General features: G+C 43.8%; 2 protein-coding genes across 2 annotated transcripts in view; one reads left to right on the top strand and one right to left on the bottom strand.

Moving 5' to 3' along the window:
- Positions 1-21,408, bottom strand: part of Cdc16 (cell division cycle protein 16) — an 87,106-nt gene extending 65,698 nt beyond the window's left edge. The window contains exons 1-4 of the mRNA XM_045753020.2: positions 21,272-21,408; positions 18,332-18,484; positions 12,681-12,839; positions 4,410-4,569 (exon numbers count right to left, since the gene is read on the bottom strand). Of these exons, the coding sequence (XP_045608976.2) occupies positions 4,410-4,569; positions 12,681-12,839; positions 18,332-18,484; positions 21,272-21,370 (571 nt within the window). The 5' untranslated portion in view covers positions 21,371-21,408. The remainder of the gene's footprint in view (positions 1-4,409; positions 4,570-12,680; positions 12,840-18,331; positions 18,485-21,271) is intronic.
- Positions 21,409-74,145: 52,737 nt separating this feature from the next.
- On the top strand, positions 74,146-195,265 carry LOC123764827 (F-box only protein 25). The gene is made up of 7 exons (XM_045753019.2): positions 74,146-74,324; positions 104,198-104,327; positions 113,993-114,142; positions 128,592-128,801; positions 128,973-129,065; positions 175,669-175,838; positions 187,718-195,265. The coding sequence occupies exons 1-7, from the start codon at positions 74,209-74,211 to the stop codon at positions 187,920-187,922; spliced, it is 1,074 nt and encodes a 357-aa protein (XP_045608975.1). The 5' UTR covers positions 74,146-74,208; the 3' UTR covers positions 187,923-195,265.
- The last annotated feature ends 93,093 nt before the right edge of the window (positions 195,266-288,358 follow it).

Below are 288,358 nucleotides of genomic sequence, written 5' to 3'. Positions count from 1 at the left end.
AACAGCTAGCCTTACTACTAATTCACATGAGTTCTAATTCTAATTCACAATTGAAAATTATTTCTACTGTATATTTACACTGTACAGTATCTTTTTGTCAAGGCTTAAATAATCATTAACACTTACAATATTGTACTCTATCAACACGTTTTACACTAATTTATATGCCTTTCAATCATATTTTATATCGTTAGTGGAGGCTACACGACTTTTGATGGGAATTCAGCATCAGCGGGTGCAACATGGCTTGCAGAGCATTCGTTGCCGGCGGAGGCTGCACAACTTGTTGATGGGAATTCAATATCGGCAGGTGCAGCATAGCTTGCAGAGCATTCGTTGCCAGCGTAGGCTGCACAACTTGTCGATGGGAATTCAGCATTGGCGGGTGCAGCATAGCTTGCAGAGCATTCGTTGCCGGAGGAGGCTGCACGACTTGTTGATGGGAATTCAGCATCGGCGGGTGCAGCATGGCTTGTAGGGCACTCGTTGCCAGCGGATGCTGCATGACTTGTTGAATTCCCAGTGGATGCTTTCACAAACCATTGAAATCATGAATTTATTTATTTTTGTCTGAATCTGATTTTCTCTGGCTAATATTCTGAGACATTGCTCTTACCCGCACGAGTTCACAGTAAACAATGCAGTCACATGGCCAGGTGCCATTGTAGGTCCGTGGGGAAAAAATACCTATTGCCTATACTATAAAAGGTATTTAATAATAAAACAAAGGATTTTGCTTAACACTTTAAGCGGATCAGGACATAACCCAGAGTCCTGTTTGCCTAACCGCTTCTGCAATGTGGACATAAAATGATGTCCTCAAAAAAATATTTGTATAAAATTCAATTTTAATCCGATTTACTTTGGGTTTGTTTCAAACTGCGCGCCATGAGGCTCTCTTTCTCATTACCAGGAAAACTCACAAGTGGACCAAAAAGATAACGTTTATTTCCTGCAAATGGCATTGCATAATGCCTTTGTTTTGTACAAATACAACACAACTGATCAAAAAAAGCTAACATTGCTACAGTTCCACGAGGTGGCAATTTGGGCCCTATTGCACTGGGACCCGGAAGATTGGCCTCAAACAGCAACAGTATGTCAACACTTGCGGCACGCTCCAGACATAAATGATGACACAGGTCCTGCCTATGCTGACGCCATGCAAACTCCCGGACCACCTGGTGTGAGGCGGCCTTTGTTGACTTCAACACCTCAAGCTGAAGCAGTAACCGAATCAGAACCCGAGATGTCTGGCACACTGCCATTTGACAAGACGGTTTTGTCAGATGACTCTGACTCTGACTCAAATCTTGAACCTCCAGCGATTCAGTTGATTCTGAAAATCGCATGAACTACAAACTGAAACGAGTATTTTGATACCAGAATGAACACTGTATCACATAAACTGCCGTAAGTAGACTCGAACCTTCATAGATTTTTTTTTGAGTGTAGCATGTGTCTGCACGAGTGTCCCAAACGGGTTGCAGGTGGGTGACTTTAGCCGTTTATACTGGTAATGCTTCCCCCCATATCATGTATTATATGCATATGTCTGTTTAGGGGATTTTATTCCGATCAATGTACAACCAAAAATAACTGTGTGCAATAAGTATAAACTTGACAAACATAACAGCAGTAAAAACATTTCGTGTGTGTTTGACGCTCACTGATATGTTCCAGCGTTGTTTTATATTTGGCGCTATTCTATCTTACGCTTTATTGGTCTTTTTTACCTACGGGCTCATAGAACATTCTATTGCGAACACATTGGCACAAAAATGAATGACGTACATAGAATAATAATGTCAGGACAGTGAAATAAGTATAAACTTTCAAAGCGCCGTATCGCACATGTGTCGTCCCGTCACCGATACCGGGTAACAGTTCCGCCACTTCCCACACTCTTGCAGGTGGGACCATTATTCTACGTTTATATTCATATCACCGTGTTGGGAATTTCATTGCGAGTCCACTGATACCAAAATTAACGCTGTAGGACAAGTGTGGAGGTGATAACAATCCAAAGAGTAAAAACATTTTGTTGCTGTTGGGCGCTCACGGCGAGTCATCTATGTAGGTTTTTATTTGGTGCTGGTATTCCTATAATTTTCATGACCTTTTTTACTGATGTTCTTCTAGAGAATTTTATTGTGAGCACGTTGGTACCAAAATGAAATACGTAGCTCGAGAACTAAGGTCAGGAGAGTAAAAAGAGTATTCACATTTTTGTTTTGACACTTAAGCGACAAAAATGCCGCGCGCACATACCGCTTTTTTTTTTTAACCTTAGCCGGGCAGGCGAAAGTGTTAATACCAATTGTTTTAAAATATTTTATTAATAATAATTTAGAATTTTCTTCATAAAACTTAATCATTATAAAAGAAAGTTAAGATTTAATATACCACTCTGGATGATCGAGGTCGGTGGCCTGGTCGCCATGTGAGGGGCTGCAGATGCCAAAACAAACCCAATACCGACCGTCGGTAATATCAACCACCAGACCGGTATACGAGGCTCCAGATACCGATCTCCCAAACCAGTCGTTATTACCGGCAGATCGGTATAAAAGAGGCCGTTAAATTGAGTGGATACTGTAACCCCGCGATTATCCGGGATTCGAACATCCGAAAAACGCCCTTATACGGCCAAAATCGTGAACGGATAAAGTTATCACAATATCCGGCCAAAATAGCCACAGGGACCGGATTAAAGCAGGTTTTCTGCAGAAATTACACTATCCGGTCAGTCCCCCAGATAATCGTGCCTTTGTCCGTATATGAAAACATGAGGCAGGCCATACGGTATTAATCCCGTCTGCCCGAGACTCGAGGCGCATGGTGTAGGTGGGGGTGGGGTGGGTGGGTGGTGTTGGGAGGGTGGGAGGGGTGCGTCAGGAGGGACTACCTGGGTACAGGAATTACCATTAATTTTAGAACAATTAATCATAGCCAAAAACAAATAAAATAACTACTAGTAATTATGTAATAACAAATAAATAAGTTTCCTAAAAGCATTGTGCACAGGCTGAAGTTTCCTTAAAAAATATTGTGAATTTTTTTCCTCCTGGCGGCCTACATAACGCATTATGGCTGCCCCAAGTGGACCTGTCCAACACTGGTCAACCCATGTGCATCCGTCCCTCGTGTTATACACAGTGCTGCGCCATTAGTGAAATATTTTTTTAAATAACTTTTTTATTTTCATAGTAACTTTGAACATTTTTGGCCAAGACTATGTCTGGTAGCAGCATCAATCGTTCTGGAGGTGTTAAGAGGAAGAAAGTTGTCCTAACAATTAAAGACAAGTCACAGTTATACGCCTCAACCAGTGCGGCCTCACAGTGTTGCGCCATTAGTGAAATATTTTTTTAAATAACTTTCTTAATTTTCATAGTAATTTTGAACATTTTTGGCCAAGAACATGTCTGGTAGCAGCATCAATCGTTCTGGAAGTGTTAAGAGGAAGAAGATTGTCCTAGCAATTAAAGACAAGTTACGTGTTGTTCAAACAGTGAGGCGTCACAGGCAGCCAAGCGCCTTCAACAAGTGAGGCGCCACAGGCAAGCCAAGCTCCTTCAACAAGTGAGGCATTATAGGCAAGCCAAGCGCTTTCAACAAGTGAGGCGCCACAGGCAAGCCAAGCGCTTTCAACAAGTGAGGCGCAAGCAAGCGCCTTTAACAAGTGAGGCGTCACAGGCAAGCCAAGCGCCTTCAACAAGTGAGGGCATGCAAGCGCTTCAACAAGTGAGGTGCAAGCAAGCACCTTCAACAAGTGAGGCCTCACAGGCAACCCAAATGCCCTCAACCAGTGAGGCTTCAGCAGCTGGCAGTCAAAACTAACTTAGCTTAATGAACTGTACAGTAATTTTAAGTGTTAATTTTAGTGTTGTGTTAGTATAGGTCACGTAAATTGTTAAGAATTTTTAACTTCAAGATGTGTGGCATCAATCAAGAAGACGAACACCAACAAGGTAAGTTGAGGTTTCTAGTTGAATATTTAATAATTGTATGTGGCAAGGCAATTCAAATTATGTTGTTTGTAGTATAAAAATAGTTGAAAATGGTCACTTTTGGACTCGTAGGTGAAAAAGTACCATTATCCGAAAAATGTGATAATCCGGCTGGGGGTCCTTCCCATATAGTCCGGATGATCGAGTGGAGACAGTACTGTGCATCCGTATTAGCCGGATAGCCCTGGGGAGCCGAAGGGGCTCCCTCCAGAAAATTTGTAGTATTCAGTATAACAGAAACAAAAAAATTCAGAGATTTTACATCAGGAAACATACATGTAATTCAGAAAATAAAAGTTTCCAGAATTCATACACAGCATTTGTGAAAGTGCTTCTCTGGTACATAATGATGTTGACCTGGCTAAGTGGCTCTGCAAACTCTACACACATACCGACCTTCCTTCACTGTCAGCATATGGTGCTGGGTGAGAGCATGAATTGCTTCATAGCACAGAGGATCTGCTTGGATAGCAGCGCGGAAACTCTCGGCAGCCAATGCACGATTGTCGCTTGCCTCGTATATGTATCCTTTAAGCAAGTGTGTTGAGCAGTCAATCTGTGTCAAATACCAATAAAAAACGGTTTTAATGCCAAATAAATAATCTATTTAAAAAATATGAGAAAATATTTGCATTTATTTCTCTCCAAACAGAGCATCTGGCCTATCACACCTGAGAAGGGAAGTGTACTTACACAGAGAAAAAAAAAAAAAAAAAAAAAAACCAGCGTTGAATGTAATGAAACGCCATTTTCTGGGTGAGACCCGGAGGCTCCCCGGAGCTTTACCGGCTGATATGCTAATGTCAGACTTTGGCATCAGTCATGTGTATGGAGTTCTAGGGCCTACCGGGGACCACGAGCCAGAACCTGGCCCCCTCAGAGAGGCAAGGGGAGCAATGGCCTATAGAAACCCCCGTGTGGTTGGAAGCATTCTATGTCTGCCATCGACCGGGTCAAGCATCCAGAAAGGTAAGCATTCCAAAACAAACCCCTATTCTGGTGAAAATTGCTACCTAAGCCGAACTAGTGGATAGAACTCTTCAACAGAAAACAAGGAAACTAGTATGACGTCATACGTCACCGCGCCGCTGTCTGCGCAGCTCCCCCCTCCCCGGGAGGGGGAAGGGGGAGCCCCAGACCTCCCACACCGGCTATCCACCCATCAGTTCTGAGGCTGGATGTCAAAACACGCGAAAAACGCCGACCGGAGGGAGGGAGGGTTGCCGGGGAGCCTCCGGGTCTCACCCAGAAAATGGCGTTTCATTACATTCAACGCTGGTTTTCTGGGGGGAGCCCCGTCGGCTCCCCGGAGCTAACTACCCACAGAGGAAGGTCAAAGGGACAAAACCGGGAGGCGGACACCACGCACCCCCCAAGGAGGCGAGACAACCGGCAGCAAACGCCAACCCAAGGCGCCACAGCCCCGAAAATCCCGGGAACAACACGAGAACCACGAGCAGCAAGGCTCCTGCACGAACACCAAAAATCCAAGCCCGAAAGACTGCAAGGCCACGTCGCCCAGACGGCAGCGAGAGCAACGAAGCCACGAACGCCACAGGCATGAGGGAAGATCACAGGCAGCGTAGCCGCAAGAACACGGCTGACCACCTGGGACACCATCACCCGCGAACCGGGAAGAACAGAACCGGATCAACGCAAAACGCTCCGGACCCAAACGCTGTGGCACGCAAACAACAGCGGAGGGCCGCCACTGAACACAAAAACGACACACCCCCGGCCCGACCAACGAAGCACCAACAAACCCTGGACCCCTCCAGAATGCAGCAGCCCCACCCCGCGCCAGAAAAGATGGAGACTGCTGCCATCAAACAACCAAAACGCTAAAACCGAAGGAGCAAGAAAACTCAGCGAACCGACCCCCAGAGGCAAAGGCCTAAAGGAAAGAGCCGACGAAAAAACACACCGGAACCGAAGGGGCACTACCAACCAAGGAGAAGACAGCACGCTGACCAGAGACCAGGATGGTGCAAGCGGCGCATGAACAGGCCGGAGGTGAAACGACGCACAAGACAGCTGACTAACGGTGCAGAAGCAACACCAAGACCGAAAGCAAGCTGAAGCGGCTCCGCCTGCGCCGCACGAAAAGAGGCGACAGTATGTGGCAAGACGACGGCCCCCAACCCCCACTAGAAAACCAAGCCGAGAGTAAAGCAAGCCAACAAGAGTAACCACCTAAGAAGGGACAGGAAAAGGAAGGACCGCCAAAATACCCATACTGCCGCCAAGAGAAGCACGCAGGTGGGACACCTACCACGAAGCCACCCGACCACCAACCGGAGGCGAGACCACAAGGCAGAACATAAGCAGCCCCGACAAGGCCCCCCCGAGCCCAGGAAAAAGGCGGAGCCGCGAGAAGATCTCGGGCGCGACCACCGAAACCCAGGCGGCACAAGGAGATGGAACGTCTGCCGAACAGAAAAACTCCCCAAAGCATGCAAGCCCACCAGGAGTTCAGAAACGACGGGTCCGACGCGAGACATCGCAAGAACCCCCCCCCCCAAAAAAAAAAAAAAAAAAACCGGCAGGGCAAGCTAGGAAAACCAAAGAAGGCGGAAGGGTCGCCGCCAGAACAGGACCCGAACCAAGGGGCACGAACAACTGCAATAGACCGAGACAAAGAAGCACATCACAGGACACAGGCTGACCAACACCTAAGAACACACGCAGAACATCCCTGCTGCAGAGGAGGCAGGAAGAAAGAGCAGAAGCACAAAAAACCCCAGGAGAACAACCAGGGGTGGACAATCAGGCAGGGACAAAAACCGCACGCAATCCCCAGGCACAAAACGGCAGCAAAGTGCCACTCCACAACCGGACACAGGAACAAGGACACGCCATCGTGAAACACGGTACCAATGCACACGTGCAGCAGCAGCAACAGGCACCACTGCAACATGCAACATGTAAATAGCAACTCCCCTCTGCAAAGGCAGAGAACGGAGCAGGCAGACCCCAGACAGGGCCAACGGAGACAAAACAAAAACCTTGCAGGCCCAGAAACCTGCACCAGGCGACCGACGGCGGAGAAACCCCGCTCGATACCTGCTGGATGAGGTACTGGGAGCTCTTTTACACCTGAAGCCCGGCCCAAGGTCAGGCCAGACCGGCCAGAGGATGGCCCACCAGGCAGCTGCTAGGAGCAGTCCACCGGCCCACATACCCCCACAACCAGGACGGGCCGGAACTGCCATACGAAAACAGGCCAGTGCGCCCTGGAAGTCCACGGACGAACCAGCAAGAAGGCTTATGCTCGCAAGTAGGTCGTGTAACAAGCACAGACCACTGATGGTAATACAGTGTTCCCCAAAAGTGCCAATAGCACCACTGCACTCCACTGGTACTATCCCGCAAGTTCTACCAGATAGGCGGGACCCAAGAGCCAGAGCTCAAATCCTGCAAGCACAGCCAGGAGCCTCACCAGGTGAGTACAGAACCAACCCTACAACCCCCACACCTCACAACATTAAAAAGGAGGGTCCCCTGAATGACTCCAGCATGGGTTGGACATGCACATGAGGGGGACAGGAAGGGGTGATAAAGGGACAGTCACTGGTGTGCGAACGGTCTCAGTCGTACAAAATATACCTAAATAAAGACAGGTATATAAACACCGCCGCATCCAGCGCCCGGCCAAAAGACGCCAGACTGCAGAAACTCATTCAGACTGTATTGTTTTTACGCAAGCATTCTGTGCTTGAGAGCACTTATCCCCAAACCAGACCATGGAGAACCCAACCATCATCCTCAAGTACACAATCAACCCGTAGTAATTAACAGTAAAGAGACAATGAGCACAAATGTGGATGGCACAACAAAAGTTCAGAGGTGTCCAAAAAGAGGGTGTATAAGACGTAGTCACAAATCATTGCAATTACAGAAGTGACTCATACAAATTATAGGAAGTGCAGTCTTTCCAAATAAATTACAGATTTGAGGAAATACCTGCGGCAGAGGTGGCTAATCCACATGACTACATCATATGTAAGGAAACAGAGAACAAGAGAATAGAGGTACATACTGATCATATACACTCAACAAACTAACTGCAGGAGGCCCTTGGAGGAGAATGATGGGAGCTATGAAAATAATCTACAAGTCATAGAGAGCAGTAATGGTGGCAAGTAGATCCAGGACTCGGACATAGTTTTTTAATCACACTAACAGTGACTAAAAATAACAAGTGGAGCCCCATTGATAGGATGATATTCAAGGTAAAATTAGTACACACTGTGGACACCACAGGATCAGTGTGACGCAGATTATTTAAATTAATTGGTACTGCTGGGCATCAAATTTTATTAAACTCTTGACAAAGTAACGTAATTGAAAAATAAATATTGCAACATCATTTTTTTTAGCAGTGTCTTGTATTTTGGTACAGTATTAAATTGATTTTAATAAACGTGCTAAAACTCCAGTGTTGAACATAATGAAACGCCTCTCTCTCTGGATCAGCCCCGGTGGCTCCCTGAAGCTATCTCACTGAGAATGCTCCATGTAATGAGAATGCTCTCACTGAGAATGCTCCATGGGAGTACTGGAACACTTGATGATATATTGGACTTGTATCCAAGATTGACCATGTAATAGATCAATTATACAATGTATATATATGATGTAACTATATAACCTGAGCTTGTAAAAAGTACCTTCATCACCTTCAGTGATTAAGTGCTTAATTGCACACTAGTTTCTTTATCAGCTATCTCACCCTGTCAGAGTAAATGAGACAAATGTATGTGAATGCATGTGTGTATATATGTATGTATATGTGTGTGTGTATGTATATGTGTGTGTGTATGTATATGTATGGGTATAAAGTATATATGGAAGCTGATCAGAATTACATTTCACCTTTGTGAATGTACATTAATGACACTATGTAAAAGACACATCAAACACTGTATGTAGGGCATACGTAAATCTGTGTATCTATGTATTTACGTATGTAGGTTAGCTTAGCATTTTAAAAGCACCGAATCACCTTCTGTGGTTGAGTGTTCAATAAACCCTTGAACTATATGTTTAACACTTCTCTAACCCTGTCCATGGAGGACAGAAGAAAATGTATATATGCTGGTTAGCATTGTAAATGTGTGGCCACGTCTGTGGTAGAAAATAATAAAAAAAAAAAAATGCTCCATGTAAATGGATGACAACTGATGCAGGAGTGATGGTTGGCCAACCAGGAACCAGAGCTAAAACCTGGCCCCTAACAGAGGTGCAGAGAGTGAGTAACAGTTTGCCACCACACTGGGAAAGCACCTAGAAAGCCAGCAAGCTTTACAGACAACTGGAGAATTAAAGACTGAAGCCTCAAAACCACCAAACTCAGGAAACGATTCATACAGAATAAAAGAAATATTTAAAATTAGCATGAAAGTTGTAATACTAAATGCCACCACTGGGTGCCCCAGCTCTCGCATGCAGCCATCTTCCGTGATCAGTCCTGGAGCTGATAAACAGCCCAGCGATGAACTGGCTAACCAAGTAGGGAGGGAGAGTCAGGGAGCCACCACGGCTCATCAAGAGTGTTTCATTACATTCAAGCTTTGGGTTCTGGGAGAGCCCCCAGTGGCTCCCAGACACTAACTACATAATCAGAGAGGACAAAAACGAGACTTCTTGAGGTTATCTTGAACTTACAAGGAAGGAGAGGTGGCATGCACTAGGATGAAGAAGATAATCCAGGCTGGGAGACACAGCCAAAGGTAACACATGACCAACTGGGACCAGGAACATTAACCAAATACCAGGCTGCCAGAACCCTGTTAGACACCATACCCCCAAGCCAAGGCCATGCTGTAGAAGATTGTGGCCAAATGCAGCATATTTCCCAACATCATGGGCATAAGGGTAGACCGCTAGCTGGCTAGATTTAATAACACTGTACATGACCCGAGAAATGCAAGCCATGGAACAGGCAACCAAGGAGACAGCATCAACCCACAAACCATCCATAAAGGCAGAATTGGTAGAATGAAGGTAATGTACTTACTTGACAGTCTGATCACACACCGCAATCACACACTTGCTGTTCTTCGCTGTGTTGATGAATGAGACCCACTTCTAGATGAATTGTGTCTACTATCGCAGGAGTCAACCACAGGTGATTGCATTTCTACAGTTAGTAACTGTACCATGGATGGAGGGCATAATTCGGGGCTCATGGGGTCTATGTCATTACTGTTATTTATGTATCATTGCAAACCTACCACCAGGACCAAAAGAGCAAAAACCCCTGCGCCAGTGGAGAGCATGAAGCTTCCCCGGCCTGACCCCGAGGCCAATCAACAAGAAAAGAGCCTAGTCAAAACAATCCCAAACTGAAGGAACCACCACAAACCTAGGAGAAGAGAAAAAAAAGAGAGCACCTGGTCCAACGACCGGTCCAATGACTCGGGTGGCGAATGAGCAGGCCGGAAGTGAACAATGTATGAGATAGCTTGTGGAACAGAGCTAAGTGACATCAACAGTATGTCAAGCCAGCAAGCTTGACGGAGCCGCAAGCAGGAGCAGCGCCAGCCAGCGCCACACAATACTAGGCAACAGTTTTCGACATAAGATGACAGTCCTGAAACAACCAAGAGAGAAAGGACAAGACAACCTGATCCGAAACCGAAGACAATCTACGAAGAGACAAAAGTAACAAAAGAACCGCCAGGAGACTTCATACTGCCACTGAGACGAAACTCGCAGGTGGGACACTATCCAAGAAGAACCTGACCATCATACAAATGGTGATAATCCTGCATCAGAAAGACCAGATGTGAAGACCAGGAGGAGATCGAACTGGGCACATACTAGACTGGACCGATCTGCTGAAAGAGGTGGAGCCGCGGAAAAGTCCCCAAGTTTAGACACCGAGCAAGCAGCACCAGAAACCAAGGCTGGGCTAGCCAACAAGGAGCCAGCAGGCCTACTCTCCCTTGTTAAGTCTCCAAACAAGCCAGGACCCAAAGCAACAGTGGAACCAGCGGGAAGAGGTCTAGATAACCCCACTTCGACCAGTCCTGCCGAAAGGCATCGACCCCAACGGCCTCGCAGTAGGGGAAGGGTGCCACATATACAGTGAGACACCTCAACTATGCCGACACGAAGAGGTCCACCTCTTTAATCCGATGTGAAGAGGTCCACACAGCAACCTTCAATCTCGCACGAGGAAAGCTGGAACTCGGAAGACACATCAAGAGGTCCACCGAGCCCCGACAGGGTTTTCCAGGGCTTAGGCTGACTGCTACGGGAAGCCCGGGCAAAGTTTTGCTAACCAGTTACACCCAAAGCTAACAAGGGGAAGATCAAAACACTGAAACCCCTGCGATGTTTACAATCATAGAGGCCTAGCGGAGATATCTAAAGTATCTAAAATATAATTAGTGGCCCTATAACTGCACCAGGCAGACCCCCACCAGGCAAACAAAACAAAAAGTAAAAGAAAAACCCACAAAAGTACAACGTCCCCAGAGGAAACAGGAACCGGCCGCTGCATAGCTGCGCAACTGGCTGCACAACACCTTGATGCCCCAACCAGCAACAATACCACTCCCTACCTAAAGCCAAACAAGGGTCACGAAACCCCAGCTTGCCCCAAGGGCAGGGTAAATAACGAGCAGCAAAGACCTCTACGGAAATGGTGTCCCGAACGCACCAAGGAAGATAACCCTGACATGCAAGGGGTAGTACTCACAGGGCACCAAGGGAAGGCTGCCCAAAGCGCATGCAGCCGCAGAACACTTCAGGTACACCTAGCCACCACACCACGAACAGCCGAGGACACCACAAAGGTAAAACCGAAGACGAAGCCAGAGTTGACGGGAGGGGGGGGGACCTTCACGGATGAGCGGCATGGTGTGACGTTTGCTTGTTTCCTTGGCAATTCAGGGAGTTCTGCCTCTCTGTTTGGTTTTTGGTTGCAATTTTCTTCCTATGTCTGTTTTGTTAAGCCTATCTTTCTGGGTGCCTAACCCCGGTCGATGGCAGATAAGGAAAACCAGCAACCACAGGGGGGATGGGTTCAGGGCCATTGTTCCCTGTGCCTCTCTGAAGGGGCCAGGTTCTGGCTCGTGGTCTCCGGCAGGCTGAACTCCATAGACTAATGCCCTGGTCTAATGAATTGCATATTAGCATGATAGCTCCAGGGAGCCGAAGATGTTTCCCCATAGAAAAGGGGTATCAAAGTATTGGCTGAAATATGACCAATACAATACTGCAAAAACAGCTCAATACCACCAATACATTGTGTACCTCTAGTATACAATCCCATGCCAAGCAATTTCACCCTGGGGTCCGGATTAAGTAATAATCAGATAGTTTCAAAGTTGTTCGGTGATTTGGCAATTTCTTGACACCATTTCTTGACAATAGGTTTGAGTGTTCATTTTTTATCCCCACATGCTAGCTGCCATGTTGAGCAAGGAAGTCGGTCTTGAAAAGGTGTTATTAATAGGCAAAGATTATCACAGGAATCTAGCATATCTAATACATTTCTGTGACACAAGCTAAGGGAAGTAATCGAGGGTTTGCCCAGAAAATAACATAAGTATTAGACACAGCTCTCCATTGCTACAGAGTAACCACTCTAACAGCAAAACATTTTACTTATAGATATGGTGTCATCAATTTAAAACAGCATAACATTTTACTTACAGACATGGTGTCATCAATCTCAGGAACAGAAAAAGGCTCTCCTTCAGTCTTGATACGAGAAATGCTGTTATTATCGTTGTGCTCCAGTAAATCCAGAGCTAAATGGAATTCACCGACTTCATAGTGGCAGAGAGCCATGAGATATCGACACGTGGGATTCTGAAAGACAGGAGAATGTTTTTTGTCCCTTAAAAGTACCCACATTAGAAAACTCTGCATCTGCATAAAATTGTTTGACATCCATTTGCTGATAATGTATCTGCATGCAGCACCTACAAGTAAAACATCTCTAAATGTTTAATATCTTAAGCTTACAAAAATTTCTACCAATAAACAAACATTAATGTAGCATACAAAACACTACTTAGGAACTGACAGAGACTCATCAAGTGTTTTTACTTAGCGTTCCTCAAGGCTTCACATCTGTGCCAGATGTTCATGTTACACTGGTACGGTATTTTGAGTGTCTGGCTACATTAGGGTTGTCTTACTTGGCTACTGATTATTCACAGCCCATGGGAACCACAAGCCTAGGGCCAGGCTTGGCTTGTGAGAGCTTGGTCCAACAGGCTATTCCTTGGAGCGATCGGAAGGCCCCCATATCAACTACAGCTCGGTTGGTTTGGCACTTCTTGCAGAAAACTGTCCAGTGTTTTCTTGAAGATTTCCACTTTTGTTCCAGCAACATTTCTTATACTTGCTGGGAGTATGTTCAACAACCATGAACCTCTGATTTTTATACAGTGTTCTCTGATTGTGCCTATGGCACCTCTACTCTTCACTGGCTCTATTCTGCATTTCCTTCCATATATCTCACTCCAGTATATTATTTTATTGTGCAAATTTGGTACCTGGCCCTTTAGTATTTTCCATGTTTATATGATTTGGTACCTCTCTTATCTCCTTTCTAGAGAGTACATTTTGAGAGCTTTGAGACGATCCCAATAGTTTAAGTGCTTTATTGTGTCTATGCATGCCGTATATGTTCTCTGTACTCCCTGTTTCAGCAATCTCTCCAGCTCTGAAAAGGGAAGCAACTATGGAGCAGTACTCAAGACAGGACAACACAAGCAATTTGAACAATATGAGCATTGTGATGGGATCACTGGATTTGAAGGTTCTTACAATCCATACTATCATTTTTCTATCTGACACTATACTGTATTCGCTTGGTTATGCTCCCTACATGTTAGGTCGTCAGACATCATTATTCCCTGATCCTTTACATGTTGCTTTCCCACTGTGGGCAGATTTTATTGCGTTTTGTACCCTGTACTTTGTTTAATGTCTTCATTGTTACTATACCTAAGTAGACTAACTGGAACTTATCAATGTTAAACATGTTATTTTCTGCTACTTCGGTGATCTTAAGTAGATCACTGCCTCAGTAGTGCCTTTCTAACCTTGGTTTTGACTCTTGGCCTTGGAAAAGAGTCTTAATTATATGTATAGTACAGTACAGTACAGCACATATATACAGGAAACGTGTCATCTCCTCAGATGAAATTCATAATGGCCCTTTTATTCTCGGATGTTTCATGAGAGAGTGTTTTTCAACTGTGTCTTTGTTTTCATTTTGTTAAGGGTGGGGGCTATGCTTGCCTATTCCTGTCATGGTGTGCACGGGTTGAATTCGACGCATGCCAATTTCACTCTTCTTGCTCCTAGTTTAGGAGGTTCATTTTTTGTGGTTAGCAGGCATATTCTTGTGCCAATTTTCTACTGGGAAGGTCCTTATGGCATTCCCTGCTGGTGGTCCACCTGCCAGCACCTTCTCATTTAACTTGTTCCAAGCGTCTACCACTTTGTTTACAAAATAAAATTTCTAATATTTTTTCGTCACCTCTGTTTTCTTAGCTTGAATCTGTGTCCTCTTGTTCGTGAATTTGCTAGTTTCAGGAAGTCTTCTTTGTGAATTTGGTCTATTTGTTACGGACCCGAGTCCAGCGTCGTAGCACGGAGCAGTGACGACAACGCCATCTGTGAGTCCGCTCCCGAAACCCCCTCCAAATGGACGACGCCATCTAGTGAGGACGGGATATACCGGCCACAGGTGCTGATTCCCGTCTTGATCAGCTCATAACACAGCCGCTGCTGACCTCTGGTGAGGTGGCACTTAGACAGTGAACGCCATCTATGGAGTAAATAGGTGGACGTTTTTGTCTAAGCTTGTAAGTGATGTTTCTTAGGGACCCCATGTAGTGTCCCCAGCACTAATGACGTGTCTGATTACAGAGTCGACCTGGAACTGAACAATGGATCAGTCTACCCAAGGCAGCCAAGGTCTCTCCACGAGTTTGCTCTGAGGAAGCTGTGAGTCACCCCCGGACAAACACTGTTGAGAGTGTTAGCCTGCCTGTGGCGTGGCAGTACCAGGAATCGCCTTATCCGGGCTGGCTGGTGGAAGAGACTAGCCACTGTGGTACTGAGAGAGGAGAGTGATCAGCGGAATCACACGAGGCTCCTGCCTAGGGCTCGCAACCCTAGTATCGGTCGTGGAGTGGCCAACACAGCGGAGCTGATCAGAACCTGCCAGCTACAGGCTGGATTGTGGTTGAAGGCCTCCACGACGGAGCACCCAGTGGGACTGTGATTTGCCTGGCCTGTGGCCAGGGTAGATACGCCGAGAGAATCCAAGAGGATTCATCGTGGGCCGAAGAAGAGAACCAGGGCTACTCAAAGTGCGCACCGTGGAGCATCCTGTGTCTTCGGAGGAAGACAAGTCATTGTACATTTGTGTATTTATAAACCCCGTGTGACTGTTTATATATTTATTTATGGTGGTGGTGTAATAATATATATAAATCAGCACATTTGTATCCCTCCCCCTTTAAGTTAACTTGCGTTATGGAACTCATCCCTTGAAAGCCTCTACTGACTTGGGGCTGGATTCCCAAATTCTAATGACACCAGAAAAGAACCTGGTTACGCCCCAGTAGGGCCGTAACACTATTCCTGTTAGTATTTTGTAAGTGGTGATCATATCATCTCTCTTTATCTTTTAGTTTTGGCATGTTTAACGCCTCTAGTTTCTCCTTGTAATTCTTGTTTTTCAGTTCTGGAAGCCATTTTGAAGCATGCTGCTGCATGTTTTCCAGTTTATTTACGTGCTTCTTGAGAGTTGGGCACCATACAACTGCTGCATATTCCAACTTTGGTCTCACAAAAGTCATGAACAATTTCTTTAGTGTTTCACCAGCAATATACAGTAATTAAAAGCAAGTCTGAAGTTGAAAAGTGATGCATACGCTCCTCTCACAATGTTCTTTGTGTTCCTCTGGCGACAGCTCACTATCCAAAACCACCCCGGGAGCCGGTCGGCCGAGCGGACAGTACGCTGGACTTGTGGTCCTGGGTTCGATCCCAGGCGCCGGCGAGAAACAATGGGCAGAGTTTCTTTCACCCTATGCCCCTGTTACCTAGCAGTAAAATAGGTACCTGGGTGTTAGTCAGCTGTCACGGGCTGCTTCCTGGGGGTGGAGGCCTGGTCGAGGACCGGGCCGCGGGGACACTAAAGCCCCGAAATCATCTCAAGATAACCTCAAGGTCTCGTTCTTTATTAGTTCTGTAATTCCTTCCCACATAATTTGTAAGTTGTGTGTGTGGTCTATTTTCTCCTATTCCACATTCCATAACATGGCATTTATTCACGTTGAATACCATTTGCCACTTGACACTCCAAGCACTTATTTTATCTAGATCAATTTGAAGGGCATTATAATCGTCTGCATCTCCTATCTTCCCCAGTATCTTAGCATCATCCGCAAACATGTTCAGATAATTCTGTATTCCTTCTGGTAGATCGTTTATGTAGACAATGAACATTACTGGTGCAAGAACCTATGTGGTACTCTGCTAGTAACACTCCTCCAGTCAGATACATTGTCTCAGATTACTGCCCTCATCTTTCTGTCAGTTAGAAAATGTTTCTTCCAGGTCACAACTCTCCCTGTCACCCCTCCAGCATGTTCCAGTTTCCAAAACAGCCTCTTGTGTGGGACTTTATCAAAAGCCTTTTTTAGGTCCAGATCGATAGTCAACCCAACCACCTCTTTCCTGTTTGTATGACATGTCGGACGTGGCCGAAGTGTCCCACTTGAGTCACCTTCCCATTCGGCTATTTGGCTGCTCCCCTGGAAACACAAACCGAAACTGTCTCTATTTTCCGCTTGTTACAACTTGTAATTAAGTTGTTACATCTTGGCTTAACGTGTTTATGACGTATTAGAATGTTACAACTTGCTATATTGGTTGTTATAACTGGTTAGGTGTTAAAACTTGTTCGAACATTGTACCAACGTCCTAGTTTCAGTGTGTGTTTGGCGGGTCTAGTCTCGGCCTACTGTGGCCTACACCTGGTACACACACAACAGGTCCAGAACATGTCTACGTGTAATAGTCAGTGTCTACCATACACATACTTACAATAGATATGGTAATGAGGGGGTCTGACAGCTGACAGCGCTGCAGTTTCATAGGCCTGAGGTTTTGGGTTCAATCCCGGAACTAAATCGAGCCCGTCTCGTTCCGGAAGTCCCGGAGCACCAGCACCAGTCCAGCAACACACCCTAAAGTCCCGGAACAATCCCGGAACTAAATCGTGCCCGGTGGAGGCGGAAACAAAAATGGGCAGTTTCTTTCACCCTGATGTCCCTGTTACCTAGTAGTAAATAGGTACCTGGGAGTTAGACAGCTGCTATGGGCTGCTTCCTTGGGGTGTGTAACAAAAAGGAGGCCTGGTCGAGGACCGGGCCGCGGGGACGCTAAGCCCTGAAATCATCTCAAAATAACCTCAAGATAAGTAAACTGTTTTATTAAAACATTTATTAACAAGATTAATTACTCTCAAATGAGTAAGTGGAGACATACACAAATTAAAATGAAACATCAACTAATGAGGGGAGCCGGTCGGCCGAGCGGACAGCACACTGGACTTGTGATCCTGTGGTCCCGGGTTCGATCCCGGGCGCCAGCGAGAAACGATGGGCAGAGTTTCTTTCACCCTATGCCCCTGTTACCTAGCAGTAAATAGGTACCTGGGAGTTAGTCAGCTGTCACGGGCTGCTTCCTGGGGGTGGAGGCCTGGTCAAGGACCGGGCCGCGGGGACACTAAAAAAAAAAAGCCCTGAAATCAACTCAAGATAACTCAAGATAACTCAAGATAATGAGAGCTATCTTATGTTTACAAATCTTTATTTTGGAATGATAGTAAAAATATCAGCTCATCCTCCTATATAGGTAGTACAGTCCTTATAGCAGCGATGAAGACCATTGTACACATATTGACGTAAAAGGCAACTAGAAAGTAGAACTTGGTACAACTGAATTTGGACAAAGTGGAAAAGTTGCATTGATATTGCAAAAAAAAAAAAAATAACTTTCCTAGGCCAAATACACATTATCCGAGGCCTAATAAAGAACATATATGTGCTATACTAAGCCTAGAAATATTTAATTTTGGCTTTTAGCTTAATTTTTTTCAGACTCAAAGTCAATAGTATTACCAAATTCTAGTATCTAATTGTCCATTACATCTATGTACAATGGCTCCATAGTTACAAACAGTACGATCTAAACAGGAGGATGGGTTGAAGATATACAACAAAAATCTTGGGAGCAGGACTGATACTAATGCCAAATACAGTACTTACCTTGCTCAGTTTATGTCCATTTAAAAGAAGAATAGCGCGATGATACTGCTTTGTTAAGAAGTAGCTCTGAGCCAGCCAGTAGACATCAGCAGGAGACCCATTACTGAGGCTGACCACCTTGTCAGCCCAGAATATAGCAGCCTTGTAGTGGTGCTGCAATATGAAGCATGGGGTCAGGTGCCACACAGATACTCCTACACCTTCTCCACATTCTCCATTATTACTGCTACAGTATTATCAACCCCTGCAGGTTGACAACACACACACACACAACACTGCAGGTTGGCAACACACACACACACAACACTGCAGGTTGACAAGACACACACACACAACACTGCAGGTTGACAAGACACACACACACAACACTGCAGGTTGACAACACACACACAACACTGCAGGTTGGCAACACACACACACACACACACACTGCAGGTTGACAACACACACACACACACACACACACACAACACTGCAGGTTGACAACACACACACACAACACTGCAGGTTGACAAGACACACACACACAACACTGCAGGTTGACAAGACACACACACACAACACTGCAGGTTGACAACACACACACACAACACTGCAGGTTGACAACACACACACACAACACTGCAGGTTGACAAGACACACACACACAACACTGCAGGTTGACAAGACACACACACACAACACTGCAGGTTGACAAGACACACATACACAACACTGCAGGTTGACAAGACACACACACACAACACTGCAGGTTGACAAGACACACACACAACACTGCAGGTTGACAAGACACACACACACACACACAACACTGCAGGTTGACAAGACACACACACAACACTGCAGGTTGACAAGACACACACACACAACACTGCAGGTTGACAAGACACACACACACACAACACTGCAGGTTGACAAGACACACACACAACACTGCAGGTTGACAAGACACACACACACACACAACACTGCAGGTTGACAAGACACACACACACACACAACACTGCAGGTTGACAAGACACACACACACAACACTGCAGGTTGGCAACACACACACACAACACTGCAGGTTGACAAGACACACACACAACACTGCAGGTTGACAAGACACACACACACAACACTGCAGGTTGACAAGACACACACACACAACACTGCAGGTTGACAAGACACACACACACAACACTGCAGGTTGACAACACACACACACAACACTGCAGGTTGACAAGACACACACACAACACTGCAGGTTGACAAGACACACACACAACACTGCAGGTTGACAAGACACACACACACACAACACTACAGGTTGACAAGACACACACACACACAACACTGCAGGTTGACAAGACACACACACACAACACTGCAGGTTGACAACACACACACACAACACTGCAGGTTGACAAGACACACACACACAACACTGCAGGTTGACAAGACACACACACACAACACTGCAGGTTGACAAGACACACACACACAACACTGCAGGTTGACAAGACACACACACACACAACACTGCAGGTTGACAAGACACACACACACAACACTGCAGGTTGACAACACACACACAACACTGCAGGTTGACAACACACACACACACAACACTGCAGGTTGACAAGACACACACACACAACACTGCAGGTTGACAAGACACACACACACAACACTGCAGGTTGACAAGACACACACACACAACACTGCAGGTTGACAACACACACACAACACTGCAGGTTGACAAGACACACACACACAACACTGCAGGTTGACAAGACACACACACACAACACTGCAGGTTGACAACACACACACAACACTGCAGGTTGACAACACACACACACAACACTGCAGGTTGACAAGACACACACACAACACTGCAGGTTGACAAGACACACACACAACACTGCAGGTTGACAACACACACAACACTGCAGGTTGACAACACACACACACAACACTGCAGGTTGACAAGACACACACACACAACACTGCAGGTTGACAAGACACACACACAACACTGCAGGTTGACAACACACACACAACACTGCAGGTTGACAACACACACACAACACTGCAGGTTGACAAGACACACACACAACACTGCAGGTTGACAACACACACACAACACTGCAGGTTGACAACACACACACACAACACTGCAGGTTGACAACACACACACAACACTGCAGGTTGACAAGACACACACACACAACACTGCAGGTTGACAACACACACACAACACTGCAGGTTGACAACACACACACACAACACTGCAGGTTGACAAGACACACACACACAACACTGCAGGTTGACAAGACACACACAACACTGCAGGTTGACAAGACACACACACACAACACTGCAGGTTGACAACACACACACACAACACTGCAGGTTGACAACACACACACACAACACTGCAGGTTGACAAGACACACACACACAACACTGCAGGTTGACAAGACACACACACACAACACTGCAGGTTGACAAGACACACACACAACACTGCAGGTTGACAAGACACACACACACAACACTGCAGGTTGACAACACACACACACAACACTGCAGGTTGACAAGACACACACAACACTGCAGGTTGACAAGACACACACAACACTGCAGGTTGACAAGACACACACACAACACTGCAGGTTGACCCCCAGGCACTGCAGGTTGACAACACACACTGGTATACCCTTATTGCCTTACAGGTTGACCCTTAAACCCCTGCAGGTTGACCCCCAGGCACTGCAGGTTGACAACACACACTGGTATACCCTTATTGCCTTACAGGTTGACCCTTAAACCCCTGCAGGTTGACCCCCAGGCACTGCAGGTTGACAACACACACTGGTATACCCTTATTGCCTTACAGGTTGACCCTTAAACCCCTGCAGGTTGACCCCCAGGCACTGCAGGTTGACTGACCCTCTCTATGTAGCTGCGGACGACCTTCCTGAACCTGTGCAGGTCGAGAGCGTCGGGAGAGGCGGCCATCGACTCGAACTCCTCCGCCATCATCGCCATATTGTTTACGTCGCTTGGCTCAAATGTTTTCCTTGAACCTAAAATTTTGTAATGAATTTTAAAACTTCAGAATAATATTTTTTATTTTATTGAGTAAAGCTAATAAATTCTGACCAGAATTTTTAAAACTTTAATTTGTTGATTAGTATTTAGTTGTTTAAATATTTATTGTAATGTTAAACGTTGCACACTGTAACCCCTATATTTATTTATTTATTTATTTATTTATTTATTTACTTAAATATTTATTTAAATATTTATGTATTGATTTATATATTTATTTATTTATTTATACGCAAGAAGGTACTTTGGGGGTTAAGAGAGTACATTCAAAATTAAAAAAAAAAATAAAAATTCAAATGTTTATTCAGGTAAAATACATACATACAAGAGGTGATGCAAATATTGATGGCTTTATAGATAGAGCTAGTACATGGAATGCCTAAAGCCACTATTACGCAAAGCGTTTCGGGCAGGAAAAACACTAAAGACTAAAACTTAATACTAATTGAGATTAAAGTATAAAATGTGTTGAGAAAATAAAAAAAATAAAAAAAGGGGGGAACATGGCAGAAAAACAGCAAAAATACAATTTGGTCGACAAACAGCATTGTTTAAAAATAACAGACATGGGTTGACATTATAGGGGTACGGTAGGTTACAGGGAGTTAATTAGGTAGTGCTTAGTTTTTATCTTAAACTTTATCTTTATACACTAAATAATGTTGTTAATAATGAACTAAAAAAAAGTCCACTTATGGATGTCAACCAACAAACTAACACTTAACATAGAAAAGACCTACTACATCTTTGTAACCTTTCATCTACATCTACATCTCTGCAACCTTTGATCTTATTTGAAAGCAAATCTACAAATGCAATTCAGCTTCAGATAGACAATGTAAACATTAGCAATAAAAATGATGGAAAGTTTCTTGGCCTATTCCTAGACAAGAGCACCCACATACAACACATAACTAAGAAAGTCTCTAAAACAGTTGGGATACTCTCCAAAATCAGATATTATGTACCTAACTCTGCTCTCATCTCTCTATATTATGCACTAATATCTCTCCCTATCTTAATTACGGTATCTGTGCATGGGGTTCAACCACTGCAAACCACCTCAAGTTCATCATCACCCAGCAAAAATCTGCTATCAGAATAATAACAAATTCTGCTTTCAGACAACACTCAGCCGCCTTGTTCAACTCCCTAAACATGCTAAACATAATCTCACTCCACAAATTCTCTTGTGTCAACTACATTTACAAAACCCTGTTCTTAAATGCAAATCCTGCTCTGAAACTCTCCCTGGACAGATGTAATAGGTCCCATTATCACCACACCAGAAATAAATATATCTTTGATATCCCCAGAGTCAAACTTAATCTGTGTAAACACTCTATGCAAATAAAGGGACCCAGTCTATGGAACTCACTCCCTATTGAATTGAAAAGATGTCCAACTTTTGCGTCATTCAAAAACAATACTAAAAAGTACCTAATTTCATCTTCATAGTTTTTTACCTTTTGCTTTAAAATTGCACTGTATCTATTGCTACCCAATCTTTATGCACCCAATTCGAACATCTTTACCATTGTGATCATTGCATGCTGTCTTCTTATATGTGCTGTCAATCTGCTGTATGGTGTCTATTAATCTTGTTTAAATTACCAATCAAGTTGTCAATGTAATCAATCAGAGCTTTAATATACCAATGTGCTTTACTATACTTACTAATCTCTCTCATCTCATTTTTTCTTGCAATGTATTTGTTATCATTTTATTAATTCTGCTAGAATTTACCTACTTAAAATTATCAGTTAGATTAAGGACCTGCCCGAAACGCTGCGCGTACTAGTGGCTTTACAAGAGTGTAAATACTTTGCTATGTATTCTCACAAACCTAATGTACCTTCTTGTATATAAATAAATAAATAAATATATAAATTAATAAATAAATAAACTGGTTGGGAGAGGTATAGTCTTTAACATGATTGGGAAGGTCATTCCACATTCTGGGTCCCTTGATTTGTAGAGCATTTCTAGTTTGATTAAGTCGTACTCTTGGAATATAAAAAATGTATTTGTTTCTGGTGTGGTGCTCATGGGTTCTGTTACAACCTTCAATGAAGCTTTTGAGGTCAGGATTGGCATTACAGTTAAGCGTTTTATATATGTATAATACACATGAGAGGATGTGCAGTGACTTAATATCTAACATATTCAGAGATTTGAGTAGGGGTACCGAGTGATGTCTGGGGCTAGAGTTATATATTGTCCTAATAGCAGCTTTGTGTTGCGTAATTAGAGGACGTAAATGATTTGGGTAGTAGAGCCCCAAGCACAAATACCATAGTTGAGGTATGGATAGATGAGGGAGTAATAGAGAGTAACCAGGGCAGGGCGGGGTACATAATATCTGATCTTAGAAAGAATACCAACAGTTTTTGAAACTTTTTTTGATATATTTAGAAGGTATCCCTGGAAATTCAGCTTGTGGTCAACGAGAACGCCAAGGAATTTGCCATCTGTTTTGTTACAAATATGGGTATTGTTTATCATGAGATATAGTTGATTTGAGGATTTATTGCCAAACAAAATATAGAAAGTTTTGTCAATGTTGAGGGTGAGTTTGTTGTCAGTTAGCCAAAGATGGACTTTATTTAGCTCAGTATTCACTGTGACATTTAGAGCAAGGGGGTCAGGACTGGAGTAAATGAAGGTTGTGTCGTCAGCAAATAGTATTGGTTTGAGGTGTTGGGAGGCATTTGGAAGGTCATTAATGTAGATGAGAAAGAGGAGAGGGTCAAGTATGCTGCCCTGAGGAACACCAACGTTGATGGGTAGGGTGGGAGAAATTGAATTATTCACAGAAACATACTGGAGCCTGTCAGTAAGGTAAGATTTGAGGTATTGCAGGGAGTGACCTCTGACTCCATAAAGATGTAATTTAAGAAGAAGGTTTTGGTGGTTGACAGTGTCTACAGCCTTACGCAGGTCCACAAATAACCTAACAGGGAACTCATTTTTATCAAGAGCTGCATGAATCAAGTTAATCATACTAATAAGTGCATCGTTAGTGCTTTTTGGGGTCTGAAGCCATATTGACAAGAGCTAAGTATATTGTGTTTGGCTAGATAAGAGTAAAGCTGCTTGTAGATTAGTTTTCAAATATTTTTGACAAGTTAGGCAGGATTAATATAGGTCTGTAGTTGGTAACATCTGTGAGATCACCACATTTGTGGACAGGGGTTACTCTCGCTTTTTTTAGAATATCTGGAAAGGTTTGGAGTTCAAGTGATTTGTTGAAGAGCAATGCAATAGCAGGAGCTAAAGATCTGGAGGCTTTTTTGTAAATTAAAGTTGGTATCTCCTCAAGGGCACTAGACTTGGTTTTAAGGGAAAGGATTATGGCCTCTGATTTGAAATACAAACCGGAGATGTTTCTGAAGAGGGGGGACAAAGAAGCGCGGGAAGTCTGGGGCTATATAAATTCTGGGGCAGAGAGGGGCTCTCTCTCACTCCACCCGACCGTCGCAGCACTCGAAACTGCGCTGCGCCTCAACGATACGTGGACCAGTACTCAGTCCTGCATTCATCAGTCTGTCGATACGGCAGGGGCCCCCTGTCCTACTCATCCTACTCTAAGGTAATGTAAAAATTTTCTGTTAAAGTTTAGTCAGGACTGTCCAGTGTCTGGCGTGTGTTGGCGCCTTTCCCCCACGGTCCGTGTGGGCCGCCTTAGTTCCCTAGTGCCTTCTGCACGTTTGCTTGTCTTGAGGTATGCAGGCGCGCCTTTCAGCCTGTGCCAGGTGCTGCAGCGGCTGCTTTTTGCTGCTGCCGCAATGCCCCGGGTCGGCGTGTGTTTACGCCGTGTCCCGAGTGGACTGCCCTGGTAGTGTTATCTCCCAGGCATGCACTAAGGGCACTGGTCAGCTGTGTTCCCTAGGTGTGCGCCTAGGGGCCCCGGTTCGTGCCCCGCTCGGACGTGCGTGCCTGGCCGGGCCCCCTGCGAGCGGCCCGGTGTCGCCCTTGGAGGCGTCCCCACGTGGGCAGGTTGCTGTGGTCCTATGCCTGTCCTATGGCCCAAGGGCCATGGTTCATGCCGCGCCCGGACGTGCGTGCACGGCGGGCTCCCTGTAAGCGGCCTGGCGGCCTCCAAAGGATACGTGATCAACCAGGCTGTGACTCATACGTCAGGCTCCGAGCAGCCGCGTCCAACAGCCTGGTTGATCAGTCCGGCTACCAGGAGGCTTGGTCGACGACCGGGCCGCGGGGACGCTAAGCCCCGGAAGAACCTCAAGGTAGGCCCTTGGCGGGGGCGCCACGAGGCCAGGTTGCAGTGGTCCTATGCTCCTTGGGCCCGACCATTGGGGCCCATGCCCGGTCGGTGTCGCCCTCGTGGCATGGCGCTCAGAGGAGCGCTTGCCCTGGGTTGTCTCGCTTCCTTCCTGTTCCTCTTGGGTGCTAAGCTACGCGGATTAGCGGCGTGGCCTTTCCCGGGGCGGGGGTCTGTCTGCATTCATGTCGTACCCGGGCATGCCCACTTGTGGGGGGCCTGCCTCACGCCCACGGGCTGGAGACGCCCACGCTTGGTGGCGGTGTCCCGGTCGGCAGGCAATGAGGCTTCTTTGCCTAGGGGCTGCCTCGACGTCAGGTTGGGCTTAGCCGCATGCCTCCCCGTCCCCTGCTGTTTTGGCCCAGGCTGTCTACCGTTCTATGGTCCGTTCTGTTCTATGGTCCCCTGTTCTGTTTGGGGGTGTCTTGGTGAGCCAAGGCGCGCTCAGGCGTGTTTTGCGTTCATCAGGTATGTTTGTATGGTAGGTATGGTAACATACCTGCAGGTTTGTTGTCTCCAGACGTCTCGTCTGGCCGGTGTAGCCCGGCACGTTCGTACCCAGATGTTTTCGCCTGGCCGGTTTACCCGGCACGTTTGTACCCAGACGTTGTCGTCTGGCCGGTGTAGCCCGGTACATTTGTTCCCAGACATTTCGTCTGGTCGGTGTAGCCCGGCACGTTCGTACCCAGATGTTTCGTCCGGCTGGTATAGCCGGCACGTTCGTACCCAGACGTTTTCGTCTGGCCAGTGTAGCCCGGTACGTCAATTCCACCACGTTTCGTTCGAACGCTGTAGCACAGTACTCCCTTGGTTTTCCTCGGTTGCGTGTACCAGATGTTGGTCTGCCTGGAGTGCCTGGTTATGCGGCCCCTTCCCCATCACAAGTTTTCAGCGTCCAGCCCAACGCCTGGCCGTGCGGTCTGCCGCTTGAGCGACTTCAAATCAAATCAAATCAAATGTTTATTTAGGTAAGGTACATACATACAAGAGATTTTACAAAGAGTGATGGATTTAATTCTAATTATTGCGGTCATTTATTATTTAACTCTGTTCAATTTTAATACATTCCTTTATTTAGACTTTCAGCTTGATTAGTTTCATTACGCAGTAAATTTAGGAAATTTATAGCATTGCTTACACTTCTTGCCTTAAAAAATTCTATTTTCGTAAAAGAATTAGTATTTTCATGTCAATTTAGTGAACGGGAGCCCGCTCCAGTTTTGGTGATTTTCGTTCCTCCATCATTAACTAAACGCTTACTTAAATAACTGGTTATATCCTTAGTCTTTCAGTCATGACGCGTATTAAGACTAAAATTATTCCTCAATTTAGCATTGAGCAAGCCTCTGGCTTTAAGAACACTGTTTTTCCCAAAAACGGTGGGTTTTCTGAGGGAAGAGAAAACGTATGTCTGGAAGCTGACTTTAACCGCCCCAAGCTGCGCGCGCAACGAGCCGAGGTTATATAAACCCGGACGCAGACTGCGTGGCCCCTCTTCCCGACAAGCCAGCAGCTGCTCTCTTACAAAACGCACAGAAGTTTAGCCTGCTCAACTGTTCCCCCAGCATGGACCCTACACCAGTTCCTATCGACAACGACTCGGAGCGACCCGTCAGGGGCGTCCTGTCCTTCTCAACATTTAAGGTACAGTGTTTGTGTTGTTGGCGCGCCAGACCAGTGTTTGTGTTGTTGGCGCGCCGTACCAGTGTTTGTGTTGTTGGCGCGTCGTACCACTGTTTGTGTCTGTGTTGGCGCGCGCGCCCCTGAAGCACGCCTGTTGGTTCAGCCTTGGTGACCAAATGCAGGTGCAGCGGACCTAGAGGGGGTGGTGACCCTCGGTGTTATGGGGCACTGGTTTTCTCCAGTAGGTGGCTGTTATTTGAAGCACAATCGGGAGGAGGCCTGTCCACCACCCCACCTCCCCCAACTGCTCAGCCCTGTACCTTAAGCTCCCTCACCCAGTCGACGTGAGGTCTGCTGCTTGGGCGACTTCTGTTGTACCGTTAATTATTATTTATGTTCTTTATATAAGTGCTTCTTTACAGTCTGACTGTTAGTCATGGCGTGCTTCCTCACGCTACAATATTTACTGTAATTTTACCTTTGCTTTCGCCCCATGCCTATGTTTATATATTGGGTACTGCTGTTATTGTTGTTCCAGGACATTTAATGCTCAAGCCAGCTCCTATTTAGTGCTGTTGCTTTACCCTACTCTAAACGCTGGCTATATAAAATTTTATATTATTGTCTTCAGTTACAATGTGTTATGCCTCACAATTTATTTATCCACAATTTATTTATCTTGGACCCGTGATGCGGGTCCAAGCCTCTTGCTGTTACCTTCCTTGGGCTTGCAACTACGATTTGTTTCTCTCTGCAATTTATTATTACAAGTTATGCATTGCCCCCGTGCATGTTTTATTAACTTATTAAAACTCTGGCTTTTTGTATTGAGTTATTTATTAAGTAAAGTAACCTAGGTTGTGCTAGTTCCTGAGTTACAAGCCTCATGCCTTTGACTTTAAGATTATCTTGGTATTGCGTACCATTAATTTACCTCAATTTATTACTGCAATTTATGCGGGTCAAGCTGCACGTTATTTACTCTTACTGGTTTTGCAATTGTGATTGTTTAACTACTGTTTGCCATTAAGTTTGTAGCGAGTAGATTATCCCAATAAGATACTCGCTCCAAATATAGTGTTAATATTCCTGTCAACCTTTGGAGATGAATGAGGTGAGGCGTTGCCCGGGCAACACGGTGAGGTGTTGCCCGAGCAATATAAGCAGCAAGAATAGCAAACATTAACTAGTCTACTTTCAAGTGTGGTCTAGAGCAGACACTTGCGAGATACTGTACCAACGCTCAGTGCGCTCAACTCACACCAACGTATCACCTGTGTACTTCTGTATATTCGACCAAATATATATATAGTATCTTAGTGTCTGTGTTTATTTGTCACCATACTTTACGTAACAATAGAACCGTTACAAGTTATCAAGTAACTCAGCTAGGCTGTGATAGGCGCGGGGTGCGGCCCCCCCCCCCTTGCCTCTTGCTTTAAGATTACTGGCCCTGCATTTACGTTTAGTTACTTCAGCTAACTATTCCCGCAAATTATGCAGCGTCTCGCTTGTTACGGACCCGAATCCAGCGTCCGAGCACGGAGCAGTGACGACCGCGCCATCTGTGGGTCAGCTCCCGAAACCCCCTCCAAATGGACGACGACACCTGGTGAGGACGAGGTGTACTGGCCATGAGGGCCAGTTTCCAGTCCTGTTCAGCTCACAACACAGCCGCTGCTGACCTCTGGTGAGGTGGTGCTCAGACGACAACGCCATCTATGGAGTGGATAGGTGGGCGTTTGGGTCTGAGCCTGTAAGTGAGGTGCTTTTGTGTGTCCCTGTTATTGATGACGTGTCTGCTTACAGAGTCGACCTGGGACTGCTGTAAGGGAAGTTGAGTCAGTCTACCCAAGGCAGCCGTCTTGTCACCAAGTGTTTGCTGCAGCAGCTGTGAGTCGCCTCCCGGATGAACACTGTGGTGTTACCCTGCCTGTGAAGCGGCAGTTGAAGGATTGTCATACCCGGAACTGACTGGTGGAGACGCTTAACCACTGGGGTGTTGTGGAAAGGAGAGTGATCTGTGGTATCACACGAGGCTCCTGACTAGGGCGCGACCCTAGTATCGCTCGTGGAGTGGCCTAACCAGCGTGGCTGATTTGGAACCTGCCAGCTATCTGCTGGACTTGTGGTTGACGGCCTCCACGACGGTGCCCCCAGTGGAACTGTGTTTTGGCTGGCCTGTGGCCAGCGTAGACTCAAGATTCGCGAAGGATTCGTCGTGAGGCTACGAGAGCACAAAGAGCTTGGCACCAGGGTCTTCAGAGGAAGACTACATAGTGTTTATACCCCCCCCCCCCGTGTAACCTTATATATATTTATTGGTGATGGTAATAATTATAGTATTAAGTTCTTGACTTTATTTCCCTTCCCCTTTAAGTTACTTGCGTCACGGATCACATCCCTTGAAAGCCACTACTGGCTTGGGGCCGGATACCCTTCCTCTAACAACATCAGAGTAAGAACCCAGTTGCGACCCGAGAGGGCCGTAACATCGCTGCATGTGTATTTATTTATTATTGGTTTACAATTATGTTTGTTTATCATTTTGCTTATCACTTTTAAGTTATTAGGTAAAGTCAGCTAGGTTAGGCTAGCTGCTGTGTCACAGGCCTCCGGCCCCTAGCTTTAAGTTTTCATGGACTTGTATTTTCCATAAGTTTCCTTAATTTATTCTGAATTTTATGCAGTGTCAAGCTGCATGTTTCTTTGCTGGTTTTACATTTGTTTGTTTAACTTCTGCTTTGCCTTTAATTTATTATGTAAAGTCAGCTAGGATGTGATAGTTGCAGGAATCGGGCCCCTTGCCTCTTGCTTTAAGTTTATTCTGGCCCTGCATTTACGTTTAGTTTCCTCTGCAAATTTCCTGCATTTAACATAGCTCTTGCTGCATGTTTTTACTTTACTGGTTAACAAATTATGTTTGTTTAACTTATGCTTCACCTTTAAGTTAAGTCAGCTAGGATGTACTAGACGCTGTCTTCGGGCCTCGTGCCTCTCCCCTTAAGTTTATCTTGGACTCGTATTATGATTAGTTGCTTCAGCAATTTATTGCTAGTTATGCATTGCTTAAGTGCATGTCATTTTACTTACCGTTTTACCTTTATACTTGTTTTCTTGACTTTGTCATTAAGTTATTAAGTACTGACAGCTAGACAGTACCAGTTTCGTTTACCAGTACCAGTAAACGTTTCCAGTCGTTTTGTCTGCCCGGTGTAGCCCGAAAGAATCTGCAGCCTCCCGGCTGCTGGTTTATCCAGACATGTGTGGCCTCCCAGGCCGCTGGTTATCCGACGTGTTGTCTGCTCGGTGTAGCCCGGAAGATACTGCTGCTTCCCAGGCCGCTGGTTTATCCAGACGTTTTTGTCTGCCTAATGTAGCCAGGAAACTTAATGACAAAGTCAAGAAAACAAGTATAAAGGTAAAACGGTAAGTAAAATGACATGCACTTAAGCAATGCATAACTAGCAATAAATTTAATTTACAAAAAAGCCTCCAGATCTTTAGCTCCTGCTATTGCATTGCTCTTCAACAAGTCACTTGAACTCCAAACCTTTCCAGATATTCTAAAAAAAAAGCAAGAGTAACGCCTGTCCACAAATGTGGTGATCTCACAGATGTTAACAACTACAGACGTTAAAACGGTTGGAGGGGGCCCAACAGCAGGAATTAAAAGATTCCTTAATTAAACAATCCTGGATGAATAAGAGTTTTCCGAATAACTATACTGTAGCAATGAAGAGGGGTAACAATTCTAAGAATCTTCCAGCAAACGGAAGGGCGAAGTACCTTTGCTAGGAGCAAAGGTGGGAGAAATGAAACTGCTATAGGCAATTTTATAACTGCTACTGATAATGTCAACTGGGAGTCCGAGTTAGGTAACATAGTGGACATCAACCTAGCAGTTCAATCTTTTCTTCAAAAAACTCTTAGCCTTTATAATACCCACTGTCCTATGCTTACAAAACAAGTCACAACCAAAAGGCTTAACAATCCCTGGCTTACAAAGGGAATACTTAAATCTATTAATAAAAAACATGACCTTGAGAAGAAGTATAGGTTAGGAATTGTCTCCAAAGAATTCTCAAAGAATTACTCATTATTGCTATCTAAGATAATTAGACGAGCCAAAGCTAAATACTACGAAGATAAATTTACCCAAATAAAGAGCAACATTAAACAAACTTGGAGAACAATTTCACAAATATTGGGATCAAAGAAGTCTTTAAATAACAAACCAACTCTCCTGTCTAATAACGATGGTCAGCTTTCAGCCTCTGATTCTGCTATTGAGTTCAATAGGTTCTTCTCTTCCATATTGGTTCATCCCTTGCTAATGATATTCCATCTTCCAGTACTGACATTAAGGACTATCTTGCAGGTAACTATCCACAGTCTCTGTACCTAAAGCCTATTAATTCCACTGACGTCAATGAGATAATCCTTTCCCTTAAAACCAAGTCTGGTGCCCTTGAGGAGATACCAACTTTAATCTACAAAAAAGCCTCCAGACAATACAACCGTGTCTTCCTTCCCCTGATCAGAAACAGGCAAGACTTCTCCAGGGCGCTTAATTCGCGCCGCCCTCGCAGAGCTAGGCTCGCCTCCAGCCGACCACGCCCTCTTACATTTAGAATTGGCAGGGCCACTCAGCTCTCTTGACGGGCTCGCCAACGGAGAAAATGGCGGGTCTAGCAACCAGCTGGAACCCCCAGCTGACTACGTCCGGGACGTTGTTGCTCTGCCACTCTGAGGCTTCCTTGCGGCCAGCGGGCCTCGCCCTTCGGGGGGGGGGGGTCCGGCCAGCTGGCCTGCGGTGGGGGTGCAGCTCCGGTCCCCAAGTGTCCCGCTGTCCGCAGCTAATCCTTTGCCCAGTCTAGGTGCTAGTAAGAGTCAGGAAACCCTTCTCCTTATTCCTTGGCGGCCGGCCTCACGCCCTGGGAAAAACTTCTCCCATTTGTTATATCAGTTTTCCCCAGTCACTAGGTATTTTCTGCCCGCCTGTTAATTCTAGGATTTCCCATTATGTCTTGATCAGACTCCGTTAAGTGTTGTGTCTATACACTTTATTTCCCCTTTGTGTCCTGACTGTTATACCTAGTTATAATTATATTTCTTCTGCCATTAGGTTTCTGCAGAACGTGTTTGCCATGTCACTAGGCTATGCTTACTACTACGGGGGTACATTTTAAGTTAATTATTAGTCCTCACACATGGACATGTTACATTTGTTAATTCCTACTTATATTATTTACATGTTCTGCAGAATTTAATTTACTAATAAATTTAAGCCCCAAACGGCCTGTGTCTTTTTCCCCCTGGTCAGAAAATGGCCTCTGATTTGAAATACAAATCGGAGATATTTCTGAAGAGGGGGACAAAGAAACAGTTGCGCAGTGCGCCCCGCGCAGATGCGCGGGAAGTCTGGGGCTATATAAATTCTGGGGCAGAGAGGGGCTCTCTCGCACCTCCACAGATCTCCAGTATCATCTATTGATACTGGTAATGGCTCAAAAGGGCCATCACTTACGGGCTATTGATGCCTGTGCCACCTTTTGGGTGGCTTAATCTTAACATATTCACAAAGGAGACATCTCCCGTCACGTAAGGTGCAGTCGCACCTCCATAGATCTCCAGTATCATCTTTTGATACTGGTAATGGCTCAAAAGGGCCACCACTTACGGGCTATTCATGCCCGTGCCACCTTTTGGGTGGCTTAATCTTCATCAATAAGAACAAAGGCAACTGCAGAAGGCCTGTTGGCCCATACGAGGCAGCTCCTATTTATAACCACCCAATCCCACTCATATACATGTCCAACCCATGCTTGAAACAATCGAGGGACCCCACCTCCACAATGTTACGCGGCAATTGGTTCCACAAATCAACAACCCTGTTACTGAACCAGTATTTACCCAAGTCTTTCCTAAATCTAAACTTATCCAATTTATACCCATTGTTTCGTGTTCTGTCTTGTGTTGATACTTTTAATACCCTATTAATATCCCCTTTGTTATGTCCATTCACCCACTTGTAAACCTCTATCATGTCACCCCTAACTCCTCGCCTTTCCAGTGAATGCAACTTAAGCTTTGTTAATCTTTCTTCATATGAAAGATTTCTAATTTGGGGAATTAACTTAGTCATCCTACGCTGGACACGTTCAAGTGAATTTATATCCATTCTATAATATGGCGACCAAAATTGAACTGCATAATCTAAATGGGGCCTAACTAGAGCAAGATATAGCTTGAGAACCACACCAGGTGTCTTGTTACTAACGCTGCGATTAATAAATCTAAGTGTCCGATTTGCCTTATTACGAACATTTATGCATTGATCCTTTTGTTTTAAATTCTTTCTAATCATAACTCCCAGATCCCTTTCGCAATTCGACTTCGCAATCTCAACACCATCTAGCTCGTATCTTGTAACCCTATCATCATTACCTAACCTCAGAACTTTACATTTATCAGCATTAAACTGCATCTGCCAATCCTTCGACCATTTCAAAACCCTATCTAGATCAACTTGAAGTGATAGTGAGTCCTCCTCCGAAATAATTTCCCTACCGATTTTCGTATCATCGGCAAATTTGCAAATGTTGCTACTCAAACCTGAATCTAAATCATTTATATGTATTATAAACAACAGGGTCCCAGGACAGAGCCCTGAGGCACCCCACTTACAACATTTTCCCACTCTGACTTGACTCCATTTATACTAACTCTCTGTTTCCTTTGGTATAGCCATGCCCTAATCCAGCTTAATATAGCACCCCCAATACCATGAGACTCTAACTTTTTAATCAGTCTTTCATGTGGCACTGTATCAAAAGCTTTGCTAAAGTCAAGGTACACAACATCGCAATCCTTACCACTATCAACTGCCTCAACAATGCTAGAATAAAAAGATAACAAATTTGTTAAACATGAACGGCCATTTATAAAACCATGTTGCGACTCAATTATTAATTTATGTTTTTCAAGATGAAGACGAATTTTATTTGCTATTATAGATTCGAGTAACTTTCCCACAATAGACGTTAGGCTAATTGGTCGATAGTTAGACGCAAGTGATCTATCTCCTTTCTTAAAAACTGGTATCACATTAGCAACTTTCCAAAACTCTGGCACTCTGCCTGACTATATTGATTTATTAAATATGGTTGACAGTGGGTCACAAAGCTCCTCTTTGCATTCTTTAAGCACCCTGGCAAACACTTCATCCGGCCCTGGGGATTTGTTTGGTTTGAGTTTTACTATTTGTTTAAGAACATCCTCCCTGGTAACTGTTAAACTCGTCAACCTGTCCTCGTCCCCACCCACATAGACTTGTTCGGCTGAAGGCATATTGTTAAGTTCCTCTTTAGTAAATACAGATACAAAATATTTATTAAAAATACTACTCATCTCTTCATCACTATCTGTTATTTGACCTGTCTCAGTTTTTAATGGACCTATCCTTTCCCTAGTCTTAGTACGATATAACTGAAAAAACCCTTTAGGATTTGTCTTTGCTTGCCCTGCTATGCGAACTTCATAGTTTCTTTTTGCTTTCCTTATCTCTTTTTTAACATTTCTAACCAGTTGTACGAATTCCTGTTCTAAAGTGACCTCCCCATTTTTAATCCTTTTGTACCAAGCTCTCTTTTTACCTATAAGGTTCTTCAAATTCTTTGTTATCCACTTTGGGTCATTGGTATTCGATCTATTCAATTTGTATGGTATACTATGTTCCCGTGCTTTGTTTAGAATATTCCTAAACAAGTTATATATTGAATCCACATCGAAATCCCCATCCACGTCACCCATCGCCGGGCCCATGTCTCGCTCCAAGACCGGCCCCCACCCCAAACCCAAGACTTTCCAATCAATTTGACCCAAAAAATTTCTAAGGCTACCAAAATCAGCTTTTCGAAAATCTGGCACTTTAACAGAATTTTCTCCTACAGGTCTATTCCATTCTATGCTAAATCTGATTTCTTTGTGATCACTGTTCCCTAGCTCACTCCCTATTTCGATGTCATTAATTTGTGTTTCCCTGTTAGTTAACACTAAATCTAAAATATTATTTTCCCGTGTTGGTTCCTTAATGTGTTGCGTAAGAAAGTAATCGTCAATTAATTCTAGAAAATCTTCTGCTTCACTATTCCCTGTTTTGTTCAACCAGTTTATTCCACTAAAATTAAAGTCACCCATGACATAAATACTGTTAGATCTAGATGCCCTAGATATTTCATCCCATAGATGCTTTGCTTCCATTCTGTCTAAATTTGGTGGCCTATATATAACTCCTATTATAATATTTGCTTTTTCGTATAATTCTATCCAAATAGTTTCTGTGTGTGGCTCAGTTTTGATTCCCTCTTTGAGACTACATTTCAAATTGTCCCTAACATATACGGCTACTCCCCCTCCTCGTCTAATATATCTATCTGTGTGAAATAGTTTAAATCCATTTATTTGATATTCAGCTAATAGTTCTCTATTTTCTACAGTCATCCACGTTTCGGTAAGTGCAATAATATCTATTTTTTCTGTGCAGACAAGAGCATTTAATTCGTTAATTTTATTTCTTAGACTTCTACTGTTAGTGTAATATACCCTAAGTGAATTGTTATTTTGAGGCCCTTCTCTTTCCCTGATCATTTTGCCAATTCCTTTCTCCCACAAACACATACTTTTATTACCTCCTTCTTCTAAATCAATTCCCATACCTCTATCTACTAACAGTTTAAACCCAAACAAACACCTCTAACCACTTCTTCCAACGATTTCGCAACAGCAACAACCCCAGCTCTCGATAGATGCACCCCATCACGAGCATACATTTCATTTCTTCCATAGAAGTGTTCCCAGTTGTCTATGAAAGATATTGCATTTGATTTGCAATATCTTTCCAGCCGGCAATTGACACCAAGTGCCCTCGATATCCATTCATTTCCTACTCCCTTTCTTGGAAGAATGCCACATATGATCGGGATTCCTCCCTTGCTCCTAACTAATTCAATGGCTGTCCTGAATCTCTGTATTAGTTCCTCACTCCTAACTCGTCCAACATCATTACCCCCTGCACTAATACAAATAATGGGTTTGTTTCCATTTCCTGTCATAATATCATTCATGTTTCCAACAATATCACCAATTCCAGCTCCCGGATAGCAAACCCTTAATCTGTTCCCCCTATCTCTGGCACAAAACGTTCTGTCTGAATACCTCACCTGGGAATCTCCCACAACCAAAATTCGCTTCGATTCTACCTTTTCTTTTCGAGCAGTTTGAGGGACCTGCGCTTCAATGCTCCTCGTTACTTTGTCTTTGCCACCTCGTTGAACAACAGGTTCAACACAGCACTCGTCCTCCAATACGTCAAATGCGTTAAAAGTCCTTAGGTGTAGGCTATTAGTTGTCGGTTTAGCCAAGGTCTTCTTAAGACCCCTGTCTTTCACAACTTGCCAAGACGAGGTCTTCTTAATACTGGTCCCGTCAGTCCTCCTTAATGAGGTCCCGTCGATACTGGCCTCCTCCTTCGTTTCCTCCCGAAGTCGTAGCCGTCGTACCTCCTCCCGCAGGGAATCCATCTCTGCTCTCAGAGCTCCAACCAGACTCACCAAATCTTTTACTAATCCTTCCATTATTGCAATAATAATGTTATTAGAATCGGAGCTCCGGCTAACACAACCTCTCACTGTGACTGCACCTAACTAACTGATCAATCAATCAATCGAGGGGCTCTCTCTCACTCCACCCGACCGTCGCAGTACTCCAAACTCCCACCCGCCTCCCCTTCATGCAAGTGGCAGTTCCCAGTCATGCTTTGTGCCAGTGTCCCTCTGTCTTCCCCACCGCAAGTGGGGGAGTGGGGTGCAACGCCGGTCCCCAAGTGTCCCGCTGTCCGCAGCTTATCCTTTGCCCAGTCTAGGTGCTAGTAAGAGTCAGGAAACCCTTCTTCTTATTCGTTGGCGGCCGGCCTCACGCCCTGGGAAAAACTTCTCCCATTTGTTATATCAGTTTTCCCCAGTCACTAGGTATTTTCTGCCCGCCTGTTAATTCTAGGATTTCCCATTATGTCTTGGTCAGACTCCGTTAAGTGTTGTGTCTATACACTTTATTTCCCCTTTGTGTCCTGACTGTTATACCTAGTTATAATTATATTTCTTCTGCCATTAGGTTTCTGCAGAACGTGTTTGCCATGTCACTAGGCTATGCTTACTACTACGGGGGTACATTTTAAGTTAATTATTAGTCCTCAGACATGGACATGTTACATTTGTTAATTACTACTTATATTATTTACATGTTCTGCAGAATTTAATTTACTAATAAATTTAAGCACCAAACAGCCTGTGTCTTTTTCCCCCTGGTCAGAAAATGTCATTAAAATCAGTGGAACTAGTAGGCTTTAGGTACAGAGACTGTAGATAGTTACCTGTAAGATAGTCCTTAATGTCAGTACTGGAAGATGGAATGTCATTTGCAAGGGATGACCCAATAGAAGAGAAAAACCTATTGAACTCAATAGCAGTATCAGAGGCTGTAAGCTGACCATCGTTATTAGACAGAAGTATTGATTTGTTATTTAAAATCTTCTTTGATACCAATATTTGTGAAATTGTGCTCCATGTTTTCTTAATGTTGCCCTTTGTTTGGGTAAATTTATCTTCGTAGTATTTAGTTTTGGCTCTTCTAATTATTTTAGATAGCAATGACGAGTAATTCTTTGAAAATTCTTTGGAGACGATTCTTAAACTATACTTCTTCTCAAGGTCATGTTTTTTTATTAATGTATTTAAGTATTCCTTTTGTAAGCCAAGGATTGTTTAGCTTTTTAGTTGTGACTTATTTCGTTAGCATAGGACAGTGGATGTTATAAAGGCTGAGAGTTTTTTGAAGAAAAGATTGCACTGCTAGGTTGATGTCCCCTATGTTACCTAACTCGGACTCCCAGTTGACATTAGCAGCAGCAGTTATAAAGTTGCCTATGGCAGTTTCATTATGCAGCCTAAAGCTTAACTCCCTTGTCTCTAGAGGTAGTTTGCTAATGTTAGTTAAGAGAAATGTGGGGTAATGGTCTGTAGTGCTATCGGTGATTATACCTGAAGTAAGCGGAGAGGTTATGTTGGTCCAGATGTGATCTAGAGTCGTGGCAGAACTATCAGTGATTCTAGTAGGTCTAGTGATTAAGGGTATGAGGAAGCAGGAATTCATACAGTTGAGGAAGCTAACAGCAGTAGGGTGTTCAGGCTCGCAGAGGTCAATATTAAAGTCCCCTGCGATAATTAGATGGTTTTTGTTCAGTCTGTTATCTAGTATTAGATTTCTAAGGTTTGAGTTGAATTCGGACACATCAGTGTTAGGAATTCTATAGACTGCACCCACAGTCAGGATCATAGCAATAATGCTTTTACATTCCAGTAAAGCCACTAGCACCCATAGCGTTTCTGGCAAGTCTTTAATCTAACATAATTTTAAGTAGACAATTTCCAGTAAAATTGACATTGTAAGAAATTTTGACACAATAAACAAAGATTAGACTAATATACTATAATAACAATACACTATAATGACAGGGAAATTTTATTTCCTTGTCAAAATAAAATCTAGAGTTTAGATTTTAAAATTTAAATTCAAAATTTCAGGATTTTTTTTTTTTTTGGGGGGGGGGGAAACTTACTAAAAAAACTAAACTAAACTAAACTAAACTAAAACTTACAAAAAAAATGGAAAAAACTTCCATTTTTTTTTTCCAATAAAGAGGTAGACAAGACAGTCACATATATAAATACCTTGAAAAACGCAAAACCGGAACACATTTGCAAATTCTGCGCTAAAGGAATATGCAAATATGGAAAATTAGGAGCAAAATGCCATTTTCTGCATCCTCGAAAATGCAGGAACATGTTGGCGAGGGGTACATGCCGTTTTGGAACAGGGTGTAGATACTTCCACCCTAAATTATGTCAATTTTCAATTAGGGACAAAAAATGCTACAATCTTCAGTGTCCGGAATTCCATGTGAGAGGTACAGAGCGTTATAGACGGGAAGATCAATATGACACTACTGGAAATTTTTTAGAGGAAGGCAGAAACAGAGTAGTAAATATAAGAGAGAGGAACAGTCAGATGGAACCACTACAGGATTACAGAGGGGAACGGAGATACCCACAAGACTGGAATACAAATTATCAACAAGCAAACAGGTACTACACCACACAACACCCGTCCTACTACCAAAACTGGACGAATCACTTCCAAAACGACACACCCTGGACGCAAACACAGTGGCCTCCTTACCAGAGCCTCAGATATTAACACCAAGTAAGGCTTCCAGCACTTCCACTAACACGATAACATCATTTATATTTGCCAACATCCAGGGTATAAAAACACGCAAAACCAACAAAGTTCAATTTATAGATGGTCTCCTTCATGAGGCAAATGCAGTGTTTGCAGCCCTAACAGAAACCCACACAAAGGACTACCATAATGGTGAAATATGGATCTCAGAGTACAATCTTTTCAGATGTGATAGGAAACACCGGCTTCAGAGTGGGGTCAGCCTCTACATCAAAGACACACTCATCTGTACTGAGCTGCTAAACACCTCAAATGATATGGTGGAAGTGCTGATAATCAAAATAGAGATTCTAAATGTAGTTATTGTCCTTGTATATAAGTCACCGGAGGCAAACCCTCAGCAGTTTAAAGACCAACTAATGAAAATAGAGCACTGCTTGGAAAACCTCACAAATCCAGCTCCGAACATCATCCTGCTTGGGGACTTCAACCTACGGCACCTGAAATGGAAGCACCTGGCTAATACAGTAATATCAGAAAGAATACCAGGAAGTAGCCTAAATGAACAGGCACATGCAAATGACCTGCTACGGATGTGCGACAGGTTTGCCTTAAACCAGCAAATAGTAGAACCAACTAGGAAGGAGAACACGCTGGACCTCATTTTCACTAATAATCATGAATTGATCAGGAACATAATGATTACAAATACCTGTTACTCAGATCACAACTTAATTGAAGTTATGACAACCATGGGGAGTAGACCTTCAAAACCAGTCCAGATTCCCGGTGGAGGAGATTTCAGCAAATTCAACTTCAATAATAAACAGATAAACTGGGAGCGAATAAACCAGGACTTCACAGAAATAAACTGGGAAGAACAGCTAGGAAATGCAAACCTGAACCAGTGCCTGGAAAAAATAAGCTCAGTAGCACTAGAAATATGTTCAAACCGCATACCTCTAAGAAAAAAGAGGAAGAGATGCAGATTGGAACGGGAACGTCGTTCCCTATATAGGCGAAGAAAACGAATTGCGGAACAACTTGAGAGTCGCACCCTATCTCAAGAACGGCGAAGAAGGTTAGGTAGAGAAATAGAAACAATTGAACGGAAGCTACAAGAATCATACAGAACCCAGGAGAGGCAAAGAGAGCAAAAGGCCATCAGTGAAATAGAAAGAAATCCGAAATATTTTTTCTCCTATGCAAAATCAAGATCAAAAACCACATCTAGTATCGGGCCCCTGTGAAAGGGAGATGGAACTTTCACCGATGACAACAAAGAAATGAGCGAGCTACTGAGGACGAGTACGACTCTGTTTTCAGCGAGCCATTAAACACACTAAAGATTGATAACCCAAATGAATTTTTCATGAATACGATACCAACATCAAATCATATATCAGACGTCACCCTATCCCCACTGGATTTTGAAGAAGCCATAAACAGTATGCCTATGCACTCTGCACCAGGCCCGGATTCTTGGAACTCCATATTCATAAAGAACTGTAAAAAACCACTATCGCAGGCCCTCCACATTCTGTGGAGACAAAGCCTAGATACTGGCGTTATTCCTGATATACTAAAAACAGCAGAGATAGCACCACTTCATAAAGGAGGAAATAAGGCAGAGGCAAAAAATTACAGACCGATAGCGCTAACATCGCACATCTTAAACATTTTTGAGAGAGTGCTAAGAAGTAAAATCACAAAATACATGGAATCACAGCAACTCCATAACCCCGGACAACATGGTTTCAGAACAGGGCGCTCTTGCCTGTCGCAGTTGCTGGACCACTATGATATGGCATTAGATGCTATGGAAGACAAACATAACGCGGATGTAATTTACACAGATTTCGCAAAAGCTTTTGATAAATGTGACCATGGTGTTATTGCACATAAAATGCGTTCAAAAGGAATTACCGGAAAAATAGGCAGATGGATCTACAATTTCCTGACCAACAGAACCCAATGTGTAATAGTCAACAAAATAAAATCCAGCCCATCAACCGTGAAGAGCTCAGTCCCCCAGGGTACTGTGCTTGCTCCAGTACTTTTTCTCATCCTCATTTCGGACATAGACAAGAACACAACCTATAGCACTGTATCATCCTTTGCAGATGACACTAGGATCTTCATGAGAGTAGGCAACATAGAGGACACGGCGAACCTCCAGTCAGATGTAGATCAGGTCTTTCTATGGGCTACAGAAAATAATATGGTGTTTAACGAAGATAAGTTCCAGCTCATGCGCTATGGAAAAAATGAAAATATAAAAACGGAAACCACGTACAAAACTCAGGCAAATCATAACATAGAACGAAAAGGCAATGTAAAGGATCTGGGTGTACTCATGTCGGAAGACCTTACCTTTAAAGAACACAATAAAGTAGCCGTCACAACTGCAAGAAAAATGACAGGTTGGATAACAAGAACTTTTCACACTAGAGATGCTATACCGATAATGATACTTTTCAAAACGCTTGTGCTCTCTAGAGTGGAGTACTGCTGCACAATGACAGCACCTTTCAAAGCTGGAGAAATTACTGACCTGGAGAGCGTGCAGAGATCCTTTACTGCTAGAATCCACTCAGTAAAACATCTAAACTATTGGGACCGACTAAAGAGCCTAAAACTGTACTCCCTTGAGCGCAGGCGGGAGAGATACATAATAATTTACACGTGGAAAATATTAGAGGGGCTGGTCCCAAACCTGCACACACAAATAACATCACATGAGACCAGAAGACATGGCAGGATGTGCAGAATACCCCCGTTGAAAAACAGAGGTGCAACTGGTACTCTGAGAGAGAACTCTATCAACATCAGAGGTCCGAGACTGTTCAACACGCTTCCACTACACATAAGGGGCATAACTGGCCGACCCCTCACAGTGTTCAAGAGAGAACTGGATAAGCACCTCCAAAGGATACCTGATCAACCAGGCTGTGACTCGTACGTCAGGCTGCGAGCAGCCGCGTCCAACAGCCTGGTTGATCAGTCCGGCAACCAGGAGGCCTGGTCGACGACCGGGCCGCGGGGACGCTAAGCCCCGGAAGCACCTCAAGGTAACCTCAAGGTAAGGGGGGGGGGGCAGAATGAGTGGGTGGGGGCCAGGATGGGTGGAGGGGGGGGGGCAGGATGGGTGGGGGGCCAGGATGGGTAGGGGGCAGGATGGGTGGGTGGGGGCCAGGATAGGTAAGTGGGGGCCAGGATGGGTGGGGGGGAGCAGGATGGGTGGGGGGCAGGATGGGTGGGGGGGACCAGGATGGGTGGGGGGGGGGCAGGATGGGTGGGGGGGACCAGGATGGGTGGGGGGGCAGGATGGGTGGGGGGGCAGGATGGGTGGGAGGGGGGCCAGGATGGATGGGTGGGGGCCAGGATGGGTGGGTGAGGGCCAGGATGGGTGGGTGAGGGCCAGGATGGATGGGTGGGGGCCAGGATGGGTGGGTGGGGGCCAGGATGGATGGGTGGGGGCCAGGATGGGTGGGTGGGGGCCAGGATGGATGGGTGGGGGCCAGGATGGGTGGGTGGGGGCCAGGATGGATGGGTGGGGGCCAGGACGGGTGGGTGAGGGCCAAGATGGGTGGGTGGGGGCCAAGATGGATGGGGGGGGGGCAGGATGGGTGGGTGAGGGCCAGGATGGGTGTGTAATGATCTGGGGCTAAGATCATTAGTTCTCCCTTCTCCCCTCCTTCCATTCTCCTTCTCCCCTCCTTTCCTTCTCCCTCTCCCCTCCCCTTGGCCGCCATTCGTCTCCTCCTCTTTCCCCCCCCCCCCTGTCGCCCATTTGTCAGGGTCAAGAGGTTGACCTGAGGGTGGTCTTGGATACCTTTGGCTTCCCCCACTTAACTACCCCACTCAGATTTTCCCCTCTCCATCCCCCCTCTCATTCCCTCTCAGCAGCGGTCCCTTCCCCATACGAGGCAGTCAAATGTCCCTACTCTTTATCTTGCAGGAGACAGGCTTGAACATAATTTATCAGTTTTGTAAACATTGCTCGCAGGTGCACTGGGGCTCCATAGAGGCGCCTTGTCTCCCTTCTCATAGCTGGGGAGAGCTGACTCAATCTTCAGGAATTCATGTAGCTTTCCACGGCAGATCAGTGAAGGTGATTGGCCTGAGATAAGGGCTAAGTCCTTATTGGCCCTAGAGAGCCAGACCACAGGCCTAAGTGTTAAATGGTTGGCCATTGCCAAAATAATGGGTGGAGCCCTGGGGCTCCAGGGGAGATGGAGCCCCAGGGCTCCAGATGGTGGGAGGAGTAATCCTTCCCAGCAATAAGTTGGTAAAACAAAATTTGATCAGTGTGTCTTGGGAGTGTATTGGAAAAAGGGCAGCAAGCCCGTATCCTCGGGGCTGAGGACAGCCATCAACATCTTGGCCGTAGTGCGGGTATTTAAGGTATAGTGCACTTGTGTTCGTGTCCTCAGTAAATATCCATTGTGCCTCTAGGGGAATAGAATAGGGTATATGTTCAAATTGTCTTAATTTACATATTTCATAAAATAAATTGTATAACTTGTCCAGTGGTATTCACTTAACTCCCCTTTGACATATTTTGCTACTTGGTCATTTTTAGGTGTTGAATTGGAAACCCCCATGTTCTCCTACAGTTAATAGATACTAAAGTTGCCCTTGGATTCAAATAAGTAACGTAAATTAAACAAACTAATATTCCCAAAAATTTAATATTGAAATTCATACCACTCTGGGAGTCCCATGATTACTGATTCCTTGCCTTCCTGGGGGATCGGTGATAGACACATTCAGGTATGGTTGGTCGGGAAGGTGGTGGCAGTGTTTAATGAGTTTTGTTATTGTTTTTTTAACTAATAACCCTTGTCCTTGGTGTATCTTCCTCATTTAATATTCCTCTTATATACGGGGCAGTCCAGTGAGGGGTCATGCTGGACTGTAACAGTGTTGAGCTGGGGTATTGAGTGAAGAGAGAAAGAGATTTACAACACGGAGCGTGCAGAACGATTACGAGAGATCACAAGATAACAGGATTAATACTGGGGAACATTGGGTTATTACAATAGAGGCCGCGGTTATTACAACAGGGTAAAGCGGTTATTACAATGGTGGCAGCGGTGGGATGGGTTGGGGGGATAAGAGGGAGGGTGACGGCAGGCCGAGGGTGGGTTGTGGAGGGGGTTGTAAACAGGGGGTTATAAGGGTGGGAGTTGCGAGGGAAATGTAGTTTTCCACAATTCCAATAACGCGTCGACAAGGGGTTGGGTGGTATTTGGCTGGGGTGGGTATGGGACTGCCAGGGATTGGGGTGGACATGGGTTGGCCTGGAGGTAAGGTTGGGGATTGTAAGCAGGGAGGGGTGCGTGGGTAGGGAGGGGATGTTGTTGTGCGCCATATGTCCCTCCATGAAGGACAAACATTTCTACAACTTAACATCAGAACCCGTCGTCGGATCAGGGTAAAATTTTAACACACCATTTGGTTCCATAAATAACCTCTAGTGGAAACACAAAACGTTTCCTAACCTCAATCCCTGGAAAAATGTTCCGTGTGTCCAAACCGGAAGTACCATTTATCGCCACCCTTCCTAAACTATTTCTCGAGCCCCAGCGAGGACCATCGCCCGTTGACTAGGCGATGACAGATGACGGCGGCAGTCTCTCGCTGACAACGCTCCACCAATGAATGAATTTAAATAAAATAAATAAATAAATATGTTTATTCAGGTAAGGTACATACATACATACATACAAGTGATGTTACATTAATGGATTGATATATAGATAGAGCTAGTACATACAATGCCTAAAGCCACTATTACGCAATGCGTTTCGGGCAAGAAAACATTAATATCTAGAACTTAATACTAATTGAGCATAAAGAATAAAAAGTGTTGAGAACAAATACAAATAAAGATAAAAAAAAAGGGGGAACATGACTGAAAAAGCAGCACAAATACAATAGGTTGACAAACAGTGTTGATTAAACAAAAAAAATTACAGACATGGGTTGACAATAAAGGAGTGAGGTGGGTTACAGGGAATTTATTAGGTAGTGTTTAGTTTTTATCTTAAACTGGTTGAGAGAGGTACAGTCTTTAACATGGTTGGGAAGGTCATTCCACATTCTGGGTCCCTTGATTTGTAGAGCATTTCTAGTTTGATTAAGACGTACTCTAGGAATATCAAAACTGTATTTATTTCTGGTGTGGTGCTCATGGGTTCTGATACAACCTTCAATGAAGCTTTTGAGGTCAGGATTGGCATTACAGTTCAGCGTTTTATATATGTATAATACACATGAGAGAATGTGCAGTGACTTAATATCTAACATATTCAGAGATTTGAGTAAGGGTACCGAGTGATGTCTGGGGCCAGAGTTGGTTATTGTCCTAATAGCAGCTTTGTGTTGGGTAATAAGAGGACGTAAATGATTTTGGGTAGTAGAACCCCAAGCACAAATACCATAGTTGAGGTATGGATAGATGAGGGAGTAATAGAGAGTAACCAGGGCAGGGCGGGGTACATAATATCTGATCTTAGAAAGAATGCCAACAGTTTTTAAAACTTTTTTTGATAGATTTAGAATGTGACCCTGGAAATTCAGCTTGTGGTCGATGAGAACGCCAAGGAATTTAATTGCCATCTAATTTGTTACAAATTTGGGTATTGTTTATTTTGAGATTTATCTGATTAGAGGATTTATTGCCAAACAGAATATAGAAGGTTTTGTCAATGTTAAGGGTGAGTTTGTTGGCAGTTAGCCACAGATGGACTTTCTCTAGCTCAGTATTTACTGTGGCATTTAGAGCAAGGGAATCAGGACTGGAGTAAATGAAGGTTGTGTCGTCAGCAAATAGAATTGGTTTGAGGTGTTGGGAGGCATTTGGAAGGTCATTAATGCAGATGAGAAAGAGGAGAGGGCCAAGTATGCTGCCCTGAGGAATACCAATGTTGATGGGTAGGGTGGGAGAAATTGTATTATTCACAGAAACATACTGGAGCCTGTCAGTAAGATAAGATTTGAGGTATTGCAGGGAGTGTCCTCTGACTCCATAATGATGTAATTTAAGAAAAAGGTTTTGATGGTTGACAGTGTCAAAAGCCTTACGCAGGTCCACAAATAACCCAACAGGAAACTCCTTTTTATCAAGAGCTGCGTGAATTAAGTTAAGCATACTAATAAGTGCATCGTTAGTGCTTTTTTTGGGTCTGAAGCCATATTGGCAAGGGCTAAGTATATTGTGTTTGGCTAGAAAAGAGTAAAGCTGCTTGTAGATTAGTTTTTCGAATATTTTTGACAAGTTAGGAAGGATTGATATAGGTCTGTAGTTGTTAACATTTGTGAGATCACCACATTTGTGGACAGGGGTTACTCTTGCTTTTTTTTAGAATGTCAGGAAAGGTTTGGAGTTCAAGTGACTTGTTGAAGAGCAATGCAATAGCAGGGGCTAGAGATCTGGAGGCTTTTTTGTAAATTAAAGTTGGTATCTCCTCGAGGGCACTAGACTTGGTTTTAAGGGAAAGGATTATTTCATTGACATCAGTGGAACTAGTAGGCTTTAGGTACAGAGACTGTGGATAGTTACCTGTAAGATAGTCCTTAACATCAGTACAGGAAGATTGAATATCATTTGCAAGGGATGACCCAATGGAAGAGAAGAACCTATTGAACTCAATAGCAGAATCAGAGGCTGAAAGCTGACCAGCGTTATTGGAAAGGAGTGTTGGTTTGTTATTTAAAATCTTCTTTGATCCCAATATTTGTGAAATTGTGCTCCAAGTTTTTTTAATGTTGCTCTTTATTTGGGTAAATTTATCTTCATAGTATTTAGTTTTGGCTCGTCTAATTATTTTAGATAGCAATAACGAGTAATTCTTTGAGAATTCTTTGGAGACTGTTCCTAGCCTATACTTCTTCTCAAGGTCGTGTTTTTTGTTAATGGATTTAAGTATTCCCTTTGTAAGCCAAGGATTGTTAAGTCTTTTGCTTGTGACTTGTTTTGTAAGCATAGGACAGTGGGTGTTATAAAGGCTAAGAGTTGTTTGAAGAAAAGACTGCACTGCTAGGTTGATGTCCTCTATGTTACCTAACTCGGACTCCCAGTTGACATTATCAGCAGCAGTTATAAAATTGTTTATAGCAGTTTCATTGTGCAGCCTAAAGCTTAACTCCCTTGTATCTAGAGGTGGTTTGCTAATGTTAGTTAAGAGAAATGTGGGGTAATGGTCTATAGTGCTATCGGTGATTATACCTGAAGTAAGCGGAGAGGTTATGTTGGTCCAGATGTGATCTAGAGTCGTAGCAGTACTATCAGTGATTCTAGTTGGTCTAGTGATTAAGGGTATGAGGAAGCAGGAATTCATACAGTTGAGGAAGCTAACAGCAGTAGGGTGTTCAGGCTCGCAGAGGTCAATATTAAAGTCCCCTGCGATAATTAGATGGTTTTTGTTCAATCTGTTATCTAGTATTAGATTTCTAAGGTTTGAGTTGAATTCAGACACATCAGTGTTAGGAATTCTATAGACTGCTCCCAGACAGGACAGACTCGGCACCCTTGACTCTGAAACTGGCGAAGATATACTCCCCACAGCAGTCTCTAGTTCTAATTATTTTTAAGCATGTTAGTTCTTGGTGGTAGTAAAGAGCAGTACCACCACCTCTCTGAATTTGACGACAGTTGTGAATTGCTGAGTAGTTAGGCATGTTAAAGAGTTGAGTAGTATCCTCTTTCAACCACGTTTCAGTATGTATAATAAAAGAGAATTTGTTGCCAATAGTTTCAATCAAGGCACTAACATCATCGAAGTGTTTACCTAGGGATCTAACGTTCAAGTTAATTACAGATATATTGTGATTATCTGTTAATACATTGTTTGCATCATGTGCTGCAAAATATCTGCAATTTTGATCATTGAAGTGATGATTGTCATAGATATAGTGGATATATAAGAGGTTTATTTCTGGGTCTATACTTGTCTGCATAAGAAGGCTGTTTGCAGGAAAACAAGGCAAGAATGGCAAATTACAAAGTAGAAAACAAAGAAAAAAGTAGATTAAAAATTCTAAAGTAAAATAAAATTAAGTAAAAATAATAAATAAAATAATAAAATAAAAAAAATAAATAAAATAATAAAATACACCGTGTCCAACTACCCAAGTCGGCCTCCACGCTAAACTGCCTGCTTAGCGCATACACTGACATATATAATTAAACTAATGTAAAATAAAAAGTAATAATTTTTTTAGTAATATTATCCTCTCCTCTCATTCGTAAAATTTATATGCGGACAGATGGAAATACGCAACCGGCATCGACTACTAATCATCACTTGTGAAGCAAAACACTGTATATGATGTTGAATAAAAACACATACGCGATTATAATCTACATAAAAAGGTTACGTTAATTGTTAATTGATCGAACTACTAGAATAAACTTGAAAAAATGTAATTAATTTCCACTATATTTATTAGACACTCGAAGTGGACTGGTAACGCAAATATAAAAAGAATTATAGTACGACTTTCTTGTCTGTAAATGCAAATCCAATATAAATCTTAGAAAATTGATAATTACCGAATTCTTGAACCAAATATACTGAAATTATACAATCAATATTTACGTGAAAGGAATTACATTGAATTTACTGTAAATAATTTAGTTTCAACTCTGTTTTATTTATCGAAAATAATCAAAGTCTTGTTTACCAGCGCACAATAAATACAACACTTTACGTTAACTGAATTTCCTAAATTTTTCTTGAAAATCTTAGGCGCGCTAGGAATGAATGACGTTATCGTTAATTTAACACTGGCGCGATGTTTATATCTCCAACAATTATTTTTAATTCCGTAACGCCCGACGCTAACAACGGCGCTCGGATATAATTATAAGTATTGTTAGTTAAACCAAATTAATGTTAAATTAATTATTTACGTTACTGCATGAACTCGATGTTTACATAGCATACACTTGGTCACCGCCGGTCGCGTTGTAGAATACTGAGAAATATACACTGATAACTGCGACGCTCACGGCTACAGAGTCGCGCTGAACCTTAAGTAAAAATTAGTAATTAATTTCCCAAAATTATAATTTAAATACTGGCGCGTAGTTGACTTGTTACTTTAACGGAGTATAACACTCGCTAACCACTTGGACACGTTGGTAAGTATACAACAATTAAAAACGCGCTCACTGTCACGAAGCCTAATCCTCAGAAAGTAGTCTCCGCACTAATTCTTAATTAACCAAGTATTTCTTTTCTCAAAATTATAAATTAAATACCGACGTGTAGTTCGCTTATCACTTGAACTGAATATACTACTCGCGAGACACTTAGACACTTGGTTGAGCGCAAACAATTACTGAGCGCTGTCACGCTGGGCGCTGAGTAAAACCGCTAGAAAATTCAGTCCCAACGCTAATTCGCTTAAATGACCAAAATTCGACTTTTGGTCTCTCAAAGTTCTAACTCGGATCACTTTAATCGCACACTTAAATTAACCCTGACGACCCGATGATCGTATGGCCAGGCACAAAACTAGAATTTATTCCGAAATTGAGATTTTCCAAGCGACTTTGAAAAATGTCATCACAAAAATTTTCCACGATTTCACTGATTTCAATTCTTTCACTGACTTCACTTTATGCACCGCACTTCACTTGAAAACAGTAAACCACTCACCTTTTAGTAATTCTCTCAAAGAATTAATACTGCACAATACGAAAACAAAAATTCCCGACTTAAAACATGTAAAACAACTACTTAGAAAAAATAATAACACTTATATACGAGAATTATACAAACAAGGGGGAACACTTAACTACCGAAGGGATACTTAACCTGAAAGGGAACTAAATATACAGGGAACTTAATTTAGTACTTAAGGAAATATCGAATTAACCTATAACCGTCCCGTCCCGGCCCGCCCTGTCGCTTTTCCAAGCCTAGGTAACCACATCCACCCAGATCCAGACAGTACCAAATAATCCGTCCTTCGCGGTCAACGGTTAGACTAGATAGCGGAACAACCGACGGATCTAACTGTCCGACACCACCGTTATTCCGTTGCTAGAGAATCTACTAAGCCATCCCTCAGTGAACTCTTGGTACCTTCATGGCTGTACCGTAAAAATCTAGCGATTGGGTCGCCTAATACGCCCTCGGGGATAATAATTAGCGTCCTAATACTTCCCCGCCCCGACAATTCGAAACCTAGAATTGTTGCTGCGAAAACCACCACGCAGCACCCTTGTCCGTAGTTGCAGAGGGTCGAGTAAATAACACCCTTTCCAACTACCCAAGGCGGCCTCCACTCTAAACTGCCTGCTTAGCGCATACACTGACACAATAATACGCATACACGCATACGCATACACAATAATTAAACTTCCCAGCCCCTCACGACACTAGAATCGCCTACTCTATGCGAATCGCACCACATAGGATTACCGTCGAACCTCTAGAGCGTTGCACTAGGCTGATCTCACCACACAGCTTAACCGAACGGACAGACGCGTGAGGCTTCAATAATCGTCAAGAAATTATTGAAAACACCGCTGCTACCATTGTAGAAACCACTTCAGCATTCACGACGGCTTATCACCCTCAGGCTAACGGCATGACAGAACGGACGAACCGGTCAGTTAAAGATATGCTTGCAATTCTTGCAGAGCATGATGCGAACGCCTGGGACGAACAACTCCCCTATGTCCAGCTGGCTCTGAACACTGCCATCCATCAGTCCATTAACACCCAACCCCTTTTGCTGTTCACAGGTCATTCATGTAATTTCCCATCAGGTCTGCTTAACAGACATAATATTGTATATGGGGAAGATTACCCATCAGAAGTTTTAAATAAGATAAAAAATGCATGGAGAATTGCAGCTAGGGCTTCCAAAACAGCACGAGACTGCTATGCTCAGCATTATGACAAAAAGGTACGACCTCTTGAGTTGAAAGTCGGGAGTCTTGTGTTGAGAGTTAATGAGGCGGCTCCTGCCAATCAAAGTAGGAAACTTGCACCTAGATGGCGGGGCCCTTACCGAGTAATTGAAAGGAAAGGTCCGGTTAATTTTGTTAATAAAGGTATTTTTGAATACCAAGTTGAGAGAACGATTCACATTAATAAATTAAAACCTTATCACGCGAGGGAGGAACTAGAGCTGCCTTCAGCAAGTCTAATTCCTGACCTGTCTAATGATCCAAGTGCTGAGTCAGATGATGAGGATGACCTGTCAGACCTCATCAGTAGTCAAGTTCAAGCTTGTCACCCTATGGTAACAAGGTCGCGAGCTGTACAGTAAATTGTTAGTGAGCTCCCTTAGCCAGGTTTAGTAACAATCTTAGAATTATCCTGTAGAGGCAATGGTGTGTATTTGCTGATGTGCATGACTCAGGTAGCATACTTGCCTTGCTCTGGGGTTTCCAACTTCCTATACCTCAGAGTAATATCCATGTTTCCGCCATTTGTTGTTGACTGTCTTTCTCAGGTCTGATGGTACACCAGTTCCAGCCTCCCAGTCACACGTGAACCAAGGATCGAGATCAGCAGGTCTGGGGATGACCCACCTGGCTGATAAGATCGGAGTCTGAGGCACGTTACATCAAGTCCTCCCCCCTGTACCCGGTAACTCGTCAATTGGTTATCCGGAAGGGGTGACTGGCGTACAGTCACCCGGCCGACACCTCACGTCACTAATGAGGTTGTCCCAGTCCAGCCATGCTGTCTTCACGGAGCAGAGTCCAGTCACCATCTCAACCGTGGGCAAGCTGTCTCAAAGTCACCAACCAAGCCCACCAGCCGCGTAGTCAAGACTGCGGGAAAACCGGAAGTGGAAGACGAGTGGTCTACGAAGAAGAACGCTAATTGCAAGGACTTGTCAGCTCTCTCAAAACCTGCGGTTGCGTCGTCTGTGGAAACCAAGCAGCAACGCGGTGGTCTCAGGTACGAACAGCACTACCCCTACAGAGTGCTTGCGGAATCGCCAGATGAGGTACAATCCTGTACATGGGTTGGCCTGGAGGTAAGGTTGGGGATTGTAAGCAGGGAGGGGTGCTTGGGTAGGGAGGGGATGTTGTTGTGCGCCATATGTCCCTCCATGAAGGACAAACATTTCTACAACTTAACATCAGAACCCGTCGTCGGATCAGGGTAAAATTTTAACACACCATTTGGTTCCATAAATAACCTCTAGTGGAAACACAAAACGTTTCCTAACCTCAATCCCTGGAAAAATGTTCCGTGTGTCCAAACCGGAAGTACCATTTATCGCCACCCTTCCTAAACTATTTCTCGAGCCCCAGCGAGGACCATCGCCCGTTGACTAGGCGATGACAGATGACGGCGGCAGTCTCTCGCTGACAACGCTCCACCAATGAATGAATTTAAATAAAATAAATAAATAAATATGTTTATTCAGGTAAGGTACATACATACATACATACAAGTGATGTTACATTAATGGATTGATATATAGATAGAGCTAGTACATACAATGCCTAAAGCCACTATTACGCAATGCGTTTCGGGCAAGAAAACATTAATATCTAGAACTTAATACTAATTGAGCATAAAGAATAAAAAGTGTTGAGAACAAATACAAATAAAGATAAAAAAAAAGGGGGAACATGACTGAAAAAGCAGCACAAATACAATAGGTTGACAAACAGTGTTGATTAAACAAAAAAAAATTACAGACATGGGTTGACAATAAAGGAGTGAGGTGGGTTACAGGGAATTTATTAGGTAGTGTTCAGTTTTTAACTTAAACTGGTTGAGAGAGGTACAGTCTTTAACATGGTTGGGAAGGTCATTCCACATTCTGGGTCCCTTGATTTGTAGAGCATTTCTAGTTTGATTAAGTCGTACTCTAGGAATATCAAAACTGTATTTATTTCTGGTGTGGTGCTCATGGGTTCTGTTACAACCTTCAATGAAGCTTTTGAGGTCAGGATTGGCATTACAGTTCAGCGTTTTATATATGTATAATACACAAGAGAGAATGTGCAGTGACTTAATATCTAACATATTCAGAGATTTGAGTAAGGGTACCGAGTGATGTCTGGGGCCAGAGTTGGATATTGTCCTAATAGCAGCTTTGTGTTGGGTAATAAGAGGACGTAAATGATTTTGGGTAGTAGAACCCCAAGCACAAATACCATAGTTGAGGTATGGATAGATGAGGGAGTAATAGAGAGTAACCAGGGCAGGGCGGGGTACATAATATCTGATCTTAGAAAGAATGCCAACAGTTTTTAAAACTTTTTTTGATAGATTTAGAATGTGACCCTGGAAATTCAGCTTGTGGTCGATGAGAACGCCAAGGAATTTAATTGCCATCTAATTTGTTACAAATTTGGGTATTGTTTATTTTGAGATTTATCTGATTAGAGGATTTATTGCCAAACAGAATATAAAACGTTTTGTCAATGTTAAGGGTGAGTTTGTTGGCAGTTAGCCACAGATGGACTTTCTCTAGCTCAGTATTTACTGTGGCATTTAGAGCAAGGGGGTCAGGACTGGAGTAAATGAAGGTTGTGTCGTCAGCAAATAGAATTGGTTTGAGGTGTTGGGAGGCATTTGGAAGGTCATTAATGCAGATGAGAAAGAGGAGAGGGCCAAGTATGCTGCCCTGAGGAATACCAATGTTGATGGGTAGGGTGGGAGAAATTGTATTATTCACAGAAACATACTGGAGCCTGTCAGTAAGATAAGATTTGAGGTATTGCAGGGAGTGTCCTCTGACTCCATAATGATGTAATTTAAGAAAAAGGTTTTGATGGTTGACAGTGTCAAAAGCTTTACGCAGGTCCACAAATAACCCAACAGGAAACTCCTTTTTATCAAGAGCTGCGTGAATTAAGTTAAGCATACTAATAAGTGCATCGTTAGTGCTTTTTTTGGGTCTGAAGCCATATTGGCAAGGGCTAAGTATATTGTGTTTGGCTAGAAAAGAGTAAAGCTGCTTGTAGATTAGCTTTTCGAATATTTTTGACAAGTGTGGAAGGATTGATATAGGTCTGTAGTTGTTAACATTTGTGAGATCACCACATTTGTGGACAGGGGTTACTCTTGCTTTTTTTTAGAATGTCAGGAAAGGTTTGGAGTTCAAGTGACTTGTTGAAGAGCAATGCAATAGCAGGGGCTAGAGATCTGGAGGCTTTTTTGTAAATTAAAGTTGGTATCTCCTCGAGGGCACTAGACTTGGTTTTAAGGGAAAGGATTATTTCATTGACATCAGTGGAACTAGTAGGCTTTAGGTACAGAGACTGTGGATAGTTACCTGTAAGATAGTCCTTAACATCAGTACAGGAAGATTGAATATCATTTGCAAGGGATGACCCAATGGAAGAGAAGAACCTATTGAACTCAATAGCAGAATCAGAGGCTGAAAGCTGACCAGCGTTATTGGAAAGGAGTGTTGGTTTGTTATTTAAAATCTTCTTTGATCCCAATATTTGTGAAATTGTGCTCCAAGTTTTTTTAATGTTGCTCTTTATTTGGGTAAATTTATCTTCATAGTATTTAGTTTTGGCTCGTCTAATTATTTTAGATAGCAATAACGAGTAATTCTTTGAGAATTCTTTGGAGACTGTTCCTAGCCTATACTTCTTCTCAAGGTCGTGTTTTTTGTTAATGGATTTAAGTATTCCCTTTGTAAGCCAAGGATTGTTAAGTCTTTTGCTTGTGACTTGTTTTGTAAGCATAGGACAGTGGGTGTTATAAAGGCTAAGAGTTGTTTGAAGAAAAGATTGCACTGCTAGGTTGATGTCCCCTATGTTACCTAACTCGGACTCCCAGTTGACATTATCAGCAGCAGTTATAAAATTGTTTATAGCAGTTTCATTGTGCAGCCTAAAGCTTAACTCCCTTGTATCTAGAGGTGGTTTGCTAATGTTAGTTAAGAGAAATGTGGGGTAATGGTCTGTAGTGCTATCGGTGATTATACCTGAAGTAAGCGGAGAGGTTATGTTGGTCCAGATGTGATCTAGAGTCGTAGCAGTACTATCAGTGATTCTAGTTGGTCTAGTGATTAAGGGTATGAGGAAGCAGGAATTCATACAGTTGAGGAAGCTAACAGCAGTAGGGTGTTCAGGCTCGCAGAGGTCAATATTAAAGTCCCCTGCGATAATTAGATGGTTTTTGTTCAATCTATTATCTAGTATTAGATTTCTAAGGTTTGAGTTGAATTCAGACACATCAGTGTTAGGAATTCTATAGACTGCTCCCAGACAGGACAGACTCGGCACCCTTGACTCTGAAACTGGCGAAGATATACTCCCCACAGCAGTCTCTAGTTCTAATTATTTTTAAGCATGTTAGTTCTTGGTGGTAGTAAAGAGCAGTACCACCACCTCTCTGAATTTGACGACAGTTGTGAATTGCTGAGTAGTTAGGCATGTTAAAGAGTTGAGTAGTATCCTCTTTCAACCACGTTTCAGTAAGTATAATAAAAGAGAATTTGTTGTCAATAGTTTCAATCAAGGCACTAACATCATCGAAGTGTTTACCTAGGGATCTAACGTTCAAGTTGATTACAGATATATTGTGATTATCTGTTAATACATTGTTTGCATCATGTGCTGCAAAATATCTGCAATTTTGATCATTGAAGTGATGATTGTCATAGATATAGTGGATAAGAGGTTTATTTCTGGGTCTTTACTTGTCTGCATAAGAAGGCTGTTTGCAGGAAAACAAGGCAAGAATGGCAAATTACAAAGTAGAAAACAAAGAAAAAAGTAGATTAAAAATTCTAAAGTAAATTAAATTAAGTAAAAATAATAAATAAAATAATAAAATAAAAAAAAAATAAATAAAATAATAAAATACACCGTGTCCAACTACCCAAGTCGGCCTCCACGCTAAACTGCCTGCTTAGCGCATACACTGACATATATAATTAAACTAATGTAAAATAAAAAGTAATAATTTTTTTAGTAATATTATCCTCTTCTCTCATTCGTAAAATTTATATGCGGACAGATGGAAATACGCAACCGGCATCGACTACTAATCATCACTTGTGAAGCAAAACACTGTATATGATGTTGAATAAAAACACATACGCGATTATAATCTACATAAAAAGGTTACGTTAATTGTTAATTGATCGAACTACTAGAATAAACTTGAAAAAATGTAATTAATTTCCACTATATTTATTAGACACTCGAAGTGGACTGGTAACGCAAATATAAAAAGAATTATAGTACGACTTTCTTGTCTGTAAATGCAAATCCAATATAAATCTTAGAAAATTGATAATTACCGAATTCTTGAACCAAATATACTGAAATTATACAATCAATATTTACGTGAAAGGAATTACATTGAATTTACTGTAAATAATTTAGTTTCAACTCTGTTTTATTTATCGAAAATAATCAAAGTCTTGTTTACCAGCGCACAATAAATACAACACTTTACGTTAACTGAATTTCCTAAATTTTTCTTGAAAATCTTAGGCGCGCTAGGAATGAATGACGTTATCGTTAATTTAACACTGGCGCGATGTTTATATCTCCAACAATTATTTTTAATTCCGTAACGCCCGACGCTAACAACGGCGCTCGGATATAATTATAAGTATTGTTAGTTAAACCAAATTAATGTTAAATTAATTATTTACGTTACTGCATGAACTCGATGTTTACATAGCATACACTTGGTCACCGCCGGTCGCGTTGTAGAATACTGAGAAATATACACTGATAACTGCGACGCTCACGGCTACAGAGTCGCGCTGAACCTTAAGTAAAAATTAGTAATTAATTTCCCAAAATTATAATTTAAATACTGGCGCGTAGTTGACTTGTTACTTTAACGGAGTATAACACTCGCTAACCACTTGGACACGTTGGTAAGTATACAACAATTAAAAACGCGTGGGACTCGCCGCTCTGCTACCGGAGGGCGCTGACGTTCGGCCCGGGCTGTCAGTGTTGACCTGTACCTGCTGCGTGGTGGTCGTCTTGTTGACGGTGTGGTGCGGCCATTGGCCGGGGCCTGGCGGGTGTCATGGCGTCGACTAGTGGTGGCCGTGTTCGCCGGGTCGACACCGCCCGGCTTGATTTCTCGGCCCCCATTGACTGGCCCTTGGTGGAGGTTGCCCTTATGGACGTCATGCGTGTTGAGTACCAAGATCTCTACGGTGTTGAGAAACTTTCCCCTACCCGGGTGGCGGTGACATTCTCCTCGGCGCAGGTGTATCAGCTGTTTGTGCGTCGATGGGGTACACGGACGCATGTACTTCCAGGTTCTGCTGTGACGGTGGAGGTCTCCGATCCGTGGGGCCCCCTGACGTATGTGAGCGTTCATGGTGCGCCGGTGCAGTTTCCTGAGGAGGAGCTGTCCGCCGCGTTCCGTCGGTATGGTGAGGTGGTGGGGCAGCGTCATGCCTGTCTGCTTAGTGGGCGCCTGAAGGGGCTCCGTATGGGTGCCCGTACGTTGCGCATGCGGCTCTCTGGGGCTATTCCCTCTCGGGTGGCTGTGTGTGGGTTTTATGTGCGTGTGTTCTACCAGGGGCAGACTCGCTCCTGTTTCCGGTGTGGTGAGGTAGGCCATTTCGCTGCAGCTTGCCGTGCCCCTCGCCCGGAGGACCCATCGGTTTTCCATGCGGATGATTTTCCACTTCTGCCGGAGGCTGGGGCGCCCCCAGCGGGCCCGGGCTCTGTGGGTGTGCCTCTGGAGGCGTCGTCCCCAGCTGTCCCTACCTCTCCGTCTGCTGCTGGGTCCTCTGCTCTGTCTGTTGACTCTGATGCTCTCGCGGCTCCTGCTTCGGGTGCGCCTATGCTGGTGGCGGCGGAGGTACATCGCGACCCGAGTGTCTCCTTGAAATCCGACGTGTGTGGTGTAGTGCCGGAGGGCGACCCGTGTGCAGTGGCCAGTGTGCTTCCCGAGGCCAGGGGCGGTGTTGATACTGTGTCTCCTGACGGCCAGCCTAGCGGTGTTCCTGATGCTGGTGCCGTGGCGCAGCTGCCTGCTGTCGCTTGTGCTGTGCCTCCTGTGGTTGCATTGGGCTCTTCTGTTCCTCGACGAAAGCGCGCTCCGAGGGATCGGTCGCACAGCAGGGGCCCCCCTGGGAAGAGGATCGAGGCTTCGGGTGGTGTGCCTTTGGCTGGTGCTCCTCCCTCCGCTTCTCCAGTGGTTCCTCCTCCCCCTTCGGAAGCGGGATCTGGGGATGAGCGGGGCATTGAGCGTGGTGTCGGGCTCGGGGCAGCGGAGGAAGTGGAAAAACTGTGGATGGTGTCCTCGACGCCTGGGGCGCCCTCTTCGCATGGTGTATCTCCTGTGATTTTGAAGGCGGTTCCTGGCCGGTCGTCTTCCAGGGTGCGGCAGGGGGTTGAGCCTGGTGGTGTGGATGTGGCTCCCGCTGCGGGTGCGGTTGTGTCCCCTGGGGGACGCGTTGGGTTGGGGGTGTCCTGAGGTTCTCCCGATGGCGCCCTCTGTTGTCTGTGCGTCTTTGAATGTTCGTGGTTTGAATGATCTTGGGGTCCAGTTGGGCCTGTTGGATGTTCTGCAGGAGCAGCGTGTGGATGTGGCTCTGATCCAGGAGCATAATGTTCGTGAGGTGTCTGTGCTGCAGTGTTTAAGTGCGCATTTTCATGTTGTGCTCAACCCGCCGAGGACGTCCTTCGGGGGGACGCTTATGTTGTTTTCTAGGAGGGCTTCCTTCTCCGTGCTTCACACGGAGATGGATGAAGTTGGGCGGGTTTTGTTTGTGAGGGTTGAGTTTTTGGGGGTCGTTCTTCCGTTCCTGACGGTGTACGCCCCCTCGGGGGTGGCTCGCCGTCGGGAACGGGAGGAGTTTTTTCGGGTGGGGCTTCTCCCTTTCCTGCGTCATGATACGCGGAGTATGGTTTTTGGTGGTGATTTTAACTGTGTGACGAGTGCGCGGGACTGTAGTAGCGCGCGCCCGCAGAATGTCTCGGGTGCGCTGCTGGAGGTGGTGCGTTCTTGCGGTTTCAAGGATGCTGCTGTGCTCTATGGGGGCGAGTTGTCCTTTACTTTTGCTGCGCATGGGGCGCGTTCGCGGATTGATCGCGTGTATGTTACTGGCGGGGGGTGTTCTGTGTTTGCTTTCCACACTGTCCCGGTTGCTTTCTCGGACCATAGTCTCGTGGTGGTCCGGGTTGGTGTGCCCAGTCAGGTACGGGTCGGCGCGGGGTGGTGGAAGCTGAATTGTGGGTTGTTGCGTTCTCCGAGGGTTTGTGGGCAGTTTCGGGTTTGGTGGGTCGGGGTTCTCGCCCGGCGGTGTGATTTTCCTTCTGTTTTAGATTGGTGGGAGTGGTGTAAAGAGCAATGTCGGTTGTTTTTTCGGGTGGCTGCCAAACGTGAGGCTGCTGGAAGGTTTGGGTTGCTGCGGTTGTTCCAGGCGAGGCTTTCGCGGTTGTATGTGCGGTACAATGCTGGGATTGACTGTTTTGGGGAGATTGCGGAGTGTAAGGAGCGTATTTGTGGTTTGCGGAATGAGTGGGCCGAGGGTGTTCGTGTGCGTGCTCGTGTGAGTGAACGTGTTGACGGGGAACGGCTCTCTCCTTATCTTTTAGGGAAGGTGAAGGCTGCGCGGGACGGTGTTCTTTTTACGGCTCTGCAAAGGCCGGATGGGTCTGTTGTTTCGGACACCGGTGGTGTGTTGCATTATGTGCGGCAAGAGTTGGTTGCGCTCTATGGGGAGGTGGTAGGGGACGACGCGATTGCGGAAGGTTTTTTGGGTGGTTGTGCTCCGGGGTTGTCTGCTGCTGATTGTGTTGGTTTGGAGGAAGATGTTTCGTTGGGGGAGCTTTTCGGTGTGGTGAGGTCGTTTCGTTCCGGGAAGGTGCCGGGCTCGGATGGTCTTCCTGTCGAGTTTTATGTTGCCTTTTGGGATGTGTTGGGTGATGTTCTTTTGGAGGTGGTCCGGACTTGCCTCCGGGGGTGCGTTCTGCCTGTATCTCAGTGCGTTGGGATTGTGCGGCTGCTCCCGAAGCCGGGCGATTTGCGGTTCTTCTCGAACTGGAGACCCATTACTTTGTTGAATGTGGACTATAAGATCCTGTCCAAGATTTTAGCTGGTCGGTGTCGCCGTGTGGTTGCGTCTGTGGTTTCCGTGGAACAGTTTTGTGGTGTTCCAGGTCGCTCGTTACTGCAGTGCAATGCGTTATTTCGGGATGTGCTTCTGTACGTGTCGGGCTCTCGCTTGTCTGCAGCGATGCTTTGCCTGGATTGGTCTAAGGCTTTTGACCGTGTTTCGTTAGCTTTTGTTTTTCGTGTGTTAGAGAGGCTTGGTTTTCCGCCTTTGTTTGTTCGTTGGGTGCGTATGTTGTACGCTCAGTGTTGCAGTCGGGTTTGCATCAATGGGTTCTTGAGTGCTCCTTTCCCTGTCCGCCGTTCGGTGAGGCAGGGTTGTCCGCTTTCCATGCTCCTTTATGTGCTCTTTCAGGAGCCTTTTTTTCGGGCGGTCAAGGCTTGTGCGTTGATCCGTCCCCCCCGGCTGCCTTCTGATCTTCGGTTACCCATCTGCGGTTATGCGGATGATACCATCCTGTTCGTGGCCTCTGCTGGTTCTGTTCGGGCTGTCCAGGTCGTGGTTGAGGGGTTTGAGTTGGCCACTGGGGCCCAGGTCAATCGTGCCAAATCTGGTCTTATGGGTATCGGTGGGTGGTCCTCTCGCCTTGTGTGGGAGGGGTCTTGGTTTCCGGTGGTCTCCTCTCTGCGAGTTCTGGGGATCACCTGGTTCGCTTCTTACGAGAGATCTTTGGAATTTAATTGCGGTGCGGTTTCTCGTAGTGTTGGTGTTGCGGTTGGGTTGTTGGCTGCGCGCCCGTTAACAATTTATCAGCGGGCGTTGCTTGTTACTTGTAAAGTTCTGTCACGTGTCTGGTTCGTGGCTCGGTGTTTCCCCCTAGATCGCCGGCTGGCTCTGGGGTTGGAACGTCAGGTTTATAGGTACGTGTGGTGTGGTCGTTACCACCCGGTTCGTCGCTCGACGTTGGTGTTAGCGGTGCGGGAAGGTGGGGTTGGTATTCCTGATGTGTTTACCAGGGCTCGGGCGCTGTTCTGGGTCTCGTTGCGTCAGGGTTTAGCGTTGGGTGGGGGGCTCAATGCTTTGTGTGTTTTTTATTGTTCGGTCCGGTTTAGTTTTTTGGTGGATTGCGGTGTTTGTCGGGAGGTGGCCTTTTGTACCCCTCCTGTTTACTCCTGGGCGGTAGACATTCTTCGGGCTGTCTGTCGTTGTCCGGGTTATATGTCTCTCTCAGTGAAGGCGATTTATGGGGTTCTATTTTGTCGTGTTCAGCCGCGGGTGGAGTCTTTATTCCCGTGTTGGGATTGGGGGGAGGTGTGGGCGGCGTTAGGGGCGCGGTTTTTGGCGCCGCAGCAGCGGGAGTTGTTGTTTCGCATGTTGCATTTGTCGTTGGCGACAAATGACCGGTTGTGCATGCTGGGTTTGCGTGCCTCTGACGCATGTGTCCACTGTGGTTTGCCTGAAACTCAGTTACATGTTTTCTATTTTTGTGAGAGGCTGAGTGGTTTGCTTGCTTGGTTTCGTGCTGTGTTGGCCGTGGTTTGTGGGCCGGGATGTCGGGGTGGTTTTTTGCCGTTTTTGTTTTTGTCTTTTCCGCGGGGCTCTCGACGGGTGCGTAATACGCTCTGTCTTCTTGTCGCTGACTATGTGTATTGTGTGTGGGTTGGCCGGAGGGAGGGTTATGGGGTTGATAGGGTTTTGGGGTTTTTGAGAGGGCGCTTACGGTTCACCTGGTGGTGGCTGCAGCGTGCTTTTCCGGATGATTTTTGTGGTTGGTTTACTGGTGCGTATGTTCGTGGGGCTGCTTTTGAGTGATTGGTCGTGGGTTGGGCTCGTGGATGTTGGCTGTGGGTTGGTTGGGTGGGTCTTGTTCCGGTTTGTTTTCGGTCCCCGGTCCTCCGATGGGCCTCCTCGGCGGGGGTTGGGCGGGGTGTGTGTGTGTGTGTGTGGTTGTTTTGTTCTGTTGTGGTTGCTCCTGTGGGTGTGTGTTTCGTTTGGGTGTGCTTGTGTGTGGGTGTGGTTTTTATGTTTTCCCTGGCTCCTGCGTGGGCCTTTTTGTTTGCCTTGTATGGGTTTTATGTTTTGTGCATTTTTGTTCTTTATGGTATGTATGCTTATGTGCTCCTCTGTCTTTGGAGCGTGCCTCTTCTGTCTTTTGTGATTTTCTGTGTGGGGGGGTTGGGGTGCCCGGGTTATGTGTTGCCCTCCCCCCCCCCCTTTTCATGTACTACTGTTCCTGTGTTATGAGTTTTTTTGCCATTACTGATTGTTATTTCTCTTTTTATGTGCCATGTACTTTGCCTTGTGCTATTTATGTATTATTTATCTGTTCTTTCTTGATTTGTGTTTTGTGTTCTGCCTTTGTATTATGTCTTTTTAATTATGCTTGAGGAAACGGAGTAAGAAAAAAGAAATGTACTCAGTTATTTCTGTTTGACCTTCAATGTATGTATTTCCATGTTTTTTGTTTAATGTAGTTTTGTAATTTTGCCTCTTAGGGGTTTCGGAGGCCTGTTGTTCTATACTTTTATGCACCTGTGTTTGGGTTGTTGGGCTGGGCTTGTATGTGCGTTCTCCTTTTGTATTTCTGTACTTAAGGTTGTGTGGATGTGCCTATGTTTTATGTTATTTCTATTGTGTGCTATTACTGACATGTTCTGTTTTTTGTGGTACATACTGTCCCCGTTTCTGGGTTCTATTTTTTTTTTGTGTGCCTTGTGTCATGTGTTTTCTTTCTTGGTTTTTGTTGGGTATGTTTAGTGTATCCGTGGTTTACTTCCTTTGTTATATTGTCCTGTGTATGTTCATAACTTGTTTGTTCGGCGGGTGTCTGTTTTGTACATTGTGTATTCTTTTATAAAAATAAAAAAAAAAAAAAAAAAAAAATTAAAAACGCGCTCACTGTCACGAAGCCTAATCCTCAGAAAGTAGTCTCCGCACTAATTCTTAATTAACCAAGTATTTCTTTTCTCAAAATTATAAATTAAATACCGACGTGTAGTTCGCTTATCACTTGAACTGAATATACTACTCGCGAGACACTTAGACACTTGGTTGAGCGCAAACAATTACTGAGCGCTGTCACGCTGGGCGCTGAGTAAAACCGCTAGAAAATTCAGTCCCAACGCTAATTCGCTTAAATGACCAAAATTCGACTTTTGGTCTCTCAAAGTTCTAACTCGGATCACTTTAATCGCACACTTAAATTAACCCTGACGACCCGATGATCGTATGGCCAGGCACAAAACTAGAATTTATTCCGAAATTGAGATTTTCCAAGCGACTTTGAAAAATGTCATCACAAAAATTTTCCACGATTTCACTGATTTCAATTCTTTCACTGACTTCACTTTATGCACCGCACTTCACTTGAAAACAGTAAACCACTCACCTTTTAGTAATTCTCTCAAAGAATTAATACTGCACAATACGAAAACAAAAATTCCCGACTTAAAACATGTAAAACAACTACTTAGAAAAAATAATAACACTTATATACGAGAATTATACAAACAAGGGGGAACACTTAACTACCGAAGGGATACTTAACCTGAAAGGGAACTAAATATACAGGGAACTTAATTTAGTACTTAAGGAAATATCGAATTAACCTATAACCGTCCCGTCCCGGCCCGCCCTGTCGCTTTTCCAAGCCTAGGTAACCACATCCACCCAGATCCAGACAGTACCAAATAATCCGTCCTTCGCGGTCAACGGTTAGACTAGATAGCGGAACAACCGACGGATCTAACTGTCCGACACCACCGTTATTCCGTTGCTAGAGAATCTACTAAGCCATCCCTCAGTGAACTCTTGGTACCTTCATGGCTGTACCGTAAAAATCTAGCGATTGGGTCGCCTAATACGCCCTCGGGGATAATAATTAGCGTCCTAATACTTCCCCGCCCCGACAATTCGAAACCTAGAATTGTTGCTGCGAAAACCACCACGCAGCACCCTTGTCCGTAGTTGCAGAGGGTCGAGTAAATAACACCCTTTCCAACTACCCAAGGCGGCCTCCACTCTAAACTGCCTGCTTAGCGCATACACTGACACAATAATACGCATACACGCATACGCATACACAATAATTAAACTTCCCAGCCCCTCACGACACTAGAATCGCCTACTCTATGCGAATCGCACCACATAGGATTACCGTCGAACCTCTAGAGCGTTGCACTAGGCTGATCTCACCACACAGCTTAACCGAACGGACAGACGCGTGAGGCTTCAATAATCGTCAAGAAATTATTGAAAACACCGCTGCTACCATTGTAGAAACCACTTCAGCATTCACGACGGCTTATCACCCTCAGGCTAACGGCATGACAGAACGGACGAACCGGTCAGTTAAAGATATGCTTGCAATTCTTGCAGAGCATGATGCGAACGCCTGGGACGAACAACTCCCCTATGTCCAGCTGGCTCTGAACACTGCCATCCATCAGTCCATTAACACCCAACCCCTTTTGCTGTTCACAGGTCATTCATGTAATTTCCCATCAGGTCTGCTTAACAGACATAATATTGTATATGGGGAAGATTACCCATCAGAAGTTTTAAATAAGATAAAAAATGCATGGAGAATTGCAGCTAGGGCTTCCAAAACAGCACGAGACTGCTATGCTCAGCATTATGACAAAAAGGTACGACCTCTTGAGTTGAAAGTCGGGAGTCTTGTGTTGAGAGTTAATGAGGCGGCTCCTGCCAATCAAAGTAGGAAACTTGCACCTAGATGGCGGGGCCCTTACCGAGTAATTGAAAGGAAAGGTCCGGTTAATTTTGTTAATAAAGGTATTTTTGAATACCAAGTTGAGAGAACGATTCACATTAATAAATTAAAACCTTATCACGCGAGGGAGGAACTAGAGCTGCCTTCAGCAAGTCTAATTCCTGACCTGTCTAATGATCCAAGTGCTGAGTCAGATGATGAGGATGACCTGTCAGACCTCATCAGTAGTCAAGTTCAATCTTGTCACCCTATGGTAACAAGGTCGCGAGCTGTACAGTAAATTGTTAGTGAGCTCCCTTAGCCAGGTTTAGTAACAATCTTAGAATTATCCTGTAGAGGCAATGGTGTGTATTTGCTGATGTGCATGACTCAGGTAGCATACTTGCCTTGCTCTGGGGTTTCCAACTTCCTATACCTCAGAGTAATATCCATGTTTCCGCCATTTGTTGTTGTCTGTCTTTCTCAGGTCTGATGGTACACCAGTTCCAGCCTCCCAGTCACACGTGAACCAAGGATCGAGATCAGCAGGTCTGGGGATGACCCACCTGGCTGATAAGATCGGAGTCTGAGGCACGTTACATCAAGTCTTCCCCCTTGTACCCGGTAACTCGTCAATTGGTTATCCGGAAGGGGTGACTGGCGTACAGTCACCCGGCCGACACCTCACGTCACTAATGAGGTTGTCCCAGTCCAGCCATGCTGTCTTCACGGAGCAGAGTCCAGTCACCATCTCAACCGTGGGCAAGCTGTCTCAAGGTCACCAACCAAGCCCACCAGCCGCGTAGTCAAGACTGCGGGAAAACCGGAAGTGGAAGACGAGTGGTCTACGAAGAAGAACGCTAATTGCAACGACTTGTCAGCTCTCTCAAAACCTGCGGTTGCGTCGTCTGTGGAAACCAAGCAGCAACGCGGTGGTCCCGGGTACGAACAGCACTACCCCTACAGAGTGCTTGCGGAATCGCCAGATGAGGTACAATCCTGTACCTCGGCCCAAGTTCAGCTGCACGAGGGGTTGCACGGAAGGTGTACCGGCCCAGTAGTACCGGGATAACAAGTAAACGCCGGTAGATGACGTCGCCCAGGAGCTGAGGCAGGGCCCACCTGTCCTGTCACCACGCCATCCTCTTCAACGCCACTCGAACCTCACTACCAACGCGAGACATCGTGACACGTCGAAGGTGTGCTATACTGTGGCAGCCATGGTTAACAACAATCCATCAAGACTGTTTGGGGAGCGATAAGAAGAGATGAACCCGGGTTCCTGTTAGCGGGGTCCACCTGAGCTGACAGCCGCCAGGTGTCAGCTGTCACTCAAGTCAGGTGCGGGTAGTACGAGACCCCGCTGTACTGTCCGTAGTTGGCCGAGGCCGGGAATGGAACTTCCAGACGACCAGGATCTTCAAGCAACATGAGGTAGTCGCCGGAATCTACAGCAACGAAATGTCACCAGGAACGAACGAGAGAACTTCTTTATAGAAAAGTTTCATATAAACATAAATGCTATTAATATAGTAAACTGTGTTAACTCGGAACAGTTCAACTTTTAATTTTCCTTCTGATGGTAAACACTTGTACACCTTCGGAAAGTTCTCTGGAACAGTATTAAATGTTGAAAACTAGAACTAGTGAAATAGAGAAATAAATCTAGAAAGTGAACATCTAGAAAATGACCCTGTCTCTAGATAAGTTGTATGAGTGAACTGGTTTGAGAAGCATCTAGTAGGGTCTCTAGAAACGTTGATCAGTGGGGAACTTTATCTAGATTATTTAACCATCTATCTATTTAACCACCTAATTATCGCAGGGGACTTTAATATTGACCTCTGCGAGCCTGAACACCCTACTGCTGTTAGCTTCCTCAACTGTATGAATTCCTGCTTCCTCATACCCTTAATCACTAGACCTACTAGAATCACTGATAGCACTGCCACGACTCTAGATCACATCTGGACAAACATAACTTCAGCCTCTGATTCTGCTATTGAGTTCAATAGGTTCTTCTCTTCCATTGGTTCATCCCTTGCAAATGATATTCCATCTTCCAGTACTGACATTAAGGACTATCTTACAGGTAACTATCCACAGTCTCTGTACCTAAAGCCTATTAATTCCACTGACGTCAATGAGATAATCCTTTCCCTTAAAACCAAGTCTGGTGCCCTTGAGGAGATACCAACTTTAATTTACAAAAAAGCCTCCAGATCTTTAGCCCCTGCTATTGCTTTGCTCTTCAACAAGTCACTTGAACTCCAAACCTTCCCAGATATTCTAAAAAAAGCGAGAGTAACGCCTGTCCACAAATGTGGTGATCTCACAGATGTTAACAACTACAGACCTATATCTATCCTGCCAAACTTGTCAAAAATATTTGAAAAACTAATCTATAAGCAGCTTTACTCATATCTAGCCAAACTCAATATACTTAGCCCTTGCCAATATGGCTTCAGACCCAAAAAAAACACTAACGATGCACTTATTAGTATGCTTAACTTGATTCATACAGCTCTTGATAAAAATGAGTTCCCTGTTGGGTTGTTTGTGGACCTGCGTAAAGCTTTTGATACTGTCAACCACCAAAACCTTCTTCTTAAATTACATCATTATGGAGTCAGAGGACACTCCCCTACAATACCTCAAATCCTACCTTACTGACAGGCTCCAATATGTTTCTGTGAATAATACAATTTCTCCCACCCTACCCATCAACATTGGTGTTCCCCAGGGCAGCATACTTGGCCCTCTCCTCTTTCTCATCTACATTAATGACCTTCCAAATGCCTCCCAACACCTCAAACCAATTCTATTTGCTGACGACACAACCTTCATTTACTCCAGTCCTGATCCCCTTGCTCTAAATGCCACAGTAAATACTGAGCTAAATAAAGTCCATCTGTGGCTAACTGCCAACAAACTCACCCTTAACATTGACAAAACCTTCTATATTCTGTTTGGCAATAAATCCTCTAATCAAATAAATCTCAAAATAAACAATACCCAAATTTGTAACAAAGTAGATGGCAAATTCCTTGGCATTCTCATTGACCAGAAGCTGAATTTCCAGGGACACATTCTAAACATAACAAAAAAAGTTTCAAAAACTGTGGGCATTCTTTCTAAGATCAGATATTATGTACCACGCCCTGCCCTGGTGACTCTCTATTACTCCCTTATCTATCCATATCTCAACTATGGTATTTGTGCTTGGGGCTCTACTACCCAAAATCACTTACGTCCTCTAATTACTCAACACAAAGCTGCTATTAGGACAATATCCAATTCTGGCCCCAGACATCACTCGGTACCCCTACTCAAATCTCTGAATATGTTAGACATTAAGTCACTGCACATTCTCTCATGTGTATTATACATATATAAAACGCTAAACTATAATGCCAATCCTGATCTCAAAAGCTTCATAGAAGGTTGTATCAGAACCCATGAGCATCACACCAGAAATAAATACAGTTTTGATATTCCTAGAGTACGACTTAATCAAACTAGAAATGCTCTACAAATCAAGGGACCAAGAATGTGGAATGACCTTCCCAACCATGTTAAAGACTGTACCTCTCTCAACCAGTTTAAGTTAAAAGCGAAGCTATACCTAATAAATTCCCTGTAACCTACCTTACCCTTCTATTGTCAACCAATGTCTGTCTTTTCTTTAAAGAGCGCTGTTTGTCGACATAATTGTATTTGTGCTGCTTTTTCATCTATGTTTTCATTTCTTGTTTTCATTCTACTCATTATGCTCATTTAGTATTAAGCTTGTCATTTAAGTTTATCATGCCCGAAACGCTTTGCGTAATAGTGGCTTTAGGAATTGTATGTACTAGCTCTACCTATAAGTCAAACAATCCTTGTAAAAAAATTTTGTATGTATGTACCTTACCTAAATAAAATTGTATTGTATTGTATTGTATAGATTTTTCTAGATCCTAGATACTGATATTTATATATACATTTTTTTTTTGTGGTTTACTGAACAATAAGGGTGTGGTACACAGTCTGAAAAATGTGTTCACCCGCTGTTGTTGTGGACTTGAATATGAACTCTGGGATATTAGGAGTTGAGGAACTTATATCCAGAGTGTTGTTGTTGGTTGAGGGACATGTCTGTGGACATTGAATTTTTTTTTAATAATAAAAATATTTCTGTGTCTTTTCTTTAGATTTTAAGATTGGGAAGCGCTGTGGTGGACAGTTGCCACAGGTGTGGAGTGGAACACCAGGCCCCTGAGACGTAGTGTTCCTCTATTTTGATATAATTTTATAATTTTGTTAATTTTTTATGACATTAATTTTTTTTAATGTTTCTATGTGGTGTGCTGTGATGGGTTTGATCTTTATTCCAGGTGGAATACTGGGATAGCTGAAGGCTATCGGCTGATTTTAGCTAGTTAGTAATTGTTAGGTTGGGATTTCTTCAGTTTTGTTACTATATCAAGACAGGTATAGGATGTTTTGTCTTCCAGGTAGTTGGAAGGGTACGGGGCTGCACCCAAGTGGACAGTCAGGATTATAGGGACAGTCTCTGTCCTTATGTTTTATGTATTATTACTGTTGTGTTGATAGGTATAAATACATGCTGGGGCACACCTTTTGGGTGTGCCGTTATTGTTGTTGGAGTATTGTATGGAATTAGTTAGGATTAGATAATTTCTTTTGTTTTGAGGCATTGGGTTAATATAGTGTTGGGTTAAAAATGTTGTTTTTGGAGTTAATGGTTATGGTAGGGCAGGATTTCCGGATAAGAAAAGTGTGTGTAACTTGCTTTACACACAAATTTCTTAATTTCCGAGGAGGGGGAGTTGTAATGATCTGGGGCTAAGATCATTAGTTCTCCCTTCTCCCCTCCTTCCATTCTCCTTCTCCCCTCCTTTCCTTCTCCCTCTCCCCTCCCTTCCTTCTCCCTCTCCCCTCCCCTTGGCCGCCATTCGTCTCCTCCTCTCCCCCCCCCTGTCGCCCATTTGTCAGGGTCAAGAAGTTGACCTGAGGGTGGTCTTGGATACCTTTGGCTTCCCCCACTCAACTACCCCACTCAGATTTTTCCCTCTCCATCCCCCTCTCATTCCCTCTCATTCCCTCTCATTCCCTCTCAGCAGCGGTCCCTTCCCCATACGAGGCAGAGTCAAATGTCCCTACTCTTTATCTTGCAGGAGACAGGCTTGAACATAATTTATCAGTTTTGTAAACATTGCTCGCAGGTGCACTGGGGCTCCATAGAGGCGCCTTGTCTCCCTTCTCATAGCTGGGGAGAGCTGACTCAATCTTCAGGAATTCATGTAGCTTTTCACGGCAGATCAGTGAAGGTGATTGGCCTGAGATAAGGGCCAAGTCCTTATTGGCCCTAGAGAGCCAGACCTCAGGCCTAAGTGTTAAATGGTTGGCCATTGCCAAAATAATGGGTGGAGCCCTGGGGCCGTATTAAATGGTGGGAGGAGTAATCCTTCCCAGCAATAAGTTGGTAAAACAAAATTTGATCAGTGTGTCTTGGGAGTGTATTGGAAAAAGGGCAGCAAGCCCGTATCCTCGGGGCTGAGGGCAGCCATCAACATCTTGGCCTTAGTGCGGTTATTTAAGGTATAGTGCACTTGTGTTCGTGTCCTCAGTAAATATCCATTGTGCCTCTAGGGAAATAGAATAGGGTATATGTTCAAATTGTCTTAATTTACATATTTCATAAAATAAATTGTATAACTTGTCCAGTGGTATTCACTTAACTCCCCTTTGACATATTTTGCTACTTGGTCATTTTTAGGTGTTGAATTGGAAACCCCCATGTTCTCCTACAGTTAATAGATACTAAAGTTGCCCTTGGATTCAAATAAGTAACGTAAATTAAACAAACTAATATTCCCAAAAAATTAATATTGAAATTCATACTACCCTTGGAGTCCCATGATTACTGATTCCTTGCCTTCCTGGGGGATCGGTGATAGACACATTCAGGTATGGTTGGTCGGGAAGGTGGTGGCAGTGTTTAATGAGTTTTGTTATTGTTGACCACACCACACACTAGAAGTTGAATTCTCAATCGACTTGAAAATGGTCCAGGACGGACCGAAACGTCGTCGTCCCTTGAACTTCTAGTGTGTAGTCTGGTTAACATACTTCAGCCACGTTATTGTGACTCATCGCCTGCATATGAGTTTTGTTATTGTTTTTTTGTTAACTAATAACCCTTGTCCTTGCTGTATCTTCCTCATTTAATATTCCTCTTATATACGTGGCAGTCCAGTGAGGGGTCATGCTGGACTGTAACAGTGTTGAGCTGGGGTATTGAGTGAAGAGAGAAAGAGATTTACAACACGGAGCGTGCAGAACGATTACGTGAGATCACAAGATAACAGGATTAATACTGGGGAACATTGGGTTATTACAATAGAGGCCGCGGTTATTATAACAGGGTAAAGCGGTTATTACAGGTGGGTGAGGGCCAGGATGGATGGGTGGGGGTCAGAATGGGTGGGGGGGGGGCCAGGATGGATGGGTGGGGGTCAGGATGGGTGGGGGGGGCCAGGATGGGTGGGTGGGGGCCAGGATGGGTGGGTGGGGGCCAGGATGGATGGGTGGGGGTCAGGATGGGTGGGGGGGGGGGCCAGGATGGGTGGGTGGGGGCCAGGATGGGTGGGTGGGGGCCAGGATGGGTGGGTGGGGGGCAGGATGGGTGGGTGGGGGGCCAGGATGGGTGGGAGGGGGGCCAGGATGGGTGGGTGGGGGCCGGATGGGTGGGTGAGGGGCAGGATGGGTGGGTGAGGGGCAGGATGGGTGGGTGAAGGGCCAGGATGGGTGGGTGGGGGCCAGGATGGGAGGGTGGGTGGGGGGCCAGGATGGGTGGGTGGGGGCCCAGGATGGTTAGGTGGGGGCCAGGATGGGTGGGTGGAGGCCAGGATGGGTGGGTGGGGGGGCCAGGAAGGGTGGGTGAGGGGCAGGATGGGTGGGTTGGGGGCCAGGATGGGTGGGTGGGGGCCAGGATGGGTGGGTGAGGGCCAGGATGGGTGGGTGGGGGCCAGGATGGGTGGATTGAGGCCAGGATGGGTGGGTGGGGGCCAGGATGGGTGGATTGAGGCCAGGATGGGTAGGTGGGGGCCAGGATGGGTGGGTGAGGGCCAGGATGGGTGGATTGAGGCCAGGATGGGTAGGTGGGGGCCAGGATGGGTGGGTGAGGGCCAGGATGGGTGGGAGGGGCCAGGATGGGTGAGTGCGGGGCCAGAAAAGGTGGGTGGGGGGCCAGGATGGGTGGGTGGGGGCCAGGATGGGTGGGTGGGGGCCCAGGATGCGTGGGTGGGGGCCAGGATGGGTGGGTGGGGGCCGAGGATGGGTGGGTGGGGGGCCCAGAATGGGTGGGTGAGGGCCAGAATGGGTGGGGGGCTAGGATGGGTGGGTGGGGGCCCAGGATGGTTGGGTGGGGGCCAGGATGGGTGGGTGGGGGCCCAGGATGGGTAGGTGGGGGCCAGGATGGGTGGGTGGGGGCCCAGGATGGGTGGGTGGGGGCCAGGATGGGTGGGTGGGGAGCCAGGATGGGTGAGTGGGGAGCCAGGATGGGTGGGTGGGGGCCAGGATGGGTGGGTGGGGGCCAGGATGGGTGGGTGGGGGGCCAGAATAGGTGGGTGGGGGGGCCAGAATTGGTAGGTGGGGGGCCAGGATAGGTGGGTGGGGGCCAGGATGGGTGGGTGAGGGCCAGGATGGGTGGGAGGGGGGCTAGGATGGGTGGGTGAAGGGCAGAATGGGTGGGTGGGGGGCCAGAATGGGTGGGTGGGGGGCCAGAATGAGTGGGTGAGGGGCCAGGATGGGTGGGGGACCAGGATGGGTGGGTGGGGGCCAGGATCGGTGAGTGAGGGGGCCAGAATGGGTGGGTGAGGGCCAGAATGGGTGGGTGGGGGCCAGGATGGGTGGATGGGGGCCAGGATGGGTGGGTGAAGGGCCAGGATGGGTGGGTGGGGGCCAGGATGGGAGGGTGGGTGGGGGCCAAGATGGGTGGGTGGGGGCCCAGGATGGGTGGGTGGGGGCCGGATGGGTGGGTGAGGGGCAGGATGGGTGGGTGAAGGGCCAGGATGGGTGGGTGGGGGCCAGGATGGGAGGGTGGGTGGGGGGCCAGGATGGGTGGGTGGGGGCCCAGGATGGGTGGGTGGAGGCCAGGATGGGTGGGTGAGGGGCCAGGATGGGTGGGTGGGAGGCCAGGATGGGTGGGTGGGGGCCCAGGATGGGTGGGTGGGAGGCCAGGATGGGTGGGTGAGGGGCCAGGATGGGTGGGTGGGGGCCCAGGATGGGTGGGTGGCGGCCAGGGTGGGTGGGAGTCCAGGATGGGTGGGTGGGGGCCAGGATGGGTGGGTGGCAGGCCGGGGTGGCAAGCCGGGGTGGCCGGCCAGCCTGGGTGGCCGGCCAGCCTGGGTGGCAGGCCGGGGTGGCAGGTCTGGGTGGCAGGCCGGGGTGGCAGGTCTGGGTGGCAGGCTAGCCTGGGTGGCAGGCCAGCCGGGGTGGCAGGCCAGGGTGGGTGGCAGGCCTGGGTGGCAAGCCGGGGTGGCAGGTCTGGATGGCAGGCCGGGGTGGCAAGTCGGGGTGGCAGGCCAGCCTGGGTGGCAGGTCTAGGTGGCAGGCTGGGGTGGCAGGCCAACCTGGGTAGCAGGCCAGCCTGGGTGGCAGGCCTGGGTGGCAGGCCTGGGTGGCAGGCCAGCTGAGGTAAACACAACACAGCCACAACAACAACAACACCCCCCCCCCTACCAAGAGTCCCAGCTGACTGGGAGCCCGCAGGAGCCCGCCAGTGTGTCTGTGACCGTGGTGAAGAGAGGACGGCTGTTGCCGCGCTCGCTCAATTCCCGCGCCATAACAATGCCTGTGTTCTCTAAGGACTGGAGAGACCCGGGTGATAAGTGGGTGAAGACGGATGGCGGGTGGGAGAAGGAGAAGGTGGTGTGTTGCAACCCGCTGGCCCACATGGTGGTCAGGTGGGTGACCAGACACATGTAAACATCTTTGTTCCCTCCTGATCAGCTGATCAGCCCGCAGGAAACAGCTGACAATTACGCGGGAGCTGGTGGAGGTGTGGATGACAGCCGTGCTGGGGTGACGGGTGAGGTGCTGGGGTGTGTGAGGGTGTTGGTGATGGGTGACAGCCGTCACAAGCCGTCCTGGGGTGACGGGTGAGGGGCTGGAGTGTGTGAGGGTGTTGGTGATGGATGACAGCCGTCCTGGGGTGACGGGTGAGGGGCTGGTGTGTGTGAGGGTGTTGGTGATGGATGACAGCCGTCCTGGGGTGACGGGTGAGGGGCTGGGGTGTGTGAGGGTGTTGGTGATGGATGACAGCCGTCCTGGGGTGACGGGTGAGGGGCTGGGGTGTGTGAGGGTGTTGGTGATGGATGACAGCCGTCCTGGGGTGACGGGTGAGGGGCTGGTGTGTGTGAGGGTGTTGGTGATGGATGATAGCCGTCCTGGGGTGACGGGTGAGGGGCTGGTGTGTGTGAGGGTGTGGGGATGGATGATAGCCGTCCTGGGGTGACGGGTGAGGGGCTGGTGTGTGTGAGGGTGTGGGGATGGATGACAGCCGTCCTGTGGTGACGGGTGAGGGGCTGGGGTGTGTGAGGGTGTTGGAGATGGATGGCAGCCGTCCTGGGGTGACGAGTGAGGGGCTGGGGTGTGTGAGGGTGTGGGGATGGATGACAGCCGTCCTGGGGTGACGGGTGAGGGGCTGGGGTGTGTGAGGGTGGGTGTGGAGGGGGGGATGGATGACAGCCGTGCTGGGGTGACGGGTGAGGGGCTGGGGTGTGTGAGGGTGTGGGGATGGATGACAACCGTGCTGGGGTGACGGGTGAGGGGCTGGGGTGTGTGAGGGTGGGTGTGGAGGGGGGGATGGATGACAGCCGTGCTGGGGTGACGGGTGAGGGGCTGAGGTGTGGGAGGGTGGGTGTGGAGGGGGGGATGGATGACAGCCGTGCTGGGGTGACGGGTGAGGGGCTGGGGTGTGTGAGGGTGGGTGTGGAGGGGGTGATGGATGACAGCCGTCCTGGGGTGACGGGTGAGGGGCTGGGGTGTGTGAGGGGGGCCCCAAAGTGGACCCCTGTGGCACCCCACTTACCACATTTCTCCAAATCAGATTCATGCAGCTTCGCAGCGACGGTCTGGCGTCATGCAGGTCAGCGTTCAATCCCCGACCATCCAAGCGGTTGGGCACCATTCCTTCCCCCCGTCCCATCCACAAGTCCTTATCTTGACCCCTTCCAAGTGGTATATATATAGTCGTAATGGGTCGCCGCTTTACCCTGATAGTTCCATTCTTTTCCCATTTAGCAGGAAATCTTGTTTTCTTTGGTTTAATCATTGTTTGATCCATTATAGTATTTTCTCATATTTTCCACCTGCCTCTAATTTTCTTGTCAGTCTCTCATGTGATATCTTCTTCTTCTTGAGGTTCTCTTGAGATGGTTTCGGGGCTTAGCGTCCCCGCGGCCCGGTCCTCAATCAGGCCTCCTTTTTGTTACACACCCCAAGAGAGCAGCCCGTAGCAGCTGTCTAACTCCCAGGTACCTATTTACTGCTTGGTAGTATCTTACCTTGAGGTGAAGTTGAGGCGTTTTCGGGGCTTAGCGTCCCCGCGGCCCGGTCGTCGACCAGGCCTCCTCGTTGCTGGACTGGTCAACCAGGTTGTTGGACGCGGCTGCTAACTTACTTTGCTAAATGAATTGTGGGAGCTCAGTCCCTGAGGCCATTATGTGCATTACCCTTTCCATTACCGCTCACAGGATGGGTATGGGGTGCATAAAGCAACAGCCTGGTGGACCAAACTCTCACACGAGGCCAGGCTTGGGGAGTAGAAGAACTCCCAGAACCCCATCAAGCAGATATATATGTGGGCCTGCGGGCCGCTCCAAGCAACAGCCTGGTGGACCAAACCACATATACCTGCTTGATGGGGTTCTGGGAGTTCTTCTACTCCACAAGCCCGGCCCGAGGCCAGGCTTGACTTGTGAGAGTTTGGTCCACCAGGCTGTTGCTTGGAGCGGCCCGCAGACCCACCACAGCCCAGTTGGTCCTGCTTAGGATCCTCTCCATGAGCTACAGATGTGTGATGGCAAGTTGACTGGATGGTAGTTTTCTGCCTTGCTCGACAATGTGGATAATATTGGCATATCTCCAGTCTTGGGAACTATCCCTTGGTTCTGGGACTTTCAGAAAGGGAGTGTCAGTGGGATGCATAGTGCACTTGTCAGTTCCTCTACGAGTTTGGGTTGTAATCCATCCACACCTGAGTCTTTTGAGTCTTTGATTTTGTCAGTGTTCTTCCTGATTGTGTCGTCTGTTATGGGTATATTCCTTAGTTCATTCTCTTCACCTCCTTCCAACATTTGTGTGGGTGATGGGATGTCGTCCAATCTTTCTAGTGTCAACACTGATGTAAAGTAGTCATTCACAGTGTTTGCTGCCCCTACACAGTCCTTTGTTTGGGTCTTACTACGGATTTATGCATACAATGATTTTGGATAGTCCTTTATGGACTATCCAAAATCGGCCCTTGTGGATTTGTTCATTTGATGCATCACTCTATTGTGGTTTCTGTGTATAATGAAGTAAGGACGAAGAGGTAGAACGGCCTATTGACATAGCTCGAGTGCATGGGGGGCGTTGTGTAAAACCCTGGTTTGTGTCTCGGAGAGGTTATCTTGAGATGATTTCGGGGCTTTTTAGTGTCCCCGCGGCCCGGTCCTCGACCAGGCCTCCACCCCCAGGAAGCAGCCCGTGACAGCTGACTAACACCCAGGTACCTATTTTACTGCTAGGTAACAGGGACATAGGGTGAAAGAAACTCTGCCCATTGTTTCTCGCCGGCGCCTGGGATCGAACCCAGGACCACAAGTCCAGTGTGCTGTCCGCTCGGCCAACCGACTCCCAGGCTGCAGGATCCAAGTAACTTAGGTACAACTTCTGGTTTCAACTCTTTTTTTTTTTACCATGTCGTAGCTCAGTCGATTAAGGCAGCGTCTGGGATGCTCTCGGACGTAGGTTCGAATCCTCGTCACGGCTCTTGTGGATTTGTTCATTTGATACATCACACTATTGTGATTTCTATGTGTAATAGTCCTTTATGTTTTGGCCAAGTTTTCTTTCCTAGTTCCTTCTGGCTGATCTGATTTCCTGGGTGGCTGAATTGAATGACCTTTTATATAATTTCTGACAAACATAATCTAATATATTGATGGTCCAGGACGGACCGAAACGTCGTCGTCCCTTCACTTTCTAGTGTGTGGTCTGGTCAACATTCCTGTCACGTTATTGTGACTCCTCGTCTGCATCATCTAATATAATATTAGAAACATAATCTATTATGTTCATTTTGGATTTATACAGCCTCCAGAGGCTGGGTATAAATACCCTTATTAATACCTTGTTCTTACTACTTGTCATGCATCTAGGTTCCCTTTCTTCTCTTTCTCCTTTGAGGCAGATGTAGATGACTTATACGAGGGGATTTGAGCTGTAAAGCATCAGTGTACGCTCTCTGGGTTAGTACGTTCTCCAGCTCTGAGTGGGGCTGTTAGTGTGCAACAATAGTCCACCCTAGAGAGCACTAGTGTCTTTAAAAGTATCACTGGTATGGCGTCCCTTGTTTGGAAGGTCCTTGTTATCCAACCTGTCATTTGTTTTGCAGTTTGACAATTACTTTGTGTTCATTGAAGGTAAGGTCTTCCGACATGATTACTCCTAGATCCTTTACATTGCTCTTTCGCTCTATGGTGTGATTTGATTCAGTTTTATATATGGTTTCCGTTTTATATTTTCGTTTTTTTCCATAACACAGGAGCTGGAAACTTGTTTTCATTAAACATCATGTTATTATCTGGGACCAATTGAAAGACCCAATTTACATCAGATTGGAATGTTGACCAGACTTGAGAATGGTCCAGGACGGACCGAAACGTCGTTGTTCCTTCACCTTCTAGTGTGTGGTCTGGTCAACATTCTTCAGCCACGTTATTGTGACTCATCGCCTGCATCAGATTAGAAGTTTACTATATTGCCTGCTTGCATGAGAATGTTAGCGTCATCTGTAAATGATGGTACAGTACTGTAGTTTGTATCCTTGTCTATGTCAGATACCAGTTAGAATTGGTAGCTCTTTTTCAAAGACTTTTATGATGTGTGAAGTTAGAGCAATTGGTCCAAAATTGTTTGTATGTGCTTTACTGTCTCCTTCATGAAGGCACACGATCTCCGCTGTTTTAAATGTGTCGGGGATCTTATTCTTCTTGAGGTTATCTTGAGATGATTTCGGGGCTTAGCGTCCCCGCGGCCCGGTCCTCGACTAGGCCTCCTTTTTGTTACACATCCCCAGGAAGCAGTCCACGTACTACAAATACAAATAAACGCCAACAGAACCTAAACACCTAACCTAATCTATGCCTATATATGCACAATATGCTATTATAATATTCATATATATTTGAGAAAAATCCTGTTTTTGAATGAACAGCATGTTAAAATGTATGAATGCGTCTGTGGGGTCGACCGCTGGATGGAATGGACTCGAGTCGCGGACGGGTTAGAGTCGTGTGTAAACCGTTTTTCATTCATAAACAACTGGGGGTGGGGGTGGGGGGGTTGGCGGGTGCATGGAATGGACTTTGCCCTTTGTTTATGAGTACTGCCTGTCCCTTCCGCCTTACTCACGCTTCCTCATAGAACTTAGTGAGGATACAAAGCCAGTTTAGACCAGCGCCCGCCTGCATGAGCCACTACAGATCTGTTTTAACTGTGATGAGCTACTGATCTCAGTTTGTTTACATAGGCACATGCCTCATGGATATTTGTTTACAGATCTTCAATAAAGTGAATCAGCGATGGAGAACGATACCAAATTTGGTGTTTTGTTGTGTAGTAGCGTGGCGCGATTATTGATCTCTGGCGGCGGCGGGAGGTACTGTTCGTCTCCCAGGGCAACGGGGACGCTACTGGCCCGCCAGCTGTGTGTGACTGAGTCAGCTGTGTGTGTGACTGTGTGTGTGTGTGTGTGTGTGTGTGTGACTGTGTGTGTGTGTGTGTGACTGTGTGTGTGTGTGTGTGACTGTGTGTGTGTGTGTGTGTGTGTGTGTGTGTGTGTGTGTGTGTGTGTGTGTGTGTGTGTGTGTGTGTGTGTGTGTGTGTGTGTGTGTCACACAGCTGACTGAGTCAGCTGAGTGTGTGTCACACAGCTGACTGAGTCAGCTGTGTGTGTCAAACAGCTGACTCAGTCAGCTGTGTGTGTGTGTGTGACTGTGTGTGTGTGTGTGTGTGTGTGTGTGACTGTGTGTGTGTGTGACTGTGTGTGTGTGTGTGTGACTGTGTGTGTGTGTGTGTGTGTGTGTGTGTGTGTGTGTGTGTGTGTGTGTGTGTGTGTGTGTGTGACTGTGTGTGTGACTGTGTGTGTGTGTGTGACTGTGTGTGTGTGTGTGACTGTGTGTACTCACCTAGTTGTGAGTACACACAGTCACACACACACACACACAGTCAGACACACACACACAGTCACACACAGTCCTGGTTTCCCCCTCCCCACCTCACTCCTTACCTCCTCACTGCCCCTTCCTACGTTCCTACCTCCTCCACCTCCTGCCTCTTCACCCCTTCCTCCCTCGCCATGTGTATATATGGAGGTCAGGGTGTGGAATGTCTACTGATATACCAAGTCACACCCGCATGTAACCTAAAACCATGAAAAAATCTGCAATCATTTACAATTGCTTATTGTTAACAAGGTGTACAGATATCAATACTGTACTTCAATGTAGATGATGAGTCAATAGCGTGGCTGAAGATGAGCAAACCACACACCAGAAGCTGAAGAAAACGTCGTTTTGGTCCGTACTGGACCATTATCAAGTTTTCTGGACCATTATGTGTGTGTGTGTGTGTGTGTGTGTGTGTGTGTGTGTGTGTGTGTGTGTGTGTGTGTGTAATTACCTGTGTAGTTACAGGATGAGAGCTACGCTCGTGGTGTCCCGTCTTCCCAGCACTCTTTGTCATATAACGCTTTGAAACTACTGACGGTCTTGGCCTCCACCACCTTCTCACTTAACTTGTTCCAACCGTCTACACTCTGTTTGCGAAAGTGAATTTTCTTATATTTCTTCGGCATCTGTGTTTAGCTAGTTTAAATCTATGACCTTTTGTTCTTAAAGTTCCAGGTCTCAGGAAATCTTCCCTATCGATTTTATCAATTCCTGTTACTATTTTGTATGTAGTGATCATATCACCTCTTTTTCTTCTGTCTTCCAGTTTTGGCATATTTAATGCCTCTAACCTCTCCTCGTAGCTCTTGCCCTTCAGTTCTGGGAGCCACTTAGTAGCGTGTCTTTGCACCTTTTCCAGTTTGTTGATGGGCTTCTTAAGATATGGGCACCACACAACCGCTGCATATTCTAGCTTTGGCCTAACAAAAGTCGTGAACAATTTCTTTAGTATATCGCCATCCATGTATTTACAAGCAATTCTGAAGTTAGAAAGCGTGGCATAGGCTCCTCGCACAATATTCTTTATGTGGTCCTCAGGTGATAGTTTTCTATCTAGAACCACCCCTAGATCTCTTTCTTTATCAGAATTCTTTAAAGATTTCTCACATAATATATAGGTTGTGTGAGGTCTATGTTCTCCTATTCCACATTCCATAACATGGCATTTATTAACATTAAATTCCATTTGCAAAGTGGTGCTCCATATACTTATTTTGTCCAGGTCATCTTGAAGGGCATGACAATCATCTAAGTTTCTTATCCTTCCTATTATCTTAGCATCATCAGCAAACATGTTCATATAATTCTGTATACCAACTGGTAGATCATTTATGTAGATTGACAATAACCATCACTGGTGCAAGAACTGAACCCTGTGGTACTCCACTTGTGACATTTCTCCAGTCCGATACATTGCCTCTGATCACTGCCCTCATTTTTCTATCAGTCAGAAAATTTTTCATCCATATTAGAAGCTTACCTGTCACCCCTCCAATATTTTCCAGTTTCCAGAACAACCTCTTATGTGGTACTCTGTCGAAAGCCTTTTTTAGGTCCAGATAGATGCAGTCAACCCAACCATCTCTTTCCTGTAATATCTCTGTGGCTCGATCATAGAAACTGAGTAAATTCGATACACAGGATCTTCCAGATCGAAAACTATACTGTCTGTCTGATATTATATCATTTCTCTCCAGGTGTTCTACCCATTTAGTTTTAATTATTTTTTCCAATATTTTGACTATTACACTTGTCAATGATACCGGTCTATAATTAAGGGGGTTCCACTTTTGTAGATTGGAACTATGTTAGCCTTTTTCCACACATCAGCTACAACTCCTGTAAACAGGGATGCCTGAAAAATCAATTGAAGTTGAATGCTGAGCTCAGGTGCACATTCTCTCAGAACCCATGGTGAAACTCCATCTGGACCAACTGGTTTGTTCTTATTTAGCTCCTTGAGCATTTTTTCCACTTCGTCTCTAGACACCTCTATGTGCTCTATGTTGTTCTCTGGAATTTTTATTGTGTCTGGTTCCCTAAAGATTTCATTTTGTACAAACACACTTTGGAACTTTTCGTTTAATGTTTCACACATTTCCTTGTTATTTTCCGTGAATCTATTTCCCATTTTCAACCTCTGAATATTATCTTTACCTGCAATTTGTTATTTATGAATTTATAGAATAGACCTGGTTCTGTTTTACATTTGTCTGCAATCCCTTTTTCAAAATTTCTTTTTTGTCTCTCTCCTCACTGTAGTGTAGTTGTTTCTCGCATCTTTGTATCGCTGGTATGTTTGGGGGTTTGGCCTGTTCCTGTATTGGTTCCATTTTTGTGTCTTTTGGTCTCTGGTTCTCACATAATTTCTGTTGAACCAATCCTGTTTCCTAGTTCTGCATCTGTGTGTGTGTGTGTGTGTGTGTGTGTGTGTGTGTGTGTGTGTGTGTGTGTGTGTGTGTGTGTGTGTGTGTGTGTGTGTGTACTCACCTAATTGTACTCACCTAATTGTGCTTGCGGGGGTTGAGCTTTGGCTCTTTGGTCCCGCCTCTCAACTGTCAATCAACTGGTGTACAGATTCCTGAGCCTACTGGGCTCTATCATACCTACATTTGAAACTGTGTATGGAGTCAGCCTCCACCACATCACTTCCTAGTGCATTCCATTTATTAACTACTCTGACACGGAAAAAATTCTTTCTAACGTCTCTGTGGCTCATCTGGGTACTAAGTTTCCACCTGTGTCCCCTTGTTCGTGTCCCACCCGTGCTGTGTGTGTGTGTGTGTGTGTGTGTGTGTGTGTGTACTCACCTAGTTGTACTCACCTAGTTGTGTCTGCAGGATCGAGCATTGACTCTTGGATCCCACCTTTCGAGCACCGGTTGTTTACAGCAATGACTCCTGTCCTATTTCCCTATCATACCTGGTTTTAAAATTATGAATAGTATTTGCTTCCACAACCTGTTCCTGAAGTGCATTCCATTTCCCCACTACTCTCACGCTAAAAGAAAACTTCCTAACATCTCTGTGACTCATCTGAGTTTCAAGCTTCCATCCATGTCCTCTCGTTCTGTTACTATTCCGTGTGAACATTTCGTCTATGTCCACTCTGTCAATTCCTCTGAGTATCTTATACGTTCCTATCATGTCCCCCCTCTCCCTTCTTCTTTCTAGTGTCGTAAGGCACAGTTCCCTCAGGCGCTCTTCATACCCCATCCCTCGTAGCTCTGGGACGAGTCTCGTTGCAAACCTCTGAACCTTTTCCAGTTTCATTATATGCTTCTTCAGATGGGGACTCCATGATGAGGCGGCATACTCTAAGACTGGCCTTACGTAGGCAGTGTAAAGCGCCCTAAATGCCTCCTTACTTAGGTTTCTGAATGATGTTCTAACTTTTGCCAGTGTAGAGTACGCTGCTGTCGTTATCCTATTAATATGTGCCTCAGGAGATAGATTAGGTGTTACGTCCACCCCCAGGTCTCTTTCACGCGTCGTTACAGGTAGGCTGTTCCCCTTCATTGTGTACTGTCCCTTTGGTCTCCTATCTCCTAGTCCCATTTCCATAACTTTACATTTGCTCGTGTTGAATTCTAGTAGCCATTTCTCTGACCATCTCTGCAATCTGTTCAGGTCCTCTTGGAGGATCCTGCAATCCTCATCTGTCACAACTCTTCTCATCAACTTTGCATCATCCGCAAACATCGACATGTAGGACTCTACGCCTGTAAACATGTCGTTAACATATACAAGAAATAGAATTGGTCCTAGCACCGATCCTTGTGGTACTCCACTTGTTACTGTTCGCCAGTCCGACTTCTCGCCCCTTACCGTAACTCTTTGGCTCCTTCCTGTTAGGTAGTTCCTAATCCATTCTAGGACCTTTCCCCCCACCCCCGCCTGCCTCTCGAGCTTGAACAGCAGTCTCATGTGCGGTACTGTATCAAAGGCTTTTTGGCAGTCCAGAAATATGCAGTCTGCCCAACCATCTCTGTCCTGTCTTATCCTCGTTATTTTATCATAGAATTCCAGAAGGTTTGTTAGGCACGATTTCCCTGTCCAGAACCCATGTTGATGTTTGTTCACAAACCTAATGTTCTCCAGGTGTGCAACCAGTCGCAGCCTAATTATTCTTTCCAGTATTTTACAGGGGATGCTTGTCAGTGATACAGGTCTGTAGTTAAGTGCCTCCTCCCTATCTCCTTTCTTGAAGATCGGCACGACATTTGCCTTCTTCCAGCAACTGGGCAATTCTCCTGACATAGTGACTCATTAAAGATCATTGCCAGAGGCACGCTGAGGGCCTGTGCTGCTTCTTTTAGTATCCACGGTGATACTTTGTCTGGTCCAACTGCTTTAGTTGCATCTAGAGTTGTCAACTGTTTCATTACCTCCTCTGCTGTCACCTCTATATCTGATAGTCTTTCATCTAGGGTAACCCCTTCCAACAATGGGAGCTGCTCAGGCTCGGTAGTGAACACTCCATGGAAACTGGCATTCAGTGCCTCGCAGATTTCCTTGTCACTTTCAGTATATGCCCCCTCTGTCTTCCTTAGTCTTGTCACTTGGTCGTTCACCGACATTTTTCTTCTTATATGACTGTGTAGTAACTTAGGTTGTTTTTTCGCTTTGATTGCAATATCGTTCTCATAGTCCCTTTCCGATGTTCGTCTTATGTTAATGTAATCGTTCCTAGCTCTGTTGTATCTGCTTCTGTTGTCCTCTGTTCTTTGTCTTCTGTACTTCCTCCACTCCCGTCTGCTGGCCATTTTTGCTTCCTGACACTGTCTATTAAACCATGGGTTATTATATTCCTTCTTATTTTTTCCCTTTACCGTTGGTATAAATCTCTCTTCGGCCTCCTGGCATTTCTGTATGACTAGGTCCATCATATCTTGGACTGTTTTTCCTCTAATTTCTTCCTCCCACTGCACTTCACCCAGATAGTCCCTTATCCTCATATAGTCCCCTTTCCTGTAGTCAGCTCTCCTTTCCCAGATCTCTTGTCCCATGGTCATAAGTTTGAATTCCATGTGTGTGTGTGTGTGTGTGTGTGTGTGTGTGTGTGTGTGTGTGTGTGTGTGTGTGTGTGTGTGTGTGTGTGTGTGTGTGTGTGTGTGTGACTGAGTCAGGTGTGTGTGTGTGTGTGTGAGACTGAGTCAGCTGTGTACTCACCTAGTTGTACTCACCTAGTTGTGTTTGCAGGGGTTGAACTCTGGCTCTTTGGTCCCGCCTCTCAACCGTCAATCAACTGATGTACTGATTCCTGAGCCTACTGGGCTCTGTCATATCTACATTTGAAACTGTGTATGGAGTCAGCCTCCACCACATTACTTCCTAGTGCATTCCATTTACTAACTACTCTGACACTGAAAAAGTTCTTTCTAATGTCTCTGTGGCTCATTTGGGTGCTCAGCTTCCACCTGTGTACCATTGTTTGCGTCCCTCCAGTGTTGAATAGTTCACACTTGTTTACCCGGTCGATTCTCCTGAGGATTTTGTAGGTTGTGATCATGTCCCCCCTTACTCTTCTGTCTTCCAGTGTCGTAAGGTGCATTTCCCGCTGCCTTTACTCATAACTCATGCCTCTTAGTTCTGGGACAAGTCTAGTAGCATACCTTTGGACTTTTTCCAGCTTCGTCTTGTGCTTGACAAGGTACGGGCTCCATGCTGGGGCCGCATACTCCAGGCAACCCGTTCTCGCAAATTTAATAAGTCAATATTGACTTATTAAATATGTGTATAGGTGACATACTTAACATAATAGATACCCTTATAAAGATTCATAGAAAACACCGACCTTACCTAACCTTGTTAGTATCTTAAGATAAGCATCTTATTGCTTCGTAATTACAATTATTACCTAACCTATAATAGGTATAGGTTAAGTAATAATTGTAATTACGAAGCAATAAGATGCTTCTCTTAAGATACTAACAAGGTTAGGTAAGGTCGGTGTTTTCTATGAATCTTTTTAAGGGTATCTATTATGTTTAGTATATCACCTATGCACGTAGTTAATAAGTTTAATGACTTTACGAATTTGCGAGAACGGGTTGACTCCAGGATTGGTCTTACATATGTGGTGTACAAGATTCTGAATGATTCCTTACACAGGTTCCTGAACGCTGTTCTGATGTTAGCCAGCCTCGCATGTGCCGCAGACGTTATTCTTTTTATGTGGGCTTCAGGAGACAGGTTTGGTGTGATATCAACTCCTAGATCTTTCTCTCTGTCCGTTTCATTAAGTACTTCATCTCCTATTCTGTATCCTGTGTCTGGCCTCCTGTTTCCACTGCCTAGTTTCATTACTTTGCATTTACTCGGGTTGAACTTCAACAGCCATTTGTTGGACCATTCACTCAGTCTGTCTAGGTCATCTTGTAGCCTCCTACTGTCGTCCTCAGTTTCAATCCTCCTCATAATTTTTGCATCATCGGCAAACATTGTGAGAAACGATTCTATACCCGCTGGGAGATCATTTACATATATCAGAAACAGTATAGGTCCAAGGACTGACCCCTGCGGGAATCCACTCGTAACGTCTCGCCAATCTGAGGCCTCACCCCTCACACTGACTCGTTGTCTCCTGTTACTTAGGTACTCCTGTATCCAACGGAGTACCTTCCCTTTCACTCCAGCCTGCATCTCCATCTTTTTCACTAGCCTCTTGTGTGGCACTGTATCAAAGGCTTTCTGAAAATCCAAAAATATGCAGTCTGCCCACCCTTCTCTTTCTTGCCTTATTTTTGTTGTCTGGTCGTAGAATTCAAGTAACCCTGTGAGGCAGGACCTGCCATCCCTGAACCCATGTTGATGCTGTGTTACAAAGTTCTTTCGCTCCAGATGTTCCACTAGCTTTCTTCGCACAATCTTCTCCATCAGCTTGCATGGTATGCAGGTTAGGGACACTGGCCTGTAATTCAGTGCCTCCTGTCTATCCCCTTTCTTGTATATCGGGACTATGTTAGCTGCTTTCCAAATTTCTGGCAGTTCCCCTGTTGCCAGAGATTTGTTATACACTATGGAGAGTGGTAGGCACAGTTCTTCTGCTCCTTCCTTTAGTATCCAAAGGGAGATTCCATCTGGGCCTATAGCCTTTGTCACATCCAACTCTAGTAAACACTTCCTTACTTCCCCGCTGGTAATCTCAAACTCTTCCAGTGGTTCCTGGTTAGCTATTCCCTCTCTTATCTCTGGGATTTCTCCTTGCTCTAAGGTGAAGACCTCTTGGAATTTCTTATTCTGTTCCTCACACACTTCTTTGTCGTTTGTAGTGAATCCTTCTGCCCCTATCCTTAATTTCATAACCTGTTCCTTTACTGTTGTTTTTCTCCTGATGTGGCTATGCAGCAATTTAGGCTGAGTCTTTGCCTTGCTTGCGATGTCGTTTTCGTATTGTCTTTCTGCCTCTCTTCTCATCCTGACATATTCATTCCTGGCATTCTGGTATCTTTCTCTGCTCTCCAGTGTCCTGTTATTCCTATAGTTTCTCCATGCTCTTTTACTTTGCTGCTTAGCTAGCCTACATCTCTGATTAAACCATGGGTTTCTCATCTTCATTTCACTGTTTTTCTTTTGGGCTGGGACAAACTTGTTTGCTGCGTCCTTGCACTTTTGCGTGATGTAGTCCATCATATCTTGGGCCGTCTTTTCCCTGAGCTCTGTTTCCCATGCTATATCTGTTATGAATTTTCTTATCTCCTCATAGTTTCCCTTTCGGTATGCTAACCTTTTGGTTTCGGTATCCCTCCTCGAGTTCAATAACCCTTCTTCAATCAGGTACTCAAACACCAATACACTGTGGTCGCTCATTCCTACTGGGGCCTCAAAACCGATTTCTCTTATGTCAGAGTCGTTCAGGGTGAAGACCAGGTCGAGTCTCGCTGGTTCGTCATTTCCTCTCATCCTTGTGGGTTCTCTGACATGCTGGGTTAAGAAGTTTCTAGTCACCACCTCCAGTAGTTTGGCTCTCCACGTATCCTTGCCTCCATGCGGTTCTTGTTCTCCCAATCAATCCTTCCGTGATTGAAGTCCCCCATGATGAGCAGGTGGGATCTATTTCTACAGGCAGCAGAGGCTGCCCTCTCAATTATAGTGTTAACTGCCATGTTGTTGTTTTCGTACTCTTGACTGGGTCTTCTGTCATTTGGTGGAGGGTTATATATTACTGCTACTACTATCCTTGGTCCTCCTATTGTCATGGTGCCTGCTATGTAGTCTCTGAAACCCTCACAGCCCGGGATAGCAATCTCCTTAAAACTCCATTCCTTTCTCATGAGTAGGGCCACTCCGCCTCCTCCCCTACCTTCCCTCTCTTTCCTTATTACTGTGTACTCCTGGGGAAACATGGCATTCGTTATGATTCCAGAGAGTTTTGTTTCAGTGAGTCCGATTACATCTGGATTCACTTCTTGTGCTCTTTCCCTTAGTTCACTTGCCTTGCTTGTGATCCCATCTATGTTCAAGTACATTACCCTGAAACTGACTCTTCTGCTTCTCCTCTGGGGGACCCCTTTGGGATCTGGGGTGAGTAGGAGCTGGGAGGATCTGGTACAGGGAGACTGGTGGAGGAGGAAGGGCTTGGGGGGGAGGGGGAGGGTAGGGGGGTGGGTGAGAGGGGGAGGGTTGAGGGGGGTGAGAGAAGGTGGTTTGGGGAGATGGGGGGGGTTTGGGGGGCAGTAAAGGGGGGAGGGCTTGGGGGGTGTGGGGGGGGGGAAGGGAAGGCTGAGGTGGGTGAGGAAGAGGGGAGGATTTTGGGGAGTGGTGAAGGGAAGGCTTAGGTGGGGTGGGGGAGAGTGGGGGGGCTTAGGGGGACAGGGGAAAATGGAGGGCTTGTGGGTGGGAGAGACAGGAGGGCATGTGGGAGAAGGGAGGGCTTGGGGGATGGGGGAGAAGGGAGGTCCTGGGGGGAGGGGTGAGTGGGAGGAAGGAGGTGGGTGGGGGGAGGGTGCCTTAGGTGGGTACTTAGTGGGGAGCTGACAGGGGTTGGGGCAGGTAAGGTGTCTGTTGGGTAGAATGTGGGGGGTGGTGCCGCACTCCCTGTGGCTAGTGCACTGTTTGAGGAGGGTTTCCCATTCCCCTCTGGGATTGTAGGGATCTGGGTTGTGGCTCCCTGATTTCTTTCTCTCTCCCTGCGCTCCTTCCTTGCGTCTGCTGTCTGCTTTCTCTCTTCCCTTGTCATATCCCTCTGCAGGAATACTTTTTTGAATTTCTCTACATTTGCTAGACAGCACTTCCTTTCTAACAGTTCCTCTTTCGTGATTTCGCTCATGAATACCACCTTTATCATTTGGTCTCTGTCCTTGTTGTACTTTCCAAGCCTGAAAACCTTTTCAACATTTTGTTCAGTTCCCTCCATCCTCACCTCTTTAAGGATCTCTTTAACTATGTTTTTGTCCTTGTCTCTCCGCTTCTTTGGTCTGGTCCCTGTTTGCTCTTTAATGCCTGCTACTACTACTGCTCTTTTTCTCTCTATCAGCCGGCTAGTACATCTAGCTGCTTCCTGAGAGGAGGCCACTTCCATGGCAACTTCCTTAACTGCAGACCTAGCTTCAGGGCTCATTTTAAGTATTTCAGCAAATGAGAGCCGAGGTGTGGAGGTCCCCTCCACAGTAGCATTCCTGTCTCCCTGAGGCACGGTTTGTGTCTGGTATTGTGGAGAAGTCTCCTTCAGGCATCTTATCTCCTCCTTTGCTGCCCTTAGTTCATCCTGCAGGTTGGCAACTGTCTCCCTCATTACCCTCAGTCCTTCACTGAATTCATCCCACATTTGCTGGAATACTCCCTTCATCCAGGCTTCCTGTTCCACCCCATCCTCTGAGTTTGTTCCAGCCGCGATTGTCATCCTGCGTTTGTCACCCCGAGTTCGTGTCCCTGCCAAGTTTTCCCTATGAGAGAGAGAGAGAGAGAGAGAGAGAAAGAGAGAGAGAGAGAGAGAGAGAGAGAGAGAGAGAGAGAGAGAGAGAGAGAGAGAGATATGGATGTAGGGGAGGGAGAGAGAGAGGGAGACAGAGAGAGAGAGATATGGATGTAGGGGAGGGAGAGAGGAGAGATGTAGGGGAGGGAGAGAGAGAAGTGTGTCTGAGTGTGTATTGGGGGGGAGGGAGGTGGAAGAGAGGGAGGGGATGTGAGGGTGTGTGGGGGGATTAGAGTGGGAAGGTTATGGGAGGGTGTGGACCATATGGTTGGGAGGCCGTGTGTGAACTGTTGTTGCTCTGGTGGGAGGGGGTGGGGGTGTGAGAAGGGGGGAGGGGAGAGTTGTCCCGGTGTAGGGCGGAGTGTTTTTTCACACTTAGGTGTCACAAACTAGATCCCACATGAGCCGCACATTTCCCTTGATATTCGTTTCCGTTTGTTAACTTATATCCAAGACTAACTATTAAAAGGCAATAACACTGTACACCGATTGACTGACTGTCTTTGTGAGAGGCATCGACTCTTGGATCCCGCCTTTCGAGCATCGGTTGTTTACAGCAATGATTCCGGTCCTATTTCCCTATCATACCTAGTTTTAAAATTATGAATAGTATTTGCTTCCACAACCTGTTCCTTAACTGCATTCCATTTTTCCACTACTCTCACGCCAAAAAAACAACTTCCTGAAATCTCTGACTCATCTGAGTTTCCAGCTTCCACCCATGTCCCCTCGTTCTGTTACTATTCCGAGTGAACATTTCGTCTTTGTCTACTCTGTCAATCCCCCTGATTATTTTATATGTTCCTATCATGTCCCCCCTCTGCCTTCTTTTTTCTTGTGTCGTAAGGCACAGTTCCTTCAGGCGCTCCTCATACCCCATCCTTCGTAACTCTGGGACGAGTCTCGTTGCAAACCTCTAAACCTTTTCCAGTTTCCTTATATGCTTCTTCAGATGGGGACTCCATGATGAGGCGGCATACTTTAAGACTGGCCTCACGTAGGCACTGTAAAGCACCCTAAATGCCTCCTTGTTTAGGTTTCTGAATGACGTTCTAAATTTTGCCAGTATAGAGTACGCTGCTGTTGTTATCCTATTTGTATGTGCTTCAGGAGATAGATTAGGTGTTATGTCCATGCCCAGGTCTCTCTCTCACATCGTCAAAGGTAGGCAGTTCCCCTTCATTGTGTACTGACCCTTTGGTCTCCTATCACCTAGTCCCATTTCCATAACTTTACGTTTGCTCGTGTTGAACTCCAGTAGCCATTTCTCTGACCATCTCTGCAAGCTGTTCAGGTCCTCTTGGAGGATCCTGCAATCCTCATCTGTCATAACTCTTCTCATCAACTTTGCATCATCTGGGAACATCGACATGTAGGACTCTACTCCTGTAAACATGTCGTTAACATATATTAGAAATAGAATTGGTCCCAGCACCGATCCTTGAGGTACTCCACTCGTTACTGTTTGTCTGTCCGACTTCTCGCCCCTTACCGTAACTCTCTGGCTCCTTCCTGTTAGGTAGTTCCTTATCCATGCTAGGACCTTTCCTCCCACCCCCTGCCTGCCTCACGAGTTTGAACAGCAGTCTCGTGCGGTACTGTATCAAAGGCTTTTTGGGAGTCCAGAAATATGCAGTCTGCCCAACCATCTCTGTCCTGTCTTATCCTCGTTATTTTATCGTAGAATTCCAAAAGGTTTGTTAGGCATGATTTTCCTTTCCAGAACCCATGTTGATGTTTGTTCACAAACCTAACGTTCTCCAGGTGTGCAACCAGTCGTAGCCTAATTATTCTTAACAGTATTTTACAGGGGATGCTTGTCAGTGATACAGGTCTATAGTTAAGTGCCTCCTCCCTATCACCTTTCTTGAAAATAGGTACGACATTTGCCTTCTTCCAGCAACTGGGCAATTCTCCCGACATAAGTGATTCATTAAAGATCCTTGCCAGAGGCACCCTGAGGGCCTGCGCTGCTTCTTTTAGTATCCACGGTGATACTTTGTCTGGTCCAACTGCTTTAGTTGCATCCAGTGTTGTCAAGTGTTTCATTACCTCCTCTTCTGTCGCCTCTGTCTGTTAGTCTTTCATCTAGGGTAATCTCTTCTAACAATGGGAGTTGCTCAGGCTCGGTTGTGAACACTCCATGGAAGCTGGCATTCAGTGCCTCGCAGATTTCCTTGTCACTTTCAGTATATGTCCCCTCTGTTTTCCTTAGTCTTGTCACTTGGTCGTTCACCGACATTTTTCTTCTTATATGGCTGTGTAGTAATTTAGGTTGCTTTTTTGCTTTGATCGCAATATCGTTCTCATAGTCCCTTTCCGATGATCGTCTTATGTTAATGTAATCGTTCCTAGCTCTGTTGCATCTGATCCTGTTGTCCTCTGTTCTTTGTCTTCTGTACTTCCTCCACTCCCGCCTGCTGGCCATTTTTGCATCCTGACACTGTCTATTAAATCATGGGTTATTATATTCCCTCTTATTTTTTTCCCTTTACTGTTGGTATAAATCTCTCTTCGGCCTCCTGGCATTTCCGTATGACCAGGTCCATCATATCTTGGACTGTATTTTCTCTAATTTCTTCCTCCCACTGCACTTCTCCCAGATAATCCCTTATCTTCCTGTAGTCCCCTTTCCTGTAGTCAACTCTCCTTTCCCAGATCTCTTGTCCCATGGTCACAAGTTTGAATTCCATCATGTAGTCAAAGACTAGGACACAGTGGTCGCTGGCCCCTAGAGGTATTTCATGTTCCAAATTCTCGATGTCTTCTACGTTCTGGGTGAAAATCAGGTCTAATAGGCTCGGTGCATCTCCTCCTCTTTCCCTTCTGTCTTCCTTCACATGTTGTGTTAGGAAATTCCTGTCTATAACATCTACTAACTTTGCTCCCCACGTTTCGTCCCCTCCATGGGGATTCCTTGATTCCCAATTTATCTCTCCATGATTTAGGTCCCCCATGATCAGCAGCTTCGCTCTCATTCTGTGAACTAATGTTGCTGCCTTCTGCAGTTCATCTATGCATGCCTTGTTGTTGTCATCATACTCCTGCCTGGGTCTTCTACTGTTTGGTGGGGGATTGTAGATTATCAAGATCACAATCTTCCTCCCATCTACTGTCAGAGTTCCATGTATGAAGCTTGTGCACTCATTGGTAACCCAATTTCCCAGGTCTTCAAACTTCCATTTCCGCTTTATTAGGAGTGCCACTCCCCCTCCCTGTGTCCTCTCTTTTCTTATCACCTTGTACCCCTCTGGAAAGTTAGTTTCCACTATTGCCACTATGTCTGGGTCTGCCTCACTCACTCTTTCTTTCATCTCTTCTGCTTTATTAGATACCCCATCAGCATTGGTGTGTATTCACCTAGTTGTGCTTGCGGGGGTTGAGCTCTGCTCTTTCGGCCCGCCACTCAACTGTCAATCAACCGTTTCTAACTACTACTACTATTTTTTTCCACACCACACACACACACCCCAGGAAGCAGCTCGTGACAGATGACTAACTCCCAGGTATCTATTTAATGCTAGGTAACAGGGGCATCAGGGTGAAAGAAACTGCCCATTGTTTCTTGCCGGCGCCCGGGATCGAACCCGGGACCACAGGATCACGTGTCCAGCGTGCTGTCCGCTCGGCCCCACTGGTGTGTACTCACCTAATTGTGCTTGTGGGGGTTGAACTCTGGCTCTTTGGTCCCACCTCTCAACCGTCAATCAACAGGTGTACAGGTTCTTGAGCCTATTGGGCTCTGCCATATCTACACTTGAAACTGTGTATGGAGTCAGCCTCCACCACATCACTTCCTAATGCATTCCATTTGTCAACCACTCTGATACTAAAAAAGTTCTTTCTAATATCTCTGTGGCTCATTTGGGCACTCAGTTTCCACCTGTATCCCCTAGTGCGTGTGCCCCTTGTGTTAAACAGCCTGTCTTTATCAACCCTGTCGATTCCCTTGAGGATCTTGAATGTGGTGATCATGTCCCCCCTAACTCTTCTGTCTTCCAACGAAGTGAGGTTTAATTCCCGTAGTCTCTCCTCGTAGCTCATACCTCTCAGCTCGGGTACTAGTCTGGTGGCAAACTTTTGAACCTTTTCCAGTTTGGTCTTATCTTTGACTAGATATGGACTCCATGCTGGGGCTGCATACTCCAGGATTGGCCTGCCAAATGTGGTATACAATGTTCTGAATGATTCCTTACACAAGTTTCTGAATGCCGTTCTTATGTTGGCCAGCCTGGCCTATGCCGCTGATGTTATCCTCCTGATAAGGGCTGCAGGGGACAGGTCTGGCGTGATATCAACCCCCCAAGTCTTTTTCTCTCTGACTCTTGAAGAGTTTCATCTCCCAGATGATACCTAGTATCTGGCCTCCTGCTCCCTACGCCCATCTTCATTACATTACATTTGGTTGGGTTAAACTCTAACAACCATTTGTTCGACCATTCATTCAGCTTGTCTAGGTCTTCTTGAAGCCTCAAGCAGTCCTCCTCTGTCTTAATCCTTCTCATAATTTTGGCATCGTCAGCAAACATTGAGAGAAAGGAATCTTTACCCTCCAGGAGATCATTTATATATATCAGAAACAAGATAGGACCGAGTACAGAGCCTTGTGGGACTCCACTGGTGACTTCACGCCAATCGGAGGTCTCGCCCCTCACCGTAACTCTCTGCTTCCTATTGATTAGGTACTCCCTTATCCACTGGAGCACCTTACCAGCTAGACCTGCCTGTCTCTCCAGCTTATGTACCAGCCTCTAATGCGGAACTGTGTCAACGGCTTTCCGACAATCCAAGAAAATGCAGTCCGCCCAGCCCTCTCTTTCTTGCTTAATCTTTGTCACCTGGTCGTAGAATTTATTCTATTAAGCCAGTCAGGCAAGATTTACCCTCCCTGAACCCATGTTGGCGATTTGTCACGAAGTCCCTTCTCTCCAGATGTGCTACCAGGTTTTTTCTCACGATCTTCTCCATCACCTTGCATGGTATGCAAGTCAAGGACACTGGCCTGTAGTTCAGTGCCTCATAGTACATCACAGTACAGTGTTGTACCCCATAATACAGTGATGTACACCATAATACAGTGATGTACACCATAGTACAGTGTTGTACATCACAGTACAGTGTTGTACATCACAGTACAGTGTTGTACATCACAGTACAGTGTTGTACATCACAGTACAGTGTTGTACATCACAGTACAGTGTTGTACATCACAGTACAGTGTTGTACATCACAGTACAGTGTTGTACACCATAGTACAGTGTTGTACACCACAGTACAGTGTTGTACATCACAGTAGTGTTGTACATCACAGTACAGTGTTGTACACCACAGTACAGTGTTGTACATCACAGTACAGTGTTGTACACCACAGTACAGTGTTGTACACCACAGTACAGTGTTGTACATCACAGTACAGTGTTGTACACCACAGTACAGTGTTGTACATCACAGTACAGTGTTGTACATCACAGTACAGTGTTGTACATCACAGTACAGTGTTGTACATCACAGTACAGTGTTGTACATCACAGTACAGTGTTGTACACCATAGTACAGTGTTGTACATCACAGTACAGTGTTGTACATCACAGTACAGTGTTGTACACCACAGTACAGTGTTGTACATCACAGTAGTGTTGTACATCACAGTACAGTGTTGTACACCACAGTACAGTGTTGTACATCACAGTACAGTGTTGTACACCACAGTACAGTGTTGTACATCACAGTACAGTGTTGTACACCACAGTACAGTGTTGTACATCACAGTACAGTGTTGTACATCACAGTACAGTGTTGTACATCACAGTACAGTGTTGTACATCACAGTCATTCCATTTATTAACTACTCTGACACTGAAAAAGTTCTTTCTAATTCTTTCCAAATGTGTTCCCACTTGGCCTCGGGGCCTGACTGCTGGGTGTATGTATAGCAGGTGATATGTATATGTTCCTTCAGAAGGGGTGGTGGAACACCGGGTGGAACACCGGGGGGTGGAACACCGGGTGGAACACCGGGGGGTGGAACACCGGGTGGAACACCGGGGGGTGGAACACCAGGTGGAACACCGGGGGGTGGAACACCGGGGGGTGGAACACCGGGTGGAACACCGGGGGGTGGAACACCAGGTGGAACACCGGGTGGTGGAGCACCAGGTGGTGGAGCACCAGGTGGTGGAGCACCAGGTGGTGGAACGTCAGGTGGTGGAACACCAGGTGACGGAGCACCAGGTGGTGGAACACCAGGGGGTGGAACACCAGGTGACGGAGCACCAGGTGGTGGAACACCAGGGGGTGGAACACCAGGTGGAGCACCGGGCAGTGGAACACCAGGTGGTGGAACACCAGGTGGTGGAGCAGCAGGTGGTGGAACACCAGGCGGTGGAGCACCAGGTGGTGGAGCACCAGGTGGTAGAGCACCAGGTGGTGGAGCACCAGGCGGTGGAGCACAAGGTGGTGGAACACCAGGCGGTGGAGCACCAGGTGGTGGAACACTAGGTGGAGCACCAGGCGGTGGAACACCAGGTGGTGGAGAACCTGGTGGTGGAACACCAGGCGGTGGAGCACCAGGTGGTGGAACACCAGGTGGAGCACCAGGCGGTGGAACACCAGGCGATGGAACACCAGGCGGTGGAGCACCAGGTGGTGGAACACCAGGTGGTGGAGCACCAGGTGGTGGAGCACCAGGTGGTGGAACACCAGGTGGTGGAGCACCAGGCGATGGAACACCAGGTGGTGGAGCACCAGGTGAAGCACCAGGTGGTGGAACACCAGGTGGTGGAATATCAGGTAGTGGAACACCAGGTGGTGGAGCACCAGGTGGTGGAGCACCAGGTGGTAGAACACCAGGCGGTGGAGCACCAGGCGGTGGAGCACCAGGTGGTGAAACACCAGGCGGTGGAGCACCAGGTGGTGGAGCACTAGGTGGTGGAACACCAGGTGGTGAAGCACCAGGTGGAGCATCAGGCGGTGGAACATCAGGTGGTGGAGCACCAGGTGGTGGAACACCAGGTGGTGGAGCACCAGGTGGAGCACCAGGTGATGGAACACCAGGTAACGGAGCACCAGGTGGTGGAACACCAAGTGACGGAGCACCAGGTGGTGGAACACCAGGTGGTGGAGCACCAGGTGGTGGAACACCAGGAGGTGGAGCACCAGGTGGTGGAGCACCAGGTGGTGGAACACCAAGTGGTGCAACACCAGGCGGTGGAACACCAGGTGGTGGAACACCAGGTGGTGGAACACCAGGTGGTGGAGCACCAGGTGGTGGAACACCAGGCGGTGGAGCACCAGGCGGTGGAACACCAAGTGGTGGAGCACCAGGTTGTGGAGCAACAGGTGGTGGAGCAACAGGTGGTGGAACACCAGGTGGTGGAGCACCAGGTGGTGGAGCAACAGGTGGTGGAACACCAGGTGGTGGAGCACCAGGTGGTGGAGCACCAGGTGGTGGAACACCAGGTGGTGGAGCACCAGGTGGTGGAGCACCAGCGGTGGAGCACCAGGTGGTGGAACACCAGGCGGTGGAGCACCAGGCGGTGGAACACCAAGTGGTGGAGCACCAGGTTGTGGAGCAACAGGTGGTGGAGCACCAGGCGGTGGAACACCAGGCGGTGGAGCACCAGGCGGTGGAACACCAAGTGGTGGAGCACCAGGTTGTGGAGCAACAGGTGGTGGAGCAACAGGTGGTGGAACACCAGGTGGTGGAGCACCAGGTGGTGGAGCAACAGGTGGTGGAACACCAGGTGGTGGAGCACCAGGTGGTGGAGCACTAGGTGGTGGAGCACCAGCGGTGGAGCACCAGGTGGTGGAACACCAGGCGGTGGAGCACCAGGTGGTGGAACACCAGGTGGTGGAACACCAGGCGGTGGAGCACCAGGCGGTGGAGCACCAGGTGGTGGAACACCAGGCGGTGGAGCACCAGGCGGTGGAACACCATGTGGGGAGCACCAAGTGGAACACCAGGTGGTGGAGCACCAGGTGGAACACCAGACCGACCAGGTGGTGGAGCACCAAGCGGTGGAACACCAGGTGGTGGATCACCAGGTGGTGAAACACCAGGTGGTAGAGCACCAGGTGGTGGAGCACCAGGCGGTGGAACACCAGGTGGTGGAACAGTAGGCGGTGGAACACCAAGTGGTGGAACAGTAGGCGGTGGAACACCAGGTCGTGGAGCACCAGGCGGTGGAACACCAGGTGGAGTACCAGGTGGTGGAGCACCAGGTGGTGGAGAACCAGGTGGTGGAACTCCAGGCGGTGGAACACCAGGTCGTGGAGCACCAGGCGGTGGAACACAAGGTGGAGCACCAGGTGGTGGAGAACCAGGCGGTGGAACAAACCAGGCGGTGGAGCACCAGGCGGTGGAACACCAGGTGGAGCACCAGGTGGTGGAGCACCAGGTGGTGGAGAACCAGGCGGTGGAACAAACCAGGCGGTGGAGCACCAGGCGGTGGAACACCAGGTGGAGCACCAGGCGGTGGAACACCAGGTGGAGCACCAAGTGGTGGAGCACTAGGCGGTGGAACACCAGTTGGAGCGCCAGTTGGAGCACCAGGTAGTGGAACTCCAGGTGGAGCACCAGATGGTGGAGCAACAGGTGGAGGAGCACCAGGTAGTGGAACACCAGGTGGAGGAGCACCAGGTAGTGGAACACCAGGTGGAGGAGCACCAGGTAGTGGAACACCAGGTGGTGGAGCAACAGGGTGGAACACCAGGCGATGGAGCGCCAGGGTGGAATACCAGGTGGTGGAGCACCAGGGTGGAACACCAGGTGGTGGAGCACCAGGTGGTGGAATACCAGGTGGTGGAACACCAGGTGATGGAACACCAGGTGGCGGAGCACCAGGTAGTGGAACACCAGGATGCGGAGCAACAGGTGGTGGAACACCAGGTGGCGGAGCAACAGGTGGCGGAACACCAGGTGGCGGAGCACCAGGTGGTGGAACACCAGGTGGCGGAACACCAGGTGGCGGAGCACAAGGTGGCGGAGCACCAGGTGGTGAAACACCAGGTGGCGGAGCACCAGGTGGTGAAACACCAGGTGGCGGAGCACCAGTTGGTGGAACACCAGGTGGCGGAACACCAGGTGAAGCACCAGGTAGTGGAACACCAGGTGGTAGAACACCTGGTGGTGGCACACCAGGTGTGGAGCAACAGGTGGAGCACCAGGTAGTGGAGCACCAGGCGGTGGAGCACCAGGTGGTGGAACACCAGGTGCTGGAACACCAGGTTGTGGAACACCAGGTGGTGGAGCACCAGGTGGTGGAGCACGAGGTGGTGGAGCACCAGGTGACGGAGCACCAGGTGACGGAGCACCAGGTGGTGGAACACCAGATGGCGGAGCACCAGTTGGTGGAACACCAGATGGCGGAGCACCAGTTGGTGGAACACCAGATGGCGGAGCACCAGTTGGTGGAACACCAGGTGGTGGAGGACCAGGTGGTGGAGCACCAGGTGGTGGAAACACCAGGTGGTGGAACACCTGGAGGTGGAACACCAGGTGTGGAGGAACAGGTGGTGGAGGAACAGGTGGTGGAGCACCAGGTGGTGGAACACAAGGCGGTGGAGCACCAGGTGGTGGATCACCAGGTGGATGAACACCAGATGGCGGAGCACCAGTTGGTGGAACACCAGATGGCGGAGCACCAGGCGGTGGAACATCAGGCGGTGGAGCACCAGGCGGTGGAACACAAAGCCGTGGAGCACCAGGTGGTTGAGCACCAGGCGGTGGAGCACCAGGCGGTGGAACACCAGGTGGTGGAACACCAGGCGGTGGAGCACCAGGCAGTTGAGCTCCAGGTTGAGTACCAGGTGGTGGACCAGGTCGAGGACCTGGTGGTGGAACACCAGGTGATGGAGCACCAGGTGGTGTGGAACACCAGGTGGTGGAGCAGCAGGCGGTGGAACACCAGGTGGAGCACCAAGCGGTGGAGCACTAGGCGGTGGAACACCAGGTGGAGCACCAGTTGGAGCACCAGGTAGTGGAACTCCAGGTGGAGCACCAAGTGGTGGAACACCAGGCGGTGGAGCAACAGGTGGTGGAACACCAGGCGATGAAGCAACAGGTGGTGGAACACCAGGTGGTGGAGCACCAGGTAGTGGAACACCAGGTGGAGGAGCACCAGGTAGTGGAACACCAGGTGGAGGAGCACCAGGTAGTGGAACACCAGGTGGAGGAGCACCAGGTAGTGGAACACCAGGTGGAGGAGCACCAGGTAGTGGAACACCAGGTGGAGGAGCACCAGGTAGTGGAGCACCAGGTGGAGCAACAGGGTGGAACACCAGGCGATGGAGCACCAGGGTGGAACACCAGGTGGTGGAGCACCAGGGTGGAACACTAGGTGGTGGAGCACCAGGTGGTGGAATACCAGGTGGCGGAACACCAGGTGATGGAACACCAGGTGGCAGAGCACCAGGTAGTGGAACACCAGGTGATGGAACACCAGGTGGCGGAGCACCAGGTGGTGGAACACCAGGTGGTGGAGCACCAGGTGGCGGAACACCAGGTGGTGGAACACCAGATGGCGGAGCACCAGGTGGTGGAACACCAGGTGGCGGAGCACCAGGTGGTGGAACACCAGGTGGCGGAGCACCAGGTGGTGGAACACCAGGTGGAGGAGCACCAGGTGGTGGAACACCAGGTGGCGGAGCACCAGGTGGTGGAACACCAGGTGGCGGAGCACCAGGTGGTGGAACACCAGGTGGCGGAGCACCAGGTGGTGGAACACCAGGTGGCGGAGCACCAGGTGGTGGAACACCAGGTGGCGGAGCACCAGGTGGTGGAACACCAGGTGGCGGAGCACCAGGTGGTGGAACACCAGGTGGTGGAGCACCAGGTGGTGGAACACCAGGTGGCGGAACACCAGGTGACGGAACGTCAGTTGGCGGAACACCAGGTGGCGGAACATCAGTTAGTGGAACACCAGGTGGTGGAACACCAGGTGAAGCACCAGGTGGTGGAATACCTGGTGGCACACCAGGTGTGGAGCAACAGGTGGAGCACCAGGTGGTGGAGCCCCAGGCGGTGGAACACCAGGCGGTGGAGCACGATGTCGTGGAGCACCAGGTGGTGGAGCACCAGGTGGTGGAGCACCAGGCGGCGGAGCACCAGGTGGTGGAACACCAGGTGGAGTACTAGGTGGTGGAACACCAGGCAGTAGAACATCAGGTGCTGGAGCACCAGGCGGTGGAGCACCAGGTGGAGCACCAGGCGGTGGAGCACCAGGTGGAGCACCAGGCGGTGGAGCACCAGGTGGTGGAACACCAGGTGGTTGAGCATCAGGCGGTGGAGCACCAGGTGGTGGAACACCAGGCGGTGGAGCACCAGGTGGTGGAACACTAGGTGGAGCACCAGGCGGTGGAAAACCAGGTGGTGGAACACCAGGTGGTGCAACACCAGGCGGTGGAGCACCAGGTGGTGGAGCACCAGGTGGTGGAACACCAGGTGGTGGAGCACCAGGTGGTGAAGCACCAGGTGGTGGAACACCAGGTGGTGGAACACCAGGTGGCGGAGCACCAGGTTTTGGAACACGAGGTGGCAAAGCACCAGTTGGTGGAACACCAGATGGCGGAGCACCAGCTGGTGGAACACCAGATGGCGGAGCACCAGCTGGTGGAACACCAGATGGCGGAGCACCAGTTGGTGGTACACCAGATGGCGGAGCACCAGGTGGTGGAGCACCAGGTGGTGGAGCACCAGGTAGTGGAACACAAGGTGGTGAAGCACCAGGTGGTGGAACACCAGGTGGAGCACCAGGTGGTGGAACACCTGGTGGTGGAACACCAGGTGTGGAGGAACAGGTGGTGGAGCACCAGGTGGTGGAGCACCAGGCGGTGGAGCACCAGGCGGTGGAGCACTAGGCGGTGGAGCACCAGGTTTTGGAGCACCAGTTGGTGGAGTACTAGGTGGTGGAACACCAGGTGGTGGAGCACCAGGCGGTGGAACATCAGGTGGTGGAGCACCAGGCGGTGGAGCACCAGCCGGTGGAACACAAGGCGGTGGAGCACCAGGTGGTTGAGCACCAGGCGGTGGAGCACCAGGCAGTGGAGCACCAGGTGGTGGAACACCAGGTTGTGGAACACCAGGCAGCGGAGCTCCAGGTTGAGTACCAGGTGGAACACCAGGTGGAGCACCAGGTGGTGGAACACCAGGTGGAGGAGCACCAGGTGGTGGAACACCAGGTGGAGTACCAGGTGGGGAAGCACCAGTCGGTGGAACACCAGGCAGTGGAACACCAGGTGGAGTACCAGGTGGTGGAACACATGTGGTGGAACACATGTGGTGGAGCACCAAGTGGTGTGGAGCACCAGGTGGAGCACCAGGTAATGGAACACCAGGTGGAGCACCAGGTAGTGGAACACCAAGTGGAGCACCAGGCGGTGGAGCACTAGGTGGTGGAACACCAGGTAGCGGAGCACCAGGTAGTGGAACACCAGGTGGCAGAGAACCAGGTAGTGGAACACCAGGTGATGGAGCAACAGGTAGTGGAACACCAGGTGGTGGAACACCAGGTGGCAGAGCACCAGGTGGTGGAACACCAGGTGGAGGAGCACAAGGTGGTGGAGCACCAGGTGATGGAACACCAGGTGGTTGAGGGCCATGTGGTGGAGCACCAGGTGGTGGAGCACCAGGTGGTGGATCACCAGGTGGTGGATCTCCAGGTGGTGGATCTCCAGGTGGAGGAGCACCAGTTGGTGGAACACCAGGTGGAGGAGCACCAGTTGGTGGAACACCAGGTGGAGGAGCACCAGGTGGTGGAACACCAGGTGGAGGAACACCAGGTGGAGGAGCACCAGGTGGTGGAGCACCAGGTGGACCACCATGTGGTGGAGGACCATGTGGTGGAGCACCATGTGGTGGAGCACCAGCTGATGGAGCACCATGTGGTGGAGCACCAGCTGATGGAACACCTGCTGATGTTATTTTTTAAACAAGTCTTAATAAAACGTTATTTTACCCCTGAAAGGGACGAGTTTTGTAGTCGCCGCTCCCGGAAAGGGTGCATGCAGCCCCATAGTCATCTCCCACACAAAGCTACCAGGTTGCGTGCCACCTCCCACGCAAAGTATAATGATAATAATAATAATGTTTATTCAGGTAAAAGTACATTCATACAAAATAAGTTGCAAACTGAATGTTGGGTTTCTAAAGGTACCAGGCGGCATGGCTGGTACCTCTGATGTTAATAGAGTTCTCACTCAGAGTACCTGTTGCACCTCTGCTCTTCAACGGGGGTATTCTGCACATCCTGCCATGCCTTCTGGTCTCATGTGATGTTATTTCTGTGTGCAGATTTGGGAACAGCCCCTCTACTATTTCCCATGTGTAAATTATTATGTATCTCTCCTGCCTGCGCTCAAGAGAATACAGATTTAGGCTCTTTAGTCGGTCCCAATAGTTTAGATGTTTTACTGAGTGTATTCTACCAGTAAAGGATCTCTGCACACTCTCCAGGTCAGCAATTTCTCCAGGTTTGAAAGGGGCTGTCATTGTGCAGCAGTACTCCACTCTAGAGAGCACTAGCGTCTTGAAGAGTATCATCATCGGTATAGCATCTCTAGTGTGAAAAGTTCTTGTTATCCCACCTGCCATTTTTCTTGCAGTTGTGACGGCTACTTTATTGTGTTCCTTAAAGGTAAAGTTTTTCGACATGAGTATACCCAAATCCTTTTCAATGCTTTTTTCATTCTATGTTATGATTTTACTGCATTTTGTACGTGGTTTCCGTTTTATATTTTCATTTTTTCCGTAGCATGTGAGCTGGAACTTATCTTCGTTAAACACCATATTATTTTCTGTACCCCATAGAAAGACCTGATTTACATCTGATTTAAGGTTTGTCATTTAATACTATTACTATTTCTGTGGGGTATCTCTCTCTCTCTATTAGACTATTACTATTTTGTAAATTTTTATTTATTTATTTATATATATATACAAGAGAGTACATTGTATTTATGAGAGTACAGTACATTGCATTGATAATTTTACATTCTTGTAAAGCCACTAGCATGTATAGCATTTTTGGGCAGGTCCTTAATCTAACAGATAAATTTAAGTAGGTAATTTGAAGCAAAATTGAAAAATGTTACCAGGTTCATTGTAAGAAATTTGAAGAAAATTGGTAGTTACATTACAGTGAAGTTTGAGAATTATCAAGAGGTACATTGTAGTATAATTTGAGGATCATTTCTATCTGACTCATTATTGTTTGATCATAAAAAATTATTGATTTGTATTGTTTTTGAACATGAAGAAAATAATTTACCTGAATTTACTGTGATATAAACCATTATATAGAAGTTTGTTCATATGAAGTTCTGTACTTTTCAATATTTTAAAATTAGTAAATGACCCCTTTTAACGTGAGTAATTTTTAGAATTGTAGTACTGTATACAGTTTATAAAGACCTATAGTGTTTCCGTGCAGGTTGAATGTTGACGAGCATCATGAATCATTGGATCCTGACGACTTGAGTATATTGTCCCGGCGTGGCAGTAGAGGGGAATTGATGGCACCACAGCCCTATTGCCGAATATATACACGCAACACTAAAGAGGTACAATGTACTTCTGTTACAGTATATATATTGTATTCCTTAGAATATATTTATTCATGTTAATAAGAGAAGTACTGTACTAAGATTATGGAATGATAGATATTCTATGTATGATAAACTTATCAGTATCTAGTGACCTTCCTTTTAAAAGATAAATAAGGAATAGGTCTCTTTTAAACTTACAGTATGACAGACTTGTAATATTTGTTTCATGATAAAATAATTAATATTGTAGTAAATGTAAAGCACATTTGATTGTTATAATGAAGTATTTTAATAAATATAATTTACCTGAATTTACCTGAGGGTCTCTCTCTCTCTCTCTCTCTCTCTAGTAGCCTCGACAAGGACAGGAAGTTGGCGGCTTGTCAGAGGTCCCCCTCCTCCATTTGTCTTGATTTTTCCCAAGATGGATTTTGATATTCAGTGTTTTGGCATTTATGGCTTCAGCGGGTAGGTGGTTCTATGGGTTTATAACCCTATGGATGAAAAAGCATCTCCTGTTCTCAGTCCTACATTGTGGCTTGTTGAACTTGAAAACACTGGGCCTTATTCATGTTACAACTGACCCTTTAAACAAGTGGTTTGGATCAAGATCCTCCAAATTGTTAAGTAATTTACAAGTTTTGATGAATCAGTCCTGTTATGTCTGGTTTACAGTGTCGTTAACCCTGTGGCTCTCAACTGTTCCTGGTACGAGAGTCGACTTGGTTCTGGAATGATTTTTGTTGCCCGGTGTTGCACTTTCTCCAGTGGAGATGTGTCCTTCTGAAGATGAGGTATCCATGCGCGGATACAATAATCTAAGTGATTAATTCAAGCACCAGAGATATCTATACAGTTGAATGACTACCTACTTTTCCATCAAGTCAAAGATTTGTTTGACTATATCTAGTGTTTGGTTAGCTTTTTTTTTATGATGGCTCCCACTTGTGCAATTTACAGTGAATGATGGAATCTGTCTCCAAGGCCCTTTTCTTCATCACTCTTCTGCAAGGTAATGCTGTTAATTTGATCACTGTGGCATGCATTGTTATGTCTCACATGCAAGGTCTTGCATTTTCGTTTCCCAAAAGCATTTGCCAGTCTTCTGACCATTTGGGGAGTTCATGTAGATCTCAGTGTAAAGCCTCAATATCATTTTCTCTTCATACTTTACCATAAATCTTAGTGTGATCTGCAAATTTGATGATGATTGTAATATTTTCATGTATGTCATTGATGTACTGTATTTGTCATTTCTTCAGTCACTCACATATATTTAGGACAACCCCTTGCTTTCTTTACCCCCCATTATTTTATCTATTCTAGTATTCAACCATTTATTTCATGTATTTGTAATTTCCTTGCTAGTCTTTCATGTGGTACCTTGTCAAGGCTTTAGCTAAATAAATATATACTACATCCACCGGAAGTCTTTTGTCTGAGTAGCTGATTTCTGTTTCCAAAAATGTGAGCAGGTTTGTATGGCAGGATCTATTTTTAACAAACCTGTGTTGTGTTTACTAGATTGTTTACTCTGAGATGGTGAATGATTTCCTCCACATGTTATGGGTATACAGATAGCCACATGCTTTATGAACCCCTCGGGACTGAGACTTATCGGATTACCCGTTGTGTTCGTTTATGTGGTCTGTCATCCTGAAAATCTATGGGAAAAATTTGACAATTTCATGGCATAAATTTGACAGTACAGTACTGTATTTTGTTTGTACTCACCAATACGAGAAGTCCTGTTCCACTTGCTAACTTGAATCTTATTGTTGATTGAGCATTGTCATTTAGATTGAAGAGGTGGTAGTGGATGTTGATGATGTTGGGTTGACTGAAGTGGAGACTAATGGTGATGAGGTAACCTCAGATGTTGAAGCATTTGGGTCAACATGTGCTGAGTCAGGTGCAGGTGACTCACCTGTTTGTGAAAAGTTCAATGAGAACTTTTTGGAAGCCATTGCAAAAGATGCTTTAATTAATATTTGTCATTCCCTTCGCTCTTGTTAGCAAAAACTTCTTATACAAACTGCAGTTGCTCATCATGTTCTCAGTGTCCAACTCACTGTTGCTTGTTTCAATAAATGCCAGAATGCCTTCACAATATTGTTGAATTTTTTCCCTGTTACATTTTTTCTTTAACACTTCTTCATCCTCTTCTTTACCATCACCTTCATTGTTCTCTTCTGGCTTTTTCTCTGTAAATAAATTTATAATTTCATCATCAGTAATGTTTGAAAGGTTGGGGCTTCTTGGTCATAATGTATCCATTTATCCATGTGATCTTCTACTGTTTCTGTCACCAGTTCTGCTCTCAGTTCTGAGGACTTAATCTCCCTGACACAGGCTAGGAGTTCTTCTCTTAATTTGTTCTTCTCGCTAACTTTCTTGGCCCCAAATCCTTCAACAACCCATTCTATCAAAAATATTTGAAAAAATTATTTACAAACAGCTCTATTCCTACCTCGTAAAATTCGACATACTCAGCCCCTGCCAGTTTGGCTTCCGGTCCCAAAAGAGCACCAACGATGCAATCGTTAGTCTCCTTGACATTATCTACTCAGCCCTTGACAAAAATGAGTTTCCGATTGGACTCTTCATTGACCTAAGAAAAGCCTTTGATACTGTTAATCACAACTACCTCTTACTTAAACTCCAGCATTATGGAATCCGAGGCCTTGCCCTTGACTACATCCGATCCTATCTTAGTGACAGACACCAATATGTAACCATCAATGATACAACTTCTTCCACTCTACCAATTACCGTTGGAGTGCCACAGGGCAGCATCTTAGGACCTCTTCTATTTCTTATATATATAAACGATCTGCCTAATGTCTCTAATATTCTCAAACCTATATTGTTTGCTGACGATACTACCCTTATCTATTCAAACCTCAACCCACATACACTAAATAATGTTGTGAATAATGAATTAAAAAAAGTCCACTTATGGATGTCAACGAACAAACTAACATTAAACATCGAAAAGGCTTACTACATCTTATTTGGAAGCAAATCATCAAATGCAATTCAGCTACAGATAGACAACATTAACATCAGTAATAAAAATGATGGCAAGTTTCTTGGCCTATTCCTAGACAAGAGACTCAACTTCAGCACCCACATTCAACACATAACTAAGAAAGTCTCTAAGACAGTTGGTATACTCTCCAAAATCAGATATTATGTTCCTAACTCTGCTCTCCTCTCACTATATTATGCACTAATCTACCCCTATCTTAATTATGGTATCTGTGCATGGGGGTCTACCACTGCAAACCACCTTAAGCCCATCATCACACAGCAAAAATCTGCTATCAGAATAATAACTAACTCTGCTTTCAGACAACACTCAGCTCCCTTGTTTAAATCCCTAAACTTGCTAAATATTAACTCCTTCCACACATTCTCTTGTGTCAACTACATTTACAAAACCCTGTTCTTAAATGCAAACCATGCTCTGAAACTCTCCCTGGACAGATGTAATAGGACCCATTATCACCACACCAGAAATAAATATCTCTTTGATATCCCCAGGGTCAAACTTAATCTGTGTAAACACTCCATGCAAATTAAGGGACCTAGTCTATGGAACTCACTCCCTAGTGAATTGAAAAACTGTAAAACTTTTGCCTTATTTAAAAGCAAAACCAAAAAGTACCTAACTTCATCTTCTTAGTTTCCTACACTGAGCTTTAAATTTGCTCTGTACCTAGTGTTACCCAATCTCCTAATTTTTATGTAATATCAAACAACCTTATCATTGTGTTCATTGCTGTCTTCTTTTATGTGCTAGCCATATGCTGTATTGTGACTACCAATTTTTGTCAACTACCATTCAAGCTGTCATTGCAATCAATCTTATATTGTTTCTGCTGTATTGTGCCTACCAATTTTTGTCAACTACCATTCAAGCTGTCATTGTAATCAATCTTAGCTACCTATGTGCTTTAATATACTGTACCTACAATTTTCTCTCATCTTCTTTTTTTCATTTCATGTAACTGATATCATTTTTTTGTCTATAAATTTTGCAAGTATTTACCTCCTTAAAATTTTCTTAGATTAAGGACCTGCCCGAAACGCTGCGCGTGCTAGTGGCTTTACAAGACTGTAATTACCATATTTGTATCCTCACATTCCTTATGTACATTCTTGTATATGCATAAATAAATAAATAAAATAAATAAATAACATCTGCCCCTCGTCATCTTCCTCAGGAAACTGACCTGATGCATGCCAAGGTTTTCTCCAACCATGTCTAAGTGTTGTTAGCTTTACTTCACCCCATGCTCTAGCAATAGTCCAGATAACTGACTTTATTGTGTAGACTATAAAAAATGTCCTTAACTCTTCCTGGCTGATTATTGACACGTCTGGCAAATATCCTCTTATAGTTGTGCTTTAGATTTTTAATTATCCCTTGATCCTCAGGTTGGATCAGTAAAGTTGTATTGGGTGGTAAGAATGTACCAGTGATGTTGCCATTTATTAGCTCATCACCTAGTGGATGAGCTAATTATCAATTATCTGCACTATTATCTCAACCTGTCCTCTTAAAAAGAACGTCGCCTTTGGCCGTTTGCCCGTATGGCCGAATATGGATGTAATTTGAAAATTAAAAAATATTGAAAATAAATTTGAGATTTTTTTTTTCAACAACAGTAAATTAAGGGTCCTCTGATAGGTTAGGTGGGCAGGAAATTCTCATAAAGTTTCAAAATGTTATGAAAAACGTTAAATGAAAGTTCCTCTTCTAAGCTGTCCGAGGAGGGCCGGACGACTCAAACAGAAAACGGAACAGTACGTCACTTTTGTGAGTCGATTTCATTTCAAATTACGTCCAAATTTTGCCGTAGTGTGCATACGAGCCAAAAGTGACGTTATTTTTAAGAGGACGGGTTGATTATCTAGCAGCAGCACAGCTTTGCCATTCTGCGGGAGGCCAACACCTTTCAGGTGCTCCTGCACCTCGGGTACAAATTTCTTATTACACCACTCGGCAAATATTGTACCTGGATAGGGTTCTGAGAGTTCTTCTATTCCCCAAGCCTGGCCCAGGACCATGTTTTACGTGAGAGAGCATGGTCCACTAGACTGTTGCTTGGAGCGGCCTGCAGGCCCACATATCCACTATAGCCCAATTAGTTTGCACTTCCTGAAGAAAACTATCCAAGTTTTCTCTTGAAGCTGTCCATGTTTGTTCCAGAAATATTTCTTATACTCGCTGGGAGGATGTTGAACAACTGTGGACCTCTGATGGAGAGTGTTCTCTGATTGTGCCTTTGGCATCCTTGTTCTATTCTGCATATCTATTTTGGGGCCAGAAGCAGGGAAAGAGAACCAGAGGGAGTGCAAACCAGGTACAACAGGGAAGGAAGAGGATGTGCAGATGGAGCTGTAACGTACGATTATGTTACGTTGTTGGGTTGATTAGATACACAGTGTTTAGTGGGTTTCATATTTATTTAGTAGTCCTGGATGCAGCAGTGTTGTAGACGTTGAGACGAAGCCTGGAGCAGAGCAGAGAGCTGAGTGAGGCCGGAGTCGTGGAGCTCTATGTGGGAGAGCGTGGCGGCTCGATTGAGAATTGTGAGTGTCTGAACTCGGGGAGCGAGAGCGTGGCGGCTCGATGCGGTCGTAGTCTGCTGTCTGCTCTGTGTCGAAGCTGCAGCGTCCCAGGTCGACCAGGACTGTACACTCCGAGTGCTACATTGTTGACTGTGGAATTTGAACTGTTTTCTATTCATCAAATCGTTGCTTATATGGTGATTACACCTCAGCTTCCTCCAACAAGGTGAGAAGAGTATTACCTGTAATTGGGGAAAGGATTGTAGCTTCTGTAATTAGTGCCAATTAGTTATGCTATTAAGATAATGAGATAATGGAGCGAGTATAAGATTAACTCGCTACAGGACTCCCCCTGCCAGGGAATGGAAGAAAAGCAATATAACAAAAAATACGAGGCTACTGTTCCCTGGGTCGCTGTGGAACATGTAGTCCAGTACCAAAAGATGCAGGCAGTGTGTGGAAAAGCTCGATGTAGCAGGAGAGAAGAATGTGCTTGATTGTTGCGTCCTTGGGTCGCTAGTGGAGCATTTAGATCCGGGTCGGATGGGCTCGGGCACCAGGACAATCGGAGGTAATGTAGGCACGTAGTTAGGACAACGAGGGGAATCACTGCTAGAGCTGAATTGTCCTGGAGGCGACTTAGAGTCTGAAACGCAAGCTGTAAGTCCTGTACTGCGCAAGTTGCTTGAGTCGGCAGAGTATCAGAATGCAGTGAACGTGTAGATGAATCTGACGAAAGAGCAGCTTTCGTGGGCGTCCCTGTATGGCAAGCAGTGCCCTGGCAGCGACGGAGAGTCGGCAGGACAGGCTGTAGATCCCACAAGATGTAGTTACTGATGAAGCTGCCAGATGAGTGAGTAGCGATCTTGGAGCAGCAAGCCGTAGTAGATGAAAAGGCAGAGATGATCGCGATGAAAATCATAGCTGTGGCGAGGGTGTTGGCAACGCTCCATGACAGGTGGCTGCGGTCCACAGCAAGCAGCAGCAGTAGAGGTCCAGTGACAGTCCATGTTGTAGTCCGTCGTGGCTGGGTATCGTCGAAACTCTCCGGGGTCACCAATGTAACGTATGATTATGTTACGTTGTTGGGTTGATTAGATACTCAGTGTTTAGTGGGTTTCATATTTATTTAGTAGTCCTGGATACAGCAGTGTTGTAGACGTTGAGACGAAGCCTGGAGCAGAGCAGAGAGCTGAGTGAGGCCGGAGTTGTGGAGCTCTATGTGGGAGAGCGTGGCGGCTCGATTGAGAATTGTGAGTGTCTGAACTCGGGGAGCGAGAGCATGGCGGCTCGATGCGGTCGTAGTCTGCTGTCTGCTCTGTGTCGAAGCTGAAGCGTCCCGGGTTGACCAGGACTGTACACTCCGAGTGCTACATTGTTGACTGTGGAATTTGAACTGTTTTCTATTCATCAAATCGTTGCTTATATGGTAATTACACCTCAGCTTCCTCCAACAAGGTGAGAAGAGTATTAGCTGTAATTGGGGAAAGGATTGTAGCTTCTGTAATTAGTGCCAATTAGTTATGCTATTAAGATAATGAGATAATGGAGCGAGTATAAGATTAACTCGCTACAGAGCCAAGGCCAAGTTGACTAATACCTCCAAATCCAGGTTACTAAAAGCCAGGTGGTGCTTTTGCCTAAAAGCCAAGTGGTGATTGGATGCCCTGGGATGCACCCAGGACATCCAATTGGGTGCCAAATCTAGACTGCTGTAACACAGAAAACCTCACACAAAGAGTGGTCGTTACATGTCCAAGCATCGTTATCAGGGCTAGTAGGTAGAGTAATGTAACAGGAGCACTACCTGCACAAATCAGCACCGAAGATGTCACTAATCCAACACGCACTCTTACTCTTAAAAGCACTATGTAAATTAACCCAGCCTAGCTAAGATGGCTGGAAAAACCTACCTTGTCATGCTCAAGTGCAGCACATGTAACACCAGTGCACAGTGCACCCCACCATCCAGGATGCTCCAACTTAGGGAAAGACAGATGCCAAAGATACCAGACTTGCCCAAAAGCAAAGGCCACCACAAGCAAGGCAGACCTCTACAGGAGTCCTTCCTGAACGCTCCAGGGAAGAAAACCCTGGCAGCGTTAGGGGAGCATTAGGGAGGGCATTGGGAAGGGAACCCTGAACACACCGCTCCAGGTGCTCTAAACTCCTGGCCCACACCACCCAAATGTGCAGGAGCCAAGGCACAAAAAACAAAAAAATAAATGTGAACCACAGTAACAGAGGCAGACCCAACACCAACTACACATTAGAGTAGAACTGACAGTGGAGCAGCTTGTGGGCTGTGGCCTGCCCCCCTCATCCCCCTAAATGAGGTAGTTGGATGGAGGCAATGAGCCAACGCTAGTTTTATAACAATTTCTATCATCTGTCTACATTGTTTGGGGAGTTCTATGGCAGTTTTCAAGGCTGCAGGTCTCAGTTGCAGCCAGTAGTGGTTTGTTTTGACTTGCTGACTTTTTGGGTGTCTTTCCCGGCGGTGGTGGCATAAATGAATAACTTAATATTTAAATGCCACAGCTCTGTGCCTCCGTAAGGGGGACCAGGCTCTGGCTTTTAGTCCCTGGCAGGCTGTAGAACTCCACAACTGATGGTTCCTGGTAGATGGCACCTTCATCAGAGATAGTAGCTTCAGGGAGCCACACGGGGCTTTCCCCCAGGAAAAGCTCTAATAACTCAGCAGAACCTCTGTAGAAGGTATAAGTCCACGAAGAACAATATGGACTATGAGATATAAAAGGCTTTAAATTTAGCCACCCAGAAAATCATATCAGCTAAAAGAAACTATGGAAAAAACTTGCCCAAAATAAAGACAGATCCAAAGTCTTTCTATGCTTATATAAGAAGTAAAACCAAAACAAAGGACTTGGTAGAACCCTTAAAAGATGTGACTAATCAAGTTATCATAGATGATTATAACTTGATCATCAACAAATTGGCAACAAATGATCTGAAGGAATACATCAATGTTGACACTAGAGAGATTAGACAACATCCCAATACCCACACATTTATTTATTTATTTATTTATTTATATATAAACAAGAAGGTACATTGGGATTATGAGGATACATAGCATAGTAATTACATTCTTGTAAAGCCACTAGTACGCGCAGCATTTCGGGCAGGTCCTTAATCTAAGAAACTTATAAGTAGGTAAATACTTGCAAAATGTATAAAAATGATAAGTTACATAGCATGAAAAAAATAAAAGATGAGAGAAAAATTGTAGGTATATTATAACACATAGGTAGCACAGAATGATTGTGCAATGACAGGTTGAATGGTAGTTTAACAAAACTTAGCAGGCACAATACATGTACATGACATTATGTAGTCAAATGTCATATACAATATATCAATGACATAAATGAGAATATTACAAGCTGGAGCATGCAGCTCCAGCATTGAATCCATATCTCGTCAAGCATAAAACTAAATTGGAGAAGGTTCAGAGGTTTGCCACCTGACTAGTGCCTGAACTGAGGGGCATGAGCTATGAGGAGAGACTACAGGAATTAAATCTCACGTCACTGGAAGACAGGAGAGTTGGGGGGGGGGACATGATCACCACTTAGAAGATTCTCAAAGGAATTGATAGGGTAGACAAAGACAGTTTAACACAAGGGGCACACACATTAGGGGTCACACCTGGAAATTGAGTGCCAAAATGAGCCATAAAGACATAAGAATGAATTTGTTTAGTGTCAGAGTAGTTAATAAATGGAATGCATTAGAAAGTGATGTGGTGGAGGCAGACTCTGTTCACAGTTTCAAGTGTAGATATGATAGAGCCCAATAGGCTAAGGAACCTGTACATCTGTTGATTGACGGTTAAGAGACGTGACCAAAGAGCCGAAGCTCAACCCTCACAAGTACAACTAGATGAGTACAAATGTTTGAAGGCGGTGAAGAGAACAAACTATGGCCTGCAGTACCTTCATTCAGAGAGACCCACTTACCTAGACTAATGGCAAAGTTTGCTAGGCAGTCAGGTTGGCAGCCTTGTGGAGCTTGTTGAACAACTCAGATTATCTAATACCTGAATAGGCTACTTTCAATTCTTTATTCTTTTACAGGTAGCTGGCTTTAATGGCTTGGGTGAAACTTTAAAAAAGTTAGACTTCATCAATGCTGTTCACGACATCAGACGTTTCCGGTACATATGCAAGCTATTGGATCTTCTCATCACGCAGAAGCTTTCTACTCTCTCAGGCGGTGCTCAAAAGGTTGTCACTCTTAATGTTTTTCATATAATTTGAATATACATTATTTAACTCTTTTAATATCAGCAATATTAAATCTCACGTTACCAAAATACAGTGGTACCTCGGAATACGAGTGTCCCTGTATACGAGTTTTTCCGAATACGAGCCAGATTTCCTCGGAAAATGTGCCTCGGAAGGCAAGGGTTACCTCGGAACGCGAGTTTGTTGATACGCATTCAGGCCGACCTAGCGCGTGGTGGTACGGCGATCGTCGCCCCTCTGCCCCTCAGTTTACCAGTGTCTCGCGCCCAGTGACTATCCCACATCAATTCTTCACCCGGATTTTCAGTATTTTGTTGGATTTTTGGTCATTTGACCATAAAAGTTGTTATTATATATCTCACCATGGGTCCCAAGAAAGCCAGTGGTAAGGATCAAGGCAAGAAAGCCCATGTGAGGATGACAATAGAGGAGAAACAAGAGATCATTCGGAAGCATGAAAATGGTACACGTGTTATTGAACTTTGTAGGCAGTACAACAAAGCCACATCAACAATATGCACTATACTTAAGAAGAAAAATGAGATTATAAGTGCTAAAGTGGCAAAAGGCGTAAGAACAATGACGAAACAAAGACCACAAATACTTGAAGAAGTGGAAAAGTTGTTATTAATTTGGATACACGACAAAGAATTAAGGGGTGATAGTGTTTTGGAGGCCATCATTTGTGAGAAAGCCAGGGTATTGCACGAAGACCTTGTAAAGAAAACCCCTGCAACGAGTGATGCAGATACGAAAGAGTTTAAGGCAAGCAGGGGCTGGTTTGAAAAATTTAGAAAAAGAAGTGGTATCCATAGTGTTGCAAGGCATGGAGAGGCAGCCAGCTCAGACAAACCAGCCGCTGAACAATTTATTGACGAATTTAAAGAGTTTGCAGAGGCTGAGGGATACCTACCGCAACAAGTGTTTAATTGTGACGAAACAGGACTGTTTTGGAAAAGAATGCCTAAGAGGACATACATTACCAAGGAGGAAAAATCCTTGCCCGGATACATGCCTATGAAAGATAGGTTTACGCATGTGCTGTGTTCAAATGCGAGTGGCGATTTGAAAATTAAACTCTTGCTAGTGTATCATTCTGAAAATCCAAGGGTTTTCAGACAGTATAAAGTGCAGAAAACTCAAATGTGTGTGATGTGGAAGTCTAATAAAAAAGCATGGGTGACTAGGCTTATTTTTTTGGAGTGGGTGAATGAAGTGCTGTGCCCTGCCATAAAAAAAATATCTGCAGGAGAAACATTTGCCACTCATGGCCCTGCTTCTCCTCGACAATGCTCCTGCTCATCCTCCAGGCTTGGAAGATGATTTGTTACCCAGATACAATAAGTTCCTCACAGTTAAATTCTTTCCTCCTAACATCACTCCTCTAATTCAGCCTATGGACCAGAAAATCATAGCAAATTTTAAGAAACTTTATGAAAGGGCACTTTTCTGGAAATGTTTTGAAGTGACTAAAGCCACAAACCTCACCCTCAAAGAGTTATGGAAACACCATTTTAACATTTGTAGTGCTTTAAAACTTGTTGACAAAGCCTGGCAAAAAGTGACTCAAAGAACCCTGATCTCTGGCCGGAGAAAATTGTGGCCTGAATGTGTGACAGAAATAGACTTTGAGGGGTTTGAGCCTGTAAATGATGCGCCTATTGTTGAGGAAATTGTTATTCTGGGCCGGCAAATGGGCTTGGAATTGGATGGTGATGATGTGGAGGAGTTGGTGGAAGAACACAACGAAGAACTGACCACCGAAGAACTCCAAGCCCTTCAACAGGAACAGCAAGACAACGCACCTGATGATTCTCCAGTGGAGGAGGATGAGGCAGTAGCGAATGTCCCTTTTGGAGAAATTAAGAAGGTGTGTCAGATGTGGGAAGAGATTCAAACTTTTATTGAAAAGACTCACCCAGAGAAAGCTGTAGTAGGCCGTTGCCTTAATCTTTTCAATTACAATGTGATGCCTTACTACAGAGACACCTTGCGAAGAAGGGAAAAATAAGCTTCCATGGACAGATTTGTTGTGAGAAAATCGAGCAGTGAGCCACAACCAGGACCTAGTGGTACTCAGGAAAAACGTGCCAGGGAGTGCACACCAGAAAGGTCCTCACTGCCTGATGTCATAATGGAAGGGGACTCCCCTTCCAAACAGTAACTCCTCTCCTCCTCCCCCTCCTCACCATCTTCCATACGCCTACAGGATTCAACAACAAGGGTAAGTAATAACTTGAACATAGTTTCGTAGGTTTATTTAGATGAATTAGGTATAAAAATTTAGTTTGATGTGGGTTTTTTGGGGTAGTCAGGAACAGATTAATTATTAGCCTATATTATTAGAACAGATTAATAATTATTCCCATTATTTCTTATGGGGAAATTAGCTTCGGAATACGAGCTGTCTCCAGGAACGGATTAAACTCTTAAACCGAGGTACCACTGTAGTACCAAAATGCGCTACATAACAAGTGCTGTAATGTAAATCCTCTCCTTGGTTAACACTTTCGCCCGGGCATGACGCAGCATTGCGTCATCCGTTTACTGTCGGTAATGCCGGGGATGACGCAGCATTGCGTCATCCACTTTAAATAATCCCCAAAAATCAGGCTTTTATCTGATTGTTTTAGGACTGGTTTTAAAATGCACGCCGATGTCTTCCCATTTTCCTTGTTGCGCCTTGTGGCCCGCAGGCAGCTCGGCACATGCCGTTGGCCCATTGTTTTCGCTCCACTGTTGTGACCAATGTCACCTCCCCTCGCATCTCAAACGTGTGAATATTTTGGCTATTTTCCGTGGCTATATTTTTTACTGCGGCTTTAGAAACTATCTACGCTTACTCCACGATGGTTAGTGATCATGAACAAGGCCCTTCCAGGAAGAAAATTGCGAAAAAAAGGCTTGAAAAGGGCGGGAATTGGGAGTGTAGCTGGAAGGCGTCTGAGCGCTCACTCGCGGCTAACACGTGGCCTGTCTTCAACTCGTCGGCGGTTGGAGCGTGACCAGGTTTTTTATTTTATATGCAAATGTTCCTGTAGAGAATTCTATTGCAAATCCATTGAGACCAAAATGAAAGACCTAGGACAAAAATTGATGTGACCAGAGTGAAAATAGTGAAAACATTTTATCTCGTTTGTGCGCTCCTGGGTAACTCGTTCGCACTTTCTCTGTTTGCTGCGGGTAATTAGCCGGGCTTTTGGAGTTTATATGCATTTAGTGCTGTAGAGAATTCTATTGCGAACACAATGATACCAAATTTAATCTCGTAGGACGAGAATTAAGGTGACAAAGTTGAAGAGAGTATACACTTTTCAGAATTTACGCGTGCTCCCATGACACCCTGGGACCCAAATCGCACAGTTGAGGGGTGGCGCGCGGGGTACGCCAAAGTGTTAAATTAACGTTAGCTTAAGGTTAGGCTCGGTTAGGTGTATTGCCAGTGTATTGCAGTCTCAAACATGTCAAATTCTTGCCTGCTTGAGTATCCAAGAATATGGCATTAAAGAAAAGCATGTACCAGTAAAGCATGCAGTTGACTCATAAAGACTGTCAATTGTAAGTCCTGGGTATAAAATAATATAGAGAATATACTTGAGAATAATCTCTGATTAGGACAAAAGTACACTTGCCAGTTGACCAATAGACTATTAATAGAGTCCTAATCAGCCTGCAGTACATGACAGATATCTAGATGAATATCCAGGTGGTTTGTACAGGGAGGATGAACACCTAGGGCGCCTGACAGCTGAGTGGACAGCGCTTCGGATTCGTAGTCCTGAGGTTCCGAGTTCAATCCCCGGTGGAGGAGACAATTGGGCAAAATGTTTCTCTCACCTGGATGCCACTGATACCTAGCAGTAAATAGGTACCTGGGAGTTAGATAGCTGCTAGGGGGGAGGGGGAGTGTAACAAAAAGGAGGCCTGGTCGAGGACTGGGCCCTGGGGACGGTAAGCCCTGAAATCTCCTCAAGATAACCTATTAGAACCCAATCTATCCTCCTGTTTAGCTAGTACTTTTTGGTACTGCCATTCCTTTATCTAGAGAGACTGCAATAAGGCTAACAGAATTCTACCCCCCCCCCAAAACGGATACTATACTATACTGATAAATCATTGCCCTCAAAGCCAGGGAAATACAGAAGGAAAGGTTAAGCCATTATATTTGGTTTAAGCACTGCTCCATAGTTTAATTTGAAAATCCCTGTAAGAGAGGGACCGTTGTGAAGTGTGTTCTGACTTAGTACGTTTAACTCTTGAATTTAGAATTCCTGCCAGTCCACTAGTCAGTTCTGCAAATGTGCAGAGCATTGTCATAGCAGAAAAGTGTCCTCCCGACACTGTGTATGCTGATGATACATTCTGTAAATGTTTCATAATTCAAGTCACATGAAGCACGTCATGCAGGATTATTGAAACAAAGACAGCGCCGTTCTAAGCCCAGTTTTCAACAAGTACGTGTCACGAGACAGGTTCCCGATATTTCTAAGGTGCCTACACTTTGAAAACAATGCAAATGTGGATCAAAATGAGTGACCTTGGAAAGTGAGAAAAGTGTTCGGTGATATCAGAGGAAAATTTTGTGATTACTTTGTACCAGGCCAGAATGTTGTGATTGATGAACCGCTAGTCCTTTTACAGGGACATCTTGCTTTTAAGGAGTATATCCCATTGACATCAATGAAACAAAGCTGCCGGAGAAATATAAGAAAATTCACTTATGTAAACAGAGTGGTAGACGGTTGGAACTAGTTAGGTGAAAAAGTGGTGAGGCCAAAACCGTCAGCAATTTCAAAGCGTTAAATGACAAAAGAGTGCTGGGGAGATGGGACACCACGAGCATAGCTCTCATCCTTTAACTACACTTAGGTAATTACTTAGGTAATTACATACTCTACGTCCTTGCTTACAGTACAGTATATGTACAGTATGTTACTTTAAATAAAAAATATAGAACAAGTGAATCTTATAATATCTTGAGGTTATCTTGAGATGATTTCGGGGCTTTTTAGTGTCCCCGCGGCCCGGTCCTCGACCAAGCCTCCACCCCCAGGAAACAGCCCGTGACAGCTGGATACCCAGGTACCTATTTTACTGCTAGGTAACAGGGGCATAGGGTGAAAGAAACTCTGCCCATTGTTTCTCGCCGGCGTCTGGGATCGAACCCAGGACCACAGGATCACAAGTCCAGCGTGCTGGCCGCTCGGCCAACCGGCTTCCCTAACACCGTAATATACTAATATAACACTGTAAACACGAGAGTAAACACTTGGGGCCGGCACCACAATTTGAATTGGCAGGACTTAAACAAACAATCACAGTGAGTGTATTACATTTATTAATAGGGATGGGAAATGAGACAATACACCAGGAATAATTTCACTCAGCAGATTGACTACATTGGTCCAATCACACACACACACACAACCAGGGTCGATATCCTCACTATGTGAGGTAGACACCTCACTGTGTCTAGCCCTCTAGGCTGGGTTGATCACATGCCATCACTTTGCATGGCGAGTAGCTGACACTGCAAACCTCTGCCTAGTAACACAACGAGAGCCACTACGACTAGGTTCATCTATGTTACTAGTATCCAGTGTCACTGAACCTAGAAAAAGTCATCTTCTACATATTAGCAGCAAAGAGGGGGGTATTATCAAAGGAAAGTGCCAATCCATTATGACTGTATAGCACTTGGAAGGGGTCAGGATAAGGATTTGGGATGGAATGGGGGGAAGGAAGGGTCTTCAACCACTGGGACTGTCGGGAATTGAATGCCGACCCTGCATGAAGCTAGACCGTTGCTCCACCATCCAGCTCAAGTGGTTAGACACCATTCCTTTACCCTGTCCTATCCCAAATCTTTATTCTGATCCCTTCCAAGTGCTATATTTGCATAGAGGAATGTAAAAAAATAAATGGCACAGCTGTGATATGGAACATTGTTCAAATGGTGTTGGCCTGGGATGTGGCAGCAGTGCTGGTGCAATCCTGATACTGGACCCCTATATTGTCCTCATCAATGTCCGTATCACTCGTATCCAATCATTGTGCTAGGTAAATATCATTTCTTGGATCATCATTACTGTCAAAGTCAGGTTTATTGAATACATCATGTACTGCATTTCGTTCTTTGTGAGGATTTTTCAATTACATAACCCTTGGGTGACTTAGAGCTAGATGCATGCAGTATTTGTCAGCCATGGTTGTTCACTTCAAGCTGAGTTTATGCATGGCCACGGGGCATGCTGGGAATTTTTTTCAAGATGGTGGATGCTCACTGGAGGCCTCGTGCATCCATTTGCTACACAGGTTACCGTACGCAGGTTTCAAATCTTATGATGTTCAGTGGCCCCTCCGTTTACGAATTAAATACGTTCCCAGAGACGGTTTGTAACCCAAAAATTCGCAACATGAAACGAATTTTCCCATAAAAAATAATGTAAATTGAATTAATTAGTTCCACACTCCCAAAAATATTAACTTCAAAATACTTTTCATACCTAATTCACACAAATATTTAGTACTATAGTATGTACATGTTATAGCTTACCTTTATTGATGACTCGTTGGTGTATGGAAGACGGTGAAGAGGGGAGGAGAAGAGATCCCAAAAGATCCCGGGATCTTTTGGGACCATGACACTCCCAGTCCCAAATGGGTACCAATGATGCAATTATTAGTCTCCTTGATGTAATCTACTCAGCCCTTGACAAAAATGAGTTTTCGATTGGACTCTTCATTGACCTGAGAAGGCCTTTGATACTGTTAATCACAACTACCTCTTACTTAACCCTCAAACCGCTAGGGGTTCAAATGGAATTAACACCCACAGGCGCAACAAAAAAAAAATTCCAAAAAATTCTTTCGACTTATAGAAGTGTTCATTTTTGTTCCCTGATCACGGAAAAAATAACAAAAAAAATCGTAGGTGGCATATTTTAGCCACAAAAGGGTAGAGAAGTGTGGCAAAAAAGGGGCGTTGACAGAGCCTTCGCCAGACTAGGTCTACTCCGCTCGAGCTGTCAGGCGGCAGTTGCCACAAATATTTTATTACCTAATTATTTCAATGTCTCTGATTTTTTCTTAGTTTTTTGCAGTAATATTATTCAATAGAGTGAATTGTGATATATTTATATAATAAAATGTGTGAACCATCGCTGTACTCAAAATTAAGGTGTGCATATTAGTGATTCAATTATTATGTTCATAAAACAATAAACAAATAGTTTTGCTGTTATTACACTATATACACAGGTTATATATAAGTATCTGCATGTTTTGTTCACCATAACGAACCACTAAGTTGGTCTTGTGAGTCAAAATACAACAAGGATTGACCGCCACACACCAGCCAGCCACTCACTGCCACTCCCTCCCTCAACACCTCACTCGCCCTCATTCTCCTCCCACAATACTGTTTTTGCATTTATTCACTATACAGACGTTATATATACATATTTACATGTTTTGTTCACCAGAACTGTATATCTAAGCTTGTATGGTGAGTAAAGGCACAAAGACGTAGCTACTCACAGATGCCGAAGAAATATAAGAAAATTCACCTTCGCAAATAGAGTGGTAGACGGTTGGAACAAGTTAAGTGAGAAGGTGGTGGAGGCCAAGACCGTCAGTAGTTTCAAAGCGTTATATGACAAAGAGTGCTGGGAAGACGGGACACCACGAGCGTAGCTCTCATCCTGTAACTACACTTAGGTAATTACACTTAGGTAATTACTCACACAGTCAGCTGGTGGCGGCCGACCTCAAGGCCAGACGCACTAATATTTCTCCTTCAACAATATTGTTTGTGGTGTTATTATGCTATATACACACATTATAAGCATCTACCTGTTTTATTCACCATACCTGTACAAATAAGCTGGTATGGTGCCCAAAGACCATAGTGGCCACCAGTAAACAACATGACAAGTCGTGCAGACGACGCACCTACATCACCAAAATGGCGGCTCCCAACCTACTCCTCTTGCTGTTATTACACTCAATGCACACGTTATATATAAGTATCTACATTTGTGTTCACCATAGCGAACCACTAAGCTGGTATGGTGAGTGCAGTCAATAAAAGGTGGCCACACACAGTCAGAAGACGACGCCACCACCCTCCCTCCCACTGCATTACTCCTCCCTCCATTGAGCACAGTGCTAAATATCACCACAATCCTGCAATTATTAGAATCCTGGTCAGTTTTATCACAGTCAGGGGTCATCTGTAATAATATCATCGCTAAATAAAGCAGTATCATATATATTATGGCATTTTTAGGCGACGCTGTGGTCACAAGCTGAACAGCGGTGCTGTGAGCTCGTGCTGCGTGCACCAGCCTTGGTGGCTTCCTTAATACTGAAGCTCTTACACCCAAGAATGTTGGCCTGGATTTTTTTTTCTAAGTGGCATCTGGCAACTATCGATTGTGGCTGCACTATAGCTGCCCCTGTCCCAGGCGGGGTGTTTAAATTATAGTGCTAGACACGAAATCATATATATATGATGTGCGCTGTTTCGATTTTGTCACTGAAATCATATATATATGATTTGCGCGGTTTAAGGGTTAAACTCCAGCATTATGGAATCTGAGACCTTGTCCTGGACTATATCCGATCCTATCTTAGTGACAGACACCAATGTGTAGCTATCAATGATATAACCTCTCCCACTTTACCAATAACCGTTGGAGTGCCATAGGGCAGCATCTTGAGACCTCTCCTATTTCTTATATATCAATGATCTGCCTAATGTCTCTAATATTCTTAAACCAATATTGTTTGCTGATGATACTACCCTCATCTATTCAGACCCCAACCCACATACACTAAATAATGTTGCGAATAATGAATTAAAAAAAGTCCACTTATAGATACACTAACACTAAACATAGAAAAGACCTACTACATCATATTTGGAAGCAAATCAACAAATGCAATTCAGCTACAGATAGACAATATTAACATCAGTAATAAAAATGATGGAAAGTTTCTTGGCCTATTCCTAGACAAGAGACTCAACTTCAGCACCCACATACAGCACATAACTAAGAAAGTCTCTAAAACAGTTGGTATACTTTCCAAAATCAGATATTATGTTCCTAACTCTGCTCTCCTCTCACTATATTACGCACTAATCTATCCCTATCTTAATTATGGTATCTGTGCATGGGGGTCAACCACTGCAAACCACCTCAAGCCCATCATCACCCAGCAAAAATCTGCTATCAGAATAATAACAAACTCTGCTTTCAGACAACACTCAGCCCCCCCTTGTTTGAATCCCTAAACATGCTAAACATATACTCACTCCACACATTCTCTTGTGTCAACTACATTTACAAAACCCTGTTCTTAAATGCAAACCATGCTCTGAAACTCTCCCTGGACAGATGTAATAGGACCCATTGTCACCACACCAGAAATAAATATCTCTTTGATATCCCCAGAGTCAAACTTAAGCTGTGTAAACACTCTATGCAAATAAAGGGACCTAGTCTATGGAACTCACTCCCTAGTGAATTGAAAACTGTCCAACTTTTTCCTCATTCAAAACCAAAACCAAAAGCACCCAATTTCTTCTTCATAGTTTCCTTACACTGAGCTTTAAAATTCCTCTGTATCTAGTGTTACCCAATCTCCCAATCTTTATGTACGTAATCCAAATAACTTTACCATTGTGATCATTGCTGTCTTCTTATATGTGCTAGAAATATGCTGTATTGTGCATATTAATCTTTGTTAAATTACCATTTAACCCTTAACATGCTCGGGGTCTAATATCCTGCCATCCCCACAGGCGCATGTCATTTTGAAAAAAAAAAATTTTTTTTTTTTTGCTAATCTGTTAAGTTGTGTTCACTGATCACGGGGAAAAAAAAAAAAAATTCTATTGTACTTACTTTTGTTGCAATAGAGCCGGAAAGCTCAGCGATGACGTCACATTCTGCATGTTCGCTCATGCAGTACACGCCCCAGAGGCGTTGCGTGCGGTCCTCAAACAGCCAGAGTTGCCACAAATATATTTTCACGCTATTTATTTACAATGTCTAGGCGCATTTTATCCAATTTTTTCACTAATTGTGTTTCAAATAATGTTTGAACATATTTTGTATCAATAATTGTTGCATATTTGAGTATACACAGGCGCACACATATGTTTTCAATTACGGCAATATAATATGTCATTACAGTCTATTATATTGTATGTTCTGCTTATATTTGTATATATTTACACACACGCACACGCTATCTGCTTATATGTTTACATATTTACACACTCGCACACGCTATACACACTTTGAAGCACACTTAGAAGTTTTCTAGACTGTGGTAGTCATTGAAGCAGTCGACAGCACATAATGGGATACCACACGTTTCACACCATGTTTGCACAAGCTTCCGTTTTTTGTCTCTACGTGTCGTTGTTTTACACACCAAGCAATCACGTTGGGCTATTGCACGCTTCCCAGCTATAATAATAATAATAATAATAATAATAATTTTATTTAGGTAAGGTACATACATAAAGAGATTTTACAAAGTTTGTTGGCTTTATAGATAGAGCTAGTACATACAATGCCTAAAGCCACTATTACGCAAAGCGTTTCGGGCAGAGGTAGTTTCGGGGCAGAGGTAGCTTTCCTAATAAGCTGGTGGCAAATACTTGAGTCTGTGTGCTAGGAGCCTTCAGTGTGAGCGAGGCGTGGAGTACCAGCATGCTGCAACAGTGGGTTTATGATGGACCGCTGAATACCTGGGATATCTTTTGCAAACTTTCCTAATAACTGTATTGCAGCATCAAATACAAAGTCACGGAAAGTGGGCTTACGTCCAGTTCTCACAAGGTACATGTTGAAACAGTTCAGCATGCTCATGTCCACAAGATGGAAGAACACTTTTTTTGTCCACCTACATGTCTTCCGCACACACTCTGCAGTGCCAATCATCATGTCCGATTTATCAATCAACCGCATAGGCTAGGGTCTCGTAGCCTGGTGGATAGCGCGCAGGACTCGTAATTCTGTGGCGCGGGTTCGATTCCCGCACGAGGCAGAAACAAATGGGCAAAGTTTCTTTCACCCTGAAGGCCCCTGTTACCTAGCAGTAAATAGGTACCTGGGTGTTAGTCAGCTGTCACGGGCTGCTTCCTGGGGGTGGAGGCCTGGTCGAGGACCGGGCCGCGGTGACACTAAAAGCCCCGAAATCATCTCAAGATAACCGCATGTTGATATTATAGTCTAAAACACAGTCTGGCTTATATAGTGGTGCGTTTGTTTTATGGTTCACTTTCCCACTGTTCACCATTGTTCCATCATGAATTGTTGTCAACAAGTTCACCTCTCTTTTGTCTTCCCACCGAACTGACAGAATGTTATCACTTTTCCTTCTCTGACACTCACCAACTGCAATGTCATTGTCAAACACAGGCATTTCCCTTCGTTGTGGCTTTACTGTACCAACCAATCCAGTTCTATTTTCTAGCAAGAGCCGAGCTAGCAAGGGACTTGTATAGTAATTATCCGTGTATAAAATGCGTCCCTTGTTCATCCACGAAGCCATGATGGTCTTCACTACACTCCCCGAGAATCCATGTTCGTCATTACCGGGAATGTCTACATCACTAGCCGAGTACAGAATCATGTGTAACACGTATCCTGTCTCACAATCACAAAGAACAAAAAATTTCAGGCCAGATCGGTTTCGTTTTGAGGGAATGTACTGTTTGAATGGAACACGTCCCTTGAAAAGTACGAGAGATTCATCAATCACCAGCTTCTGTGCTGGTACGTAAAAATCTCTGAATTTTCCAATAACATCATTCATGTAGTGCCTCACTCGCCACAGTCTATCATCAGCTGTTCGGTCCTGAACACTTCCAAAATGTAGACACCTGAGGAGTATCTGAAACCTGTCTCGTGACATATATTTCCCGAATAAAGGTGTTGGTATTGTATGGTCCTTGCTCCAATAGTCACTTATTGCATGTTTGTGACAGTGCTTCATCAACAAACAGAGTGCCAAAAACACATACATTTCCGCAACTGTGGTATTTTTCCAACGCTGCAGTCGTGAAGATTCTGTGATTTCCCTCTCAATCAGGTAAGCAGCATGCAGGTTCGTTTGGTGTACAATGTATTCCATGAGTGGATCATCATAGAATGCTGTAAAATATTCCATCTCAGCCATGTCCTCACCTTGATTAGGGAAAAGGTTTGTAATCCCTACATCTTTATCGTCAAAGTGAGGAATATTAGGAATAAAATCGTCACCATCACTCCACTCAAGTACACCAGGCGTCCTGCGAGATGCAGAGGAAAGACGGCGAGGAAGCGATGCATACCAGCGACCAGGAGCTGAATACCGTCTGCGAGAAGCACGGCGGCTACGTGCACGTGAGGTGGGTGCACGTGAGGTGGATGCACGTGAGGTGGATGCACGCGAGGTGGATGCACGCGAGGTGGATGCACGCGAGGTGGATGCACGCGAGGTGGATGCATGTGAGGTGGATGCACGTGAACACGAGGGTCTTGGTCCCTCATGTGGTGCCATGCCGTGGCGCTTGGCTGGGCGAGATGCTGCTGACGCGACAATTTCTCGCCCAGTTACACCACTAGTACCAGCCACAGGCTCAATAAAACTATGATCCGAGTCACTAAACCCAGAAAAGGAGTCGCCTCCCTCTGACTCGTCACCCTCAAACAGAAAATATCCACAGGAACTGTGAGGTCGTAGTAGAATTGGGGTAGAAACTGGGCGAGGAGGCATGGGTGGGCGTAGAGGCCTCGCCATGCCATTGTCACTCTCACTGCTGCTGCTACTATCACCCGACAACTGTGTATAATCCTCATCGTTGTCTGAATCATCAAACACACTTTCTTCACCTTCAGAGAATAATTCGTGGGCTATTTTCTCTGGGGTGAGGGATTGAGTGGTGCGTGCCCGTGAGGCGTTTGACCGTGCGCTCGCCATGGTGACTCTCGCTAAACTGAGGCCTCCCATGCCTTCGGTTCGTGAGCGGGAATTTTTTTCAAAATGGCCGCTGTTTACTAGAGCCCTTGGGCAGCGTATGGGACCCCCAGCTACACCGCGGGCCATTCAAATCGTGCGCGGTACCCATAATCGTCATATGACGTGAAGCGCAGTTGACTGGTAGAACGATTTACACTTCATATGACGTGATGCGCACTTTAAGGGTTAAGCTGTCTATGCAATCAATCTGAGCTACCAATGTGCTTTAATATACCTATAAATCTCTCTCATCTCATTTTTTTTCTTGCAATGTACCTGTTATCATTTGATAAATTTTGCTAATATTTACCTATTTAAAATTTTCTGTTAGATTAAGTACCTGCCCGAAACGCTGCACGTACTAGTGGCTTTACAAGAATGTAATCACTATGTTATGTGTTCTCACAAACCCAATGTATCTTCTTGTATATATATAAATAAATAAATAAATAAATAAATAATAGATGTTACTGTTTGGAAGGGGAGTCCCCTTCCATTATAACATCAGGCACTGATGACTTCTCTGGGGTACTCTCTCTCCTACGTTTTGCAGGCATACCACTAGGACTTGGTTGTGGCTCACTGCTTGCTTGTCTTACTAAGAATCTGTCTAAAGACATTTGTTTTTCCCTATATTTTAACACTTGTCTGTAGTGAGACATCACAGTGTCATTAATGAGGACAATGCAACGGCTTGCTACAGCTTTATCTGGGTGAGTCTTTTCAGCAAAACTTTGCAGTTTTCCTATACTGCACACATTTTCTTAATTAATGAGGAAGGGACATCCTTTACTGCCTCCTCCCCTGAAGATTTGTTGTACTGCCTAGCTGGTTCTGGTTCAACAACCTGTGTACCATTTTCATATTTACAAATGATCTCTTGTTTTTCCTCTATGGTCTTCCTCACATGTGGTTTTCTTAGGTTGAACCTTGCTACTGACTTTCTTGGAACCCATGGCATGATATATAATAATTACTTTTATGTTTAAAACCCCAAAAAGCCAAAAAACAATAAAATTCTTTACAAAGAATTCATGCGTGATCGTCACTTAGTGGGAGGCACTAAGTGCGGTATCAACTGAAGTGCGGGCGACCATGTGACCAGGCACCACACACTATGTCGCCCATATGCTTATCAACAAACTACGTTACCCGAGGCAAAGCTCCTAAGTCGATTCACATTTTACGAAGAAATTGGGCTCGTAGCCTGAAAAGTTTGTAAATAGGGGCATTTGTACGCCGAGGTATCACGTACCAACAAACGACCTTTCTCTGTGAGCACACCACCCATCAACTGAGATATGTCAGTGAGTGCAGTGCAGGGGTTAAGGTTCTTACTTGGTTTACAAAATTCCCAGGTTCCTTGAATTGAAATATTTACCACATTATAAATATCTTTTGTTTGCAGATGCTTTTTGGTATGTTAGAGGAGGTAGCCCATGAAGTGACCAGTAGCCAGCAGAATGTACATGTTCTGCAGCACCTCCTTCAAGAACTTCGGAAAAGATTAGAAGACTACCTGTGGGGCAACAAGCTCGGCTCCACCATTTTATGGGAACAGCATTCAAGACGACTTCAGGATATACATGCAATTGCCACCACCATTAAGATACAACAGGTAGAGAATACTGTATTCAATATTAAAAAAAATGCAAATTTGTTCATTTATGAACATTCCTGGTAAGAAATTTGGCTGTCAAATGAGGATGGGCCCCATGTAATTTAGATTACCGAGCATAAACAGTATAAATTGTTATTGATTAGTGATTAATGTTTGGGTATTTTACAGCCGGGTGATGATGTGCATCCAACACTGCAGGAAGTACCCGAGGAGTGTATCCGGGAAATTTTGATGAGACTTGATAACCATAATGACATTGCGGTAAGTGTTGATTGACATTTTGAAGTAATTTCTGGTGTTTAGTGTCCAAGATAAGGAATACTGTGCTGTAGGATGTGATGCAAGACATGTACAGTATACTGAAAGAGGAACATTGAGAGGGTGATTTTGGGATAGAATGAAAACTGGCATAATAAATATTAGGATGTTTGTTGAAAAGTAAAGAACATAAACATAAAACATTTGATTTAGGCAAAAAGTACATACATAGGAAACAAGCAGATTGTTGGATACAAAAGTAGGCAAATACATTGTTTAAAGCCACTAATACGCAGAGCGTTTTGGGCATAATGTGGGAAAACTATAAAGACTTAAACAAGATAAAAAAAAGTAGAGAAAGAGAAAATAAAATGACTTATTACATGATGGATGACCAACAAAAATTGTAACAACAGTAGTTAGTAATTTTACAGAATAAAAAGAAGGAATAAATTTGTCAACGTTTACATGGCAGATAACAGCAGCAGTACGGGTTCAGTAATTAATGTTGAATAACAGCAATACATTGGCTGACATTCAGGAAATAAGCAATTTACAGTACATAGTTTATCTTAGTTTCTCCATAAAACTGGTTGAGAGAAGGACAGTCTTTGATGTGATTATGGAGGTCATTCCACATTTTGGGTCTATTGATTTGCAGAACATTTCTGTTTTGATTAAGTCGCACTCTTGAAATATTAAATAGGTATTTGTTTCTGGTGTGGTGCTCATGGGTTCTGTTACAACCTTCTAGGAAGCGTTTAAGGCCAGGATTGGCATTATAGTTCAGTTATATTTATATAGAGTACACTTGAGAGGATGTGCAGTGACCTAATATCTAACATATTCAAAGATAATTTAAGTAAAGGGGCAGAGTGCTGAATGTGTTTGTTATTGTTCTAATCGTTGATTTGTGTTGAGTAATTAGAGGTCGTAGATGATCTTGGGTAGTAGAACCCCAAGCACAGATACACCATACTTTGAGGTGGTTTTGGGGCTTAGCATCCCTGTGGCCCCGGTTGTCGACCAGACCTCCTACTTATCTCACCATAGGTGAGATAAGTACAGTATAGATGAGTGAGTAATAAAGCATTACAAGGGCAGGGTGAGGTACATAGTATCTGAGTTTAGAATGCCAACTGTTTAAAAAAAAATTGTTGCTATATTTAATATATGTCCCTGGAAATTCAACTTACCAATGAAGACACTAAGGAATTTACCAACTACTGTTACCAATTTGGATATTCACAGAGAGTAATCATACTAATGTGATGTGTCGATGAGAAAATCCGTAGGAGCAGTGATGAGGGTTCGAACCTATGCGGTGGGTGTTCCCACACACGCCTCAGTCAATTAGGCCATGACATAATAAAAGGATTGCAGTCTGGAGTTCTACTGAGCTCACAAGGTTTTCCCAAGGCTTCCACTGAAGCTGGATCAGGATTTTCACACAATTTTCCCCCCTGCACTCTGGCTCTGTCATCCAAGAATGTTCTACCTCTGAATCATCACTGCTCCTACAGATTTTCTCATTAACTCATCACGTTAGTGTGATTACTCAATGTGTATTGAAAGATGGGTGTCAGAGGTAGATCATCCCTGGATGACTGAGGAAGGGATAGCAGACAAATGCAAAACAGAACCAGGCCTATTCTATAAATTCATCAACAACAAATTGCAGGTAATTTGCTGATTTGTAATTGCAATTGCAGGTAATTTGCTGTGGGTGGACGATGGAGCTCATCACAGAAAAGAGTGTTGAATGTAATGAAACACCATTTCCTGGGTGAGCCCCTGGAGGCTACTTGACACCCTCTCTCCCTCCCTTCTTTCGGCAATTTTCATCATTCAAGAACTGGAGTGGTAGGCTTCCAGCTATCCCATCTCCCTATGGGGGGGAGGATAGCGATAATAATAATAATAATAATAATAATAATAATAATAATAATAATAATAATAATAATAATAATAATTTATTTAGGAAAAGTACATACATAGTTGCAGAGTTACAGTACAAACATTCTGATTGATTTAAAGATAGAGGTAGTACATACAATACCTAAAGCCACTAGTACGCATAGTGTTTCGGGCAATGAGCAAGAGTGTTAGTTGCATAAAGTGTTGCTTGTTGGGTGTGTTTCTAGGGAAGTTATTTTGATCGTTTAGGATGTAGATTGCACAGGTTAACCAGACAGTGGTCTGTTTTGGTTCGCCTACCTTTCTGCGGGGAGCCCCGTCAGCTCCCCGGAGCTATCCAGGCTGATATGCTAATATCAGCCTACTGATATTAGTAGGCCAGAACCTGGCTTCCTCAGAGAGGCATGGGGAGCAATGGCCTATAGAAATCCCCGTGTGGTTGGAAGCATTCTATGCCTGCCATCGACTGGGTCAGGCACCCAGAAAGGTAAGCGTCCCAAAACAAACCCCTATTCTGGTGAAAATTGCTACCAAAAGCTGAACAAGTGGATAGAACTTCCCAAAAAGAAACGAGCAAATGAGCATGACGTCACATGTCGCCGCGCCGCTGTCTGCGCAGCTCCCTCCCTCCCTGGGAGGGGGGAATGGGAAGCCCCAAACCCTCATGCTGGCTATCCTCCCTTCAGTTCTAAGGCTGATGCTAGAGGCAGAGGTCAAGTGCTCTGGCTCCAGTGATTTTTCAGCACTCTGCTTAGAGTGTGGTGGCTGTTTTCCAGTGGTGCAAGAGCCAGGAGTTATTCTTCAGTACTTGGACTGCATGCGCTTAGGGTTACCTTCCCTAGGTGCCCTGTAAGTACTGCCCTTGTGGCTTGGGGTTGCCTTCCACAAGTTCCTTGGGTCCTGCCTCTGCTGGGCTGTTTAACTGCTCGTTTTTTTGGCCACCCTTTGGGGTGCTTGGGTGTTTTGTCTCCCTTGTTTACCTTAAGGAAAGAGGCAGTTTGCACTGGTACAGGGCTCAGGGGTGCTGCGCAGCTTGTTTTCACCATTCATAGCGGCCGGCTCTGTTCCTTTGGGTACGTTATCCTCTCTTTGGGGGTTTTGTTTTTCTTTTTATTTGTGCCTTGTGTGGGGGTCTGCCTTGTTTGCCCTTGGTATCTGACCTAATACGGTTTTCTTCTGGTGGTGCCCCCTGCTAGGTCCCTCGTGAGTGTACATGTCCCTGAGGTTCAGCTTTAGAAAGATGCTTGGTAGTTTTGGGCGCCGGTTAGCAGTACCCTGCCTGGGATTTCCTGAGCATGAGTTCCATCTCAGGACCCTGGGAATCCCCATGGGGGCGCATGAGTCCAATGGATGTGACCTGAGTCCCCCCTTGCTTTGTGCGAGTTTGAGGGTTGCTCTGTCCCCTTGTCTCAGGGTGACTCTCATTGTTTTCGCCTCCGTCTGCTGCCTGTGGGGTCGGTGGCACCTTTGACCCGGAGTCCTGCGAGTTTCGTTGCTTGTTTGTGACTCGGTTACCTGGTCTTATGCTGACTATGCGGGTGCAGGCAGCACGGGCATTGCATGTTTGGTTCAAGTGGTTGCAACGTGTTAGGTTGTTTGCTCCCCGGAGGCCCCAAGGCTGCCCCGTTTTGGTTGTTGTGATGGGGCTTGGGGGTGTTGGTTGCTTCGGCTTTGTTCCTTCCTCACTTCCTTGTCTTTTTCCCGTTGTGATTTCATCTGGTCTCCATCCCCCCCTTCCTCCCTGCATCCGGATCCTTTCCGTCTGTGGGTTCGCGGTCGGGGCAGGGATTCGGTGGTCTTGAGACTCGGGCGGTCTTGGTGATTTCCCCTTCCGGGGTAGCGACGGAAGCATTTGAGCCTGTTCCTCCAGCCGGGTTGTATGAGTCTGCCAGTGGGCTCCCTTCCTTAGTACTTTTCCGGCTGCCCCGGCTTTTTTCTTGTAAGGCTAGGGCTTTGGGGGGACGGCTCGGCCCAGAGGCCTGCCGTGGAGGTTCCCGGGGTTGGAGAGGGGCTGACTTGAGGGGGGCCTCGGGCCCCGTTGAACCTCGTCGGGGTTTTGTACCCTCAGTGCAGGGATTGCAGTTATGGGGAGTGGGGTTTTTCCTTTCCCCATCTGCGTATGGGTTGTTGGGCGTCGACCCCTCCCCGGGTTCGGATCCTTGTTCCTTCAGGTCCATTCGGTTTCCTCCTCTTGGTGGGTACTTTTCTCCGTTTCTACCCCCCTTTTCTCTGGGACGGGACTTCTCCGCCATGTTGGGGTTATGTTCCCCTATTATTGGGGTTCTGCATAACTTTTGGTCTTGGGTGCGACTGTGCCTTTATGAGCCTTCGTGATTTTGTTTGCTTCTGTGAGATCTTGAGGGTTCGGGAAGATCTTCGATTCTTCCCTCATTATTGGACCGTCTGTTGTCTTCCGCTGAGGCTTACCTCCAGTCTTTTTTGGACTCTTTGGTCCTCTTCCGTGCTTCTTCTTGGTTTTCGATACTGTCTCGTTCTTTTGTCATTATATCTTCTCTCTGTGCTCTGTCTGGGCACTGCTAATATTTTGCAATACTCCTTGTTGGTGCTCTCCCCACTGAGCGGGATTGTGCGGTTAGGACCTCATGCGTCCTGCGTATACGCCGTGGGAGTTTGTTTTGTTCTGGACAGTGTACACAGGTGCTGGTGTTCCGCGTCCTTATTCTCTCGGGTTCTTCGCTCCTCTCGTCTCTCCAGTCCGTGCCCCGTAGATGCTGGGGGTGTTCTGGATTGCTGCTATGGGGAGGTTGCTGGGTTTTCCTTGCATATGGGTGTGGGGCACCTCATTCGTCTCTACCCTACTCTTCTCCTACAGGTGCGGCTCTGGCCTTCTTCCTCAGGCGGTGCTCCTGGCATCTTCTCGGCTATGTTGTGTCCGTGACGCGTTAGTGCCTACATTCTGCAGGTGAGTTTATGCGGTCTGGCGTCTTTTTCGGCCAGACTCTGGTGTGTGTGGTTTTTGAATACCGATATCAGAACATAAGAACAAAGGTGACTGCAGAGGGCCTATCGGCCCATACGAGCCAGCTCCTATTATACCCATCCGGTCCCACTCATATGCATGTCCAACTCATGCTTGAGTCAATCCAAAGGGGCCCCACCTTTGCCGTGTTATGAGGTACAATGGTGGAGGTAAATGTTATTGTTATGGAGTAAATGTTACACTGTGTCATGTCATGACGTCATGAGGTGACATTTTGCTGCAGTTTTGATATTGGGGATGCGAGTTTGGGATTGGTTGTGGCGTTTTGTTTGGCCCTTACATGCTTCTTCGTGGGGCCGTCCTTGTTTGTCTGTATAATTTTCTGTGGGGAGCCCCTACGGCTTCCTGGAGCTTATCGGGCTAATGTATGTTATATTAGACCGGGACATCAGCTAAGGAGTTCAGACCTACCAGGGACCAGTGCCAGAACCTGGCCCCTTCAGAGAGATTTCAGGGAGCAATGGCCCTGGAAAACCCCCTTGTGGTTGGGGTTTTCCTTATCTGCCATTGACCGGGGTTTGCACCCAGAAAGGTAGGCATAACAAAACAAACCCCACATGGTAAAAAAAACTAAACAAAAAACTGAACAGAGAGGTAGAAACTCGCTACAATCCCAAGGAAACAAGCAAACAAGCAAACAAGCAAACATCACACTTTACTGCCGGGCCGATCGTCCGCGCAGCCCTCCCCACCCCGAGAGGGGGAGGGGGGAGCCCCGGACCTACCTCGCCGGCTGCCTAGCATCAGTTCGTAAGCTATGTCAACTGGGATAGACGCTTCTCTGGCTTCAGCTCCCTGTCTGTTATGCTTGCTCCCACACCTTGTACCTCGGTTTTTCGGTTTGTTTTGACTGTTTCCCTGGGGGGTTCTCCCTGGGGTTCTGTTCTGTCTGTACAGTCCCCAAGGGGACCATATTTCTCCACAAGGCGATAAGTACCTCCACATAAACTTGAACAAATAAACATATGTAATATTATAAATATACTGTATACATATTATATATACGTACATATAATATTATAAATATATTCATATAATATTATAACACCACAAACGTAACATGGGGGAGTGTGGAGGCTGCTTTAAGCCACTTCGGAAGAGTGTTGTAGGCATTGTATGTAACATTTGTAACATAAGATTTCACCTGAGTTGTACAGGATTACCTACACAATATGCAAACCGGGAAGATAACTACTGGATCTGTCAAAGTGACAGACAGATGTGGGAAAACATTACCAAACTAATGAATAACATTCCTGAAGTACACAGGCTGCAATTCACACAAAAACTACCAGAAATATATGCAGAGTATATAAAGACAGCAACGAACTCTGAGCACAACCCAGGGACTAAGAATTTAGAGACTCAAAGTAGCAATGTAGAAGGACATGGTGTCGAGGTACACAAAAATGAAGGCAATATTGTAGAGCAAACTGGTGATATGAATAAGGAGAGAAAAAATGAGACGAATGAGAACACAAATGAGAAAGACGAGAACAACAAGGAGAAAGATAAGGGCAATACAGAGCACCACTTGGTTTCAGAACCCCTTGGGGACGAGACCCGTCGGTTAACATGTAAGTTCGTATACGAGAAATGGAGGAAAAATATAAAAAAATGTGTGAAAAAATCTAGGGAAAAAAATCGACAGGTTCATAGCGTAAATGCGTGACCGTATTTTGTTTGTACTCACCAATAATTGAAGTCCTGATCCGCTTATGTTGATGATCGATGTTGATGAAGCATAGTTATTTACATGGAAGAGGTGGTGGTGGATGTTGATGGTGTTGGATTGACTGAAGTTGTTGGGTTGACTGGGTCAACACGCAATGAGTCAGGTAATTACCTAAGTGTAATTACCTAAGTGTAGTTACAGGATGAGAGCTACGCTCGTGGTGTCCCGTCTTCCCAGCACTCTTTGTCATATAACGCTTTGAAACTACTGACGGTCTTGGCCTCCACCACCTTCTCACTTAACTTGTTCCAACCGTCTACCACTCTATTTGCGAAGGTGAATTTTCTTATATTTCTTCGGCATCTGTGTTTAGCTAGTTTAAATCTATGACCTCTTGTTCTTGAAGTGCCAGGTCTCAGGAATCCTTCCCTGTCGATTTTATCAATTCCTGTTACTATTTTGTACGTAGTGATCATATCACCTCTTTTTCTTCTGTCTTCTAGTTTTGGCATGTTTAATGCTTCCAACCTCTCCTCGTAGCTCTTGCCCTTCAGTTCTGGGAGCCACTTCGTAGCATGTCTTTGCACCTTTTCCAGCTTGTTGATGTGCTTCTTAAGATATGGGCACCACACAACAACTGCATATTCTAGCTTTGGCCTAACAAAAGTCATGAACAATTTCTTTAGTATATCGCCATCCATGTATTTAAATGCAATTCTGAAGTTAGAAAGCATCGCATAGGCTCCTTGCACAATATTCTTTATGTGGTCCTCAGGTGATAGTTTTCTATCTAGAACCACCCCTAGATCTTTTTCTTTATCAGAATTCTTTAAAGATTTCTCACATAATATATAGGTTGTATGGGGTCTATGTTCTCCTATTCCACATTCCATAACATGACATTTATTAACATTAAATTCCATTTGCCAGGTGGTGCTCCATATACTTATTTTGTCCAGGTCTTCTTGAAGGGCATGACAATCATCTAAATTTCTTATCCTTCCTATTATCTTAGCATCATCAGCAAACATGTTCATATAATTCTGTATACCAACTGGTAGATCATTTATGTACACAATAAACATCACTGGTGCAAGAACTGAACCCTGTGGTACTCCACTTGTGACATTTCTCCATTCCGATACATTGCCTCTGATTACTGCCCTCATTTTTCTATCAGTCAGAAAATTTTTCATCCATGATAGAAGCTTACCTGTCACCCCTCCAATATTTTCCAGTTTCCAGAACAACCTCTTATGTGGAACTCTGTCGAAAGCCTTTTTTAGGTCCAGATAGATGCAGTCAACCCAGCCATCTCTTTCCTGTAATATCTCTGTGGCCCGATCATAGAAACTGAGTAAATTCGATACACAGGATCTTCCTGATCGAAAACCATACTGTCTGTCTGATATTATATCATTTCTCTCCAGGTGTTCTACCCATTTAGTTTTGATTAGCTTTTCCAATACTTTCACTATTACACTTGTCAATGATACAGGTCTATAATTGAGGGGTCTTCCCTGCTGCCACTTTTGTAGATTGGAACTATGTTAGCCTGTTTCCACACGTCTGCTACGATTCCTGTACCCAGGGATGCCTGAAAGATCAGGTGAAGTGGAATGCTGAGCTCAGATGCACATTCTCTCAGAACCCATGGTGAAACGCCATCTGGGCCAGCTGCTTTGTTCCTCCCGAGCTCCTTTAGCATATTTTCCACTTCATCTCTAGACACCTCTATCCGCTCTATGTTGTTCTCTGGAATTCTTATTGTGTCTGGTTCTCTGAAGATTTCATTTTGTACAAACACACTTTGGAACTTTTCATTTAATGTTTCACACATTTCCTTTTCATTTTCCGTGAATCTGTTTCCCATTTTCAACCTCTGGATATTATCCTTTACCTGCAATTTGTTGTTTATGAATTTGTAGAATAGGCCCGGTTCTGTTTTACATTTATCTGCTATCCCTTTTTCAAAATTTCTTTCTGCCTCTCTCCTTACTGCTGTATAGTTGTTTCTCACATCTTTGTATCGCTGGTATGTTTGGGGGTTTGGCCTCTTCCTATACTGATTCCATTTTTGTGTCTTTTGCCCTCTCACAATTTCTGTCGAACCAATCCTGTTTTCTGGTCCTGCATCTCTGTTTTGGTATGAATGTTTGTGTGCCTTCCTCGTATAGTTTTAAAAATTTGGCATACATTTCATTTACTTCCCTGCCTACCAACAATTCTGTCCAATTACACTCATTAAAAAAAATTTCGAAGTTCCCCATAGTTGCCTCTCTTTAAATCGAGTTTATCAACTGTTTCAATGTCCCCATATTCTTCTAGATGATATCTTAAAGCATATTTAATGTCTAACAGGACGTGATCACTCTTTCCCAAGGAGGTGCAGGTGATGCAATGCGAGCTTTCTTGGAAGCCATTGCAAAAGACTCTGTAATTGACATTTGTTTCATTCCCTTGGCTCTTGTTTTTAAAAACTTCATATACAAATTGTACTGACTCATCATGTCCTTAATTTCAAGCTCGATGTTACTCGTGTCCATAAATGCCAGAATTTCTTCAAAATTGTTCTGAATTTTTTCCATATTACAATTTTCCTTTAACGTTTCTTCATCCTCTTCCTCTCCATCTTCTTCATTGCACTCGTCTGGCTTTTCTATGGGGAGCCCCTACGGCTCCCTGGAGCTTATCGGGCTAATGTATGTTATGTTAGACCGGGACATTAGCTAAGGAGTTCAGACCTACCAGGGACCAGCGCCAGAACCTGGCCCCTTCAGAGAGGTTTCAGGGAACAATGGCCCTGGAAAACCCCATATGGTTGGGGGTTTTCCTTATCTGCCATCGACCGGGGTTAGGCACCCAGAAAGGTAGGCGTAACAAAACAAACCCCACATGGTAAGAAACTACAACAAAAACCGAACAGAGAGGTAGAAAACTCCCTACAATCCCAAGGAAACAAGCAAACAAGCAAACATCACACTTTACTGCTGCGCCGATCGTCCGCGCAGCCCTCCCCACCCCGGGAGGGGGAGGGGGGAGCCCCGGACCTACCGCGCCGGCTGCCAAGCTCCAGTTCGTTCGCTAATGTCAACCGGGATTGACGCTTCTCTGGCCTCAGTTTCCTAGGCGGTGTTTGCCTTGTGTGGCGTTCACTGTCGTGTGTTGTGGTGTGCGGTGGCCAGGAGTACTTCATCAGTGCCGGGGCTGCATGTGCTTAGTGGCTGCCTTCCCTAAGCGCCCTGTGAGTACTGCCCTTGCGTAACAGGGTTATCTTCCCTGGGGCGTTCGGGAACCATTCCCGTTGAGGTTCTTGCTGCACGGCATTTGCCTCGCCCTTGGGGCCAGCTGGGGCTTGGGGCCCTTGTTTGGCCCTGGGTAGGGATTGGTATTGTGCTGGTTAGGGCGTCAAGGTGTTGCGCAGCCTGCCACCTAAGCGGCGGCCGGTTTCTGTTGCCTCTGGAGACTGTGTACTTTTGCGGGGTTTTTCTTTTGTTTTTCATTTTTCTTGCCTGGTGGGGGTCTGCCTAAGGTGGTTATAGTTCCACTGGTAGTGTTTGGCGGCCCTCTGCTAGGCCCCCGTGCTTGTACACGTCTCAGGGGTTTTCAGTGCTATAATCTACCCTCTTGTTATGTTTGGGTTTCTTAACCGGTTAGCAACACCTTGCCCGGGCTTCCCGTAGTTGTTACCCTACGGGCCCTGGAAACCCCTGTCTGGGCTCGGGGGACCATTGAATGTGTCTTCCGGGTTCCAACCCGTCTTGTACGGGATCGTTGGTTGCTGTTCCATTGTCTCCGGGTGACAGTCGCCAATTTTACCTCCGTCGTGCTGCCCGTTGGGTCACTGACACCTTGACCCGGAGTCTTGCGAGTGATTCTCTGCTTGTTCTCCAGTACTCTCCTGATGTTATTACTGTTCAGAGTACAGGCGGCATCCATGTTGCAAGCTAGGTTAGGTTGCTGCAACATGCTAGGTTGGTTTCCCACTCGAATGCCCCGTGGCCGCCCCGTTTGGTTAGGTGCTGCTCGCCCCTTTCTCTCCATGTTCCCGGCTCCGGACCGTCTGCGGGTTTCGGGGTCGGGGCAGGGTTTAGTTGCGGCAGAGACTCGGGCGGTTTTCGGGGGCTGCCCCGTTCGGGTTGGGGACGGAGGTTTGAGCCTGTGCCTCCTGCCAAGGCTTCTGGGTCTTACCAGCGGCCCTTTCTTGTTGCCTTTCCCATGGACTCTTGCTTTTCTTTAAGGGCGGAGGGCTTGGAGGACAGTTCTGCCCCGGGGCCTCTGTTGTTGGTTCCCGGGGCTGTGGGGGTTGCCTGCTAGCAGTTCTGGGGCGGTTTTGCCCCTTCAGGGGTTTTTCTGCTGTTGGGCGGCGTTTTTCGCCCTTCCAGTCTGCTAGCTTCCCACATTTGCTGGCGTGTTTTTGTGTATTTAGCGTCAGTCACAGCCCCTGCTGGCGGCCATTTTTGTCTGCCGGTTTCACGGCGTGGCCACCAGGGCGGCGTTGCAGTTTGTTTACATGCGTCTGGGTGTGCGAGCGAGCGTCTCTGGTGAGTTTTCAAAAATTTTTCAGGGTTTTTGTTCTCCTGTTGTCGTTTCTTTGTTTTTCTGGTGTTTTCTTGCCGTTGCCTGTTCCTCTGGGAACGTTTGGGTGTTGATTTTGGGTCTGAGCCTATGGGTTTAGGCTCAGTGCCCCTGGCTGGTATGCTTGCTCCCACACCTTGCCCCTCGGTTTTCGGTCTGTTGGGACCGTTTTCCCAGGGCGTTCTGCTGGGGTCTGTGCTTTGCCTTTCAGTGGTGTTCTCCGCCGGCAAATGTGGTGGTTTGGGCTCCCCCTGGTTCGATTCTGGGTTCCTTTGGGTTCCTTGGTTTCGTTCTGGAGGTTTCTTCCTCTTGGGCCCCCTTTTGTGGGTTCAGGGGACTTTGTTTCCTCGTGTGCCCCGGTTCTGCCTTTTGGGGTTCCGGGGTCTTCCTGGCTTGCAGGCTGAGCTTTTTGGGTCTTGGCACATGTTGTGGTTGTGCTGGGGCTTTGTGGTTTTGCTGTCGAGGTGGGCTTTTTGATGCAGTTTTGTGCCTTCTTTGCCTGGCCGGCGTAGTGCTCTCTGCCACTAGTCGGTGGCTTGTGCTTTTACAATATATGTCTTCACCTAGTTGTGCTTGTGGGGGTTGAGCTCTGGCTCCTTGGTCCTGCCTCTCAACCGTCCATCAACAGGTGTATCGGTTCCTGTGCCTCTTGGGCTCTGTCATGTCTACATGTGACATTGTATGGGGGTCAGCCTCGTTACTTGTGTGAGGAGTCGCCACATTACTTCCTAGTGCTTTCCCGTTCCCATTCTGACACTATATATATAAAAAAAAAAAAAAAAAAAAAAAAAAAAAATTAATTCTATCTGTGGCTCTTTTGGGTACTTGGTTTCCACCTGTGTCCCCTAGTGCGTGTGCCCCTTGTGTTACATAGCCTGTCCTTATCAGCCCTGTCGATTCCCATGGGTATCTTGAATGTGGTGATCAGGTCGCCCCTCACTTCATCTTCCAGCGAAGTGTGGTTTCATTCCCGTAGTCTCTCCTCATGACTTTGGTAGTGTACTTTTTCTTTCGGAAGGGGTTCTGTTCCCTTCTCTGTTGACTGGGCGCTGGGGGAGCAGCTTGCTCTGTTGCCTCTCGCTTGGTCCCGCTGTTGGTGGGCGCTTTGGGTTGTCTTCCGGCCTCTGCTGGCGTCGGAGGACGGCTTCTCCCCCTTGGGGGGGTTCAGAGCTGGCGGGGTGGGCTTCTTCCCCTGCGCTTCGTCATTTCCTCTTCGTGGGTGCGTGGGGCGTGGTCGATCCGCCCCATCCTTCTGGGCTTCCCGTCTGCTCTTTGCAGTCATGAGCTTTTCCCGTCTGCTCTTTGCAGTCATGAGCTTTTCCGGTCTGCAGTTCTTCTGGACTACTTCAGTCTGCGCCCTGGATCCTCTGCCCTCCTCGGAGGACTGTTGTCTCCTGTTCGGATTCTGTTAGGGCCGGGTGCATAGATGGTGGACCTGGACCTCCAGGTCACTTCTTGGCACGTTCCTCTCCAGTTTTTCTGGGGCTAGCACGGTTGGTAATTACCTATGTGTACTTACCTAAGTGTAGTTACAGGATGAGAGCTACTCTCGTGGTGTCCCGTCTTCCCAGCACTCTTTGTCATATTATGCTTTGATTATGATTGTCATATTGTCATATAATGATTGTCATATGTCATAATATGTCTTAATATGATTGTCATATAATGCTTTGGTGGTGGGGCTTCAGGTTTGCTGTTTTTATTGCCTTCCCTATTTTGTAAAGGGCACTTTGTATACTCTTTGCATCTTTACCGGATCTTAGTGCCCTGTCTGCGTCTGAGATTCGGTGTCTGGCCTACCTCGACGACTGGCTGGAGTGGGCTCCCAGTCAGTCCGCTTGTCTGCTCGCCAGGGGATGGTTCTTTCCAGATCGCTGGGTTTGGTTTCCTGGTGATCTGGAGGTTTTTCCTTCTGTTTCCGTCCCGGGTTCGGACCTGGGCCTTGTTTCAGGCGCTTGGGCCCCTCATTGTCTTCCCTCCAGAAGTGTTACTGCGGCTGTGGTCCCGCCTTTGGCTGTTCAGGAGGGGGTCCCGGGTTGCTCAGCGGTTGCTTGGGCGGTTGTGCGGGAGTTTGCACTTCGGCGTGCTTGTCTGCCCGCGGAGTCGGGTTTGGCTACGGCGTCGGTTGGTTCCTACGGAGACTCCCCTTCCGCCTCTTGCATTCCTTGGGTTCCTCTGGGGATCTGGTGTTGGTGCTGCGTCACCAGCTTCCTCTTTGGGGTTTTCGGGGTTCCGTGCCTTGGCACCTCCCCGAGCCTTCGCTCGATGTGTTCACGGACGGGTCGTCTCTCGGCTGGGGCTTTGTGACCAGTGCTCACCAGGTCGGCCGAGGTTGATGGAGTCTGTCTGTCCGTCGGGCTCACAGCCCGGTTCAGGTGTTCATGGCTGTCTGGTTTGCGCTTCGGAGGGTTTGGGTCACTAGGTACTCTACCATTCAGCTCTGTTTGGACTGTTCTCTGGTGGTTCTTGCCGGAACCACAGGGGGTTTGGTTAACCGTGTGGTTCGTGTCCGGGGTGTGTCCTGCGTCCTGGTGGACAGCTGTCTCGGTTCATTCATCTTCGTGGGTTGGCCAGTCGTCGCCGATTCGTTTTGCTGGCTCTGTTGGGCTTATGGACTCCTGGCCATGGACGTCTTCGGGTCGGCGTGGTCTAGGCGTCGCCCGTTTTGTGGCGCCCTTCCCACCTGCGAGGACTTCACGGTGGAGGCTTTCGGCAGGCCTGGTCGAGGTGGGGGGTACCTGTACCTCTTCTCCCGGTCCAGCTGTTGCTTCGGGTTCTGGCTCGGTTGCAGCCCATTCCCACGAGACCAGTCCTTATGGTTCCATGGTGGCCGGCCCGGCCTTCTTTTCAGACGCTGCTTGATAGATGTCCGTACCCGGGGCGTTTTTCCTGAGGCTTCGCCTCTTTCAGCAGGCCGAATCGGTCCTGTCCGTGACTGGTTCGGCCTTCTCTTTGGCTCTTCGCGTCTGGTATTTTGATGCAGGTATCACCATCTCTATGGTGTTCTGGTGGCTTTGTTGACGGTGTCCCACCTGCGAGCTTCGTCTTGGAGACAGTATGACGTTTATTACGTTTTCTCGCGTTTTGTTTCCCCTCCGGCCTGCTCATGAGTCGCCTGAGCCATCCTGGTCCTTGTTCAGGGTGCCTTCTTATCTTCCCCTCAGTTTGTGGTAGCCCCTTCGGTTTCAGTTTCCTCCTCTTTGGTACTGGTGGTAGCTTTATTGGTGTGCAGCCTTTCTCTGTCCTGGCGACGGTCGAGACGGCTGCTTTCCGGAGGGGTTCTTGGGGTATTGGTACTTGTTTGGTTTGGCCGGGGGGTGCGTCCTGTGTTGTCCGGTTGTGCTTTTTGCTGTTGCTGGTGTACCGTGCCTGGGGATGCACTGTGGTTGATCCGGTTCCTTCGTTCCCTGTTTTCAGGGCTCGGGTCTCCCAGGTCGTCCGCAGTGTTTTCCTTCTTCCTGCGGTCTGTCTTTGCGCCCGTGCTGTTCAGACGTTTGCAGCATTTGCTGCTGTGTTGGTGACGTCTCGGGCTCGTTTCGGGCGCAGGGATTTGTGGGTCGCACAGGTTTTTGGCCGCCCATCCATATGTGCGTCTGTTCTTGGGCGTTCTTGTTGCCTTGGGTCGCAGGTTTGCGACCGGTTGTCTTGGCTTTGCGTTGCAGAGTTTGTGGCGGCCGCCTCCCGGGTTAGCCCTTTCTTTTCCTTCTCTTTGGGTATGAAGCTCCAGGGAGCCGTAGGGGCTACCCACAGAAAACCAGCGTTGAATGTAATGAAATGCCATTTTCTGGGTGAGCCCCGGAGGCTCCCTGGAAACCCTCCCTCCCACCGGTCGGCGGTTTTTTCGCGTTGGTTGAAGCTTAGCTTCCGAACTGGAGCTTGGCAGCCGTCACGGTAGGTCCGGGGCTCCCCCCTCCCCCTCCCGGGGTGGGGAGGGCTGCGCGGACGATCGGCGCGGCAGTAAAGTGTGATGTTTGCTTGTTTCCGTGGGATTGTAGGGAGTTTTCTACCTCTCTGTTCGGTTTTTGTTGTAGTTTCTTACCATGTGGGGTTTGTTTTGTTACGCCTACCTTTCTGGGTGCCTAACCCCGGTCGATGGCAGATAAGGAAAACCCCCAACCATATGGGGTTTTCCAGGGCCATTGCTCCCTGAAACCTCTCTGAAGGGGCCAGGTTCTGGCGCTGGTCCCTGGTAGGTCTGAACTACTTAGCTAATGTCCCGGTCTAACATAACATACATTAGCCCGATAAGCTCCAGGGAGCCTCCGGGGCTCACCCAGAAAATGGCGTTTCATTACATTCAACGCTGGTTTTTTGCTGCACATACTAATTCTATAATTTCATCATTAGTCATGTTTCGATTGTTTGGGGCTTCATCAAAATCTATCCATCCATCTATGTCATCTTCTATTGTTTCAGTCACCAGTTCTGCTCTAAGCTCAGGGGACTTAATCCCCTTGACATAGGCTAGGAGTTCCTCTCTTAATTTTTTCTTCTCGCTAACTTTCTTCACCGCAAATCCTTCAAAATCTGCCTCGTCATCTTCCTCAGGAAACAGACTTGACGTGGACCAAAGTTTTTTCCAACCATTTCTTAGTGTTGTCTGCTTTACCTCATCCCATGCACTAGCAATAGTCCAGATAGCTGACTTTATTGTGAAGACTTTATAAAAGTACTTAAGTGTTCCAAGCTGATTATTAAGACGTGTGGCAAACATCCTCTTGTAGTGGTGTTTAAGGTTCTTAATTATTCCTTGATCCATGAGTTGGATCACTGATGTTGTATTGGGTGGCAAGAACGTTCCAATAATACTGCCATTTACTAGCTCATCACCTCGTGGATGCGTTGAACTGTTATCTAGCAGCAGCACAACTTTGCTGTTTTGCGGGAGACCAACACTTTTCAGGTGCTCCTTCACCTCGGGTACAAAGTTCTTATTAAACCACTCGACAAATATTACTCGAGACATCCACGCACTTGGCTGGTCCTTATAAATCACAGGGAGGTACCTGGCTGACTTTATAGCCCTGGGGTTTTTACTAATTCCAATCACAAGTAATTTTAATTTGTGCGTGCCAGCTGCATTTGCACAACACAACAAAGAAATTCTCTGTTTGTTCTGTTTATAACCACCTGAAGGATCGTCCTCACCACTATGAGCCATCATTTCTGTGGGAAGCATACGCCAGTACAAACCTGTCTCATCAGCATTATAAATTTGTTCTGGAGATAAATTTTGTTCCTGCACCATCTCCGCAAATTTACTTACATACTCATCAGCACCAACAATATCAGCAGATTGTCTTTCACCATGCACTTTAATGAACCTAATGCCATGACGGGTTTTAAAACTTCTGAGCCATCCATCACTGTATACACACTTTTGAGTAATTTTCATTGCTTGGTGAAATTCACGCTCCTTTTCCACGAGCAGCCAGCCTGCCACTGGCTTCTTCATCACCTCACGTCTCTGTTTGTACCACTCCCACACTGCGTTATTAACACTCTCCACCTTTGCTTTACTTACTACCTTTCTATTTCGTATTGCTTTATCACTTTCACTTCTAGAGAAATAGTAAAAAATGATAGGTTTAGCCTTAAGAAGATCAAAAACAGTACTTTTACTAATGCCATATTCAGCGCACATGACGCTTCTCGGGACACCACTCTCAACTTTCTTGACTATTTCAACTTTCTTCTCAAATGTCATCACTGACCTCTTTCTTTTACGTAACCCGCTTGTAGATGCTTTCACTGACACAATGCGTGCATTTGGAGTCGACATGGTGCACGGATGTTCCTTGATTGTGCTGATATGTAAAACAAAGTCACGGAATGAACACTCCAGTCTCGTGACAAATTCAAACAATGGGAACAATAGGCCGTGAGTCTGTGACGTCACAGGGTAGCAGGCGGCGCCTGACACTGTCAGTGAGCAAACTAAACCATCTCCCACCCACCACCACGGGCTGGCACGACGCTTGGCTGACCGCTTCCTTACCCGAACTTGGTTCGTGTAGGATAACCCCAACCCCGGCCAGCGTGAAGCTTGGAGGACTACTTCCTACCCGAACTTAGTTCGTGTAACGTGACTCCCCAACCCCAATCGGGAAACTGGAAGTTTTGGATAACTAAAGTTCGGGAACCATGTGGTGCTCTGTACCGAGAATGAATGCAGAAATGAGAAAGTTGGAACAAAAAACACAGAGGTAGCCAAGTCATGCACGGGTACAAACAAGATGAATACAATCACAGATGAAAATATTTGCAGGTATAATGCAAAAGGACAGTGCAGATATGGGCCCAGAGGCACGGAATGCTCATTCATGCACCCACGGAAATGCCGAATTTGGTTAGGGAAAGGCATATGTCGTTTTGATACAGAATGTAGATATTTTCACCCTAAGCTATGCATCACGGGGGTGTGTTACTGATGTTATCAGCCGTGATACATTTTTGTTGTCATAGAGAGCTAGTGAGAATTTGGTGGTGGTGGTCCTTACAAGGTTGTCTAGGGAGTATGAGGAGTAAGGGAAACAGCCTAGTACACAAGTCACAAATTTATACGTACAAGTCACAGGATTACATTTAACAAGGCGTTTTCCTTACAACATAAGATCAATATGTATTATAACTCAAGTGGCTCTGACCACCCCACGGCTCACTGTCCCATTCCTGGTGTCATGCACCCAGCCACAAACCGCTATCATCCAATGACACATATATTTTTGCCTCTAGGAAACCTGGACTCTTATAAAACCTCTCCAACTTCTGCATTATTACTCTACCCAATCTTGCAACCCTGGATATAGACAAGGATAGGCTTATCTGACTGAACGGCCGGAAAAAAACCCTCAAATAGCAGGAACGGTCGGCAGTGATACACCTCCCCCTTCAGTCAAGATGGCGTCCACCTCTCTTGCCTCATCGCCCCTTAATACTCTACTCTTTACATATGCTATCAAACACATTAATGATTTTATTTACTGTATTCCCCCATGCATACTTTTTTATAGAGTCCATTTTTCCCTTACATAGTAAAGCTATTCAAGTTCACATTATTTCTGATGATCTCCAGCTGAGAAGGCACTACTTTACTGGGCGGAGTAATAATGATGACTCGCGGCCTCTCTGATCTCAGCTGGGAATTTATACTAATATACACTCTCCCTGTGTCCACCAACATTTTACAACCGAAACCAACCACAGGAGGTAAGGTTCGTAACACTATGCAAACTCTCGGTTAATAAGAGGAAATGCTACGATCTTCATTGCCCTGATTTCCACATCAGAGGTACACAGCGCTATATAAGAGAGGAAGTCCAATATAATAGCCCTGAAAATTTTTTAGAGGCAGGCAGAAACAGAGGGAGAAACAGAGGCAGAAACGTGGCAGGAGTACGGATGGAGAGGGGAAAATGCCCAAGACTGGACTCCGGTTCGTCATCAAGCCCACACATACTACACCCCCCAACTACACAGAGACTACCACACTCCCCAGTATCACTTCCAAAACTGGACAAACCATTGCCACAACAACACACCCTGGGTCAGGGTAGAGAGGAGGGAGAACTACCAAAACCTTCCAGAAGTGACACACAATATGGACAATCATTCATATTTGCAAACATTCAAGGTTTAAAGCCAAAGTCAAGAAATAAAGTTAAGTTCATAAATGGCCTCCTATTAGAGTCAAACTCAATATTTGGGGCATTCACGGAAACTCATACAAAAGATTACATGGATGGTGAAATCTGGATTCCAAATTATAATTTATATAGATGTGATAGAAAAACTAGGTCAAATGGAGGAGTAGGTCTTTATATTAAAGAGGACCTGGTATGCACAGAACTACTAAACTCAACTAATGAGGTGGTAGAGGCACTTGGAATTAAGGTAGAGAAACTAAACCTAATTATTATTCTAATATATAAACCGCCAGATACAACGGTTGAGGAATTCACAGAGCAGATGCACAAAGTAGAGAACATACTTGATAACCTAGCAAACCCAGCTCTAGATATTATCTTCCTTGTAGATTTCAATTTACCGAGTCTAAGATGGAGAATGGCAAACACAAATATCATAGCAGGGAATGACCCGGGAAATAACCAACCACAGGTCAGAGAACTTTTGAGATTCTGTGACAAATTCTCGCTCAATCAACAGATTACAGAACCAACTAGGAACGAAAACACACTAGACTTGTTATTTACAAACAATGATGAACTAATCAGAGACATAACAATCTCAGATACTTCATACTCAGACCATAAGCTCATTGGAGCGCGAGCTAGCATAAATAACGGTAGTAGGTCTAAGAGACCCAACAAGCGAGAAGTAATATTCAATCAATTCAATTTCAACAATAAGAGGATCGACTGGGAAAAAATAAATGTAGACCTTGCAACCATTCAATGGGAGACGGTCTTAAGCGATGCTTTAAGATATCATCTAGAAGAAAATGGGGACATTGAAACAGTTGATAAACTCGATTTAAGGAGAGGCAACTATGGGGAACTTCGAAATTTTTTTAATGAGTGTAATTGGACAGAATTGTTGCTAGGCAGGGAAGTAAATGAAATGTATGCCAAATTTTTAAAACTATACGAAGAAGGCACACAAACATTCATACCAAAACAGAGATGCAGGGCCAGAAAACAGGATTGGTTCGACAGAAATTGTGAGAGGGCAAGAGACCAAAAGACACAAAAATGGAATCAGTATAGGAAGAGGCCAAACCCCCAAACATACCAGCGATACAAAGATGCGAGAAACAACTATACAGCAGTAAGGAGAGAGGCAGAAAGAAATTTTGAAAAAGGGATAGCAGATAAATGTAAAACAGAACCGGGCCTATTCTACAAATTCATAAACAACAAATTGCAGGTAAAGGATAATATCCAGAGGTTGGAAATGGGAAACAGATTCACGGAAAATGAAAATGAAATGTGTGAAACATTAAATGAAAAGTTCCAAAGTGTGTTTGTACAAAATGAAATCTTCAGAGAACCAGACACAATAAGAATTCCAGAGAACAACATAGAGCGGATAGACGTGTCTAGATATGAAGTGGAAAATATGCTAAAGGAGCTCGGGAAGAACAAAGCAGCTGGCCCAGATGGCGTTTCACCATGGGTTCTGAGAGAATGTGCATCTGAGCTCAGCATTCCACTTCACCTGATCTTTCAGGCATCCCTGTGTACAGGAATCGTAGCAGACGTGTGGAAACAGGCTAACATAGTTCCAATCTACAAAAGTGGCAGCAGGGAAGACCCCCTCAATTATAGACCTGTATCATTGACAAGTGTAATAGTGAAAGTATTGGAAAAGCTAATCAAAACTAAATGGGTAGAACACCTGGAGAGAAATTATATGACAGACAGTATGGTTTTCGATCTGGAAGATCCTGTGTATCGAATTTACTCAGTTTCTATGATCGAGCCACAGAGATATTACAGGAAAGAGATGGTTGGGTTGACTGCATCTATCTGGACCTAAAAAAGGCTTTCGACAGAGTTCCACATAAGAGGTTGTTCTGGAAACTGGAAAATATTGGAGGGGTGACAGATAAGCTTCTATCATGGATGAAAAATTTTCTGACTGATAGAAAAATGAGGGCAGTAATCAGAGGCAATGTATCGGAATGGAGAAATGTCACAAGTGGAGTACCACAGGGTTCAGTTCTTGCACCAGTGATGTTTATTGTGTACATAAATGATCTACCAGTTGGTATACAGAATTATATGAACATGTTTGCTGATGATGCTAAGATAATAGGAAGGATAAGAAATTTAGATGATTGTCATGCCCTTCAAGAAGACCTGGACAAAATAAGTATATGGAGCACCACCTGGCAAATGGAATTTAATGTTAATAAATGTCATGTGATGGAATGTGGAACAGGAGAACATAGACCCCATACAACCTATATATTATGTGAGAAATCTTTAAAGAATTCTGATAAAGAAAGAGATCTAGGGGTGGTTCTAGATAGAAAACTATCACCTGAGGACCACATTAAGAATATTGTGCAAGGAGCCTATGCGATGCTTTCTAACTTCAGAATTGCATTTAAATACATGGATGGCGATATACTAAAGAAATTGTTCATGACTTTTGTTAGGCCAAAGCTAGAATATGCAGTTGTTGTGTGGTGCCCATATCTTAAGAAGCACATCAACAAACTGGAAAAGGTGCAAAGACATGCTACGAAGTGGCTCCCAGAACTGAAGGGCAAGAGCTACGAGGAGAGGTTGGAAGCATTAAACATGCCAAAACTAGAAGACAGAAGAAAAAGAGGTGATATGATCACTACATACAAAATAGTAAGAGGAATTGATAAAATCGACAGGGAAGATTTCCTGAGACCTGGCACTTCAAGAACAAGAGGTCATAGATATAAACTAGCTAAACACAGATGCCGAAGAAATATAAGAAAATTCACCTTCGCAAATAGAGTGGTAGACGGTTGGAACAAGTTAAGTGAGAAGGTGGTGGAGGCCAAGACCGTCAGTAGTTTCAAAGCGTTATATGGCAAAGAGTGCTGGGAAGACGGGACACCACGAGCGTAGCTCTCATCCTGTAACTACACTTAGGTAATTACACTTAGGTAATTACAGAGAATAGCTCAACTGACAGCTGAAGCTTACAAGGTCTGCTTGAAGCATGTGCCTGTGAGGAGGGGCAGAAAGAGGACCACTCTAGAAAGAGAACACAGACGACTGTACAGGAGAAGGAAAAAATAACGAAAATGCTTCAGCAGGCACAACTATCACAAGCAAGGAAAATAAGCCTAAGCAGGGAGATCGAAGAAATAGAATAAACGTTGAAGCGATCATATGAGTCTGAGGAAATGGAATTGGAATAGAAAGCTATACAAGAGATAAAGAAAAATCCGAAATATTTTTTCACATACGCAAAATCAAAATAAAAAACCTTGACCAGTATTGGACCATTAATTACAAATGAAGGTACAGTACATACACAGAGGACAACAAAGAGACTAGTGAAATTCTAAGAAGCCAGTATGAGGCTATGTTTAGCACACCAATAAACATGAAAGTTGATGACCCAGACAGCTTCTTTATGAATGACATTCAAGCTGCAGATAATATAACGGATATTACCACAAACTCGGAAGACTTTGAAAGAGAAATTGACAATATGCCTATGCACTCAGCTCCTGGGCCTGACTCATGGAATTCAATATTCATAAAGAAATGTAGAGTACCAGTAGCGAGAGCACTCACCGTAATATGGAGAAAAAGCCTGGATACAGGGTACATACCAGCAGCACTTAAATCTGCAGATATAGCTCTGTTGCACAAGGGGGGAGTAAAGCCTTGGCAAAAAATTATAGGCCAGTTGCACTAAAATCACACAATATAAGTGTTTGAAAGAGTGATTAGGAATCAAATTTCTAGTTTTATGGAAAACAATGAATTGCACAACCCAGGACAACATGGATTTAGAGCGGGAAGATCCTGTCTGTCACAGTTACTCAACCACTATGACAAAATCACAGAAGCCCTAGAAGAAAAGCAAAATGTGTATACAGTTGTATACACAGACTTTGCAAAGGCGTTCGACAAATGTGACCATTGGGTGATAGCTCACAAAATGAGGTCAATGGGAATAACTGGAAAAGTAGGATGCTGGATACTCAACTTCCTGTCGAATAGAACACAAAGAGTAACAGTTAATCAAATAAAATCGAGTCCAAGCGATGTTAAAAGCTCTGTACCTCAAGGTACAGTCCTTGCACCGCTACTGTTCCTTATTCTCGTATCAGATATAGACAAAAATACACATCACAGCTTCGTGTCGTCCTTTGTAGATGACACAAAAATCAGCTTGAAAATTACCTCTGCTGAAGACATTGAAAAACTACAAGCAGATGTCAACAAAGTTTTCGATTGGGCAGCAGAAAATAACATGATGTTTAACAGTGATAAATTTCAGGTACTCAGGTACGGTAAAAATGAGGATCTGAAACATAATACAGAGTACAAAACACAATCAAATCTTCCCATAGTAGAAAAACAGCATATCAAGGATTTGGAAATAATGATGTCCGATGATCTAACGTTTAGGGAGCATAACCAAGCAAATATTGCGTCAGCCAGAAAAATGATCGGATGGATTACGAGAACTTTCAAATCCAGGGATCCCATCACAATGGTTGTACTCTTCAAGTCACTTGTGTTGTCCTGTCTCGAGTACTGCTCAGTACTCACTGTCCCCCTTCAGAACAGGAGAGATTGCTGAAATAGAGAGAATACAGAGAACATATACAGCACGCATAGACGAGATAAAACACCTAAATTATTGGGATTGTCTCAAAGCTCTCCAAATGTACTCTCTAGAAAGGAGACGAGAGAGATTCCAAATAATATACACATGGAAAATACTGGAGGGCCAGGTCCCAAATCTACACAGTAAAATAACAACGTACTGGAGTGAACGATATGGAAGAAAATGCAAGATTGAACCAGTGAAGAGCAGAGGTGCCATTGGCACAATCAGAGAGCACTGTATAAACATCAGAGGTCCGCGGTTGTTCAACGTCCTCCCAGCGACTATAAGAAATATTGCCGGAACAACCGTGGACATCTTCAAGAGAAAACTGGACTGTTTTCTAAGAGAAGTTCCGGATCAGCCGGGCTGTGGTGGGTATGTGGCCCTGCGGGCCGCTCTAAGCAACAGCCTGGTGGACCAAACTCTCACAAGTCGAGCCTGGCCTCGGGCCGGACTTGGGGAGTAGAAGAACTCCCAGAACCCCATCTAGCAGGTATCAAGCAGGGCTGTTCTTTGCCTTTCTGTGGTGTATCTCCGCCGGCAAATGTGGTGGTTTGGGCTCCCCTGGTTCGATTTCGGGTTCCTTTGGGTTCTTTGGTTTCGTTCTGGAGGTTTCTTCTTCTTGGGGCCCCCTTTGTGGGTTCAGGGGGCTTTGTTTCCTCGTGTGTGACCCGGTTCTGCCTTCTGGGGTTCCGGGGTCTTCCTGGCTTGCAGACTGATCTTTTTGGGTCTTGGCACGTGTTGTGGTCGTGCTGGGACTTTGGGGTTCTGTTGTCGAGGTGGGCCTTTTGATGCAGTTTTGTGTCTTCTTTGCCTGGCTGGTGTGGTGCTCTCTGCCCACTGGTCGGCGGCTTGTAATTTTATTTTCACGTGTATGTGTGTGTGTATACATGTACATGTGTACACTGTGTAATTACCTAAGTGTAATTACCTAAGTGTAGTTACAGGATGAGAGCTATGCTCGTGGTGTCCCGTCTTCCCAGCACTCTTTGTCATATAATGCTTTGAAACTACTGACGGTCTTGGCCTCCACCACCTTCTCACTTAACTTGTTCCAACCGTCTACCACTCTATTTGCGAAGGTGAATTTTCTTATATTTCTTCGGCATCTGTGTTTAGCTAGTTTAAATCTATGACCTCTTGTTCTTGAAGTGCCAGGTCTCAGGAAATCTTCCCTATCCAGCCTCTTCCTATACTGATTCCATTTTTGTGTCTTTTGGTCTCTTGCCCTCTCACAATTTCTGTCGAACCAATCCTGTTTTCTGGCCCTGCATCTCTGTTTTGGTATGAATGTTTGTGTGCCTTCCTCGTATATTTTAAAAATTTGGCATACATTTCATTTACTTCCCTGCCTAGCAACAATTCTGTCCAATTACACTCATTAAAATTTTTTTAAAGTTCCCCATAGTTGTCTCTCCTTAAATCGAGTTTATCAACTGTTTCAATGTCCCCATTTTCTTCTAGATGATATCTTAAAGCATAATCAATGTCTAACAGGACGTGTGTGTGTGTGTGCACATGTGTATGTGCATACGCACGTGTGTGTAATTACCTAAGTGTAGTTACAGGATGAGAGCTACGCTCGTGGTGTCCCGTCTTCCCAGCACTCTTTGTCATATAACGCTTTAAAACTACTGACGGTCTTGGCCTCCACCACCTTCTCACCTAACTTGTTCCAATCGTCTACCACTCTGTTTGCGAAAGTAAATTTGCTTATATTTCTTCGGCATCTGTGTTAGGTAGTTTATATCTATGACATCTTGTTCTTAAAGTTCCAGGTCTCAGGAAATCTTCCCTATCGATTTTATCAATTCCTGTTACTATTTTATATGTAGTGATCATATCACCTCTTTTTCTTCTGTCTTCCAGTTTTGGCATATTTAATGCCTCTAACCTCTCTTCGTAGCTCTTGCCCTTCAGTTCTGGGATCCACTTAGTAGCATGTCTTTGCACCTTTTCCTGTTTGTTGATGTGCTTCTTAAGATATGGGCACCACACAACAACTGCATATTCCAGCTTTGGCCTAACAAAAGTCGTGAACAATTTCTTTAGTATATCGCCATCCATGTATTTAAAAGTAATTCTGAAGTTAGAAAGTGTGGCATAGGCTCCTCGCACAATATTCTTTATGTGGTCCTCAGGTGATAGTTTTCTATTTAGAACCACCCCTAGATCTCTTTCTTTATCAGAATTCTTTAAAGATTTCTCACATAATATATAGGTTGTGTGGGGTCTATGTTCTCCTATTCCACATTCCAAAACATGGCATTTATTAACATTAAATTCCATTTGCCAAGTGGTGCTCCATATACTTATTTTGTCCAGGTCTTCTTGAAGGGCATGACAATCATCTAAATGTCTTATCCTTCCTATTATCTTAGCATCATCAGCAAACATGTTCATATAATTCTGTATACCAACTGGTAGATCATTTATGTAGACAATAAACATCACTGGTGCAAGAACTGAACCCTGTGGTACTCCACTTGTGACATTTCTCCATTCCGATACATTGCCTCTGATCACTGCCCTCATTTTTCTATCAGTCAGAAAATTTTTCATCCATGATAGAAGCTTACCTGTCACCCCTCCAATATTTTCCAGTTTCCAGAACAACCTCTTATGTGGAACTCTGTCGAAAGCCTTTTTTAGGTCCAGATAGATGCAGCCAACCCAACCATCTCTTTCCTGTAACATCTCTGTGGCTCGATCATAGAAACTGAGTAAATTCGATACACAGGATCTTCCAGATCGAAAACCATACTGTCTGTCTGATATTATATCATTTCTCTCCAGGTGTTCTACCCATTTAGTTTTAATTATTTTTTCCAATATTTTGACTATTACACTTGTCAATGATTCCGGTCTATAATTAAGGGTGTCTTCCCTGCTTCCACTTTTGTAGATTGGAACTATGTTAGCCTTTTTCCACACATGAGCTACAACTCCTGTAAACAGGGATGCCTGAAAAATCAGTTGAAGTTGAATCAGTGTAATCAGTGTAACATACCTTGTGTGTTTGTGTCTATGTACAGTATATGTATGTGTATGTGTATATACATAATATATATATCTATACTGTTTGTGTGTATGGGTGTGTATACTTTTTCTGTCGGAAGGGGCTCTGTTCCCTTCTTTATTGACGAGGTGCTGGGGAGGAAGCTTGCTCTGCTGACTCTCGCATGGTCCCGCAGTTAGTGGGTGTTTTTGGTTGTCTTCCGGCCTCTGGTGGCGGCGGTGGATGGCTTCTCTCCCTTTGGAGGGTTCAGGGCTGGCCGAGTGGGCTTCTTCCTCTGTGCTTCGTCATGTCATCTTTGTGGGTGCATTGGACGTGGTCGTTTTGCCCCAACCTTCTGGGGTTCCCGTCTGCTCTATGCAGACATGGGCCTGTCGAATCTGCGGTTCTTCTGGACTTCTTCAGTCTGCGCCCTGGATTCTATGCCCTCATCGGAGGACTGGTGTCTCCTGTCCGGCTTCTGTTGGGGCTGGGTGCCTGGATGGTGGCCCTTGACCGCCAGGTCAATTCTTGGCACGTTCCTCTCCAGTTTTCTGGGACTGGCACAGTTGGTGGTGGGGCTTCAGGCTTACTGCTTTTGTTGCCTTCCCTATTTTGTATTGGCACTTGGTGTATTTACGTATCTTTACCGGATCTTGGTGCCCTGTCTTGAGTCTGTTTGAGATTAGGTGTCTGGCCTACCTCGACGACTGGCTGGTGTGGGCTCCCAGTCGGTCCGCTTGTCTGCTCGCCAGGGGTGTGGTTCTTTCCTGATCGTCGGGTTTGGTTTCCTGGTGATCCGGAGGTCATTCCATTTGTTTCCGTCCCAGGTTCGGACCTGGCTGGGTCTTGTTTAGGGCTCTTGGGCTGCTCCTTGTCTTTCCCTCCAGAAGTGTTGCTGCGGCTGTGGTCCCGCCTTTGGCTGTTCATGAGGGGGTCCCGGGTTGCTTGGCGGTTGCTCAAGCAGTTGTGCGGGAGTCTGAACTTTGACGTGCTGGTCTGCCCGCGGGGTCGGGTTTGACTTCGGCGTCTGTTTGATTCCTTCGGAGACTCCCCTTCTGCCCCTCTTGCAATCGTTGGGTTCGTTCCTCTAGGGATCTTGTGTTGGTGCTGTGTCACCAACTTCCTCTTTGGGGTTTTCGGGGTTCCGTGCCTTGGCACCTCCCCGAGCCTTCGCTCGACGTGTTCATGGACAGGTCATCTCTCGGCTGGGACTTTGTGACCAGTGCTCACCAGGTTGGCTGGGGATGGTAGGGTCTGTCCGTCCGTCGGGCTAACAGCACGGTTCGGGAGTTCGTGGCTGTCTTGTTTGCGCTTCGGAGGGTTTGGGTTACTCAGTGCTCTACCATTCAGCTCCATTCGGACTGTTCTCTAGCGGTTCTTTGCCGGAACCACAGGGTTTCTCTTAGATGTTTGACCTTTGGGGTTGGTCCCTTAGATTGGCTTGTTTGCTGGATTTTCGGGGTTTGGCTAACCGAGAGGTTCATGTCTGGTGTGTGTCCTGCGTCCTGGCGGACAGCTGTCTCGGTTCATTCCTCTGTTCGTGGATTGGCCAGTTATCGCCGACTCATTTCGTTGGCTGTGTCGGACGTATGGACTCCTGGCCATGGACATCTTCAAGTCGGCGTGGTCTAGGCATCGCCCATTCCATGTGGTGCCCTAACCCACCTGCGAGGCTTTCACTGTGGATGCCTTTCGGCAGGACTGGTCAAGGTGGGGGTACCTGTTCCTCTTCTCCCGGTCCAGCTGTTGCTTCGGGTTCTGGCTCGGTTTGAGCCCATTCCCACGAGAGTAGTCCTTATGGTCCCTTGGTGGCCAGCCCAGTTTTATTTTCAGACGCTGCTTGATAGGTGTCCGAACCAGGGGCGTTTAACCGCGGCTCCGCCTCTTTCGGCAGGTCGGTCCGGTCCTGTACGTGACTGGTTCGGCCTTCTCCTCGGCTCTTCGCGTCTGGTATTTTGACACGGGTATCACCATCTCTGTGGCAATCAGGTGACTTTGTTGATGGTGTCCCACCTGCGAGCTTCGTCTCGGCGACAGTATGACGTTCCTGGTGTTTCTATGCACTTTTTCTTGCTCTTCGTAGGTTGTCTTCTCTTTCGTATCGAGTTGTCTTGTCCTTTCTTGGGTTTTCAGGACTACAGTTTTTGATGTTTCTTACTGTCACCTCGTTTTGTGCGGCACTGGCGGAGCCACTCCAGCTTGCGTTCAGGGTGGACGTCACATCTGCCCCGTTTCGTACGCTTTCTCGTGTTTTTTCACCTCCGGCCTACTCATGCGTTGCCTGAGCCGTCCTGGTCCTCGATCAGGGTGCCTTCTTATCTTCTCCTCAGTTTGTGGTAGCCCCTTCAGTTCAGGTTTCTGCTCTTTGGTACTGGTGGTAAGTTTGTATGTTTGCAGCCTTTCTCCGTCCTTCTGGCGACGGTTGAGACGGCTGCTTTCTGGAGGGGTTCTTGGGTTATTGATACTTGATTGGTTCGGCCGGGAGTGGGTCCGGTATTGTCCAGTTGCGCTTTTTTGCCATTACCTGCGTACCGTGTCTGGGGATAAGCTTTGGGTTGATCCGATTTCCCTCGTTCCCTGTTTCAGGGCTCGGGTCTCCCAGGTCGTCCGCAGAGTTTTTAAGTCTTCCAGCCTGCAGTCTGTCCGTGCGCCCGTGCTGTTCAGACGTTTGCAGCTTTTGCTGCTGTGTTAGTGACGTGTAGGACTCTTTTTGGGCGCAGGGATTTGAGGGCCGCACAGGTTCTTGGCTGCCCATGCTTTATGCGCGTCTGCTCCTGTGCGTTCTTGTTGCCTTGGGTTGCAGGTTGCAGCCTGTTGTCTTGGCTTCTCGTTGCGGAGTTTGTGGCGGCCGCCTCCCGGGTTTGCCCTTTCTTTTCCTTCTCTTTGGGTATGAAGCTCCAGGAAGCCGTAGGGGCTCCCCACAGAAAACCAGCTTTGAATGTAATGAAACGCCATTTTCTGGGTGAATCCCGGAGGCTCCCTGGCAACCCTTCCTACCCCGGTCGGCGTTTTTTTGGCTTTGGTTGAAGCTTAGCTTCCGAACTGATGCTAGGCAGCCGGCGCGGTAGGTCCGGGGCTCCCCCCTCCCCCTCTCGGGGTAGGGAGGGCTGCGCGGACGATCGGCCCGGCAGTAAAGTGTGATGTTTGCTTGTTTGCTTGTTTTCTTGTGATTGTAGGGAGTTTCTACCTCTGTTCGTTTTTTTGTTTTAGTTTTTTTTACCATGTGGGTTTTTTTTTATGCCTACCTTTCTGGGTGCAAACCCTGGTCGATGGCAGATAAGGAAAACCCCAACCACAAGGGGGTTTTCCAGGGCCATTGCTCCCTGAAACCTCTCTGAAGGGGCCAGGTTCTGGCGCTGGTCCCTGGTAGGTCTGAACTCCTTAGCTAATGTCCCAGTCTAATATAACATACATTAGCCCGATAAGCTCCAGGGAGTCTCCGGGGCTCACCCAGAAAATGGTGTTTCATTACATTCAACGCTGTTTTTTTTTACACGTTGAGTCACGGGCCCCGTTTTTCGTGGTCTTATCTGGGTCACTCATTCCTTGCCCGTCTTGCAGTGCCTGGCTTAGCCTTTCCACGTACAGTGCTACCTCGGTTTAAGAGTTTAATCCGTTCCTGGAGACAGCTCGTAACCCAAAAACTCGTAACCCAAAGCTAATTTCCCCATAAGAAATAATGGGAAATGAATTAATCCATTCCAGACTACCCAAAAACCTCACTTCAAACTAAATTTTATACTTAATTCAACTAAATCTACACTACAAAACTATGTTCAAGTTATTACTTACCGTTGGTGATGAATGCTGTAGGCGTATGGACGATGGTGAGGAGGAGGGGGGAGGAGAGAGGAGGAGAGGAGTTATTGTTTGGAAGGGGAGTCCTCTTCCATTATAACATCAGGCAGTGAGGACCTCTCAGGGGTGCATTCTCTGGCACGTTTTGCCTGCATACCACTAGGTCCTGATTGTGGCTCACTGCTCGATTTTCTCACAACATATCTGTCCATGGAAGCTTGTTTTTTCTTCTGCGCAAGATGTCTTTGTAGTGAGGCATCACATTATCATTGAAAAGATTAAGGCAACGGCCTACTACAGCTTTCTCTGGGCGAGTCTTTTCAATAAAAGTTTGAATCTCTAACCACATCTGACACACCTTAATTTCTGCAGAAGGGCATTTGCTACTGCCACCTCCTCCTCTACTTGAGAATCATCAGCTTGGTCGTCTTGCTGTTCCTTTTGAAGGGCTTGGAGTTCTTCAGTGGTCAGTTCTTCGTTGTGTTCTTCCACCAACTCCTCCACATCATCACCATCCAATTCCAAGCCCATTTGCCGGCCCAGATTAACAATTTCCTCAACAATAGGCGCATCATTTACAGGCTCAAACCCCTCAAAGTCTAGTTCTGTCACACATTCAGGCCACAATTTTCTCCAGCCAGAGATCAGGGTTCTTTGAGTCACTTCTTGCCAGGCTTTGTCAACAAGTTTTAAAGCACTACAAATGTTAAAATGGTGTTTCCAGAACTCTTTGAGGGTGAGGTTTGTGGCTTCAGTCACTTCAAAACATTTCCAGAAAAGTGCCCTTTCATACAGTTTCTTAAAATTCGCTATGATTTTCTGGTCCACAGGCTGAATTAGAGGAGTGATGTTAGGAGGAAGGAACTTTACTGTGAGAAATTTATTGTATCTGGGCAACAAATCATCTTCCAAGCCTGGAGGATGAGCAGGAGCATTGTCGAGGAGAAGTAGGGCCTTGAGTGGCAAATTTTTCTCCTGCAGATATTTTTTTATGGCAGGGCACACCACTTCATTCACCCACTCCGTAATAAAAATCCTAGTCACCCATGCCTTATTATTAGCCTTCCACATCACACACATTTGGGTTTTCTGCACTTTATACTGTTTGAAAACCCTTGGATTTTCAGAATGATACACTAGCAAGGGTTTAATTTTCAAATCGCCACTCGCATTTGAACACAGCACAAGCGTAAACCTATCTTTCATAGGCTTGTGTCCGGGCAATGCTTTTTCCTCCTTGGTAATGTATGTCTCTTAGGCAATCTTTTAAAGAACAGTCCTGTTTCATCACAATTAAACACCTGTTGCGGTAGGTAACCCTCAGCCTCTGCAAACTCCTTAAATTCTTCAATAAATTTCTCAGCGGCTGGTTTGTCTGAGCTGGCAGCCTCCTCATGCCTCACAACACTATGAATACCGCTTCTTTTTCTAAATTTCTCAAACCATCCCCTGCTTGCCTTAAAGTCTCTTTCTGCACTCGTTCCAGGGGTTTTCTTTACAAGGTCTTCGTGCAATACCCTGGCTTTCTCACAAATGATGGCCTCCGAAACACTATCACCTGTTTACTCCTTGTTGTGTATCCAAATTAATAACAACTTTTCCACTTCCTCAAGTATTTGTGGTCTTTGTTTCATGATTGTTGATACTCCTTTTGCCACTTTGGCACTCATAATGTCCTTTTTCTTGGAAAGTATAGTGCATATTGTTGACGTGGATTTGTTGTACTGCCTACAAAGCTCAATAACATGTGCACCATTTTCATGCTTCCGAATGATCTCTTGCTTTTCCTCTATTGTCATCCTTACATGCGATTTCTTGCCTTGAACCTTACCACTGGCTTTCTTGGGACCCATTGCGATTGTATATTATAACAAATTTTATGCTCAAATAGCAAAAACTCAGAAAATAAACGGTAAATCCTTGTGAAGAATTCAGGCGGGATAGTCACTGGGCGCGAGGCACTGGTAAACTGAGCGGCGACCGCCGAGCCACCATGCGCTAGGTCGGCCCGTATGCGTATCAACAAACTCGTATCCTGAGGCAACCCTCATAACCCGATGCAAATTTTCTGAGCAAATTTTGCTCGTAACCCGAAAAACTCGTAACCAGGGATGCGCGTAAGCCGAGGTACCACTGTACATTGGATTCTCTGGACTCATCTAGTTGTCCTTACTTAGCTGTGCTTGCAGGGGTTGAGTTCTGGCTCTTTGGTCCTGCCTCTCGGCTGTCAATCGCCTGACGTAGACATGGCCTCTGTGTTGTTGGTCCTGTCCCTTTCGTTCCCGTTGCTGCCTGTCTTCCTCGTTCCTCATCTTCCTTCTACGCTCGTGTCCCTTGCTGCTGGTGCTGAGGCTGTTTTTGTAGTCTGTATGGCTTGCTATCCTGTATCCGCTTCGGGTCGCTTGACCTGCGGGGTAATATGTGAGGGGTAGTTGGATTGTTTTGCGTTTCGGTTACTTATCAGGGCTTGATGTCTGCAAGAAGCCATATACAAGTTGGTTTACACTTGTTTGTGTTGTGCTAAGTGTCAAGGGATGTAATAGTTTTGATGTTACCTCGCCTCTCTCGTTACACATTGTTGTGTGGTTTAGTATGTGCTTCTTGACACCTACTGCTGCCTTGCAGTTTCCTTACAGTGTTTCCGGGGCTTAGCGTCCCCGCGGCCCGGTCGTCGACCAGGCCTCCTCATTGCTGGACTGGTCGCCCAGACTGTTTGACACGGCTGCGTACAGACTGAAGTATTACAGCCTGGTTGATCAGGTATCCTTTGGAGGTGCTGCTCCAGTTCTCTCTTGGTCACTGAAGGGTTGGCCTGTTTTGTCCCTTATGTGTCGTGGGGGGCATGTTGACCAGTCTCGGGCGTCTGATGTTGCTGGTGTTCTCTCTGAGTAGAGCGGCTGGGTTGGATTTTGTCCATGTTCAGTTCCCTGCCTTTGCAATGCCCGTGTTTGGTTCTTTCCCGGCTTGCCAGGTTTGGGTTCCTGGTTTCCTGGCTTACCTTGCCAGTTGGCATTTTCCAGATCTCGTTGTGTCACTTCTCAAGAGTCTCGCACGGAACCACAGTGTCTCTGATCTCCTGGCGAGCACGTTGGCATTGGGAAGTTTTCTGTACAGATGTTCCTTCTCATTCCTTGCTGGCTTGGGTTCCAGCTCTGCTTGCTCGATTGTCGCACCCGAGGTTTTCCCGCGGCTCTGCCTCTTCCTATGCTCGATCGGTCCATGGCGGGGCTGGTTCGGTTCTGCCTCGAGTATTTCACCATCTGTTGGTGGTCAGGTGGCTTCGTTGATGGTGTCCCACCTGCATGCTTCGTCTTGGTGGCGATGTGGGGTTTTCTTTTGAGGTCCTTCCTTTTTCTTTCTGTCCCTTCGCCGGTTTGCTATGTTTTCTTGGCGTGGTCTGGTCCTTCTCTTGTGGAGGTTAAGGGCTGTCATCTTGCCACATGCTGTCGCCTTGTCTCGTGCCACGCTGGTGGAGCCTCTCCGGGTTGCTTCGGTTTTGGAAGTTGCCTCGGCACTGCTTCGCGAGCCGTCTCTGGTGTGGTTCACCTCTGGCCGGCTCTTGCGCCGCTTGAGCCGTCCTGGTTCTTGGATTGCATGCTCTTTTTCTTGTTGGTGTTGGCCTCTGGGAGTCGGGTTGGAGTGCTTCATGCCCTCCTGTGGCGCCTGGGTTCGGCTCTTTTGGTTCTCCTGATAGGTTTATTTGCTTGTGTCCATCTCCTTCTTTTCTAGCAAAGACTGGCACGGCTGCTTTCTGGAGGGGTCCTTGGGTTGTTTGATGCTTGGTTGGCTTAGCGAGGGGCGCATTGTGTTTTGTGTTCGGTTGCGACATTGTGCTGTGCTTGGCGTGCCACGGCTGCCATGACCAGGGATGCGCATTGAGTTGTTCCGAGTTCCCCTCTTCCCTGTTCCAGGGTGTGGTTCTCTCAGGTCGTCCTCGGGGTGGTTCGGTCCTGCCAGCCTGCTGTCTGTCCCAGTCCCCACGTCGTTTGTTGGTTGGCTCTGCATTCCTTCATTGATGTTTCCTGGGCCTTGTCGGGCCTGTGTGGCCTTGGGTTGGTATTTGCTGTTTTTGTCAACACTTTGCGTTGGGGGTGTGCGTCTTCCACCTCCTGGGTTAAATCCCTCTTGTTTTCATCCTTGGGTGAAAGAGAGAAAGAGAGAAAGAAAGCTCCGAGAAGCCGACGGGGCTCCCCCCAGAAAACCAGCATTGAATGTAATGAAATGCCATTTTCTGGGTGAGACCCGGAGGCTCCCTGACATCCCTCCCTCCCTCCCTCTCTCCGGTCGGCGGGTTTTTCGCGTGTTTTGACGTCCAGCCTCAGAACTGAAAGGTGGATAGCCGGCACGAGGGTCTGGGGCTTCCCCTTGCCTCTCCCAGGAAGGGGCAAAGTTGCACAGACAGCGGCGCGGCGGCGTGTGACATCATGCTCATTTGCTTGTTTCTTTTCTGTGGGGAGCCCCTACGGCTCCCTGGAGCTTATCGGGCTAATGTATGTTATGTTAGACCGGGACATTAGCTAAGGAGTTCAGACCTACCAGGGACCAGCGCCAGAACCTGGCCCCTTCAGAGAGGTTTCAGGGAGCAATGGCCCTGGAAAACCCCATACGGTTGGGGGTTTTCCTTATCTGCCATCGACCGGGGTTAGGCACCCAGAAAGGTAGGCGTAACAAAACAAACCCCACATGGTAAGAAACTACAACAAAAACCGAACAGAGAGGTAGAAAACTCCCTACAATCCCAAGGAAACAAGCAAACAAGCAAACATCACACTTTACTGCCGCGCCGATCGTCCGCGCAGCCCTCCCCACCCCGGGAGGGGGAGGGGGGAGCCCCGGACCTACCGCGCCGGCTGCCAAGCTCCAGTTCGTTCGCTAATGTCAACCGGGATTGACGCTTCTCTGGCCTCAGTTTCCTAGGCGGTGTTTGCCTTGTGTGGCGTTCACTGTCGTGTGTTGTGGTGTGTGGTGGCCAGGAGTACTTCATCATTGCCGGGGCTGCATGTGCTTAGTGGCTGCCTTCCCTAAGCGCCCTGTGAGTACTGCCTTTGCGTAACAGGGTTATCTTCCCTGGGGCGTTTGGGAACCATTCCCGTTGAGGTTCTTGCTGCTCGGCATTTGCCTCGCCCTTGGGGCCAGCTGGGGCTTGGGGCCCTTGTTTGGCCCTGGGTAGGGATTGGTATTGTGCTGGTTAGGGCGTCAAGGTGTTGCGCAGCCTGCCACCTAAGCGGCGGCCGGTTTCTGTTGCCTCGGGAGACGGTGTACTTTTGCGGGGTTTTTCTTTTGTTTTTCATTTTTCTTGCCTGGTGGGGGTCTGCCTAAGGTGGTTATAGTTCCACTGGTAGTGTTTGGCGGCCCTCTGCTAGGCCCCCGTGCTTGTACACGTCTCAGGGGTTTTCAGTGCTATACTCTACCCTCTAGTTATGTTTGGGTTTCTTAACCGGTTAGCAACACCTTGCCCGGGCTTCCCGTAGTTGTTACCCTACGGGCCCTGGAAACCCCTGTCTGGGCTCGGGGGACCATTGAATGTGTCTTCCGGGTTCCAACCCGTCTTGTACGGGATCGTTGGTTGCTGTTCCCTTGTCTCCGGGTGACAGTCGCCAATTTTACCTCCGTCGTGCTGCCTGTTGGGTCACTGACACCTTGACCCGGAGTCTTGCGAGTGATTCTCTGCTTGTTCTCCAGTACTCTCCTGATGTTATTACTGTTCAGAGTACAGGCGGCATCCATGTTGCAAGCTAGGTTAGGTAGCTGCAACATGCTAGGTTGGTTTCCCACTCGAATGCCCCGTGGCCGCCCCGTTTGGTTAGGTGCTGCTCGCCCCTTTCTCTCCATGTTCCCGGCTCCAGACCGTCTGCGGGTTTCGGGGTCGGGGCGGGGTTTAGTTGCGGCAGAGACTCGGGCGGTTTTCGGGGGCTGCCCCGTTCGGGTTGGGGACGTAGGTTTGAGCCTGTGCCTCCTGCCAAGGCTTCTGGGTCTTACCAGCGGCCCTTTCTTGTTGCCTTTCCCATGGACTCTTGCTTTTCTTTAAGGGCGGAGGGCTTGGAGGACGGCTCTGCCCCGGGGCCTCTGTTGTTGGTTCCCGGGGCTGTGGGGGTTGCCTGCTAGCAGTTCTGGGGCGGTTTTGCCCCTTCAGGGGTTTTTCTGCTGTTGGGCGGCGTTTTTCGCCCTTCCAGTCTGCTAGCTTCCCACACTTGCTGGCGTGTTTTTGTGTATTTAGCGTCAGTCACAGCCCCTGCTGGCGGCCATTTTCGTCTGCCGGTTTCACGGCGTGGCCACCAGGGCGGCGTTGCGGTTTGTTTACATGCGTCTGGGTGTGCGAGCGAACGTCTCTGGTGAGTTTTCAAAAAATTTTCAGGGTTTTTGTTCTCCTGTTGTCGTTTCTTTGTTTTTCTGGTGTTTTCTTGCCGTTGCCTGTTCCTCTGGGAACGTTTGGGTGTTGATTTTGGGTCTGAGCCTATGGGTTTAGGCTCAGTGCCCCTGGCTGGTATGCTTGCTCCCACACCTTGCCCCTCGGTTTTCGGTCTGTTGGGACCGTTTTCCCAGGGGGTTCTGCTGGGGGGCTGTGCTTTGCCTTTCAGTGGTGTTCTCCGCCGGCAAATGTGGTGGTTGGGCTCCCCCTGGTTCGATTCTGGGTTCCTTTGGGTTCCTTGGTTTCGTTCTGGAGGTTTCTTCCTCTTGGGCCCCCTTTTGTGGGTTCAGGGGACTTTGTTTCCTCGTGTGCCCCGGTTCTGCCTTTTGGGGTTCCGGAGTCTTCCTGGCTTGTAGGCTGAGCTTTTTGGGTCTTGGCACATGTTGTGGTTGTGCTGGGACTTTGTGGTTTTGCTGTCGAGGTGGGCCTTTTGATGCAGTTTTGTGCCTTCTTTGCCTGGCCGGCGTAGTGCTCTCTGCCACTAGTTGGCGGCTTGTGCTTTTACAATATATGTCTTCACCTAGTTGTGCTTGTGGGGGTTGAGCTCTGGCTCCTTGGTCCTGCCTCTCAACCGTCCATCAACAGGTTCCTGTGCCTCTTGGGCTCTATCATGTCTACATGTGACATTGTATGGGGGTCAGTCTCGTTACTTGTGTGAGGAGTCGCCACATTACTTCCTAGTGCTTTCCCGTTCCCATTCTGACACTATAAAAAAAAAAAAAAAAAAAAAAAAAAAAAAAAAAAAAAAAAAAAAAAAAAAAAATTCTATCTGTGGCTCTTTTGGGTACTTGGTTTCCACCTGTGTCCCCTAGTGTGTGTGCCCCTTGTGTTACATAGCCTGGCCTTATCAGCCCTGTCGATTCCCTTGGGTATCTTGAATGTGGTGATCAGGTCGCCCCTCACTTCATCTTCCAGCGAAGTGTGGTTTCATTCCCGTAGTCTCTCCTCATGACTTCGGTAGTGTACTTTTTCTTTCGGAAGGGGTTCTGTTCCCTTCTCTGTTGACTGGGCGCTGGGGGAGCAGCTTGCTCTGTTGCCTCTCGCTTGGTCCTGCTGTTGGTGGGCGCTGGGGGAGCAGCTTGCTCTGTTGCCTCTCGCTTGGTCCTGCTGTTGGTGGGCGCTTTGGGTTGTCTTCCGGCCTCTGCTGGCGTCGGAGGACGGCTTCTCCCCCTTGGGGGGGGGGGTTCAGAGCTGGCGGGGTGGGCTTCTTCCCCTGCGCTTCATCATTTCCTCTTCGTGGGTGCGTGGGGCGTGGTCGATCCGCCCCATCCTTCTGGGCTTCCCGTCTGCTCTTTGCAGTCATGAGCTTTTCCCGTCTGCTCTTTGCAGTCATGAGCTTTTCCGGTCTGCAGTTCTTCTGGACTACTTCAGTCTGCGCCCTGGATCCTCTGCCCTCCTCGGAGGACTGTTGTCTCCTGTTCGGATTCTGTTAGGGCCGGGTGCATAGATGGTGGACCTGGACCTCCAAGTCACTTCTTGGCACGTTCCTCTCCAGTTTTTCTGGGGCTAGCACGGTTGGTAATTACCTATGTGTACTTACCTAAGTGTAGTTACAGGATGAGAGCTACTCTCGTGGTGTCCCGTCTTCCCAGCACTCTTTGTCATATTATGCTTTGATTATGATTGTCATATTGTCATATAATGATTGTCATATGTCATAATATGTCTTAATATGATTGTCATATAATGCTTTGGTGGTGGGGCTTCAGGTTTGCTGTTTTTATTGCCTTCCCTATTTTGTTAAGGGCACTTTGTATACTCTTTGCATCTTTACCGGATCTTAGTGCCCTGTCTGCGTCTGAGATTCGGTGTCTGGCCTACCTCGACGACTGGCTGGAGTGGGCTCCCAGTCAGTCCTCTTGTCTGCTCGCCAGGGGATGGTTCTTTCCAGATCGCTGGGTTTGGTTTCCTGGTGATCTGGAGGTTTTTCCTTCTGTTTCCGTCCCGGGTTCGGACCTGGGCCTTGTTTCAGGCGCTTGGGCCCCTCATTGTCTTCCCTCCAGAAGTGTTACTGCGGCTGTGGTCCCGCCTTTGGCTGTTCAGGAGGGGGTCCCGGGTTGCTCAGCGGTTGCTTGGGCGGTTGTGCGGGAGTTTGCACTTCGGCGTGCTTGTCTGCCCGCGGAGTCGGGTTTGGCTACGGCGTCGGTTGGTTCCTACGGAGACTCCCCTTCCGCCTCTTGCATTCCTTGGGTTCCTCTGGGGATCTGGTGTTGGTGCTGCGTCACCAGCTTCCTCTTTGGGGTTTTCGGGGTTCCGTGCCTTGGCACCTCCCCTAGCCTTCGCTCGATGTGTTCACGGACGGGTCGTCTCTCGGCTGGGGCTTTGTGACCAGTGCTCACCAGGTCGGCCGAGGTTGATGGAGTCTGTCTGTCCGTCGGGCTCACAGCCCGGTTCAGGTGTTCATGGCTGTCTGGTTTGCGCTTCGGAGGGTTTGGGTCACTAGGTACTCTACCATTCAGCTCTGTTTGGACTGTTCTCTGGTGGTTCTTGCCGGAACCACAGGGGGTTTGGTTAACCGTGTGGTTCGTGTCCGGGGTGTGTCCTGCGTCCTGGTGGACAGCTGTCTCGGTTCATTCCTCTTCGTGGGTTGGCCAGTCGTTGCCGATTCGCTTTGTTGGCTCTGTTGGGCTTATGGACTCCTGGCCATGGACGTCTTCGGGTCGGCGTGGTCTAGGCGTTGCCCGTTTTGTGGCGCCCTTCCCACCTGCGAGGACTTCACGGTGGAGGCTTTCGACAGGCCTGGTCGAGGTGGGGGGGTACCTGTCCCTCTTCTCCCGGTCCAGCTGTTGCTTCGGGTTCTGGCTCGGTTGCAGCCCATTCCCACGAGAACAGTCCTTATGGTTCCATGGTGGCCGGCCCGGCCTTCTTTTCAGACGCTGCTTGATAGGTGTCCGTACCCGGGGCGTTTTTCCTGAGGCTTCGCCTCTTTCAGCAGGCCGAATCGGTCCTGTCCGTGACTGGTTCGGCCTTCTCTTTGGCTCTTCGCGTCTGGTATTTTGAAGCAGGTATCACCATCTCTATGGTGTTCTGGTGGCTTTGTTGACGGTGTCCCACCTGCGAGCTTCGTCTTGGAGACAGTATGACGTTTATTTCGTTTTCTCGCGTTTTGTTTCCCCTCCGGCCTGCTCATGAGTCGCCTGAGCCATCCTGGTCCTTGTTCAGGGTGCCTTCTTATCTTCCCCTCAGTTTGTGGTAGCCCCTTCGGTTTCAGTTTCCTCCTCTTTGGTACTGGTGGTAGCTTTATTGGTGTGCAGCCTTTCTCTGTCCTGACGACGGTCGAGACGGCTACTTTCCGGAGGGGTTCTTGGGGTATTGGTACTTGTTTGGTTTGGCCGGGGGGTGCGTCCTGTGTTGTCCGGTTGTGCTTTTTGCTGTTGCCGGTGTACTGTGCCTGGGGATGCGCTGTGGTTGATCCGGTTCCTTCGTTCCCCGTTTTCAGGGCTCGGGTCTCCCAGGTCGTCCGCAGTGTTTTCCTTCTTCCTGCGGTCTGTCTTTGCGCCCGTGCTGTTCAGACGTTTGCAGCATTTGCTGCTGTGTTGGTGACGTCTCGGGCTCGTTTCGGGCGCAGGGATTTGTGGGTCGCACAGGTTTTTGGCCGCCCATCCATATGTGCGTCTGTTCTTGGGCGTTCTTGTTGCCTTGGGTCGCAGGTTTGCGACCGGTTGTCTTGGCTTTGCGTTGCAGAGTTTGTGGCGGCCGCCTCCCGGGTTAGCCCTTTCTTTTCCTTCTCTTTGGGTATGAAGCTCCAGGGAGCCGTAGGGGCTCCACACAGAAAACCAGCGTTGAATGTAATGAAACGCCATTTTCTAGGTGAGCCCCGGAGGCTCCCTGGAAACCCTCCCTCCCACCGGTCGGCGGTTTTTTCGCGTTGGTTGAAGCTTAGCTTCCGAACTGGAGCTTGGCAGCCGGCGCGGTAGGTCCGGGGCTCCCCCCTCCCCCTCCCGGGGTGGGGAGGGCTGCGCGGACGATCGGCGCGGCAGTGAAGTGTGATGTTTGCTTGTTTGCTTGTTTCCTTGGGATTGTAGGGAGTTTTCTACCTCTCTGTTCGGTTTTTGTTGTAGTTTCTTACCATGTGGGGTTTGTTTTGTTACGCCTACCTTTCTGGGTGCCTAACCCCGGTCGATGGCAGAGAAGGAAAACCCCCAACCGTATGGGGTTTTCCAGGGCCATTGCTCCCTGAAACCTCTCTGAAGGGGCCAGGTTCTGGCGCTGGTCCCTGGTAGGTCTGAACTCCTTAGCTAATGTCCCGGTCTAACATAACATACATTAGCCCGATAAGCTCCAGGGAGCCGTAGGGGCTCACCCAGAAAATGGCGTTTCATTACATTCAACGCTGGTTTTTTGGAAATTCTATCCACTTGTTTGGCTTTTGGTAGCAATTTTCACCAGAATAGGGGGTTTGTTTTGGGACGCTTACCTTTCTGGGTGCCTGACCCGGTCGATGGCAGGCATAGAATGCTTCCAACCACACGGGGGGTTTCTATAAGCCATTGCTCCCCATGCCTCTCTGAGGGGGCCAGGTTCTGGCTCGAGGTCCCCCAGTAGGCCTATAGAACTCCATACACATGACTGATGCCAAAGACTAACATTAGCATTTTAGCCTGGATAAGCTCCAGGAGCCTCCGAATCTCACCCAGAAAATGACGTTTCATTACATTTAACGCTGGTGTTTTGGATCCTTCCCTGGTCGGTGGAAATTATAACACAATTTAAAAGTAATGTGGTCATGGCCATTACTCCCTTCGCCTCTCTGAGGGGTCCAGGTTCTGGCTAGTGGTTCCCGGTAGGCATAAGGACGCCTGTGACTGATGAGCCCAAATTAATATGCACATATCAGTCTGGAGTGTTTCAGGGGGCCTCCAGGGCTCTCCCAGAGAATGGGGTTTCATTACAGTCAACACTAGTTTTCTGGGGGGAGCCCCGTCGGCTCCCCAGAGCTATCCCAGGCTGATATGCTAATGTCAGACTTTGGCATCAGTCATGTGTATGGAGTTCTTAGGCCTACCAGGGACCACTGCCAGAACCGGGCCCCCTCAGAGAGGCAAGGGGAGCAATGGCCTATAGAAGCCCCCGTGTAGTTGGAAGCATTCTATGTCTGCCATCGACCGGAACAGGCACCCAGAAAGGTAAGCGCCTCAAAACAAACCCCTATTCTGGTTAAAATTGCTACCAAAAGCCGAACTAGTGGATAGAACTCCCCAACCGAAAACAAGCAAACTAGTGTAACGTCACACACCGCCGCGCCGCTGTCTGTGCAGCTCCCCCCTCCCCGGGAGGGGGAAGGGGGAGCCCCAGATCCCCCACGCCGGCTACCCACACCTCAGTTCTTGAGGCTGATGCTATAGGCGATGGTCGTGTGCTCTGGCTCCGGTGTCGCTACTGCACTGTGCTTTGCGTGTGGTGTTGGTTTTGTGGGTGCGAGAGCCAGGCGTTATCTTCAGTACTCAGGCTGCATGCGCCTAGGGCTGCCTTCCCTAGGTGCCCTGTAAGTACTGCCCTTGGGGCTTGGGGCCACCTTCCACAGGCTCTTCGGGGCCTGCCTCTGCTGGTCCGTTTTACCTTTCGGTTTTTCGGCCGCCTGTTGGGCTCTTGGGTGTTCTGTTCTCCCTTGTTGCCGGCAGGTAAGAGGCAGTTTGCACTGGTAGGGGCGCAGGGTGCTGCACAGCTTGTATTTCCCGACATAGCGGCCGGCTCTGTTCCTTGGGGTTCGCTGTCCTCTTGCAGGGTTTTGTTTTTCTTTTTGTTTTTGCCTGGTGGGAGGTTCTGTCATTTTATTCAGTTTGTTTTTGCCCTTCCACTGTTCTCCTCGGTGGCGCCCCCTGCTAGGTCCCCGTGAGTGTACACGTCCCTGGGGTTCAGCTATAGAAGTTTGCTTGGTAGTTTTGGGCGCCGGTTTGCAGCACCCTGCCTGGGACTACCTGAGCGCGAGTCCTCTTAAAGTAAATGGTCAGGACCCTGGGAATCCCCTAGGGGGCGCGTGGATCCGATGGATGTGACCCCGGAGTCCCCACTCGCTGTGTGCGAGTTTGAGGGTTGCTCGGTCCCCTTGTCTCAGGGTGACCCTCATTGTTTTTGCCTCTGCCACACTACCTGTTGGGTAAGTGATACTTTCGACCCTGAGTCCTGTGAGTGTTGCTGCTTGCTTGTGACTCAATTTACCCAATCCTCTGATTCTATTTGGGTACAGGCGGCGCGTGCGTTGCGGTCTAGGTTTCGTCTGTTGCAACGCGCTCGGTTGGTTGCTCACCCGGATGCCCCGGGGCTGTCGCCGCTTTGCTTTTTGAGACCTGGACTTGGGGGTGGGGGTCGCTTCGATCCTGGTTAAATCCGCACCTCCTCGTCCTTCCCCTTCTGTTCGTTATGGTAACCCCCCCCCCGTGCTAACGGTCCCGAAGCGTCTGATGGTTTCGGGGTCGGAGCAGGGAGTTACTTGATCTCGAGACTCGGGCAGCTTCGGGGGGTGCCCTTTCCGAGGGGGGGGGGGGGCAGAGGCATTCGAGTCTTGTCTCCCAGCCGAAGCTTCTGGGTCTGACCAGTGGGCCCCCCTTCCTCCAGCTTTTCTGGCTGCCCCGTCCTTGTCTTGTGGGGTCGGGCTTGGGGAGAGGACTTGGCCTCGGGTCCTGTGGTGAAGGACCTCGAGGCTGGGGAGGGGCTGACTTGGGGGCCTTGGGCCCCGCTGGACCCCGCCTGGGTTTTTCTTCCCTCTGAGCGGGGCTTATTGTTACAAGGAGTGGGGTTTTCTTTTCCCCCCTCTGCGTACGAGTTGGATTTGGTGTCAGCCCCTCCCCGGGTACGTCGGTTCCGTCCTTCCGGAGGTTTTCGGCTTATCGCATCCAACCTGGTGTGGTGTGAGCGGCCTTTGCAGCTTACCTCCTGCGTGACCCGGATTATGCCTCGGAAATGGATCCGTCCGAATTCAGGTTTGGGACTTCGTTCCCTTTCTGGCTCCGTTACGAGGTTCCGGAGTGAACGGCAATGAACGAGGTTCCGAGGTTCCGGCAATGAACCCCCGCGGTTCATTGCCTGAACCGCGGGGGTTCGATGTGGTCCTTGTCTCTTTGGGGTTGGTCGCTTCGGGTGACTCGTCTGCTGAGTTCTCGGGGTTTGGCTCTCCTGGCGGTTCACGTACGGGGCGTGTGCAACGTCTTGGCCGACGCCCTGTCTCACTTCGTTCCCCTCTCCACGGAGTGGACGGTCAACGACGAGTCCTTCCGTTGGCTTTGCCAGACGTTCAGGTGCCCTGAGGTGGACCTCTTCGCGTCGGCGTGGTTGCGGCGTCTTCCCGTTTATGCGGCGCCCTTCCCCGATCGCGAGGCCATCGGGGTCGATGCCTTTTGGCTAGACTGGTCGAGGTGGGGGTTCCTTTACCTCTTTCCCCCAGTTCGGCTGTTGTTCCAGGTCCTGACTCGCTTACAGACTTACCAGAGGAGAGTTGTCCTTCTGGCCCCTTGGTGGCCGGCCCAGCCTTGGTTTCAGGCGCCGGTTGCTCGGTGTCCGAACCCGAGGGTTTTCTCGCGGCTCCGCCTATTTCAGCAGATCGGGCCGGTACGTCACGTGGCTGGTTCGATCTTCTCCTCGAGTCTTCACGTGTGGTTTTTTTTTACTCGAGTCTATCATCATCTCTATGGTGATCAGGTGGCCTCCTTGTTGGTGTCCCACCAGAGGGCTTCTTCTCGGCGGCAGTATGAAGTTTCCTGGCGGTCCTTCTGTTTCTTTTTGCGTCTTCGTCGTGTTAGTTCCTTGTCTGTTCGGGTGGTCTTGTCCTTCCTCTCGTGGTTGTTTCAGGACCGTCATCTTATGCCTAACACTGTCGCCTCGTATCGTGCGGCGGTGGCGGAGCCGCTTCAGCTTGCTTTCGGTATCGATGTTACGTCTGCGCCGTTTTGCAAGCTGTCTCGTGCATTGTTTCACCTCCGGCCTGCTCATGCGTCGCCTGAGCCGTCCTGGTGTTTGGACAGAGTGCTCTCTTTCCTTTCATCTCCTCGTTTTGTTGTAGCCCCTTCGGTCCAGGATTGTTTTTCCAAGGCACTTTTCTTGTTGGCTTTGGCCTCTGGGGGTCGGGTAGGGGAGCTTCATGCTCTCCTCCGGTGCAGGGGTTTCTGCTCTTTTGGTCGTGGTGATTGTTTTGTCCGTTTGCAGCCGTCTCCTTCTTTTCTGGCGAAGAATGAGACTGCTGCGTTCCGGAGGGGTCTATGGGTGGTTGATTATTGGTTGGTCAGGCTGGGGGTGCATCATGTTTTGTGTCCGGTTGCGGCGCTTCGCCATTATTTGTGCGCCATGGCTTCTGTGTCCGGGGTATGCGCTGTGGGTTGATCCGGTTTCCCTTCTTCCCTGTTCGCGGGTTTGTGTCTCCCAGGTCGTCCGCAGGGTTATTAAGTCCAGCCAGCCTGCGGTCTATCCCTGTGCCCATGACGTTCATAAGTTCGCGGCTCTTGCTGCCGTCTTTGGGAATATGTCTTGGTCTGATATTCGGGCGCGGGGATTTTGGCGGTCGAACAGGGTCCTGGCTGCTCGTTACCTTGTGAATGTCCCTGGACCCCGTCGAGCCTGTGTTGCTTTGGGTCGGCGGTTGCAGCCAGTTGTCTCGGCTTCGAGTTGAGGAGTGAGCGACGACCGCCTCCCGGGTAAGTCCCTATTTTCTGTCTGTGGGTAGTTAGCTCTTGGGAGCCGACGGGGCTTCCCCCAGAAAACCAGCGTTGAATGTAATGAAACACCATTTTCTGGGTGAGTCCTGGAGGCTCCCCGGCATCCCTCCCTCCCTCTGGTCGGCGGTTTTTCGCGTTTTTGACATCCTGCCTCAAGAGTTGAGGTGTGGGTAGCCGGCGTGGAGGGTCTGGGGCTCCCCCTTCCCCCTCCCGGGGAGGGGGGAGCTGCGCAGACAGCGGCGCGGCGGTGTGTGACGTCACACTAGTTTGCTTTTTTTCGGTTGGGGAGTTCTATCCACTAGTTCGGCTTTTGGTAGCAATTTTAACCAGAATAGGGGTTTGTTTTGAGGCGCTTACCTTTCTGGGTGCCTGTTCCGGTCGATGGCAGGCATAGAATGCTTCCAACCACACAGGGGCTTCTATAGGCCATTGCTCCCCTTGCCTCTCTGAGGGGGCCCGGTTCTGGCCGTGGTCCCCGGTAGGCCTAAGAACTCCATACACATGACTGATGCCAGAGTCTGACATTAGCATATCAGCCTGGGATAGCTCCAGGGAGCCTCCGGGACTCACTCAGAAAATGGCGTTTCATTACATTCAACGCCGTTTTTTTTCAAACATGCACTATTCTTCAAACATACATGGGTAATTCCACCAGTGGTCGTTTCAAACCTGGAATATAATGGGGGCGTACTTCACTGGCGGCACTTTTCAACATAAACACATATCTGTTTGACTCACCAGTATGCATATCATTTAAGGTCCAAATAGGTCTGCTGTATCTAATAGGCCAAGTTGCCTAACAAGCCATGTTTTCATGAAATATTGTATTAAAAAAAATTAGGTAATGATAAAGCTTTCCATTACATTATATACGAGTTTAATTGTTTTTAATTTGTCAAAACAAACATCAAAATTTGATCAAACCTAATCTACCTAACTTTACATATCCTAACATAACTAAATCAGTAATCCATGTTCCTAATAGTGTACGATATATTAATACTATAAGGAAGCAACTCATTTAAAAGGAAATATTTGAAAATGAAAATTGATCTGCCTGTTAGGCAAATTGGGCCTTGTTTACTAGGCCAAATACTGTGGTTCTGGCTTTTAGGTACGAGAGGTTCATTACTTACATTGAGGGTTCAACTTTGTATGGAGTTGCAGCTTTGCAGATGTCAGCAGAAAGAGATTCATTACTTATTTCAATGTAGAATGCATTTAAGATCAGTTGTAATGAAAATATCAAGCTGGTAAATTTTGAAAACTAAAGCATTATTGTTTTCAGGCGGCTGGTGAAGCATATAGTCTGATGGGTAAAGTAAGCGAAGAAAAGCGTATTTGGCGCCTGCTATGCCGGTTTCACTGGACACCAGCCCAAATACAACACATTATTCAGATGCATAAAGAACTCCAAGTTCAGAAGAATTGGCGACGGGTATATGATAGACTAAGAAGGTACGTGACACTTGACAATGAGTATGTAACTAAGAGAGTGACCCTTGGCAGCAGGCATATCAGAGCTAGATGGAGAGCCACAATTTGCAACACTTGGTCAACTTTGTAATTACTTAAGTGAGTAATTAATACAGGATGAGAGCTATGCTCGTGGTGTTCTGTCTTTCCAGCACTCTGTGTCATATAACGCTTTGAATAGGCATTATTTGACAACCTTAGCATATAACGCTTAGGTTAGTGGCTTTCATCATTCTAGAACTGAAGTGGTGGGTTGCTGGGTCCTCTGGGCTGGCTCCCCCCCCCCCCTTCTTGGGAGGGTGGAGTAGTGCTAATGAGCAGGGGGCTTGCTGGATGACACGTTGCTTTTTTGTTTTCTTTCTGGGGGAGTTCTTTTGCTTTTTTGAGGACGTAGCTCACAATTTTCAACCAGATAGTGGTCTGCATTGATTCGCCTACCTTTCTGGGTGCCTTCCCTGGTAGATGGCAAAATATAACATACTTTAAATGTAAAGTGCTCATAGACCATTACTCTCTGCACCTCTCTGATGGGGCCAGGTTCTGGCTCTGGTATCCAGTAGGCAACAAGAATTTTGCGACTGATGACCCCAACAAATATAGCACTACTTATTTTAGTAGGATAGCTTCAGGGAGCCTCCGTGGCTCACCCAGAAACTTTCATTACATTTCATTACATTCAACGCTGGTTTTTCTTGGGTGAAGCCCGGTTGGTTTCCTGGAGCTATCCAGACTGATATGGATATGTATAACTTTCTGGCATCAATGTGCATGGAGTTCTTCATGGGGAACCAGAACCTGGCCCTCTCAGAGAGGCACGAGGAGCAGTGGCCGCTCTTGAGTGGCGAGAAACATCTGCCGTTCTGCAGGTTTACCTTGAGGGGTGAGTTTGAGCACCTTAATGTGTGCTTGTTCACCCTTGTGCTTTCTCGGAATGTTGGCCTTGTGCACCTGCACGTGCTGGTTCCTTCCCTTTCAGTGTCCTTGTTTGCAGGGGATTTGCGTGCCTGTGGGCATTTAGCTTTGATCTTGCGCTTCTTTTCCCTTCTCGAGCTGTCTTCTGTCTGGCTTGAGGAGGATGTGGAGGTGTTGAATGCCAGGCCTTCGTTTGGGGTGCTGTCCTCGGTGGATCAGGCATCGGCCACACTGTTGAAGCGCTTTGCGCTTATCCTGAAGGAGGCAGTGTCTTTGCTTCTCACCTTGCATGCCATCAGTCTGTGCTCGCCCTATCCTTGGAATCTGCTTAGGCCGTGGCTCTTAGGTTTTCATCTCCATTTTGTCCGTTGCTGTTTGCAGAGGCTGCTGTCATGCAGTTTCTTCAGGCGGCTTCGTCTAGTTGTTGTCCTATGTCGGACTTGTTGGTTGTCTGGGGCGGCCATTCTCGGCCTTCTCGGAAAGGTTGTTCCAGGGCTCGGGGTTTCGCTAGTTGAGGTGGGCCATTGGTGTCAGCTTCTGAGCTGACGTTGCCTTCGGAGCCGATGTCATCTTGCCGGTGCAGTAATCGCTGTTCGACGGTTGGCTTCTCATAAAGGGCGTTTGCTCTTTAGCGGTTTGCCCCCGTTGATGGGCGATGGGGGGAGGGGGAGGAGGTTTGCTCTGTTTGCTCGAGCTTGGTCCCACGATTTGTGGGTGTTTTCGGTCGTGTCATCCGGCTTGTATGGGCGTTAGGAAGCTCCTCCTCCTTCAGGGGGTTCGAAGCTGGTGGGGCAGGCTTCTTCTTCTTCCCCTGCGCTTCGTCAGGTCATCTTGGAGTGGGTGGTCGTGGGCGTGGTCGAAACGACCCCATCCCTCAGGTGGGTTTCCCATCTGTTTCCAGTGCTGAAACACGATTCTGCGGATATTAGGTTCATTCTGGACTTGTCCTGTCTGAACCCCTGGATTCCTTGCCCCCTCCTTTCGGATGACTACTCTGTCTCAGATCCGACTTCTGTTGGAGCCTGGTGCCTGGATGGTGTCCTTGGACCTCCAGGATGCATATTGGCACGTTCCTATTCATATGGGGTTCAGGGATTGGTTTGTTACATTGGTTAGGTTTCGTGGTGGGGGTTGCCAGGCTTACCGCTTTCGTTGCCTTCTTTTTGGCTTGAATCTGGCACCTCGTGTATTCACGCCTCTTACCTAGGTCGTGGTGATCTGTCTGCGCCTGCTAGGGGTTCGGGTCCTGGCCTACCTCAAAGACTGGCTAGTGTGGACTCCCAGTCGGTCCGCTTGTCTGCTCCCCAGGGATGTGGTTCTTTCCCAGCTCACTGGGTTTGGGTTCCTAGGGAACTGGAGGAAGTCCCATCTGGTTCCGTCCCAGGTTCGAACCTGGCTGGGTCTTGTTTGGGACTCTTGGACCACTTCCATATCTCTCCCTCCGGAGGCATTGCTGTGACTGCAGTCCCACTTTTGGTTGTTTCTGGGAGGGTCCCTGATCACTCAGCGGTTGCTTGAGTAGTTGTGCGTAAGTCTGAACTTCACCGTGCTGGTTTATCTACTGGGTTGGGTTTAGCTTCGCCCAAGTCTTTTGGCTTCGCCCTTCGCTTTGTGTCTTCTTCGAGGACGCCCCCTTCCACTTCTCTCGCGATCGCTGGGTTCATCTTCTGGGGGCCTTGCTTTGGTTGCTGTGTCGCTGGCATCCTCTTTGCGGTTTTTGGGGTTCATTGCCTTGGTGCCTATCCGAACCTTAACTCGATGTGTTCACAGACACGCTGTCTCTCGGCTGGGGCTTTGTGACCAGTGCTCACCAGGCCGGCCAGGGGTGTTGGGGTCCGTCCTTCTGTCAAGCTCACTGCACGGTGTGGGAGTTCATGGCGGTTTGACTTTCGCTTCGGAGTGTTCGGGGTCGCTCGAGATTCGACCCTCCGGCTCCATTCGGATTGTTCTCCGGTGGTTCATTACCTGAACCGTGGGGGTTCTCTTTGGTCCTTGCCTCTTTGGGACTGGTCGCTTTGAGTAGCTCATCTGCTGGGTTTGGCTTGAGTGGCCGGCACTGTCTTGGTTCCAGGTGCTGCTTTCTCGATGTGTGAACCTAGTGCATTTCCCACAGCTCCGCCTCTTCCAGCAGGTAAGACCAGGCCGGGTACACAGCTGGTTTGGTCTTCTCTGCTTTTTGCGTCTGGTCTTTTTGACGTGTGTTTATCACCATTTGTTTGGTGATCAGGTGGCTTTGTTGAAGGTGTCCCACCGGAGAGCTTCGTTTCGGTGATAGTTTGACATTTCCTGGCATTCTTTCTGCCTTTTTCTCTCTCTTCGAAGATTGTCTTCTGTTTCGGATTGGGTTGTCTTGTCCTTTCTGTCTTGGCTCCTTCAGGGCCATCTTTTTATGCCAACTACTGTTGCCTCATATCATGTGGCGCTGGTGAAGCCACTGTAGCCAGTGGCTACAGTGGCTCTGTAGCCACTGTAGCTGGGGTTGTTCGGGGTTGATGTCACTTCTGCCTCGTTCCGTAAGCTATCTCATGCTTTGTTTCACCTTCGGCCTGTTCATGTGCTGCCTGAGCCATCCTGGTCCTTGGACAGGGTGCTCTCCTGTCTCTCTTCTCCTCAGTTCCTGGTGGCCTCTTCAGTTCAAGATTGTTTTTCCAAGGCTCTATTTCTGTTGGCATTGGCTTCTCGGAGGTCAGTGAGCTTCATGCTCTGCTCCAGTACAGGGGGTTTCTGCTCCTTCGGTCCTGGTAGTCGGTTTGTTCGGTTACAGCTTTGTCTTTCTTTTCTGGCGAAGAACAAGGCGGCTGCTTTCTGGAGTTGTGTTGTGTCCGGTTGCGGCTCTTCACCGTTGCCTGTGTGCCTCGGCTTCAGTGGCTGAAGATGTGCTTTGGGTTGATCTGCTTTCATCGTTCACTGTTCTGAGGCTCGGGGTCTCCCAGGTCGTCTGCAGGGTTATTAAGTCTAGCCAGCCTGCTGTCTGTCCTCGGCTTCGGCCACCCTGAGCCCATGATGTTCAGAAGTTTGCTGTTTTGGCTGCCGTCTTCGGCTCCATGTCTTGGGCTGCTCTTCAGGTGTGGGGATTTTGGAGGTTGAACAGGGTCCTGGCCCCCTCGATCATTGGTCAACATTCCTGGGCCTGGGCATCTGTGTGTGGCTTTGGGTCACAGGTTGCAGCCAGATGTCTCGCCTTCGAGTTGAGGGGCATGTGGCGGCCACCTCCTGGGTATGTCCCTCTTTTCCTTGTCTTTGGTTATGTAGCTCCAGGGAGCTGAAGGGGCTCCCAGCAAAAAGCCAGAGTTGAATGTAATGAAACGGCATTTTCTGGGTGAGCCTTGGAAGTTCCCAGGCACCCTCCCACCCTTCGACCTGTGGTTTTCTCGTTGTTTTGATGCTTAGCCTCCAAACTGGAGTTGCTGGGTAGACGGCACGGGGGAGGGGGGGTCCGGGGTTCCCCTTTTCCCCTCCCGGGGGAGAGATGGAGACGTATGGACGCTTGCGATGCGACGGCGTGGTGTGATGTTTGCTTGTTTCCCCTGGGAATTGAGGGAGTTCTACCTCTCTGTTCTGCTTTCGTTTGCATTTTTCTTACCTTGTGGGGTCTGTTTTGTTATGTCTACCTTTCTGGGTGCCTAACCCTGGTCGATGGCAGATAAGGATAACCCCTAACCACGGGGGGATTTTTCCAGGGACATTGCTCCCTGCACCTCTCTGAGGGGGGCCCAGGTTCTGGCTTGTGGTCCCTGGTAGGCTGAACTCCATAGACTAAAGTCCTGGTCTAATGTATCACATATTAGCCCAATAGCTCCAGGAAGCCTCCGGGGCTCACCCAGAAAATGGCGTTTCATTACATTCAACGCTGGTTTTCTGGGGGCTCCCCGGAGCTATCCCAGGCTGATATGCTAATGTCAGACTTTGGCATCAGTCATGTGTATGGAGTTCTTAGGCCTACCGGGGACCACGGCCAGAACCGGGCCTCCTCAGAGAGGCAAGGGGAGCAATGGCCTATAGAAGCCCCCGTGTGGTTGGAAGCATTCTATGTCTGCCATCGACTGGAACAGGCACCCAGAAAGGTAAGCGCCTCAAAACAAACCCCTATTCTGGTTAAAATTGCTACCAAAAGCCGAACTAGTGGATAGAACTCCCCAACCGAAAAAAAGCAAACTAGTGTGACGTCACACACCGCCGCGCCGCTGTCTGCGCAGCTCCTCCCTCCCCGGGAGGGGGAAGGGGGAGCCCCAGACCCCCCACGCCGGCTACCCACACCTCAGTTCTTGAGGCTGATGCTATAGGCGATGGTCATGTGCTCTGGCTCCGGTGTCGCTACTACACTGTGCTTTGCGTGTGGTGTTGGTTTTGTGGGTGCGAGAGCCAGGAGTTACCTTCAGTACTCGGGCTGCATGTGCCTAGGGCTGCCTTCCCTAGGTGCCCTGTAAGTACTGCCCTTGGGGCTTGGGGCCACCTTCCACAGGCTCCTCGGGGTCTGCCTCTGCTGGTCCGTTTTACCTTTCGGTTTTTCGGCCGCCTGTTGGGCTCTTGGGTGTTCTGTTCTCCCTTGTTACCGGCAGGTAAGAGGCAGTTTGCACTGGTAGGGGCGCAGGGTGCTGCTCAGCTTGTATTTCCCGACATCGCGGCCGGCTCTGTTCCTTGGGGTTCGCTGTCCTCTTGCGGGGTTTTGTTTTTCTTTTTGTTTTTGCCTGGGGGGGGGGGGGTTCTGTCGTTTTATTCAGTTTGTTTTTGCCCTTCCACTGTTCTCCTCGGTGGCGCCCCCTGCTAGGTCCCCGTGAGTGTACACGTCCCTGGGGTTCAGCTTTAGAAGTTTGCTTGGTAGTTTTGGGTGCCGGTTTGCAGCACCCTGCCTGGGACTACCTGAGCGCGAGTCCTCTTAAAGTAAATGCTCAGGACCCTGGGAATCCCCTAGGGGGCGCGTGGGTCCGATGGATGTGACCCCGGAGTCCCCACTCGCTGTGTGCGAGTTTGTGGGTTGCTCAGTCCCCTTGTCTCAGGGTGACCCCTCATTGCTTTTGCCTCTGCCACACTGCCTGTTGGGTCGGTGATACTTTCGACCCTGAGTCCTGTGAGTGTTGCTGCTTGCTTGTGACTCAATTTACCCAATCCTCTGATGATTCTGTTCAGGTACAGGCGGCGCGTGCATTGCAGTCTAGGTTTCGTCTGTTGCAACGCGTTCGGTTGGTTGCTCACCCGGATGCCCCAGGGCTGCCCCGCTTTGCTTTTCGAGACCCGGACTTGAGGGTGGGGGTCGCTTCGATCCTGGGTTCAGTCTGCACCTCCTCGTCCTTCCCCTTCTGTTCGTTCTGGTCCCTCCCCCCCTGCTTCCGGCCCCAAAGCGTCTGAGGGTTTCGGGGTCAGAGCAGGGGTTACTTGATCTTGAGACTCGGGCAGCTTCGGGGGGTGCCCCTTCTGGGGGGGGGGGGGCAGAGGCATTCGAGTCTTGTCTCCTGGCCGAAGCTTCTGGGTCTGACCAGTGGGCCCCCCTTCCTCCAGCTTTTCCGGCTGCTCCGTCCTTGTTTTGTGGGGTCGGGGCTTGGGGGGAGGACTTGGCCTCGGGTCCTGTGGTGAAGGACCTCGAGGCTGGGGAGGGGCTGACTTGGGGGCCTTGGGCCCCGCTAGACCCCGCCTGGGTTTTTCTTCCCTCTGAGCGGGGCTTATTGTTACAAGGAGTGGGTTTTCTTTTCCCCCCTCTGCGTACGAGTTGGATTTGGTGTCGGCCCCTCCTCGGGTTCGGTTCCGTGTTCCCCCGGGTACGTCGGTTCCGTCCTTCCGGAGGTTTTCGGCTTATCGCATCCAACCTGGTGTGGTGTGAGCAGCCTTTACAGCTTACCTCCTGCGTGACCCGGATTATGCCTCGGAAATGGATCCGTCCGAATTCAGGTTTGGGACTTCGTTCCCTTTCTGGCTCCGTTACGAGGTTCCAGAGTCGTCCTGGCTAGCAGACTGCCCCTTGTTTGTTCTGGATTCCTGGCAGTCCTTCTGTCGTTCCCGCACGCTGGAGTGGCGGGAAGCTTCCACGGTGCTTCAGGTTTTCCTGAGGGGCAAGCTTGAGTACCTGAATGAGTGCTTGTTTGCCCCTGCCCTTCCCCGCGATGTGGGCGTTATTCAGCTCCATGTTCAGGTTCCCTCCCTTTCGGCGGCACTCGTTGCGGAGGACTTGCGCGCCCGGGGCCTTTTGGCTTCGGCCTTGCAGTTCTTTTCCCTCCTGGAGCTGTCTTCGGATTGGCTCGTGGAGGATGTGAGGACGCTTGGGTCCATCCCGGGGTCCGGCACCTTGTCCTCGGCTGCGCGTTCGTTGGCTGCCTTGTTGAAGCTGTTCACACCGATTTTGCGGGGTACGGTTTCCCTGTTTTATGCTTCCCGTCTTGCGTGTCGGCAGGCGGTGCTGGGTTCCTCCGTGGAATCTGTTTGGGCTCTGGCTCTTAGGCGTTCTTCACCTTTTTGTCCTCTTCTGTTTGAGGAGTCGGCCGTGGCGCAGTTTATTCAGGCTGCGTCGGCGGCTTGTCGTCCGATGTCGGACTTGTTGGTTTTCCGGGGGTCCCGGGGTGGGTCTTCCTGGAAAGGTCGTGCCAGGGCTCGGGGTTCCTCTCGTCGTGGTAGGCCTCTGGTGTCAGGTTCGGGGTTGGCTCCTCCTGCGGACCCTCCCTCGTCTGGTCGGCGCGGTGTTCGCGCTGTGCGGGGTTCTGGGTCTCGTAAGGGTCGCCGGCCCTTTCGCGGTTTGCCCCCTTGACGGGGCGATGGGGGGGCGGCTTGCACTGTTCACCCGCGCCTGTTCCCACGATTCGTGGGCCTTTCAGGTCGTGTCTCGCGGCCTGCGGTGACGTTGGGTGGCCTTTGGGGGGTCGGGGCTGGCAGGGCAGGTTTCTTCCCCTGCGTTCTGTCGAGTTGTCTTGGAGTGGGTACGCTTGGGCATCGTCGAAACGACGTCGTCCCTCAGATGGGTTTCTGAACCCCTGGGTTCATTGCCCCTCCTTTCGGATGACTACGCTGTCTCAGGTTCGGCTCCTCTTGGAGCCAGGAGCTTGGATGGTGTCCCTGGACCTCCGGGACGCTTATTGGCATGTCCCGATTCATCCACGGTTCAGGGACTGGCTCGGTTTTGTTGTGGGGCATCTGAGTTACCGCTTTCGTTGTCTCCCGTTCGGGTTGAACCTGGCACCTAGCGTGTTTATGCGCCTTACATGGGTTGTGGTGGCTCGTTTGCGTCTCCTAGGTGTTCGGGTGTTGGCCTACCTCGACGACTGGCTGGTTTGGGCTCCCAGCCGGTCAGCTTGCTTGCTAGCCAGGGATTTGGTTCTTTCCCAGCTCGCTGGGTTCGGGTTCTTGGTGAACTGGAGGAAGTCCCATCTGGTTCCCTCTCAGGTTCGGACTTGCCTGGGTCTCGTTTGGGACTTTCGAACCGCCTCCTTGTCTCTCCCTCCGGAGTCTCTCCTGCGGCTGCGGTCCTGCCTTCGTCTGTTTCTGGAGGGCCCTCGGGTCACCCGGCAGTTGCTCGAGGGGCTGTGCGGGAGCCTGAACTTCGCGATGGTGGTCTACCCGCCGGGTCGGGTTTGGCTTCGACGGCTGTTCTGGTTCCTTCGGGATTCCCCCTTCCGCCTCTCTCGCGATCGCAGAGTTCGACCCCCGGGGGCCTTGTGTCGGTTGCTGCGTCACCGGCTTCCTCTTCAGGTTTTTCGGGGTTCAGTGCCTTGGCGCCTACCTGAGCCCTCGCTCGATGTGTACACGGATGCGTCGTCTCTCAGCTGGGGTTTTGTGACCAGTGTTCACCAGGCTGGCCAGGGGCGTTGGGATCCGTCTTTCCGTCGAGCTCATAGCACAGTGCGGGAGTTCGCGGCAGTGTGGTTTGCTCTGGGGAGGATTCGGGTGGCCCGCAGATCGACGATTCGGCTCCATTCGGACTGCTCTCCGGTGGTTCATAGCCTGAACCGCGGGGGTGCGATGTGGTCCTTGTCTCTTTGGGGTTGGTCGCTTCGGGTGACTCGTCTGCTGAGTTCTCGGGGTTTGGCTCTCCTGGCGGTTCACGTACGGGGCGTGTCCAACGTCTTGGTCGACGCCCTGTCTCGCTTCGTTCCCCGCTCCACGGAGTGGATGGTCTATGACGAGTCCTTCCGTTGGCTTTGCCAGACGTTCGGGCGCCCTGAGGTGGACCTCTTCGCGTCGGCGTGGTCGCGGCGTCTTCCCGTTTATTCGGCGCCCTTCCCCGATCGCGAGGCCGTCAAGGTCGATGCCTTTCGGCTAGACTGGTCAAGGTGGGGGTTCCTGTATCTCTTTCCCCTGGTTCGGCTAGTGCTCCAGGTCCTGACTCGCTTAGAGACTTACCAGGGGAGAGTTGTCCTTCTGGTCCCTTGGTGGCCGGCCCAGCCTTGGTTTCAGGCGCTGGTTGCTCGGTGTCCGAACCCGAGGGTTTTCCCACGGCTCCGCCTCTTTCAGCAGATCGGGCCGGTACGTCACGTGGCTGGTTCGATCTTCTCCTCGAGTCTTCGCGTATGTTTTTTTTTACTCGAGTCTATCATCATCTCTATGGTGATCAGGTGGCCTCCTTGTTGGTGTCCCACCTGAGGGCTTCTTCTCGGCGGCAGTATGAAGTTTCCTGGCGGTCCTTCCGTTTCTTTTTGCGTCTTCGTCGTGTTAGTTCCTTGTCTGTTCAGGTGGTCTTGTCCTTCCTCTCGTGGTTGTTTCAGGACCGTCATCTTATGCCTAACACTGTCGCTTCGTATCGTGCGGCGCTAGCGGAGCCGCTTCAGCTTGCTTTCGGTATCGATGTTACGTCTGCGCCGTTTCGCAAGCTGTCTCGTGCATTGTTTCACCTCCAGCCTGCTCATGTGTCGCCTGAGCCGTCCTGGTCTTTGGACAGAGTGCTCGCTTTCCTTTCGTCTCCTCGTTTCGTTGTGGCCCCTTCGGTCCAGGATTGTTTTTCCAAGGCACTTTTCTTGTTGGCTTTGGCCTCTGGGGGTCGGGTAGGGGAGCTTCATGCTCTCCTCCGGCGCAGGGGTTTCTGCTCTTTTGGTCGTGGTGATTGTTTTGTTCGTTTGCAGCCGTCTCCTTTTCTGGCGAAGAATGAGACTGTTGCGTTCCGGAGGGGTCCATGGGTGGTTGATGCTTGGTTGGTCAGGCCGGGGGTGCATCATGTTTTGTGTCCGGTTGCGGTGCTTCGCCGTTATTTGCGCGCCACAGCTTCTGTGTCCGGGGACGCGCTGTGGGTTGATCCGGTTTCCCTTCTTCACTGTTCGCGGGTTCGGGTCTCCCAGGTCGTCCGCAGGGTTATTAAGTCCAGCCAGCCTGCGGTCTATCCCCGTGCCCATGACGTTCGTAAGTTCGCGGCTCTTGCTGCCTTCTTTGGGAATATGTCTTGGTCTGATATTCAGGCGCGGGGATTTTGGCGGTCGAACAGGGTCCTGGCTGCTTGTTACCTTGTGAATGTCCCTGGACCCCGTCGGGCCTGTGTTGCTTTGGGTCAGCGGTTGCAGCCAGTTGTCTCGGCTTCGAGTTGAGGAGTGAGCGACGACCGCCTCCCGGGTAAGTCCCTCTTTTTTCCGTATGTGGGTAGTTAGCTCCGGGGAGCCGACGGGGCTCCCCCCAGAAAACCAGCGTTGAATGTAATGAAACGCCATTTTCTGGGTGAGTCCCGGAGGCTCCCCGGTATCCCTCCCTCCCTCTGGTCGGCGGTTTTTCGCGTTTTTGACATCCAGCCTCAAGAACTGAGGTGTGGGTAGCCAGCGTGGGGGGTCTGGGGCTCCCCCTTCCCCACTCCCGGGGAGGGGGGAGCTGCGCAGACAGCGGCGCGGCGGTATGTGACGTCACACTAGTTTGCTTGTTTTCGGTTGGGGAGTTCTATCCACTAGTTCGGCTTTTGGTAGCAATTTTAACCAGAATAGGGGTTTGTTTTGAGGCGCTTTCCTTTCTGGGTGCCTGTTCCGGTCGATGGCAGACATAGAATGCTACCAACCACATGGGGGGCTTCTACAGGCCATTGCTCCCCTTGCCTCTCTGAGGGGGCCCAGTTCTGGCCATGGTTCCCGGTAGGCCTAAGAACTCCATACACATGACTGATGCCAAAGTCTGACATTAGCATATCAGCCTGGGATAGCTCCGGGGAGCCTCCGGGACTCACCCAGAAAATGGTGTTTCATTACTTTCAACGCTGGTTTTTTGCTACTAACTCTTGTGCTGATATTCGGGCTCAATATTGATGCTTTATTACAATTTTGGTGGCACATCGTCTGGTTAATGCACCTATGTCGTGCCAAGCATGCGTGGTGTTGAGTCGAGTTACCTGTCTCTTGGTTTTGATCTTGTGCTAATCTCTCCCTGGCATTCCCCCCCTTTTCTTTTGTTTTCTGTGGTGAGATAGCAATAGGGAGCCGCTTCACAGCCCTCCAAGAAACTAAGCATTCATTGTAGTGAAACACCTCTTTATGGTAGGTCCAAGGTGGCTCCCTGGGCCCTTCTTTCCATTCAGGAGCTTCAGTTCACTTTGATTTCTGCTTAAGACTAAAGATGGTCCATCTCCTGGGCCACTAGCTCCTGGTGCTGCTACTTGGTGGCGGGGAGGCGGATCTAGTGATGGAACTACCTAACTGCTGAGTCTCTCATTCTGTTTCATTTATCTTTGCCTTGCTGTTGTCTATTTTGCCTTGCTCTATCTTTCTGGTGGCCACTTACTTGGTTAGTGATCTAGTATTTTTTGCTCTCTGTGCATCTGTGAGGGGGAGCAGACCTTTGAGAGCCTCTGGTCTCCAGCAGGCTCTCAAAGACTCACAAGGGCCTGGTACAGTTTGATAGGTGTGTGGAGCTATTCAGAGCAGCTAGCAACAGGGCGCCACCTTGGGCTCACTGGAAAGAAGCATTACATTACATTGAATGCAGAGTTTTTGTTCAGATGCACTTTGATTGCTTAAAGTATTAGTTTTTAAATGTAGAGATTCATGGAATGTTTACCTCAACAGGACCTATGGACTGCGGGAGGAGTATGCAGAAAAACTTTGCCTTTGTCGGAATTGTAGCTGTATGTTCTGGGAGTCTTATGGGCATCCTTGTCGCACCGACACAGACCCCACCACCCCAATTGAAGATCACCTCAACGAGGTCAAGTCGGATATTATCTACATTTCCATAACACCCCAACAGTTTCTTAAATATTTTCATCTGTAGAGTACATTTTGTGTTGTGATAGATAATATAAAATAGATGTTATTTCTAGTTTTGTTACTTGCATAGTCAGAGATAAGAAAATGCTTATCAGCACTTTATCCAGGATTGTAGAAAGAACAACATTGTTTGCAGCTAAGATTTTTCTACTGTATAATGGTCATTAAGACATAATGATCGCACAAATTATTAGCGGATAAGGAATATTTAGAGAGTTTCATATATAATCTAGTGGGTGTTTTTTTATATCATAATACAAAATTCATGAATGTTTAACAATTCATGAAACAAGAGTTCAGTTAAAAGGAAATGAAAAATATATTTATCTAGGGTGAGAATATGATATTAGACATTACAATATTATGAAATCCAAGAAATAATTGTGATAACAGAATGGGAGGAGGACAGTTTGGTTTGCGTCTCGTGTCATTGCACTTCTGACACGAGAAATGTTCTTCTTTGGTTACGTAGACTACAGCACACCATACTGTGCTCTGCCACACACAGTAGCTACACACACTACAGCACACCATACTGTGCTCTGCCACACACAGTAGCTACACACACTACAGTGCACCATACTGTGCTCTGCCACACACAGTAGCTACACACACTACAGTGCACCATACTGTGCTCTGCCACACACAGTAGCTACACACACTACAGTGCACCATACTGTGCTCTGCCACACACAGTAGCTACACACACTACAGTGCACCATACTGTGCTCTGCCACACACAGTAGCTACACACACTACAGTGCACCATACTGTGCTCTGTCACACACAGTAGCTACACACACTACAGTGCACCATACTGTGCTCTGCCACACACAGTAGCTACACACACTACAGTGCACCATACTGTGCTCTGCCACACACAGTAGCTACACACACTACAGCACACCATACTGTGCTCTGCCACACACAGTAGCTACACACACTACAGTGCACCATACTGTGCTCTGCCACACACAGTAGCTACACACACTACAGTGCACCATACTGTGCTCTGCCACACACAGTAGCTACACACACTACAGTGCACCATACTGTGCTCTGCCACACACAGTTGCTACACACACTACAATGCACCATACTGTGCTCTGCCACACACAGTTGCTACACACACTACAGTGCACCATATTGTGCTCTGCTACACACACTACAGTGCACCATATTGTGCTCTGCCACACACACTACAGTGCACCATACTGTGCTCTGCTACACACACTACAGTGCACCATATTGTGCTCTGCCACACACAATAGCTACACACACTACAGTGCACCATATTGTGCTCTGCCACACACACTACAGTGCACCATATTGTGCTCTGCCCCACACACTACAGTGCACCATACTGTGCTCTGCCACACACACTACAGTGCACCATACTGTGCTCTGCCCACACACAATAGCTACACACACTACAGTGCATCATACTGTGCTCTGCTACACACTACAGTGCACCATATTGTGCTCTGCCACACACACTACAGTGCACCATACTGTGCTCTGCCCACACACAATAGCTACACACACTACAGTGCATCATACTGTGCTCTGCTACACACACTACAGTACACCATATTGTGCTCTGCTACACACACTACAGTGCACCATATTGTGCTCTGCTACACACACTACAGTGCAGCATATTGTGCTCTGCCATACACACTACAGTGCACCATACTGTGCTCTGCTACACACACTGCAGTGCACCATATTGTGCTCTGCCACACACACTACAGTGCACCATACTGTGCTCTGCCCACACACAATAGCTACACACACTACAGTGCACCATATTGTGCTCTGCTACACACACTACAGTGCACCATACTGTGCTCTGCCACACACACTACAGTGCACCATACTGTTCTCTGCCACACACACTACAGTGTACCATACTGTGCTCTGCCACACACACTACAGTGTACCATACTGTGCTCTGCCACACACACTACAGTGCACCATACTGTGCTCTGCCCACACACAATAGCTACACACACTACAGTGCATCATACTGTGCTCTGCTACACACACTACAGTGCAAAATACTGTGTTCTGCCCACACACAATAGCTACACACACTACAGTGCATCATACTGTGCTCTGCCACACACAATAGCTACACACACTACAGTGCACCATATTGTGCTCTGCCACACACACTACAGTGCACCATACTGTGCTCTGCCCACACACAATAGCTACACACACTACAGTGCATCATACTGTGCTCTGCTACACACACTACAGTGCACCATACTGTGCTCTGCCCACACACACTACAGTGCATCATACTGTGCTCTGCCACACACTACAGTGCACCATACTGTGCTCTGCTACACACACTACAGTGCACCATACTGTGCTCTGCCCACACACAATAGCTACATACACTACAGTGCACCATATTGTGCTCTGCCACACACACTACAGTGCACCATACTGTGCTCTGCTACACACACTACAGTGCACCATACTGTGCTCTGCTACACACACTACAGTGCACCATACTGTGCTCTGCCCACACACAATAGCTACACACACTACAGTGCACCATATTGTGCTCTGCCACACACACTACTGTGCACCATACTGTGCTCTGCCACACAATAGCTACACAGGCTGCAGTATAGTATACTGCAGCTAACTTACTCGCTAACTAACTCGCACTTTAGCTAACTTACCTTGTGATTACCTTGCAAGGATTTCGGGGCTCAATGCCCCTGCGGCTTGGTCCTTGACGAGGCCACCTGGTCGAGGACCTGCAACACGGACTGCAGCACACACTTGCATGCTGTGCTGCACACTATGGCTACACAGACTGCAGCACACACTTGCATGCTGTGCTGCACACTATGGCTACACAGACTGCAGCACACACGTACTCTACCACATATTTTGTAGATTTATACTGCAGTTCAAATGTGAATATTTTCCCTTTTTTCGTTTCTTGTGTCTTTTGATAACACACTTAAGATTTCCTTTGTTTCCTTTCTTTATTTATATGAGAAGAATGTATATTTGGCTTTATTTTGCTGTGATAACTTCTTTTCCTTGATAAGATGGTTGTTACTCTTACATCTAAGGTATGGTTAATTGCCAGGTTGGCTTGACTGCCTCTCTATGCCATTTGGCTTTGAATGTCAAGGAAAATTACTTTTATCTATTTATTTATATACAGTATATACAAGAAGGTACATTGGGTTTATGAGAGTACACAGCATTGATGTTTTTACACTCTTGGAAAGCCACTAACACGCAAAGCGTTTCAGGCAGGTCCTTAATCAAACGGATAATTTTAAGTAGGTAATTTGTAGCAAAATTTTAAGAATGTTAACATTGCAAGAACATTTGAAGAAAATTAATAGGTACATTGTACACAGAAATCACAATAGCGTGATGTATCAAATGAACAAATAGTAGCTCAGTCGATTAAGGCAGCGTCTGGGATGATCTCGGACGTCGGTTCGAATCCTCGTCACTGCTCTTGTGGATTTGTTCAGGTACATTGTAGTAAAATTTGAGGATTATCAACAGATACATTGTTGCATCGTTTGAGGATTATTAACACTATTAGCATTGCCCGTGATAATTAACATTATTAGAGTTTCCCATGAACACACAACCACACTACAATGTTTATACTCTTTTACAGCTTTCTCACCTCAATTTTCATGCTACGTCATTCAATTTGGTATCAAAGTGTTTGCAATAGAATGCTGTAAAGGGATACTTGCACATAAGAACATGAGGCTCACTTTTCTATACTTTTGGCGAAAGCTCAATAACTTTTCTTCTTTCACTGCTTTTTTCATGAATTGGCTCTGTTCTTGATCATTATCCATCTGGAAGTCAATGTGCAGTGTTTATAAAGCTGGTAATAAAGAAAATAAGCATCCTGACCCCGCACACATGGCAGGGTAAGGATGTTTGTTTTTGAACGCCTACCTTTCTGGGTACCTAACCTGGTTGATGGTAGACATACACTGCTCCCAATTAAATGGGGGTGTTTAGGCCATTGCTCCTCATGCCTCTCTGAAGGGGCCAGGTTCTGGCGCTGGTCCACTGTAGGCCTAGAACTCCATGGATTGACTGTTGCCACGGTCTAATATATACACATCAGCTCGGTATAGCTCCGGGGAGTCTCCGGGGAGCCTCCGGGGAGCCTCCGTGTCTCACCCAGAAAATGGCGTTTCATTACATTCCACACTGGTTTTTTTATTCATTTGTTATTTTTCTTTTACTTCTTCAATATTTGTTAGCTTCTCTTTTATTATTAAGTATTTACCACTTCACACCTTTAAATAACTGTTTTTTTTTTACATTATTTTAAGTTTTTCCTGAAACCCTTTGCATAATAGTGACTTTATTAGTTTCTGTAACTCATCCCCACAATTAAACAATACTCATGTTCTTGGTACACACATTGCTTTGAATATTTTTGTTTATATTATTTTGATATTTTGAATTGTTTTGTTGATATTTGTAAATTTAACCTAGTGACAGAAAGCTTGGATTTGCAATCGATGTTATCATGGACTGTGTTAGAGAAGATTTTGTATCTGGAAAGGGCTTTCAGTGTAACAAAAATATCAAACACCCATGAGATTATGGTTGTATTGGTGACCAGGTATATTTTATCACTTTCATATCAGTGTATGGAAACGTGTACGTATGAATGTCGGACTATAGTATATTTTGAGGTTTTGTTGATATGCAGGCGATGAGTCACAATAACGTGGCTAAAGTATGTTGACCAGACCACACACTAGAAGGTGAAGGGACGGCGACGTTTTGGTCCATCCTGGACCATTCTCAAGTAAATTGTACTTGAGAACAATCGACTTGAGAATGGTCCAGGACAGACCGAAACGTTGTCGTCCCTTCACCTTCTAGTGTGTGGTCTGGGTCAACATACTTTTGTTGATATGTTTGGCACAATGTCAAATGAGCTAACTGCTTGTTGAGTGAGGTGGGTGTGTGTGTGTGTGTGTGTGTGTGTGTGTGTGTGTGTGTGTTTCACCTATTTGTGTCTGCAGGATTGAGCATTGACTCTTGGATCTCGTGTGTATGTGTGTAATTACCTAAGTGTAATTACCTAAGTGTAGTTACAGGATGAGAGCTACGCTCGTGGTGTCCCATCTTCCCAGCACTCTTTGTCATATAACGCTTTGAAACTACTGACGGTCTTGGCCTCCACCACCTTCTCACTTAACTTGTTCCAACAGTCTACCACTCTATTTGCGAAGGTGAATTTTCTTATATTTCTTCGGCATCTGTGTTTAGCTAGTTTAAATCTATGACCTCTTGTTCTTGAAGTGCCAGGTCTCAGGAAATCTTCCTTGTCGATTTTATCAATTCCTGTTACTACTTTGTATGTAGTGACCATATCACCTCTTTTTCTTCTGTCTTCTAGTTTTGGCATGTTTAATGCTTCTAACCTCTCCTCGTAGCTCTTACCCTTCAGTTCTGGGAGCCACTTAGTAGCATGTCTTTGTACCTTTTCCAGTTTGTTGATGTGCTTCTTAAGATATGGGCACCACACAACAGCTGCATATTCTAGCTTTGGCCTAACAAAAGTCATGAACAATTTCTTTAGTATATCGCCATCCATGTATTTAAATGCAATTCTGAAGTTAGAAAGCATAGCATAGGCTCCTTGCACAATATTCTTTATGTGGTCCTCAGGTGATAGTTTTCTATCTAGAACCACCCCTAGATCTCTTTCTAGAGTGTTCTCTAGAGTGTTCTAGAGTTCTCTTTCTCTAGAGTGTGTGTGTGTGTGTGTGTGTGTGTGTGTGTGTGTGTGTGTGTGTGTGTGTGTGTGTGTGTGTGTGTGTGTGTGCGTGTGCGTGCTTGCTTGCCAGCTCGAGTCTGGATGTGTATGTGTGTGACCGAGTCACGATTTCAGGGCAGCCTACCCGGTGGTTGGTTATTAAAGGTGTTGTAATGATTTAACTATTATGACTTTTTATTGTACAAACATGAGCGTATGTTCTCGTACAGTGAGTACTAGTGAACATGACGTTGAAGTTGTTATTAAGTATACCCTTAGAGGGTAGTAAGTGTTTATTGTTCTGCACAGTTGGCAATGACCTAATGTTACATCTGGGTTGTTTTTAGTGACCTCTCTTGACTGGTCAGAGGTACAGAGGAAAGGTTAGGTCATTATTCTCATATTAATAGTGTATCACATTTACTTGATTTGTACATTTTTGTGATTTTAAGTGACTTTATATTTGTCCATGTGCAGACTTAGTTGTTTACCAAGCCATTTTGTGGATTAACTTTTTTTCAGTAATTACTGACTTTGCCAGTCCTTAGGGACTTAATTTTTGAGAGCGTGTCCCAGTGGCTTTTAAGTTTGTTAAGGTCTCAACCCGTCCTCTTAAAAATAATGTCACTTTTGGCTCGTATGCGCGCTGTGGCCAAATTTGGATGTAATTTGAAATGAAATTGACTCACAAAAGTGACGTACTGTTCCGTTTTCTGTTTGAGGTGTCCGGCCTCCTCGGACACGCTAGGAGAAGAAACTTTCAATTCACGTTTTTCATAATGTTTTGAAACTTTATGAGAATTTCCTGCCCACCTAACCTATCAGAGGACTCTTAACTCACTGTTGTTGAAAAAAAAAATCCCAAATTTATTTTCAATTCTTTTTCATTTTCAAATTACGTCCACTTTCGGCCATACGGGCAAACGGCCAAAAGCGACGTTATTTTTAAGAGGACAGGTTGAAGGTCTAGTGACTTTAAGTTGCACAGTATGAGAATTTCCTGCCCACCTAACCTATCAGAGGACTCTTAACTCACTGTTGTTGAAAAAAAAAATCCCAAATTTATTTTCAATTCTTTTTCATTTTCAAATTACGTCCACTTTCGGCCATACGGGCAAACGGCCAAAAGCGACGTTATTTTTAAGAGGACAGGTTGAAGGTCTAGTGACTTTAAGTTGCACAGTACTAGATACTCTAGCAATGTCGAGAGAGAGACTTTAATATTGATAGTCCTTAGGGACTTTAAAGTTGGATAAAGTTAAATTGAGTACAACTTAAACATGTTACCTTAGATGCACTCTAACTGCATTACTAGTGTTCCAATATTCATATGTTTTATGTAAACCAAGCCTGTGACTAGTTACTGTGACAGCATCTAGTTAAACCTAATGCACCAATGTTGTTGAGTTTTGGGTACCTTAAGCTTCACCTCTTTAACTTAGTAGCATCTAGCTTCAGTGACAAGTGCTTATTAACTTTAATGTGTTTGTAAATAATATTTGTAAATATTTTGTGTTGTGTGACAAGTTCACCCAAGTAAACTGGTGGTTCTTTTACCATAGAGTTTCTATATCCCTAGACTAGTTAACTGAGTTGTGATAATTGAGGCCAGGTGTGCCTAATATTGAGGAAGAGGGAGTCTACACCACTGGCATTGCTTAGGTTCATAACACTTGGGCAAGATACCTTGTAATTAACTGTAAAAACCATGTGGAAAATCCTTTCTCATACAGCATGTGGTGGACCCCCACACTTGGTAGCAGCATTCTAGATCTTGTGCTAACACCAGAAGAGGGCATGATACTGTACCACCATACAGTATTTTAAGGTGGACTACAAATATAGAAACTGCAGGGGGTTTGGGCAAAATATGACTCATCGCAGTTTTCAGTAATTGGCACATTTTCGGTATAAAAAGTAGTAATTTGAAAATGAAAATAGGTGCAGAGAGTCAGAATTCGGCACAAAAATCACGCTCAGGAGTCAAATTTCCGACATTTCAAATATTTTGAAAACTGCAGGGGGTTTGAGCAAAATATAACCCATCGCTGTTTTCAGTAATTGGCATATTTTCGGTATAAATAGAAATAATTTGAAACTGAAAATAGGTGCAGAGAGTCAGAATTCAGCCAAAAATGACACTCAGAAGTCAAATTTCCGACATTTCAGATATTTTAAAAACTGCAGGGGGGTTTGGGCAAAATATGACCCATTGCCGTTTTCAGAAATTGGCATATTTTTGGTAAAAAAAATCGTAATTTGAAAATGAAAATAGGTGCAGAGAGTCAGAATTCGGCTAAAAAATCACGCCCAGGAGTCAAATTTCCGACCTGTTGTAGCATTTTCTCCTAACGATACTCCCTCTCCTCTAGCCAGGGGGATATCGAAAGGCGAAATATCGGGACACAAAAGGCTTTTTCGCTCAGTCTTCTGGTAGGAGGACTCTCTTTTTCTGCCCCCAGGAGGCAAGGGAGAGTTTGACTCCATTACTGAGAGAAATAATTTTTGTGCTTTTTGACAAACTTTTTTCTCACACGAGCCAGAAAGGGAAGAAAAAACCTATACTGTAACTTTGTTTCTTTCCCCCATTCTTGAGTGTTAAAAGTGTTGGAAGTTTCGTTGAATTGTAGAGCCAGAATGGAGATTGATGCAGTATGAACGAAGAGAACACAAGAAGCCTCACCAAACCAACCCTTGACATCGAAAGCAAGGAGACCAGTGGAGGCCGAGTTAACTGTTTCCGAGTCCCTCATGGAAACAATTACGAAAGCTCTCAAGGATTCTCTCCCTAACACCTCCGAAGAGGAGTGGGAGTATGGAATACTTGAGATCTTAAACAAATACAGAGACCTTAACTTCCTGAAGGCACCCTCCAAGGAGTCTGGAGAGACAGGAAAGTATGGACAGGATCAGGGTCGAAGGCACTTGAACACCTGCCATTCACTCCCAATCCGGAGGACCTCCTCCAGGAGAGTGATATAACAGTCCAAGTACACAAGATGATGGAAAGATCTGACCTCTATGAGGTTAACAGTTTTTTCCAACAGTAGGACTTAGAAATTATAGCCCTGGTAAAGCCAATCTTTACAACTATAGAATATTTAAAAGACAGGTTGACATTCGTCCAATGGGCAGTGAGGCTAAACACAGTCCCTGAATACCTTGCCCTACAGGTTTGTTTCCCATTTTTCTCAGCAGGTCTCCCAATCCTACCAGGTCTAGCCAGCTGTCTAAACAGAGTTAACTTGGAACAGGCCAGAGCGTCTATGGCGACATACACACTCCTTCTCAAAGCCTCACATACGAGAGAAATGGCCAAAATAGAGTTCATCGTAGCCGCCTCCTAATACGAGGTTGGGATCAAGTAAGACTAAGTGCGGCCTTATGGGAAGGTTTCAGACGAAAGACAACTCTGAAACCAGGGACCCTCGAAAGACCATATGATGGAAGTCTGATGATGCGCTCGAGACAGACGTCACACAGGTATGAAAGTTTTTTCTCAAACCCTCAGGAAGGTACGCTGCAGAGCCTGACTATAGCAGTGGACAAAGCCCTAGGTCTAGGAGATATATACAAGAGTTGCTACATTCTTGTACAGCCACTAGTACGCGTAGCGTTTCTGGCAGGTCCCTGGAATACGATCCCCTGCCGCGAAGAATCGTTTTTTCATCCAAGTACACATTTTACTGTTGCGTTAAACAGAGGCTACAGTTAAGGAATTGCGCCCAGTAAATCCTCCCCGGCCAGGATACGAACCCATGACATAGCGATCGCGGAACGCCAGGCGAGTGTCTTACCACTACACGGAGACTAAACAAGTGCAGGAGCCATAGAACAAGTGCAGCCACAGCAACAACAAAAGCAAGCGGCCCCAAAACCCTTACGTTCAGTGCTCCTGATGAACGATGACGATGATGCCCCTCTGTCCCCTATTCTAGGCAAGCCTACCCCACAACAACCCCCCTTCCCACCCAGAACAGACTCGAATAGGAGGAAGAGCCCGAAGAGACTGAACTTCCAACGGTACACCTCGGAGAACAACAACAACAGGCAAGGTAGGAATAACAGAGACAGGTCACGAGTTGGATGGAGAGATTCATCACGAGACAAACCGGGTGGAAACCAGACGAGGAACAACAGGGACAGATCCAGAGACAACCGAGGCCAGTGTAACAGGAACGGGACTGGCGACCACAGAGGCCAGAACAACAGGATCACCCCAGGAGACAACAGAGGCAATAACAGCAGAGACTACCCCTCCTGGAACAACAACAATAACAAAGACAACAGACAGGGAGGTAATAATAATAATAGGGGTCATACTAATAATTTTTTCAGAAACAGAAACAGGGGCAGAGGCAACAATCGGAACCAGGAGAACAACAACAGACCCAAGCGCTGGAACAGCACGAACCGAGACCAACAGGGAGGAGACAGAGACCGAGGGTGGAACGGTGGAGATTGGAGAAACTCAGGAAACGACAGGAATTAAGGCAGAGAAGAGGACAACTGAAACAGACAGTTGTCTCTGAGGTACCCCTAACTGAACAGGAGAGGAAACTGTTGGAAAAGGGACTTACGTTTGTGATAGGCCCTCTGGCGCGTAAGAAGAGAGAAGATGCGATAGAGGATCTGTGCAACAACTTGGAAACTAGTATCAACCAAGTTTGGAGCAACCTCCGGCCGGAGCAAGGTAATTCACAGGGAGCAATTAAAAGAACTAAACTCTCCCTCTCTTTTAGGTACCTCCACCCCAACAAACCAGTCCAGCGCCCAAACTACAACCTAATAGGCCTTAAACCGGTAATCCAGCAAATGAAGGTCGACCTCAAGCGCGGTGCGGAACGACGACGCAACTGCAATCACACAGGGGAGGAGAGGGATGCCCTATCAACGCTGAAAGGACGCACGGATATTGTGATAAAGCCGGCGGACAAGGGAGGTGCTGTCGTCGCCTGGAGAAAAAACAACTACAGGAACGAGATGAAGAGGCACCTGGCAGACACTGCAGCCTACAAACAGATAGGCAACCAGGATGAGGCGCTTAGAAACGCCCAAACGAGGAGTAAAAGGATAGTCCTCAAGCTGTTCAAAAACAAAACTGGGGACGGGAAAGGAGGACTCATGCAGGCAGGGGCGAGAGATTTTTTTCTGGCCTTTGAATCCATCATTTCCCACCTCTACCTTTTACCAAAGATCCATAAAGCACTAGAAGAAACAACAGGAACGTGGCAAGGGAGACTGGTTCTAAGCGGCTGCCGGGCCCCAACAAGGCCGGTAGACTGGATCTGCACAGCCCTCCTGAACCCCTTACTACGTCTACTACCGGAAAGAATCCAAGATACGACGGATTTCCTCAAGAAAATTGCAGAAATTAGAGGCCCTGTCCCGAGAGGGGCCCGCCTTTTTTCTATGGATGTGGTATCGCTCTACCCGAACATAACACAGAGAGAAGCTACAAAGATAGTAGCATCTTTTTTTTTACAGAAAACAGAGCAAAAATCAGACAGGAACTTCAAGACGTAGGATTATGGAGGACCCCCTCGAAAGAAACTCTTGAGGAGGCCATCCTCCATGTCATGAGAGACACCCTTTCGCAATTTGAAGGACGGGCATACCGGCAAACCAAGGGTACAGCGATAGGAGCATCCAGTAATGTGGCAATCACTAAAATTTTTGTGCATGAAGTGTTCGAGAGGAAACGATCCCACAGGAAGGACGGACCGGCGGTATATTTCCGTTACATAGACGACATCTTTGGAATAATGGAGGACGGTTTCCCGCACCTAGAATGTTTCTTTTCATGGTCAAATATGGTTCATGAAAACTTTAAGAATACCCTCGAGCACAGTGACGCCACGATAAATTTCCTAGATACAACAGTGTATATAGACCAGCTAACCAGGGATCTGCATACGAGGGCATACTATAAACCGACTAACCTTCACACGTATCTGAAATTTGACTCTAGCCACCCACTAGCCTTGAAGAAATCACTACCCTACTCACTTGGACTCAGACTCAAGCGGATTAACAGCAAAGAAGAGACGCTATGTCCCCAGCTTGATGACCTATGGGATATGTTCAGGAACAGAGAATACCCAGAGACAATAATACATACGGCCCAGGTGAAACTCAGAGAAAAAACAAGGGCAGAGCTACTCAGACCTAGAACACAAGAAGTGGAAGACAAGAGATGGATTCTCCCAACCCTTTTCTTCCCCGGCCTCGCAGCACAGCTTAAGATAAAACTCCAGGAAGTATGGACATGGATGAGGGAAACGTACAGTGAACATTCATCCTGGGTAAAATTCCCACAAAACCCTCCCATGATCGCCTGGAGGCGAGGTAAGTCTATAAAGGACCACCTTGTTAGAGCAGCTGTGCAGGTAGATCATCTCAACCGAACTGGGGGAGAAGACCAGCCCCAGGTTACGGTTCAAAGAAATGAAACTTAAAGACCTTAACCTAACCTGACACAGGTTTGGTGTGCGACCTGCGTGGAGGCGAAGTATGCAGAGTGGTTAGGAAGGGGCCTACAAGTACAAGCAAAAATCACGCTCAGGAGTCAAATTTCCGACATTTCAGATATCTTTAAAACTGCAGGGGGGTACTGAAAACGGCGATGAGTCATATTTTGCCCAAACCCCCCTTCAATTTTCAAAATATAAAAAATGTGTTAAATTTGACTCCTGAGCGTGATTTTTGAGGCGAATTCTGACTTTTTGCACCTTATTTTTATTTTCAAATTACGAATATTTATGCCGAAAACATGTCAATTACTGAAACGGCGATAGGTTATAGTTTGCCGAAACCCCTGCAGTTTTCAAAATATCTGAAATGTGGGAAATTTGACTCCTGAGCATAATTTTTTAGCCGAATTCTGACTCAGCACCTATTTTCATTTTCAAATTACGACATTTATACCGAAAACATGCCAATTACTGAAAACGGCAATGGGTCATATTTTGCCCAAACACCTTTCAATTTTCAAAATATCTGAAATGTAGGAAATTTGACTCCTTAGCGTGATTGTTTAGCCGAATTCTGACTCTGTGCACCTATTTTCATTTTTAAATTACGACTTTTTAAACCGAAAATATGTCAATTATTGAAAACGGCATTGGGTCATATCTTGCGCAAACCCCTGCAATTTTCAAAATATCTGAAATGTAGGAAATTTGACTCCTGAGCGTGATTTTTTAGCCGAATTCTGACTCTCTGCCCCTATATTCATTTTCAAATTTCGAATTTTTGTACCGAAAATATGCCAGTTACTGGAAACGGCAATGTTTTATATTTTGACCATACACCCCTGCAGTTTTCAAAATATCTGAAATATGGTAAATTTGACTCCTGAGCGTGATTTTTGAGGCGAATTCTGACTTTCTGCACCTAATTTTCGTTTTCATATTACGAATATTGCAACCCGTTCTCGCAAATTAAATAAGTCAATATTGACTTATTGAATATGTGCATAGGTGACATACTTAACATAATAGATACCCTTAAAAAGATTCATAGAAAACACCGACCTTACCTAACCTTGTTAGTATCTTAAGATAAGCATCTTATTGCTTCGTAATTACAATTATTGCCTAACCTATAATAGGTATATTGACATATTTTCGGTATAAAGAGTCGAAATTTGAAAATGAAAATTTGGTGCAGAAAGTCAGAATTCGCCCCAAAAATCACGCCCAGGAGTCAAATTTACTACATTTCATATATTTTAAAAACTGCTGGGTTTTTTCTCAAAATATGACCCATTGCCGTTTCGATTAATTGGCATATTTTCGGTATAAAAAGTCGTATTTGGAAATGAAAATTTGTGCAGAGAGTCAGAATTCGCCCCTAAAATCACGCTCAAAAGACAAATTTCCCACGTTTCAGATATTTTGAAAACTGCAGGGCCGGGGGGGGGCAAAATATAACCCCTCGATGTTTTCAGTCATTTACATATTTTCGTTATAAAGAGTCAAAATTTGAAAGAGAAAATAGGTGCAGAGAGACAGAATTCGGCTAAAAAATTACGGTCAGGAGTCAAATTTCCCACATTTCAGATATTTTGAAAACTGCAGGGGGTTTGCACAAGATATGGCCCATTGCCGTTTTTAGTAATTGACATATTTTCCGTATAAAGAGTCGTAATTTGAAAATGAAAATTGGGTGCAGAAAGTCAGAATTCGCCCCTAAAATCACGCTCTGGAGTCAAATTTCGGCCATTTAAGATATTTTGAAAACTGCAGGGGGGGGGGGGGCAAAATATGACTCATCGCCGTTTTCAGTAATTGGCATATTTTCGGTAAAAAAATGTCGTAATTTGAAAGTAAATACACGTGTAGAGAGTTAGAATTCGGCCTAAAAATCACGCTCAGGGGTAAAATTACCGACATTTCAGATATTTTGAAAACTGCAGGGGGTTTGGGCAAACTATGACCCATCGTTTTTTCAGTAATTGCCACATTTTCGGTATAAAGATTCGTAATTTGAAAATGAAAATAGGTGCAGACAGTCAGAATTCGGCTCATATTTCACGCTCAGAAGTCAAATTTCCCACATTTCAGATATTTTGAAAACTGCAGGGGGGTTTGCACAAAATATGACCTATTGCCGTTTTGAGTAATTGGCATATTTTCGGTATAAAAAATCGTAAATTGAAATTAAAATAGGTGCACAGAGTCAGAATTTGGCTCAATAATCACGCTCAGGAGTCAAATTTCTGACATTTCAAATATTTTCAAAACTGCAGCGGGTTTGCATAAAATATGACCCATTGTCTTTTTCAGTAATTAGTTTATTTTCAGTATAAATAGTCGTAATTCGAAAATGAAAATAGGTGCAGAGAATCAGAATTTGGCTCAAAAATCACGCTCAGGAGTCAAATTTCCCACGTTTAGGATATTTTGTAAATTTCAGGGGGTTTGGGCAAAATTTGACCCTTCACCGTTTTCAGTAATTGACATATTTTCGGCATAAAGATTCGAAATTTGAAAATGAAAATAGGTGCAGAGAGTCAGAATTTGCCTTAAAAATCACGCTCATGAGTCAAATTTCCCACATTTCAGATATTTTGAAAACTGCAGGGGGTTTGCGTAATATATGACCCAATGCCGTTTTGAGTAATTGCCATATTTTCGGTATAAAAAGTCGTAATTTGGAAATGAAAATAGGTGCAGAGAGTCAGAATTCACCTAAAAAATCACGTTGAAAAGACAAATTTTCCACATTTCAGATATTTTGAAAACTGCAGGGGGGTTTGGGCAAAATATGACCCATCGCCGTTTTCAGTAATTGGCATATTTTCGGTATAAAGAGTCGTAATTTGAAAATGAAAATAGGTGCAGACAGTCAGAATTCGGCTCATATTTCACGCTCAGAAGTCAAATTTCCCACATTTCAGATATTTTGAAAACTGCAGGGGGGTTTGCACAAAATATGACCTATTGCCGTTTTCAGCAATTGGCATATTTTCGGTATAAAAAGTCGTAATTTGAAAATTACAATAGGTGCAGAGTGAGAATTTGGCTCAAAAATTCACGCTCTGGAGTCAAATTTCTGACATTTCAAATATTTTAAAAACTGCAGGGGGGTGTGGGCAAAATATGACCCATCGCTATTTTCAGCAATTGGCATATTTTCGGTATAAAGATTCGTAATTTGAAAATGAAAATAGGTGCAGAGAGTCAGAATTCGGCCGAATAATTACGCTCAGGAGTCAAATTTCCCATATTTCAGATATTTTGAAAACTGCAGCGTGTTTGCATAAAAAAGAACCATTGTCGTTTTCCCTAATTTACTTTTTTCAGTATAAAAAGTCGTAATTTGAAAATGGAAATAAGTGCAAAGAGTCAAAATTGGGCTCAAAAATCATGCTCAGGAGTTAAAATTCCCACAATTCACATATTATGAAAATATCAGGGATATGGGCAAAATATAACCCATCGCCGTTTTCAGTAATTGACATATTTTCGGCATAAAGATTCGAAATTTGAAAATGAAAATAGGTGCAGAGAGTCAGAATTCACCTCAAAAATCCCGTTGAAAAGACAAATTTTCCACATTTCAGATATTTTGAAAACTGCAGGGGGGTTTGGGCAAAATATGACCCATCGCCGTTTTCAGTAATTGACATATTTTCGGCATAAAGATTCGAAATTTGAAAATGAAAATAGGTGCAGAGAGTCAGAATTTGCCTTAAAAATCAAGGTCATGAGTCAAATTTCCCACATTTCAGATATTTTGAAAACTGCAGGGGGGTTTGCGCAAAATATGACCCAATGCCGTTTTGAGTAATTGCCATATTTTCGGTATAAAAAGTCGTAATTTGGAAATGAAAATAGGGCCAGAGAGTCAGAATTCACCTAAAAAATCCAGTTGAAAAGACAAATTTTCCACATTTCAGATATTTTGAAAACTGCAGGGGGGTTTGGGCAAAGTATGACCCATCGCTTTTTTCAGTAATTGGCATATTTTCGGTATAAAGAGTCGTAATTTGAAAATGAAAATAGGTGCAGACAGTCAGAATTCGGTTCATATTTCACGCTCTGAAGTCAAATTTCCCACATTTCAGATATTTTGAAAACTGCAGTTTTTTTTTTTTGCAAAATATGACTCATTGCTGTTTTCAGTAATTGGCATATTTTTGGTATATAAAGTCGTTATTTGAAAATGAAAATAAGTGTAGAGAGTCAGAATTCGACTTAAAAATCATGCTTAGGAGTCAAATTTCCTACATTTCAGATATTTTTAAAACTGCAAGGGGGGGGGGGGGGGGGAGGGTTGGGCAAAATATAACCCCTCGCCTTTTTCAGTAATTGACATATTTTCGGTATAAAGAGTCGAAATTTGAAAATGAAAAAAGGTGCAGAAAGACAGAAATCGGATCAAAAGTAATGCTCAGGAGTCGAATTTTTCACATACAGATCCCCCTCCCCGCTCAGCTCGTTGTCGCCGTGTGGGGGCTTCGTGGGCGGCTGCCGGAGTGTGATGCTCCTTCGGACAGTCCTCTGTCCTTTTCTAGCCTTGTGCTCCTGCTGCCGTCCTCTCCAATTCTGCTGGGCACCTTTTCCTTTTCCTTCTGTTTCGTTTTTCTCCCCCCTCTTCTCCTATCTGCTTGCCGTTTCCTGCCGACCTTTTGCTCGTTCTGGTTCTTCCATGGACTTCTTCTATTTTGACGCCCGGGTGCTTGAGGAGGCATACTCATGCACCCGTAGAACTGCAGTACCCGACGTCGAGAGCGAGGGGAACCTTTTATTGTCAATCCCCCTTTCGTCACTGAACCCGATCTCGACGGACTGTCGGTTTCTTAAGGTGGCGTTTGTGGGGCGTATACTCACGACGCACCCCTAGGAGGCCCCGACAAGATCGGCGATAGCTTCTTGTTGGGTGTCCTGCCTCTAATTGTGGCTCCATGGTGGGTGTGGGGGCACATTCGTGAGTGAATTTTTCTTTTCGTCACGATGAAAACCCCTGTTTCGGCTGCTTCTAGCTTCCCTTCTCAGGCTCGTGGGGTGGGCGACCAAGCCCCCGAGTCGGTCCGTATTGGAAGACCGGGCTCTGTAGCCTCCGCTGCATTGGGCCCCGACCTTGCTCCTCCTCTGGCCTCTCTGACTCCTTCCCCTGGCTCCCTTCCCTCCTCTGTGGTTGGGTCGAGCCCCAAGCCCCCAGTGGTGACTACCTCGTCCCCTGGCGCGGCTCCTTCTCTAGTTGTAACTACTGCGCCTTTTAACCCCTCTCTCTCTGGGGGTTCTCACCGCCGTCCTCGTCACGGCCGCCCTCGCTCGATTCCTTCCAGTTCTGCTACCTATCAAGCCTTGTTTGGTCCCGCTTCGTGGGCCAAATATTTTGATCTCCTCCCTCTTGATTCTGCGCCTCCTGACGATTTCTCCCTTCATCGACATCTCATTGATTCCGTGGATGCCTCCATTACTTTCAACCCCACTCGTCTCGGTACACGTGTCGTTGCTGCTCCTTCTCAGGATGCTGCTTCCCGCTTGGCTGCCTTATCCTGACTTGGCGAGACCCCCGTTCGGGTCTCGAAAAACGCTCAGTTGAATGCCAGTGTTGGCACTATTTTGCTCCCGCCCCATGTTGCAACCGGTGTTCGGGACCTGCGCGACTGCCACGACGATATTCGACATATCCTCGCTGCCCAGGGCCATTCTATTCTCCAGGTGGACACGTTTACTCGTCCCCCTCGTGGTAGTCGCCGTCAACCCCTCCGGGTTGTGAAGATTACCTTTGATGGTAGGACCCTTCCACCCTCTGTCATTCTTGCTGGTGCCAGGTGCTCTGTCCAGGAGTACATTCCTTCTCCTCGGCTCTGCAACAAGTGCTGGAGGTTTGGGCATGGTGCCCTCTGCTGCTCCGGGACTGTCTCTCTCTGTCCTTTGTGTGGTGGCGAAGGTCACTCTAAGTCGGAGTGCACTTCTCCCCAGGCTCGTTGCCTCAACTGCGGTGAGGCCCATCCTACCTTCTCCCGTGCGTGTGTCCATTACAAGCTTGAGGCAGCCGTCCTCAACCTGAAGCACCGGGAGCGTTTATCTTTTCCTGAGGCGAGGCGCCAGGTTCGCCGGCTCCCGCCTTATGCTAATATCTCTTATGCTCGCGTGTTGTGCTCTTCCTCTCCTCGTCCTTCCCGCCTTCCTCAGACTCACAACCGTTTCCGGGCCTTGGACCCTGATGCGCCCACTGCCCCCTCCTCTGTTCCTTTGGGTTCTCTCCCGAAGGATCCTCCTCCTGGTCCTCTGTCTGGGGTTCCCCTTCCTTCTACCCGGTCTGTCGTGTCTCCTGTGTCTTCTTCCTCGTCCCCCTCCGGTCCTCCTTCCCATCCTCTTCCTCCATCTATCAGCTCTCCCCACCGCCTGTCGGTGCGGGCAGATGTCCATCGCTCTCCTAACGGCCGTCGTGTGTGCTCTCGTTCGGCTTCTCCGGTTGAGACACTGGAATCCGTTGCCCGGTACGTAGTTGCTGGGACACCGGTCTCTTTAAGTCAGAAACGTAAGCCTGGCTCCTCTCCTTCCTCTTCCCCGGCGGGTAAGAAGGCTTCGCTTTCTTCCTCAGCTCCTCCTTCTGGCTCTGTTGCTCCTTCCCCTCCCGTTTCAGTGCTTGCGCCCCCTGTTCCTGCTATGGAGGTTTCTTTGGACCCTGCTTCCCTTTCGGTTGCTGCTCTTGCTGGGGTGCGCTCCCCTCTTTCTACTCCCCCTCCTCCTGCTGCTGTCCTTGACGGATCCTCTCCGTTGTCTCCTCCTCTTCCTCCTCCTCCTCCTCCTCCTCCGGACCCTGCCCGCCCGCCTCTGATCTGTTCTCCCGTTTCCTTCCCTCCGTCTTTGCTCAGTTTACCCATGCCCCCTAACCCTGACTTTGCTGACCCTGATCCCGACCCTGATATTCTTTAACGTGCTCTGTTGCTCTTTCGCCTTTGTTTCTTCCTTGTTCTCTGTTTTTGTCCTTTCTCTTCTCGTCGTTGTCCATTCTTCAATGGAACGTTCGAGGTTATTACGCCAATTTCCTCGAACTCCAACTTCTGGTTTCGCGGTTTTCGCCTCTTTGTGTCTGTCTCCAGGAGCCAATGCTTGGTGCTCGTCCTGGTCGTTTTCGTGGCTATTCTTTTCTCTCCCCCCCCCAGCCGTTGCTGGGGCTTCTAATTCTTCTGCTCTCTTGATTCGGGCTGATGTTCCCTTTGTTCCTTTACTTTTTCCTTCGCCTCTCCATTGTTCTGCTGCTCGTATCTTTGTGGGGAAATGGTACACAGTTTGTTCCATTTATCTCCCCCCGAGTGTCCCGCTCTCTCTTCCTGATTTGAAACACCTCCTAGACTCCTTGCCGGAGCCTGTGCTCCTGCTGGGTGACTTCAATTGTCGTCATTCTCTTTGGGGTGACGTTCTGACGAATACCCGGGGTCGCCTCCTTGAGCCGTTTCTCCTCTCTTCTTCCCTGTCTCTTCTGAATTCTGGTGAGCCCACTCATTTGGACTCTCGAACTCGCACCCTTTCTTGTCTTGATCTTTCTCTCTGCTCTTCTTCTCTTTACTTAGATTTCACGTGGCAGGTTCTTGATGACCTCCATGGAAGTGATCATTTCCCCATCCTTGTTTCCTTTTTCTCTTTTCGCCCTTCCCTCTCTTTCCCTAGGTGGCAGTTTGCTAAGGCGGACTGGACCCTATTTTCCCTCAGTGCTACTCTCTCTGACCTCTCCCTTCTGCCCCTCTCTCGCGCTCTCCTCCTTTTTCATGACACTGTCTTCGACGCTGCCCTCCGCTCTATTCCTCGCTCTTCCTCTCGGGGTCCACGGAAGTGCGTTCCCTGGTGGAATGCGGACTGTGCTCGGGCTGTCCGCTGTAAGCGTGCAGCCTGGAAGAAGCACCGCCGTAGGCAGACGACCGATTCTTTTCTTTTCTTTCGGAAAGCAAGTGCGGTGGCCCGTAGGGCCATCCGTACGGCTAAACGTGAATGTTGGGCATCTTATGTCTCGACAATTACGTCCGAAACCCCTCTGGCCCAGATCTGGAAGCGTATCCGCAAGATAGCGGGTAAGTTCGTTCCCGATGTTTCACCGGTCCTTCACCTCCATGATACTCTTGTGGCGGACCCGTTGCAGGTCGCTTCCGAACTGGGTTCCCACTTTTCTTCTGTTAGCTCTGGTCTTCATCTTCCCCAATCTTTCCTTCTTCGTAAACCTGTCCTTGAGTCTCGTCCTTTAGATTTCTGCACTCATCTTCAGCTTCCCTATAATGATCCCTTCTCTCTCTCTGAACTTCGTTCTGCCCTGGCCCTCTGCGGTTCTACGGCGGCGGGCTCCGATGGTATTCATTATGAGATGCTTCGCCATCTCCCTCCGAGCACGTCTCAGTATTTACTGAGTCTGTATAATCGGATCTGGGAGTCGTCGTCAGTCCCTGAGGACTGGCTCGATGCCGTTGTCCTCCCTGTTCGCAAACCGGGGTCTCTGGGTACTTCCCCTAAGGACTTTCGCCCTATTGCTCTCACAAGTTGTGTCTGCAAACTCTTTGAACGTATGGTTAACGTTCGTCTGATGTGGTTCCTGGAACACCATCACCTCCTCTCCCCTTCTCAATTTGGTTTCCGCAAGTGCCGCAGCACGACAGATGTCCTGGTGAACTTGGAGGTCTATATTCGTACTGCTTTTGCTGCGAAGACCTCCGTTGTTGCCGTCCTTTTTGACCTAGAAAAGGCTTACGACACCACTTGGCGTTATCATATCCTATCTCAACTTCATTCTTTTGGCCTTCGTGGTCATCTCCCTCTCTTTCTCCGCAGCTTCCTCTCTCGTCGTTCCTTTCGGGTGCGCCTTGGTACCGCTCTGTCTCCCTCTTTTCAGCAATACGAAGGTGTGCCCCAGGGTAGTGTTCTGAGCACTACTCTTTTTCTGGTTGCCCTCAATGGTCTTCTTTCCTCTCTTCCTTCTGGTGTCTTCTCCGCTCTCTATGTCGATGATCTTACCCTTTGTTGTCAGGGTGATGATTCGCCTCTCCTTCAACGCCGGCTTCAACTTGCAATTGATGCCGTGACGTCTTGGGCCACAGGTCATGGCTTCAAGTTCTCTACTTCTAAGACTTGTGCCATGACTTTTACGCGGAAACGGGTTGTTCTTCGTCCCTCTTTGTCACTTTATGGTCATCCCCTTGAATACAAAGATTCCGCGAAGCTTTTGGGGTTATTCCTTGACACTCGTTTGTCTTGGTCTCCCCATATCTCTTACCTCCGTGTTGAGTGCTCTAAGGCCCTTACCCTCCTTCGGGTCTTGTCCCATACTTCTTGGGGGGCAGATAGGCGCACTCTCCTTGCTTTACATTCCTCTCTCGTCCTGTCTAAGCTCGATTATGGTTGCCCTGCTTACTCGTCTGCTTCTCCTTCTACTCTTCGCCGTCTTGATGCTTTGCACCATACTGGGTTGCGCCTCAGTTCTGGTGCCTTTCGTTCGACTCCCGTCCTTAGCTTGTATGTTGACACTGGCTTCCTGTCTCTCCAGGACCGCCGTGATCGCTACTGTCTTCGCTATCTTGCGCGGTCCTTGCAACATCCTTCCTCTCGCCTCTGTCGTGCTTTAACTTTTACCCCTCCTGCGGTTCCTGTTCCTCTTCACCACCTCCCTCTTTCTGTCCGGTTATCTCGCCTACAGGATTCTCTTTCCGTTCGTATTTCTGGTGTTTCTCCTCGTGTTGTTCCTTCTTTGCCCCCGTGGAGGGTCCCTCTTCCGCGGTTTTGTACATCCTTGACTCGTATCACTAAAGCTTTTACCCCTCCTACGGTTCTAAAACGCCTTTTCCTTGAGCACTTTTCTTCTCACTCCCGCTCCGTTTCTGTCTTCACCGATGGGTCTAAGTCAGCGGACGGTGTTGGCTACTCTGTTGTTTTTCCTGATCGCACTTATATGTGTCGCTTGCCTCCGGAGACTAGCATCTTTACAGCGGAACTTTATGCTATTCTCTATGCTCTTCGTCTCCTGCTTTCTCGTTGTCAGTCTTCCTTTGTGGTTGTTGTTGACTCTCGTAGTGCCCTCATGGCTCTCGGGTGCTTTAATCCAGTTCATCCAGTAGTTGTCGAGATCCAGCATTGGCTGTTTCTCGTTCACAGTAAATTTAAGTCGGTTGAGTTTTGTTGGGTTCCCAGCCATATTGGCGTGTCTTTAAATGAGCGTGCAGATGCTGCCGCTAAGGAAGCTGTCCGCTCTTGTCCCATCTCTCGTAAAGGCATTCCGTATTCCGACTTTTACCCGGTTATCCATTCCTCAGTCCTTACCCGTTGGCAGGCTTCTTGGTTGTCTGTTACTGGTAACAAGCTACGTACTCTTAAATGTTGTGTTTCCTCGTGGCCGTCCTCCTTCCACCGTAACCGGCGGTGGGAAACAGCTCTGGCGAGGTTGCGTATTGGCCATACTCGCTTAACCCATGGTCACTTGATGGAGCGCCGCCCTGCTCCTTATTGTCCTAGTTGCGTTGTCCCTCTTACGGTCGTGCATGTCCTTCTTGAATGTCCTGACTTCCAGGACGAGCGTGTGTCTTGCTTTCCGACCGCCCCTCGCGGTCACCTGTCCCTCGATAGAATTCTTGGTGACTCGGATACTTTTGATATCGTTCGCCTTATGCGTTTTTGTTCTCGTATTGGCATCCTCGGTGATATTTAACGCCCTCTGATTATTTTGCGTATTTGATGGTGCTACATAGCCTTCCCGGTTTGGTGCCTTCTTTTGATAATTACTTACTTACTTCACATACAGATATTTTGAAAACTGCAGGGGTTTGGGCACAATATGACCTATCGCTGTTTTCAGTTATTTACATATTTTTGGAATAAAGATCCGTAATTTGAAAATGAAAATAGGTGCAGAGAGTCAGAATTCGGCTCAAAAATTACGGTCAGGAGTCAAATTTCCCACATTTCGAATATTTTGAAAACTGCAGGGGGTTTGCATTAAATATGACCCTCTGTCGTTTTCAGTAATGGGCTTATTTTCAGTATAAAATTCGTAATTTGAAAATGAAAATAGGTGCAGAGAGTCAGAATTTGTCTCAAAAATCCTGATCAGGAGTCAAATTTCCCACATTTCAAATATTTTAAAAATTGCAGGGGGTTTGGGCAAAATATGACCCATTGCTGTTTTCAGTTATTGACATATTTTCGGTATAAATAGTCATAATTTTAAAATGAAAATAGGTGCACAGAGTCAGAATTCGGCTAAAAAATCACGCCCAGGAGGCAAATTTCCTACATTTCAGATATTTTGAAAATTGAAAGGGGTTTGCGCAAAATATGACCCATTGCCGTTTTGAGTAATTGGCATATTTTCTGTATAAAGAGTCGTAATTTGAAAATAAAACTAGGTGCAGAAAGTCAGAATTTGACTAAAAAATCACGCTCAGGAGTCAAATTTCCAGTATTTTAAATATTTTGATAACTGCAGGAGGTTTGCACAAAATATGACCCATTGCCGTTTTCAGCAATTGGCTTATTTTCGGCATAAAAAGTCGTAATTTGAAAATGAAAATTTGGTGCAAAATGTCAGAATTCGGCTAAAAAATTACGCTCAGGAGTCAAATTTCCCACATTTCAGATATTTTAAAAACTGCAGTGTGTTTGCATAAAATAAGAACCATTGTCGTTTTCACTAATTGACTTTTTTCAGTATAAAAAGTCGTAATTTGAAAATGAAATTAAGTGCAAAGATTTAAAATTGGGCTCAAAAATCACGCTCAGGAGTCAAATTTCCCACAATTCATATAATATGAAAATTGCAGGGGTTTGGGCAAAATATGACCCATCGTCGTTTTTAATAATTGACATTTTTTCGGTACAAAGAGCCGCAATTTGAAAATGAAAATTAGGTACAGAAAGTTAGAATTCTCCTCAAAAATCACTCTCAAGAGTCAAATTTCCGACATTTAAGAAATTTTGAAAACTGCAGGGGGGTTTGGGTAAAATATGACCCATCGCCGTTTTCAGTAATTGACATATTTTCGGTATAAAGAGTCGTAATTTGAAAATGAAAATAGGTGCAGAGATTCAGAATTTTGCTCAAAAATTCACGCTCAGGAGTCAAATTTCTGACATTTCAGATATTTTAAAAACTGCAGGGAGGGTTTGGGCAAAATATGACCCATTGCCATTTTCAGTAATTAAGATATTTTCAGTACAAAAATTCGCAATTTGAAAATGAAAATAGTTGCAGAGAGTCGGAATTCCGCTGAAAAATAACGCCCAGGAGTCAAATTTTACACATTTCAGATATTTGGAAAACTGCAGTGGAGTTTCAGCAATAACTGACACATCGCAGTTTTCAGTAATTGGCATATTTTCGGTATAAAGATTCGTATTTTGAAAAATAAAATCACGCTCAGGAGTGAAATTTCCCACATTTCAGATATTTTGAAAACTGCAGGGGGAGTGTGGGAAAAATGTGAACGACTCCCGATTTCAGTAATTGGCATAATTTCGATTTAAAAAGTCGTAATTTGAAAATGAAAATACGTGCAGAGTCTGAATTCGGTTCAAAAACTACACTCAGGAGTCAAATTTCCCACATTTCAGATATTTTGAAAACTGCAGGGGGGTTTGGGTAAGATAAGACCCATTGCCATTTTCAGTAATTGGCATATTTTCGGTATAAATATTCGTAATTTTAAAATGAAAATAGGTGCAGAGAGTTAAAATTTGGCCAAAAAATCACGCTCAGAAGGCAAATATCCAACATTTCAGATATTTTGAAAACTGCTGAGGGGTTTGGTCAAAATATGACCCATTGCCGTTGTTAGTAATTGGTATATTTTTGGTATACAAATTAGTAATATGAAAATAAAAATAGCTGCAGAGAGTCAGAATTTGACTCTAAAATCACGTTCAGGAGTCAAATTTCATAAAACTTCAGATATTTTGAAAACTGCAGGGGGGTTTGGGTAAAATATGACCCATTGCAGTTATCAGTAATGGGCATATTTTCAGTATAAAATTCGTAATTTGCAAATGAAAATAGGTGCAGAGAGTCAGAATTCGGCAAAAAAATTACGCTCAGGAGTCAAATTTCCCACATTTCAGATATTTGGAAAACTGCAGGGGGGTTTGGGTAAAATATGACCCATCGTCGTTTTCAGTAATTGGTATATTTTCTGTATAAAAATTCTTAATTTGAAAATGAAAATAGGTGCAGTGAGTCAGAATTCGACTCAAAAATAACGCTCAGGAGTCAAATTTCACACATTTCAAATATTTGGAAAACTGCAGGGGGTTTGGGCAAAATATGACCCATCGCCGTTTTCAGTAATTGGCATATTTTCGGTATAAAGATTCGTAATTTGAAAATGAAAAAAGGTGCAGAGAGTCAGAATTCGGCAAAAAAAATTACGCTCAGGAGTCAAATTTTTCACATTTCAGATATTTTGAAAACTGCAGGGGGGTTTGGGTAAAATAAGACCCATTGCCGTTTTCAGTAATTGGCATATTTTCGGTATAAAGATTCGTAATTTGAAAAAGAAAATAGGTGCAGAGAGTCAAAATTTGGCACAAAAATCACGCTCAGGAGTGAAATTTCCCACATTTCAGATATTTTGAAAACTGCAGAGGGGTTTGGGCAAAATATGACCCATCGCTGTTTTCAGTAATTGGTATATTTTCTGTATAAAAATTCGTAATTTGAAAATGGAAATAGGTCTAGAGAGTCAGAATTCGGCTCTAAAATCACGTTCAGGAGTCAAATTTCCGAAATTTCAGATATTTTGAAAACTGCAGAGGGGTTTGGGCAAAATATGACCCATCGCCGTTTTTAGTAATTGGCATATTTTCGGTATAATGATTCGTAATTTGAAAATGAAAATAGGTGCAGAGAGTCAGAATTCGGCTAAAAAATCACGCTCAGGAGTCAAATTTTTCACATTTCAGATATTTTGAAAACTGCAGGGGGGTTTGGGCAAAATATGACCCATCGCCGTTTTCAGTAATTGACATATTTTCGGCATAAAGATTCGAAATTTGAAAATGAAAATAGGTGCAGAGAGTCAGAATTCGGCTAAAAAATCACGCTCAGGAGTCAAATTTCACACATTTCAAATATTTGGAAAACTGCAGGGAAGTTTGGGCAATATATGACCCAATGCCGTTTTGAGTAATTGCCATATTTTCGGTATAAAAAGTCGTAATTTGGAAATGAAAATAGGGCCAGAGAGTCAGAATTCACCTAAAAAATCCCGTTGAAAAGACAAATTTTCCACATTTCAGATATTTTGAAAACTGCAGGGGGGTTTGGGCAAAGTATGACCCATCGCTTTTTTCAGTAATTGGCATATTTTCGGTATAAAGAGTCGTAATTTGAAAATGAAAATAGGTGCAGACAGTCAGAATTCGGTTCATATTTCACGCTCAGAAGTCAAATTTCCCACATTTCAGATATTTTGAAAACTGCAGGTTTTTTTTTTTTGCAAAATATGACTCATTGCTGTTTTCAGTAATTGGCATATTTTTGGTATATAAAGTTCGTTATTTGAAAATGAAAATAAGTGTAGAGAGTCAGAATTCGACTTAAAAATCATGCTTAGGAGTCAAATTTCCTACATTTCAGATATTTTTAAAACTGCAAGGGGGGGGGGGGGGGGAGGGTTGGGCAAAATATAACCCCTCGCCTTTTTCAGTAATTGACATATTTTCGGTATAAAGAGTCGAAATTTGAAAATGAAAAAAGGTGCAGAAAGACAGAAATCGGATCAAAAGTAATGCTCAGGAGTCGAATTTTTCACATACAGATATTTTGAAAACTGCAGGGGGTTTGGGCACAATATGACCTATCGCTGTTTTCAGTTATTTACATATTTTTGGAATAAAGATTCGTAATTTGAAAATGAAAATAGGTGCAGAGAGTCAGAATTCGGCTCAAAAATTACGGTCAGGAGTCAAATTTCCCACATTTCGAATATTTTGAAAACTGCAGGGGGTTTGCATTAAATATGACCCTCTGTCGTTTTCAGTAATGGGCTTATTTTCAGTATAAAATTCGTAATTTGAAAATGAAAATAGGTGCAGAGAGTCAGAATTTGTCTCAAAAATCCTGATCAGGAGTCAAATTTCCCACATTTCAAATATTTTAAAAATTGCAGGGGGTTTGGGCAAAATATGACCCATTGCTGTTTTCAGTTATTGACATATTTTCGGTATAAATAGTCATAATTTTAAATTGAAAATAGGTGCACAGAGTCAGAATTCGGCTAAAAAATCACGCCCAGGAGGCAAATTTCCTACATTTCAGATATTTTGAAAATTGAAAGGGGTTTGCGCAAAATATGACCCATTGCCGTTTTGAGTAATTGGCATATTTTCTGTATAAAGAGTCGTAATTTGAAAATAAAACTAGGTGCAGAAAGTCAGAATTTGACTAAAAAATCACGCTCAGGAGTCAAATTTCCAGTATTTTAAATATTTTGATAACTGCAGGAGGTTTGCACAAAATATGACCCATTGCCGTTTTCAGCAATTGGCTTATTTTCGGCATAAAAAGTTGTAATTTGAAAATGAAAATTTGGTGCAAAAAGTCAGAATTCGGCTAAAAAATTACGCTCAGGAGTCAAATTTCCCACATTTCAGATATTTTGAAAACTGCAGGGGGGTTTGGGTAAGATAAGACCCATTGCCGTTTTCAGTAATTGGCATATTTTCGGTATAAATATTCATAATTTTAAAATGAAAATAGGTGCAGAGAGTTAAAATTTGGCCAAAAAATCACGCTCAGAAGTCAAATATCCAACATTTCAGATATTTTGAAAACTGCTGAGGGGTTTGGTCAAAATATGACCCATTGCCGTTGTTAGTAATTGGTATATTTTTGGTATACAAATTAGTAATATGAAAATAAAAATAGCTGCAGAGAGTCAGAATTTGACTCTAAAATCACGTTCAGGAGTCAAATTTCATAAAACTTCAGATATTTTGAAAACTGCAGGGGGGTTTGGGTAAAATATGACCCATTGCAGTTATCAGTAATGGGCATATTTTCAGTATAAAATTCGTAATTTGCAAATGAAAATAGGTGCAGAGAGTCAGAATTCGGCAAAAAAATTACGCTCAGGAGTCAAATTTCCCACATTTCAGATATTTGGAAAACTGCAGGGGGGTTTGGGTAAAATATGACCCATCGTCGTTTTCAGTAATTGGTATATTTTCTGTATAAAAATTCGTAATTTGAAAATGAAAATAGGTGCAGTGAGTCAGAATTCGGCTCAAAAATAACGCTCAGGAGTCAAATTTCACACATTTCAAATATTTGGAAAACTGCAGGGGGTTTGGGCAAAATATGACCCATCGCCGTTTTCAGTAATTGGCATATTTTCGGTATAAAGATTCGTAATTTGAAAATGAAAAAAGGTGCAGAGAGTCAGAATTCGGCAAAAAAAATTATGCTCAGGAGTCAAATTTTTCACATTTCAGATATTTTGAAAACTGCAGGGGGGTTTGGGTAAAATAAGACCCATTGCCGTTTTCAGTAATTGGCATATTTTCGGTATAAAGATTCGTAATTTGAAAAAGAAAATAGGTGCAGAGAGTCAGAATTTGGCACAAAAATCACGCTCAGGAGTGAAATTTCCCACATTTCAGATAATTTGAAAACTGCAGAGGGGTTTGGGCAAAATATGACCCATCGCTGTTTTCAGTAATTGGTATATTTTCTGTATAAAAATTCGTAATTTGAAAATGGAAATAGGTCTAGAGAGTCAGAATTCGGCTCTAAAATCACGTTCAGGAGTCAAATTTCCGAAATTTCAGATATTTTGAAAACTGCAGAGGGGTTTGGGCAAAATATGACCCATCGCCGTTTTTAGTAATTGGCATATTTTCGGTATAATGATTCGTAATTTGAAAATGAAAATAGGTGCAGAGAGTCAGAATTCGGCTAAAAAATCACGCTCAGGAGTCAAATTTTTCACATTTCAGATATTTTGAAAACTGCAGGGGGGTTTGGGTAAAATAAGACCCATTGCCGTTTTCAGTAATTGGCATATTTTCGGTATAAAAATTCGTAATTTTAAAATGAAAATAGGTGCAGAGAGTTAAAATTTGGCCAAAAAATCACGCTCAGAAGTCAAATATCCAACATTTCAGATATTTTGAAAACTGCTGAGGGTTTTGGGCAAAATATGACCCATCGCCGTTGTTAGTAATTGGTATATTTTCGGTATACAAATTAGTAATATGAAAATAAAAATAGCTGCAGAGAGTCAGAATTCGACTCTAAAATCACGTTCAGGAGTCAAATTTCCAAAACTTCAGATATTTTGAAAACTGCAGGGGGGTTTGGGTAAAATATGACCCATTGCAGTTATCAGTAATGGGCTTATTTTCAGTATAAAATTCGTAATTTGCAAATGAAAATAGGTGCAGAGAGTCAGAATTCATCTCAGAAATAACACTCAGGATTCAAATTTCACACATTTCAGATAATTTGAAAACTGCAGGGGAGTTTTGTTATAAAATGACACATCGCCGTTTTCAGTAATTGGCATATTTTCGGTATAAAGATTCGTATTTTGAAAAATAAAATCACGCTCAGGAGTGAAATTTCCCACATTTCAGATATTTTGAAAACTGCAGGGGGAGTGTGGGAAAAATGTGAACGACTCCCGATTTCAGTAATTGGCATAATTTCGATTTAAAATGTCGTAATTTGAAAATGAAAATACGTGCAGAGTCTGAATTCGGTTCAAAAATTACGCTCAGGAGTCAAATTTCCCACATTTCAGATATTTTGAAAACTGCAGGGGGGTTTGGGCAAAATATGACACTCGCTGTTTTCAGTTATTGGCATATTTTCGTTATAAAAACTCGTAATTTGAAAATGAAAATAGGTGCAGAGAGTCAGAATTCGGCTCAAAAATCACGCTCAGGAGATAAATTTCCCACTTTCAGATATTTCGAAAATTTCAGGGAGTATGCGCAAAATATGACCCACTTCCGCTTTCAGAAATTGGCATATTGTCGGTATAAAAATTCGATTCTGAAAATGAAAATAGGTGCAGAGAGTCAGAATTCGGCACAAAAATCACGCTCAGGAGTCAAATTTCCGACGTTTCAGATATTTTGAAAACTGCAATGGGGTTTGGGTAAATTATGACCCATCGTCGTTTTCAGTAATTGGTATATTTTCTGTATAAAAATTCGTAATTTGAAAATGAAAATAGGTGCAGTGAGTCAGAATTCGGCTCAAAAATAACGCTCAGGAGTCAAATTTCACACATTTCAAATATTTGGAAAACTGCAGGGGGTTTGGGCAAAATATGACCCATCGCCGTTTTCAGTAATTGGCATATTTTCGGTATAATGATTCGTAATTTGAAAATGAAAATAGGTGCAGAGAGTCAGAATTCGGCTAAAAAATCACGCTCAGGAGTCAAATTTTTCACATTTCAGATATTTTGAAAACTGCAGGGGGGTTTGGGTAAAATAAGACCCATTGCCGTTTTCAGTAATTGGCATATTTTCGGTATAAAAATTCGTAATTTTAAAATGAAAATAGGTGCAGAGAGTTAAAATTTGGCCAAAAAATCACGCTCAGAAGTCAAATATCCAACATTTCAGATATTTTGAAAACTGCTGAGGGGTTTGGGCAAAATATGACCCATCGCCGTTGTTAGTAATTGGTATATTTTCGGTATACAAATTAGTAATATGAAAATAAAAATAGCTGCAGAGAGTCAGAATTCGACTCTAAAATCACGTTCAGGAGTCAAATTTCCAAAACTTCAGATATTTTGAAAACTGCAGGGGGGTTTGGGTAAAATATGACCCATTGCAGTTATCAGTAATGGGCATATTTTCAGTATAAAATTCGTAATTTGCAAATGAAAATAGGTGCAGAGAGTCAGAATTCGGCAAAAAAATTACGCTCAGGAGTCAAATTTTTCACATTTCAGATATTTTGAAAACTGCAGGGGGGTTTGGGTAAAATAAGACCCATTGCCGTTTTCAGTAATTGGCATATTTTCGGTATAAAGATTCGTAATTTGAAAAAGAAAATAGGTGCAGAGAGTCAGAATTTGGCACAAAAATCACGCTCAGGAGTGAAATTTCCCACATTTCAGATATTTTGAAAACTGCAGAGGGGTTTGGGCAAAATATGACCCATCGCTGTTTTCAGTAATTGGTATATTTTCTGTATAAAAATTCGTAATTTGAAAATGGAAATAGGTCTAGAGAGTCAGAATTCGGCTCTAAAATCAGGTTCAGGAGTCAAATTTCCGAAATTTCAGATATTTTGAAAACTGCAGGGGGGTTTGGGTAAAATATGACCCATTGCCGTTCGCAGTAATTGGCATATTTTCGGTATAAAAAGTCGTAATTTGAAAAGAAAAATAGGTGCAGAGAGTCATAATTTGGCACAAACATTACGTTCAGGAGTCAAATTTCCCACATGTCAGATATTTTGAAAACTGCAGAGGGGTTTGGGCAAAATATGACCCATCGATGTTTTTAGTAATTGGCATATTTTCGGTATAAAGATTCGTAATTTGAAAATGAAAATAGGTGCAGAGAGTCAGAATTCGGCTAAAAAATCACGCTCAGGAGTCAAATTTTTCACATTTCAGATATTTTGAAAACTGCAGGGGGGTTTGGGTAAAATAAGACCCATTGCCGTTGTTAGTAATTGGTATATTTTCGGTATACAAATTAGTAATATGAAAATAAAAATAGCTGCAGAGAGTCAGAATTCGACTCTAAAATCACGTTCAGGAGTCAAATTTCCAAAACTTCAGATATTTTGAAAACTGCAGGGGGGTTTGGGTAAAATATGACCCATTGCCGTTATCAGTAATTGGCTTATTTTCAGTATAAAATTCGTAATTTGCAAATGATAATAGGTATATAGAGTCAGGATTCATCTCAGAAATAACACTCAGGATTCAAATTTCACACATTTCAAATATTTGGAAAACTGCAGGGGGTTTGGGCAAAATATGACCCATCGCCGTTTTCAGTAATTGGCATATTTTCGGTATAAAGATTCGTATTTTGAAAAATAAAATCACGCTCAGGAGTGAAATTTCCCACATTTCAGATATTTTGAAAACTGCAGGGGGAGTTTGGGAAAAATGTGAACGACTCCTGATTTCAGTAATTGGCATAATTTCGATTTAAAAAGTTGTAATTTGAAAATGAAAATACGCGCAGAGTCTGAATTCGGTTCAAAAATTACACTCAGGAGTCAAATTTTCACATTTCAGATATTTTGAAAACTGCAGGGGGGTTTGGGCAAAATATGTCCCATCGCTGTTTTCAGTTATTGGCATGTTTTCGTTATAAAAACTCGTAATTTGAAAATGAAAATAGGTGCAGAGAGTCAGAATTCGGCTCAAAAATCACGCTCAGGAGATAAATTTCCCACTTTCAGATATTTCGAAAATTTCAGGGGGTTTGCGCAAAATAAGACCCACTTCCGCTTTCAGAAATTGGCATATTGTCGGTATAAAAATTAGATTCTGAAAATGAAAATAGGTGCAGAGAGTTAGAATTCAGCTCAAAAATCACGCTCAGGAGTCAAATTTCCGACGTTTCAGATATTTTGAAAACTGCAAGGGGGTTTGGGCAAATTATGACCCATCGTTGTTTTCAGTAATTGGTATATTTTCTGTATAAAAATTCGTAATTTGAAAATGGAAATAGGTCTAGAGAGTCAGAATTCGGCTCTAAAATCACGTTCAGGAGTCAAATTTCCGAAATTTCAGATATTTTGAAAACTGCAGGGGGGTTTGGGTAATATATGACCCATTGCCATTTGCAGTAATTGGCATATTTTCGGTACAAAAAGTCGTAATTTGAAAAGGAAAATAAGTGCAGAGAGTCAAAATTCGGCTCAAACATTACGTTCAGGAGTCAAATTTCCCACATTTCAGATATTTTGAAAACTGCAGAGGGGTTTGGTCAAAATATGACCCATCGATGTTTTTAGTAATTGGCATATTTTCGGTATAAAGATTCGTAATTTGAAAATGAAAATAGGTGCAGAGAGTCAGAATTCGGCTAAAAAATCACGCCCAGGAGTCAAATTTCCCACATTTCAGATATTTTGAAAACTGCAGAGGGGTTTGGGTAAAATATGACCCATTGCCGTTTTCAGTAATTGGCATATTTTCAGTATAAAAATTCGTAATTTTAAAATGAAAATAGGTGCAGAGAGTTAAAATTTGGCCAAAAAATCACGCTCAGAAGTCAAATATCCAACATTTCAGATATTTTGAAAACTGCTGAGGGGTTTGGTCAAAATATGACCCATCGCCGTTGTTAGTAATTGGTATATTTTCGGTATACAAATTAGTAATATGAAAATAAAAATAGCTGCAGAGAGTCAGAATTCGACTCTAAAATCACGTTCAGGAGTCAAATTTCCAAAACTTCAGATATTTTGAAAACTGCAGGGGGGTTTGGGTAAAATATGACCCATTGCCGTTATCAGAACTTGGCTTATTTTCAGTATAAAATTCGTAATTTGCAAATGAAAATAGGTGCAGAGAGTCAGAATTCATCTCAGAAATAACACACAGGATTCAAATTTCACACATTTCAGATATTTTGAAAACTGCAGGGGGAGTTGGGAAAAATGTGAACGACTCCCGATTTCAGTAATTGGCATAATTTCGATTTAAAAAGTCGTAATTTGAAAATGAAAATACGTGCAGAGTCTGAATTCGGTTCAAAAATTACGCTCAGGAGTCAAATTTCCCACATTTCAGATATTTTGAAAATTGCAGGGGGGTTTGGGCAAAATATGACCCATCGCTGTTTTCAGTTATTGGCATATTTTCGTTATAAAAACTCGTAATTTGAAAATGAAAATAGGTGCAGAGAGTTAGAATTCAGCTCAAAAATCACGCTCAGGAGTCAAATTTCCGACGTTTCAGATATTTTGAAAACTGCAAGGGGGTTTGGGCAAATTATGACCCATCGTCGTTTTCAGTAATTGGTATATTTGCTGTATAAAAATTCGTAATATGAAAATGGAAATAGGTCTAGAGAGTCAGAATTCGGCTCTAAAATCACGTTCAGGAGTCAAATTTCCGAAATTTCAGATATTTTGAAAACTGCAGAGGGGTTTGGGCAAAATATGACCCATCGCCGTTTTTAGTAATTGGCATATTTTCGGTATAATGATTCGTAATTTGAAAATGAAAATAGGTGCAGAGAGTCAGAATTCGGCTAAAAAATCACGCTCAGGAGTCAAATTTTTCACATTTCAGATATTTTGAAAACTGCAGGGGGGTTTGAGTAAAATAAGACCCATTGCCGTTTTCAGTAATTGGCATATTTTCGGTATAAAAATTCGTAATTTTAAAATGAAAATAGGTGCAGATGTGAAAAATTTGACTCCTGAGCGTGATTTTTTAGCCGAATTCTGACTCTCTGCACCTTTTTTCATTTTCATATTACGAATCTTTATACCGAAAATATGCCAATTACTAAAAACGGCGATAGGTCATATTTTGCCCAAACCCCCCTGCAGTTTTCAAAATATCTGAAATTTCGGAAATTTGACTCCTGAACGTGATTTTAGAGCCAAATTCTGACTCTCTGCTCCTTTTTTCATTTTCAGAATCGAATTTTTATACCGACAATATGCCAATTTCTGAAAGCGGAAGTGGGTCATATTTTGCGCAAACCCCCTGAAATTTTCGAAATATCTGAAAGTAGGAAATTTATCTCCTGAGCGTTATTTTTGAGCCGAATTCTGACTCACTGCACCTATTTTCATTTTCAAATTACGAATTTTTATACAGAAAATATACCAATTACTGAAAACAGCGATGGGTCATATTTTGCCCAAACCCCCCTGCAGTTTTCAAAATATCTGAAATGTGAAAAATTTGACTCCTGAGCGTAATTTTTTTGCCGAATTCTGACTCTCTGCACCTTTTTTCATTTTCAAATTACGAATCTTTATACCGAAAATATGCCAATTACTGAAAACGGCGATGGGTCATATTTTGCCCAAACCCCCTGCAGTTTTCCAAATATTTGAAATGTGTGAAATTTGACTCCTGAGCGTTATTTTTGAGCCGAATTCTGACTCTCTGCACCTATTTTCATTTTCAGAATCGAATTTTTATACCGACAATATGCCAATTTCTGAAAGCGGAAGTGGGTCATATTTTGCGCATACTCCCTGAAATTTTCGAAATATCTGAAAGTGGGAAATTTATCTCCTGAGCGTGATTTTTGAGCCGAATTCTGACTCTCTGCACCTATTTTCATTTTCAAATTACGAGTTTTTATAACGAAAATATGCCAATAACTGAAAACAGCGAGGATCATATTTTGCCCAAACCCCCCTGCAGTTTTCAAAATATCTGAAATGTGGGAAATTTGACTCCTGAGCTTAATTTTTGAACCGAATTCAGACTCTGCACGTATTTTCATTTTCAAATTACTACATTTTAAATCGAAATTATGCCAATTACTGAAATTGGGAGTCGTTCACATTTTTCCCACACTCCCCCTGCAGTTTTCAAAATATCTGAAATGTGGGAAATTTCACTCCTGAGCGTGATTTTATTTTTCAAAATACGAATCTTTATACCGAAAATATGCCAATTACTGAAAACGGCGATGTGTCATTTTATAACAAAACTCCCCTGCAGTTTTCAAATTATCTGAAATGTGTGAAATTTGAATCCTGAGTGTTATTTCTGAGATGAATTCTGACTCTCTGCACCTATTTTCATTTGCAAATTACGAATTTTATACTGAAAATAAGCCCATTACTGATAACTGCAATGGGTCATATTTTACCCAAACCCCCCTGCAGTTTTCAAAATATCTGAAGTTTTGGAAATTTGACTCCTGAACGTGATTTTAGAGTCGAATTCTGACTCTCTGCAGCTATTTTTATTTTCATATTACTAATTTGTATACCGAAAATATACCAATTACTAACAACGGCGATGGGTCATATTTTGCCCAAACCCCTCAACAGTTTTCAAAATATCTGAAATGTTGGATATTTGACTTCTGAGCGTGATTTTTTGGCCAAATTTCAACTCTCTGCACCTATTTTCCTTTTAAAATTACGAATTTTTATACCGAAAATATGCCAATTACTGAAAACGGCAATGGGTCTTATTTTACCCAAACCCCCCTGCAGTTTTCAAAATATCTGAAATGTGAAAAATTTGACTCCTGAGCGTTATTTTTTAGCCGAATTCTGACTCTCTGCACCTATTTTCATTTTCAAATTACGAATCATTATACCGAAAATATGCCAATTACTAAAAACGGCGATGGGTCATATTTTGCCCAAACCCCTCTGCAGTTTTCAAAATATCTGAAATTTCGGAAATTTGACTCCTGAACGTGATTTTAGAGCCGAATTCTGACTCTCTAGACCTATTTCCATTTTCATATTACGAATTTTTATACAGCAAATATACCAATTACTGAAAACGACGATGGGTCATAATTTGCCCAAACCCCCTTGCAGTTTTCAAAATATCTGAAACGTCGGAAATTTGACTCCTGAGCGTGATTTTTGAGCTGAATTCTAACTCTCTGCACCTATTTTCATTTTCAGAATCGAATTTTTATACCGACAATATGCCAATTTCTGAAATCGGAAGTGGGTCATATTTTGCGCAAACCCCCTGAAGTTTTCGAAATATCTGAAAGTGGGAAATTTATCTCCTGAGTCTGATTTTTGAGCCGAATTCTGACTCTCTGCACCTATTTTTGTTTTCAAATTACGAGATTTTATAACGAAAATATGCCAATAACTGAATACAGCGATGGGACATATTTTGCCCAAACCACCCTGCAGTTTTCAAAATATCTGAAATGTGGGAAATTTGACTCCTGAGCGTAATTTTTGAACCGAATTCAGACTCTGCACGTATTTTCATTTTCAAATTACGACTTTTTAAATCGAAATTATGCCAATTACTGAAATCGGGAGTCGTTCACATTTCTCCCAAACTCCCCCTGCAGTTTTCAAAATATCTGAAATGTGGGAAATTTCACTCCTGAGCGTGATTTTATTTTTCAAAATATGAATCTTAATACCGAAAATATGCCAATTACTGAAAACGGCGATGTGTCATTTTATAACAAAACTCCCCTGCAGTTTTGTCAAATTATCTGAAATGTGTGAAATTTGAATCCTGATTGTTATTTCTGAGATGAATCCTGACTCTCTGCACCTATTTTCAATTGCAAATTACGAATTTTATACTGAAAATAAGCCAATTACTGATAGCGGCAATGGGTCATATTTTACCCAAACCCCCCTGCAGTTTTCAAAATATCTGAAGTTTTGGAAATTTGACTCCTGAACGTGATTTTAGAGTCGAATTCTGACTCTCTGCAGCTATTTTTATTTTCATATTACTAATTTGTATACCGAAAATATACCAATTACTAACAACGGCAATGGGTTTTATTTTACCCAAACCCCCCTGCAGTTTTCAAAATATCTGAAATGTGAAAAATTTGACTCCTGAGCGTGATTTTTTAGCCGAATTCTGACTCTCTGCACCTATTTTCATTTTCAAATTACGAATCTTTATACCGAAAATATGCCAATTACTAAAAACATCGATGGGTCATATTTTGCCCAAACCCCTCTGCAGTTTTCAAAATATCTGAAATGTGGGAAATTTGACTCCTGAACGTAATGTTTGTGCCAAATTTTGACTCTCTGCACCTATTTTTCTTTTCAAATTACGACTTTTTATACCGAAAATATGCCAATTACTGCAAACGGCAATGGGTCATATTTTACCCAAACCCCCCTGCAGTTTTCAAAATATCTGAAATTTCGGAAATTTGACTCCTGAACCTGATTTTAGAGCCGAATTCTGACTCTCTAGACCTATTTCCATTTTCAAATTACGAATTTTTATACAGAAAATATACCAATTACTGAAAACAGCGATGGGTCATATTTTGCCCAAACCCCTCTGCAGTTTTCAAAATATCTGAAATGTGGGAAATTTCACTCCTGAGCGTGATTTTTGTGCCAAATTCTGACTCTCTGCACCTATTTTCTTTTTCAAATTACGAATCTTTATACCGAAAATATGCCAATTACTGAAAACGGCAATGGCAATTTTCGGCATAAAGATTCGTAATTTGAAAATGAAAAAAGGCACAGAGAGGCAGAATTCGGCTAAAAAATCACGCTCAGGAGTCAAATTTTTCACATTTCAGATATTTTGAAAACTGCAGGGGGGTTTGGGCAAAATATGACCCATCGCCGTTGTTAGTAATTGGTATATTTTCGGTATACAAATTAGTAATATGAAAATAAAAATAGCTGCAGAGAGTCAGAATTCGACTCTAAAATCACGTTCAGGAGTCAAATTTCCAAAACTTCAGATATTTTGAGAACTGCAGGGGGGGTTTGGGTAAAATATGACCCATTGCCGTTTTCAGTAATTGGCATATTTTCGGTATAAAGATTCGTAATTTGAAAAAGAAAATAGGTGCAGAGAGTCAGAATTTGGCACAAAAATCACGCTCAGGAGTGAAATTTCCCACATTTCAGATATTTTGAAAACTGCAGAGGGGTTTGGGCAAAATATGACCCATCGCTGTTTTCAGTAATTGGTATATTTTCTGTATAAAAATTCGTAATTTGAAAATGGAAATAGGTCTAGAGAGTCAGAATTCGGCTCTAAAATCAGGTTCAGGAGTCAAATTTCCGAAATTTCAAATATTTTGAAAACTGCAGGGGGGTTTGGGTAAAATATGACCCATTGCCGTTTGCAGTAATTGGCATATTTTCGGTATAAAAAGTCGTAATTTGAAAAGAAAAATAGGTGCAGAGAGTCAAAATTTGGCACAAACATTACGTTCAGGAGTCAAATTTCCCACATTTCAGATATTTTGAAAACTGCAGAGGGGTTTGGGCAAAATATGACCCATCAATGTTTTTAGTAATTGGCATATTTTCGGTATAAAGATTCGTAATTTGAAAAAGAAAATAGGTGCAGAGAGTCAAAATTCGGCTAAAAAATCACGCTCAGGAGTCAAATTTTTCACATTTCAGATATTTTGAAAACTGCAGGGGGGTTTGGGTAAAATAAGACCCATTGCCGTTGTTAGTAATTGGTATATTTTCGGTATACAAATTAGTAATATGAAAATAAAAATAGCTGCAGAGAGTCAGAATTCGACTCTAAAATCACGTTCAGGAGTCAAATTTCCAAAACTTCAGATATTTTGAAAAGTGCAGGGGGGTTTGGGTAAAATATGACCCATTGCCGTTATCAGTAAATGGCTTATTTTCAGTATAAAATTCGTAATTTGCAAATGAAAATAGGTGCAGAGAGTCAGGATTCATATCAGAAATAACACTCAGGATTCAAATTTCACACATTTCAGATAATTTGACAAAACTGCAGGGAAGTTTTGTTATAAAGTGACACATCGCCGTTTTCAGTAATTGGCATATTTTCGGTATAAAGATTCGTATTTTGAAAAATAAAATCACGCTCAGGAGTGAAATTTCCCACATTTCAGATATTTTGAAAACTGCAGGGGGAGTTTGGGAAAAATGTGAACGACTCCCGATTTCAGTAATTGGCATAATTTCGATTTAAAAAGTCGTAATTTGAAAATGAAAATACGTGCAGAGTCTGAATTCGGTTCAAAAATTACGCTCAGGAGTCAAATTTCCCACATTTCAAATATTTTGAAAACTGCAGGGTGGTTTGGGCAAAATATGACCCATCGCTGTTTTCAGTTATTCGCATATTTTCGTTATAAAATCCCATAATTTGAAAATAAAAATAGGTGCAGAGAGTCAGAATTCGGCTCAAAAATCACGCTCAGGAGATAAATTTCCCACTTTCAGATATTTCGAAAACTTCAGGGGGTTTGCGCAACATATGACCCACATCCGATTTCAGAAATTGGCATATTGTCGGTATAAAAATTCGATTCTGAAAATGAAAATAGGTGCAGAGAGTTAGAATTCAGCTCAAAAATCACGCTCAGGAGTCAAATTTCCGACGTTTCAGATATTTTGAAAACTGCAAGGGGGTTTGGGCAAATTACGACCCATCGTCGTTTTCAGTAATTGGTATATTTGCTGTATAATAATTCGTAATGTGAAAATGGAAATAGGTCTAGAGAGTCAGAATTCGGCTCTAAAATCACGTTCAGGAGTCAAATTTCCGAAATTTCAGATATTTTGAAAACTGCAGAGGGGTTTGGGCAAAATATGACCCATCGCCGTTTTTAGTAATTGGCATATTTTCGGTATAATGATTCGTAATTTGAAAATGAAAATAGGTGCAGAGAGTCAGCATTCGGCTAAAAAATCACGCTCAGGAGTCAAATTTTTCACATTTCAGATATTTTGAAAACTGCAGGGGGGTTTGGGTAAAATAAGACCCATAGCCGTTTTCAGTAATTGGCATATTTTTGGTATAAAAATTCGTAATTTTAAAATGAAAATAGGTGCAGAGAGTTAAAATTTGGCCAAAAAATCACGCTCAAAAGTCAAATATCCAACATTTCAGATATTTTGAAAACTGCTGAGGGGTTTGGGCAAAATATGACCCATCGCCGTTGTTAGTAATTGGTATATTTTCGGTATACAAATTAGTAATATGAAAATAAAAATAGCTGCAGAGAGTCAGAATTCGACTCTAAAATCACGTTCAGGAGTCAAATTTCCAAAACTTCAGATATTTTGAAAACTGCAGGGGGGTTTGGGTAAAATATGACCCATTGCAGTTATCAGTAATGGGCTTATTTTCAGTATAAAATTCGTAATTTGCAAATGAAAATAGGTGCAGAGAGTCAGAATTCATCTCAGAAATAACACTCAGGATTCAAATTTCACACATTTCAGATAATTTGAAAACTGCAGGGGAGTTTTGTTATAAAATGACACATCGCCGTTTTCAGTAATTGGCATATTTTCGGTATAAAGATTCGTATTTTGAAAAATAAAATCACGCTCAGGAGTGAAATTTCCCACATTTCAGATATTTTGAAAACTGCAGGGGGAGTGTGGGAAAAATGTGAACGACTCCCGATTTCAGTAATTGGCATAATTTCGATTTAAAATGTCGTAATTTGAAAATGAAAATACGTGCAGAGTCTGAATTCGGTTCAAAAATTACGCTCAGGAGTCAAATTTCCCACATTTCAGATATTTTGAAAACTGCAGGGGGGTTTGGGCAAAATATGACCCTCGCTGTTTTCAGTTATTGGCATATTTTCGTTATAAAAACTCGTAATTTGAAAATGAAAATAGGTGCAGAGAGTCAGAATTCGGCTCAAAAATCACGCTCAGGAGATAAATTTCCCACTTTCAGATATTTCGAAAATTTCAGGGAGTATGCGCAAAATATGACCCACTTCCGCTTTCAGAAATTGGCATATTGTCGGTATAAAAATTCGATTCTGAAAATGAAAATAGGTGCAGAGAGTCAGAATTCGGCACAAAAATCACGCTCAGGAGTCAAATTTAAGACGTTTCAGATATTTTGAAAACTGCAATGGGGTTTGGGTAAATTATGACCCATCGTCGTTTTCAGTAATTGGTATATTTTCTGTATAAAAATTCGTAATTTGAAAATGAAAATAGGTGCAGTGAGTCAGAATTCGGCTCAAAAATAACGCTCAGGAGTCAAATTTCACACATTTCAAATATTTGGAAAACTGCAGGGGGTTTGGGCAAAATATGACCCATCGCCGTTTTCAGTAATTGGCATATTTTCGGTATAAAGATTCGTAATTTGAAAATGAAAAAAGGTGCAGAGAGTCAGAATTCGGCAAAAAAATTACGCTCAGGAGTCAAATTTTTCACATTTCAGATATTTTGAAAACTGCAGGGGGGTTTGGGCAAAATATGACCCATCACTGTTTTCAGTAATTGGTATATTTTCTGTATAAAAATTCGTAATTTGAAAATGAAAATAGGTGCAGTGAGTCAGAATTCGGCTCAAAAATAACGCTCAGGAGTAAAATTTAACACATTTCTAATATTTTGAAAACTGCAGGGGGAGTTTGGGAAAAATGTGAACGACTCCCGATTTCAGTAATTGGCATAATTTCGATTTAAAAAGTTGTAATTTGAAAATGAAAATACGCGCAGAGTCTGAATTCGGTTCAAAAATTACACTCAGGAGTCAAATTTTCACATTTCAGATATTTTGAAAACTGCAGGGGGGTTTGGGCAAAATATGACCCATCGCTGTTTTCAGTTATTGGCATATTTTCGTTATAAAAACTCGTAATTTGAAAATGAAAATAGGTGCAGAGAGTCAGAATTCGGCTCAAAAATCACGCTCAGGAGATAAATTTCCCACTTTCAGATATTTCGAAAATTTCAGGGGGTTTGCGCAAAATATGACCCACTTCCGCTTTCAGAAATTGGCATATTGTCGGTATAAAAATTAGATTCTGAAAATGAAAATAGGTGCAGAGAGTTAGAATTCAGCTCAAAAATCACGCTCAGGAGTCAAATTTCCGACGTTTCAGATATTTTGAAAACTGCAAGGGGGTTTGGGCAAATTATGACCCATCGTTGTTTTCAGTAATTGGTATATTTTCTGTATAAAAATTCGTAATTTGAAAATGGAAATAGGTCTAGAGAGTCAGAATTCGGCTCTAAAATCTCGTTCAGGAGTCAAATTTCCGAAATCTCAAATATTTTGAAAACTGCAGGGGGGTTTGGGTAATATATGACCCATTGCCATTTGCAGTAATTGGCATATTTTCGGTACAAAAAGTCGTAATTTGAAAAGGAAAATAAGTGCAGAGAGTCAAAATTCGGCTCAAACATTACGTTCAGGAGTCAAATTTCCCACATATCAGATATTTTGAAAACTGCAGAGGGGTTTGGTCAAAATATGACCCATCGATGTTTTTAGTAATTGGCATATTTTCGGTATAAAGATTCGTAATTTGAAAATGAAAATAGGTGCAGAGAGTCAGAATTCGGCTAAAAAATCACGCCCAGGAGTCAAATTTCCCACATTTCAGATATTTTGAAAACTGCAGAGGGGTTTGGGTAAAATATGACCCATTGCCGTTTTCAGTAATTGGCATATTTTCGGTATAAAAATTCGTAATTTTAAAATGAAAATAGGTGCAGAGAGTTAAAATTTGGCCAAAAAATCACGCTCAGAAGTCAAATATCCAACATTTCAGATATTTTGAAAACTGCAGAGGGGTTTGGTCAAAATATGACCCATCGCCGTTGTTAGTAATTGGTATATTTTCGGTATACAAATTAGTAATATGAAAATAAAAATAGCTGCAGAGAGTCAGAAATCGACTCTAAAATCTCGTTCAGGAGTCAAATTTCCAAAACTTCAGATATTTTGAAAACTGCAGGGGGGTTTGGGTAAAATATGAGCCATTGCCGTTATCAGAACTTGGCTTATTTTCAGTATAAAATTCGTAATTTGCAAATGAAAATAGGTGCAGAGAGTCAGAATTCATCTCAGAAATAACACTCAGGATTCAAATTTCGCACATTTCAGATAATTTGAAAACTGCAGGGGAGTTTTGTTATAAAATGACACATCGCCGTTTTCAGTAATTGGCATATTTTCGGTATAAAGATTCGTATTTTGAAAAATAAAATCACGCTCAGGAGTGAAATTTCCCACATTTCAGATATTTTGAAAACTGCAGGGGGAGTTGGGAAAAATGTGAACGACTCCCGATTTCAGTAATTGGCATAATTTCGATTTAAAAAGTCGTAATTTGAAAATGAAAATACGTGCAGAGTCTGAATTCGGTTCAAAAATTACGCTCAGGAGTCAAATTTCCCACATTTCAGATATTTTGAAAATTGCAGGGGGGTTTGGGCAAAATATGACCCATCGCTGTTTTCAGTTATTGGCATATTTTCGTTATAAAAACTCGTAATTTGAAAATGAAAATAGGTGCAGAGAGTCAGAATTTGGCTCAAAAATCACGTTCAGGAGATAAATTTCCTACTTTCAGATATTTCGAAAATTTCAGGGGGTTTGTGCAAAATATGACCCACTTCCGCTTTCAGAAATTGGCATATTGTCGGTATAAAAATTCGATTCTGAAAATGAAAAAAGGAGCAGAGAGTCAGAATTTGGCTCTGAAATCACGTTCAGGAGTCAAATTTCCGAAATTTCAGATATTTTGAAAACTGCAGGGGGGTTTGGGCAAAATATGACCCATTGCCGTTTTTAGTAATTGGCATATTTTCGGTATAAAGATTCGTAATTTGAAAATGAAAAAAGGTGCTGAGAGTCAGAATTCGCCTAAAAAATCACGCTAATGAGTCAAATTTTTCACAGTTCAGATATTTTGAAAACTGCAGGGGGGTTTGGGTAAAATAAGACCCATTGCTTTTTCAGTAATTGGCATATTTTCGGTATAAAGATTCGTAATTTGAAAAAGAAAATAGGTTCAGAGAGTCAGAATCTGGCACAAAAATCACGCTCAGGAGTGAAATTTTCCACATTTCAGATATTTTGAAAACTGCAGGGGGGTTTGGGCAAGATATGACCCATCGGTGTTTTCAGTTATTGGCATATTTTCAGTATAAAGAGCCGTAATTTGAAAATGAAAATAGGTGCAGAGTCAGAATTTGGGTCAAAAATCACGCTCATGAGTCAAATTTCCACATATCAACTATGTTTTGGAAACTGCAGGAGATTTGCACAAGATATGACCCATTGCCGTTTTCAATAATTTTCTTATTTTCAGTATAAAAATTTGTAATTTGAAAATGAAAATTGGTGCAGAGAGTCAGAATTCGCCTAAAAAATCACGTTCATGAGTCAAATTTCTCACATTTCAGTTATTTTGAAAACTACAGGGGGGTTGCGCAAAATATGACCCATTGCCAGTAATTGGCATATTTTATGTATAAAAAGTCGTAATTTGAAAATGGAAATTAGGTCTAGAGAATCAGAATTCGGCTGAAAAATCACGCTCAGGAGTCAAATTTCCGACATTTCAGACATTTTGAAATCTGCAGCGGGGTTTGGGCAAAATATGACCCATCGCCGTTTTCAGTGTTTGGTATATTTTCGGTATACAAATTCGTAACATGAAAATGAAAAAAGGAGCAGAGAGTCAGAATTCGGCTGTAAAATCACGTTCAGGAGTCAAATTTCCGAAATTTCAGATATTTTGAAAACTGCAGGGGGGTTTGGGTAAAATATGACCCATTGCTATTTTCAGTAATTGGCATATTTTCGGTATAAAGATTCGTAATTTGAAAAAGAAAATAGGTGCAGAGAGTCAGAATTTGGCACAAAAATCACGCTCAGGAGTGAAATTTCCCACATTTCAGATATTTTGAAAACTGCAGGGGGGTTTGGGCAAAATATGACCCATCGCCGTTTTTAGTAATTGGCATATTTTCGGTATAAAGATTCGTAATTTGAAAATGAAAAAAGGTACAGAGAGTCAGAATTCGGCTAAAAAATCACGCTCAGGACTCAAATTTTTCACATTTCAGATATTTTGAAAACTGCAGGGGGGTTTGGGCAAAATATGCCCCATCGCCGTTTTTAGTAATTGGCATATTTTCGGTATAAAGATTCGTAATTTGAAAATGAAAAAAGGTACAGAGAGTCAGAATTCGGCTAAAAAATCACGCTCAGGAGTCGAATTTCCCACATTTCAGATATTTTGAGAACTGCAGAGGGGTTTGGGTAAAATATGACCCTTTGCCGTTTTCAGTAATTGACATATTTTCGTTATAAAAATTCGTAATTTTAAAATGAAAATAGGTGCAGAGAGTTAAAATTTGGCCAAACAATCATGCTCAGAAGTCAAATAACCAACATTTCAGATATTTTGAAAACTGCTGAGGGGTTTGCTCAAAATATGACCCATCGCCGTTGTTAGTAATTGGTATATTTTCGGTATACAAATTAGTAATATGAAAATAAAAATAGCTGCAGAGAGTCAGAATTCGACTCTAAAATCACGTTCAGGAGTCAAATTTCCAAAACTTCAGATATTTTGAAAACTGCAGGCGGGTTTGGGCAAAATATGACCCATCGCCGTTTTTAGTAATTGGCATATTTTCGGTATAATGATTCGTAATATGAAAATGAAAAAAGGTGCAGAGAGTCAGAATTCGGCTAAAAAATCACGCTCAGGAGTCAAATTTTTCACATTTCAGATATTTTGAAAACTGCAGGGGGGTTTGGGCAAAATATGACCCATCGCCGTTTTCAGTAATTGGCATATTTTCGGTATAAAGAGCCGTAATTTGAAAATGAAAATAGGTGCAGAGAGTCAGAATTTGGGTCAAAAATCACGCTCATGAGTCAAATTTTCCACATATCAACTATGTTTTGGAAACTGCAGGATATTTGCACAAAATATGACTGTGACGGTAACGCGTTGGTGTTCGGCTGTTTAAGGCTAGGGGTATGGCCTCGTCACATAGTTATAAAAAAAAATAGAAAAACTGGAACTTCGTCTGTGGTAAGGTAAGGAGAAGACACACAAAACACAAGTAAACTTTAACAATGAAATTTTAATTACGTTAAATAAATCAAAACATGAAAAAATGGACAAACAAATTCTTATAATAAAATCAATCAATCAAAATAATAAGAATAATTAAATGACACAATGAAAAGTTACGTTAAGACAAAATAACAAGAAGTGCAATACAAAAATAAAGGTAAGGTGCTGGAATATTGGCTTTAAGCTACCACCTCTCTCAGTATACGCTAACGTCTAGCCGGGAGGAGTGGTAACTGCGAAAGCACTGAACATTCTGAGGTCTGAGGTCGTGCGACCCCAGACATCAAGTAGTATGGGGGGGGGGGCGAGTGCAGTTGCAGCCAGACCGGCGACCAATCAGCGGAGCCGGTAGTAAGACAGGTAGTTTGGCGGTTTGAGTCTGAGCAGGTGTCTCTGGCTGCATACGTTTTGCGCTCTGGCAAACCTTGCTGGTGTTGTTGTCGTTGTTGGACATTTCTTCCCTAGTAGTTTTATATAGTTTGTTGCGACGTATTTCTAGAGGGAAGAGCAGGCTCAATCTCTTGAAGGAGATTATTGTCACAATGACCCATTGCCGTTTTCAATAATTTTCTTATTTTCAGTATAAAAATTTGTAATTTGAAAATGAAAATTGGTGCAGAGAGTCAGAATTCGCCTAAAAAATCACGCTCATGAGTCAAATTTCCGACATTTCAGACATTTTGAAATCTGCAGCGGGGTTTGGGCAAAATAAGACCCATCGCCGTTTTCAGTGTTTGGTATATTTTCGGTATGCAAATTCGTAACATGAAAATGAAAAAAGGAGCAGAGAGTCAGAATTCGGCTCTAAAATCACGTTCAGGAGTCAAATTTCCCACATTTCAGATATTTTGAAAACTGCAGGGGGGTTTGGGCAAAATATGACCCATCGCTGTTTTTAGTAATTGGCATATTTTCGGTATAAAGATTCGTAATTTGAAAATGAAAAAAGGTGCAGAGAGTCAGAATTCGCCTAAAAAATCACGCTAATGGGTCAAATTTTTCACAGTTCAGATATTTTGAAAAGTGCAGGGGGGTTTGGGTAAAATAAGACCCATTGCTTTTTCAGTAATTGGCATATTTTCGGTATAAAGATTCGTAATTTGAAAAAGAAAATAGGTTCAGAGAGTCAGAATCTGGCACAAAAATCACGCTCAGGAGTGAAATTTTCCACATTTCAGATATTTTGAAAACTGCAGGGGGGTTTGGGCAAGATATGACCCATCGGTGTTTTCAGTTATTGGCATATTTTCAGTATAAAGAGCCGTAATTTGAAAATGAAAATAGGTGCAGAGTCAGAATTTGGGTCAAAAATCACGCTCATGAGTCAAATTTCCACATATCAACTATGTTTTGGAAACTGCAGGAGATTTGCACAAGATATGACCCATTGCCGTTTTCAATAATTTTCTTATTTTCAGTATAAAAATTTGTAATTTGAAAATGAAAATTGGTGCAGAGAGTCAGAATTTGCCTAAAAAATCACGTTCATGAGTCAAATTTCCCACATTTCAGTTATTTTGAAAACTACAGGGGGGTTGCGCAAAATATGACCCATTGCCAGTAATTGGCATATTTTATATATAAAAAGTCGTAATTTGAAAATGGAAATTAGGTCTAGAGAATCAGAATTCGGCTGAAAAATCACGCTCAGGAGTCAAATTTCCGACATTTCAGACATTTTGAAATCTGCAGCGGGGTTTGGGCAAAATATGACCCATCGCAGTTTTCAGTGTTTGGTATATTTTCGGTATACAAATTCGTAACATGAAAATGAAAAAAGGAGCAGAGAGTCAGAATTCGGCTCAAAAATCACGTTCAGGAGTCAAATTTCCGAAATTTCAGATATTTTGAAAACTGCAGGGGGGTTTGGATAAAATATGACCCATTGCTTTTTTCAGTAATTGGCATATTTTCGGTATAAAGATTCGTAATTTGAAAAAGAAAATAGGTGCAGAGAGTCAGAATTTGGCACAAAAATACCGCTCAGGAGTGAAATTTCCCACATTTCAGATATTTTGAAAACTGCAGGCGGGTTTGGGCAAAATGTGACCCATCGCCGTTTTTAGTAATTGGCATATTTTCGGTATAAAGATTCGTAATTTGAAAATGAAAAAAGGTACAGAGAGTCAGAATTCGGCTAAAAAATCACGCTCAGGAGTCAAATTTTTCACATTTCAGATATTTTGAAAACTGCAGGGGGAGTTTGGGAAAAATGTGAACGACTCCCGCTTTCAGTAATTGGCATAATTTCGATTTAAAAAGTCGTAATTTGAAAATGAAAATACGTGCAGAGTCTGAATTCGGTTCAAAAATTACGCTCAGGAGTCAAATTTCCCACATTTCAGATATTTTGAAAATTGCAGGGGGTTTTGGGCAAAATATGACCCATCGCTGTTTTCAGTTATTGGCATATTTTCGTTATAAAAACTCGTAATTTGAAAATGAAAATAGGTGCATAGAGTCAGAATTCGGCTCAAAAATCACGCTCAGGAGATAAATTTCCCACTTTCAGATATTTCGAAAATTTCAGGGGGTTTGCGCAAAATATGACCCACTTCCGCTTTCAGTAATTGGCATATTGTCGGTATAAAAATTCGATTCTGAAAATGAAAAAAGGAGCAGAGTCAGAATTTGGCTCTAAAATCACGTTCAGGAGTCAAATTTCCGAAATTTCAGATATTTTGAAAACTGCAGGGGGGTTTGGGCAAAATATGACCCATCGCCGTTTTCAGTGTTTGGTATATTTTCGGTATACAAATTCGTAATATGAAAATGAAAAAAGGAGCAGAGTCAGAATTCGGCTCTAAAATCACGTTCAGGAGTCAAATTTCCGAAATTTCAGATATTTTGAAAACTGCAGGGGGGTTTGGGCAAAATATGACCCATCGCTGTTTTTAGCAATTGGCATATTTTCGGTATAAAGATTCGTAATTTGAAAATGAAAAAAGGTGCAGAGAGTCAGAATTCGCCTAAAAAATCACGCTCAGGGGTCAAATTTTTCACAGTTCAGATATTATGAAAACTGCAGGGGGTTTGGGTAAAATAAGACCCATTGCTTTTTCAGTAATTGGTATATTTTCGGTATAAAGATTCGTAATTTGAAAAAGAAAATAGGTTCAGAGAGTCAGAATTTGGCACAAAAATCACGCTCAGGAGTGAAATTTCCCACATTTCAGATATTTTGAAAACTGCAGGGGGGTTTGGGCAAGATATGACCCATCGCTGTTTTCAGTAATTGGCATATTTTCGGTATAAAGAGCCGTAATTTGAAAATGAAAATAGGTGCAGAGAGTCAGAATTTGGGTAAAAAATCACGCTCATGAGTCAAATTTTCCACATATCAACTATGTTTTGGAAACTGCAGGAGATTTGCACAAGATATGACCCATTGCCGTTTTCAATAATTTTCTTATTTTCAGTATAAAAATTTTTAATTTGAAAATGAAAATTGGTGCAGAGAGTCAGAATTTGCCTAAAAAATCACGTTCATGAGTCAAATTTCCCACATTTCAGTTATTTTGAAAACTACAGGGGGGTTGCGCAAAATATGACCCATTGCCAGTAATTGGCATATTTTATATATAAAAAGTCGTAATTTGAAAATGGAAATTAGGTCTAGAGAATCAGAATTCGGCTGAAAAATCACGCTCAGGAGTCAAATTTCCGACATTTCAGACATTTTGAAATCTGCAGCGGGGTTTGGGCAAAATATGACCCATCGCAGTTTTCAGTGTTTGGTATATTTTCGGTATACAAATTCGTAACATGAAAATGAAAAAAGGAGCAGAGAGTCAGAATTCGGCTCAAAAATCACGTTCAGGAGTCAAATTTCCGAAATTTCAGATATTTTGAAAACTGCAGGGGGGTTTGGATAAAATATGACCCATTGCTTTTTTAAGTAATTGGCATATTTTCGGTATAAAGATTCGTAATTTGAAAAAGAAAATAGGTGCAGAGAGTCAGAATTTGGCACAAAAATACCGCTCAGGAGTGAAATTTCCCACATTTCAGATATTTTGAAAACTGCAGGCGGGTTTGGGCAAAATGTGACCCATCGCCGTTTTTAGTAATTGGCATATTTTCGGTATAAAGATTCGTAATTTGAAAATGAAAAAAGGTACAGAGAGTCAGAATTCGGCTAAAAAATCACGCTCAGGAGTCAAATTTTTCACATTTCAGATATTTTGAAAACTGCAGGGGGAGTTTGGGAAAAATGTGAACGACTCCCGCTTTCAGTAATTGGCATAATTTCGATTTAAAAAGTTGTAATTTAAAAATGAAAATATGTGCAGAGTCTGAATTCGGTTCAAAAATTACACTCAGGAGTCAAATTTCCCACATTTCAGATATTTTGAAAATTGCAGGGGGGTTTGGGCAAAATATGACCCATCGCTGTTTTCAGTTATTGGCATTTTTTCGTTATAAAAGCTCGTAATTTGAAAATGAAAATAGGTGCAGAGAGTCAGAATTCGGCTCAAAAATCACGCTCAGGAGATAAATTTCCCACTTTCAGATATTTCGAAAACTTCAGGGGGTTTGCGCAAAATATGACCCACTTTCGCTTTCAGAAATTGGCATATTGTCGGTATAAAAGTTCGATTCTGAAAATGAAAATAAGTGCAGAGAGTTAGAATTCAGCTCAAAAATCACGCTCAGGAGTCAAATTTCCGACGTTTCAGATATTTTGAAAACTGCAAGGGGGTTTGGGCAAATTATGACCCATCGCTGTTTTCAGTAATTGGTATATTTTCTGTATAAAAATTCGTAATTTGAAAATGGAAATAGGTCTAGAGAGTCAGAATTCGGCTCTAAAATCACGTTCAGGAGTCAAATTTCCGAAATTTCAGATATTTTGAAAACTGCAGGGGGGTTTGGGTAAAATATGACCCATTGCCGTTTGCAGTAATTGGCATATTTTCGGTATAAAAAGTCGTAATTTGAAAAGGAAAATAATTGCAGAGAGTCAAAATTCGGCTCAAACATTAGGTTCAGGAGTCAAATTTCCGACGTTTCAGATATTTTGAAAACTGCAGGGGGATTTGGGTAAAATAAGACCCATTGCCGTTTTCAGTAATTGGCATATTTTCGGTATAAAAATTCGTAATTTTAAAATGAAATTAGGTGCAGAGAGTTAAAATTTGGCCAAAAAATCCTGCTCAGAAGTCAAATATCCAACATTTCAGATATTTTGAAAACTGCTTGGGGGTTTGGGCAAAATATGACCGAATGCCGTTTTCAGTAATTGGCATATTTTCGGTATAAAGAGTCGTAAATTTCAAATGAAAATAGGTGCAGAGAGTCAGAATTCGGTACAAAATCAAGCTCAGGTGTCAAATGTCCCACATTTTTGATATTTCGAAAACTGCAGGGGGGTTTGGGCAAAATATGACCCATCGATGTTTTTAGTAATTTGCATATTTTCGGTATAAAGATTCGTAATTTGAAAATGAAAATAGGTGTAGAGAGTCAGAATTCGGCTAAAAAATCACGCTCAGGAGTCAAATTTCCCACATTTCAGATATTTTGAAAACTGCAGGGGGGTTTGGGCAAGATATGACCCATCGCTGTTTTCAGTAATTGGCATATTTTCGGTATAAAGAGCCGTAATTTGAAAATGAAAATAGGTGCAGAGAGTCAGAATTTGGGTAAAAAATCACGCTCATGAGTCAAATTTTCCACATATCAACTATGTTTTGGAAACTGCAGGAGATTTGCACAAGATATGACCCATTGCCGTTTTCAATAATTTTCTTATTTTCAGTATAAAAATTTGTAATTTGAAAATGAAAATTGGTGCAGAGAGTCAGAATTCGCCTAAAAAATCACGTTCATGAGTCAAATTTCCCACATTTCAGTTATTTTGAAAACTACAGGGGGGTTGCGAAAAATATGACCCATTGCCAGTAATTGGCATATTTTATGTATAAAAAGTCGTAATTTGAAAATGGAAATTAGGTCTAGAGAATCAGAATTCGGCTGAAAAATCACGCTCAGGAGTCAAATTTCCGACATTTCAGACATTTTGAAATCTGCAGCGGGGTTTGGGCAAAATATGCCCCATCTCCGTTTTCAGTGTTTGGTATATTTTCGGTATACAAATTCGTAACATGAAAATGAAAAAAGGAGCAGAGAGTCAGATTTCGGCTCTAAAATCACGTTCAGGAGTCAAATTTCCGAAATTTAAGATATTTTGAAAACTGCAGGGGGGTTTGGGTAAAATATGACCCATTGCTATTTTCAGTAATTGGCATATTTTCGGTATAAAGATTCGTAATTTGAAAAAGAAAATAGGTGCAGAGAGTCAGAATTTGGCACAAAAATCACGCTCAGGAGTGAAATTTCCCACATTTCAGATATTTTGAAAACTGCAGGGGGGTTTGGGCAAAATATGACCCATCGCCGTTTTTAGTAATTGGCATATTTTCGGTATAAAGATTCGTAATTTGAAAAAGAAAAAAGGTACAGAGAGTCAGAATTCGGCTAAAAAATCACGCTCAGGAGTCAAATTTTTCACATTTCAGATATTTTGAAAACTGCAAGGGGAGTTTGGGAAAAATGTGAACGACTCCCGATTTCTGTAATTGGCATAATTTCGATTTAAAAAGTTGTAATTTGAAAATGAAAATACGTGCAGAGTCTGAATTCGGTTCAAAAATTACACACAGGAGTCAAATTTCCCACATTTCAGATATTTTGAAAATTGCAGGGGGGTTTGGGCAAAATATGACCCATCGCTGTTTTCAGTTATTGGCATATTTTCGTTATAAAAGCTCGTAATTTGAAAATGAAAATAGGTGCAGAGAGTCAGAATTCGGCTCAAAAATCACGCTCTGGAGATAAATTTCCCACTTTCAGATATTTCGAAAACTTCAGGGGGTTTGCGCAAAATATGACCCACTTCCGCTTTCAGAAATTGGCATATTGTTGGTATAAAAGTTCGATTCTGAAAATGAAAATAGGTGCAGAGAGTTAGAATTCAGCTCAAAAATCACGCTCAGGAGTCAAATTTCCGACGTTTCAGATATTTTGAAAACTGCTAGGGGGTTTGGGCAAATTATGACCCATCGTCGTTTTCAGTAATTGGTATATTTTCTGTATAAAAATTCGTAATTTGAAAATGGAAATAGGTCTAGAGAGTCAGAATTCGGCTCTAAAATCACGTTCAGGAGTCAAATTTCCGAAATTTCAGATATTTTGAAAACTGCAGGGGGGTTTGGGTAAAATATGACCCATTGCCGTTTGCAGTAATTGGCATATTTTCGGTATAAAAAGTCGTAATTTGAAAAGGAAAATAGGTGCAGAGATTCAAAATTCGGCTCAAACATTAGGTTCAGGAGTCAAATTTCCCACATTTCAGATATTTTGAAAACTGCAGAGGGGTTTGGGCAAAATATGACCCATCGCCTTTTCAGTAATTGGCATATTTTCGGTATAAAGATTCGTATTTTGAAAAATAAAATCACGCTCAGGAGTGAAATTTCCCACATTTCAGATATTTCGAAAACTTCAGGGGGTTTGCACAAAATATGACCCACTGCCGTTTTCAGTAATTGGCATATTTTCGGTATAAAAAATCGAAATTTGAAAATGAAAATAGATGCAGTGAGTCAAAATTCGGCTCAAAAATCACGCTCAGGTTTCAAATTTCCAACATTTCAGATATTTTGAAAACTGCTTGGGGGTTTGGGCAAAATATGACCGAATGCCGTTTTCAGTAATTGGCATATTTTCGGTATAAAGAGTCGTTAATTTCAAATGAAAATAGGTGCAGAGAGTCAGAATTCGGTACAAAATCAAGCTCAGGTGTCAAATGTCCCACATTTTAGATATTTCGAAAACTGCAGGGGGGTTCGGGCAAAATATGACCCATCGATGTTTTTAGTAATTGGCATATTTTCGGTATAAAGATTCGTAATTTGAAAATGAAAATAGGTGTAGAGAGTCAGAATTCGGCTAAAAAATCACGCTCAGGAGTCAAATTTCCCACATTTCAGATATTTTGAAAACTGAAGGGGGGTTTGGGTAAAGTATGACCAATTGCCGTTTTCAGTAATTGGCATATTTTATGGTATAAAAATTCGTAATTTTAAAATGAAAATAGGTGCAGAGAGTTAAAATTTGGCCAAACAATCACGCTCAGAAGTCAAATAACCAACATTTCAGATATTTTGAAAACTGCTGAGGGGTTTGGTCAAAATATGACCCATCGCCGTTGTTAGTAATTGGTATATTTTCGGTATACAAATTAGTAATATGAAAATAAAAATAGTTGCAGAGAGTCAGAATTCGACTCTAAAATCACGTTCAGGAGTCAAATTTCCAAAACTTCAGATATTTTGAAAACTGCAGGGGGGTTTGGGTAAAATATGACCCATTGCTGTTATCAGTAATTGGCTCATTTTCAGTATAAAATTCGTAATTTGCAAATGAAAATAGGTGCAGAGAGTCAGAATTCATCTCAGAAATAACACTCAGGATTCAAATTTCACACATTTCAGATAATTTGAAAACTGCAGGGGAGTTTTGTTATAAAATGACACATCGCCGTTTTCAGTAATTGGCATATTTTCGGTATAAAGATTCGTATTTTGAAAAATAAAATCACGCTCAGGAGTGAAATTTCCCACATTTCAGATATTTTGAAAACTGCAGGGGGAGTTTGGAAAAAATGTGAACGACTCCCGATTTCAGTAATTGGCATAATTTCGATTTAAAAAGTCGTAATTTGAAAATGAAAATACGTGCAGAGTCTGAATTCGGTTCAAAAATTACGCTCAGGAGTCAAATTTCCCACATTTCAGATATTTTGAAAATTGCAGGGGGTTTTGGGCAAAATATGACCCATCGCTATTTTCAGTTATTGGCATATTTTCGTTATAAAAACTCGTAATTTGAAAATGAAAATAGGTGCAGAGAGTCAGAATTCGGCTCAAAAATCACGCTCAGGAGATAAATTTCCCACTTTCAGATATTTCGAAAATTTTAGGGGGTTTGCGCAAAATATGACCCACTTCCGCGTTCAGAAACTGGCATATTGTCGGTATAAAAATTCGATTCTGCAAATGAAAAAAGGAGCAGAGAGTCAGAATTTGGCTCTAAAATCACGTTCAGGAGTCAAATTTCCGAAATATCAGATATTTTGAAAACTGAAGGGGGGTTTGGGCAAAATATGACCCATCGCCGTTTTTAGTAATTGGCATATTTTCGATATAAAGATTCGTAATTTGAAAATGAAAAAAGGTGCAGAGAGTCAGAATTCGGCTAAAAAATCACACTTAGGGGTCAAATTTCCCAAATTTCATATATTTTGAAAACTGCAAGGGGTTTTTGCAAAATATGACCCAATGCCGTTTTCAGTAATTGGCATATTTTCGGTATAAAGAGCCGTAATTTAAAAATAAAAATAGGTGCAGAGAGTCAGAATTTGGGTCAAAAATCACTCTCATGAGTCAAATTTTTCACATATCAACTATGTTTTGGAAACTGCAGGAGGTTTGCACAAAATATGACCCATTGCCGTTTTCAGTAATTTTCTTATTTTCAGTATTAAAATTTGTAATTTGAAAATGAAAATAGGTGCAGAGAGTCAGAATTCGCCTAAAAAATCACGCTCATGAGTCAAATTTCCAACATTTCAGTTATTTTGAAAACTACAGGGGGTTGCGCAAAATATGACCCATTGCCAGTAATTGGCATATTTTATGTGTAAAAAGTCGTAATTTGAAAATGGAAATTAGGTCTAGAGAATCAGAATTTGGCTGAAAAATCACGCTCAGGAGTCAAATTTCCGACATTTCAGACATTTTGAAAACTGCAGCGGGGTATGGGCAAAATATGACCCATCGCCGTTTTCAGTGATTGGTATATTTTCGGTATACAAATTCGTAACATGAAAATGAAAAAAGGTGCAGAGAGTCAGAATTCGGCTCTAAAATCACGTTCAGGAGTCAAATTTCCGAAATTTCAGATATTTTGAAAACTGCAGGGGGGTTTGGGTAAAATATGACACATTGCCATTTTCAGTAATTGGCATATTTTCGGTATAAAGATTCGGTCCCACATTTCAGATATTTTGAAAACTGCAGGGGGGTTTGCGCAAATTATGACCCATTGGCGTTTTGAGTAATTGGCATATTTTCGGTATAAAGATTCGTAATTTGAAAATATAACTAGATGCAGAGAGTCAGACTTCGGCTTTAAAATCACGTTCAGGAGTCAAATTTCCGAAATTTTAGATATTTTGAAAACTGTAGGGGGGTTTGGGTAAAAAATGAACCATTGCCATTTTCAGTAATTGGCATATTTTCATTATAAAAAGTAGTAATTTGAAAATGAAAATAGGTGCAGAGAGTCAGAATTCGACTCAGAAATAATGCACAGGATTCAAATTTCACAAATTTCAGATAATTTGAAAACTGAAGGGGATTTTTGGCAAAAAAATGACACATCGCCATTTTCAGTAATTGGCATATTTTCGGTATAAAGAGTCGTAATTTGAAAATGAAAATAGGTGCAGAGAGTGAGAATTCAGCCCAAAAATGACGCTCAGGAGTCAATTTTCCGACATTTCAGATATTTTCAAAACTGCAGGGGGGTTTGGGCAAAATCAAATCCATCGCTGTTTTTTAGTAATTGGTATATTTTCGGAATACAAATTCGTAATATGAAAATGAAAATAGGGGCTGAGAGTCAGGATTCGGTTAAAAAATCACGCTCATGAATCAAATTCTCCACATTTCAGATATTTCGAAAACTTCAGGGGGTTTGCGCAAAATATGACCCATTGCCGTTTTCAGTGATTGGCATATTTTCGATATAAAGAGTTGTAATTTAAAAATGAAAATAGGTGCAGAGAGTCAGAATTCGGCTAAAAAATCACGTTCATGAGTCAAATTTTCCACATTTCAACTATGTTTTGGAAATTGAAGGAGGTATGCCGAAAATATGACCCATTGCAGTTTTCTGTAATTGGCATAATTTCGATTTAAAATGTCGTAATTTGAAAATGAAAATACGTGCAGAGAGTCTGAATTCGGTTCAAAATTTACGCTCAAGAGTCAAATTTCCCATATTTCAGATATTTTGAAAAATGCAGGGGAGTTTGGGAAAAATATGACCCATCGCTGTTTTCAGTAATTGGCATATTTTCTGTATAAAAATTCGTAATTTGAAAATTAAAATAGGTGCAGAGAGTTAGAATTCAGCTAAAAAATCACGCTCAGGTGTCAAATTTCCCACATTTTAGATATTTTGAAAACTGCAGGGGAGTTTGGGCAAAATATGAAAATATGAATTTGAAAATAGGAGCAGAGAGTCAGAATTCGTAACAAAAATCATGCTCATTAGAGAAATTTCCCACATTTCTGATATTTCGAAAACTTCAGGGGGTTTGCGCAAAATATGACCCACTGCCGTTTTCAGTAATTGGCATATTTTTGGTATAAAAAGTCGCAATTTGAAAATGAAAATAGGTGTAGAAAGTCAAAATTCGGATCAAAAATCAAGCTCAGGAGTCAAATTTCCACATTTAAGATATTTTGAAAACTGCTGGGGGGTTTGGGCAATATATGACCCAATGCCGTTTTCAGTAATTGGCATATTTTCGGTATAAAGAGTCGGAATTTGAAAATGAAAATAGGTGCAGAGAGTCAGAATTTGGCTCAAAAATCACGCTCATGAGTCAAATCTTCCACATTTCAAATATGTTTTGGAAACTGCAGGAGGTTTGCACAAAATATGAGCCATTGACCTTTTCAGTAATTTTCTTATTTTCAGTTTAAAAAATCGTAATTTGAAAATGAAAATAGGTGAAGAGAGTCAGATTCGGCTGAAAAATCACGCTCAGGAGTCAAATTTCTGACATTTCAGACATTTTGAAAACTGCAGCGGGGTTTGGGCAAAATATGACCCATCGCCGTTTTCAGTGATTTGTATATTTTCGATATACAATTTCGTGATATGAAAATGAAAATAGGTGCAGCGAGTCAGAATTCGGATCTAAAGTTACGTTCTGGAGTCAAATTTCCGAAATTTCATATATTTTGAAAACTGCAGGGGGTGTTTGGGTATAATATGACCCATTGATATTTTCAGTAATTGGCATATTTTCGGTATAAAGATTCGTATTTTGAAAAATAAAATAGTTGCAAAGTCAGAATTCAACACAAAAATCACGCTCAGGAGTGAAATTTCCCACATTTCAGATATTTTTAAAACTGCTGGGGGGTTTGGGCTTAATATGACCCAATGCCGTTTTCAGTAATTGGCATATTTTCGGTAAAAAAAAGAGTCGTAAATTGCAAATGAAAATAGATGCAGAGAGTCAGAATTCGGTAAAAAATCACGCTCAGGTGTCAAATTTTCCACATTTTAGATATTTTGAAAACTGCAGGGGGGTTTGCGCAAAATATGACCCAATGTCGTTTTCAGTAACTGGCATATTTTCGGTATAAAGAGCCGTAATTTGAAAATGCAAATAGGTGCAGAGAGTTAGAATTTGGCTCATAAATCACGCTCATGAGTCTAATTTTCCACATATCAACTATGTTTTGGAAACTGCAGGAGGTTTGCACAAAATATGACCCAATGCCATTTTCAGTCATTTTCTTATTTTCTGTATAAAAATTTGTAATTTGAAAATGAAAATAGGTGCAGAGAGTCAGATTTTCGCCTAAAAAATCACGCTCAGGAGTCAAATTTTCGACAATTCAGACATTTTGAAAACTGCAGCGGGGTTTGGGCAAAATATGACCCATCGCCGTTTTCAGTGATTTGTATATCTTCGGTATACAAATTCGTAATATGAAAATTAAAATAGGTGCAGAGAGTCAGAATTCGAATCTAAAGTTACGTTCAGGAGTCAAATTTCAGAAATTTCAGATATTTTGAAAACTGCAAGGGGGTTTGGGTATAATATGACCCATTGATATTTTCAGTAATTGGCATATTTTCAGTATAAAGATTCGTATTTTGAAAAAGAAAATAGGTGCAGAGAGTCAGAATTCGGTACAAAAATCACGCTCAGGAGTGAAATTTCCCACATTTCAGATATTTTGAAAACTGCAGAGGGGTTTGGGCAAAATATGACCCATCGCTGTTTTCAGTAATTGGCATATTTTCGTTATAAAAACTCGTAATTTGAAAATGAAAATAGATGCAGAGAGTCAGAATTCGGCACAAAAATTACGCTCAGGAGTGAAATTTCCCCCATTTCAGATATTTTGAAAACTGCAGGGGAGTTTGCGCAAAATAGGACCCACTGCCGCTTTCAGAAATTGGCATATTGTCGGTATAAAAATTCGATTCTGAAAATGAAAATAGGTGCAGAGAGTCAGAATTCGGCTCAAAAATCACGGTCATAAGTCAAATTTCCAACATTTCAGATATTTTGAAAACTGCTTGGGGGTTTGGGCAAAATATGACCCAATGCCGTTATCAGTAATTGGCATATTTTCGGTATAAAGAGTCGTAAATTGCAAATGAAAATAGGTGCAGAGAGTTAAAATTCGGCTAAAAAATCACGCTTCGGAGTCAAATTTTCCACATTTCAAATATTTTGAAACTGCAAGGGGTTTGCGCAAAATATGACCCATTGCCATTTTCAGTAATTGGCATATTTTTGGTATAAAGATTAGTATTTTGAAAAAGAAAATAGGTGCAGAGAGTCAGAATTCGGCACAAAAATCACGCTCAGCAGTGAAATTTCCTACATTTCAGATATTTCGAAAACTTCAGAGGGGTTTGGGCAAAATATGACCCATCGCCGTTTGCAGTAATTGGCATATTTTCGGTATAAAAAGTCGTAATTTGAAAAGGTAAATAGGTGCAGAGAGTCAAAATAAGGCTCAAACATCACGTTCAGGAGTCAAATTTCCCACATTTCAGATATTTTGAAAACTGCAAGAGGTTTGCGCAAAATGTGACCCATTGCCGTTTTCAGTAATTGGCATATTTTCGGTATAAAGAGCCGTAATTTGAAAATGAAAATAGGTGCAGAGAGTCAGAATTTGGGTCAAAAATCACGCTCATGAGTCAAATTTTCCACATATCAACTATGTTTTGGAAACTGCAGGAGATTTGCACAAAATATGACCCATTGCCGTTTTCAATAATTTTCTTATTTTCAGTATAAAAATTTGTAATTTGAAAATGAAAATTGGTGCAGAGAGTCAGAATTCGCCTAAAAAATCACGTTCATGAGTCAAATTTCCCACATTTCAGTTATTTTGAAAACTACAGGGGGGTTGCGCAAAATATGACCCATTGCCAGTAATTGGCATATTTTATGTATAAAAAGTCGTAATTTGAAAATGGAAATTAGGTCTAGAGAATCAGAATTCGGCTGAAAAATCACTCTCAGGAGTCAAATTTCCGACATTTCAGATATTTTGAAAACTGCAGCGGGGTTTGGGCAAAATATGACCCATCGCCGTTTGTAGTGATTGGTATATTTTCGGTATACAAATTCGTAACATGAAAATGAAAATAGGTGCAGAGAGTCAGAATTCGGCTCTAAAATCCCTTCAGGAGTCAAATTTCCGAAATTTCAGATATTTTGAAAACTGCAGGAGCATTTGGGTAAAATATGTGCCCATTGCCATTTTCAGTAATTGGCATATTTTTGGTATAAAGATTCGTATTTTGAAAAAGAAAATAGGAGCAGAGAGTCAGAATTCGCCACAAAAATCACGCTCAGGAGATAAATTTCCCACATTTCAGATATTTCGAAAACTTCAGGGGGTTTGCGCAAAATATGACCCAGTGCCGTTTTCAGTAATTGGCATATTTTCGGTATAAAAAATCGAAATTTGAAAATGAAAATAGGTGCAGTGAGTCAAAATTCGGCTCAAAAATCACGCTCAGGAGTCAAATTTCCAACATTTCAGATATTTTGAAAACTGTTTGGGGGTTTGGGCAAAATATGACCCAATGCCGTTTTCAGTAATTGGTATATTTTCGGTATAAAGAGTCGTAAATTTCAAATGAAAATAGGTGCCGAGAGTCAGAATTCGGTAAAAAATCACGCTCAGGTGTCAAATTTCCCACATTTTAGATATTTTGAAAACTGCAGGGGGGTTTATGCAAAATATGACCCATCGCCGTTTTCAGTGATAGGCATATTTTCGGTATAAAAACTCGTAATTTGAAAATGAAAATAGGTGCAGAGAGTTACAATTCAGCTAGAAAATCACGCTTAGGAGTCAAATTTCCCACATTTCAGATATTTTGAAAACTGCAAGGGGTTTGCGCAAAATATGACCCAATGCCGTTTTCAGTAATTGGCATATTTTAGGTATAAAGAGCCGTAATTTGAAAATGAAAATAGGTGCAGAGAGTCAGAATTTGGGTAAAAAATCACGCTCATGAGTCAAATTTTCCACATATCAACTATGTTTTGGAAACTGCAGGAGGTTTGCACAAAATATGACCCATTGCCGTTTTCAGTAATTTTTTTATTTTCAGTATAAAAATTTGTAATTTGAAAACGAAAATAGGTGCAGAGAGTCAGAATTCGCATAAAAAATCACGCTCATGAATCAAATTTCCCACATTTCAGTTATTTTGAAAACTACAGGGGGTTGCGCAAAATATGACCCATTGCCAGTAATTGGCATATTTTATGTATAAAAAGTTGCAATTTGAAAATGGAAATTAGGTCTAGAGAATCAGAATTCGGCTGAAAAATCACTCTCAGGAGTCAAATTTCCGACATTTCAGACATTTTGAAATCTGCAGCGGGGTTTGGGTAAATTATGACCCATTGCCATTTTCAGTAATTGGCATATTTTCGGTATAAAGATTCGTAATTTGAAAAAGAAAATAGGTGCAGAGAGTCAGAATTTGGCACAAAAATCACGCTCAGCAGTGAAATTTCCCACATTTAAGATATTTTGAAAACTGCAGAGGGGTTTGGGCAAAATATGACCCATCGCCGTTTTTAGTAATTAGCATATTTTCGGTATAAAGATTCGTAATTTGAAAATGAAAATAGGTGCAGAGAGTCAGAATTCGGCTACAAAATAACGCTCAGGAGTCAAATTTTTCACATTTCAGATATTTTGAAAACTGCTGGGGGGTTTGGGTAAAATAAGACCCATCGCCGTTTTCAGTAATTGGCATATTTTCAGTATAAAAATTCGTAATTTTAAAATGAAAATAGGTGCAGAGAGTTAAAATTTGGCCAAAAAATTACGCTCAGAAGTCAAATATCCGACATTTCAGATATTTTGAAAACTGCTGAGGGGTTTGGTCAAAATATGACCCATCGCCGTTGTTAGTAATTGGTATATTTTCGGTATACAAATTAGTAATATGAAAATAAAAATAGCTGCAGAGAGTCAGAATTCGACTCTAAAATCACGTTTAGGAGTCAAATTTCCAAAACTTCAGATATTTTGAAAACTGCAGGGAGGTTTGGGTAAAATATGACCCATTGCTGTTATCAGTAATTGGCTTATTTTCAGTATAAAATTCTTAATTTGCAAATGAAAATAGGTGCAGAGAGTCAGAATTCATCTCAGAAATAACACTCAGGATTCAAATTTCACACATTTCAGATAATTTGAAAACTGCAGGGGAGTTTTGTTATAAAATGACACATCGCCGTTTTCAGTAATTGGCATATTTTCGGTATAAAGATTCGTATTTTGAAAAATAAAATAACGCTCAGGAGTGAAATTTCCCACATTTCAGATATTTTGAAAACTGCAGGGGGAGTTTGGGAAAAATGTGAACGACTCCCGATTTCAGTAATTGGCATAATTTCGATTTAAAAAGTCGTAATTTGAAAATGAAAATACGTGCAGAGTCTGAATTCGGTTCAAAAATTAGGCTCAGGAGTCAAATTTCCCACATTTCAGATATTTTGAAAACTGCAGGGGGGTTTGGGCAAAATATGACCCATCGCTGTTTTCAGTTATTGGCATATTTTCGTTATAAAAACTCGTAATTTGAAAATGAAAATAGGTGCAGAGAGTCAGAATTCGGCTCAAAAATCACGTTCAGGAGATAAATTTCCCACTTTCAGATATTTCGAAAATTTCAGGGGGTTTGCGCAAAATATGACCAACTTCCGCTTTCAGAAATTGGCATATTGTCGGTATAAAAATCCGATTCTGAAAATGAAAATAGGTGCAGAAAATTAGAATTCAGCTCAAAAATCACGCTCAGGAGTCAAATTTCCGACGTTTCAGATATTTTGAAAACTGCAAGGGGGTTTGGGCAAATTATGACCCATCGTCGTTTTCAGTAATTGGTATATTTTCTGAATAAAAATTCGTAATTTGAAAATGAAAATAGGTGCAGTGAGTCAAAATTCGGCTCAAAAATAACGCTCAGGAGTCAAATTTCACACATTTCAGATATTTGGAAAACTGCAGTGCCAATTACTTGAAAATGTGTCATTTTTTAGCAAAAAATGACACATTCAAAAGAGAGTCAAAAAAGTCAAAAAAGAGAGTCAAAATTCGGGTCAAACATCACGTTCAGGAGTCAAATTTCCCACATTTCAGATATTGTGAAAACTGCAGGGGGGTTTGTGCAAAATATGACCCATCGCCGTTTTTAGTAATTGGCATATTTTCGGTATAAGGATTCGTAATTTGAAAATGAAAATAGGTGCAGAGAGTCAGAATGTGGCTAAAAAAGCACGCTCACGTGTCAAATTTTTCACATTTCAGATATTTTGAAAACTGCAGGGGGGTTTGGGTAAAAAAGGACCCATTGCCGTTTTCAGTAATTGGCATATTTTCGGTATAAAAATTCGTAATTTTAAAATGAAAATATGTGCAGAGAGTTAAAATTTGGCCAAAAAATCACGCTCAGAAGTCAAATGTCCGACATTTCAGATATTTTGAAAACTGCTGAGGGGTTTTGGCAAAATATGACTCATCGCCGTTGTTAGTAATTGGTATATTTTCGGTATACAAATTAGTAATATGAAAATAAAAATAGCTGCAGAGAGTCAGAATTCGAGTCTAAAATCACGTTCAGGAGTCAAATTTCCAAAACTTCAGTTATTTTGAAAACTGCAGGGGGGTTTGGGCAAAATATGACTCATCGCCGTTGTTAGTAATTGGTATATTTTCGGTATAAAAACTCGTAATTTGAAAAAGAAAATAGGAGCAGAGAGTCAGAATTCGCCACAGAAATCATGCTCAGGAGAGAAATTTCCCACATTTCAGATATTTCGAAAACTTCAGGGGGTTTGCGCAAAATATGACCCACTGCCGTTTTCAGTAATTGGCATATTTTCGGTATAAAAAATCGAAATTTGAAAATAAAAATAGGGGCAGTGAGTCAAGATTTGGCTCAAAAATCAGGCTCAGGAGTCAAATTTCCAACATATCAGATATTTTGAAAACTGCTTGGGGGTTTGGGCAAAATATGACCCAATGCCGTTTTCAGTAATTGGCATATTTTCGGTATAAAGAGTCGTAAATTTCAAATGAAAATAGGTGCAGAGAGTCAGAATTCGGTAAAAAATCACGCTCAGGTGTCAAATTTCCCACATTTTAGATATTCTGAAAACTGCAGGGGGGTTTGGGCAAAATATGACCCATCGCCGTTTTCAGTGATAGGCATATTTTCGGTATAAAAACTCGTAATTTGAAAATGAAAATAGGTGCAGAGAGTTAAAATTCGGCTAAAAAATCACGCTTAGGAGTCAAATTTCCCACATTTCAGATATTTTGAAAACTGCAAGGGGTTTGCTCAAAATATGACCCAATGCCGTTTTCAGTAATTGGCATATTTTCGGTATAAAAATTCGTAATTTTAAAATGAAAATAGGTGCAGAGAGTCAAAATTCGGCTCAGTCATCACGCTCAGGAGTCAAATTTCCCACGTTTCAGATATTTGGAAAACAGCAGGGGGTTTGGGCAAAATATGACCCATCGCCGTTTTCAGTAATTGGTATATTTTCGGTATACAAATTCGTGATATGAAAATGAAAATAGATGCAGAGAGTCAAAATTCGGTTCTAAAATCACGTTCAGGAGTCAAATTTCCGAAATTTCAGATATTTTGAAAATTGTAGGGGGGTTTGGGTAAAATATAACATACTGAATTTTCAGTAATTGGCATATTTTCGGTACAAAAAGTAGTAAATTGAAAATGAAAATAGGTGCAGAGAGTCAAAATTCGGCTCAAAAATCACGCTCAGGAGTCAAATTTTCAACATTTCAGATATTTTGAAAACTGCTGGGGGATTTGGCCAAAATATGACCCAATTCCGTTTTAAGTAATTGGCATATTTTTCGTAAAAAGAATCGTAATTTGCAAATGAAAATAAGTGCAGAGTCAGAATTCGGCAAAAAATCACGCTCAGGTGTCAAATTTTCCACATTTTAGATATTTTGAAAACTGCAGGGGGGTTTTGGCAAAAAACGACACATCGCCGTTTTCAGTATTTGGCATATTTTCGGTATAAAGATTCGTATTTTGAAAAAAAAAATCGGGGCAGAGAGTCAGAATTCGGCCCAAAAATCACTCTCAGGAGTGAAATTTCCCACATTTCAGATATTTCGAAAACTTCAGGGGGTTTGCGCAAAATATGACTCATTGCCGTTTTTAGTAATTGACATATTTTTGGTATAAAACGTCGTAATTTGAAAATGAAAATAGGTGTGTTACGGCCCTCTCGGGACGCAACGGGGTTCTTACTCTGATGTTGTTAGAGGAAGTTATATCCGACCCCAAGCCAGTAGTGGCTTTCAAGGGATGTGATCCGTGCCGCAAGAAACTTAAAGGGGGAAGGGAAAGAAAGTTAAGAACTTAAGACTATAATTGTTACCATCACCAAATAATATATATATATAAAGAGTGCACAGGGGGAGGGGTATTAACACTGTACAGGGGAAATACACAATGGTCTTCTGCTGAAGACTCTGGATCCAGGCTCTCGGTGCTGAGTCCTCGGTGCTCTTGATCCTCGTGGTCTCTTGACGAATCCTTCGACCAAGCTGAGTCTACCCCAGACACAGGCCAGCCAAAACACAGCTCCACTGGGGGCACCGCCGTGGAGGCCGTCAACCACAAGTCCAGCCGGTCTGCTGGCAGGTTCCGGATCAGCAAGGCTGGTCAGGCCACTCCACGAACGATATAAGGGTAACGCCCTAGACAGGAGCCTCGTGTGATACCACAAATCACTCTCCTGTCCTCAATACCCCAGTGGATAATCGTCTCCAGCAGTCGATCCCGGGTAATCCTTCTACTGCCACTCCACTGGCAGGGGTAACACCACAGTGTTCTTCCGGGGGACGACTTCACAGCTGCTGCAGCAAAGCACAAGGTATGGAGACGGCTGCGTTGGGTAGACTCACTCAACTTCCATCACAGCAGTCCCAGGTCGACTCTGTAAGCAGACACGTCATCAATAACAGGGACACTAAAACACCTCACTTACGGGCTCAGGCACAAACGCCCACCTATCCACTCCATAGATGGCGCTGTTGTCTGAGCACCACCTAACCAGAGGTCAGGAGCGGCTGTGTTGTGAGCTACACAGGACTGGAAACTGGCCCTTGTGGCCAGTACACGTCATCCTCACCAGGTGTCGTCGTCCGTTTGGAGGGGGTTTCGGGAGCTGACCCACAGATGGCGCGGTCGTCACTGCTCCGTGCTCGGACGCTGGATCCGGGTTCGTAACAAGGTGCAGAGAGTCAGAATTCGGCTCAAAAATCACGCTCAGGAGAGAAATTTCCCACTTTCAGATGTTTCGAAAACTTCAGGGGGTTTGCGCAAAATATGACCCACTGCCGCTTTCAGTCATTCGCATATTTTCGGTATAAAAAGTCATAATTTGAAAATGAAAATAAGTGCAGAGAGTTAGAATTCAGCTCAAAAATCACGCTCAGGTGTCAAATTTCCGACATTTCATATATTTTGAAAACTGCAAGGGGGTTAGGCCAAAATATGACCCATCGTCGTTTTCAGTAATTGATATATTTTCTGTAAAAAAATTCGTAATTTAAAAATGGAAATAGGTCTAGAGAGTCAGAATTCGGCTCTAAAATCACGCTCAGGAGTCAAATTTCCTAAATTTCAGATATTTTGAAAACTGCAGGGGGGTTTGGGTAAAATATGACCCATTTGGCATTTTCAGTAATTAGCATATTTTTAGTATAAAAATTCGTACTTTGAAAATGAAAATAGGTGCAGAGAGTCAGAATTCGGCTCAAAAATAACGCTCAGGAGTCAAATTTCACACATTTCAGATATTTGGAAAACTGCTTGGGGATTTGGGCAAAATATGTCCCAATGCCCTTTTCAGTAATTGGCATATTTTCGGTATAAAGATTCGTATATTGCAAATGAAAATAGGTGCAGAGAGTCAGAATTCGGTAAAAAATCACGCTCAGGAGTCAAATTTCTCACATTGTAGATATTCCAAAACTGCAGGGGGGTTTGGGCAAAGCATGACCCATCGCCTTTTTCAGTGATTAGCATATTTTCGGTATAAAAACTAGTAATTTCAAAATGAAAATAGGTGCAGAGAGTCAGAATTCGCCTAAAAAATCATGCTCATAAGTCAAATTTCCCACATTTCAGTTATTTTGAAAACTACAGGGGTTTTGCGCAAAATATGACCCATTGCCAGTAATTGGCATATTTTATGTATAAAAAGTCGTAATTCGGAAATGGAAATTAGGTCTAGAGAATCAGAATTCAGCTGAAAAATCACGCTCAGGAGTCAAATTTTCCGACATTTCAGACATTTTGAAAACTCCAGCGGGGTTTGGGCAAAATATGACCCATCACTGTTGTCAGTGATTGGTATATTTTCGGTATACAAATTCGTAAAAATGAAAATGAAAAAAGGTGCAGAGAGTCTGAATTCGGCTCTAAAATCACGTTCAGGAGTCAAATTTCCGAAATTTCAGATATTTTGAAAACTGCAGGGGGGGTTTGGGTAAAAATATGTGCCCATTGCCATTTTCAGTAATTGGCATATTTGTCGGTATAAAGATTCGTATTATGAAAAGAAATAGGTGCAGAGAGTCAGAATTCGGCACAAAAATCACGCTCAGGAGTGAAATTTCCCACCATTTCAGATATTTCGAAAACTTCAGGGGGGTTTGCGCAAAAGATGACCCATAGCCGTTTTCCAGTAATTGGCATATTTTCGGTATAAAAAGTCGTAATTTGAAAATGAAAATAGGTGCAGAGAGTCAAAATTCGGCTCAAACATCACGTTCAGGAGTCAAATTTCCCACATTTCAGATATTTTGAGAACTGCAGGGGGGTTTGGGTAAAATAAGACCCATTGCCGTTTTCAGAAATTGGCATATTTTCGGTATAAAAAGTCGTAATTTTAAAATGAAAATAGGTGCAGAGAGTTTGAATTTTGCCAAAAAATCACGCTCAGAAGTCAAATATCCGACAATTCAGCTATTTTGAAAACTGCAGAGGGGTTTGGGCAAAATATGACCCATCGCCGTTGTTAGTAATTGGTATATTTTCGGTATACAAATTAGTAATATGAAAATAAAAATAGCTGCAGAGAGTCAGAATTCGACTCTAAAATCACGTTCAGGAGTCAAATTTCCGAAATTTCAGATATTTTGAAAACTGCAGGGGGGTTTGGGTAAAATATGACCGATTGCCGTTATCAGTAATTGGCTTATTTTCAGTTTAAAATTAGTAATTTGCAAATGAAAAGAGGTGTAGAGAGTCAGAATTCATCTCAGAAATAACGCTCAGGATTCAAATTTCACACATTTCAGATAATTTGAAAACTGCAGGGGAGTTTTGTCAAAAAATGACACATCGCCGTTTTCAGTTATTGGCATATTTTCGGTATAAAGATTCGTATTTTGAAAAATAAAATCACGTTCAGGAGTCAAATTTCCCACATTTCAGATATTTTGAAAACTGCAGGGGTGGGGGGGGGGGGGGGGTTTGGGCAAAATATGACCCATCGCAGTTTTCAGTAATTGGCATATTTTCGGTATAAAGAGTCGTAATTTGAAATTGAAAATAGGTGTAGAAGTCAGAATTCGGCTCAAAAATCATGCTCAGGAGTCAAATTTCCCACATTTTAGATATTTTGAAAACTGCTTGGGGGTTTGCGCAAGATATGACCCAATGCCGTTTTCAGTAATTGACATATTTTCGGTATAAAGAGTCGTAATTTGAAAATGAAAATAGGTGCAGAGAGTTGGAATTCAGTTCAAAAATCACGCTCAGGTGACAAATTTTCGACAATTCAGATATTTTGAAAACTGCAGGTGGGTTTGGGCAAAATATGACCAATCGCCGGTTTCAGTGATTGGTGTTTTTTCTGTATACAAATTCGTAATTTGAAAATGAAAATAGGTGCAGAGAGTCAGAATTCGGCTCTACAATCACGTTCAGGAGTCAAATTTCCTAAATTTCAGATATTTTGAAAACTGCAGGGGGTTTGGGTAAAGTATGACCCATTGCCATTTTCAGTAATTAGCATATTTTCAGTATTAAAATTCGTAATTTGAAAATGAAAATAGGTGCAGAGAGTCAAAATTCGGCTCAAACATCACGCTCAAGAGTAAAATTTCCCACATTTTAGATATTTTGAAAACTGCTTGGGGGTTTGCGCAAGATATGACCCAATGCCGTTTTCAGTAATTGGCATATTTTCGGTATAAAGAGTCGTAATTTGAAAATGAAAATAGGTGCAGAGAGTTGGAATTCAGTTCAAAAATCACGCTCAGGTGACAAATTTTCGACAATTCAGATATTTTGAAAACTGCAGGGGGGTTGGGCAAAATATGACCAATCGCCGTTTTCAGTGATTGGTATATTTTCTGTATACAAATTCGTAATTTGAAAATGAAAATAGGTGCAGAGAGTTGGAATTCAATTCAAAAATCACGCTCAGGTGACAAATTTCCGACATTTCAGATATTTTGAAAACTGCAGGGGGGGTTTGGGCAAAATATGACCAATCGCCGTTTTCAGTGATTGGTATATTTTCTGTATACAAATTCGTAATTTGAAAATGACAATAGGTGCAGAGAGTCAGAATTCGGCTCTAAAATCACGCTCATGAGTCAAATTTTCCACATTTTGACTATGTTTTGAAAACTGCAGAGGGTTTGCGCAAAATATGACCCATTGCAGTTTTCAGTAATTGACATATTTTTGGTATAAAAAAAGTCGTAATTTGAAAATGAAAATAGGTGCAGAGAGTTAGAATTCAGCTCAAAAATCACGCTCAGGTTACAAATTTCCGACAATTCAGATATTTTGAAAACTGCAGGGGGGTTTGGGCAAAATATGACCAATCGCCGGTTTCAGTGATTGCTGTTTTTTCTGTATACAAATTCGTAATTTGAAAATGAAAATAGGTGCAGAGAGTCAGAATTCGGCTCTACAATCACGTTCAGGAGTCAAATTTCCTAAATTTCAGATATTTTGAAAACTGCAGGGGGGTTTGGGTAAAGTATGACCCATTGCCATTTTCAGTAATTGGCATATTTTCAGTATTAAAATTCGTAATTTGAAAATGAAAATAGGTGCAGAGAGTCAAAATTCGGCTCAAACATCACGCTCAGGAGTAAAATTTCCCACATTTGAGATATTTTGAAACTGCAGGAGGGGTTTGCGCAAAATATGACCCATCGATATTTTCATAAAATTGCATATTTTCGGTATAAAATTCGTAATTTGAAAATGAAAATAGGTGCAGAGAGTCAGAATTCGGCTGAAAAATCACGCTCAGTTGTCAAATTTCCGACATTTTAGATATTTTAAAAACTGCAGGCGGATTGGGCAAAATCTAACCCATCGCCGTTTCAGTAATTGGCATATTATAGGTTTAAAAAGTCGTAATTTGTTGTTGAAAGTAGGTACAGAGTCCGAATTCGGCTAAAAAATTACGATCAAGAGTCAAATTTCTCACATTTCAGGTTTTTTGAAAACTACAAAGGGGTTTGGTTAAAATCAAACCCATCGCCGTTTCAGTAATTGGCATATTATCGGTATAAAAAGTCGTAATTTGAAAATGAAAATAGGTGCAGAGAATCAGAATGCGGCTCAAAAATTACGTTCAAAATTCAAATTTCCGACATTTGAGACATTTTGAAAACTGGAAAGGGATTTGGGTAAAATCAAACCCCATCGCCATTTTCAGTAATTGGTATATATTCGGTATAAAAAATCGTAATTTGAAAATGAAAATAGGTGCAGAGAGTCAGAATTCGGCTCAAAAATCACGCTCAAGAGTGAAATATCCGACATTTAAGATATTTTGAAAACTGCAGGGGGATTGGGCAAAGCTAAGCCATCGCTGTTTTCAGTAATTGGGATATTTTACATATACAAAGTCGTAATTTGAAAATGAAAATAGGTGCAGAGAGTCAGAATTCGGCTCTCCGAAAAAATCACGCTCAGGAGTCAAATTTCCGACATTTGAGATATTTTAGAAACTACCGGCGGGGTTTGGGCAAAATATGACAGATTGCTGTTTCAGTAATTGGCATATTTTCGGTATAAAAAATCGTAATTTGAAAATGAAAATAGAAGTAGAGAGTCTGAATTCGGATTAAAAATCACGCTCAGAAGTCAAATTTCCGACATTTTAGATATTTTGAAAACTGCAGAGGGGTTTGGGCAAAATCAAACCCATCGGCATTTTCCGTATTTGGCATATTTTCAGTATAAAAATTCGCAAATTGAAAATGAAGATAGGTGCAGAGAGTTAGAATTCGACTCAAAAATAACGCTCAGGAGTGAAATTTCCAACATTTCAGATATTTCGAAAACTGCAGGGTGATTGGGCAAAATCTAAGCCAATTGCCGTTTTCAGTAATTGGTATATTTTCGGTATAAAAAGTCGTAATTTGAAAATGAAAATAGGTGCAAAGAGTAAGAATTCATCTCTAAAATCACGCTCAGGAGTCAAAATTCAGACATTTCAGATATTTTGAAAACTGCCGGGAAGTTTGGACAAAACATGACCCATCGCCGTTTTCAGAAATTGGCATATTTACAGTATAAAAAGTCGTAACTTGAAAATGAAAATAGGTGCAGAGAATCAGAATTCGGTGGAAAAATCACGCTCAGATTTCAAATTTCCGACATTTAAGATATTTTTAAAACTGCAGGCGGATTGGGCAAAATCTAACCCATCGCAGTTTCAGTAATTGGCATGTTATCAGTTTAAAAAGTCGTAATTTGTAAATGAAATTAGGCACAGAGTCAGAATTCGGCTAAAAAATCACGCTTAAGAGTCAAATTTCTCACATTTCAGGTTTATTGAAAACTACAAAGGGGCTTGGGTAAAATCAAACCCCATCGCCATTTTCAGTAATTGGCATATTTTTGGTATAAAAATTCGTAATTTGAAAACGAAAATAGGTGTAGAGAGTCAGAATTCGGCTCAAAAGTCACGTTCAGGGGTGAAATTTCCGACATTTCAGATATTTTGAAAATTACAGAGTGGTTTGGGCAAAATCAAACCCATCGCTAATTACAGAAATTGGCATATTTCGGTATAAAAAGTCGTAATTTGAAAATGAAGATTGGTGCAGAGGGTCAGAATTCGACTAAAAAATCACGCTCAGGAGTGAAAGTTCCGATATTTCAGATATTTTGAAAACTGCAAGGGAGGGGGGGGGGGGCAAAATAAAGGCCTTCGCTGTTTCCAATAATTGGCAAATTTTCGGTATAAAAAGTCGTAATTTGAAAATGAAAATAGGTGCAGAGTCAGAATTCGGGTAAAAAATCATGCTCAGGATTCAAATTTCCGACAATTTAGATATTTTGAAAACTACTGGCGGGGTTTGGGCAAAATATGACCTATTGCCGTGTTCAGTAATTGGCATATTTTTGGAATAAACTGCAGGGGGTTTGGACTTTTAAAAACTGCAGGGGGGTTTGGGCAAAATCAAACCTATCGCCGTTTTTAGTAATTGGCATATTTTCGGTATAAAAAGTCGTAGTTTGAAAATAAAAATATGTGTAGAGAGTCAGAATTCAGCTCAAAAATCACGCTCAGGACTGGAATTTCCAACATTTCAGATATTTTTAAAACTGCAGGGGGATTGTGCAAAATCTAAGCCATCGCTTTTTTCAGTAATTGGTTACGGTATAAAATGTCGCAATTTGAAAATGGAAATTGGTGCAGCGAGTCAGAATTTGGCTAAAAATAACTCCCCAGGAGTCAAATTTTCGACATTTCAGATATTTTGAAAATTCCAGGGGGGTTTGGGCAAAATATGACCGATTGCCGTTTGCAGTAATTGGCATATTTTTGGTATAAATAGTCGTAATTTGAAGATGAAAATAGGTGCTGAGCGTCAGAATTCGGCTCAAAAATCACGCTCAATAGTCAAAATTTCAACATTTCAGATATTTTGAAAACTGCAAGTGTATTTGGGCAAAGTATGACCCACGGTCGTTTTCAGTAATTGGCATATTTTCGGTATAAAGATTCGTAATTTGAAAATGAAAATAGGTGCAGAGAGTCAGAATTTGACTCAGAATCACGATCAGGAGTCAAAATTTCAACATTTCCTATATTTTGAAAACTGCAGGGGTATTTGTGCAAAATATGACCCATGTTCGTTTTCAGTAATTGGCATATTTTCGGGATAAAGATTCGTAATTTGAAAATGAAAATAGGTGCAGAGTCAGAATTTGACTCAAAAATCACGCTCAGGAGTCAAATTTCCAACATTTCATATATTTTGAAAACTGCAAGGGATTTGGGCAAAATCAAATTCCTCGCCGTTTTTAGAAATTGGCATATTTTCGGTATAAAAACTCGCAATTTGAAAATGAAAATAGGTGCAGAGAGTCAGAATTTGGCTAAAAAATCACACTCAGGAGTCAAATTTCCGATATTTCAGATATTTTGAAAACTGCAGGAGCATTTGGGTAAAATATGTGCCCATTGCCATTTTTAGTAATTGGCATATTTTTGGTATAAAGATTCGTATTTTGAAAAAGAAAATAGGAGCAGAGAGTCAGAATTCGCCACAAAAATCACGCTCAGGAGAGAAATTTCCCACATTTCAGATATTTCGAAAACTTCAGGGGGTTTGCGCAAAATATGACCCAGTGCCGTTTTCAGTAATTGGCATATTTTCGGTATAAAAAATCGAAATTTGAAAATGAAAATAGGTGCAGTGAGTCAAAATTCGGCTCAAAAATCACGCTCAGGAGTCAAATTTCCAACATTTCAGATATTTTGAAAACTGCTTGGGGGTTTGGGCAAAATATGACCCAATGCCGTTTTCAGTAATTGGTATATTTTCGGTATAAAGAGTCGTAAATTTCAAATGAAAATAGGTGCCGAGAGTCAGAATTCGGTAAAAAATCACGCTCAGGTGTCAAATTTCCCACATTTTAGATATTTTGAAAACTGCAGGGGGGTTTGGGCAAAATATGACCCATCGCCGTTTTCAGTGATAGGCATATTTTCGGTATAAAAACTCGTAATTTGAAAATGAAAATAGGTGCAGAGAGTTACAATTCAGCTAAAAAATCACGCTTAGGAGTCAAATTTCCCACATTTCAGATATTTTGAAAACTGCTTGGGGGTTTGCGCAAAATATGACCCAATGCCGTTTTCAGTAATTGGCATATTTTAGGTATAAAGAGCCGTAATTTGAAAATGAAAATAGGTGCAGAGAGTCAGAATTTGGGTCAAAAATCACGCTCATGAGTCAAATTTTCCACATATCAACTATGTTTTGGAAACTGCAGGAGGTTTGCACAAAATATGACCCATTGCCGTTTTCAGTAATTTTCTTATTTTCAGTACAAAAATTTGTAATTTGAAAACGAAAATAAGTGCAGAGAGTCAGAATTCGCATAAAAAATCACGCTCATGAGTCAAATTTCCCACATTTCAGTTATTTTGAAAACTACAGGGGGTTGCGCAAAATATGACCCATTGCCAGTAATTGGCATATTTTATGTATAAAAAGTTGCAATTTGAAAATGGAAATTAGGTCTAGAGAATCAGAATTCGGCTCTAAAATCACGTTCAGGAGTCAAATTTCCGAAATTTCAGATATTTTGAAAACTGCAGGGGGGTTTGGGTAAAATATGACCCATTGCCATTTTCAGTAATTGGCATATTTTCGGTATAAAGATTCGTAATTTGAAAAAGAAAATAGGTGCAGAGAGTCAGAATTTGGCACAAAATAACGCTCAGGAGTCAAATTTTTCACATTTCAGATATTTTGAAAACTGCTGGGGGGTTTGGGTAAAATAAGACCCATCGCCGTTTTCAGTAATTGGCATATTTTCGGTATAAAAATTCGTAATTTTAAAATGAAAATAGGTGCAGAGAGTTAAAATTTGGCCAAAAAATTACGCTCAGAAGTCAAATATCCGACATTTCAGATATTTTGAAAACTGCTGAGGGGTTTGGTCAAAATATGACCCATCGCCGTTGTTAGTAATTGGTATATTTTCGGTATACAAATTAGTAATATGAAAATAAAAATAGCTGCAGAGAGTCAGAATTCGACTCTAAAATCACGTTTAGGAGTCAAATTTCCAAAACTTCAGATATTTTGAAAACTGCAGGGAGGTTTGGGTAAAATATGACCCATTGCTGTTATCAGTAATTGGCTTATTTTCAGTATAAAATTCTTAATTTGCAAATGAAAATAGGTGCAGAGAGTCAGAATTCATCTCAGAAATAACACTCAGGATTCAAATTTCACACATTTCAGATAATTTGAAAACTGCAGGGGAGTTTTGTTATAAAATGACACATCGCCGTTTTCAGTAATTGGCATATTTTCGGTATAAAGATTCGTATTTTGAAAAATAAAATCACGCTCAGGAGTGAAATTTCCCACATTTCAGATATTTTGAAAACTTCAGGGGGAGTTTGGGAAAAATGTGAACGACTCCCGATTTCAGTAATTGGCATAATTTCGATTTAAAAAGTCGTAATTTGAAAATGAAAATACGTGCAGAGTCTGAATTCGGTTCAAAAATTACGCTCAGGAGTCAAATTTCCCACATTTCAGATATTTTGAAAACTGCAGGGGGGTTTGGGCAAAATATGACCCATCGCTGTTTTCAGTTATTGGCATATTTTCGTTATAAAAACTCGTAATTTGAAAATGAAAATAGGTGCAGAGAGTCAGAATTCGGCTCAAAAATCACGTTCAGGAGATAAATTTCCCACTTTCAGATATTTCGAAAATTTCAGGGGGTTTGCGCAAAATATGACCCACTTCCGCTTTCAGAAATTGGCATATTGTCGGTAAAAAATCCGATTCTGAAAATGAAAATAGGTGCAGAAAATTAGAATTCAGCTCAAAAATCACGCTCAGGAGTCAAATTTCCGACGTTTCAGATATTTTGAAAACTGCAAGGGGGTTTGGGCAAATTATGACCCATCGTCGTTTTCAGTAATTGGTATATTTTCTGAATAAAAATTCGTAATTTGAAAATGAAAATATGTGCAGTGAGTCAAAATTCGGCTCAAAAATAACGCTCAGGAGTCAAATTTCACACATTTCAGATATTTGGAAAACTGCAGTGCCAATTACTTGAAAATGTGTCATTTTTTAGCAAAAAATGACACATTCAAAAGAGAGTCAAAAAAGTAAAAAAAGAGAGTCAAAATTCGGGTCAAACATCACGTTCAGGAGTCAAATTTCCCACATTTCAGATATCGTGAAAACTGCAGGGGGGTTTGTGCAAAATATGACCCATCGCCGTTTTTAGTAATTGGCATATTTTCGGTATAAGGATTCGTAATTTGAAAATGAAAATAGGTGCAGAGAGTCAGAATGTGGCTAAAAAATCACGCTCACGTGTCAAATTTTTCACATTTCAGATATTTTGAAAACTGCAGGGGGGTTTGGGTAAAAAAGGACCCATTGCCGTTTTCAGTAATTGGCATATTTTCGGTATAAAAATTCGTAATTTTAAAATGAAAATATGTGCAGAGAGTTAAAATTTGGCCAAAAAATCATGCTCAGAAGTCAAATGTCCGACATTTCAGATATTTTGAAAACTGCTGAGGGGTTTTGGCAAAATATGACTCATCGCCGTTGTTAGTAATTGGTATATTTTCGGTATACAAATTAGTAATATGAAAATAAAAATAGCTGCAGAGAGTCAGAATTCGAGTCTAAAATCACGTTCAGGAGTCAAATTTCCAAAACTTCAGTTATTTTGAAAACTGCAGGGGGGTTTGGGCAAAATATGACCCATTGCCATTTTCAGTAATTGGCATATTTTCGGTATAAAGATTCGTAATTTGAAAAAGAAAATAGGTGCAGAGAGTCAGAATTTGGCACAAAAATCACGCTCAGGAGTGAAATTTCCCACATTTAAGATATTTTGAAAACTGCAGAGGGGTTTGGGCAAAATATGACCCATCGCCGTTTTTAGTAATTAGCATATTTTCGGTATAAAGATTCGTAATTTGAAAATGAAAATAGGTGCAGAGAGTCAGAATTCGGCTACAAAATAACGCTCAGGAGTCAAATTTTTCACATTTCAGATATTTTGAAAACTGCAGGGGGGTTTGGGTAAAATAAGACCCATCGCCGTTTTCAGTAATTGGCATATTTTCGGTATAAAAATTCGTAATTTTAAAATGAAAATAGGTGCAGAGAGTTAAAATTTGGCCAAAAAATTACGCTCAGAAGTCAAATATCCGACATTTCAGATATTTTGAAAACTGCTGAGGGGTTTGGTCAAAATATGACCCATCGCCGTTGTTAGTAATTGGTATATTTTCGGTATACAAATTAGTAATATGAAAATAAAAATAGCTGCAGAGAGTCAGAATTCGACTCTAAAATCACGTTTAGGAGTCAAATTTCCAAAACTTCAGATATTTTGAAAACTGCAGGGAGGTTTGGGTAAAATATGACCCATTGCTGTTATCAGTAATTGGCTTATTTTCAGTATAAAATTCTTAATTTGCAAATGAAAATAGGTGCAGAGAGTCAGAATTCATCTCAGAAATAACACTCAGGATTCAAATTTCACACATTTCAGATAATTTGAAAACTGCAGGGGAGTTTTGTTATAAAATGACACATCGCCGTTTTCAGTAATTGGCATATTTTCGGTATAAAGATTCGTATTTTGAAAAATAAAATCACGCTCAGGAGTGAAATTTCCCACATTTCAGATATTTTGAAAACTGCAGGGGGAGTTTGGGAAAAATGTGAACGACTCCCGATTTCAGTAATTGGCATAATTTCGATTTAAAAAGTCGTAATTTGAAAATGAAAATACGTGCAGAGTCTGAATTCGGTTCAAAAATTACGCTCAGGAGTCAAATTTCCCACATTTCAGATATTTTGAAAACTGCAGGGGGGTTTGGGCAAAATATGACCCATCGCTGTTTTCAGTTATTGGCATATTTTCGTTATAAAAACTCGTAATTTGAAAATGAAAATAGGTGCAGAGAGTCAGAATTCGGCTCAAAAATCACGTTCAGGAGATAAATTTCCCACTTTCAGATATTTCGAAAATTTCAGGGGGTTTGCGCAAAATATGACCCACTTCCGCTTTCAGAAATTGGCATATTGTCGGTATAAAAATCCGATTCTGAAAATGAAAATAGGTGCAGAAAATTAGAATTCAGCTCAAAAATCACGCTCAGGAGTCAAATTTCCGACGTTTCAGATATTTTGAAAACTGCAAGGGGGTTTGGGCAAATTATGACCCATCGTCGTTTTCAGTAATTGGTATATTTTCTGAAAAAAATTCGTAATTTGAAAATGAAAATATGTACAGTGAGTCAAAATTCGGCTCAAAAATAACGCTCAGGAGTCAAATTTCACACATTTCAGATATTTGGAAAACGGCTGTGCCAATTACTTGAAAATGTGTCATTTTTTAGCAAAAAATGACACATTCAAAAGAGAGTCAAAAAAGTCAAAAAAGAGAGTCAAAATTCGGGTCAAACATCACGTTCAGGAGTCAAATTTCCCACATTTCAGATATTGTGAAAACTGCAGGGGGGTTTGTGCAAAATATGACCCATCGCCGTTTTTAGTAATTGGCATATTTTCGGTATAAGGATTCGTAATTTGAAAATGAAAATAGGTGCAGAGAGTCAGAATGTGGCTAAAAAATGACGCTCACGTGTCAAATTTTTCACATTTCAGATATTTTGAAAACTGCAGGGGGGTTTGGGTAAAAAAGGACCCATTGCCGTTTTCAGTAATTGGCATATTTTCGGTATAAAAATTCGTAATTTTAAAGTGAAAATATGTGCAGAGAGTTAAAATTTGGCCAAAAAATCATGCTCAGAAGTCAAATGTCCGACATTTCAGATATTTTGAAAACTGCTGAGGGGTTTTGGCAAAATATGACTCATCGCCGTTGTTAGTAATTGGTATATTTTCGGTATACAAATTAGTAATATGAAAATAAAAATAGCTGCAGAGAGTCAGAATTCGAGTCTAAAATCACGTTCAGGAGTCAAATTTCCAAAACTTCAGTTATTTTGAAAACTGCAGGGGGGTTTGGGCAAAATATGACCCATTGCCATTTTCAGTAATTGGCATATTTTCGGTATAAAGATTCGTAATTTGAAAAAGAAAATAGGTGCAGAGAGTCAGAATTTGGCACAAAAATCACGCTCAGGAGTGAAATTTCCCACATTTAAGATATTTTGAAAACTGCAGAGGGGTTTGGGCAAAATATGACCCATCGCCGTTTTTAGTAATTAGCATATTTTCGGTATAAAGATTCGTAATTTGAAAATGAAAATAGGTGCAGAGAGTCAGAATTCGGCTACAAAATAACGCTCAGGAGTCAAATTTTTCACATTTCAGATATTTTGAAAACTGCAGGGGGGTTTGGGTAAAATAAGACCCATCGCCGTTTTCAGTAATTGGCATATTTTCGGTATAAAAATTCGTAATTTTAAAATGAAAATAGGTGCAGAGAGTTAAAATTTGGCCAAAAAATTACGCTCAGAAGTCAAATATCCGACATTTCAGATATTTTGAAAACTGCTGAGGGGTTTGGTCAAAATATGACCCATCGCCGTTGTTAGTAATTGGTATATTTTCGGTATACAAATTAGTAATATGAAAATAAAAATAGCTGCAGAGAGTCAGAATTCGACTCTAAAATCACGTTTAGGAGTCAAATTTCCAAAACTTCAGATATTTTGAAAACTGCAGGGAGGTTTGGGTAAAATATGACCCATTGCTGTTATCAGTAATTGGCTTATTTTCAGTATAAAATTCTTAATTTGCAAATGAAAATAGGTGCAGAGAGTCAGAATTCATCTCAGAAATAACACTCAGGATTCAAATTTCACACATTTCAGATAATTTGAAAACTGCAGGGGAGTTTTGTTATAAAATGACACATCGCCGTTTTCAGTAATTGGCATATTTTCGGTATAAAGATTCGTATTTTGAAAAATAAAATCACGCTCAGGAGTGAAATTTCCCACATTTCAGATATTTTGAAAACTGCAGGGGGAGTTTGGGAAAAATGTGAACGACTCCCGATTTCAGTAATTGGCATAATTTCGATTTAAAAAGTCGTAATTTGAAAATGAAAATACGTGCAGAGTTTGAATTCGGTTCAAAAATTACGCTCAGGAGTCAAATTTCCCACATTTCAGATATTTTGAAAACTGCAGGGGGGTTTGGGCAAAATATGACCCATAGCTGTTTTCAGTTATTGGCATATTTTCGTTATAAAAACTCGTAATTTGAAAATGAAAATAGGTGCAGAGAGTCAGAATTCGGCTCAAAAATCACGTTCAGGAGATAAATTTCCCACTTTCAGATATTTCGAAAATTTCAGGGGGTTTGCGCAAAATATGACCCACTTCCGCTCTCAGAAATTGGCATATTGTCGGTATAAAAATCCGATTCTGAAAATGAAAATAGGTGCAGAAAATTAGAATTCAGCTCAAAAATCACGCTCAGGAGTCAAATTTCCGACGTTTCAGATATTTTGAAAACTGCAAGGGGGTTTGGGCAAATTATGACCCATCGTCGTTTTCAGTAATTGGTATATTTTCTGAATAAAAATTCGTAATTTGAAAATGAAAATATGTGCAGTGAGTCAAAATTCGGCTCAAAAATAACGCTCAGGAGTCAAATTTCACACATTTCAGATATTTGGAAAACTGCAGTGCCAATTACTTGAAAATGTGTCATTTTTTAGCAAAAAATGACACATTCAAAAGAGAGTCAAAAAAGTCAAAAAAGAGAGTCAAAATTCGGGTCAAACATCACGTTCAGGAGTCAAATTTCCCACATTTCAGATATTGTGAAAACTGCAGGGGGGTTTGTGCAAAATATGACCCATCGCCGTTTTTAGTAATTGGCATATTTTCGGTATAAGGATTCGTAATTTGAAAATGAAAATAGGTGCAGAGAGTCAGAATGTGGCTAAAAAATCACGCTCACGTGTCAAATTTTTCACATTTCAGATATTTTGAAAACTGCAGGGGGGTTTGGGTAAAAAAGGACCCATTGCCGTTTTCAGTAATTGGCATATTTTCGGTATAAAAATTCGTAATTTTAAAATGAAAATATGTGCAGAGAGTTAAAATTTGGCCAAAAAATCACGCTCAGAAGTCAAATGTCCGACATTTCAGATATTTTGAAAACTGCTGAGGGGTTTTGGCAAAATATGACTCATCGCCGTTGTTAGTAATTGGTATATTTTCGGTATACAAATTAGTAATATGAAAATAAAAATAGCTGCAGAGAGTCAGAATTCGAGTCTAAAATCACGTTCAGGAGTCAAATTTCCAAAACTTCAGTTATTTTGAAAACTGCAGGGGGGTTTGGGCAAAATATGACTCATCGCCGTTGTTAGTAATTGGTATATTTTCGGTATAAAAACTCGTAATTTGAAAAAGAAAATAGGAGCAGAGAGTCAGAATTCGCCACAAAAATCATGCTCAGGAGAGAAATTTCCCACATTTCAGATATTTCGAAAACTTCAGGGGGTTTGCGCAAAATATGACCCAGTGCCGTTTTCAGTAATTGGCATATTTTCGGTATAAAAATCGAAATTTGAAAATGAAAATAGGGGCAGTGAGTCAAGATTCGGCTCAAAAATCAGGCTCAGGAGTCAAATTTCCAACATATCAGATATTTTGAAAACTGCTTGGGGGTTTGGGCAAAATATGACCCAATGCCGTTTTCAGTAATTGGCATATTTTCGGTATAAAGAGTCGTAAATTTCAAATGAAAATAGGTGCAGAGAGTCAGAATTCGGTAAAAAATCACGCTCAGGTGTCAAATTTCCCACATTTTAGATATTCTGAAAACTGCAGGGGGGTTTGGGCAAAATATGACCCATCGCCGTTTTCAGTGATAGGCATATTTTCGGTATAAAAACTCGTAATTTGAAAATGAAAATAGGTGCAGAGAGTTAAAATTCGGCTAAAAAATCACGCTTAGGAGTCAAATTTCCCACATTTCAGATATTTTGAAAACTGCAAGGGGTTTGCTCAAAATATGACCCAATGCCGTTTTCAGTAATTGGCATATTTTCGGTATAAAAATTCGTAATTTTAAAATGAAAATAGGTGCAGAGAGTCAAAATTCGGCTCAGTCGTCACGCTCAGGAGTCAAATTTCCCACGTTTCAGATATTTGGAAAACAGCAGGGGGGTTTGGGCAAAATATGACCCATCGCCGTTTTCAGTAATTGGTATATTTTCGGTATACAAATTCGTGATATGAAAATGAAAATAGATGCAGAGAGTCAAAATTCGGTTCTAAAATCACGTTCAGGAGTCAAATTTCCGAAATTTCAGATATTTTGAAAATTGTAGGGGGGTTTGGGTAAAATATAACATACTGAATTTTCAGTAATTGGCATATTTTCGGTACAAAAAGTAGTAAATTGAAAATGAAAATAGGTGCAGAGTCAAAATTCGGCTCAAAAATCACGCTCAGGAGTCAAATTTTCAACATTTCAGATATTTTGAAAACTGCTGGGGGATTTGGCCAAAATATGACCCAATTCCGTTTTAAGTAATTGGCATATTTTTCGTAAAAAGAATCGTAATTTGCAAATGAAAATAAGTGCAGAGTCAGAATTCGGCAAAAAATCACGCTCAGGTGTCAAATTTTCCACATTTTAGATATTTTGAAAACTGCAGGGGGGTTTTGGCAAAAAACGACACATCGCCGTTTTCAGTATTTGGCATATTTTCGGTATAAAGATTCGTATTTTGAAAAAAAAAATCGGGGCAGAGAGTCAGAATTCGGCCCAAAAATCACGCTCAGGAGTGAAATTTCCCACATTTCAGATATTTCGAAAACTTCAGGGGGTTTGCGCAAAATATGACTCATTGCCGTTTTTAGTAATTGACATATTTTTGGTATAAAACGTCGTAATTTGAAAATGAAAATAGGTGTGTTACGGCCCTCTCGGGACGCAACGGGGTTCTTACTCTGATGTTGTTAGAGGAAGTTATATCCGACCCCAAGCCAGTAGTGGCTTTCAAGGGATGTGATCCGTGCCGCAAGAAACTTAAAGGGGGAAGGGAAAGAAAGTTAAGAACTTAAGACTATAATTGTTACCATCACCAAATAATATATATATATAAAAAGAGTGCACAGGGGGAGGGGTATTAACACTGTACAGGGAAATACACAATGGTCTTCTGCTGAAGACTCTGGATCCAGGCTCTCGGTGCTGAGTCCTCGGTGCTCTTGATCCTCGTGGTCTCTTGACGAATCCTTCGACCAAGCTGAGTCTACCCCAGACACAGGCCAGCCAAAACACAGCTCCACTGGGGGCACCGCCGTGGAGGCCGTCAACCACAAGTCCAGCCGGTCTGCTGGCAGGTTCCGGATCAGCAAGGCTGGTCAGGCCACTCCACGAACGATATAAGGGTAACGCCCTAGACAGGAGCCTCGTGTGATACCACAAATCACTCTCCTGTCCTCAATACCCCAGTGGATAATCGTCTCCAGCAGTCGATCCCGGGAAATCCTTCTACTGCCACTCCACTGGCAGGGGTAACACCACAGTGTTCTTCCGGGGGACGACTTCACAGCTGCTGCAGCAAAGCACAAGGTATGGAGACGGCTGCATTGGGTAGACTCACTCAACTTCCATCACAGCAGTCCCAGGTCGACTCTGTAAGCAGACACGTCATCAATAACAGGGACACTAAAACACCTCACTTACGGGCTCAGGCACAAACGCCCACCTATCCACTCCATAGATGGCGCTGTTGTCTGAGCACCACCTCACCAGAGGTCAGGAGCGGCTGTGTTGTGAGCTACACAGGACTGGAAACTGGCCCTTGTGGCCAGTACACGTCATCCTCACCAGGTGTCGTCGTCCGTTTGGAGGGGGTTTCGGGAGCTGACCCACAGATGGCGCGGTCGTCACTGCTCCGTGCTCGGACGCTGGATCCGGGTTCGTAACAAGGTGCAGAGAGTCAGAATTCGGCTCAAAAATCACGCTCAGGAGAGAAATTTTCCACTTTCAGATGTTTCGAAAACTTCAGGGGGTTTGCGCAAAATATGACCCACTGCCACTTTCAGTCATTCGCATATTTTCGGTATAAAAAGTCGTAATTTGAAAATGAAAATAAGTGCAGAGAGTTAGAATTCAGCTCAAAAATCACGCTCAGGAGTCAAATTTCCGACATTTCATATATTTTGAAAACTGCAAGGGGGTTAGGCCAAAATATGACCCATCGTCGTTTTCAGTAATTGATATATTTTCTGTAAAAAAATTCGTAATTTAAAAATGGAAATAGGTCTAGAGAGTCAGAATTCGGCTCTAAAATCACGCTCAGGAGTCAAATTTCCTAAATTTCAGATATTTTGAAAACTGCAGGGGGGTTTGGGTAAAATATGACCCATTTGGCATTTTCAGTAATTAGCATATTTTTAGTATAAAAATTCGTACTTTGAAAATGAAAATAGGTGCAGAGAGTCAGAATTCGGCTCAAAAATAACGCTCAGGAGTCAAATTTCACACATTTCAGATATTTGGAAAACTGCTTGGGGATTTGGGCAAAATATGTCCCAATGCCGTTTTCAGTAATTGGCATATTTTCGGTATAAAGATTCGTATATTGCAAATGAAAATAGGTGCAGAGAGTCAGAATTCGGTAAAAAATCACGCTCAGGAGTCAAATTTCTCACATTGTAGATATTCCAAAACTGCAGGGGGGTTTGGGCAAAGCATGACCCATCGCCTTTTTCAGTGATTAGCATATTTTCGGTATAAAAACTCGTAATTTGAAAATGAAAATAGGTGCAGAGAGTCAGAATTCGCCTAAAAAATCATGCTCATAAGTCAAATTTCCCACATTTCAGTTATTTTGAAAACTACAGGGGTTTTGCGCAAAATATGACCCATTGCCAGTAATTGGCATATTTTATGTATAAAAAGTCGTAATTCGGAAATGGAAATTAGGTCTAGAGAATCAGAATTCGGCTGAAAAATCACGCTCAGGAGTCAAATTTCCGACATTTCAGACATTTTGAAAACTCCAGCGGGGTTTGGGCAAAATATGACCCATCACTGTTGTCAGTGATTGGTATATTTTCGGTATACAAATTCGTAATATGAAAATGAAAAAAGGTGCAGAGAGTCTGAATTCGGCTCTAAAATCACGTTCAGGAGTCAAATTTCCTAAATTTCAGATATTTTGAAAACTGCAGGGGGGTTTGGGTAAAGTATGACCCATTGCCGTTTTCATTAATTGGCATATTTTCGGTATAAAGAGTCGTAATTTGAAAATGAAAATAGGTGCAGAGAGTTGGAATTCAGTTCAAAAATCACGCTCAGGTGACAAATTTTCGACAATTCAGATATTTTGAAAACTGCAGGGGGGGTTTGGGCAAAATATGACCAATCGCCGTTTTCAGTGATTGGTATATTTTCTGTATACAAATTCGTAATTTGAAAATGAAAATAGGTGCAGAGAGTTGGAATTCAATTCAAAAATCACGCTCAGGTGACAAATTTCCGACATTTCAGATATTTTGAAAACTGCAGGGGGGGTTTGGGCAAAATATGACCAATCGCCGTTTTCAGTGATTGGTATATTTTCTGTATACAAATTCGTAATTTGAAAATGACAATAGGTGCAGAGAGTCAGAATTCGGCTCTAAAATCACGCTCATGAGTCAAATTTTCCACATTTTGACTATGTTTTGAAAACTGCAGAGGGTTTGCGCAAAATATGACCCATTGCAGTTTTCAGTAATTGACATATTTTTGGTATAAAAAAAGTCGTAATTTGAAAATGAAAATAGGTGCAGAGAGTTAGAATTCAGCTCAAAAATCACGCTCAGATTACAAATTTCTGACAATTCAGATATTTTGAAAACTGCAGGGGGGTTTGGGCAAAATATGACCAATCGCCGGTTTCAGTGATTGCTGTTTTTTCTGTATACAAATTCGTAATTTGAAAATGAAAATAGGTGCAGAGAGTCAGAATTCGGCTCTACAATCACGTTCAGGAGTCAAATTTCCTAAATTTCAGATATTTTGAAAACTGCAGGGGGGTTTGGGTAAAGTATGACCCATTGCCATTTTCAGTAATTGGCATATTTTCAGTATTAAAATTCGTAATTTGAAAATGAAAATAGGTGCAGAGAGTCAAAATTCGGCTCAAACATCACGCTCAGGAGTAAAATTTCCCACATTTGAGATATTTTGAAACTGCAGGAGGGGTTTGCGCAAAATATGACCCATCGATATTTTCATAAAATTGCATATTTTCGGTATAAAATTCGTAATTTGTAAATGAAAATAGGTGCAGAGAGTCAGAATTCGGCTGAAAAATGACGCTCAGTTGTCAAATTTCCGACATTTTAGATATTTTAAAAACTGCAGGCGGATTGGGCAAAATCTAACCCATCGCCGTTTCAGTAATTGGCATATTATAGGTTTAAAAAGTCGTAATTTGTTGTTGAAAGTAGGTACAGAGTCCGAATTCGGCTAAAAAATTACGATCAAGAGTCAAATTTCTCACATTTCAGGTTTTTTGAAAACTACAAAGGGGTTTGGTTAAAATCAAACCCATCGCCGTTTCAGTAATTGGCATATTATCGGTATAAAAAGTCGTAATTTGAAAATGAAAATAGGTGCAGAGAATCAGAATGCGGCTCAAAAATTACGTTCAAAATTCAAATTTCCGACATTTGAGACATTTTGAAAACTGGAAAGGGGTTTGGGTAAAATCAAACCCCATCGCCATTTTCAGTAATTGGTATATATTCGGTATAAAAATTCGTAATTTGAAAATGAAAATAGGTGCAGAGAGTCAGAATTCGGCTCAAAAATCACGCTCAAGAGTGAAATATCCGACATTTAAGATATTTTGAAAACTGCAGGGGGATTGGGCAAAGCTAAGCCATCGCTGTTTTCAGTAATTGGGATATTTTACATATACAAAGTCGTAATTTGAAAATGAAAATAGGTGCAGAGAGTCAGAATTCGGCTCACCGAAAAAATCACGCTCAGGAGTCAAATTTCCGACATTTGAGATATTTTAGAAACTACCGGCGGGGTTTGGGCAAAATATGACAGATTGCTGTTTCAGTAATTGGCATGTTTTCGGTATAAAAAATCGTAATTTGAAAATGAAAATAGAAGTAGAGAGTCTGAATTCGGATTAAAAATCACGCTCAGAAGTCAAATTTCCGACATTTTAGATATTTTGAAAACTGCAGAGGGGTTTGGGCAAAATCAAACCCATCGGCATTTTCCGTATTTGGCATATTTTCAGTATAAAAATTCGCAAATTGAAAATGAAGATAGGTGCAGAGAGTTAGAATTCGACTCAAAAATAACGCTCAGGAGTGAAATTTCCAACATTTCAGATATTTCGAAAACTGCAGGGTGATTGGGCAAAATCTAAGCCAATTGCCGTTTTCAGTAATTGGTATATTTTCGGTATAAAAAGTCGTAATTTGAAAATGAAAATAGGTGCAAAGAGTAAGAATTCATCTCTAAAATCACGCTCAGGAGTCAAAATTCAGACATTTCAGATATTTTGAAAACTGCCGGGAAGTTTGGACAAAACATGACCCATCGCCGTTTTCAGAAATTGGCATATTTACAGTATAAAAAGTCGTAACTTGAAAATGAAAATAGGTGCAGAGAATCAGAATTCGGTGGAAAAATCACGCTCAGATTTCAAATTTCCGACATTTAAGATATTTTTAAAACTGCAGGCGGATTGGGCAAAATCTAACCCATCGCAGTTTCAGTAATTGGCATGTTATCAGTTTAAAAAGTCGTAATTTGTAAATGAAATTAGGCACAGAGTCAGAATTCGGCTAAAAAATCACGCTTAAGAGTCAAATTTCTCACATTTCAGGTTTATTGAAAACTACAAAGGGGCTTGGGTAAAATCAAACCCCATCGCCATTTTCAGTAATTGGCATATTTTTGGTATAAAAATTCGTAATTTGAAAACGAAAATAGGTGTAGAGAGTCAGAATTCGGCTCAAAAGTCACGTTCAGGGGTGAAATTTCCGACATTTCAGATATTTTGAAAATTACAGAGTGGTTTGGGCAAAATCAAACCCATCGCTAATTACAGAAATTGGCATATTTCGGTATAAAAAGTCGTAATTTGAAAATGAAGATTGGTGCAGAGGGTCAGAATTCGACTAAAAAATCACGCTCAGGAGTGAAAGTTCCGATATTTCAGATATTTTGAAAACTGCAAGGGAGGGGGGGGGGGCAAAATAAAGGCCTTCGCTGTTTCCAATAATTGGCAAATTTTCGGTATAAAAAGTCGTAATTTGAAAATGAAAATAGGTGCAGAGTCAGAATTCGGGTAAAAAATCATGCTCAGGATTCAAATTTCCGACAATTTAGATATTTTGAAAACTACTGGCGGGGTTTGGGCAAAATATGACCTATTGCCGTGTTCAGTAATTGGCATATTTTTGGAATAAACTGCAGGGGGTTTGGACTTTTAAAAACTGCAGGGGGGTTTGGGCAAAATCAAACCTATCGCCGTTTTTAGTAATTGGCATATTTTCGGTATAAAAAGTCGTAGTTTGAAAATAAAAATATGTGTAGAGAGTCAGAATTCAGCTCAAAAATCACGCTCAGGACTGGAATTTCCAACATTTCAGATATTTTTAAAACTGCAGGGGGATTGTGCAAAATCTAAGCCATCGCTTTTTTCAGTAATTGGTTACGGTATAAAATGTCGCAATTTGAAAATGGAAATTGGTGCAGCGAGTCAGAATTTGGCTAAAAATAACTCCCCAGGAGTCAAATTTTCGACATTTCAGATATTTTGAAAATTCCAGGGGGGTTTGGGCAAAATATGACCGATTGCCGTTTGCAGTAATTGGCATATTTTTGGTATAAATAGTCGTAATTTGAAGATGAAAATAGGTGCTGAGCGTCAGAATTCGGCTCAAAAATCACGCTCAATAGTCAAAATTTCAACATTTCAGATATTTTGAAAACTGCAAGTGTATTTGGGCAAAGTATGACCCACGGTCGTTTTCAGTAATTGGCATATTTTCGGTATAAAGATTCGTAATTTGAAAATGAAAATAGGTGCAGAGAGTCAGAATTTGACTCAGAATCACGATCAGGAGTCAAAATTTCAACATTTCCTATATTTTGAAAACTGCAGGGGTATTTGTGCAAAATATGACCCATGTTCGTTTTCAGTAATTGGCATATTTTCGGGATAAAGATTCGTAATTTGAAAATGAAAATAGGTGCAGAGTCAGAATTTGACTCAAAAATCACGCTCAGGAGTCAAATTTCCAACATTTCATATATTTTGAAAACTGCAAGGGATTTGGGCAAAATCAAATTCCTCACCGTTTTTAGAAATTGGCATATTTTCGGTATAAAAACTCGCAATTTGAAAATGAAAATAGGTGCAGAGAGTCAGAATTTGGCTAAAAAATCACACTCAGGAGTCAAATTTCCGATATTTCAGATATTTTGAAAACTCTAGGGGGGGGGGTTAGGCAAATATGACCGAAAGCCGTTTCAGTAATTGGCATATTTTCGGTAAAAAATTCGTAATTTGGAAGTGAAAATTGGTGCAGAGAGTCAGAATTTGGCCACAAAAATCACGCTCAGGAGAGAAATTTCCCACATTTCAGATATTTGAAAACTTCAGGGGGTTTGCGCAAAATATGACCCAGTGCCGTTTTCAGTAATTGGCATATTTTCGGTATAAAAAATCGAAATTTAAATGAATAGGTGCAGTGAGTCACAAATTCGGCTCAAAAATCACGCTCAGCTTTCCAAATTTCAGATATTTTGAAAACTGCTTGGGGGTTTGGGCAAAATATGACCCAATGCCGTTTTCAGTAATTGGTATATTTTCGGTATAAAGAGTCGTAATTTCAATGAAAATAGGTGCCGAGAGTCAGAATTCGGTAAAAAATCACGCTCAGGTGTCAAATTTCCCACATTTTAGATATTTTGAAAACTGCAGGGGGTTTGGGCAAAATATGACCCCGCCGTTTCAGTGATGCATATTTTCGGTAAAAAACTCGTAATTTGAAATGAAATAGGTGCAAGAGCAATTCCTAAAAAATCACGCTTAGGAGTCAAATTTCACATCTTTCAGATATTTTGAAAACTGCTTGGGGGTTTGCGCAAAATATGACCCAATGCCGTTTTCAGTAATTGGCATATTTTAGGTATAAAGAGCCGTAATTTGAAAATGAAAATAGGTGCAGAGAGTCAGAATTTGGGTCAAAAATCACGCTCATGAGTCAAATTTTCCACATATCAACTATGTTTTGGAAACTGCAGGAGGTTTGCACAAAATATGACCCATTGCCGTTTTCAGTAATTTTCTTATTTTCAGTACAAAAATTTGTAATTTGAAAACGAAAATAAGTGCAGAGAGTCAGAATTCGCATAAAAAATCACGCTCATGAGTCAAATTTCCCACATTTCAGTTATTTTGAAAACTACAGGGGGTTGCGCAAAATATGACCCATTGCCAGTAATTGGCATATTTTATGTATAAAAAGTTGCAATTTGAAAATGGAAATTAGGTCTAGAGAATCAGAATTCGGCTCTAAAATCACGTTCAGGAGTCAAATTTCCGAAATTTCAGATATTTTGAAAACTGCAGGGGGGTTTGGGTAAAATATGACCCATTGCCATTTTCAGTAATTGGCATATTTTCGGTATAAAGATTCGTAATTTGAAAAAGAAAATAGGTGCAGAGAGTCAGAATTTGGCACAAAATAACGCTCAGGAGTCAAATTTTTCACATTTCAGATATTTTGAAAACTGCTGGGGGGTTTGGGTAAAATAAGACCCATCGCCGTTTTCAGTAATTGGCATATTTTCGGTATAAAAATTCGTAATTTTAAAATGAAAATAGGTGCAGAGAGTTAAAATTTGGCCAAAAAATTACGCTCAGAAGTCAAATATCCGACATTTCAGATATTTTGAAAACTGCTGAGGGGTTTGGTCAAAATATGACCCATCGCCGTTGTTAGTAATTGGTATATTTTCGGTATACAAATTAGTAATATGAAAATAAAAATAGCTGCAGAGAGTCAGAATTCGACTCTAAAATCACGTTTAGGAGTCAAATTTCCAAAACTTCAGATATTTTGAAAACTGCAGGGAGGTTTGGGTAAAATATGACCCATTGCTGTTATCAGTAATTGGCTTATTTTCAGTATAAAATTCTTAATTTGCAAATGAAAATAGGTGCAGAGAGTCAGAATTCATCTCAGAAATAACACTCAGGATTCAAATTTCACACATTTCAGATAATTTGAAAACTGCAGGGGAGTTTTGTTATAAAATGACACATCGCCGTTTTCAGTAATTGGCATATTTTCGGTATAAAGATTCGTATTTTGAAAAATAAAATCACGCTCAGGAGTGAAATTTCCCACATTTCAGATATTTTGAAAACTTCAGGGGAGTTTGGGAAAAATGTGAACGACTCCCGATTTCAGTAATTGGCATAATTTCGATTTAAAAAGTCGTAATTTGAAAATGAAAATACGTGCAGAGTCTGAATTCGGTTCAAAAATTACGCTCAGGAGTCAAATTTCCCACATTTCAGATATTTTGAAAACTGCAGGGGGTTTGGGCAAAATATGACCCATCGCTGTTTTCAGTTATTGGCATATTTTCGTTATAAAAACTCGTAATTTGAAAATGAAAATAGGTGCAGAGAGTCAGAATTCGGCTCAAAAATCACGTTCAGGAGATAAATTTCCCACTTTCAGATATTTCGAAAATTTCAGGGGGTTTGCGCAAAATATGACCCACTTCCGCTTTCAGAAATTGGCATATTGTCGGTATAAAAATCCGATTCTGAAAATGAAAATAGGTGCAGAAAATTAGAATTCAGCTCAAAAATCACGCTCAGGAGTCAAATTTCCGACGTTTCAGATATTTTGAAAACTGCAAGGGGGTTTGGGCAAATTATGACCCATCGTCGTTTTCAGTAATTGGTATATTTTCTGAATAAAAATTCGTAATTTGAAAATGAAAATATGTGCAGTGAGTCAAAATTCGGCTCAAAAATAACGCTCAGGAGTCAAATTTCACACATTTCAGATATTTGGAAAACTGCAGTGCCAATTACTTGAAAATGTGTCATTTTTTAGCAAAAAATGACACATTCAAAAGAGAGTCAAAAAAGTAAAAAAAGAGAGTCAAAATTCGGGTCAAACATCACGTTCAGGAGTCAAATTTCCCACATTTCAGATATCGTGAAAACTGCAGGGGGGTTTGTGCAAAATATGACCCATCGCCGTTTTTAGTAATTGGCATATTTTCGGTATAAGGATTCGTAATTTGAAAATGAAAATAGGTGCAGAGAGTCAGAATGTGGCTAAAAAATCACGCTCACGTGTCAAATTTTTCACATTTCAGATATTTTGAAAACTGCAGGGGGGTTTGGGTAAAAAAGGACCCATTGCCGTTTTCAGTAATTGGCATATTTTCGGTATAAAAATTCGTAATTTTAAAATGAAAATATGTGCAGAGAGTTAAAATTTGGCCAAAAAATCATGCTCAGAAGTCAAATGTCCGACATTTCAGATATTTTGAAAACTGCTGAGGGGTTTTGGCAAAATATGACTCATCGCCGTTGTTAGTAATTGGTATATTTTCGGTATACAAATTAGTAATATGAAAATAAAAATAGCTGCAGAGAGTCAGAATTCGAGTCTAAAATCACGTTCAGGAGTCAAATTTCCAAAACTTCAGTTATTTTGAAAACTGCAGGGGGGTTTGGGCAAAATATGACCCATTGCCATTTTCAGTAATTGGCATATTTTCGGTATAAAGATTCGTAATTTGAAAAAGAAAATAGGTGCAGAGAGTCAGAATTTGGCACAAAAATCACGCTCAGGAGTGAAATTTCCCACATTTAAGATATTTTGAAAACTGCAGAGGGTTTGGGCAAAATATGACCCATCGCCGTTTTTAGTAATTAGCATATTTTCGGTATAAAGATTCGTAATTTGAAAATGAAAATAGGTGCAGAGAGTCAGAATTCGGCTACAAAATAACGCTCAGGAGTCAAATTTTTCACATTTCAGATATTTTGAAAACTGCAGGGGGGTTTGGGTAAAATAAGACCCATCGCCGTTTTCAGTAATTGGCATATTTTCGGTATAAAAATTCGTAATTTTAAAATGAAAATAGGTGCAGAGAGTTAAAATTTGGCCAAAAAATTACGCTCAGAAGTCAAATATCCGACATTTCAGATATTTTGAAAACTGCTGAGGGGTTTGGTCAAAATATGACCCATCGCCGTTGTTAGTAATTGGTATATTTTCGGTATACAAATTAGTAATATGAAAATAAAAATAGCTGCAGAGAGTCAGAATTCGACTCTAAAATCACGTTTAGGAGTCAAATTTCCAAAACTTCAGATATTTTGAAAACTGCAGGGAGGTTTGGGTAAAATATGACCCATTGCTGTTATCAGTAATTGGCTTATTTTCAGTATAAAATTCTTAATTTGCAAATGAAAATAGGTGCAGAGAGTCAGAATTCATCTCAGAAATAACACTCAGGATTCAAATTTCACACATTTCAGATAATTTGAAAACTGCAGGGGAGTTTTGTTATAAAATGACACATCGCCGTTTTCAGTAATTGGCATATTTTCGGTATAAAGATTCGTATTTTGAAAAATAAAATCACGCTCAGGAGTGAAATTTCCCACATTTCAGATATTTTGAAAACTGCAGGGGGAGTTTGGGAAAAATGTGAACGACTCCCGATTTCAGTAATTGGCATAATTTCGATTTAAAAAGTCGTAATTTGAAAATGAAAATACGTGCAGAGTCTGAATTCGGTTCAAAAATTACGCTCAGGAGTCAAATTTCCCACATTTCAGATATTTTGAAAACTGCAGGGGGGTTTGGGCAAAATATGACCCATCGCTGTTTTCAGTTATTGGCATATTTTCGTTATAAAAACTCGTAATTTGAAAATGAAAATAGGTGCAGAGAGTCAGAATTCGGCTCAAAAATCACGTTCAGGAGATAAATTTCCCACTTTCAGATATTTCGAAAATTTCAGGGGGTTTGCGCAAAATATGACCCACTTCCGCTTTCAGAAATTGGCATATTGTCGGTATAAAAATCCGATTCTGAAAATGAAAATAGGTGCAGAAAATTAGAATTCAGCTCAAAAATCACGCTCAGGAGTCAAATTTCCGACGTTTCAGATATTTTGAAAACTGCAAGGGGGTTTGGGCAAATTATGACCCATCGTCGTTTTCAGTAATTGGTATATTTTCTGAATAAAAATTCGTAATTTGAAAATGAAAATATGTACAGTGAGTCAAAATTCGGCTCAAAAATAACGCTCAGGAGTCAAATTTCACACATTTCAGATATTTGGAAAACGGCTGTGCCAATTACTTGAAAATGTGTCATTTTTTAGCAAAAAATGACACATTCAAAAGAGAGTCAAAAAAGTCAAAAAAGAGAGTCAAAATTCGGGTCAAACATCACGTTCAGGAGTCAAATTTCCCACATTTCAGATATTGTGAAAACTGCAGGGGGGTTTGTGCAAAATATGACCCATCGCCGTTTTTAGTAATTGGCATATTTTCGGTATAAGGATTCGTAATTTGAAAATGAAAATAGGTGCAGAGAGTCAGAATGTGGCTAAAAAATGACGCTCACGTGTCAAATTTTTCACATTTCAGATATTTTGAAAACTGCAGGGGGGTTTGGGTAAAAAAGGACCCATTGCCGTTTTCAGTAATTGGCATATTTTCGGTATAAAAATTCGTAATTTTAAAGTGAAAATATGTGCAGAGAGTTAAAATTTGGCCAAAAAATCATGCTCAGAAGTCAAATGTCCGACATTTCAGATATTTTGAAAACTGCTGAGGGGTTTTGGCAAAATATGACTCATCGCCGTTGTTAGTAATTGGTATATTTTCGGTATACAAATTAGTAATATGAAAATAAAAATAGCTGCAGAGAGTCAGAATTCGAGTCTAAAATCACGTTCAGGAGTCAAATTTCCAAAACTTCAGTTATTTTGAAAACTGCAGGGGGGTTTGGGCAAAATATGACCCATTGCCATTTTCAGTAATTGGCATATTTTCGGTATAAAGATTCGTAATTTGAAAAAGAAAATAGGTGCAGAGAGTCAGAATTTGGCACAAAAATCACGCTCAGGAGTGAAATTTCCCACATTTAAGATATTTTGAAAACTGCAGAGGGGTTTGGGCAAAATATGACCCATCGCCGTTTTTAGTAATTAGCATATTTTCGGTATAAAGATTCGTAATTTGAAAATGAAAATAGGTGCAGAGAGTCAGAATTCGGCTACAAAATAACGCTCAGGAGTCAAATTTTTCACATTTCAGATATTTTGAAAACTGCAGGGGGGTTTGGGTAAAATAAGACCCATCGCCGTTTTCAGTAATTGGCATATTTTCGGTATAAAAATTCGTAATTTTAAAATGAAAATAGGTGCAGAGAGTTAAAATTTGGCCAAAAAATTACGCTCAGAAGTCAAATATCCGACATTTCAGATATTTTGAAAACTGCTGAGGGGTTTGGTCAAAATATGACCCATCGCCGTTGTTAGTAATTGGTATATTTTCGGTATACAAATTAGTAATATGAAAATAAAAATAGCTGCAGAGAGTCAGAATTCGACTCTAAAATCACGTTTAGGAGTCAAATTTCCAAAACTTCAGATATTTTGAAAACTGCAGGGAGGTTTGGGTAAAATATGACCCATTGCTGTTATCAGTAATTGGCTTATTTTCAGTATAAAATTCTTAATTTGCAAATGAAAATAGGTGCAGAGAGTCAGAATTCATCTCAGAAATAACACTCAGGATTCAAATTTCACACATTTCAGATAATTTGAAAACTGCAGGGGAGTTTTGTTATAAAATGACACATCGCCGTTTTCAGTAATTGGCATATTTTCGGTATAAAGATTCGTATTTTGAAAAATAAAATCACGCTCAGGAGTGAAATTTCCCACATTTCAGATATTTTGAAAACTGCAGGGGGAGTTTGGGAAAAATGTGAACGACTCCCGATTTCAGTAATTGGCATAATTTCGATTTAAAAAGTCGTAATTTGAAAATGAAAATACGTGCAGAGTTTGAATTCGGTTCAAAAATTACGCTCAGGAGTCAAATTTCCCACATTTCAGATATTTTGAAAACTGCAGGGGGGTTTGGGCAAAATATGACCCATAGCTGTTTTCAGTTATTGGCATATTTTCGTTATAAAAACTCGTAATTTGAAAATGAAAATAGGTGCAGAGAGTCAGAATTCGGCTCAAAAATCACGTTCAGGAGATAAATTTCCCACTTTCAGATATTTCGAAAATTTCAGGGGGTTTGCGCAAAATATGACCCACTTCCGCTCTCAGAAATTGGCATATTGTCGGTATAAAAATCCGATTCTGAAAATGAAAATAGGTGCAGAAAATTAGAATTCAGCTCAAAAATCACGCTCAGGAGTCAAATTTCCGACGTTTCAGATATTTTGAAAACTGCAAGGGGGTTTGGGCAAATTATGACCCATCGTCGTTTTCAGTAATTGGTATATTTTCTGAATAAAAATTCGTAATTTGAAAATGAAAATATGTGCAGTGAGTCAAAATTCGGCTCAAAAATAACGCTCAGGAGTCAAATTTCACACATTTCAGATATTTGGAAAACTGCAGTGCCAATTACTTGAAAATGTGTCATTTTTTAGCAAAAAATGACACATTCAAAAGAGAGTCAAAAAAGTCAAAAAAGAGAGTCAAAATTCGGGTCAAACATCACGTTCAGGAGTCAAATTTCCCACATTTCAGATATTGTGAAAACTGCAGGGGGGTTTGTGCAAAATATGACCCATCGCCGTTTTTAGTAATTGGCATATTTTCGGTATAAGGATTCGTAATTTGAAAATGAAAATAGGTGCAGAGAGTCAGAATGTGGCTAAAAAATCACGCTCACGTGTCAAATTTTTCACATTTCAGATATTTTGAAAACTGCAGGGGGGTTTGGGTAAAAAAGGACCCATTGCCGTTTTCAGTAATTGGCATATTTTCGGTATAAAAATTCGTAATTTTAAAATGAAAATATGTGCAGAGAGTTAAAATTTGGCCAAAAAATCACGCTCAGAAGTCAAATGTCCGACATTTCAGATATTTTGAAAACTGCTGAGGGGTTTTGGCAAAATATGACTCATCGCCGTTGTTAGTAATTGGTATATTTTCGGTATACAAATTAGTAATATGAAAATAAAAATAGCTGCAGAGAGTCAGAATTCGAGTCTAAAATCACGTTCAGGAGTCAAATTTCCAAAACTTCAGTTATTTTGAAAACTGCAGGGGGGTTTGGGCAAAATATGACTCATCGCCGTTGTTAGTAATTGGTATATTTTCGGTATAAAAACTCGTAATTTGAAAAGAAAATAGGAGCAGAGAGTCAGAATTCGCCACAAAAATCATGCTCAGGAGAGAAATTTCCCACATTTCAGATATTTCGAAAACTTCAGGGGGTTTGCGCAAAATATGACCCAGTGCCGTTTTCAGTAATTGGCATATTTTCGGTATAAAAAATCGAAATTTGAAAATGAAAATAGGGGCAGTGAGTCAAGATTCGGCTCAAAAATCAGGCTCAGGAGTCAAATTTCCAACATATCAGATATTTTGAAAACTGCTTGGGGGTTTGGGCAAAATATGACCCAATGCCGTTTTCAGTAATTGGCATATTTTCGGTATAAAGAGTCGTAAATTTCAAATGAAAATAGGTGCAGAGAGTCAGAATTCGGTAAAAAATCACGCTCAGGTGTCAAATTTCCCACATTTTAGATATTCTGAAAACTGCAGGGGGGTTTGGGCAAAATATGACCCATCGCCGTTTTCAGTGATAGGCATATTTTCGGTATAAAAACTCGTAATTTGAAAATGAAAATAGGTGCAGAGAGTTAAAATTCGGCTAAAAAATCACGCTTAGGAGTCAAATTTCCCACATTTCAGATATTTTGAAAACTGCAAGGGGTTTGCTCAAAATATGACCCAATGCCGTTTTCAGTAATTGGCATATTTTCGGTATAAAAATTCGTAATTTTAAAATGAAAATAGGTGCAGAGAGTCAAAATTCGGCTCAGTCGTCACGCTCAGGAGTCAAATTTCCCACGTTTCAGATATTTGGAAAACAGCAGGGGGTTTGGGCAAAATATGACCCATCGCCGTTTTCAGTAATTGGTATATTTTCGGTATACAAATTCGTGATATGAAAATGAAAATAGATGCAGAGAGTCAAAATTCGGTTCTAAAATCACGTTCAGGAGTCAAATTTCCGAAATTTCAGATATTTTGAAAATTGTAGGGGGGTTTGGGTAAAATATAACATACTGAATTTTCAGTAATTGGCATATTTTCGGTACAAAAAGTAGTAAATTGAAAATGAAAATAGGTGCAGAGTCAAAATTCGGCTCAAAAATCACGCTCAGGAGTCAAATTTTCAACATTTCAGATATTTTGAAAACTGCTGGGGGATTTGGCCAAAATATGACCCAATTCCGTTTTAAGTAATTGGCATATTTTTCGTAAAAAGAATCGTAATTTGCAAATGAAAATAAGTGCAGAGTCAGAATTCGGCAAAAAATCACGCTCAGGTGTCAAATTTTCCACATTTTAGATATTTTGAAAACTGCAGGGGGGTTTTGGCAAAAACGACACATCGCCGTTTTCAGTATTTGGCATATTTTCGGTATAAAGATTCGTATTTTGAAAAAAAAATCGGGGCAGAGAGTCAGAATTCGGCCCAAAAATCACGCTCAGGAGTGAAATTTCCCACATTTCAGATATTTCGAAAACTTCAGGGGGTTTGCGCAAAATATGACTCATTGCCGTTTTTAGTAATTGACATATTTTTGGTATAAAACGTCGTAATTTGAAAATGAAAATAGGTGTGTTACGGCCCTCTCGGGACGCAACGGGGTTCTTACTCTGATGTTGTTAGAGGAAGTTATATCCGACCCCAAGCCAGTAGTGGCTTTCAAGGGATGTGATCCGTGCCGCAAGAAACTTAAAGGGGGAAGGGAAAGAAAGTTAAGAACTTAAGACTATAATTGTTACCATCACCAAATAATATTATATATAAAAAGAGTGCACAGGGGGAGGGGTATTAACACTGTACAGGGAAATACACAATGGTCTTCTGCTGAAGACTCTGGATCCAGGCTCTCGGTGCTGAGTCCTCGGTGCTCTTGATCCTCGTGGTCTCTTGACGAATCCTTCGACCAAGCTGAGT

The sequence above is a fragment of the Procambarus clarkii genome, chromosome 48, assembly GCF_040958095.1.
Source record: "Procambarus clarkii isolate CNS0578487 chromosome 48, FALCON_Pclarkii_2.0, whole genome shotgun sequence".
In the NCBI taxonomy this organism is placed as follows: domain Eukaryota; kingdom Metazoa; phylum Arthropoda; class Malacostraca; order Decapoda; family Cambaridae; genus Procambarus; species Procambarus clarkii.
Note: the sequence above shows the minus strand (reverse complement) of the source record. Positions and strands in the feature narration are given on the sequence as shown.

Bases quoted from the DNA above. Each gene is read 5' to 3' on its own strand.
- LOC123764827 (XM_045753019.2), top strand. From the start codon at position 74,209: ATGCCTGTGTTCTCTAAGGACTGGAGAGACCCGGGTGATAAGTGGGTG. The intron at 74,325-104,197 runs GTGGGTGACCAG...GTTTCCGTGCAG, and splicing joins CTGGCCCACATGGTGGTCAG to GTTGAATGTTGACGAGCATC. The intron at 114,143-128,591 runs GTTGTCACTCTT...TTTTGTTTGCAG, and splicing joins TCTCAGGCGGTGCTCAAAAG to ATGCTTTTTGGTATGTTAGA.